The following is a 288,358-nucleotide window of genomic DNA, read 5'->3' on the forward strand; positions in this document are numbered from 1 at the left end:
CAGCTGGCCTTGGTTTCAAATCTCAGCAATGCCATTTGTAATCTGTCCCCTTAGAAAATTCACTGAACCTTTCCGACCTCAGTTTCCCAATGCACGATGTAGGGAGATTTAAGCCATGCTGGTTTCTTGGAAAGTGGCTCAGATTCCCCCACCCCCATCCCCCCCACCCCCTCTTTACCCTCTCCCACAACCTGAGGGCTCCTACCCTGCTAATGACCTCCAGCCCCACAGCCCCACCTTCCTGCCCATACTGAAGACACAAGACTGGCCAGCTGTGCAGAATTTGGGAAGACTCCGTGTGGAAATCCCCAGGAAATCTACACACCCTACCACACCCTACTTACATGTGACCCCAGAGAAGGTGAGGGGGAGCCACTGAGAAGCTCCCCCCTCCCCCCCGCCAGTGAGGCCATAGGCTCCAGGAGTGTGAGGCTGTGCCTGCTGGTGCCCGCCAGGGGGCGCGCTGCACCAAGTCGAACTCCTGGCGGGCGTGCACTCCTGGGCCGGCCTGCCGCAGCCCCTCCTGGCAGAGGTGAGCCTGGCGGGGCAAGACTTCCTCAGGCGGGGCAGCCGCAGGCTCTTACCAGGCCAAGGACCGCCAGCAACGCAGCGTCCCCAGAGGCACCGAGGAGCCAGGGAGCCTGCATCTGACTGATGATGTTGGGCCGGGACAGCTTCCTCCTGGTCCTGCCCGCCTCCCCTGCCCGCTCGTCACATGGGGGGGCCGGGGGCAGGGCCAAGGCCATGGCCATGGCCACAGGGTGAGCAGCGGGGGCAGGGAGCCCGAGCGCTCCCTCCAGGCGGTGCCAGAGGAAGGATCCCAAGCAGGCGCCAGGGCGGCGGAGACGGAGGTGTCCGGCCCGGGTCCCAGGTGAGCAGACCCCAGCCGGCAGCACCCAGGCAGCTTTCCTGGACGTCTGCCTGCCTGGGCCCGGATGCCCGCCGGGTGGTGGGTGCTCGTTCTCACGGCTCACATGCAGGCGCAGCCCCAGGCTGCCGGGGATGAGCGAGGGGCCACAAGGTGAACGTGTGCCCAGGCCAGTGCAGGACAGCGGGGCCATTCGGCCGCCCTAGAGGATGGGGGAGCAGCGAGGGCCCGAGCGCCGTGGGTCTGAATGTCCCACCTCCACCACGTTCAGTTGTGATGGGGTGACTCACAAGTCCACCTCGGCGTACTGTCAGGTTCATGTATCTGCTCCACAGTCGGTGCCTACTGAGTGTCGGTTGTCATTATTAATAACGTTTGCCGGTCGGGGCATGCCCCGTGCAGGGCATCCTGGCCTGAGTCCAGGAGGACCCGGTGCTCCCAGCACCTTCTCCCACAATGAGCCGGTTGGCCGTGTGGCCGGAACCAACCAAACTGTTCCTGGCTGAGTCATCCCCCGGCTCCCCTGGACTGCCTTGTGCTGTGCTGCTCAGCAAGGGGCTGGGGTGGGGGCAGTGCCCCAGCTGTACTGAGCTTACCTGGGATGTGGCCTGCCCTTGAACACTGCTGCCAAGAATGATGGGTGAGGGGAAGGAAAGGACTAGGCTGGGTACTTAGAGAGCAGTTCTCCTGTCCCCTCTGCCCCTGAGATTGCTTCCCCTCTCCCCCAGGCTGGCAGGCAAGGCCCACTTTATCTGCCCTTCCACCCGTGTTTCCCCCAAAGCAATCGCCCACGCCCTGGAACCTTGGCATCCTCACTGCAGGCTGAGGTCTGCGAAGGTCACTCCCCTAACCAGAGCCCTCCTGGTATAATCATGCCCCCCACCCAACACACACACACCCCTGATGTAGATGGGGGCCAGTGAGGGGAGAGACCTGCCCAGGGCACATGGCACAGCCAGGACAGAGGCTTAGCACACTGGAGGGCCTCTTTGCTCTGTGATAGCAGAGCTGAGATTGGGTCCTACATCTGGCCAGGAGAAAGGTAGGGGCCGAGAAAGAAAGTAAGGGTGATCAGCATGTTCAAGGGGAAGAACTAACATTTTACTCACCCTCTCTCTCTTTCTCCGCCCCCCCCCCCCACACACACACACATACATGAGGTCAGTCTCATCTATTCTATCCCTACAGCAATCTGCAGTAGTCACTGTATTTGGAGCCCCTCTCCCCACATTGGTCACAGTGCCCTGGCATGTATTCTAGCATCTGTCCCTTTCCTATACCAGCCCAGGTACCTTGTGAAAGCCAAGTCCACCCAGCTCCTGGGATGAGACCAGGTTGGTTTAGCCAATATGTACATCTCATTCCCCAGCCATCAGGACTAATTCAAGGATGAATTTGATTGCCCAGTCCAGGCCATGAGGCAAGAGATGTTTGGGAAAGCAGGGAAGGGAAGCTTCCCAGCATTTCAAAGACAGACACCAAAAGGTATGTTCTCTCTTCCTGTTAGACATGAAGGAGAAAATATTAGCTCCTAAAGCTGGTATCCAGCGTTTTTAATAATTAGGAAACTTTGGTGTTTCCTAATTGGTGTGGATGAAACAGATACCCCAGGAAACAAACAGGGGAACTTGAGGGTGGGAGGCAACCAGCCTTGGTTGACATTATCAAGCTGCTGGATCCAACCAGGCCTGAAGTCCACGTTATAAGATCTTTCCCACTAAAGGAGCCAATAAATCTGCCCTTATTTTTAAAGCCAATTTTAATTGTTGTTTTTGTTTCCAACAACTGCAAGTTTCTTACTTGATTATTTTCTTTTGACCAAAGATAATAATGGATACTCAGAAGGTATAAATATAAGGTTGCCAGATAAAATATGGGACACTCCATTAAATCTGAATTTCAGACCAACAATGAATACCTTTAATACTATAAAAGTAGATATTATGTCCCATGCAATTTTTGGAACCTACTTACACTAAAAATATAACTGGGCATTCTGTATTTTTATTTGCTAAATCTGGTAACCCTATTTCAGTAGCATGTCCAAATTCATACTACTAGAAAAAAAAAAAAACCTGGACACAGACCCAGAGTTTTTAATTCTAAAGCCCCTATTACACCAGGTCATGCAAAGGGCTTCTTCCTATCACTCTTCATTCCCCTCTGTCACCCTCCCAGTCCTGTGTGCTAAGAGAACACAAAGAAATGTCACTCTGGGTCCCTGAGGGTCTCCGGGGTGGGTCCCAGCTCCAGAGTTCTCTGCTTGCCACTCTACTCCTGTAGCTCCTTGGCTGGGCTCCACCCCAGCCTCGGGTTTGGGGCTTTGCTGCTCTCTTCAAGCAGTGTGGCTTCGTGGCTGCCAGCTGCTCCCGGTCCCTCCCCATAGGCACCACTTGGCAATTCCTCTGTACCGTCCCTATGCTCCCCTTAGAGAATGACCGCAGCTGGAACTATCCACAGATGGCCACGACTGGAGCATGATGGCACTGTCCCGATGCAGCCTACTGACAGTGCTATCTGGCAGCCCACAGGCCTGCCTCCACCTCCTGTGTCCGTGATGGCCCGACTCCCTGCTTTCCGGCATCCTGCGGGTGGAAGGGATCTGCCCACAATGAATGCGGGCCACGCTTGTTTTATCTGCATGACAGGGACTGGTTCTGTGATCACAAACACGATACAAGCGCAACCCTGCAGAGGCAGGAGAGCAGAGGAGACAAGAAGGGGATTAGGAAGAACATTCTGGTAGCTGTCCTTCTAGGGGTTGCTCCTCGCCCCTGTAAACTCCATATGTATTTCATTTTATTTTTTTATTTTTTTAAATTGACATCCAAATTAGTTGGCATATAGTGCAATAATGATTTCAGGAGTAGATTCCTTAGTGCCCCTTACCCATTTAGCCCATTCCCCCTCCCACAACCCCTCCAGCAACCCTCATAAATATGGAGAATAAACTCCGTATGTATTTAAATGGGATCACAACGCCCCTTGGAACTGCCTTTCCCTGAGATGGCCAAGACCACTGTGTCAGTGATGTCGATGGCTGCCTGAATGTCACTTGGCTGTTTTGTAATTGGGATTTTCTTTTCGATTTTCCACAAACGTAAACCGTGCAGTGATGCTGCTGAACAAAAACTGAACAAAAGCACAGAGCTGAGGATCTGCCACTGGGTGCTTTGGGGGTTTGTCTCTCCGACTGGGCACGAGTCTCCCCACGAACAGGACTGTGGTGCGCACCAGATGAGAGCCACACTGCGTACCTGCAGGTTGCTGTTTGTAGCATTTTTTAGGCTGCGTGAAAAAACACAGCTCCTTTTGAATCCAGGTCAGCTGATGGAAAAGATCGAGCAAAGCATCTGACGTGTGAAGGGCTTTGCTATTTTACGGCCATCATCTTGTTGATGCTCCGCTTGCCCTGAGGGGTAGTTGTCATTATTGTTCCCATTTTACAGACTTGAGGAACTAACACCCACAAGGTCCCGTGACTTGCCCAAGGCCATTCCAAGATCCCTGGGTACACTCGTATTTAAGGGACTAATTCCTCACAGCAAGGGTTCTTGTTTGAAATCCAAGAAAACACCAGATAAAGGGCATTCTAAATATATTTCTTTTCTATAGATGCTGATCTCCTGTTACTGGAAAACAGGAATTAGCTTGTCTGCTTGAGGATGTGGTTGGTTCTTTATAAAAAGGATATACAAGAAATTTGCACATAGACTGCCAGCTTCATTATGCTGCCGACAGCTTCCAGCAAAAGAACATTTGCAGCCAGATATTTCGGTAAGAATTTTATTCTATTCTATGTGGAGTATGATTACCTTTGCTCTGGGCTTCATGTTTGAGAGATAGGGGTCACTTGAGGCTGAGAGATGGGGTCACTCGAGGAGCTGTCTTGGCCTCGTGGGCTGCAAGTATCTAGGAGCATCTGTGGTCAAGGGTTGGACACCGGCTGATGGCACAGCCCTCACCCCTGAACTTGGGAGCTGTTCTGTGTCTGCCTGAAACACAGAGCCTTCAACATGACCATGATTGTTGGAGGGATTTGACTCCAGTGACTCAAAGCTCTTGATGACATTCAGAGTCTGTAAGGACCACGGTGCCCAAAGACGGAGGGGGCAAGAGGCAGGTCCTTCACAGGGAAAGCTGTGCATCCTGCTTGGAAGCAATCCAGCCAAGCAGTTAATTCAGAAACGATGAGATGGTTCAGTAGCCCCCATTAAAGTGGCAGGAGGTGACTTAGGCCAAGTGAAACAACCCTCGGGGGGGGGGGGCGGGGATCACATGCAGGTGCTGTGTGGGTGGTCGTGCAGATGCTTCTTGGGGGGAATCACGCGGGTGCTTGTTGGGTCGCTGTGCAATGGTGTTCCATGTTCCCTAGACCTGGACACCTTCATCAGATGATGCTTGAAATCCCAGATACTAGAGGCAGAAATGCAGACAGTGGTCTTCAACCTTGCTGTACGTTAGACTCATGAAGGAGCTTTTAAAAATCCACAGGTATTTTTAAATACTCGGAGACTGGTCTGGAGTGGGTTCCGGACATCAGCGTATTTTTTAATTCCCAGTTGAAACTCATAAGCAGCCAGGGCCAAGGAACCACCAGACCAAAGCTTGGGAGGCCTCAGACCGTACACAGCGGCCCTTGCAGGGATCTGAGTGGATATTTGTAGGGATGAGGAGTCAAGCTCTGTGGTCACAAAGCCAGGTCGCCTGGATCTGACTCTGGGCTGGACGCGTGCTACGGGACACTTCTCATAATGTTTAACATCCTGCGTCTGTCTCCCTTTCTACAATAGGGGTGGGAAACAGCTGAAATTAGCCCTTCATTCTGTTTGGTTCTAATGCATTAGGGGGCTGTAAAATCTCCAGGTATTTTCCTCTCAGCTGGGTTTATAGCATCATCTGATTAGAAAGGAAAAGTCACTTGCTTTTGTGGAAGGTTCTGGCCACCAGATTTTCACAGCATAGCAGATACGCACCCCCCAGCTTCAGAGTAGAGATGATAATTCTTTGGGAGGGAAAAATGAGATATTGCACGAGATACCTGAATTTAAAGAAGCTGATGGAACTAAATTTTTAATGGCAGTGAAATTCACACAACAAAATTAACCATTTTAAACCGAACAGTTAATTCAGTGGTGATTCACACATTCACAACGTTGTGCAGCTTTCACCTCTCTCCAGTTCCAAAGCATTTTCACCACCCAAAAAGAAAACCCCATACCGGCTAAGCAGAGGCTCCCCACCTCCCCCAGCCCTGGCAACCATTGATCTGCTCTCTATCTCTAGGACTTCCCAATTCTGGATATTTCATATAAATGCAACCATAGAACATGTGTCCTTTTGTGTCTAGAGTGATGTTTTTGAGATGGATCACATGGGAACACATATCAGTACTTCATTCCTTTAGACTTAATTTTAAAATCATTATGTGGCTACCAACAGCTCGGCAGCTTTGTAAAAAACGGGCCAGCCATGCTGTTCCGTAGAAGGCTTCTGAAAAAGAGGAAAGTTGGGCAGTACAGAGGAAGCAGTTTCTTCTCATCCTTGGTCTCTCTGGGTCCACCCTTCTGTCTCTCTCCCTTTCTGTTTCTCTTTCTGTCTCTCTCTGTCTCTCTGTCTCTCTCTCTGACTCTCCCCCTTCTCTCTCCTCTCTCTCTCTCACCATAGATTCTGGAGGAGCCCATTTGGGAGCGGGAGCTTGCTTTTAACTGAAATTAAATTGGGAGACTGGGGGGCAAATGGAAGATCCTTGGGGGTAAAGTTGTGCTGCTGTACATTTCTTCACTCTGCCCAGAGTTTTGTCAGGTCAAGGACCTGCCATATACCAGGAAACCAGAGGCCAGCCAGTACGTTGGTCTCCCACTTGGGGAGACCTGTCACCCAGCCGTAAGTACCGCCCTCGGCTCCGCCACTTGTGTTTCCTGTGACATGACCCTGCCCGTTCTCACCACCTGCAGCCTCTTTGCTCCCCAGCTTCCCACACTGCTGCCCACTGGTCTGCCCAGTTCTGTCCCACGGACTGCTGGATTCCCCCATTTAGCTGACCCCCTTGGTTCCTCCCCATGGCTGGTCCAAATCACGGTGGGCAGAAAGATGATAACCTCTGCCCATGCTGAGCCAGAGAGTCCAGAAGGAAAGGGAAGGCTGCTCTGAGTCTGGTCATCCCTTCAGGACCCCAGCTCCTTGGCCCACAAGCTAACCTTCAGGACCAAGATCAGGGAGCAGCTTAGACTGGCCATCGTCCATCACAACCCTCTCCAGCGTCCTCCCAACTCGGGCTTTGCTCACTTGGTCTTTCTCTGAAACATCACCTCTCCCCTCCCTGCTGTGGATGGCGGGGACGTGAGGAAACCACAAGAACCCAGATGGGGAGGCAAGAGTGTGCACTGGGAGAATAGGAGACTCAGAGAGAGGGGAACTGAAATCATAGGGAGGGAAGCAGTGGAGGAGAGATAGCTTCATACTATGTTAGACTCTTTTTCATGGGCAAGAGGGAGCTATTGAAGGTTGTAAGCATAGGACTCTTTGGATCAGAATTATAGGACACCTGAAATGTACAATATTATATGTCACTATACTTGCAATTTCAAAAACAAAGAAAAATAGATCAGATCTGTGGTTACTGGAGGTGGGGCCGGTGGGGGAAGGGTAATTGGGAGAAAGTGGTCAAAACGTACAAATTTCCAGTTATAAGATAAACAGGTAGTAAACAAGAGGGCTGGAATGTACAATGTGATGACTGTAGTGATATATTTAGAAGTTAAGAGAGTAGAGCCTAAGAGTTATCATCGTAAGGAATGATTTTCTCTTTTTGTAGCTGTATGAGATGGTGGGTGTTAACTAAACGGCAGTGATCATTTCACAATAGATGTAAATCAAACTGTTTTGTTGTACACCTTAAACCCATACAGTGCTGGGTGCCAATTATATCCCAATAAAACAGGAGAAGAAGAATTATTTATAGGAAGACTGATGTGGCAGCAGGGTATGAAGTCAGCTGTCACCTAGATTCTTACAAAGAACGTCTTCCTGACCACGGAAGCCCATCCGTCTCTTCTTAAAATTTGTTTTTTAATGTTTATTTGTGGGTTTTTTTGTTTTTTTTTTTAATTTTTTTTTCAACGTTTATTTATTTTTGGGACAGAGAGAGACAGAGCATGAACGGGGGAGGGGCAGAGAGAGAGGGAGACACAGAATCGGAAACAGGCTCCAGGCTCTGAGCCATCAGCCCAGAGCCCGACGCGGGGCTTGAACTCACGGACCGCGAGATCGTGACCTGGCTGAAGTCGGACGCCTAACCGACTGCGCCACCCAGGCGCCCCTTATTTGTTTTTGATAGACAGAGAGAGACAGAGTTGAGCGGGGAAGGGGCAGAGGGAGAGGGAGACACAGAATCCGAAGCAGCCTCCAGGCTCTGAGCTGTCAGCACAGAGCCCGATGCCGATGCCGGGCTCAAACTTACAGACCGTGAGATCTTGACCTGAGCCGAAGTTGGATGCTCAACCCACTGAGCCACCCAGGCGCCCCCATCCGTCTCTTCTTAGTACTGCAGCTGGAATGGGGCTCTTAAAGCCTAAATCTGATGAGTGTCACTCGCTGAGCTCATCCCAGTGGATTCCCGTGTCAGCACTCCATCTGACTCACCATTACCCATCACTTCATCTCCCATGTCCCCCACTTGCTAGGCACCAGCAATACTGGCTTCCTTGCTACTCCTCAGATGTGCCAGGTTTTTGCGTGTGCTCTGCCCTCTCTCTGAAGTGCCCCTCCCCCCAGACATCCACGTGACTCACACACTGACCTCCTTCAGACTTTGACCCAAATGCCATCTTTCAAGGCTTCAACTGACCACCTGTCTGTGTCCCGATAGGATAGGATATTCAGTAACTGAGTCATGGGTCGCCTGACCATCACAGTGACTCAAAGATCCAGGCTGATGAGTCAATGATCTCACATGGTGTAGGTGGCCAGGCCAGGGGGTAAAGGGAGCGACTGAGCTCTAGAAAAGTCTCAGGCCAGCAATAAAATCCTTGGTCTGGAAGTCCTGCATGCCACACTCATTGTCAACTCATTGTCCAACTACCCATAAAGAGTCCCAGGAAATATAGTACTACGACGTACCTAGAAGGGTGAATGGGCAGTATTTGCCTAATGGCAGTAATGACCCCACTATTTGCCACCCACCCCGACATTCCTCTCCTTCTTACCTGCATTATTTTTCTTCACATCATTTGTTACTATCTCATATGTGTGTGCATTTAACAGCATTATGGAGTGGTAGGTTGCATAGGATAAAATTCACCCATTCTAAGTATACAATTCAATGATTTTTAGTATATTTGTAGAGTTGTACAATCATCACCATGACCGAATTTTGGGACATCTTTATCACCCAAAAAAGTTCCCTTGGGCACATTTGCAAATAATCCTTATTACTCCTGCCGCAGCCCAAGGGAACCATTGCTCTGCCTTTTGTCTTTATAAATTTGCCTTTTTGAGACACTTTATGGAAATGGAATTCTATATTATGTGGTCTTCTGCATGAGGATTCCTTCACTTAGCATAAGGTTTTTGAGGTTCATTCATGTTCTTGTGTGTATCAGTGGTTTGTTCCTTCTTAGCTGAACGATATTCTGATGGTGTGGATGTACATTATTTGATTTATTGTTTGATGGCCTAGTGTAATGGCCTGTCCTGAAGAAAGTTCCATGTTACTTGAAAATAATGTACATTCCGCACCCATTGTAAAGGGTGTCCTATACATGGCAATGAGGTCACATGGGTCGATCATGTCATTCCAGCTTTCAGTCTCATTGCTGATGTCGTGTCTAGTTGTTCTCTCAGTTATTGAGACTGGGATATGGAAATCTCCAGCTCTTGTTATTCAACTGTCTGCCGTCAGTGTTTGCCTCATGTATTTTGAAGCTCTCTCAAGCGTGTATATATTTATAATTGTTACAGCTGCCTCGTGGCCTTGGTTGGGCAGCCAGTCCATCTCTGCACCTGTCTCTCCTTGCTCCTCACCCCTCACACTCACTCACGGTGAGGAGGAAAGGCAGGTATGTTAGTTTGCTCTAGCTGCCATAACAAAGTACCACAGGCTGAGTGGCTTAAACGACAGAAACTTATTTTCTCATCATTATGTACAGTAGAAATCTAAGATCAAGGTGTTGGCGAGGTTAGTTCCTTCTGAGGCCTCTCTCCTTAGCTTGCAGATGTCTGTCTCTGTCCTAATTTCTTCTAACCAGTTATGTTGGATTAGAACCCAATCTAATGACTTCATTTCAACTTAAACCCCTCCTTAAAGACCCTATCTCCAAATACAGTCACATTCTGAGGTGCTAGGGGTTAGGAATTCAGTATACGAACTTGGGGTGGGGAGGGTGGATACAGTTTATCCCATAATATCAGGAAAGAGCCCTCTTGTTGTCCTGGGCTGCAAGCTGGCAACCCTGAGGCCCCTGTGCCCCAGGAACAAGGAGGCTGGAGAGAGAGGCTGGGCAAAACCCCTGGCGAACGTCTAGACAGAAGCTTTGCCAGACACACTGCCCGCTGGGGAGCCAAGCGGAAGCCCACACTTACCCACCCCCAGCAGCAGAACCAAGTAGGGGCTGAGTCAGAGGCTTTCCTTAGGGAGCCATTTTCTTCAGATGATTTCTGTTTCTGCACATCTGGGAGAAGTGATCTGACCCTGAGAATGATTGCAAACTAGCAAACCGCAGAGAGGGCTCTTGGCCTTTCTGCACTCTGCGGCTCCTCCTCCCCTCCAGTCTCCTTTAATGCTGCCCAGCTTTGTGGAGGCAGAGCAGCGCCCCCTGTTGGCCAGTTAAGGAAGCTGAGGCTCAGGAAGTTCCTTGACTTCCAAAGGCACACAGCCAGTGAATGGCAGAGGCTGGACTCAACCCAGACCTGAGCTGACCCGTCTCTAGTGTTCATTCATAGCTGCACCTCTACCTTTAGGGACATTGACCACACCCTTGGCCACAGCCATCAAATCCCCTGCCTGAATTTGGAATGTGCCCATCCAGCTCTCTGCACTTGGTTAGTGGTGCAAACTGGCTTCTCTCAACATGTTAGATGGCTGGCTGTACTGCTTGCCAGATAGACGCTAGACGCAAGGATAGGAGAAAGCTGCATCCTGGTGACCCGGGAGGAAGGGGAAGATGAACATGGCTTTGACTTTCCCATGGCTTTGACTTTCAGAGAGCTGCCCTAAATGCCATCTAACAGTCAGGGCATCCTGAAATCAGCTTTGCCCAGTTCAGTTAACAAATGGTCTTTCCTCCTCTACCCAGATCTCTGCTCCCTCCTCCTTTTAGCCCCATGTCATGATCCAGTTCCGGCTAACTTACCAGTACACAGGGAAAATCAACCCTCCCACCTTGCTGCTGACATCATTTTCCCAATTTGGAAAAGATAAGACTAGTCCTTAGAGAAAGCCAGGCATGGATGTAGATCCTAGGTCCACCACTTACTCTGTGAGCTTATTCAGGTTATATGATCTCTTCATTTGGGTTCCTCACTATAAAAGGGAGATCATGGTAGGCCATATCACAGAACTGTGATCCTTTATAAGGATCCTTTATAAGGATTACACACCTAATAAAATAAATAAATACTTAAATAAATACATAAATACATACATACGTACATAACAGATTTCAAAGAAGGGCACATGGTAATTCCTGAAAGAATAAGAATTCCTGTCCAGACAAACCATTGGATTCTGTTGTTAATCTCTGGCTCTGAGCTGTTGCCTTTGGTAATTTTTTGAAAAGAAAGCAGAATGATCAGCTTGTGCCTGATGGAGACTCTGTGTAGGGGCACAAGGACCCCATACTTGGAGTCAGGCACCCCCATTTTATTTCTCCAGCATTCAGGGAATGCAAATCCAATACCAGTCAACTGAGGATCCCAGAGAAAGTCAGACTGTCACAGAGATGAAAGCTCGCTGGGGCCATTAAAGATGACAAGTCTGGGAAGTTCACTCACGGGATCTCTAATCAAGGGTTGGTAGTTCATTTGGCCACTCAGCACTCAATCATTGTGCCAGGCACTGTTCTAGGCACTGGGGATACAGCTGGTAACAACACCGATAAAAATGCCCACTTCCTGGAGCTCATTCATCACTTGTTATAATCTAATGGAGGGATCTAGAGGAAGCTGCTCTTCGAAGTCTGCCATGTGGACCAAGGGCCTCTGAGAGGTGAATCAGGATCTTCCAGAGACAGGAAGGTAGGAGGTACAGTAGGAGTTGTTTGAAAAAGAATAGTCATTCTGCAGCAGCTATGAAGTTTGACATGGGAAGAGCGTAGAAATTGTCACTCCCACCCATACCACAAGGAAGACTATAAATGAACTTATAATCAATGATTTTTCTTAGACCCGTCAGAAAATTCAAGTCACAGGGCAAACCACCACCTCAAATCTAAAGACGTAGGCAATTCGTAAAATAACAGCCAAGATCAGTCTACCTGACGCAGAAGCCACTAGAATCATGATCTGGTATGAACACTTAAATGCTAAATTTGACTAACTTCTGGAGGCTGAGTGTGGATTCGCTTGAGAGTGAGAAACTCCTGGAAGCCCAGAATTAGCAGGGCGGGGGAGAGGAGAATACTTTCATGGATTTTGCCTCCAGGAACTGCACCAGAGTCTCAAGATGAAGAATCAAGAAAAATTCCTGTATGTTTTGGACAGGGGAAAGGGAAAAGTAACCACTTGGCAATATGACCAGAATATTGCCCATAAGAAAGTCCTACCCTCCAAGTAAAACATCTCACCAGAGCCACAGCGGCCTAGTGGAAGGACTCCAACTAGTCCTTCCAACTCCAACTTCCTCTAGAAGTTCGTTTGCCAACTCCAGCTTCCTCTAGACTTCCCTCTCACCGGGGGTGAGGGGAAGAGTGGCCTATTTAATAGTTCTGAGGGTCATAGCCCAGGGACTCAGGCCCACAAAAAGACTGATGATTAGACAAGATTATAAAATGCTTCTCCTCCTCACACCTTCCCAACACATCAGCAGGGCTCAAGTATAGCCACGTGTCGCAACTGAAAGAGCCGTAAGACACAGGATCTATTTAGGAAGGAGTTCTTAGGGAAACCTAAAGACAGTAGAGAAGAAAAGAAAATAAGGAAGCTAGAAAAATGGAAGCCTCTGGCACCTAAAGATATGATAAACGTTAATCACAGCACAGCGCCCAGCCAAGTTAACATAAAACCTCGAACTAAGATCTATTTACTTCAGTTTCTGTTGCTCAATACATTAGGTATGGCTTCCAACCAAAAATTACAAAGCATGCTAAAAAAGTAAGAAAAAAAAAAGCCTAAAGAGATAAACTAAATAAATAAATAAATAATAAATAAATAAGTATTAGATGGTTGCATATGTAAGGAGCTTGGAAGTCACCACTCTGTCCTAAGACCAGGTACCAGCTAAACATTGAAAAATCAGCAACGCTTCTAGGATCCATAAGAGAAGGGAGGACACAGGGCAAACCACTACCTCCAAGATTGGGGACAGACAGGCAAGCACAGGGAGTCACCACTTGCTACAGCAGGGATTCACATGTAATAGGAAGCCGCCCTGGGAACCAGGGCCAGCGAAGCAAAACCTGCAGTGTAACTGACGAATTGCTGGAGGTTCGGTGTGGATAACTGAGAGTTAAGAGCTCCAGGGGAAACCCAATCATTAGGAGAGTCCCACAGTATCTTGAGATTTACCACCAAGAGTTTGACCAGGTTCCCACAGTAAATGTCAGCGGGAGGAGAGGAAAAGGAACCATTTTTGAAATACACCAGAGTGCTCTGTTCTTTTTGTTTTTTTAAAGTTTATTTGTTTATTTTGAGAGAGAACACAAGTGGGGGAGGAACCGAGAGAGAGGGAAAGAGAGAGAGAATCCCAAGCAGGCTCCGTGCCATCAGTGCAGGGTCCAATATGGGGCTCGAACTCACAAACTGTGAGATCATAACCTGACCCGAAACCAAGAGTCAGACACTCAACCCACTGAGCCCACCCAGGTGCCCCAGGAGAGTGCTCTGTTCTTAACAAGGCCTGACCTCAGAAGAAACTAGTCAATCAGAGCCCAACCCGATGGGGTGTTATCAGAGCCTAACTGACCTAGAGAAAGTAAATACCCAGCCCCAGGCAGCTCTAGCCAAGTATCGGAATCAGACTCAGCCACGGCAGAGATTTTGGAATTGTCAGGAAGGGGATTTGGGGGCACCTGGGTGACTCAGTTGCTAAGCGTCCGGCTTCAGCTCAGGTCACGATCTCACAGTTCGTGGGTTCGAGCCCTGCATCGGGCTCTGGGCTGACAGCTCAGCGCCTGGAGCCTGCTTCAGATTCTGGGTCTCCCTCTTTCTCTCTGCCCCTCCCCCTCTCATGCTCTGTGTCTCTCTCTGTCTCTCTCAAAAATAAACATTAAAAAATAAATAAATAAAAAGTAAGGCGGGGGATGTAAAATAACTCCAATGAGTATATTAAGGACTTTATGACTATACCATGAGTTATGTCCAGTGGCTCTGAGGTAGGGATCAGCATGGAGGAAGTTCACTGGACCAAGGCTGCGGGGAGTCAGCAAGCAGGACCGAGCTGAGGGGGAGGCTGGATTGTGACATAGGTACAACAGGGCGTCAGTCAGCTGCCCACCCAGCTGAGGCTGGGGTAGACCTCAAGCTCTGTGCTCACTTGGGGTGAGAAGGCCAGGCCTTCATACCCACACTGAGCAGCCATCAGAGGCGGCTGCCCCCAGGAAGGGAGGTACCTTAGGTAGGCGGTGAGGAAATCTCCACCACAGGGAGAGGCTGAGGGCTGCCTATCAGTCCTCGGGGCGTCTGGGTTGCATAGCAGAACCCACTACAGGCCATCTCTAGATTCCCACTGGTATAAACTAGGCCATGAATGCACTTTTCTCTACAAGGTGACGAATTTGAAGGATACACGCCCAGGGGCCGATGTGCTGGGTCAGGGCTGTGCGGTGTGCTCCTCCCTGAGTCCGGTCATTGGGCCACAGCTGCCTCTGGAGGGTGGCATTCCTCTCTCCACTCACACTCCCCGGGGTTGATGGATGGCAACGTGAGCTCTGTCCCTCCCCTGCGAGACATATGACTGTTGTCCCCACCTCTTACCTGTACCAAAGAAAGTAACTCGGGGGCTGCATGGAGAATGAGAAGGGGTTTAAGCCCATTCTGTGATGAATTCCTGTTGGTTATGAATATGCTTTAACTGATATTACTGAGTCCGTGATTTGACGACTTCTGGAAGTCTTTATCCTTTCAGTTTGCTAACAGGGGTCACCACGAGGAATCAGAGGCCTTGAAAGCAGATTTCTGGGCCTCTCTGTGGTTTGGAGACCCCAGGGGTGGAGGGTGGAGCCAACAGAATAAGCAGTCAGCTCCATCACATAGGTACCATCTGGCAAGACTCCTGTGCCTAGTCCTTGGCCCTAGAAAGGGACAGAGCCACCTGGTGTTAGATACCTCAGCAGGCTGGGGTTGAGATAGCAGCTTAGCCCCTGCTCGCTGGTGGCCTTGAACACATATTTACCACCTCCGGGCCTTTCTTTCCTCCTAAAACAGGAATTAAACATCTTTGGAGGGTAATATGTGTGAACCATAATATCAGGGCTTGGTGCATGGTACGTGCTCAGCAAATGGTAACTGGGGACGGCGTCGCCTTGCTGTCAGGGCTGGCTCTGAGACTGTATGAGTGCATGGCTGGGACACGTATGCGTGCATATATGAGTGCATTGAGGGCCATCCTGAACAGAGAGGTCAGGCCAGATTCACATGCCCACTGCAAGCAGGAGAAATGGGCCTGATGTCAGTCCCCAGCTGCGTCCTCTGGTCATTGCCCCTTTCTTTGAATCATGGAGTACTGTGTTCAAGCCTTTGCCTTGGGATTGATGCTCCAGGCAACACACAGTATAGGGCCAGGGCCCTGAGGCTAGACAGTACCTTTCTGCAAATGACAGACATATCCTTCTCCCAGGCTGGGCCAACCCCAGGCCCAGACCGTAGAGCATGCCCTGAATGAAGCCTCCTGCACCTCTTCAGCCTTGTACACTGTCAGCAGGTCCCAAATGCCCAGCCCCGCCAGGGGGTTCTTACACTGTATGTGCAGAATTACAGATTTGGGATCTTGTAAGTCCCTTGGGATATTGGCAGAGATTGATATCCAAAATTGAAAATGTGAGGAGAGGAGAAAAATGCCATGGACACAGACCTGAGATGCTCTCCACTGCCCTGCCCTGGGATAGACCAGAGCCCCTGCCCTATGTCTGGTTCTTTGCCCTCTCCCAAACCCTGTCCTGGGCATAGGCCCAGGAGAGAATGTGACAGGCCCTGGCCTTGAGGGTTCACATCTAGAGGAAGGAAAACGGCCTTGGATATCTGTCTTACCCTCTCTGATTCTCTGACACCAACTGGGTATCAAAACAATTCAATTCAGTTCAATTCAATTCAATTCAACTCAACTCAATTCTGACACTAGCTGTCCAGAATTAGCACAGATCCCGCAGGCTAAGGACTCAGTCCCACAAAACTGCCCCCACTTCAGACACTAGTTGCAAATGGCTTGTCCAGGCACTTCTGTCCAGCTTGACTATGAATTCAGGGATTCGCATGAGCCCCTTCTCAGTTTTGATGATTACTCAAATGGCTCAGAGAACTCACGAAAATACTTGGCTTACTGTTACTGGTTTGTTGTAAAAGGTACAATTGAGGGGCAGCCCAACGGGAAGAGATGCATAGCCAAGGTATGGGGTGAAGGTGGGGGACACCTGGAGCAACCATGTCCTCTCCGGGCGTGCCACCATCCCAGCATCTCCAAGCCAGAAGCTCTGTGAACTTTGTCATTGGCCGGGGCGGGGGGGGGGGGCAGATTTCATGGAGGTTTTATGACATAGACACGATTGACCAAATCATTGGCCACCGGTGACTGAGATCAACTTTGAACACTTCCCAGCAGCTACCATTTATTGAAAATGTACTCAATGTTGGGGCGCCTGGGTGGCTCAGTCAGTTAAGCGTCCAACTTCCGCTCAGGTCGTGATCTCATGGTTCATGGGTTCGAGACTCAGGTCAGGGCCTGTGCTGACAGCTCAGAGCCTGGAACCTGCTTCAGATTCTACAGCTCCCTCTCTCTCTGCCCCTCCCCTGCTCACTCTCTGTCTCTCCCTGTCTCTCAATAATAAATAAGCATTTAAAAAAATTAAAAAAAAAAAACAGAAAATGTACTCAATGTTAAGCTTCATCTGTTTCTTCCCAAGTCTTCATAATAGCACTGAGGGCTGCTCATCCCAAGGAGGATCATCCCAAGGAGGATCCGTTCATCCCAAGGAGGATCTGAGAGGCTAAGACTTGGTGGGTGAGGGTAGGGATGTCAGGATTCAAACCCAGCCTGTTTCTCACCAACACTCTGTCAGGACTCCTGGGCTGGAATCAAGGCATAAGAAGTTCAGAACCAAGCAGACCTAGTTGGACAGTCTGTGTTAGAACTGGGTGCAATTTGGGGGCAGGAGGGGTTAGCTGTTGCAGTATAACAAACAATAAAACTCAGTAGCTTCGAAGAGTAAGCAATTATTCTTGCTGATGGGTCAAGCTCTCCTGGCCTTCACAGTCTTCTGTGCTCAGGGGCTGGGGAGTCCATGGTGGGGGTGCTGGTTAAGGATGGCCTCGCTCACTTTTGTGGTGGTTGCTGGCTATCCGCTAGGGAAAAATCGGGGGTGATGGAGCCACGTGTCTCTCACGGATACAGAGAGGGCTGAGGAATTTGGGAGATGTTTGCAATCAATCTACCACAGGAGGGACATGGTTGCTTCTAAGTATTGGATGCTCATTTTCCTGGGTCTCTCCTGAGGCTAGATTTCCTAGAGGTAAGCCTAGCATTTGGGGAAGCACTTTCTGTTTTAGGTGACATGCTGTGCACGTATAAATCCTCTCCTTTGCTAGGACCCTGGGTGGCTGAGTGCGGTTAGGTGTAGAGCAGAGACTACCTCCTGGGAGCCTTGAAGCTGAGGCACAACGAGAACTTCTCTCCCCTGTCTGGCCTGAGCCAGAAGGAAGGCCCAGCAAAGCCTTCCTGGGCGAGTGCGCGTGCAGAGGGAGCCCCCTCCTTTGCAAGAAAAGGCAATGTGAGCACCATCTGGTCTAATTCCTGCTAAAATCAGCCATCTTTAAGCCGAAGGAAAGTTAGGAAAGCACTTCACAGTGGAAATGCAAACTAACAGCACCGGAAGGAATGGCCCTTAACTTGAGCATATTGCAAATAGCAAGTGCGTATTTCTGAAGCCATTTCATGCACTGCAACGTGCCCTGGTGGCAGTGTTGAGTTATGATGAGGATGTAAGTCCCAGAGACAGATGGACCTGGACTTCGATCTCAGCCCCACCCAGACTCCCTGCACGACCTCCGTTAGGCCACAGCCCAGCCCTCAGCTCCACCAAAGTTCACGCTGGCAGACCCTGCTCCACCGTGTGAGCTCATAAATGTGATTTGATCATAACATGTTCATCCCTGCTTTGAAGGGGTGAGTCATGGAGAAGGGGCTCGTTCGCAGGACTTCCTCTGTGTCGTCTAACTTCCCCACAGCCCTGTTGTCCCTGTTTTACATACGAGGGAGCTGAGGCTCAGCGAACACAAGCCACTGATCCCAGTTCCCAGAGCGACCCATTGGCATGGCGATGAATTTGAACTCAGGTCTCCTGGACCTAAAGTCTAAGTAATTTCCATGACCCCTAAGGCCTCCCTGGACTGACTCCTTCTAAAAGACCTCTGGTGACCAGATACCAGAAGAGCATGATGGTCACAAAACATCCTGTGCTTTGTGTGGATATTTCTCCTACACTCCTCTCAACACAATGGCTCAGGTGTGATTACCTGAGAATCAACCTTATTTATTTTTTTAATTTTGTTGTTTACTTTTTTACATCCAAATTACATCCAAGTTTACATCCAAATTAGTTTGAATCAACCTTATTTACAGAGAAGCAACACTTTTTTTGTAAGTTTTTGATGTTTGTTTGTTTATTTATTTATTTATTTATTTTGAGAGAGAGAGAGAGAGAGAGAGAGGAAACACAAGCAGGGGAAGGACAGAGAGAGAGGGAGAGAGAGAATCCCAGGCAGGCTCTGCACTGTCAGTGAACCCTGAGATCATGACCTGAGCTGAAATCAAGGGTCAGACACTTAACCAACTGAGCCACCAGGCGCCCCGGGAAGCAACATTGTTATCAGGAGCCAGGCCTCCCATTAGGGTTAGAATGCGGTAGAATCCTTTCACCCTGACCAAACTGCTCAACGTGCTTCTCTTTTGGCAACATGAGAACTTAATCTTTCTTGGAGTTGGCTCAAAATGGCTACCTTTTTGTTGACCCAACATGTTCTCTCAGATCTGAAAGATGCCATCGAAGTTATCTAGTCCAATTCCTGCGTTTTTTCCACAAGAGAAAGGTTATCTGTAGAGGGAAAAGACCTCAACTGCATGGGACTCAGAACATTGGGATAGGGACTCAAGTTCAGAGACCAGGTACTTAACATCAAAGTTTTCCTGGGTTGTCCAAAGAGATGCGCATAAATGCTCTTATTCAATCCTCTCGACAGTCCTGGCTGGTATTCATGTCCCCATTTTGAAGAAGAGGAAACAGGCATGGAGAGATTAACTCATCTGTCCAGGGCCACACCCCTCACCAGTGGCCAACCTGGCACCAGAAGGCAAGTGTGACTGCAGAGGCTGATTCAAGAAGAACAACCAGAAATACACATGCCTACCCCAAATTAGGGAAATTCATTTCACACCGAGAATACACTCCAACCACTAGTCATTTCAGGAAGTGGTATTTTGTGATTGACTTGACTTCCTCTTAAGAAATGTGAGAGCAACCAGGTTCCTTTTTTCGGGATGTGCCTTCCAAAACATTCTGGCTGTGGCAGTTTCTGTGTTAACCCAGGCTCCCCCTCCCCCTGGAGACTGGACCGGGGCTCCTCTGAACCAGGAACTTGGTGATGAGACCAGATTCCTTTAGCAGCAGGGCCACTCTTTTGCTCCAAAGAGTTCTCAAGTGATAGAGGTGTCCCCTGACCCAGACAACAAGGGGCCTGGTGGGCTGTCTGTTGTTCAGTCCACTTTAATGTGTTTGGGGCAAAAGTGATACACCCCTCTCTCCACAACCAATCCCAACCTTCAACCAAGGTTCCGTTGCAGATTTGCCCTAGATGGCTCAATCGTTCATTCGATAAATAGTTATTAAGGTCTCTGGAGACACAAAGCCAGACAAGGGATGATGTGGTTTCTGGAAGAACCCAGAAGGAAACTTAAGACATGCTCACAGAGCTAATCAAAACTGCTACCATGCTGCTTTCCCTCACATTGCTACACAGAGGCAGATGCCAGGCTGTTCTGGCCAGAGCTCTGGGTGACCAGTTGGGGGAGATGGAGAGCAGCAAAGACTCGTAAGGCCCCTTGGTCCAAGGCCCAGATGGTCCATGGCAGGCCGTTTGAAGGCAGGAGGGGAAGGCAGAGCTCATAGTAGGAGGACCAGGCAGAACCAGGAAGTCCCCAGAGGTGTCCAGGCTAGGTCCGCAGGCCTGTGATCCCTGATGGGGCCCACAGGAGCACATTTTGCAAGTAACTACCTCAGGACCGGAGGCTTTTGCTCTTAGAAAGGGGGCTGATATGTTATCGAGCAGAGTCAGTATATTCTGAGAGTAAACATTGTGCATGAGGAAGGGGCAGAGAGACATGCCACACATTGGTGGTGACGAGCCTACCCCCAAGTCAGCACAGATCTCCACGTTGGGCAGCAACGGATGGTGGCAGAGGAGTGGGGCTCCTGGACAGCAGGGCTCGAGTGTTTTCCGGGGCAGTCACAACATGTGGCTTCATGACGGTGAGCACACATGTGTGTGAGGGGGAACCTGTGGGCGTGCGCCAGTCTGCACATACACATGCACACGTAGGCGGGAAGTGTGAGACTGTGTCTGAACCTCAGCGTGATCATGTGCTTGGGACAGAATGTGTGTGTGTGAGTGTGGGTGTGAGGCGTGTACGTAAGAGTGTGAGTGTGTATCATGAGTGTGCATGCGTGTATACGAGTTTATCATGTGTTTGCACGTGCATGTATGTGAGTATAACATGCGCACACATGAGTGTAGGCATGTGTGCAAGTGTGTGTGTGTGTGTGTGTGTGTAAGTATATGCATGTGTGTGCATGTGAGCGTTTGTGCGTGTGAGCAGGTATGAGGACTGGCAGTTTCATATGTCTGCCTTCCCCTCTCACTAGATTATAGTCTCCTAAAAGCTGTAGCCCTGCTTCTCCAGTTACCTGTGTAGTAACTGGCATACAGGAGGCCACACACCTACATTTTGTGGGGGTCAAATATGTACCGAGCGTATGCTACCTGCTTTAAATCCTGATCTCATTTAATCTCCATCGCCACCCTGGGAGGTGGCAGTTGCTGCCCCATTTCGCAGCCGAGGTGACTGAGGTACCGAGAGATGAAATGGCTTATTCAGTCCACTCGCCAGAGCGTGGTGGGGCCAGATTTTGATCCCAAAACCCAGGCTCTGTCTGTTCAACCACATCACCTCCCATCACCCAGCAAACAGAAACCAAGAAAGAAAAAAAAGCTGATCGGGTGATAGAAGCTCATCGGAACACTGGGTCCGCAGAGGGTGGATGGGGGCCATGAGCCCTCGGCACTGGTATTCGGTGTGTGCCGAGCTGTAGCGGTTGCATGCTGTTCGCCACGGGCATGGCGAGTGTACCCGCCATCTCACTTCCTCTGAAATCACCTCCCCCCTCCTCTCCCTGTTGTATTTACATCAAGAGACTGCCTGCTGAGTAACACAGAGCTGTAAACAGAGAAGCCACATTTGGAAAAGCTTGAAATTCTTTACCAAAACACAAGACTTACAGAGAGGTCAAAGTAAACGACAAGCTAGCAAGCAAACTCTTTTTTTTTTTTTTTTTTTTTCAACGTTTATTTTATTTTTGGGACAGAGAGAGACAGAGCATGAATGGGGGAGGGGCAGAGAGAGAGGGAGACACAGAATCGGAAACAGGCTCCAGGCTCTGAGCCATCAGCCCAGAGCCTGACGCGGGGCTCAAACTCACGGACTGCGAGATCGTGACCTGGCTGAAGTCGGACGCTTAACCGACTGCGCCACCCAGGCGCCCCATTCTTTTAATGGTCAGTGCAAGTAAGCGTTACCTGCATGGGTAAGAACGTAAACTTCATTACAGCTATTCCTGAGGTTATGTAATATTGCAGGAATATCCATTACCTCCCGGTATGAGGATACAGCTCTCTGGGCCAAAATGTTGGGAAAGAATGAGCCAGGAATGTTCTTCACAGAGTTTATTGGGTTGTCAGTGCACAGCTGGTTCTTGCGCATCATGACACAGAGTCGGATGCTTATACACACTCTGGTAACGTGTCCTTATATAGCGTTTGACAGTTTGCAAAGAGCTCCCACATACGCAGCCTTCCTACCTTAGGAGTGCCTGTTTGCAACGGTAGAAAAGAAATTAACATCTCCATTTGATGGAAGAAGGAACAGGTACAGAAAAGGTAAGGGACTCGCTCAGAGTAATTCAGATCAAGGCTGGTGGAGCCAGGAGTCAGACTCAGTTCTCTTGCTCTTCATCCTCTTGACTTCCCACTGTGAAGGCTGTTTTCACCTGGCCACAGCAATCATTTCCATTTTACTTCATTTGGAGCCTTAAACATCTCTTGCCTAGATCATTCCAATCCTCCTGCTCAATTCTTAGCCTCCAGTACTCGCAAGGGAGCCACCATGCACCGGCTGGGAGCCATGCTGTGGGATGAGCTGGCCTCTCAGGTGGGAAGATGGATGAACCCAGAAGCTGTGGTAGAGACAAGGAGTGTTGCTTCCCCCACAGAGGTAGGGGACAAAGTGGTTAGGGTACAAAGTAGGGAGCCCCCCCTCTACCCGTCAACAAAGACATTTAGAACTAACTTTAACGTTGAAGTCAACATCCATGACGAGGCACCTCCCTGTGCTATGACCAAAATAACCACTGTGCTGGGGCTTGATGCCCAGGTTACATGTTTGGACTATTCTGGGTGCCTTGCAATTCCATATAAATTTTAGAATCAGCTTGTCAATCTCTACAAAAGAGTCATCTGGGATTGTGTCACATCTGTAGACCATTTTGGGGAGTATTGCCATCTTAATGTTAAATCTTACAACTAGTGAACATATGATATTTTTCCATTTATTTAGATCTTTTCAGCTGAATTCTTCTCAATGGTGTTTTCTAGTTTTCTGACAATAAGTGTTGCACTTGTCATACTGGATTTATCCCTGTATATTTTGTTCTATTTGATGCTATTGTGAATGGAATCATTTTCTTTTATGAGTTCATTTTCAGATTGTTCATAGCGAGTGTGTAAAAATACAATTAATTTTTGTATGTTGACCCTGTTACCCTTCAATCTTGCCGATCTCATTTATTAATTCTAATAGTTTTTTAGTAAATTCCATAAAATTTTCTGTGTGCACGATCATGTCATCTGTGAACAGAGAGAGTTTCACTTCTTCTTTCCTAATCTGGATGCTTTTCTTTCTTTTTCTTCCCTAACTGCCTTGACTAGAATCTCCAGCACACTGTGGGCTAGAAGCAGTGAGAGCAGATATCCTTTTAAATCTATTGAGACTTGTTATGTGGTCTAGCATTTGGTCTGTCCTGGAATGTGTTCCATGTGCACTTGCGAAGAATGTGTATTCTGCTGTTCTTGGGCAAAGTATTCTACAAACGTCTGTTAGGTCTAGGTGGTTTGCAGTGTTGTTCAAGTCCTCAGTCCTGTGTTCCTCATTGCTGTTCTATCCATGACTGTAAGTGGGATATTAAAGTTTGCAACTACTGTTTTTGCACTATTTCTCTCATGAGTTTATTTTTGCTTCCTGAACTTTGGTGTTCTATTGTTAGGTGAATATATGTTTACAATTGTTACTTCTTCTTGATTTATCGGCTCTTTTATTAATATATATTGACCTTCTTTCTCCCTTGTCATAATTTTTGTCTTAAAGTATATTTTGTCTGAATTTAGTACTCCACTCCAGCTCTCCTTTGGTTACTGTTTGTGCAGGATATCTTTTTCAATCCTTTTCCTTTAAACCTATATGTGTCTTTGAATCTAAAGGACAATAGCCCCTCCTTACCTGTGGTTTCAGTTTCCCCAGGGTCAGTTACCTGCGGTCAACCGTGGTCTGGAAGATGATCTTCCTTCTGATATATCATTAGAAGGACAATAGTCGCCAAACCTTATGTCACATTGCCTATGTCATTCACCTCATTCCATCTCATTGCAAAGGTATTTTATCATCTCACATCATCACAAGAAGAAAGGTAAATACAGTCTAACAGGATATTTTGAGAGGGAGAGAGACCACCTTCATATAACTTTCATTATAGTATGTTGTTATAATTGTTTTATTTGATTATTAGTTGTTGTTACTCTCTTATTGTGCCTACTTTATCATAGGTATGTATGTATAGGAGAAAACATAGTACATATAGGGTTTGGTACTATGTGGATACAGGCATCCACTGGGGGTCTTGGAGCATATCCCCCATGGATAAAGAGGGCTACTATAAGTCTCTTTAGACAGCATATGGTTGATGTCTTTTTAATCCATCCTTTCGGGGCGCCTGGGTGGCGCAGTCGGTTAAGCGTCCGACTTCAGCCAGGTCACGATCTCGCGGTCTGTGAGTTCGAGCCCCGCGTCGGGCTCTGGGCTGATGGCTCGGAGCCTGGAGCCTGTTTCCGATTCTGTGTCTCCCTCTCTCTCTGCCCCTCCCCCGTTCATGCTCTGTCTCTCTCTGTCCCAAAAATAAATAAACGTTGAAAAAAAAAAAAATTTAATCCATCCTTTCACTTCAGACTTTTAATTGGAGAGCTTAACCCATTTATATTTAATGTTATCGCTGATAAAGAAGGATTCACTTTTGCTACTTTGCTACTTTTTTCTGTGTCACATATCTTCTTTGTGCCTCAAATCTTTAATTACTGACTTCTTTTGTGTTAAATAGATATTTTCTGACATACTCTTTTAATTCCCTTGTTGTTTCTCTTACTATGTATTTTTGGGTTATTTTATTAGAGGCCGCATTGGGGATTACATCTTAATTTATGACAATCTGGTTTGATTTAATACCAACTTAATATCAACAGTATTATCAAAGTATCAAAAGTATTCAAAAGTATATCAAAAGTATTATCAAAGTATCAAAAACTTTTCTTAGATATCTCTATTCCCACACGTGTACTTATGTGTGTGTTACACCTTCATACACTGTGTGCTTTATACACTGTGTGCTCATCAATACGAATTTCTCATTATTGTTTTACGCAGTTATCTTTTAAATCAGATAAGAAAAAAAGAGAAATTACAAAGAAAAATACATCAGTCCTATCTTAAATATTTACCTATATATTTTACTGGTGTTCTTTACTTCTTGACGTGGATTTGAGTTACTGTCTAGTGTCCTTTCGTTTCAGCCTGAAGGAATCCCCACAACGTTTCTTGTAGGGCAGGTCTGCTAACAGTTAGCTGTCTCAGCTTTGTTTATTTGGGAATGTGTTCATCACTCCTTCATTTTGGAAGAATAATTTCATCAGATATTGAACTCTTGGTTGACAGAGGTTTTGTTTTGTTTTGTTTTTCCCCAGCACTGCAGTTAAATATATCACCCACTTCAGGTTGAAGTAAGGTAGCATGTGTGTACCAGATACCCAACAAAGGGTACACCCAGACAGGAGTTGGATTTTGAAACAGATAAGGGTGAAAAAAGTCTAGAAAGAAGTATGTCTTGGAATGGAGAGACCCCATTCAGCTGTGCCTTCTGGGTGAGCTGAGATTACTGTCAGTCATAACCCACAAGAGCCTCACCCAGGACACATGACGACAGGCTGCAGAAGACTGCAGCCATGGTTTGAAAGGACAGTCTGTGGTTTCCAGGCTGAGACATGCGATGATTAGCATGGTGACATAATTGGGGAAATAAGGAAGGAAATACCGTCTGCGAGAGAACGGATACGGAGGAGATGCACCATCTGTGCTGAGTCAGGAAGATTAGGAAGTGAGAGAGGAGAGGAAGGTGGAAACATGGGCTGAGAGGCATGACATGGGCATCAGCTAGAATTCTGTGAGTTGCAGGTCACTGAAAGGCAACCGAAACCAGCTAAAGCCAGAAGAGGGAATTTATCAGAAGTATATTGGAGATTTATTTACAAAATCTTTTGGGAGCTGGAGAACTAGGTTCACAAAATGGACAAGAAAGATTCGGTGGCTCCAAAGGGCCTAAAAGTAAGAAGCACGAGGATTATCTTCTTGTGGGACAGTGTAAGCAAGACACCCCTGCAGGATATCTCCGCCATACTGGAAAGCACCATTGTCGCAGCAGGACATTGTCACTGCCGCTAGGACTGGGAAGTCCATTCTAACCATCTCTCAGACTTTTTTGTGATACTCAAGATTAGATCAAAAACCAGGCAGGGGCATCTAATGGGCTGAGCCTAGGTCACCTGGCCACATCTGACTGCCTGCAGGGACACAGCAGATCCGTTCCTTACAGCTTTCAAAGAGGGAGATGGCGGGAGATTCCCCCATGATAGGAAGGGGCTAGATGTTTTGCAGCCTCAAAACAAGTTCCATTCCATCATTACAAATGAGGGGAAGAAAAGGTATAATTTTGAGAGCAGGGGAGTCTTGGGTAATTTTGTCAACTTGGAGAAAAGAGCCAGTGAGGGAAAGAGGGATTAAAGATGCAAAAGGAGGGCAAATGTCTAGAAGAGCAGATGGAGGTTCTGTGCCAAGGGGAGGGCTTGGGTTACCCAGAGGAGAGGAGCAGGGGGCAGGGATTGTTGTGCAGGGGAGAGCCCTGACCTTGCGGAGAGGTGTGAGTTGAGAGAGAAGGCATCTGGGAAATTTCCATTCTTTCCATCTGTCCCAAGCCCTGACTTTCCACAACAAGCAGGTGTTTTCACAAGGGAGAAGACTTGTTTTCCAATAATGTGAAACTGACCAAAGTGGTGAGTCACCATTTTCTAAAATCTGACTCTTTGGAGAGGGGAAAGCATTTCAGACCTGCTTCCTTGAGGGACCCAAGTGAGGACAGTTTTTGCCATTTGGGCTTGGGCAGGCTGATGCTTGGGTAGGCATTTGTCCTGCCACTGGGTGCCCCCCCCACCCCACTGCTTCAGGGGAAGGGTGTGACAGCTCTTTGGAACGTCGGTATACCATATTTCCCGGACTCAGTATACCATATTTCCAGGACTATTGAGGTCACAATTCTTTTTTCCTCTCAGCCTCTGCCACAAGCAAGAGCTCAGCACAGGATCCTGCCTGGCCCAAGGTATCAGACCTGTGGGATGGGGTCCTTCCTGCCCTGCCTGTAGTGCCCTGGGGGGAAACCACATACTCAGAGCAAAGCTGTCCCACTGTTAGTTCCACATACTCTCTAATAGAAGCTTCCCCTTCTAAGATACCCGCAATGAGACTTAGCAGCTCAATAAAATCTCTGTCTGAGAGCTTCCCAATTAAATGGCGAGCCCAGAAGACAGTTGGCCAAGTAAAGATTCTTAAGTGAGTAGTATTTGTCTGAACCCAACATTTACAGGGGCTTAAAAATGAGGCCTTTGAGTTCCATAGAAACCCCATGTGGTAGACATAGTTTAGCTGCTCAGAGCCCCTTCAAGAAAGGACTCACTGTCCAGGATCAGCGCTGCGGGGAGTGGGATCAGCTGACAGCCACTAGCTCTTAGCTCTTTTAGGGTCAGCCTCAGCTTTCAAGCCAACTTCATGCTGTTCTTGGGTGGCCCCCAGCCAACGACTATGCAAGGCAGCGGTGGCCTTCTCTTCTCGAGAAGGTCCTCAGCCAATGACCCTGGAAAGTGGCAGTACACAGCCCTGACCACCTCCACCCAAAGCCAGACCCTTCTGTTGGGCCTTCTACTTTGGAGCTCCCCAGAGTGCTGGCAGAGACACTGACGTGGTACTCTGACACTCCCTTCCCACCCCACTCCTGAACACGTGTTAATTCCCAATAAAACTCTCATCTCAGCACCTGCCCTAGAGCTGGTATCCCACTCACTCATCCATCCCATACAGCAGCCCCCCCCACCCCCACCCCTGGACATTAGCTGTTACAAAGTTGAAGGCAATGTGGGACAAGTGCTACAATGGAGGTTGGAACAGAAGGCTGTGATGTCTGAACCCGCTCGGCCACCTAGGCCCCCTCTGTCCCGACCCCAGGACTACAAGACTCCAGACACCGTGCCCCAGGCTGCAAGTCACAACTGAGGGGCTTTCCAAGCCAAGCCTCCATGTTCTGGTCTCAACCCTCTTACTCTGGCCTGGTGTGCCTGGGTGGTTTTACAATGCCCAGTCCTGGATTCTGCGTCTTTGTCCTGATTCTCTGGCCAGGATCCTTGGGCACCAAAGACCCAGAAAAGTAGGAGTCCAGGGCTCTAGATCCATTCTGGGGGCCTGGGCTGTAGTGTGTGGCCAAGACTGAAATTAAAAGCCAAGCTAAACATCTGAAGGAGGCATTGGGCCAAGGACAGAGGCAGACATTGGGCCTAAGGCAACAGGACTGAGGCCAGGGACAGTGGGCCACGCAAGACGCCCTGCTCTCTGGGACAGTGAGTCTTGCAACACCCAAGTGCCCACAGGCTAACCAAGGATACGTTCAGAGTACCAGCAAGGCAAGGCCACCAAAGTGGCAGAAAAGTTCACCTTTGATGAATCCCACACGATCATGCAATTAAAAAATCTAGAAAGAATACTTTAAATTCATCATACTGTTAAGTTTTGTTTATAGTTTATATTTAAATTATGGGTTATAATATTTAAATTATGGGTTAATTTTTAAATTATGGGTTGGTCCTGGGTAGTAATTATGGGTAATTTAAATTTTATATATTTAAATTATGGGTAAGGTCTTCATCAGCCCTGGCAAGAGGCCTTTTAGAAGGTTCCTGTGGCCTCAGGGATGGGTAATGAGAGAGATAGTAAAGGTGCTGAACTCTAACCATGGGGCTCTGAGCAGGGAAGGGACCCCGAAACAGGGTCCAAAAGGGTACATCCAAGTCTGGTAGGCAAAGAAGGGCAGCCAGAGGGTATATCTGGTGGGAAGTTCAGCTAGAGTAACAAAGGGGACCGACTAGGTAATGACTCTCCCTTTCATAACCATCCAAGATATTTCGAGGTTGACAGTGGGGGCTTGGCCTCACTAGCCGTTCAAGGGCTCAGACTACAGGGCTTCTCCCTTCGCCTGCATGGACTTCCAAGATGGCGCCAGAAAAGGGAGCCGAGCATGGAGGAGTGTTGGGGCAAGGAGTCCTGTGGGCCACAACTAGAGGCGGCCGCATCACGTCCTCTCCTAAACAATGGCCAGGGCACAGTCACACCGAGTGCAAGGAGGCTGGGAAATGGAGGGTATCTGGGCATGCCCGTGAAGGAGGGGAGAACAGATCTGGTGGAGAGCTAGCATTCTCTGCCCGCAACAAAGAGTCGTCAGCCGAGGCGGCGGCGGGCACGGAGTCAGCAGGGGAGGAAATGGTCAGAGGTGTGCTGGCAAACACCTAACAACCGGCTGCCTAGAAGGAAACAATGTTAAGTCCTGATTGATAACGTTTACTGATCTTCTTGATGTAAATACTCCCACCACCACCAATTTCAAACTACCAGCGTGATTGCTGGACAAGGAGTTGCCAAGAGATGTGAGTAGCCCTGCAATATATAGATCAATTGAGTTCTTCATAGAATCAGAACCAACAGGAGATATAGATAGATAGGTAGATAGATAGATAGATGATAGATAGATAGATAGATAGATAGAGATATAAAATGTATTATAACATATTTATAACATATCTAAATATATATAATATATTTATATGACATACAAAATCGACCCTCACAATAGTATTTTCACCATGCATTTATAAAAGGTGCAAATAACCTTAAGAATGCAGACACTATTGAAATGTGGGAACATAATTAGGAAGTGATGTGTGTTGAGTGTGTATTCCCTTTGTTTTTAATATAATTTAGTTCGCTGTTTATAAAATTAAGCTTATAACATGTAATTTCTAATGATGTCTGTTAAAATTGCCAAATTCCTGAAAACTTAGCTATCAGCTCTCACTGGCTTTTGCTACTGGCCAGCTGGTCCAGCACACCACTGGGATGGACAGGAGTGACGTGCCAGAGAGCTGCAGCGTCAGCCTCCTGGCAACAGGGACAGAGAGCACTAAAAGCAGGAAGTCAGGGGACACTGGTGCTGGTGACCGCTGCGCAGGCATCTCAGACTATGCAACCGCGGTGTTTTCTCCTTCTGCCTCCAGAAGAGCACACTCTGTCCTCCCTACAGCTTCCGGAACAGGGGAGCAGGGTTCTGCTATCCATATGACATCTCGGTAAAAAATAGAGAAAGGCTCACCCTCCTGCCAGCAGATCCCTCGAATGGCGCTAGAACACAGAGCTTTGCCAGCAGAGCCCAAACCCAGTCCTACTCCCCCCTCTACTGGACACCGTTATACAGTGCACAGGCCATACAACAGTACCTGTGGCTCTGTGTGGAATGGAGCAGTCTCCCGGTGAAACTTGGGATAGAGGCCCCTTTCCATTTTCTGAGTGGGAGATTGGCGAAATGTGTCCCTCCCTGAGAAGACTCCCTTGGAATGACAGCAGGCAAAGACTGCCTCTGGTGTCCCCAAGCTCACAGATCTGCAATTATCTCCTAAAGTAGTGGTTCTCAACCCTGGTCACATGTTGGATCACCAGAAGAGCTTTTACAACTCCCAGTGACCAGTTTACATGCCAGACTATATAGGACCCAATGGCAGATGGGACACAGGTGTTAGTTTTCAAAGCTCCCCAACATGCAGCCAAGGTTGAGAACCACTGATGTGAAGCCATCTTGGCTCTGGTCAATGACACTGGGTTGGGTGACCACCTGACCGAGAGGTGTGCATTCCAGCGGATGCCTTTGAAGAGTTCTACCCTCCCAAACCTCTCCACTCACCCTTCAGCGCCTAGCCAAGTCTGGCCCACAGCAGCGTTAAGAAATGCTGAAATGATGCACGCCAGGGAACTGGAGAAGGGAGACCCAGGACCACTGGGGCAGGGGCAGGGCAACGGGAAAGAGGCCATCTCTCTGTCTCTACTTCTATGTGAGGCCTGTATCTTTCTGCCTTGGTCTCAGTCTCCTGCCTGTAAGTCAGGGAGTAGTCTGTTCCTTCAAACAAAAACTTATGCAAGAGGTCACCATGTTCAGCAGATCCCCTTGCCCCATTCTTGTCCTCATCCCACCTTCCCTCCTTGAAGCCTCAGAGGGACCTAGGGGCTCCTAGGGCCCTGTGGTACAGGCTTGTGTAAACAGCAAGAAGGAGGGGACACTAATGTCCCTTCCAGCTGGACTCTATGGATCCCCTCATCCAGAGGAGTCCTGGGAACTTGGTCTGAGGGCAGAGAAAAGGAAGAGCTACGTTGTCCCCATCCCACCCCTGTCCCCCATCATTCTCAGGTGCACAGTCCAGAGTAGCTCTTGCCCTGGTCCCAGCTTTACTTCTGGGTTTGAGCCCAGAACCTCTGTGGTTTTGTCTGAATCCAACACTGATCCCAGGAAAATCAAGAGGGTGAGTCCAGCAACTTAATGTCATTGGGGGAAACAGCTGCACAGGAAAAGCACCCGGGGGTTGATTCTTAACCAAAACAAGTGTGAGTGGACCCAAACTGAATCCTCGGGGCATTTTCGTGCCTCTAGCTTGGAGGACGTGGTCCAGGCTGCATTACTCACAGGGCTTCATGATTGCTCAAGACGTTGTCACTGACCACGGGACCTCACCCTGTGACCCTGATGTCAACATGAGATTTTCCAGATCTGTATCCTCCCCAGTGCTCCCCAGTGGCCTCTGTCCCAGCCTGACCCGGCCTCTACCTGGTCTGAAAGGAAAAGGAGGGCAATTCCATCATTCAGTGGTGTTTCTTGGATCTGTCCCCCAAGCCAGTATTCCTCATAGAGCTTGTGGCCTGAGTCCAGCCTGAGGCTCAGGGCTGGGAGTGCCGGAGGGATGTTGGGCAGTCTGTGAGACACAGAAAAGAGCCCTGGGGAAGTGTTTAATGGCTCCTGCTGGTGGTAGAATCGGGAGAGTTTTACAGGGAACTTGCTCAGAATGATCAGGCTTGTGTAACTGAAACCATGAGACAGCACACTCCAGAGAGAGGGAGACGCTAGTGCAAAGGCACAGGGGCACACGGGCTGCACGTGCACATGGCTGTGTGTGGTAGCATGCCCAGGAGATAGGTCACAGACGAAGGCATGGGCAATACCATGAAAAGCCTTGAATATTATATCAAAATACTTATTCATCTCTTCTGAGGGGTGGCCGAGGGCCAGAAAAAGTGACTTGTTGCTGAGTAAGACAGCTTTGTCTCCAGGCACTCTGCTTTCTCCCTGCAACCTGGCCTTTGGACCTCCCACATCCTGGTGAGTCCTTGACCTCTGCAATCCTCTCCTCCTCTCTGTAGGCCAGACTTGTCCTCTCTAGCACGGATTGCTGCAGGGCCTCCCAGTAGACCCCTAGCCCCCAGAACTTCTGCCCATCCAGGTGCCAGAGTTGATTCCACATTAATAGGACATTTGGGGTTCAATAGACATGGGGGCACTCTGAGGATCAGGGAGGGAGCATGGCTGTTCCAAGCAAAGTGGTCGTCATTGAGACCCCTCATCTTCAACTGTTACAAGGTCCACACAAGGTCCACACAGCACTCAGGCTTAAAAAACAAACACAAAAAACAAAAAACCCAGCCCCAGGCACAAATGCCTAACCTCTCATGGGGTCATTTAAGGGGCACAAAGGCTGGTCCTCACCATCCAACAAGTTCCTTGAGGGCTCTCGAGTCAAAAACTGCTCACACGAACTGGTTGGAATTTAGGGATTTAGAGAGACTGGCATCATAGAAAACTATCAGCTGTAGACACACAGCCCTGGATTCACATTCCCATCCTGACTGTATTGTATGACTTTGGGCAAGTTGTTTAACATTTATGTGCCTTATTTTCTTTATCTGCAAAGCCACGACAATAGCACCTGCCTCGGAGAATTTGAGAAGTATGTGACATATTGAATAGAAAGCACCAGCCTAATGCCAGACACATAGTAAGCACCTAATAAATGATAGCTGTTAGTGTGACTGCATTTCTTGGGCACTTTTGAGGCTCTTGAGGCTGAACTCCCCAGAAGCCCCGCTATGCATTCTTTACAGTTGTTAGTATTAAACAGTTAGCAGATTCACTACTCAGTGAACAGTTTTTGAGATCTTACTAAGTGCGGGCCCTGAACTTCGTGTGCATCCTGACTCCTCTCACCTTGTTAAGGCAGCAGAGACATTCCTAACACGCATCCCTCTGCTTGCTGGGCCCATCCAGTAAGGATGTGAACACCGCCCAGGCTGCAAGCTCCTTCTAAGACACGCCTGTCTTTCACAGTTGAACCTTGAGTTCCTAAACCGCCTGCAGGAGACATCAGGCGGAGCAGGTCCCATTAGACGGACCTGCCCGTTCCCCCCCCCCCCCCCAAGAGCGCTGTCCCCGGGGACCTAGGCAGGACAGGCGGGCCTCGGCGGGTATTCCCTGCCTCCTCTCCCCTCCGCCAGCGCGCGCGCTGGACTGGCCCTCCCCGCGCAGTGGGCGGATCCGTCGGGAGCCGTCCGACCCGCCCGCGGCTGGGCCCCGGCTGTACCGCCTTCCAGCTCGCGGACGCGCCCCGCCCGTCCGCCCGCGGGGAGCCCAGCCCCACGCGCCGGCTCCGGGATGAGCAGTGCCGCGTGCGCCCCGGGGCCGAGGGACAGCCAGGCCGCCCCGCCCTGGCCCCGAGAGTGATCAGCAGCCGTTACCGAGCCTTTTCATGGTTCGCTTGGATGGGAATTAATTCTGGGATGGATAAATAATGCATTGAGGTTCGCGTAGTCCAAGGCAAGCCTTCGGTCGGGAGCAAAGGAGAGGGAGCCAAGGGAGTTTCGCCGGTAAAGCCAAGCAGCCATGGGGGCCCGAGCGGGGCAGGAGGTGCAACTGGGCAAGAGGAAGAGAAAAGGGAAGTGGATGACAGCATGATCGGCACAAGGACGCTGGCCTGGCGGCTTCTGAAATATGCTGAGCCCAAAGATCAGGCAAGCCAGGAGGGGTAAGTCCAACTTCCTGGGGCGGATCTGGGCACAATGTGTGTCTCTTGGCTAACACGTGCAGACACTTAGCCGGCTGCCACACTGGGAGTCAGATGAGGCAGGCATTCCAAAGGCATCTTCCTGACGGACATGCCTTCCCAATGAGGCTCCTGGGGTCTGTGGGGGTCACACCGGAGACTGCAAAAGGGCAGTAGCCATGTTAGTGCCCAGTCAATGTTCAGCCCTCATCCAGTATTCTGTGTTCTGCTGAGTTCCTGGGTGGCTCAAAGTGACCAGGTGACAAGTTGGTGAAAACTTTGTTCCTTTACTAAAAAATGCAGGACACTCAAGATTTGCCCTAGCAGCCAAGACAAAAGTGGCCCTCACTAGGGAGGGCCATATCCTGGTTTCTGGAGACAGCCAGGTCCAAGTGAGAACCCTCATTCCTGTGGCCTGGGAGGGTGTTCTGTAGAGCCTGAAGGAGCCACCTGGGCTGGGCTGCAGGAAGCAATTCCTCAGGCAGGTCCCATGGGGAGAATTCCTAGGAAGCTGCACAGCCTGGAGATGAGGGTGTGAGGGCAGAAACTTAGAGATAAGTAAGAGACGGCAGTCTGGAGAACCTTGCAGGGATGATCTTGCAGGACTCGGCCACTGCCCCAGCCAGCCCATGTCCCTGCAGAGTGGCCTGGAGACTCAGGACAAGTCCCAGGGCTAGGAACAGCATCTTCCTAGGGATAGCAACTTCTTGGCCAGAGTGTCATTTTAGATGAGAACATCTATCATTTAAGAAAATAGAATGTGCCTGAAAAGGTGGCCAGTGTTTGGGGAGGGCTGAGCCTCCCTTATGAGCAATGACTATGAGGACAGGTGGTTTGGAGGTGGGTCGAATACCTGCCTGGGGAGCTTGGAAACAGCGTGTCTCTCCCCATGTGTGTGTGTGAGTGACAGGGACCCTCCAGCCCCCCGTGAACTCATGGGCAACACACCCATCTCATTAGCTTCTAACAGATGACTACTGGATGGGCTGGCCTTACAGAGCATGGTCACAACTGTCAGGACTCTTCCAAGGGGTGCTCCAAATGGATGATAACCTGTGGACCCTGGTGGGCAAAACAGGCTGTGCATGGCTCTGCTGAGGGGTGGGAGTGCAATCTAGTGACCAATTAAAGGGTTGGGCCAGGCCATGCATGCACTTTGAGAAAACTTAAGTCTGTCCTCCCACCTGTCTAATGTGCTAGCCACTGGCCAGATGTGGCTGTTGAGCCTTTGACATATGGCTAGTCCAAATTGAGAAAAACACACACTCGATTTTGATGACTTGGCAAAAAAAAAAGAATGTAAAGTATCTTAATAATGATTATATTGAGTACATGCTGAAATGACAACATTTTGGATATATTGGGTTAAATAAAATACAGCATTACATTTAATTTCACCCGTTTTTTTTTTACTTTCTTTTAAAGCAGCCACTAGAACATTTACAATTACAATTGTAAATCGTATATGGCTCACATTATATTTCTATCGCACCGTACTGGTCTAGAAAGAGATCGGGGCTTCAGCAAAGGGGCTCTCAGGAAGCCAGCCTTTGAAATCCCGAACTTCTTACAGAGTTGTCCTAGGTCAGCGGTTCTCAGCCAGGAGTGATTTTGTGCCACCCCGCAGGGGACCTTTGGCATCGTCTGGAGACATTTTTGGTTGTTCCAAAATGCTAAGGTGGAGGGACACTCTGCTGGATGATATTATCTGGTGAGATATGTTAAAAGATGACTTTTATGGTACCGCGTGTCAGCTAACTACTTACCCACAAACATGTACGATCATAAACTATGATAAGAAGCATTCTAAGAGCATATACTACAAACGTAGCATCCAGAGGAAATAAGTGGTACTTGAGCTGTAAGCTGGGAAATGACAGGGAAGTAACTAGGCAAAGAATGGTGGAAGGTAGAGGCTGCCTTCTAGGTGAGGAACAGCATGTTCAGGCGCTGTGGGAGGGGAGGGGCACACAGGAGTAGGAGGCTGAAGCTGGGGGCAGGGAGGGTCAGCAGGCACAGCATGAGGCCAGAGACCAGGTCCGGAATTGGATGATGCAGGGTCAGGCTTTCAGTTTGTTAGGGAATAACCCCCCCAAGGACATTTCTGGAGCAATACAGACCAGAATGTGTGTGTGTGTGTGTGTGTGTGTGTGTGTGTGTGTACCTGTGCACCCCTTAAAGAAATTGGGCTGTGGTAGAAAGAAGAACTCACATCAAAATTCATCTCCATTGAACCTATTCGGAGCTGGGCAGGATACATGTTATAAACACAGCAAGCATAGTATGCAAATCACAGCACTTGATATCCAGATATTGCCTTGTCCAGACTGCTCCAGACTGTTGGTATTCCAGATATCCTTCCAGGCTGTGCCACTATGTGGGTACACTGGGTTGCATGAAAAAAAATGGGGTTGCTTTTGGGGATAGTTAATAAAATCAGCCTCAGCCAGCTCAGAAGCCTCTGGGGTCTGGCCAAAAGGCTGCTCTGCAGAGAGGGTCTTCCCAGGCACCCTTCTTCAGAGTCAAGTGGGCTGTTAACTTCCTGGCAGGCCCCCATCCAGGCCAGCCCTGTTGGCAAAGGCTGCCAACACCTGAAAGCTGTCCTCAGGTCTTTTTCCTATGGAGGGGGAGACGTCAAGATTGAGAACCTCTGAGGGAGTGCCTACGGTCACTTAACCTGCATATAGAGCTAAGTTTGGTCCTCTGTCATGCCCTGACAGAGCTCACTTTCCAAGAAATTAGAGGCAGAAGAGGCAGATGTCAACATGGGACACACACGCACACGCACACACACGCTTGCACACTGGCATATACGTAAGAGGACAATAATAATTCATAAAATAGAGAGGCACCCAAGCTAGCTGGAAGAGGCTCTAAATAGGCCAGTGGATTCAAATATTGTGCTTAGTCTTAAGTGCATCACACAATTCAGACTGACTTCAGGAAAGTTGTCCAGATTGGCTCAAATCAGCATAATGTGGCCATTAATACAGTATGTGATTTTAGCTTGCCATTGCTTGCTTAGGACCAGTTCAGACTCCTCCTAGCTAGTCATGGCCTGTTGAAGTGAGCCCAGGCTATTTGGAACCAGGGGTGGCTCCCTGCTCCCCGCTTGGCTCCAGAGGTCCCTTCCAGGGACCCTTCCCTGTCGCCTTGCCCCAGCAAGCTCTTCCTCCCCTGATGCCCATTTCCATATTCCCAGAGTGGGAATCGAAGAGAGAGCTTACCCTGCCCTTGCCACTTTTCCCAGAAGAAAAATAAGATAAATTCACTAAAACCCCATGAATTTATTACATATACAGTGGAGCAAGTCACAAGTCTGTGTGTTTTGTGACACTAAAAGTTGCCATTTCTTTTTCAAGACAGAAAATAAAAGCATAAGGCAGGTGCCTTCTCCTCTGGGAATAGGAGAGGAGGAGCAGCGGAGCCTCGTGCCGTAGCTCAGACCCACTACCACGTTCTGTGCACGCTCCCTCCTCTGCTCACACAGCCCCTGGGAACACCTGGTTAGAACCAGGTCTGTCTCCCCACCTCTCCAGCCGTAGGCAGAACAGAGCCCCCAAATACTTGACTGCAATGCAGCCCCAGCTGGCTCCAGATTGTTCGCCTTTCTGAAATCCCACTGTAATGGGGCTTGCGTCTTCAGACATTGGGATGTTCTGTCAGTCTTGCTCGAGGCTTGTTGTTCTGGCCTTGCCCTAGTTTACTAGGATGAGGGATGGGACACAGACCTGTCACTTTACCTCCCAAAGAGCTCTGGACTCGGCCTGTCTCACTCATCCTCGTGCCATCACCCACCTGCAGCCATCGTCATCTTTCACCTGGACTATACCAATAAGACTGCCTCACTCTCACCCACCTCCGTCCATTCTCCACTTCAGAGCCAGAGCTATCTTTTCAAATGTATATCCAGCCATAAACTCACCTCCGGCCTCTTCCCCTAGCCCCAGCTTGGACTTCTGCATTGCTCTGTAGGTTAAGAGCCAAAGCCTTTACCATGGCCCACAAGGCCCCTCTTACAGTCTAACCGGTGGCCACCCCTCCAGACTCCTCTCACTCTCCAGGCTCCAGCCACACTGGCCTTCTTCCTGTTCCTCAACTGTCCCATGGGCCTCCTACCACAGGGCCTTAGCACGCCATTTTCTCTGCCTGGAATGCCTCTCCCTTCTCACTCTCTGTCTCTGTCTCTCTCTCTCCCTTCTACACGCACATGCACACACACACACGCAGGCATACACACACACACACACACACACACACACACACACTCCTGGACTCCTACTCACCCTCAGCTATCGATTCAAATAAGGGAAGGGAAGTCCTCACTTGAGGACTTGAGCCAGGGTAGTCCTCCCATACTCTCCAATCTCAGCTAGGTCCTCTGCTGCATGCTCTCCTTTCTTTCTTTTTTTAACATTTATTTAAATTCAAGTTAGTTAACGTACAGTGTAGTATTGGTTTCAGGAGTAGAATTTAGTGATTCATCACTTACATATAACACCCAGTGCTCATCCCAGAAGGTGTCTTCCTTAACGCCCCTTGCCCATTTAGCCTACTCCTACCCAGAACCCCTCCAGCAACCCTCAGTTTGTTCTCCGTATTTAGGAGTCTCTTGTGGTTTGTCCCCCTCCCTGTTTTTATCTTATTTTTCCTTCCCTTCCCCTGTGTTCGTTCGTTGTGTTTCTTAAATTCCACATATGAGTGAAATCACTTGGTATTTGTCTTTCTCTGACTTATTTTGCTTAGCATAATACACTCTAGTTGCATCCATGCTGTTGCAGATGGCAAGATTCCATTCTTTTTGATGGCAGAGTAATACTCCAGTGTGTGTGTGTGTGTGTGTGTGTGTGTGTGTGTGTGCCACATCTTCTTTACGCATTCATCAGATGGTGGACATTGGGCACTTGCCATTAATTTGGCTATTATCGATAGTGCTGCTATAAACATTGGGGTGCATGTGCCCCTTTGAATCAGCTTTTTTTGTATCTTTTGGGTAAATACCTAGTAGTGCAATTGCTGAGTCATAGGGTAGTTCTATATTCAACTTTCTGAGGAACCTCCATACTGCTTTCCGGAGCAGCTGCGCCAGTTTGCATTCCCACCAATAGTGCGAAAAGGTTCCCCTTTCTCCACATCCTCACCAACACCTGTTGTTTCCTGAGTTGTTAATTTTAGTCATTCTGACAGGTATGAGGTGGTATCTCATTGTGGTTTTGATTTGAATTTCTCTGATGATGAGCGATGTTGAGCATCTTTTCGTGTGTCTGTTAGCCATTTGGATGTCTTCTTTGGAAAAGTATCTATTTGTGTCGTCTGCCCATTTCTCCACTGGATCATTTATATTTTGGGTGTTGAGTTTGGTAAGTTCTTTATAGATTTTGGATACTAACCCTTTATCTGATATGTCATTTGAAAATGTCTTCTCCTAGCCCATCGGTTGCCTTTTAGTTTTGTTGATTGTTTTCTTCGCTGTGCAGAAGCTTTTTATCTTGATGAGGTCCGAGTGGTTCTTTTTTGCTTTTATTTCCCTTGCCTCCAAACATGCTCTCCTTTCTTTACAGCATTTACCTTGGATTATAGTTGTACGCTTCCAGGTGGGATTTTCTGATGGCTATCTGTCACTCCACTGGACTGTGAGTGTCCTGAGGGCAGGAACCGTTTCTGGTTTTGAATATCATTATACTTCAATGCCAGGCATCTGAAGGACACTAAATACATATATTTTGAGTGAATGAATGAATGAATGAATGAGTGGTAGTGAATGAGCATTAGTCTGGGAGGCTGAAGCACTCTGCCCTAACTGATCCGGGTCCTTAGGAAAGTCAGCCCCTCCTGGACGCCTGGGTGGCTCAGTCAGTTAACTGTCTGACTTTGGCTTAGGTCATGATCTCACAGTTTGTGAGTTTGAGCCCCACATTGGGCTCTCTGCTGTTAGGATGGAGCCCACTTCGGATCCTCTGACCCCCTCTCTCTGCCCCTCCTCTGCTCATTCTCTCTCCCTCTATCTCTTTCAAAGTAAATAAACTTAAAAAAAAAAAAAAAAGGGAAATCAGCCCTTCCTTTGACTGACTTATACGTTCAAATATTTTCCCAATTTGTTGCTTGCCTTTTACGTTTATATTAGGTCTTCCCCGCAGATATACGAAAGTTCTTAGTTTTTATGTGATCGTTCTGTCAATATTTTCTCTTAGAGTTTCTGCCTTTGTGTAGAATATTTCAGAGTAAAATTGATGTTGCTATTAAAGAGGCTCTTTCTTTTAGAGGAAATCATTAAACTAATGAGCCACGCTACAGCAGCTTTAGCTATCTTTGTTAGCAGGTGTATCAATGTCTTGGGAGCCTTGACGAATGTGCAGAGCCTGGTCAGTACTTTGGGGATGGAGCGAGAGAGCTCTATGAAATGAAGGACTTTCACTGGCCTCATTGTTCTCGATTCTCCCCGCAGGAAAGTAAGCCAGCATTTATTGCGTGTCCTCCAAGCTCGAGGAGTCTCCACTACACTTACGTAATTCTCATAACTATACTATGATGAGGCGTCAGTGCTCCCATGTTAACAGATGTGGAAGGAGAATCACGGGTGCCCTGCCAGCAAGTGGTGGCCTTGGTATTCATGTCTGTCTGGTGCTGAGGCTTCTGACCTCCCTCCCCAACCCAGTGTAGGGATCCACACCACCCAAAGACCACTGAAGGTAGCACTGCCTGTCCCCAGCGGAGCTATAGATTCTTTGAGTAATAAGATGCAGTGATTTATTTTTATTTATTTTAATTCCAATGTAATTAACATACAGTGTTATATTGGTTTCAGATGTCCAATACAGTGATGCAACAATTTTATGACATGACTCAGTGCTCATCACGACAAGTGTCCTCTTAATCCCCTTCACCTATCATCCTTTCCCCTCACCCACTTTTCCTCTAGCAACCACCAGTTTGTTCTCTATATTTAAGAGTCTGGTTTTTTGCTTGTCTCTTTTTTTCTTGGTTCATTTGTTTCGTTTCTTAAATTCCACATATGAGTGAGATCACATGGTATCTGTTTTTCTCTGATTGACGTCTTTCCCTTAGCATGTATATACTCTAGTTCCATCCTTGTTGTTGCAGATGGCAAGATTTCATTCTTTTTTATGGCCGAGTAACATCCCATTCTTTATCCATTCATGTATCGATGGACCCTTGGGTTGCTTGCATATCTTGGCCATTGTGAATAATGCGGAAATAAACACAGGGTTGCATGTATCTTCTCAAATTAGTGTTTTTATTTTCTCTGGATAAATACCCAGCCGTGGAATTACTGGATCATAGGGTAATTCTATTTTTATATTTTTGAGGACACATCACGCTGCTTTCCACAGTGGCTATACCAGTTTGCATTCCCACCAGCAATGCACGAGGTTTCCTTTTTCTCCACATCCTTGCCAACACTGTTTGTCTCTTGTGTTTTTGATTTTAACCATTCTGATGTGTGAGGTGATAGCTCATTGTGATTTTGATTTATATTTCCCTGATGAGTGATGTTAAGCATCTTTTCATGTGTCTGTTGGCCATCTGTATGTCTTCATAGGAAAAAATGTCTGTTCATGCCTTCTGCCCATTTTTTTATTGGGTTATTTGCTTTTTTGGTGTTGCCGTGATATTTTTAAGTAGATGCCCACAGCCTATGAACACATGGAGACTGAATTTAGACAATTGTTGGAATATTTAAGGTTGAATTAATAATATGTAGTAGAAAACTAAGCAAAAAAAAAAAAAAAGACAATTATGAACTCCAAGGAAAGCAAAAAGTGATGTGTGAAAAGAAAAATTATTACAGTATACTACATAGCTCAATTGGGACTATCAATTGCACAGTGCAAATTAACAATGCAAATTTGGCATGTTGATCAAACCAAATTATAATAGAACTATATTGGGAAAATGGAGTGGGTGTGTATGTCTGGTAGGGACAGGAGAGTGAAAGAAATAAAATCTTCACTTTCCATAGCAAGAAGACAACAAATAATAGTTAAAAAAGAAAAATCACGAAGTGACTTGGCATGAAAACATAGATCGGTGAAACAGGATAGAAAGCCCAGAAATAAACCCAAGCATATATGGTCAATTAATTTATGACAAAGGAGCCAAGAATATATTATGAGGAAAAAACAGTCTCTTCAATAAAGGGTGTTGGGAAAATTAGACAGTCACATGCAAAAGAATAAAACTGGACCATTATCTTATACTATAGAAAAATCAACTCGAAATGGATTAAAGACTTTAATTAAGACCTGAAACCATAAAAACTCCTAGAAGAAAACATAGGTGGTAAGCTCCGTGACATTGGTCTTGGTGATGATTTTTTTTTAATTTAATACCAAAAGCAGAGGGAACAAAACCAAAAATAAATGTGTGGGACCACATCAAACTAAAAAGCTTCTGCACAGCAAAAGAAACCGTCAACAAAATGAAAAGGCAGCCTACAGAATGGGAGAAAATATTTGCAAATCATATCCCTGATAAAGGGTCAATATCCAAAATATATAAAGAATTCACACAACTAAATGGCAAAAAATAATAATAATAATAAACCCAAACAATTCTATTTAAAAATGGGCAGAACTGAGTAGACATTTTTCCAAAGAAGACATATAATGGCCAACAGGTACGTGAAAAGGTGTTCAACATCACGAAGGCGAGGGAAATGCAGATGTCACAGTGATATACCACTTCATGCCTGTTAGAATGGCTATCGTAAAAAAAGTAAAAATAAAAAAAAAAGATAACAAGGATATATTATCTCAAGTGAGATATCTCAAGGGAGAAAAGGAAACCCTGATGCACCATTGATGGGAATGGAAATTGGTGCAGTCACTGTGGGAAACAGCATGGAGGTTCCTCCAGAAATTAAAAATAGAACTGCCATATGATCCAGCAATCCCACTTCTGGGCCTATATCCAAAAGGAAATGAAAACAGGATATCAGCAGGATATCTGCACTCCTATATTCATTGCAGCATTATTTATAAGAGTCAAGACATACAAACAACCTTAAGTGTCCATCAGGGGATTAGTGGACAAAAAAGATGCGGTGTATATATAGACACAATGGAATATTATTCAGCCATGAGAAAGAAAGAAATCCTGCTATTTGTGACAGAATAGACCGATCCCAAGAATGTTATGCTAAGTGAAGCCAGACAGACGAAGACAAATACTGCACAGTATCACTTCTATGGGGAAACTAAAAATGGCAAACTCCTAGAAACAGAGAGTAGAAAAGTGGTTACCAGGGACTGTGGGGTAGGGGTGGAGGGGTGAATAGGGAAAGTTTACTAAAAGGGTACAAACTTTCAGCTATAAGATGGACCAAGTTCTGAGGATCTAATGTAAAACATGGCGGCATCGTCAGTAACACTATTTGTATAATTGAAATTTGCTAGCAGAGTAGAGCTGATATGTATCCCCCCCACCCCACCAAAAAAAAAAAAAAAAAAGATAAATATGTGACGTGATGGATGTGTTCATTAACTAGATGGGGGAAGTCGAGAAAATAAAGTGTCAATAAATGAATACTGTTAGAAATGAGAGGTAAATACCAAAAAGATCAAACTAAAAAGGATAGAAGTGACTGCCTCTGGGGGGTTGGGGAATGGAAGGTGATGGAAGGACAGGAGACTGCCAGGTTTCACACCACGGCTTGTAGGACTACTTGAGATGTGGTTGAGGAGTGATAGCCCAGAGGTCACGTAACCTCGCACCCGTTCGAACTGGAGGATTGCTCTCAAGGGATGGCCATGGGGTTCACAGACCTCTGGTGGCTTGGTTCTGAATGTGAGCCCTTGGTTCTGAATGGTGTGGCCTTCCAGGATATGCCCGTGGTGACTCCATGTTGCCCCCTGCCCAGGCTCGTCAGCTGAAGACTCCCCAAGACAGAACACCTTCAGGGCCCTGAGAGTGGGCCGGCAAAGGGACAGTAACCTATTTAAGTGACGCAGTATCTGGCTTTGTCTGAGACTCAGAGAGAGGGATGGAGGGCTAGGAGAGGGGTCAGGGAGGTGGTATATGAGAACACTTTCTGGAGAGTGGGACCAGGGTGTGGGCCAGAGCTCCGGCGGGGACTGGAGGCCTCACAGACAGTAGCCTGTGGTGCAGAAGGGAGGCCACGATAGACTCGTCCAGCGGTCTCCTTGTCCTAGGTCAGGCCCTGGACCCACAGCTCACAGCTGTCACCTTCCCTAAGGGTTCAGGTGCCCAAGCCTAGGCGTTCTCCACTACTGGCTGGGTCTTCTACCCCGCACAGAAGCCTGGACTCTCTCCTGTCTCTCCCTCTGGAAGTTTGCTCAGAACTGAAATGAAATTGCAGAGGCCCCCAGATGAACCAAATGTCTAGGACAAGCTCCAGGCACCTGGTCAGACGAAATAAAATTCCAATTTGGGGATCTTTGAACAACAGTGGCCTCAAAGGACATTGCAGCCAGATTTTTTGAATACTGTTTATTCTAGGATTTTCATTGTTCATTTCTAATATTTTCCTCATTTTTAGAATCTAAGCATAATTTATGTACAGTAATATGTGCAAATCTTAAGTGTATCGTTCTGACCACCACCCAGATCAAGATACAGTCTTCCTTCCTTCCTTCCTTCCTTCCTTCCTTCCTTTTCTTTCTTTCTTTCTTTCTTTCTTTCTTTCTTTCTTTCTTTCTGTCTTTCTTTCTTTCTTTCTTTCCTTTCTTTCTTTCTTTCTTTCTTTCTTTCCTTTCTTTCTTTCTTCTTTCTTTCTTTCTTGCTTGCTTGCTTGCTTTCTTTCCTTTCTTTCTTCTTTCTTTCTTTCTTCTTTCTTTCTTTCCTTTCTTTCTTCTTTCTTTCTTGCTTTCTTGTTTTCTTGCTTTTCTTTCTTTCTTTCTTTCTTTCTTTCTTTCTTTCTTTTGAAAGAGAGTGGGAGAGAGAGCAAGCAGGGGAGGGGCAGAGAGAGGGCAAGAGAGAAAGAATCCCAGGCAGGCTCTGAGCTGCCAGCACAGAGCCCCATGTGGGGCTCGAACCCACAAACTGAGACCATGACCTGAGCTGAAACCAAGAGTCAGACGCTTAACTCAGTCTTTCTTTTAACCTCAGAAAGTTCCCTCCTCTGTTCCCCATACCGCCTCACCCTCCTCACAACCAGACAGACACTCGTCCAATTTCTATCACCATGGAGTGGTTTTGCGTATTCTTAAATTTCATGTAAATAGAATCATAGGACAGGACTCTCTCGTTACTGACACATCAAAGGCCACAGATAGCCTTTCCACTTTCTTCTTTAAGGAAGGAAGGAAAGTCAGAAAATGTGTGTTGAGTGTTCAGAATGTGCCTATGAGTCAAGGGAGAAAATGGAAGCAGAATAATTTAAGTAAAATGCTCAAAATCACACAACTAGTAAGATCCAAAGCAGCTTAAACACAGGACCCTGAGGCTCAAGAAGGCTCCTTCCCCCAAATAGAGCCATGTCCAGAGGTGGAGGCTGGGTGGGGTCACTGAGAAGCTTGGGCTCCAGTGATGGGAGTGTACCTGATCCCTCAGAAGCACCCGTTTCCATGGTGTTCAGTGTGCTAACGCCGGGTCCCGGGGCCAAAACAGAAGATGCGGTCATGTCACCCATTTGGTCCTGCTGTGTCTCAGATTTGTTCAGCTCAAAGGCACCCTGGCTGCACAGCAGGCTAGTAAAGAAGGAGGAGGAAGCGGGTCAGATGGGATGAGAGCGTGGGTATCCTGTAGAAGTGTCTCACGAGGCGGTGCAACGGTGCTGGCCCCGGGTGCAAAGGTGTGTGGTCAGTCCAGGCGGGCCTGGCCCCATCCGCCTGCTGATTCCGAGGAATCCCAGCGTTGGCTGCTATTTTGTTTCAGTGCGCCATATTTCTGACAAAATTAGCCAGCTGGAATACCGCAGCCTCGGATACCTTCCCTCCCTGCTCGCTTTAGGGGTCAGACGTATATTTAATCTCACGAGCTGACAACTACTTAATAGCAGTGACCAGCGCTCGTGTCTGTTGAGCTTATGTAACCCTGCTTTAGAACAGGGACAACTCATGAAGCAACTTTCTTTGGGCCCTCCACCAGACCGGGGAGTCAAGTCCTCCCCCGTCCCTGCTTGGGTACGGCCCTGTGACAACCCTGGCCACTTCTGGGCAATGACGTGCCCCACAGTCACTTTCGTTTGCAAAATGCAGGACCACTTCAGTATTTCCGCATCCATCCTCAGGGCCGCATAACTGATTTTCACCCACCTCTTTGAGCGTGTGCTTCTTGGTCTGGCCCTCATCTGGAATGTCGCGTCTCTTGAGTCTCCGTGTCCTGTTGGAGTGCCCGTTTTAATGTCCCATTGTGTGTCCCATGTGTGAAATCTCCTTTCGTCTTCAAAAGACCCCTAGTGAGAGACCACTGTTGCCCCATTTTTCAGATGAGGAAACTGAGTCCCAGAGAGATGAAAGAACTGGCAGCCAGGAGGGGCAGTGCTGGGATTCAAAACCCAAAGGCTCCAGTGGCACCTGGGTGGCTCAGTCAGTTAAGTGTCCTACTTTGGCTCAGGTCATGATCTCACAGTTGGTGGGTTTGAGCCCTGCATCGTGTTCTGTGCTGACAGCTCAGAGCCTGGAACCTGCTTCCGATTCTGTGTCTCCCTCTCTCTCTGCCCCTCCCCCACTCATGCGTGCTCTCTCTCTCTCTCTCTCTCTCTCTCTCTCAAAAATAAATATTCAAAAAAATTTTGTTCAAAACCCAAAGGCTCTTGAACCTCATTGAGCACTTCTTATTTCTGCAGTAGGGCTCTCTCCAGGCATCAGGAAAGGAAAGCCATCCCCTGCAGAGAAGGCCTCCTCATGGGTCAAGACCCAGAGGCACATGTGCTGGTCAAGCCGTGAGCCCCTGGGTATGGCTGCAGTGCAGAAAGGCAAGGGGGGAAAGGTAATGCAGCCTGGGGAATGGGCCCTTTCTACATCCAGGTCGGGCTTTAAACAAGGGAGTGATGTGCCCGGATGGAGCGTTAGACAGTGAGGCTTGTTGCAGTGTAGGCAGTGTGTCTGCGGGGAGTGACTGAGGGCAGAGAAGGAGCTGATGTCCAGCAAACGCTCTGGGAGCAATGGTGTTTCCCGTCTGCCAACTGCAGAAGATGTGAGGGGGCAACAGGGCTGTTGTCAGAACACATCTACTCAGAGCACTCAGCCGCGACCAGTTAGGTTCCCTGCTTCCGGTCACTCCTCTATCCCCCAGAGTGCCAGTCTGTTGCTGCCTGAGGTCCCCATGCCAGGAGATGAAGTGGGCAGCTTGTGTCCTGGAGAGATGCGCTGTGAACCCAGCCTTCCTTTCTCCGACTGCCTCTCTGCCCAGAATACCAGCTGAGAGGAAAACTGAGGTCTATGCCCCATGGAAGATGCCCGAAGTTCATAACACCAGCACTCTTAGGACACAGGACGCTACCAGATGCTGGGCCAGAGGAACTTCAGGCTGAACTTCTGGCCCCAGAGAACTAGAGAACCGACCCTAACCTTACTGTCTGAAAGTGGGAATAAATGATTTATTGGCAAGACAGGGTTAGGTAGGCCTGGGCCAGAAGACTGCCTTGGGCCCCCCTAGCCAGACAGCCAGAGACATGCCCTGACTCTGCTGAAATCATCAACGGCCTCAATGATTACTTAACCATGGGTAGAGAATATATTGATCTAAGCTAATGGCCTGTAGGCAGACAGAAATGAAATTTATAATCGATACTGAATTACATTGACTCCCCCGATCCCAGGCTCCTGGTGAATGGCCTGCTGATCTTAACAGAACTGGAGGTAGCAAGGCTGGGGCCAGCTGCTCTGGGACAAGGTGCAGAGAGAAGAGAGAGGTTTCCAAGAGGCTCAGCCAGCGGTAATAAAACACAGCACTAACCACCATTCATTCAGCGCCTCTCCATTTACAAAGCACTTGGAGAGTGCCTTTCATTTCATCCTCGCCAAGTCTCGGAAGTGGATGGGATTTGTGTTTTGCTCCCATTTTATGTGGAAACCTGGGACTGCAGGAAGCCAACGGGCCTCAGGCCTCCAAATTCTCCACCCCTTCTGTGACCTCAGGCAGCCTCTCTGCACACCAACCGCCAGACTCGGAGGCAAAAGGAGGCAAAAGGTGGTTCTGTGCTTTGAGTCAAGCTGCTTGCCTCTTCTCTGATTACGGGAATGAAATCACTGATACCGTGTCCTTTATCTTTTTAATTGTGTGAAAACAGGCCGCGGGTAAGAGAAATCCTGTTGGTAGATTTCTCCCAAACCAAGAAGGTCATCTACAGAGGCACGAGGTCTCTTGGATTTGATCTTTCCCGTCTTCTTTGAACTTGAGGATTCGCGCCTCATGGTGGTTCATTCGCTCAGCGAGTTTATTGAGAGGCTCTGTGCTATGGTGTAGGGATCCGGGCGTGGGGATCCCTGGCCATCAGATGCTCGCAAATCAATACAGCGTAGAGATGTCTGGCCGAAGGTGTGTGCCAGTTCCGGGGGCAGCAGAATGGATGAAAACCAACCCCTCTGGTTTGAAAAGCTACTAGGGGCGTCTTCACATGGTAGGAAACTGCACTGATGCCTCCAGAGTGAGTCAGGGCTCAGCAGGCCAGCAAGCACAGAAATGCAGAGATGTGGCATAAAATGACCCCTATGGGGACCAGTCACTGGCTATGGAAAAGAGGGGTGTGGGGTATGAGTGGGAGGTGCAGCTGGAGACCTGGCAGAGCACTGGCTCACAGAGGCCTTCTCCTCACCTCCACTCCAGACCCACGCCAATGATGGCTAAAGCACAGCCTCTTCAAAGGAGACACAGAAGAGGGACCTCGCTGTGGGATGGCGTTTGGAGGTCCAGCTTGTAGATAGAAATTAATGGAGGTCCATGAGGCAGGAGGGGTTAGGGTAGAGTCTGTTCGAGGACAGAGATGTGGGCCCTGCGAGGGTCAGTGTTAAGAGCCTGGGAGCCAGAATTCCCAGGTCTGGCCACATGCTCTCTCCTCCTGTGTGTCTTCCTGTGCCCCCTCCTGGGCACATCCCTTCTTCCCCGGCCTTCCATAGTGTAGGGGATGAAAAACATTTCCTCTACCCTCTTAAGTTCTGCATCAGGTCCTGCTAATTAAACTGATAGAAGACAGAGTAACAGGAGGAAAGGCCGTTGAACCCAGGGGCAGGACAATGTCGGATGGTGATTAGAAAATGTGTGGTAGATAAAGTTGTTCCAAGTCTCACTCTCCTCTTCCTGGTACAGGAGTGGGGGAGGCACCTACAAGGGGAATCTATACCCTGCTTTTAGAAGCAGGAGGAAAGAGAGCTCCTTCAGCGTTTGCCGTTTCCCTGTTGCCTGCCCCTCGAAACAGTCAGTGTGCCGTATTGCCACCATCAAGTGGCATGTTTCGGGGGGCATAACCTGACCCTCTCCCATGTTCACTCCATTCTCTCATCCAGCTTCAGCCTCCCCACTGGTCTCCCAGCCTCCCAGCCCGACTTGGTCCTGCTGCCCTCCTGCTCCTGTTTCCCTTGACACGTGGTGCGGTGACAGTGAGACCTCGCGTCTGGGTGTCTCTGCTCCCCCTTTTACCTCTGCTAGGGCAGGCGTGTGCCTTTTCATCTCCATACCCCAGGGGCTAGCACAGGGTAGATGCACAGGAGGCCCCCACGAGTGGGTAAGTGAGTGCCAGATCAGCCAAATCGGAGGGGGTGTGCCGCATGGAAGTTTAGAGCAAGCCCTCTTGCCAAAGACCAGCACCAGCTGAGCCGGGAGGCAGACCCAGCAAGAGCCAATAAAAATAACTTTAAAAAATTGTTTTTTAATGTTTTTATTTATTTTTGAGACAGAGGGAGAGAGAGCATGAGCAGGGGAGGGGCAGAGAGAGAGGGAGATACAGAATCCAAAGCGGGCTCCAGGCTCCAAGCTGTCAGCACAGAGCCCGAGGCGGGGCTTGAACTCACGAACTGTGAGATCATGACCTGAGCCAAAGTCCAACACTGAATTGACTGAGCCACCCAGGCGCCCGTAAAAATAACTTTCAAGAATGTGATCTTTTATATTGATTTCTTAAAATCATTACAATAATCACGATGAAAACAAATCCCAACTTTCTAGACCACCTCTGTGCTCTCTTAGAATTAGTACTGGTCACTTACGTACCCCTTGTCGTCTTTCGTCCTCCGGACCCTGAAGTGAGATCCATTGGGAGGGCCTGGCTGCTTCTCTAGGTCCCTCGGATGAGGGTCCTAGCAGAGAACAGATGACCAAGTAGAGTCCAGAAAGAATGCTAAGTGACAAGTTGGGAAAAAAAAGTCGGGGACACTGAGGAACCCTAGTGTAATAAATCACCTGAGGCTCGCGCCGTATTCCCCGGACAGCACGGGGACCTGACGAGGCCCCCTCGCCCTCCGCTGCAGATTGCATTAACGTTATGAAACTGTCTTGTCCGGCTCTCCACATCGCCCCTTCCATTACCTCACCTCTCCTCTCAATCAATCTTTCAGCCTCAATACTTACCCTTTAAATCAATTCCGCTCTGTGAGCCATCTTGCTAGTTCTCCAGCCTGGCTTTAAAATCCCATTGACTTTTATAAATCAATTGTGTTTTAGCTCATGGGCAGCCACTCGTCCACGCTCTTGGGGCTGCACTTACAGAGCTCCAGATGGAGAAGCATTCCCCGGCTGGCTGCAGGGCCTTCCCAACCCCAGTGAGCACTGCCAGGACCCGATGCCCCAGCGGCCACCCACGACCAGTGCTGCCACAGGCCTATTCAGAGGGCCCTGAAAGCAATCGGGTGTGTTAGGTGGGGTTCTCCTGAGTAGACCTTGAGATGAGGATTGTCATGAGGTAATCTATCAATCAGGTGCCCCCAGGAGACACCAGAGAGGGGGTGAGAGAGCAGGACAGGGAATGGTACAAAGCCCAACCAAGGGAGGTGTCAGCCTGAGTCTCCTGGGATTTTAAAGTGTGAATATACCTCTTTACCCCTCAGAGTGGTTTCCTGCTAGAAATCAGGCTGCAGCGGCTCTCAGGCTCCCACACCCAGGTACTTCTAGTCCTCCCAGTGGCTGGGCAGAGTGGTCTCCCTTAACCCCAGGGCAGTCTTCCAAAACAGGCCTGCAGCCCTGAGAACCCGGGGAGTCAAGCCGTAAGGTACCAGGGATGGGGGTGTGCACATAAAAACAGGAAGAGGGATCCGAGGGAATTTGGGCAGAGCTTCAACATGATCCACAATCAAAGGTGTCTATTCTGTGTCCTCAGCAATGTGTAAGTTTCAGGACCCACCAGATGCTCCGGTCACTGCACCGCTGGGCAGGTGAATGGCCCACACACCTTCCCTGAGCCCCTCCTTATGTGGAAGGGGGAGCAGACAGGCTGGAGGGGACCCAGGCCCACCAGAAGGGCTCACAGAGAGGGGCCCCCTGACCTGGTGCCCTGGAAGGGCCACAGATGGGCCTGGGTCCGGCTTCCAGGAAGTGTCATCCGTTCGGCCTGGAAGGTCTGAGCAGGCAGCGGCCAGGCTGCTCTTGTTTGTGTTGAGGTCCCCAGCCCAGCATGATGCTTGTCACAGATAAATACTTGTAGACATTTATCAAACTAGTGATATTTAATTGTTGTTTGACATCTCCCAGGGGGATCCCATTCCATACCAAAAGAGCTCTTTCATTTTACAGTTTTTATTTTCATTTACTTCCCGTAATGGAACGCGTGCATTCTTTCCCTGTGTAAAATACACATCACTCAGGGGTACACTGTTCCCTCCACGAACGGTCACCGTCAGAGCTGTGACATGTTCTTTCTACACAAATACACATACCCACCAAAAATACATTGTGATGTCTTTTGTTTGGTGGGGGGTGTTTTTCTTCCCTTTTTATAGAATTTTGTGTATTGTTCTGGAACTTGCTTTCTTCCACCACTATAACAGAATTTAAATGTTAAAAATACAGCAGGAAAGGGGAGCTGGGGGCTTGGGGATACCTTTTTAAAGGACGGTTGGACCTTCCTCATGGAGAAAGTGGCACTTGAGTTCAGAACGAAGGGGCAGAGAGAAGTTCTGTAGGGACAGGGGCGGCAGGTGCAGAGCCGGGTGGCTGGCACATGGCTGGCAGGTCTGCGGAACAGCAGAGACCAGTGCAGTCAGGGCCGGGAAAGCACGAGAAGATGAGAGGTCACATGGCCAGGGCCGGAGGACCCCTGGAGGCTGTACTGATGGCTCTGACTTTTACCTTGAGCATGACGGGGAGTCCCACAGGGCTTTCCTAGGGAGCAACATACTTTAACTCCCATCTTCAAAAACTCTCTCTGGCTGCCTGCTAGAGACTCAAGGGGGTGTGGCAGGGCAAGATCCAGCAGAAAATTTCCAGCAGTATTTCAGGTAAGAAATGATGGCCGCCTGAGGATGGTGTTTCACTGACTGATGGCGGAGACCTTGGGAGGAGTAGGGGGCATGGCCAGGAAAGCCCAGGAGTTCAGCTTCACACATGTGACACTGGAGGTGTCATGTAGACAGTGTGACAGACACATTGGTCCCTGCACGGGCACCTCGTACACACGGATGGTGTTTAAATCCACGAGACAGAAGCAGATCCCCGAAACAGTGAGTGTGGGTAGAAATGGGGTCCGAGGACTGGCCCTGGGCACTGGACGAAGAAGTGGGAAGATGAGACAGCATGGCGGCCAATGAAGGAGGGGAGGGGAGAGTGGTCTTGGAGCCCCAGGGTAGAAATGGCCCTGGAGGAAGGAGGTTACTGACTGGATCCATTACCACCAGGGGTCAAGAAATGGGAGGACCAACCTGATCCTTGGGTTGAGCCGCATGAGGGTCACTGCAGCCTCAATGAGAGTAATTTGGATGGGGCAGAGGTAGGAGAACCTGACTGAGTGGGGTCCAAGAAGAACAGGACGCAGCTGGGGGTGATGAAGAAGCTGTGGAGATGGATGGTGGTGATGGTTACATAGCAACGTGAGTGTACTTAATGCCCCTGAGTCGTACACTTAAAAATGGCTAACATGGTAAATTTTATGTTATGTATATTTTACTGTGAAAAAGGGCATTAGGAGAGGAATTGGAGAAAAGGGAGTGAAGACACCTTTTCTGAGGTGTTTGATAAGAAGGGGAAGCTAAACATGGCAGCCTGTGTACATTCACCCCGTTCCTTTTGACTTCTGCAAAGCGTCTTACAGTGTGAACATAGCACAGTTTATTGGGCCATTTTCTGATCGTTGGCCAATTGGGTTTTCCCCATTTTTAGGGATCGCATACAGGGATGCCCTTACAGGGACTGCCTGTGCACTCGTGGTTCATTCTTGTAGGACAGAGACGAGAGGTGGAGTTGCTGGGTTATAGACCATACATGTTTTTAACTTGAGTAAATACAGCCCAGTTGCCCTCTACTTAGTGGCTTACAATTACTCACAACCCCATCAACACATGTCATTACCAGACTTTAAAAATGTACCTGCCTGAAGGGTACACTCGCTATATTACCTGCAGGCTATAATTTGCATTTTGCAGATTACTACTGCAATTCGGCATCCCGCACGTCTTGATTGTATTTGTATTTTCTCTTCTGTGCGTTTACCTGTTTACTTCTTTAATTTCTTCATCTCTGAGAAATGAAAGCTCCCCATTTCCTTGGTAGGCAGAGGGCGTGAATCAGGGCTTGGTCGGCTGGCCCCGCCACTCATCTTGCCCTAGCAACGCCTGGATGCTGCGCAGAGCTTTGCCCTTCTCTGATAATGAATGAACCTTTGGGTACTTGAATTCCATTTCCTCTACCCAGAGTTCTGACATCTCCCTGGGACTAAGGACCTTGAAGATGTAGGGGACCAAGCTCCCTCCTAGAGAACTCTCTTTGCATGAGTGTGTGTGTGTGTGTGTGTGTGTGTGTGTTTGCAAGTGTGTGTCTATGTGTAAGAGTGTATACATACATGAGGGAAGAATGTGCATGTGCAGGAGTGTGTGACTGTGTATGTATGTGAGTGTGTGTTTGTGTGTGCATGCATGAGTGTGTGTTTGCAAGTGAATATGGGGGCTCCCAGGAAACACCAAAATCTCAGGGTTCTGCGCTGTACCCGGAGGAGTTCTGTAGATTTGGGAGGCATGAATGGATAAATAAGTGAATGAATGAGTGAATGAATGAATGGCTGTGATGTGAGCGAAGGGTGCCCTCCTTCTCCCAGGGTCATGAGCTTGCCCTGGGCCTGCTTCTGGGCCCTCTCCGGAAACTCCTGTCAGTTCTGGAACTTTAGAATGTCTGAGCTCTTTGACTTTGAAAGCTTCACCTAAGTGTTCACAGAACTGAATAAGTTCATTCAAGGAAATGCTGAGGACAGGAACAATGGTTATTAATAAATCATAATAATGATTATTTTCCTTTCGAGATACTCAGTTGGCATTATAAGAAGCAGCATCTCTGTGATTGATCAGCTGAGGAAAAACCTGGGCTGGTTTGGCAGCTTCGTTAGCATCTGCACGAAGTGCCTCCCTGGTGAACTGAGGCAGCAGAAGCTGGCTTTTCTTCTCTTTTGAGGGAGCTTGGGGCAGCGCAGGCAGGGATGCCCACATCTGCTCAAACAGAGACCGGTGTAACTTCCTGCCTCAGTGCAGACCCCTTGCCTTTGCCCCAGGGAACGAGGCTCCCCCCCACCCCGCCTGTCCCCTACCCCTGCTGCCTGTCCCCTCCACGCCTGCAGCCCTTGGGAGGGAAGTGCCCAGGGCCTGGAGATCAGGGCAGAAAACACCCCCCCTTCTTCGTCCTGCCACACTGAGGGACCATCAGACCACTCACAGAGCAGTGATTTATTTATTTATTGGACAAGTGTGCTGGCCACCTGCTGTCCACCAGTGCCCCGTGCTCTGAGAGCTCAGCCTTCCTGGGCAGACATGCTCAGACAGACAGTGCCTCACAGACATGGCCCAGTGCCCAGCCGAGGGCTCCCCAGCACTCCTCAGGGTTGGGGAGCACTGATGAATCGCTGAATTTTTGTTGAACTCCTCTATGTGCTGGCCCTGCTCAGGATGCGATGGGGGGTGTGGAAGGAAGGAAGGTGCCTTCTGGGTCCTACCAGCCCTATGATCTTATCAAATGAGACCGTTTTAGGCCCCAGTGCAGCAGAAGACAAAAAACAAAACCAGGGATGTGGCACTGGAACATTCTACAAAGTCAGATTCCTAACTAAAGACCCCAAAGGGTCGAGGGTTCTGCATAACCCTTATGGATTCCCTAAGAAGAGAAGAATATGCAAATAGAGGAGGCGGGAGCCAACCCACGCCCTGCAGAAATTCTTCACCCATGGGAGCCCAGCTTCTGTCAAGGCTTATCTTAGAAATCTCTAGACATAACAAAACAAAAACCTAGGCACTGCTGACTTGATTTTACCATTGATTCTCAAGCCATTAAAGGAATTTTAGAGATGAAGAAACTGAGACCCAGAGAAGAGAATTCAGTAACCAGGGAACACCCCTGTCCCCTTTCCACCTCAGTCCTCTGTCAGACTCCACCAGAGTCTTGGGGTTGTGGTAACCCTACTGTCCAGGTCCCTAGGGCCCCATAAGTCCCTGGGCCCGGAAAGGGATCAGTGCTGAATCCAGCCCTGCTCCAGCCCCTCCACAGCTTGAGATGGGAGGAGAGGTGGAGGAGCAGGTACAACCCTTGGAGCAGAGAGGTCCCTCTGGATGCTGCGGGTCCCTCCACCCCCGCCCCTGCTGCTTGCCAGCGGGAGCCCAACTGCTTCTTCCCACAGAACAGCCAAGGTTTCAGGGCAGAGGCAGAGTGCAATGCAGACCCCGGACATGGTGCTATGGGCACCTGGAAATGGAGGGGCAGCCTTTCCAGGGCTGTGGGGACACTTCTAGGGAAGTATTAAGGCTCATTCAAGAGGGGAAGAAGGCCCAAGTGACCAGGAGACCTACGAGGACCCCAGATGTGCCCCCACCTCCAGGGGCAATCAGTTAAGTGGGCAAAGGGAACAGGCTGATGCTTTATACAGAGAGCAAAAGCCTATGGGCAGATGCTCCCCTGATAAGTGACCCAATAACACGGTGAGCTAAGACAGTAACTGAGTGTCATGTTCTACCTACTAAATTATGGAGTAGGACCATGCAAATTATGATATTTCACGTTGGTGGTTATGAGGCTAGTGGCACACCAGTATGGTTTTGTGGTGTCACATAGCCACACACCACTTTGAGAAGGAAGCGTGCAATGGCACCTAACCAGCCAAGAGCCATAGAAAAGCCTGGGCCCTCTGCCTTGTGAGTTTGCCCCAGGAACCAATCTTCAGGAAACACTTCTGCACGGAGACATCCGCTGCACCATTTCCATTATCAGAATCCTCACTGTCATGGTAACCGGTTACTGGCACCATGTCCATGCCATGTCCTTGCACTCTGCAAGACTTGGCCGTCTCTCCTCCTCCACCTCACCTGGCAGGGTCAGGTGTCACCATCCTACACGCACCCAGCTCGCTAATCAGCACACTGAGGCCGACAACTCACAGAGCCGGCCGTGATCCGAACCCAACCAAGCCCGTATTTCTTCAACCAGACCCCATTGTCTGTTTAATCAGATAACTAACATTGGAAGGACTCCAAACACCCAGCCATGAGGGACTCTTTAGGTAACTCACAGGGATAGTAAACAGCCACAGAAATAAAGGAGGGAAGTGGACTTTAATCTAGTATACGTCCATACGTATGAGGACCAAGACCCCCAGAAATGTGGGGAGCAAAGGTATAGAGCAGCCACTAAGTGCAAGAGCAAATGAAGGTCAGCTCTTGGTGCAGGGCTTCAGAGGTGGGCCGCTTTCCTGGAAGGAGGAGCTGAACCATGGCACCTGACTCCTCTGATTTGCCTTCGCTCTAGTTTCTCAGGAAGACCCTCTGTCTGCAGGGATCACAAGTCCCCTTTCTGTGCGTTGGGATGAGCCTGGAAACAGCCTGCTTGCTCTCTGGGCCAAAGCGCAGCCAAGATAAGGCTGGAACATTTGACACTGGCCTCACCACAACCAAGGGACAGCCACGGGGAATCAAGGTGGAGAAGACACGGACTGACATAGTCTGAGCTATCACAGCTGTTCAGGGTGGCAAAGAGGATGATGTGTCCTCTTAATCCCCCTGCTGTCGTGGGCTGGCCCCTTCTAGAGCAGGGCCCCCAGTGGTAGATTCAGGATTATTCCCAGGCCATATGTCATTCAAGGCGAATCTGGGGACCACCAGACTATACAGTCTCTTTGGATAGCAGCTGAGTGTCATGTCACACTTAATATCATGATAAGACATATACATACTTAATCATCAGGGAGAGATTAAGTAGCCTGTGATATTTGGCAAGCATGACTTATATCCATTCCCTGAGCGACACGTGGTAAGAACCATGTAGAAGTGGATAAGACATCATGTCCTCCCCTCTGTGTCCCTCAATGGGGCAGAAAGGAAACCACAGACATAATTACCAGCCATGGGTCATATGTGCTAATAGATGGGGAAATGACTCTCTGGAGAGGATTCAGAAGGAAGGTTCTATGGAAGAAGCATCTGAGTTGGATCTTGAAGGATGTGTGGGAGCTCACCAAGCAGCCAAAGCCAGGGGTTGAGTGAGAAAGGGCTGGAAGAAAGGTCCAGGTTACTGGGACAGCATGGGCAGAGAGTAGGTCAGGCTTAGGGAACTGTGGTCACTAGTGCAACAAGAGGAGCTTGCACACACACACACACACACACACACACACACACACAGAATCACAGATTTATAATGCTAGACCATGGGTCGCAGGGAACATGCATTCCTAACAGAAGTTAGGATCCGTGGTTTAAGAATTACAAGTGTGATTCTATTTAGAAGAACTGTCCTTCCAAAGTCCAGGGTGGCCCCTCCTGGTGATCACTGCAGCAATATCCTTGCTACTGGCCAGAGAGGGGAGAGTTGCTTTTCCTGAGACAGAGCATAAAGAGGGAGATAATGATGTAGAAGAGGGTTAGTAGGGGACAAGGACCCAGTCATCACTGTGAAGGGCAGTACCAGTCCTGGCAGAGTGTCAGGTGGTGTCACATGGGGAGCAGAGGGAGTTTGCAGGGCAGAGGGCTCATGGGCACTCAGGGACTCTGGGGTAGGAGAGATGGCCCCTTTGCCCTGCCAAGGATCCATTAACAAGTTACAACAAACAGCTGGAGTAGAGACCCTGCTTCCCAGGCCCACTCTGCCAGGATGAGCCCAGAGAAGCAGCAAGGTGACTTTGGGGGGTTCTGGGAAATGGTGTTCAAGTCTGATGCCTCCAGAGAAAGGGTGCCCTGCACAAACCAGGGAGAGGGGCTGATGGGCCAGCTCCCTTGGGGCCTGAGTAACAGAAACCCTGATGGAATATGAGCTCCAGGAAGACCCAGATTTTTATCTGTTCATTATTTCACTGCTTTATCCCAGCACCTAGAACAGTAACTGACACATATAGGTACTCAAAAAATGGCTGCTGAATGAATAGATGGATTAACCATTGAACAAATGGAAAGATGATGGATGGATGGATGGATGGAAGGAAGGAAAGAAGGAAGGATGGAAGGATGGATAGATGGAGGAAGATAGGAAGGAAGGAAAGAAGGAAGGATGGATGGAAGAAGGAAGGAAAGAAGGAAGGATGAATGGATGGAAGAAGGTAGGAAGGAAGAATGGATGGATAGAAGGATGGATGGATGGATGGAAGGATTGATGGGTGGAAGGATTGATGGAAGAAGGATGGATGAATGGATGGATGGATGGATGAAGGATGGATGGATGGATGGAAGGATGGATGGATGGAAGAAGGTAGGAAGGAAGGATGGATGGATGGATGGAAGGATGGAAAGAAGGATGGATGGATGGAAGAAGGATGGATGAATGGATGGAAGGATGGTTGGATGAAAGAAGGTAGGAAGGAAGGATGGATGGATGGATGGAAGAAGGTAGGAAGGAAGGATGGATGGATGGATGGAAGGATGGAAAGAAGGATGGATGGATGGAAGAAGGATGGATGAATAGATGGAAGGATGGATGGATGGAAGAAGGAAGGAAGGATGGATGGAAGGATGGAAGGAAAGAAGGATGGATGGATGGATAGAAGGATGGAAGGAAAAAAGGATGGATGGATGGATGGATGGAAGAAGGATGGATGAATGGATGGAAGGATGGATGGATGGAAGAAGGAAGGAAGGATGGATTGAAGGATGGAAGGAAAGAAGGATGGATGGATGGTTGGATGGAAGGATGGAAGGAAAGAAGGATGGATGGATGGATGGATGGATGGAAGAAGGATGGATGAACGGATGGAAGGATGGTTGGATGAAAGAAGGTAGGAAGGAAGGATGGATGGATGGATGGAAGGATGGAAGGAAGGATGGAAGGAAGGAGATGGATGGATGGATGGAAGGAAGGAAGGAAGGTAGGAAGGAAGGAAAGAAAGAAGGAAGGATGGATAGATGGAAGAAGGAAGGAAGGAAGGATGAATGGATGGAAGAATGTAGGAAGGAAGGAAGAATAGATGGATAGAAGGATGGATGGATGGATGGAAGGATTGATGGATGGAAGGATTGATGGAAGAAGGATGGATGGAAGGATGGATGGATGGATGGAAGAAGGAAGGAAGGAAGGAAGGAAGGAAGGAAGGAAGGAAGGAAGGAAGGAAAAATGGATTCGTGGCTAGATGGATGCATACATGCATGCATGCATGCATTAGTGAGTAAATGGATGTGTGGATGCATGCATGGACGCATGGATGGATGACCAAACCTGGGGAAATGAAGACCCTAAGGGCCTAGAGACAGCAGAAACTAACCAAGCAGGCATGCTGTGCACCTATCCCAAGTGGATAACCTTAGGTGGCTGCTGCTGAGGTGTTGAAGTCCATGGCCCTTTGTGCCCAGGGGGAATATGCCAAGCACGCTCATGCCCTGCTGGCCTAGGCTCCTATGCCCTGGTCACAGGGCAGTGGGGATGCCAGGATGGGGCAAGGACTGACAACAGGCGTGCATCCCTCATACTCATCGCGTGTGTTCTTGGCTTCCAGCCCGCTCCAAAAGCCTGGTGATGGGGGAGCAGAGCCGGAGCCCTGGGCGGCCGCCATGCCCCCACAGGCTGGGCCCCATACTGAAGGAGGGCTGGCTGAAGAAGCAGAGGAGCATCATGAAGAACTGGCAGCCGCGCTGGTTCGTGCTGCGTGGGGATCAGCTTTTCTACTACAAGGACAAAGATGAGACCAAGCCCCAGGTGAGAAGCACGTGTCTTGTGTCCTGGGGCATCACGGCAGGGTCCGAGGGAGGGCTAACTAGGCCCAGGAGAGGGGAGAAGGCAGAGACCCTCCTGTCAGGACCTCCACTCCTCCAGCCCCTAAGCCACTGACCTCACTCACGGTGACACTTAGCCAGGATTTCCAAAGTGATTGTTATTCCCAGCCCCCATGTTCCTGGTATCACAGCTTGTTTTACTGAAGCACGGGCACAGCTTCAGCAAGGCAAAGGTCTCCATATAATGTGGATAGAGAGCCTCTCTGCACAACTTAAGGAAAACAAACCTTCCCTGCATTCCTTTCAGCCTCTTGGTAACACTCCTGTTACTTCCGCTCTCCCAGGACATGGGCACCCAAGACGAATCTAACCCTAAACTGAAATCCGGCTCACTGTGGAACCCCTGTGTCCAATGCCTCTGCCTCTCAGTGGCTCCTCCTGTTCTCCACCAGTACTGCACGATCCACCTGATCCAAGGTCAGGTGGGTGGGAGTCTGTGCACATCTCAGCAGTTCCCACCGTGTGGAGATGGGGTCTGGGGGGGTGCAGAGAGGGTGCTCAGTGATGGGCAAGGTGGGAGGAGGGACCCAGGCACAGCACGGGATCACATGGACATCACCGTGAGATGACCTTCCCACCCCTCTTTCAGTTCTTCTGAGTCTCTCAAGGAGGAAGCATCTGTTGGGTGCAGGCATATGTTTAGCCATCTCCAGGGTTTGGGATCCTCCCTTAAAAAATGGGGACAGGGACGGGGACAAGGAAGGAGCTGGCCTCATCTCAGAGCCTTCAGTGGCAACAGTGCATACGTTCTGTCTTCACTGTAGTATTCTAATGGTTAACTTCTGTTTGTGGAAAGTAGTACTGGGTTCCGTTCATGACAGTGATACCACGTTTTCCCCTCTAAAATACATCTAAGTTAAAATTGAAAAGTGTTTCACAGCAATGTGAATGTACGTAGTGCTCCTGAACTGTACACTTAGAAATGGTTAAAACATTGGGGTACCTGGGTGGCTCAGTCGGTTTAGTGTCTGACTTTGGCTCAGGTCATGGTCTCGCAGCTTGTGACTTTGAGCCCCGCATCGGGCTCTGTGCTGACAGCTCAGAGCTGTGCCTGTGTCTCTCTCTCTCCCTCTGCCCCTTTGGATTCTGTGTCTTTGGATTCTGTGTCTCCCTCTCTCTCTGCCCCTCCCCCCACTCGCACTCTGTCTCTCTCTCTCAGAAATAAACATTAAAATTTCTTTAAAAAGAAAGAAATAAATAAAAATGGTTACAGTGCTAAGTTACATGTTATGCATACTTTACCAGAATTAAAAAATAACTACTGAGTAAGACTAAAAAACTTTTCCATAAATGCCAGCACCGAGGAGTGGTAGGGAAGACACAGATCATGAAGGAGGTTCTGAACTACAGCTTAAGAAACCCTGATCTTGTCCAGACTCCTTGGTTTCATAAGGAAGGAACATAGCTCCCAGAGACGTTGAGTGGAACAAACAGAAACTTTGGAGTCAGGCAGATCTGAATTTGATCTGCATTAGATCTAGCACACTAGCTTTATGACTTGGGATAAGTCACTTACTTTTTTTTGCTTTTGGTTTTTCTCACTGATAAATGGAGACATTATTCCCTATGCCACAGAAATGCACTAAGGATCAGCTCGTAGCACATACACATATCTGATGGCAAATTCTAGCACATGGCCTATCTGATGCTTCCTCAGCCCTGCCCTTGTCTCGCTCCCCACCTCCCCAGCCTACCACTGAGCCCACTTCCAAGACTGGGCACCACGCTTCCAGCTTGCCCACCACCATTTGCCTTTTGGCCTTTACTCTTTGTGTTCAAGACCAGCCTTGGCCCTTCAACGATGGCTTTTCTGGCGGACCCGTCAGTGACTCTTATGTGTGACCGTCAGGTCACTCTGGTGACTGTGAAAAATTCCAGGGTTCCTAGCATCTTAGGACCCTGTTTGTGGCCCCTCCTGTCATCCCCTCCTGGCCCAGCCCATGGCACTGTCTCCTGGGAGAACTGCATGTTGATGCTGGGCAAGCTCAGGGGACAAAAGGAACACACTCAGGTGACCCGGGCCATGCATGGGCCCCTGCCACGGGCTTCCCCACATACTCCTCCTCCCATCTCCCATCAACTCCAGCTCCATGAGGAAGCTGTGTCTCCCGGATTTCCTGAACTGGACACTCCCCTCCCTCCCCTTTCATCTTTTCCAGACTTCAGTGGCTTGTAGTAGAAACAACTAATTAGATGGTGGTGTCCGCATCCTCAGCCACCAGCCTGGAGGAGCCTGGGGCCCCATCCAAACTAAACCAGGGCATTCACTGCCAGAGAGCCTTTGGATCTCTAAAAGGAGACAGTGTCTCCCAACAGATGCCAGTGTCATGCCCAGGGCCCCTGTTCTGGCCCCTGGCCGACACTCTCAAATCCTCACGGGACGCTGTTTCGTCCCATAATTCCTTCCCCCATGAAGCCTGATGGTAGCCCTGTTACACAGGCCCCCAGTCTCCAGGAGACTGTTGGTTAAATTTGACTCACTTAGCTTATACAGTATGATCTCAAACCTGCATGCCTGCTGGCAAAATAGCCCACACATTTCCACTTAATTGCATGAACTACATGTAATGGACTAATTCCCAATATCTGGTTCCTGGAAAAATGTGCCCTGCTCACTGTTTACAGTGACAGAAGGGCCCAGGCAGTAAGCACCCTCCTGACAGACAGCCTGTCCTCTGTCTAGCAGATGTAATTGTCCAGAGGAGGGAAGTCCAGCTACCCTTGATGCTGCCCAGAGCACATAACACGTGATGAGGATAACTCTCGGCCCACGCTCTTGTTCTCTGTCAGAGCCCCATCACTTCCCTTCTCCCCTTCTCACTAGCGGGAGGGTCAGCGGAGAACATAAGAGCTAGAGATGGGGAAAGTCAAGATGGAGGAAAGGGGCCGTATGGACTCACACGGGAAGATAAGGCAAAAGTGCTTTAGGACAGAACCTGGAAGTGTGCCCCTGTCCCTACCGCTTTTCCCAGCACATGCCCCTGATGGCTTCTCCAGCAGACAGACCTTGTGGTTACTAATAGAAGATTCCAGGTTTTTGCGTCTTAGCGGTCTTAGCTTCCGCTGGCAGTGTTTCTTGAGCCATGAAACCTCCTACCACATTCTTTGTTGAGCAGCCTGGTCCGTTTCCACCGTTCGAGGACTCACTTAGTCTAATGATCTGACACCCAAGTCCTTCACTTGTGGGTCTCTTGGTTTTGAATAGAAAAGGAACAGGACAGAAATGGGAAGTATAACTTCCAAAACATGCGATGGGGAAAATGTAACAAATTCAATGTGATCAGCTCAACACATGGGCGGAAAATGGAGGAAAGGAAAAAAGACAAGAGGGAAAGGTAAATAGAACACAAAAAATAAGCGACTAGGATGGCAAGGATTAGGAACAAAGTGTCATCATCACAAATGTCAGATTCGTCGGTCTCTTAAATGACAGAAAGTGGAAGACTGGCTTTAGAAAAGAGCAAAAACCAACAAGGTTGCAAAACAAAACGATGGAGACAAGATAAGCCAGCAAATGCGATCAGAAAGAGAGCAGATTTAGCAACATCAAAATCAAATATAATAGAATGCAAGGTGATGGGAACAAAGAGAAATATTTCATAATAATATAAATAACATACCGAGAAAATAGAGCACGTGCAAACTTTTATGCTCTTAATGACACAGCTTTGAAGGATGCATAAACAAAGAAAACCAATGCTCATTGTTCTCCAGTTTGTTTCAAAAAGTGAAATTACAGGGACACATTCATTGACTATAGGACAAAAGAAAGACTTTTAAATTAGCAAAATGATACTGAGTGGGGGCGTGTATGCAAGAGAGAGAGAGAAGTTCTATACATGTGGAAATAAAACACCCACTTCATAATACTTCCTAAAGTAATAAGGAAATCAAAAGTTAAATCAAACTTCTAGTTAAGGATGACTAGATTTAAAAACCCCGCAACTCCAGTGTAGAGCCCTGACTGACGCTTTCGAAGGTGTGAACACACCTGGGTGGAAGGGAGGGGGGAGACAGCCCCCCACAGCATCCCGGATGCTAGAAGACAGATGGGCGAGACGTGACTGATTCAGCAGACCCAGGAGAGCTAAAGTCTGAGCCCGCACTAGGACAGCACGACGATCTGTCTGGTTTGCAAAGCAGCGCCCCCTCACTTCCCACCAAAGATTCAGGAATTGGCAAGGCCAGATATCTCTGGAAATGAGGCCAAAAAAGGAGCCGAAAACAGGAGAACTGGTGGAAGGTCAGCGTAGAAAGCAACTAGGTCGCAGATCTCCTGAGCAACCTCACGGAAAGCCTGACTGCCTTCCGTCTCTGTAACAGTGGAGTTGGTTCTCTGGGAGGACTGGGAGCAGGGCACTCCAGGCTGAAGACGCTGGCCTGCTGGAGCATGAGACGGGGATTGATGGGCTCCAGTTACTTAGCACCACCCCCCACCGCCCCCAGTCTCCATCCCACATGTGGCTCCCAGGCCCCAGCAGTCAAGAATAGCCCTCAGGAAGGAAATGAAGAACTTTCACTGAAGAATCTGACAGGCCGAGAAAAATAAAGTATATATATATATGTGTGTATATATATATAGACATATATATATATATACCGACAGCAGTGCTTCCCCAAGGGAAGCAGCCCTGGCCCATCTCTCTCTGTTGGCCTGTCATGTAGACAGTTCCTCATGGCCCCTCATACAGCTTCTGGTCACTATTTACAGAACCAGTCGTAAGCAGGGATGAAAAGGTTTGGGTCACTACCTATTTAAGGAAAGAATCTCATGTGAAGGACAGACACATACACAGGAAAAGGAAGGGAGGAAGGAAGGCAGGAAGGAAAAGAAAGAAAGAAAGAAAGAAAGAAAGAAAGAAAGAAAGAGAAAGAAAGAAAGAAAAAGAAAAGAAAGGAGAAAGGAAGGAAGAGAGAAAGAAAAGTGGAAAGAAGGAAGGAAGGGAAAGAAAGAAGAAAGAAAGAAAAAAGAAAAGAAGAAAGAAAGAAAGAGAAAGAAAAAAGAAAGGTGGAAGGAAGGGAGGGAGGGAGGGAGGAAAAGAAGAGAGGGAACAAAAACCATGCGGGGGGAAATTTTATATAAAACTATGCACGACTTCCTCAGAGACAGACCAGTAAAATGGACAGTCAGAGAACAAACCAGTTCCCAGAATCCAGAAATAAAATATCAGAAACGAAACCCCAAGGGAAGAGTTAGAGGGAAAACATGACACAATCTTCCAGAAAGAAGAGAGGAACAATCCAGAGGAAAAAAGGAGAGGTAGCCCAGTGTCTGAATGGGAGGAGTTCTAGAAAGAGGAGAGACAAAAATCCTTAGATGCTTCCTCGAAATTAGATCTCTGGCAGGGGAACATAAGCCCTGAGTGCCGACTGCCATAACCAGCCTTGCCGTGGAGGTGCAGGAAGGTGCAGGAAGGTGCAAGAAGGTGCAGGAAGATGCAGGAGGTGCCCATCTAGGGGCAGGGACATGAAAAAAGCAAAATCTCAACCTTCCATGCTGGGAATTGCATAGATAATACCTAGAATTTTAATTCAAGACATAGTAATGTAAGCATACTATTTTGAAATGAACATAAGAAATGAAAGAGAAAAGCCCCGGCAGAAAGAGCTGGAAACAGTGACGGAGATTCGGACAACGTGGAAGAGGAAGGAATTGCTGCCTTATGCCAAGCGTTGTGGGACTGTTTGATTCATCTGACTGTATTGTGATACAACCTTAACTAAAAAAAGTGGGTGAAATAAACTGAAATAATTTAGCTGGGGAGTCCTCGGAATACAAGCTGTGGGAAGGACACAGAGAGTGAGGTGGTGATCAAAACACTCGGGATTTATCTGTATTCTTTTCGTGTCTTACAGTGAGACGATACCCATTGAAATCCATATTTTACAATGTTTTTAATTAAAACAAGAAAAGAAAGGGGCGCCTGGGTGGCGCAGTCGGTTAAGCGTCCGACTTCAGCCAGGTCACGATCTCGCGGTCCGTGAGTTCGAGCCCCGCGTCAGGCTCTGGGCTGATGGCTCGGAGCCTGGAGCCTGTTTCCGATTCTGTGTCTCCCTCTCTCTCTGCCCCTCCCCCGTTCATGCTCTGTCTCTCTCTGTCCCAAAAATAAATAAAAACGTTGGAAAAAAAAAAAAAAAAAACAAGAAAAGAAAAACTAAAACCAGAAAAGGAGTGTGACAGGGACGCAGCCCTAGAGAATTCTTTCTTCTTTAGGTAACCAGAAGGGGGATCAGCTGAGGGTTTGAAGGGCTCCCGCTTCTGGACAGAGTCACCAAGCCCAGCCAGCCTCTGCAGAGCTGACCTGACACATTGGGGGTGCTCAGAAAATGCATTTAAAGTGAACTCGGGTGGGGGTGGGGGTTTCTGGCAGCTCACGTTCAAGAAGGAGCACAGAGTCTCTGAAGTCCAAGTGCGAGGCTCATCGCATTGGCGGGAACGCAAACTGTGGACGGGATACCAGAAGCTGGATGTGGAGGGGCTTGGTTGCCACGTCTGGGAGCCTGTGTCCTCATTCTGTCAACAGTGTTGACGGGCTCTGAAGGTTTGGGGGCTCAGATTTGGCCCTCAGAGCTCTGAGGGGGAAATCTTCCAGCACCAGGACAGGCAGGGGATGGGAGGGGGCCAGGCTGGAGGCAGAATGACCATTAAGATGGGGCTCTTGTCCTGACATCGGGTGTGTCTAGAAAACCTGCCCTGCGCAGGAGCAAGGGGGTGGGGGCCTTGGGGGCCGCAGGGGAGAAAGCGTGGCAGGTGACAGCTGCAGCCTGGGGTGACAGAGTCTCAAATCTACGCCCCAGGTTGGCTGATGCACCACAGGCATTAATGGAGGTGATTTAACAATCACCTGGAGGGGCGCCTGGGTGGCTCAGTAGGTTGGGCGACCGACTTCGGCTCAGGTCATGATCTCGTGGTCCGTGAGTTCGAGCCCCGCGTCGGGCTCTGTGCTGACAGCTCAGAGCCTGGAGCCTGTTTCGGATTCTGTGTCTCCCTCTCTCTCTGACCTTCCCCCATTCATGCTCTGTCTCTCTCTGTCTCTAAAATGAATAAACGTTAAAAAAAAAAAATTTTAAAAACAATCACCTGGAGAAGGGGCTGGCTTTGCTTTTGTTTTTTCCAGGGGGATAAGCGATGGGAAGCTCAACCTTGGGAGAGGAGATTGATTTAAAGTTTGATTTAATTTCGAGTAAAAGCTTGGAATTGGGAGGAGGAAAGACAAGATGGATGGGAAAGCAGATGCACTTCTAGGAGCAAACATTAACACTGGACAGTCAGGAGCCAGAAATCTTAAAGAAACAGGAAACCTCTGGGGAGGAGAGAGAGGCCATCTGACCCTAGAGCTTGAAGGTCACAGGGAATGTGCCAGCATGCAGCCAGTCAGCCCTAGCCTCTGACTTGTGCAAGGGGAAGACAGTGCTGTCCTGAGCCGGTTCCTCGGGTCCTTGCCCCTGGAGAAGGTCCCTGGGTTCCTCGGATGAGGGAAGTGGGGGGCTGGCATCAGGCCTAGGCTAGTGGGTACACTACCATAGCGCCTGAAGGCCGACAGATGTGCAGCAGGACCACTAGGAAGCAGCTCTTTGCTGTGCCGCTTAATGCCAGCCTGCAGAACCTCTCAGCTTTGCCTGTGTGACACTCTACCCAGCACCCCCCCCCCCTTATCTCAGCCCTGTCTGGGGGCCACAATCAAGATGCTGTCAGGCCGGTCAGAGCCCAGCCCGTGCTCACAGCAAGGCAGAGAGCGGCCCATGCGTCAGACGCTGCTTCACGTCTAGACCTTGTGAATCCGGCTCAGCTGGAGTTGATTTAGCACACGCTGACTGAGCATCCTTCGTAGGTTGTGAGCTGTTGCTCAAACCAGCCCAAGAGGATGATGATGATGATGACAATGACTGCTGCTGTTGTTGATATTGCTGCTGCTTTTTTATAACACTTCCTGAGTTTAATGTCTGTTCCCCGGTCTAGACTGTAAACTTCATTCAGACGGGGCCACGGTTTATCTTACTTATCCTTTCTCTTTTCCCACCACCTAGCACCGCACTGAGTACATACCTGATTCTTGGTAATATTTGATGCTTACGTGAATAGTTGAATGAGTGGATGGATGAATGAAGAAACAAATTGAATGAATGAGTGAATTCTGACCCAGGCTTGTGTTGGATGCTCGGTAGGAAAATACTTGTTTTTGTAAAATGCCTGATGGCTGGCAAGGAGGTAACTGGACTGCGTTCCCTTATTAGAATGTAAGCTCATCAAGGTCGGGATTTTGTCTGTTTTGTTCATATCTGTGTCCTCAGTGTCCCGAGCAGTGCCCGACACAGAGTAGAAGCTCTGTAAACACTTGTTGAATAAACATTCATGATTTCCTTTGAGGCTCGGAGCAAGCTTACAAGGGCAAGATCTAAGTCATTTCTGTTGTAGGCATGGAGAACGTGATGCTCAGAAAGATAAAGTGGAAGCTTATGTGCTATAATTTTCTATATTTAGACTCAGAGAACCTGGGTTCAAATTCCATTTTTGCTGCCTATGAGCTGCAGATGTGGAGAGGTCTTTGAAGCTCCCACCTTTGGTGCAGTGTTCTGGGGCCCTGGTTGTGCTAAGGACCAGACAGTGGGAATGGGGGGGGGGTGTCAGTGCTGCCCAAACTCTCAGAGACAAGATACGTACAATCCTTCAAATGGGATCTAAAATAGAAGAGCACCAAGAAGCACCAAGAAGCCTTCTAAAATGAAACGTGAGGGGGGCCTGGGTGGCTTAGTCGCTTAAGCTTCCGACTTTGGCTCAGGTCATGATCTCAAGGTTCATGAGTTCAAGCCCCGTGTCGGGCTCTGTGCTGATGGATCGGAGCCTGGAGCCTGCTTCGGATTCTGTGTCTCCCTCTCTCTCTCTCTCTGTCCCTCCCCCACTTGCTCTCTCTCTCTCTCAAATATAAATAAACATTAAAAATTAATTAATTAAATTAAATGGGAAAAGCAGGTGACAGATCCAGAAAGTGAGGATCGTCCAAACCCACAGGTTTCCCTGAGAGCAGCGTTGCATGTGGTCCACGCTGCCTTTTTCAATAAAGAGTCCACACCAGTGGGTGTCAGGACTGCCGTGGACACCCGCTGTCTGGACCCCAGCAAGCCATTTTACAGAATCTCACATGATAGAGAAGGACAGACTTTTGTTGTCTGGCTTCCATGCCTACCAGCTAGTAACCAAAAAAAAGGGGATTTCCCGCTCTGAGCCACCATTCCCCTGTGTGGGGTGAGAATCACCACCGACCACAAGGGCTGCCGTGACAGTGAGATTCAACATGTAGGCAACACCTTAGAGGTGGTCTTCTCCCCTGGGTGGGACTGGAGCCAGTGAAGGCTTAGTAAGTCACCCAGCTCAGTGAAGCAAGACGAGTCCAGTGGTGTGCATCATGACCTGATCTTGGCTCTGCCTTACTTCCTGGGTTTGAATCTAGCTAACAGCAAACACTTCTATGCATTACGAACCAGGCATGGTTCTAAGTGCTTTGCATGTATTAACTTGCTTTAATGTTCGTACCAACTGTAGGAGGTATGTGATAGGCTGGTGTCCGAGGACGGCCACCGCCCGTTCCTGCCTTCCCCTGAGTGCACACTGCTCCTCCCCACAGGAATTGGAATCGATTTCCCCTCCTCTGTTCCTGATGAGACAGAAGTGGTGCTGGGCGAGTTCCAGGTTCGGCCTTTGAGACTCTAGGCAGTTTCTGCTTTTGCTCTCACTCTTCTATCTGGGCCATGTGGTTTCTCTCCTGCACATGTTTCCTCATCATTCTGTGGCCCACTCAGGCATCCTCACAGCATGGCAGTGGCTTCCCAGAGCAAAACCAAAGATGCATTTAGTGAATCTGCAGAGCTGGGAGGGACAGCAAAGGCAGAAAACAGCATCGAGATTCAAAATGACTTTGACAGGCTGGTTTCATGGGAAATTGTTAAGATAAAATATAAAGTCCTCCCTTTGGTTCAAAAACAATCACTTGATTTCACGGAAGAGAGAAACCTAGATTAAGAATAGGTTGAATGAGGCAGAGGTAAGAGTTTTAATCAGCTTGAAAGCTCAGTACAGACTCTGCAGGTTGTTATTGAGATGCACAGAAATTAGAACAAGGGACGGGAAAACCCATTAAGCTCTGCCGTGGTCACACCAGGTCACAACTGTCACATGAGAGCCCCTCGAGGCACCACACTTTCAGTGCAGCAGGACAGCCAGGATGGCGAGGGGTCTGAACTCCTGCCCACATGAGGCACAGACTGAATAAATCATCCAGAGAAGACAGATCCTGGGAAGGGCACCCGTTCGGTCACTGTACCTCACGTGAACAAGACTACCTCTATTCTGTGGACCTCCAGAAGCTGTAGCCAGGACAAGTGGAATTACACAAAGGCCACCATGTCCCCCTGTATGTGAAGAATCCTCTGTTCAGTGGAGCGGTCTTCTGGTCAGGGCTGAGCTCCAGTCCCTGGTGCTGTGCAAGCCGAGGCCAGACCGCCACTTGGCTTCAAAGAGAGTTGGTCATTGAATGGGAAGTTGGCCAGAGAGGATCTCTGAGTACCCTTTCAACCCTCAAAGCCAAAACGCCAGTGGAGCCCTTTCAAGGCAAAGAGGAATAGAGGCACAGTAACTAGAGTCAGCCAAACCATGGAAGTTTGCAGAAGTTCCTTTCTGGATGAATAGAACACAAGCCTGAAGAAGCAGGCAAGCTCTGGGGGTCTGGCCAGACCAGGAGAGCTTCCCAGAGTTCCTGCCATTGGCACCACCTTCGGTCTTGGGCAGCTATTCGGTGAAAAAGCTCCAACCATTGCACCTGGCAAAGGTCTGCATGGAGGCACGGTTGGTGGCAAGAGGGCTGATAGATACAGACCTTGATGCCAGGGGACCTTTGCAAGCTGGTGTCTCCAACTGGTCCTGTTTAGCTTACTCGTAAACTTGCCCCTGACTTCCTTAGAACTTTTGGAGAGCCTGGCTTCTCTTCCTCCTTCCTCCTTTCCACCTGCAAATCTCTGTCCACAAAAGGGCAAGCAACTAATTACTTCCCTAGCTGCTACCATAGATCTTGCCACAGTGAATTCTAGCCAATCTAGCTGCACGGAGAAGGAACACAGGAGCATGACGGAAAGGTACCGAATACAGCAAAAGCCCCACTCGCTGCCTCAGGATAACTCAAGAGCTAGCGAGCAGGTGCCCCCCACAGGGGGTCAGAAGTCGCCGTGAGCTAACTGGGGACTGATAGTAACATTACCATTAGTGCAGCGAAGAAAAATTAGACAATAAATGTTTTCTTGTTTAAACTGTCCTTGGGGTGGGGGGTGGGGGCTGCCTGGGTGGCTCGGTCGGTTAAACGTTCGACTCTTGATCTCAGCTCAGGTGTTGATCTCAGGGTTGTGCATTTAGGCCCCACGCTGGGCGGCGCATTGGTCTCCACATTGGGCTCCACATTGGGCTTTGTGCTGGGTGTGAAGGCTACTTAAAAAAAAAGATGTCCTTGGAGACAACTTCAAATGCTTCTTTTGTAAAGAATTACTCTTTGGAGTCTTCTAGAAAGAGAAAGCCATCATTTATTTAGGTTCGAATACCAGATATCAAATATCAAATATCAGGCTTTCTTTTTAAAGGAAGCTTTATATTTTTGAAGCTATTTGGGAAATATAACTCCCCACTATTAAACAGATAAAAATGAAAATTCTAGCCAGTTACTCTAAATCAAACAGAAACATACTTAGTAAATTCAAATCGGTAACAGCAGCCAACTCATTTTTAAACAATTTTTAGACAATATTTAGTTAAAACCGTTTTTTCCTGTGTTTGGCATGTCAAGGAAAAAAATAGAAGATTGAAGGAATCATCCACAAATAATGTGTTTTAAAGCTTATCTTGTACAATACAGCAGTGGTTTTGAAAGTGGGCCCCCTGAAATAACAAGACCAGTAATAACTCATGAGTACCTACCGTTAATCATTATATGGTAATATTTGCCACTGTTGTAGGGAAAGCAAACCAAGATACTAAGAGGTCTGATGACACATTCAAGAATATATAAATCACAAGTGACGAGTGTCTGGTTGCCCCTGAATTCTTTTGCACCCAGAATGTCACTGCCTACAAAACGGATCTTTGCCTTCTAAAAATGACTTCTGTGTTTCCTTGAGTGTGGCCTGACCGTTCATGGAGATGTAATGAGCTTCTCTCAGGGTCTGCTAATTTAAGTCCGCAAGGATGTTAGCTTATAGTACTTAAACGTCTCCCACTTATAATCAATCCTTTGGCTTTCTGTTGAACCCAGTTAATTTATAGTAATAGCTACAAGACTGATTGGTAAATTGCTAGTTTTGTCAATTACTAGGCATAAAAATGAATCAAATGACATTGAGGCAGCATGGAAAATATATTTCATTCATTGTTTAGACCAGAATAACTTACTTTTAATTATATTTGGGGCATTCTAGCTCCTTAATACATTAGTAGACCACTGAGCAAAATGGAGGGGATTGAGAGCGTCCGTGTAGGTCTCCTGCCTTGCCTGGTCCCCCGAGGACAGAGGGAGCATTTGCTGAATGAAGAGCAGCTTTTGAGAGGATGCGGAGGAGTTGTGCCTTTCTCAGCAAAACACGGCCTAGGCCCTTTGGTGGCAGTCACCGCCACAGGTCAGCCGGGCACAGGTCAGTGTACAAAGAATCCATACCGTGTTTCTTAGACGAACCTGTTCTCAACTAAACAGTCCAGTGGCCGCTCTCAGAGGCACTATGTGCCCCAGAGCACAGCAGTAGTTGAAGAGCTTAGAGCAATAAGACAGAACCAAACCTTTTCCAGCCAAGGGACGGGCCCTCCCACCCAAGGCGAGCCCCTGGACCCAGCATCAGCACATCCCAATAGTGCAGATTTTGAGCAGAAACAAACTTCTGAGGAAGCGTGTCCCAAAGCATGGGCCAGGCTGAGTAAGCAGGCTCAGCCTCTGGGACGGCCTGTCCATCATGGGGTCAGAAGGCTGGAAACATGCCAGGGACGATTGCATGAAGAGCAGGCTTATGGTTCATTGCCAAGCACCCCAGGGCTGTAGAGAGGCCCTGTGTCCCACCTCCTGCCCCCCGCCCCCCACCGCTCCTCCGGTGTGGGACAGGGGCCAAGTGGTAATGCCTACTAAGGGCTCCCAGTTCAGAGGGAACACCAGAGGCTTTTCCAAACCCGCCAGGCAGGCTCCAAAGAACCAGGGCAGGGTGAGCACTAAGGTGGGACAGAAATCTACACCAACATCCACCCAAGTCCTGGATCAGAGAAAATACCGGAAAGAGGCGGGTGGCCAGTGAAGACGCTCTCCCCTTAAGAAACTCAGAGCATGTGCCTCTGATGGCTGGTTCCCATGTGAATGCACCAGCCCTCTACCGCAGATACCGAGTGCTGTGGGCTCCACATGGATCGGGCCTATCTCTGTGTCTCCCTTAAGCCCTCCATCTGGAAAGCCAGGTATTTTAAGGAGGCAAAGAGGCCTACCATCGGGTCCAGTGAGCCATGGGGGAAGAGAGGCCACTTTCATGCTCTGTCCAGGGGAGATCCTACAATGGCTGGGGACGGGCCAAGGACTGCTGTGATAGCCGCGACCCCTTACTTACACAGCAACCTACAGTCTTGCTGGGCTCCTTCCAGTGCTCCAGTCTAAATAGTCAGGCAGGAAATGGATGCCACATGGCCATCACAGCTCGAGGCCAGAACCCAGACCTCCCTCCAAGCCCTGCGCAGAGCCTCTGACCACGAGAGTGAGGCAATTTCCCTGTGCCTTCTAATGCCACATTAGATGGGCCTGATCTCTCATTGCCTTTCCCTCCCAACATCCAATCAGATGAGCGAGAGAATAATCTTTATTAATTAAACAGCTTGGCCTACATAAAAATACAATGTGTAAATAGTACTAGGATTCTAAAACTTTGTGTGTGTGTGTGTGTGTGTGTGTGTGGCCAAGTGAGCAGTTTGGGATAAAATTATCTAAAGTTTAATTTCTCAAAATAACTTCTAATTAGTTACAATAAACAATGCTAAGTAGTCCTAAAATCCCAGCACCTAAACACAATAAAAATTTATCTTTTGCTGTGGACCAGGTGACAGCCTTATCTGTCTCTCAAGGCCTCCAAGGTTGACGCAGTGTGGGGAGGAAGGAGAGAAGGCCAGAGGTCACTCCTGCCCAGTCCCACTGGCCAGAGCTTTGTCACCACTAGAGGGTTCAGGAAAACCACTGTGTAAGCATTTTGGTCCACTGGTCACAAGTACTAGTTCCCCTGTGTCCCTAGACGACTACTCAACACCACTGTGAGCCTGCAACGGTGACCCAGTGAGGCCAGGACACTAAATCTAGTGAGCACGGCCTTTACACAGACACTTGCCAACCTGGCATTGTGTTTCGTCAAATGCCAACCTGGCATTGCATTTCGTTCATGACCCACGAACATGGTCACGGGCATTAGAACGCCCACATTGATGACAAGGGCCTGGGGTGAGAGGCTGAGCCCAAGGCTCCCTCACCAGGGTGGAGCCGACATGTTAGCTGAGGACATGAGGCACAGACTCAACCCCACCACCTGCTGAGAGGCTTAGGAATCCAGTGAGATGGGGCTGCCTAAAGGAATGGCCTTAGAAATGACTCAGTGCAAGTCGGGGGTACACGGGGGTCTAGACCAGGATGCTAGAGTGGCACAGAATGAACGAACAAAGGAACTAACTAACTAACTAACTAACTAACTACAGGGAAGACCAGGACCCCAGAAAGAGGACCCACCCACCATGCAAAGGACACTCCCTTGAGGGTTGGGTTTGGCTGTTGGCCATGAGGCTGGAGGGCTCATGGGGGCTCTGCCAGACCCCATGCTTAAGGCTGCAAGTCTGCCCCAGGCCCCAGGCCCCAGGCTTACCCTTGGATCCCAGCTGGATCCACCTTCATGGGCTTGGACCCTGGGCTGGGCAGCCCTGCAGTAAGGGATTCAGGGACTGTGGGCAGCTGAAGGTGCAGGGAGCTGGTGCTCAGACCCCAAAGCCCCTGCTTGCTTCAGGACACAGTGCTGTCCCACAGGGTACACCTGGTGACAGGCTCTCTAGGGAGACTAGGGAGAGCCAGCAACTCAGTGGTAAAGCAAGGTGTGGGGACACGAGGAGCACACCAAATGCATTTGGAAGGGACGGGACACAGCATCACTCTGGAATCTGCTGGGAGAAACTTTGGGACCAAGTCCTTAGCAAAGACCCAGCCTGGATCAGTGACTCATCTCAACCCCTTAGGGAAAGCGCCCCAGCCAAAAAGCAATTTGTCTCCAACTTCAGGTTGCCTTTCTTAATATCTGCATTTTAGACAGTAATAGCCGTGGTTACAGGCTTGTGTGATAAGGAAAGGGAGGATGTTCCCTGCTTGGCACTGAACTTCATTCTGATCTGTGTTATTTAAAATTCGGAGTGGTTCAGTTCCTGGTTGGGTGTCAGAGGCTAAAGCTTTTTAAGATTGATCTGAGGCCACAATCAGAATTACAGGAGATAAGGTACCTTGAGTGATTGCTTTTTGAAACGTGTCTGCAATTTTCCAAGATGCTGCCGGTGGAAAATCTTATCATGTCCTTGCTAAGGAGCATTTCAGAAGTTGGTTCTTCAGACAGTCTCCCTCCAGACAGAGTGAAAAGTGAAGACTTCCCAGACAGCCAGCCTTTGATCAGCTTGGAGAGAGAGCTCAATTAGAGGGCGATGTTCTCAGAACTATCACGAACCCTAAAACTGAGACGGGTGGGAGGAGTGCAGACATCCCAGGTCCCGCAGGAGGTCCCCACAGGGCTGTCATCTCAAACTGTGAAGGAAGAACCCCCCCCTTCACCCTCCTGGGACTCCTGAATCTACATCAGACCTTATTTTGTGCCACAAGCAATGGTATTATTGGCGGAGAGGATGTTCCCAGAACAAACCGGCGTGGTGGCCAAAATAGGTTTTACAATAATAATTATGACAATTACTCCCTATTCATTCGGCCTTTAGTGCTTACAAAGCACTAGCTCAGGCAGCCCGGTGAGGAGCAAAGGACAGAGGTTAATAGCCTTGTTTTTACAGGTAAGAAACCCGGGCCTCAGCCCAGGAGCTGCTTGAGTCCCACCTCAGTGACAATGTCACAATAATTACAAACCTCTAGAATTATTTTGAAATGTTTATATATATTCTAACTCCCATGAAATGGTCATAAGCGGACTCCACTCCCTGGCTATGAAATAATTCGTAAATCACAACAACACCACTTACTCGGGACAGGCACTGAATCCGGTGCCATCCAGACATTAGCTCACGAAATCTTCAAAACACAGCACGTGACAGAGGGGGAAACTGAGGCTGGGTGAGGCAACCTAGTTCACATGCTTACTGTGGGTAAGCGGTGGCAGAGGAGTGACACCAGATATGTCTGCAGCACATACCTGTGAGGCTCCCGTGACAGCCCCACACCACCCCAGACCTAAAGCGTCATCGTTGCTTACCTTTTTGCAACGTGGGCGGGTCCTGGGGGTGAGACAACTGGATGGAGATGAACAGAAATCTTTGTCACTGTTGCTGCTGTTACCCTCACGGTCAGTCCCCTGGACCGAGCCGAGGCCTCCGGACCGCCGGGTGCCCTGGGAGCTGTTCCCAAGAGGGATCATTTTGCCCAGCGGGCTGCAGCCGCCTCTCCAGCGGGCAGAGGCTTGTGCCCTGGTTAGGCGGCGTGGAGGGTAGCTGTCCCTAGATGTCAGTCCCATGAAAGTTGAGAGGCCTGTCGCTTCCAATGTTTTGAGAAAGGAGGAGGAAGGGAAGATCACCGTCCTTTGCCTGAGAATGACAGAGGGACATTCCGGCTGAGGAAATGCTGGCCTGGCCCTTGACACATGAAGTGAGTAGCGTTCCGTCAGGGAGTTACCGTGGAAAGTTGGCAACAGACCTTCGGGTGTGGGCAGCACCCTGTGAAGTATCTGACTACCCTTTCTTTCTTTTTTTTTTTTTTTTTTTTTACTTTTATTAAATTTCCTTATTCTGATGCCAACATTACGAAGCAAACCATAAAGCTGTCTCACCACTCCATCCCACAGTGCAAGCTGTCACTGCCATTTCTGTATGCTTAGTAACGTGCAGGTTCTTGAGAGAGGGCAGTAACAGAAATTGGGGTGGGATCGTACTACAATTATTTTTCTAGCACCCCCTTTTTTTACTTAACAATTCATATTAGAAGACTTTTGCGGGGCGCCTGGGTGGCGCAGTCGGTTAAGCGTCCGACTTCAGCCAGGTCACGATCTCGCGGTCCGTGAGTTCGAGCCCCGCGTCGGGCTCTGGGCTGATGGCTCGGAGCCTGGAGCCTGTTTCCGATTCTGTGTCTCCCTCTCTCTCTGCCCCTCCCCCGTTCATGCTCTGTCTCTCTCTGTCCCAAAAAAATAAATAAATAAACGTTGAAAAAAAAAATTTAAAAAAAATAAAAAAAAAAAAGAAGACTTTTGCATTTACCTCATTGTGGAAGGCTATACCTGAAATAATTTAACCACTCCCCCACTGATGGACAAGTAAGCTGCTTTCCACTTTTTTCCGTCAGGAAAACAATGCTTCGATGAGCATCATTATACGTGCATCTTTATGCATTTGTCTTTCCTTGGAACAAATTCTCAAAATTCACCACTAGGCTACAGGGATATTTTATTTTAACATTATTTTAGAGATTGCAAAATTGCTTTCAAAAAGGCTTTATCAAATATCAAGCGTATGAGAATGCCCAGCGATGTAGAGAATTTTCCGTGAGCTTCTTTGCCACCCTCGTACCTTCTATGGTAAAGCATCTGTTCAAATCTTTTGCCTACCTTAAAACTGGATTGCTTCCTCATTATTAAATTTTGAAAATGTTTTGTATATTTTGGGCCCAAGTCCTTTATCAGACTCATGATTTTCAAATATTTTCTCATTCTCGGATAGTCTCATATTCTCATTTCTTTTCTTTCATAACTCATATTTTCCTTCTCTTAGTACCTTCTAAGGAACTGTTTTTATTTGAATGAGTCAAATTATCAATTAGTTGTTTCATGAAGTGAGCTTCTGATGTACCTAAGAAATATTTGCCTAATCCAAAGTCATTAACATTTTCTACCAGAAGTTTCAGTCTTAGATTTTGCATTTAGGTCTATGATTCATTTCAGCATATTATTGTACATGATGTGAGCCATGGATCAAAGTTTATTACTTTTGCGTGTGAACATGAAATTGTTCCACTTCCACTTACCGAAGACACTTCCTTTCTTCACTGGATTGCTTGTGTGCCTTTGTCAAAAATCAGTTGTATATATATATATACACACACACATACATATACATATATATACACATGTATGTACACACACACACACACATATATATATATATAACTTTTATGTGTATGTGTGTGTATAAACGCCCTGTTCTGTTTGATTAATCTACTTGTCTATCTTGATGCCAATATCACAACAGTTCTGATTACTATAACTTTATAATAAGTCTTGAAATCTGGCAGTATTAGGTATCCAACTTTGTTGCTGTTTCAGAGTTGTCTGGCTATTGTCAGGTCCTTTATATTTTAGAATCAGCTGGTCAGTTTCTACAAAACACCCACTGGGATTTTGACTGGGATTGTATTAAATCTAGAGAGCAATTTGGGGAGAATTGACATCTGAACAATGACTGGTCCTCTGACCCATGAACGCAGTGTCTCTCTCCATTTATTTATATCTTCTTTCATTTTCACTTATAGATTTTAGTGAACAGATCTTAAACATCTTTTGCCATACTTACCCTAAGTATTTCATATTTTTGATGTAAATTAAAAATGGTTTTGATTTTCAGTTTCCAGTTGTTCAATGGTAGTATCTAGAAATATGATTCAGCTAAGTGCATTTCTCTTGCACCCTTGCAACCTTGCCAAAATCATGTATTAGTTCTAGTAACTCCAAACTGGTAGTTTAGTTTCTGTAGGTTTTCACCAGATTTTCTACATAGACAATGGGTTGTCTGTGAAAGAACTTTTACTTCTTCCTTTTTTTAAATTTTTTTAATGTTTATTTATTTTTGAAAGAGAGAGAGAGATGGAGTGCAAGCAGGGGAGGGGCAGAGAGAGAGGGAGACCCAGAATTCAAAGCAGGCTCCAGGCTCTGAGTTGTCAGCACAGAGCCTGACGTCGGGCTCAAACTCATGAATCGTGAGATCATGACCTGAGCCAAAGTCGGACGCTTAACCAACGGAGCCTCCCAGGCGCCCCTTACTTCTTCCTTTCCAATCTGAACAACTTTTCTTTTTCTCACATTGCTATAGCAGCTAGGACTCCAGTATAATATTTCATAGGAGGTAAGAATAAACACCATTGTCTTGACCCTGGTCTTAGGGGAAGAACTTTTAGTATGGTATTAGCTTTTAGTTTTTTATAGATACCCTTTATCAGGTTGAGGAAGTTGGTTTTATCCCTAATTTGTTGACATTTTTAATCAGGAATGGATGTTGAATTTTTTTCAAATGTTTTTTCTACGTCTACTGAGATGATCTTATCCTTTTTCTACTTTATTAATACGGTGAATTATAGTTTGCCAGTTGTTCCTTATATATTTTCCTTTTTATATGTTGTTTGATGTGCTAAATTCTGGCTGAGAATTTTTGCCTCTATGTTTCTGGGGGATCTTAATCTGTAATGTCCTTTTCTCGTAATATCTTTGGCTAGTTATATGTAAAGATAAAGCTGACCTCATAAAATGCATTGGAAAATAGGCCCTCTTTCTTAATTAAAAAAAAAACAACAACCCTGTGGATAGTATCGGTATTATTTTTTTTAAGTATTTGACAGAATTGAGTAATAAAGCCATCTAAGCCTAGAGTTTTCTTTGTGGGAAGTTTTTAGCTACAAATTCCATTTCTCTGCAAGATATGGGGCTATTTCGCTATTTCTTCCTAAGTGAGCCTCAATGGTTTGTGTCTTTTTGGTCCATTTCATCTAAGCTGTCTAGTTACTAGCATAGTGTTGTTCTTAATATTTATTACCTTATCCTTCTAATATCTGAAGAATCTTCAATGATGTCACCTCTGTCATTCCTGCTATTGGTAATCTTTTTTTTTTTCCTGATTAGTGTGACTAAAAGCTTATCAATTGTATTGATCTCCTTAAAAAACAAGCTTTTGGTTTCATTGATTTTTCTCTATTATTTTCCATTTATTTGTAACCACTCTGATCTTCATTTGTTTCTTTCTTTTACTTTGGGTTTCACTTGCTCTTCTTTACGTACTTTCTCAAGGTGGAGGCCTCAAAGGCCTTTCTTTCCAAATATCAGCCCTGGGTGCTATCACTTAGCCCTTAAGCACTTCTTGAAAAGCATTTCACAAATTGTTATACGTCGTGTTTTTGTTTTTATTCAGTACAAAGTACTTTTTGATTTTTTTTAATTTCTTTTTTGACCTATGGATTATTTAGAAGTATGTTCATGGGATGGCCACATAATTTGGGGATTTTCCAGAAATCTTTCTGTTATCTCCCCGTCCCCCACCTCCACCCAGTGCCCGCACAGTGCTGGGATCAAAGCCAGGCTCTTGACTCGTGGAGGCAGGAGGGATGTGGGCGGCCCAAAGCCAATGCTGAAGGTCTCTTGCTGCGGTAGGAACCACACTGGGATTCACAGAGTGAGCCAAAGTCACGGCCTGGCTCTCCGTGACGGCGTCTTGCGCACCAAGTTGGTCAGCAGCTGCTATCACATATGAGAGGCAAGGCGCTCCAGCGTCAGCCAGGGCTGGGCGCACCTCCCAGCCTGCCCCTGCCAGCAGTGGGACAAGGAGCTGGCTGCTCTACCTCTCCAACTTCCAGCTGCTCGTCCAGGAAGATGGGAATAGTAGTACCTGCCCCATGAGGCCTCCAGATTTAAACAAACAATCCAGCATCGATTAAACAAAGAGCCGGGAACATAGAACCAGCTCCCCAAACAGTAGCTATTACTGCTTTTCTATTTAGCTGGAATAAAAAGTGATGTCAGTGTCAACAACGTTACTCCCATTTTGTGGGTGACAGCTATTGAGGAACAGAGGAATAAAGCAAAGTGCCCAGTTACTGAAACAGCAAACACCAGAGATCATCCCATTAACCAGTGATGGATCTTGTCCACGCCCTCTAATGAGCACGTCTCCCCATGCAGGGGCTGCACTCCTAATTTATTCCCAGTAGCTCCAGATTCTCTAGCAAGAAAGTAACTGATCATTCAGTTACAACAGTTACCAGCTGGTTCTCTGGTCTATTGCTGTAATTTCTCTAAAGCAAAGACATTGTCCTGCCTTCACGTGGCTTCTGTGAGAAAAGGTACGTCTGTGTATCTCCCCTCAGCATGAGACGCCAGCAGCCATGCAGAGGCTCCAGCCACCTGCATTCCTGTTACACCCAGGAATTGCCTGGAAAAGATGGCGTGGGGAGATGAACACTCTGTGAGCACACACAGGAGTCGGGGGCTGGGGGTGGCATGATCATGCCCCTGACCTGGGCAAACACAGATGCAAGCGTGCTTTACTATGTTGCAGACACTGCCGTAATGCCTTCCCGGGATTCGTTCTTCCAATGCTCACAACAGCCCCACAAAGTACTATTATCATTCCTATTTCACGAATGAGGTTTTTGTGAGATTGCACAGAGAGGTTAAGCAATTTGTCCGAGGTCACACAGCCACTAAGTAACTGAGCCAGGATTTAAGCCCAGACAGGTACGCTATGGAAATGGAATTTAAAATAAGTTTTGCGTGGAGAGAGCAAAAAATGTATAGTCAGAGCCACACGCAGTCTGAAGTAAACAAATCTGAACATGACCAAAATGAAGAAAAGTCACAGCAGAGATTAGTCGTTAACAGAGAGAGGGAACAAAGGGAACAAAGGAGGCCCTGCCTAGTACTGGGGCGGGGGGGGGGGGGGGGGGGGAGGAAGGGCTAGAGTAAAGGTGATTGTGACAGTACCCATCTTGAGCAGGACCTCCTGAACAGGAATCTGGTGTCTCAATGCTCCCTAAGAAGTGGGAGTTACTGTGCCATTGTCCAGATGTGGAAACGAAGGTTCAGAGAAGTTAGGTGTTCTGCCTGAGGTCACACAGCCCAAAAGTTCAGGGTTGAGACCCAAACCCAGAGTACCTGTCCCTGCACCCCATGGTCTTTCCCTGCGTCTCCTAGCCTACCAGATTTCAGCATTGGAGAGTAGGGTGGGCCCACCCCCACCCCCTGTCATGTACATACACAGATACCCCAGGCACACGGCATGATCTGTGCTGGGTACCTCCTGTGTACTAGCTGACTCCCACTGAACAAGAAATAAAATCCCACCTTCTGGGAGGGGGCAGAACCGGACTCATAGAGCTGTTGACCTCCCATGTCACTTCAGGGACAGCTATATACAAGAAGCCAGCCCCAGTGACAGCCTTCCTCTCCCTGACCCTCAGAACCTAAACCTTGTGCCCCAGAAAGGCTGCAGATGGCTGCATTAGAATGGGGTGGGGTGAGGGGGGTGGAAGGGGGTAATAATGGGGGCCTTCCTCCCTGCTCCAGATATGCATTTCTGTGCCTTAATGAAGGAGTAACACCTCCACTCCGTCTCGGCCCTGCTTGGGGGCAGAGTTCTTCCAACCACGTGTGTAAACCCTAATGTCCACTCCAGTCCACCGGGAACCCCGTGCAGGCTCCTGCTGGAGCCTGATCCTGAAGCCCCACCCTCTCTCTCCAGGAGCCCTGACCACAGGAAGGAACCCTTCCCCTGCCATCTCATGCCTCCCGTGTTTGTGTTTGTCTCTTTATTTTAGGGATTTATTTCTCTACAAGGGACCCGGGTGACTGAACTCCTTCCTGGCCCCGAGGACGCAGGGAAGCACCTCTTTGAGATCAGCCCAGGTAGGCGTGAGCCCCTGTAGGCTCTGTGCTGGGGCCGGCCCTGGGGGCCCCGCTGGGGGTGTCACCGAGCCTCTGGCCTAGAAGGGCGGATCTCCTTCAGGATACTCCTCCCTGTAGGAACATCAACGCTGTCGCCAAGCACTACTCAGAAACTTGGGACACATCTAAAGGATATTGCAAATTTGGGGGCGTATCAGAAAATCCGGTCAATTGTCTGGGTAATTAGCTTTTGGAAATTGGATTTTAAAATTCACCATAAGCACAAGGGAAACCAGGCAACAGGGATATCTTAGGACGAAGGTCTAAACACAACAACTGGATCATATGCAAATAAGTCCAGGGAAAACCCACTAGCACAGATACAGAGCCTTAAAATAAGCTATATCATGAATCTCAAAACAGAATTGAGCTGTGGTGGGAGGAAGGGGAATATTTTAATCCAAGGAACCGCTATGGTGTTGGCGGCTACAAATTTTTTTTTTTTTTTAATTCCCAGTTTTCAAATGTGATTGTTATTGAACTAGTAGATGTGTCTCGAAGATGAGCCCGTCTGCTTCCAGAAGGGCTGGTTCCGCAGTCGGGTGTTTTGGGTAGCCTGGCCTCCCCCAGAAACAGAGCCTGAGACCAGGCTCCAAGCTGTTTATTCAGAGGGGATTCCCAGAAAGCAGGGGGGAGGAAACAGGGAGGGAGGAAAGCCATTCCGGGTGTGCTAGTGAGTGGATTGCTGCTGTGGGGACCCAGGGTTCAACTCCAGGGGCGGCTGTGGGGACTGTGGGGAGCAGGCCTCAGAGGTGTCTCGCCCATGAAGGGAAGAAGCTGGGGGCTACCCCCCTTAGTTCCACCAGCTGCTTCCCGGGAGCTAACTCTGGCATCTCTGGCCTGCCCTCTGCATGGTCAAGCTCCCTGCAGACAGAAGGCTTCTGGGAGCATTGCAGGCACTTGAGCGAAGAGGCCACCCGCATGGATGGGAGCAGTGAGAGCCGGGGTTCTGGGCAGGGAATCGGCTACAGCCACCTAGTCATCACATGCCTCCAGTGTGCCGTCCAAATTTAGACTTCCTTCTGGGAAGTCGTGGCTGTGAACTCAGTGTGCTCGGGTCTCCCTGGGCTCTGTGAGCCAACAGGTTTACCGTCTCCGAGCAGCACGGCCACCCCACCAGTCTGATGAGGTGGCCTGACTATCTGCTATACACCAAGGCTCTCAGCCCAGGCTCAGGCCAGCCAGCAGCGGCCCGCGGGGAGCAGCAGTGAGTGCCACCAAGCCCGGGGCAGGGACCTGTTCACCTTTGCTCTGTCTTTACTGGGAATTCCAGAAGACACAGGCAGAAGGCAACAGGCAGGAAGCCCCTCCCCGAGTTCATGCCCTGTATGCAAAATGCAAGTATCCCTGGTTTCATTTGGCGTTTCCTACGTGGGCATTGAATCTACTGCAAAAACCTTGGTACTAAAACTGCACATTAGAAGGTGGCAACTGAGGGGTCCCGGAGTGTGGAGTGGAAAAGAGGGGCTTGGTTGGCCATGGAACAGGGGTAAAGGCTTCTGCAAAGAAGATAGAAATGAAGAGGGCAGGGAGGTGGAGGGCCCTGCCATCTGAGGAAGGGGAAGCTGGGCATGGAAGGGAGGCCTGGGAGAGGGGCCAGGGGACCTGCGCCTGGGAATTAGGGAGGAAGCAGGTGAGGCTGGAACTGAAAGGTGGAGGAGATCCACACACCCTAGCCATGAATTCACAAAAGCACTGAGCGTGTGCCCCAAGGACTAGATGGGGAAAAATCACCAGTGTGCAGGCTCTTTATCTGGGTCAGAGCTATTTACAAGGATTTCTTTCACTCTGGAGGGGAAGAAGACCTGTTTGCCACGTAAGGTAACATTCACAGATTCTGGGAATTAAGAAGCAGACGTGTCTAGGGTGCCTGGGTGGCTCAGTCGGTTAAGCGTCCAGCTTCGGCTCAGGTCATGATCTCACGGTTCGAGAGTTCGAGCCCTGCATCAGGCTCTGTGCTGACAGCTCAGAGCCTGGAGCCTGCTTCGGCTTCTGTGTCTCCCTCTCTCTCTGCCCCTCCCCTGCTTGTGCTCTGTCTCTCTCACTCTCTCCCAAAAATAAATAAACATTTAAAAAACTTTAAAAAATAAGCAGACATATCTGTGGGACCATTATTCTGCCTACCACAATGCTCAAAACACCCCCCCAAGGGAGGAGTACTTTTTTTTTTTTTATTTGAGAGAGAGAGCACATGCACACACATGTGGGGAAGAAGAAGGGGCAGAGACAGAGGAAGAGAGAGAATCCGCTCCATTGGCACAGAGCCCCACGCGGGACTTGATCTCATGACCGTGAGATCATGACCTGCTGACTGAGCCACCCCAGGGTGTACTTTATTTGATTTTAAATAAAATTTTAAAATTTTATTTAAAAAGACACTGGGGGTTAGAGAGGATATGACTTGCCCGAGGACACACAGCCAGATGGTATTAGGGGGTCAGGGCTGGCCCCCTGGGCACAGAGCTGCTATCCAGCACTGGCACCTGGTACAGGACCTAGTGTCTTTCCACCTGGGCACAGGAGGTCTAAGGATGCAGTTATAAAAAGGCAGGGCCCCCCGTAGCCCTGTAGCCCAAGCCCAGCAGTGGTCTAAGCACCGGATTCAGCCGGTCCCTAGAGCCACCCATCACTGCCCTCTTGCATTTGCACACGCTGCCCTCCTGAAGGCCGTGGGGGATGTTGGGGGTGAGAGTGAAGGCAGCTGTGAGGCCACTCAAGGAAAGCGAGTTGGTGGTGGGCAGCGAGGGGTCCAGCCAACCTTTGTGGGGCACTGTGCAGGAAGGGCTCAATCGTCTCCGGTGGGCAAATCATTTTGGCTACAAAAGGCCAGGTGGGGCTCGTGTCCACCACACCCGCTGTCCCAGAGGGGGAAACGCTTGACAACTCTTGGAAATGTGGTAGAACCCAAGTATAACCATGCATAAGAATATCTACATGAATTTTAAGTTAGACTTCTATTTTTGTTCTTCAACGGTAAGAAAAGTCACAACTTTTCATCAGGATAGAATTGAAAGTAAACAGAAGAGGAAAAATTATACAGTGAGTGCCCTCTAGTGGAGAAACCTGCCAATTACATGACAGGCCTTACAGGCCCTCCTACCTACTCACCCTTCCACCCTCACCCCACCCCCATCCCTGCACATTTCAGCGAGGCCACACCACTGATGGTTGCCGTGTGCCCACAGTCGCTAAGTGCTGGGACTGCAGCATGAGGCACCTCTAAACCAGAGTCCCACTCTGCACCAACACTCCTGGCTCCTGGATCAGGAGAAAGGAGCCAAGCCCCAGGAAGGGACTGGGGATCAGAGGACCCTGGGTCTCCTTCCCACCTGGTCTCTTCTGCCCAGACAGTTAGTTGCCTGGCCTGATGCTGTGATTTGGATTAAGAAAGATAAATAGGCAGACAGATGGATAGATATTTATATACTTGATGTTCGCCCTGGTTCCTGGCACAGAGCTCCTAAAACCCTCGGAATTTCCTAAGTAAAGGTGCCCTTTGTTATGTTAATGAGGTGACTTTGGGATAGCCCCTCCTTTGAGACTGGTTTAGAGGGGAACCAACCATACCTATGTAATGAAGCCTCCATAACAAAACAAAAAGGAGAGGGTTTGGACACCGTCCAGGTTGGTGAAAACGTGGAGATTTGGGGAGAATGATGCGCTTGGAGAGGGCACGGAAGCTCCCCAACCCTTCCCGCATACCTTGCCCTATGCAGCGATTCCACGTGGCTCTTCCTGAGTTATATCTTTGTATAATGAACCAGTGATCCAGAAACGAAAAGGTTTCTCTGAGTTCTGTAAGCCGCTCTAGCAAATTAATCAAAGCCAGGGAAGGGGTTGGTCGGACCTATGGCCCATTGGTCAGACCTACGGCCCATTGGTCAGAAGCACGGATGACCGCGTGGCCTTGCAGACGGCATCGGCAGCGGGGAGGCGGAGCAGTCTTGTAAGACTGAACCCTTAACCTGTGGGATCTGACATTTTCTCCAGGTAGATAGTGTGAATATAGAGTTCAGTGGTAGGATGCCCAGCTGGTGTCGCTGGGCGACGTGGAATTGGTGACCGGAATTTCACCTGGCAAACCCCACCGCCTCCCAGCCCTTTGAAAACTGTCTGCCCCTTGCAGACTTGATCTCTGTGGGCTCCCAGTGCTGGCAAAGGGGGCCTCTGCACCCAGGCCATGTTTAGGTCTCCCTCTAGATACGCAGGAACAGAATGGAGCCAGGAGTGGAGAGGCCTCCTTTGGTACTGTGGACAAAAGGGTTGCTAAATCCACAAGATGCTTGTGTCTGATAGAACGAATTAGGTAATCAATAAAGCAGTGCAACGTGTCTCAGATATTCTTCTTCCGGTATTAGCACAGTGTTGCCAAAGGGAGGCAGGACAGTTGTCTACAGGGATTTAGATGGGAGCCTCAGATCTTTCTGGTGACTAACTGATGGGCCACCATGTCTCCTCCATCACTGGGTGTGTCTTTCAAGAGTCCCGATTGCAGGTGAAGCCAGCTCAGGCTAACTCAGGCAAAGGGAGAACTGGCCAGAGGTTGTGGGGCCACACAGAATCTTCTGGAAGCTGGAGAGCTACCCGTGGAAGAGGCAGGCAGCAGGGCGGCTCAGTGGTCCTGGAGGCAGGAACAGAAAGCAGATCAGGACTGTGTGCCAGAAAGGTTGAATCTCCGCTGACCCCTCAGTCCTGGAGTCATTTGTTCAAGTCCAGAGTCTTGGTGTTTGTGTTGAGGCCATGGACCTATGCCTGGTGACACTTGAGTGGTAAGGAAAGGCCCATCCACCTCCAGCACGCAGACAGACCCTCCCACTGAAGCTTCCCACAGTGGAAGCAAGGGACTCTAATGCCTTCAGGAAGGGAGGGGAGGTGACAGGTGACAGGTGACAGTCTCCACCAAATATACACTGCACCAGACACAGTCTATGGTTCTGTTTTTTCCGAGGGCTGAGTGTCACATCATTGGCCTTGGCCCTTTCTGCACAACCACACCGGGGCCCCAAGATGGGGTGCCTGTGCGGGCACATTTCTTCCTGGGGGTGCAAGGACCTCAGCATGTGGGGCTAGGGATAAGCCCTTATGGGACAGGAACAGTAACTGCCCTGAATCTGAGAGAACAGAAGGAGGAAAGTGCTGTCTTCTTGAGCGGGAGGTCTTGGAGGGTATAATGGCTGCTCTAAAGTCTGGGCCCAGTTCCCATGGCAGAATGCCTGTCTGCTTTGGGCCCACAGACTATCTTTCTCAAGATAAAGTGCTGGAGACTTCGGCGGGAGCCACCCAGTTCAGAGGTCGGCAGGCACTCCACTCTCCCACGGAGCTGGCGGACTGCCTCCCCCCAGCTCCCCAACACCCTGTGGGCTGTCAGCCTGGGTGGGGGCTGCCTCCGACCTCTTGGGTTTTCAGCTCTAACCGGGAGTTGAGGGCTGAGGTATATGCAGTGCGAGCAGTGGCCCCACATGGAAATCAGGGAGACGTGGTCAGTCGTGCCCACACGTGCCAGGGATGCAGCGGCTGGTGTGTGCATGCAGAAAGGAAGGTCCAGGGAGGAGTCAGGACACCAAGCCCAGGCACCGTCTCCCTTCGTGCCTGTTTTCTGCACTCTCCCAGCAGGACATGCATGTCCCCATGGCATCTGGCTCTAGCCAGCCTTCAGCTGGTAGGAGAGATGACTAAACCCACAACTGTAATTTAGTTAGAAAGAGCACCAGGGGTTGTGATGGGTGCGTCGCAAGGACCAGGCAGGAGATGAGGAGGGTTCATCTTTGCCACCACCTATGCTACTCTCGACACCCTCACCCCACCGGTGGCCGCAGAGAAGACCACCCTGCCCCAGGAGGAGCAGGATGAGAGAACCTGCTGACCCACTCACAGGGACCCAGCAGGAGGCAACTCAGAAGAAGCCTGGCCGCTCAGAGCCCAGCCGTGATTCATTCTGTGCAGTTATAAGTTCATGTGCCAAGTTCTCAATGAAGGGGCCCGGACCACGCTCAACGTCTCTGCAGTGGGTCCAGACCCAGTTGGTCCAGACCCAGCTCAGCCTCTGACTCGCTGAGGCAGGTTTCCTCCCTTCTCTGGGTCTCCATTTCCCCACCTGTATGATAAGAGGGCTGGTCTTGATGACCTCCAAGGTGCCACCCAGAAAGAATGGGCTCCGGCAGTTTCTCATGGCTGCACAGGGTCTTTGAAGCCACTCTGGGCACTGAGCTTGCGGCTGCCTATCCCTATCCGGCATGCAGCTTGGAGCAGTTAGAACTGCCACCCACTATCTCTGAGGCCTGACCTTGAAACGAAGCCAGCACACACAGATTAGCCCGTGGAAGGAGACTGATACCGGGCTCCTGACATCCACAGAGCATCGCTCACCCCATTAGCCGCCTCCTGAGCGGGATGCCGATCTCAGCCTATCTCGGCACCTGGTACCAGCCAGACTGCGTATCAGCCTGACCTCGCGCGGCCCCGCTGAGTTTGCCTGCGGCGCGCCAGACGATGGGTAAAGACTAGAAATGAAATCAGATGAGAAGTTCACAGGCGCTCCTCACCCCTGGGAGCGGGAGAATCAGCAAATCCGAGAGGGGTTGCTTGGACTTCCTGCTTTGTGGTCTGGCCCTCCTGTCTTTTAACCTCACTTTTCCCAACTAAACACAGGACCAGGTGTGGGAAACTACCCCCGGTGTCCCTGGAAATAGATGCCCTTGAAGAGGAACGTGCAGTTCATTCTTTTGGCCAAAGTCAAGCTCCAGGGCAGCTCTGTTCCATAGAAACGTAATGCAAGCCACATTGGTAATGAAATGAACAAGCCCATTGCTCAGTTACACTAGCCGCGTTTCCAGTGTGCGACAGCCATATGCGTGTGGCGGACCTGCATTGCCCAGTGAGTGTCAATGAGGAGGGGACTCAGTGAAATCTTGGCATAGAACAGGTGCTCAGCGAGCGCCCTCCAAATGACAGAGAAGTGGGGAGGGAGGAAGAAAAATTGAGGGAAAAGCCTAGGCTTTGGAGTCAGACAGACCCAGATTCATATGTCAGCTCTGCCGCTCACTAATTTGGAGAACTTGGACCAATAATTTAAATTCTCTTGAGTCTCCTTTTCATTATCCGATACAGAAATAAAACTACCTACTTGGCAAGATAGCTGTGACCATCAGGTGAACTAAGACCTATAGATGTGCAGGGGACCCTTCCCCCACCCTCCACTGTGTCTTTCTTGCCTTCCTTCTCTCTCTCTTTCTTCCTCATTCTCTAGCTTTCTTGCTCTTCTTTCCTTCTTTCCTTCCTTCCTTCCTTCCTTCCTTCCTTCCTTCCTTCCTTCCTTCTTTCCTTCTCTCTCCCTCACCTCTTATCTGCCAAATACAAGCAAGCTTCAAATAAGATTTCAAATTTCTTTAGTCTGTTGTTTTTAAAAAAAAAAAAGTAGGGACCCTAGCTCTACAGCAGTGTGTACCAGAATCCCCTGGAGGGCTTATTAGAACCCAGACTGCTGCGCTCATCCCCAAACTTACTGGTTTCAGAATTCTGGGGCGGGGCCTCAGAATCTGCATTTATAACCATCTCCCAGGTGATGCCGATTGATGCTGCTGACCCAGGAACCACCCTCTGACAGGTCAAAAGAGAGCTCACAAAAGAAAGGAATAAACTCCATATTTAATACCTTCAATGGCACTGTTTTCCTGCTTTTTAAAGCAGAGCCCTGGGGCGCCTGGGTGGCGCAGTCGGTTAAGCGTCCGACTTCAGCCAGGTCACCATCTCGCGGTCCGTGAGTTCGAGCCCCGTGTCAGGCTCTGGGCTGATGGCTCAGAGCCTGGAGCCTGTTTCCGATTCTGTGTCTCCCTCTCTCTCTGCCCCTCCCCCGTTCATGCTCTGTCTCTCTGTCCCAAAAATAAATAAACGTTGAAAAAAAAAAAAAAAAATAAAGCAGAGCCCTGCATTTTTATTTTGCATTGGGCCCCACTAATTCTGCCACCAGTCTGGAGGACAGTGGAGGGGGAGCTTCAGGGGTAAGGAGCCCAGAGGCTGTGCTTACAGAGATGAGTCTGGAATGAAGAAGGTGACATCCGGGGCCATGTTTAATTCTGGCACCACACTAGGACAGACTTATGCAAACGGGGCTGTCCCCAACACGGGAGGAGGCTGGAGGCCACCACACTTACCTGCAGCTCTGAGCTCTCTGCCCCAACCCCCCCTCCACAGTAAGCTTCTTCATGATAAAGAGTTCAAAAGCCAAGCCCAGTACTTACTAGCTACGTGATCTTGGGCAAGTTGCTGACTTCTCTGTGCCTCAGTTCCCTCATGCACAAAATGCGGATAATTTAAGTATCTACAGATTGGGTCGGGAATGGGGGTGAAGGAATTGGGTGAGACTATGAAGGGGTAGCAGAGAAAGACTCACGATGATGGTTAGTTGAGTATCTTAACTGTGGTGATGGTTTCATGAAGGTACATGTGCAATAAAATTGCATAGTGCCCCCTCAACACACACACACACACACACACACACACACACACACACAATCAGCTCTGTGGATTGTCCCAAGGTCAGTTTCCAAGTTTTGGTATTGTGCTAGAGTTATGTGGGATGTTCCCATGGGGGAGGCTGGGGGAGGGTGCACCGGGACCTTGCTGTATATTTCTTTGCAACTTCCTGTGATTCTAGAATTATTTCAAAATAAAAAGGGTTTTCCAAGTACCTACTTACCCCACAGTGTTGTAACATTGTGCACCTGTAACTTAGGATAATACCTGTGTTGAGTACATTATGAAGTTCAACAAGTAGTATAACAGGGCGTCTGGAAAACCAAGAAACAGAAGATAAACTTATTTTTTTAAGTAGGTTGGTAACCTTTCCAACTAACACGTTCAGTGTGCTTTTCTTCAGCCACCAGACACCTTTTCAGGTAAAATTTGTATTTTAAAATTGAAATTTAAAGCAATGGCTCCAGTTCTCTAGCTTTTAAAAAGTATAACAATAGTACCTTCTATGAATTTTGTCATTTTTTTGTGTGTATTTGTGGTGTATTTGTTGATTGACAACTGGGCCCGTTGTTTCTTAGAAGTGTTTCACCTGAAAATACATCGAGATTATTATTTGAAGGTTTGCCAGTGGTTTACTTCTACACCGCCTGACTTTGCAGACACCTGTGTGTGACACTCACCCGCCTTTGGTGACCGTTCACAGGTCTGCCCGGCCTCTGTATGGTTTGTCCCTTGCACATCTGGCCGTAGACCAGGAATGGGCACATGTTTGCCGACTGAATGAAAGGCCACTCACCAAGGAAGACTTTCTAATTCCTCCAACTGTAATTGATCATGTTCCTGGGGCAGCAGTAGGTTCCTTATGTTAGTATTTTCTTCAGGACAAAGCAACATGAGATTCTTAAAGTGATCGAGTTTCTTTTTCGAAAGGCAGGTGAGAAGGACACTCTACAGTGTATTGGCCCAATCTTCCTGACACCCTGCCAGGTGGACATTACATCCCTGATGTACAGATGCGGAAACTGGCACAGAGGGGCAGCTTATCCAAGGTCGCACAACTAATACAAAGTAGAGTCCAGGGTCTATCCAGGTGGGTCCCACTCCAAGTCGCACCCTTAGCAGGCTGCAGCAGGAGCCCAGGCAGGTGCTGGGTACCACGGCTCTGAGACATGGAGGGGCCCAGACAGAAATTCCTCAGAGGGAGATACACGCACCAGATAGGGCAGGGGCGATGTGCAGGAGGAGGCGTGCTCAGTGCCAGCTCAGAACAAAGATGTAGATAAAATTCTTTACAAGTGATCTCAGCTAGACTAAATCTCGAGATAAATTAGGATGAGGGGAGGAATGTGGCAGGGGATTAGTGGGTGGGGAGGTTGGACGGCCCAGGTCACCTCTGAAAAGCCAAGCCCAGCGAGTCTTCAGCCTAGGAACTTTCTTAGACGAAAGGTCACCCTTAAGTCCAGGTCCTTCCTACACAAGGTGTGGTCGGTGGACCCGCTGCATCAGCATCACCTGGGAGCTTGCCGGGAATGCAGATTCTCAGGCCCCACCCGGAACTCCTGAAGCAGAATCTGTGTGATGGCAAGCTGTCCTGGATGATTTGTGTGCACATTCAAATGCGGGAAGTGCTGCTCTCCAGCAGACCACTGTTCGTGCTACCCAGCCATGGGCCATGAACTTCTGCAGGCAAGGATTGCACTTGTGACCTCAGAGCCTGGTGCCTGGCTTTTGAAGGTGTTCGATAAGTTAAACCAATGAAGAAGTACTAATTCAAAAGCAGGAAGAGAGCAGGGACACCTGGGTGGCTCAGTCGGTTCAGCGTCCCACCTCTTGGTTTCGGCTCGGGTCACAATCTCAGTGTCCATGAGTTCGGGCCCCACGTCAGGCTCTGCACTGACGGTGTGGAGCCTGCTGGGGATTCTCTCTCCCTCCCTCTCTGTCTGCCCCTCCCTTGCTCATGCTCTCTCTGTCTCTCAAAATAAGAAAATAAAAAAGCAGGAAGAGAGCAGAAAGCAGTGGTAGAGAGAGGCAGACAATGACAAGAAACTGAATCTAGCTCTTGGGCTACAGACCGAAGCCAATTACCCATGAGCTGATTCTGGCCCATAGGAAGTATTTTGTTTGGCTCATGAAATATTTCTAAAAGCAAAAAAAAAAAAAAAAAAAAAACAAAAAAAACAAAAAACAACTTGTGGAAAACATAGATCTCTATAGAGTAAATGTGGGTCTGCTTTCTCTGTATAAACAATTAGCAGGGGCTCAATACCAGCTCCCTCTTAGAGCTTGAGTGATCTCCATTTGGCCAGAATCCCCACCACTCCCTACTATACCTCCACCTGTTTCCTCAGTTCATCTTACATGCCTGATCTCTCTATAAAGGTCTGCATCTCTGAACCCTAGTGTGGCTCATGATAAGCTCAAACCAAAGATGGCTAGCAAGTGATCACTGTATATTGGCCGAATCATTCAATACCTCCAGTTATTTGTCATGTGGGGTTGGGGTTAAGGGTGAGGTGTTCTGTCACACTGTCTGAGATCCAGTCCCGTCTCAGCCTCTCCCCAGGTCTGTGGTCCTGAGTGACTCACACAACCCCTTAAAGTTCAGGCTCCTCATCTGTGAAATTGCCTCCATAAAAGCAGCTCCGGGGAGAGCATTTGGTATCATACCCGGCACATGGTCAGCAGTAGCTAATGAGTAGGACATTAGTCGCTGCAGCTCCAGAGAGAAATAACACACAGGTATGCAGGTACTTATTCCCTGCCTTTCTAAAATTTCAACATTAATTATGTTGATTATTAATTCGTGATTATGTTAATTATCAGTATTTCCCATATAAAGGTGTACATAATACCTAAATTGTTAAGATTCAGTGAGGCTAAGTATTTTATACCCTTGAAAATGTGTACATATCAAAAGCATGAAATAAAAACATAAACCTATGAAATATATGCACTAAAGACATTGCCCCTCTAATATAAATTATTAGGTTAAACTAATAAAATATTCAAAAATAACAGACCAAACCCTATAAAATAAAATTTTAATAATGAACACTCGAAACACTCTTTAATGCTATTCTTTTTTTTTAATTTTTTAATGTTTTTTTTTTTTTTTTATTTTTGAGAGAGAGAGAGAGCGTACGCAAGCAAGGGAGGGGCAGAGAAAGAAAGAAACACAGAATCCGAAGCAGGCTCCAGGCTGAGCTGTCAGCACAGAGCCTGATGCGGGGCTTCAACTCACCAACTATGAGATCATGACCCTGAGCCCAAGTCAGACGCTCAACCGACTGAGCCACCCAGGCGCCCCCCTTTGACGCTATTCTTGAATCATGAGCCTGTTTTTGTGTGCATGTTTTCTAGCTGTCATGAAATTTTTCACTCTGCCCTGTGAGGAGAGTGTCCCAGGCTAAATTTCAAGCTTAACACCCAATATTACCCTTTCAGTTCTTCATCCTCAAGCAATCCGTCTCTCACTCGATACTTTTGAGATTTTTCTTTTTATCCCCCCTTTTGTTGTTCTTAGCAGGTCCTACATCTTTTCATCGATTGGGAGCTCTGGTTTTATTTCTTCTATTTGTTTGCTTTTAAAGTTTATTTATTTATATTGAGAGAGAGAGCCGGGAAGGGAGGGACAGAGAGAGAAAAATCCCGAGCAGGCTCCATGCTGTCAACACAGAGCCCAACACAGGGCTTGACCTCACACCCTGGGATCATGACCTGAACTGAAACCAAGAGTTGGACGCTCAACTGACTGAGCCACCCGGGTGTCCCAGCTCTGGTTTTATTTCAAAGAAACAGTTTCTGGATTGCCTTCACTTTCTCCAGTGTTCTCCTGGGTAGGTAGAGATTTGAATGCATTAGGTCGATGGGTTGCCTGTAGCAGTTTCCAGGCTGTTGTGTTTGAACGCCACTGGTTTGGAAGGTGTTTGAACCAGAACAAGGATTTATGTTGCAGTAGAGGCACCTTGGTTTTCTTCCTCCCCTGTGGATGATGGAGAAATAGAAAAACATTTTCTAAACAAGTTTACCTTTACTGGATCCAAATTCTACTGTAGTATATCCCCGAGTGTAAATTATCCTGATATATATATATATATATATATATATATATGTGTGTGTGTGTGTGTGTATGTGTGGATACACACACACACACACACACACATATATATATCTCACAAATATATATATATCTCACAAAAATACCCATAGTTCAGCACTTTTTTTAAAGCATGTTATTCTGTTACACTATATGTTCACTAACTTGGATTTAAATTTTAAAAATTTGGGGGCACCTGAGTGGCTCAGTTGGTTGGGCGTCCAACTTTGGCTCAGGTCACAATCTTGCAGTTCGTGGGTTCGAGCCTGCTTTGGATTCTCTGTCTCCCTCTCTGTCTGCTCCTCCCCTGCTCACGCTCTGTCTCGCTTTCTGTCCCTCCCTCATTTGGGCTCTTTCTCTTTCTCAAAAATAAACATTTAAGAAAATCTAATTAAAAAAATTTGTTTAAAGCACGTTATTCTGGAATAACAATATTAAGAACTAGGGTTATAATCAGTTAAAAGATTCCAGATTTGGAAGTTCTTCTGAAGGTCAGTGACATCTTTCTGGGTCCCTAGGGCACAGCCCGCCCTGATGCTTTACTGAGTGCGAGGAAACAGCTGGGGAGACCAAGGCTTAGAAAGGAAGGAGATCAGGGACACCTGGGTGGCTCAGTCCTTAAGCGTCTGACTGGCTCAGGTCACGGTCTCATGGTTCGTGAGTTCGAGCTCTGCAACGGGCTCTCTGCTGTCAGCACGGAGCCTGGAACCTGTTTCAGATTCTGTGCCTCCCTCTGCCCCTCCCCCTTCCCTGCTCACACTCTGTGTCTCTCTCTCTCAAAAATAAATAAACATTAAGAAAATTTTAATAAGAAGAAAAGAGGGAGGTCGTCATTGTCCCCGCCCCAGTCCATGCCCACCGGAAACCTCAGAAAGTGACTTCATTTGGAAACAGGGTCTTTGCTTATGCAATTAGCTAAGATGAGGTTCTGAGTAGTGCAGGTGCTAAGTCCAGGGACTGTACCCTTAGAAGAAGAGGGAAATCCCGACCCACAGACACACGAGGCAGAAGGTCCCGTGCCGATGGAGGCAGAGACTGAGGTGATGCAGCTGCAGGCCAAGGAACGCCAAGGATTTGTAGGTGACGCCAGAAGCTAGTCGGCAGGCAGGGCTGGAACAGATGCCTGCCTAGAGCCTTCAGAGAGAGCACTGCCCTACCTACAACCTGATTTCAGACTTACCGCCTCCAGAGCTCGGGGAGAATACACGTCAGTTGTTTTAAGCCACCCAGTCTGTGACAGTTTGTTACAGCAGGCCTGGGAAAGCCATGCGGCTGTGGAGTCCGGAAGGAGGGAAGCTACCAGAGCCGCAGGCCCTTCTCTGCAGGACCTGTTTTCGCCGACCTTGGGAATCCAGGCCACACTCTCAGGAGCAGAAACCCAGAAGACCTGGCTCATCTTCCTCCCCTCCGGCCCGTCTCCCTGCACCCCCTCTCTGCTCTGATCTTGTGCACAGCCAGCATTGACATACCGGCCTGCGGCATCCCGCCTGGTGACGTCCAGGTGCTGCCTGCTGTCCAGTGGAAAGAACAGAGCTTCAGGAGTCGAAGAGACCCAGGAAGAACCAGCTTTTCTGAGCTGTGAGCACTGCCTTGAAAGTCACCTTGTCTGCCTGAGCCTCATTGGATGGTGATAACAATGGCCGGGATGGGGTTTGGCAGGGACAGTTGGATACAGCAGTATCCATAGCAGGTGCTATGGTACGCAGCAGGTGCTCAATACGTGTGAGGACCGCCCTCCCTCCCCGTGGAAGAATAGTTGAGAATCTCAGCGTCATGGAGAGCCAGGCTTCTCCTGATGGGCTTGGGGCGGAACTGGAGCAGGTGGGAGCAGGCCAGAAGACACCCGCCGTGGGCAGCGCCTTCCTCTGGGAGGAAGAGGCCTGGAGAGCGGGGTGGGGGACACGGGCCCTCATCACAGATACGCAGGCCCTGGGCTGAGAAGGGGCGTCCAGCGCAGGGGCTCTGGTCCGGTCTCCTGTGTCTGGCACAGAGTGGCGCTCCACAAATAACTGTCAAAGGAATAATGTTGGGAGAAGGAAAGAACAATCGGCCAGATGTGTCAGAGCGCTGTCCGCCAGCGGGCCGCCCCAGGGCCTGCACGGCAGGAATGTGCAGAGCAGAGATTTCTTTTCTTTGTTTTAAATTGAGAGAAGCTGATCTCCTTTGTTCTGTGAAGGGTCACTTAAGTGGCCCTCTTGGATATGCAAATGCATGACCAGTAAGCAGCCAGCATCCCAGGATCCGTTCTTAACCGGACCTTTTGTGGCTGTTGGTGGTGGGTGGTATTTTTTTTATTTTTTGAGTGGCTTGGCAAAGATTGTGCCCTTCTTTGGCACACGGCAGACGGGGGATTCTGTCGGGAGAGTTGGGGGAGGAGAAATTTGCGGACTGATTTGCACAAAGAGCCCAAGTTTTCTGGAAGGAGTGAGATGGTTACACCAACACAGTGTTTTCACACTTTTTTGACAACAAGAAATAAACATTACATCCCACCCCAGGAACCAGGCAAAGGTTTCAAAAAACGGTGCTGTTCCCACATGCAGTGCCCAACGGCATTTTGTTTTAAGTAGGCTTCATGCCCAGCATGGGACCCAACTCAGAGAGTTGAACTCACAACTCTGAAATCAAGGCCTGAGCTGAGATCAAGAATCAGACACTTAGGCAACTGAGCCACCCAGGCAGCTCTGGTATTTTTAAGTCCATGTGATTCTATCTCATTTTTTAAAGTACTGGTCAAGACCCACTGAGTTGATTTCATGACCCCCTAATAGGTTGAGTCCATAGTCTGAAAAATACTTCTTGGTTTTGGAATTCAGATCTGTTGGGTGGACCAAGGCCTGGCTGCAGGAAGGGTTCTGAGGCCTTGGAAGGAGAGGCTTTGAGGGTAGTGAGCTCCACCCAGGACTGAGTAACTGGGGAGGTGAGGAACAGTGGTCCTGGGGAGTTAGCAGTTACTGGAACTGGCTTTGACCCAGCCATCTGAGACCTACTGGTCCCTGGAAAGGTGTGTGTGTGTGTGTGTGTGTGTGTGTGTGTGTGTGTGTGTATGATCTGATAGAAGAGGTCTGTAGAGGTCTGTAGAAGCTGGAGGAGTCTCCCCAAGCAAGAGGTCATGTGCCAGAGGTCCTGTGTGTCTCTGGAGAGACTTGGCAGCCCTGTCCCTCCCCATGGGGGCATTTCTCTGGTGCCAGCAGCCCATCCCCACGGGGCTGTAATCTCCTTGCCACCCCTACAGCCACCTTGGGAGGGGACTGCCCCACGCCCACCATCCTGGGGCAGCCTGGCACCCTGTGGGAGTGACCAGGTAAGGGAATCCAGTCACACCCCAGAGGCCCTGCCTTATCTGCAGGGAGCCCTCCAGGCTGCACAGAACACTGAGGCCTGTGTGGAACACTCCGGAGGAGCTGCTGAGTGGCCCTTAAGTGGCCCTTTGGAGATGCAAAACTCTGGGACATAGGGACTCTACCCATCCCAGCATCTATTCTTGAGATGCATGGTCAACGCCAGCTTCTGCTCAGCAGCCCGATGGGAATCGGGATAGGACAGAAGTGGCCTGGACACTTATCCGCCAGAATGAGAAATGGGAAGCCCAGTCGTCCTGCGTTTTCTCCTTCCACAACTAGGTGGCAGCAGCAAGCACAAGTACTCCACCCCCTTCCCAAGGGCTCTGCATCCCCCTCTCCCTCCTCAGGGGTAAAATTCTCCCAGTCCAGCCCCCCCACCTGCCCAGCACCCCATCCTCTAAGAAAGGGAAAGCTGTTGGGCACTGAATATGTGTGAAATTCTTTTCTCAGCGCCCCAGTTAATCCTCACAGCCCTTCAGGACCTTCTGCCCCATTCGTGGCCCCCATTGAAGGACTGAGGGTCTTCCAAGATGTTGGAAGTTGGAAGTCAGATCAGACGGCTTTGGCATCCGTTTCAGTATGGTGGCAAAATACAAAATCGCCTGACTGCCTCTCATGGCACCTCATCTTCTGAACCCCAGGGGTTCAGCCAAACCTGTTTCCTTTTCCTGTGGCCTTGCAAACGGACTGTTCCCCAGCCTCCCCACCAGTAAGACAGGTCACATGACTGAACTCAGGACAATGGAATGCAGGTGGGAGTGCCCATATAGGCTGCTTCAGCCCCTAAAATCCCGAGGTCTCCCTGCCCCCTATCCCCTCCTCCGACAAGAGGAGAAGATCCAGAGGACACCGAGGTCCTAGAAGGAACCTGGGTCTCCAAATGACCATATGGAGCAGAGACCCCTCCCCCTCTGCCTTTCATGTTTCTCTGCTTGGGATGGTGACCAGCGCAAGAAAGAGTGTTCACAGGGTTAAGACACTGACATTTTGCAGTTGTTTTGTCCAGTAGCAAACATGAATTACCCGATTAATGTGCTTCTTTTCTGATCTGCAACTTGGGGTTATCAGCACTCATTCTCAGGGTTGTTGTGTCAGTGATGCACGTTGTATGTAAATCGCCAAACCTAGGGGCTGGCACGCTGAAAACAGTCGAAGGCTCACCCGCTGAGGCCCCTCCCCTGCACTGCTGATGAGGCCCCTCCCCTGCACTGTCAGCAGCAGCCAGAGCGGCAGGGATGACAGCAGCAAGGAGGGCTAGTTAACCCCCAGCTGACAGTGCCTTGCCTCTGGCCAGACAGACCAGACCCCAGGTGGGCCAGTTCATGATGGAGGGTGTCATCTTCTGTGGCATGTGTGGCTGCTAGGAGCCTTCTGGGGTGCACAGGTCATGCCGATGCAAATGCTTTGTCTACTAGAGGTTTGCCTCAACTGTGGAGACACACACACCATCAAGGGACGATCTGTAAATGGGATGCTGAGCTAAGGGGATCACACACACTGGAAGTGACAGGTGAGAGTCCCACCGGAGACAGACACCTCAGTTCAAATCCTGTCTCTTCCACTTACTAGCTGTGGGACCCCAGGTAAATCACGCAGCATCTCAGTGCCTTGGTTTACCCATCAGTAAAATAGGAATGTAATAGGATTCTTGTGGAGATGGAGTTAATATATGTAGAATGCTCACAGCAGTGCTTGGCATACAGTAGGTGCTCAGTATGTGCTGCTCTTCTTACTGAAGCAAGTATCCCACTTGGTGCCTCCTGGTCAAGCAGTTGAGACCATCTTCCTCCCCCAAGTGCATGGAGAGGCCTGATGCCACAGTCTGCCTTGAGGAGTAGGTGCTACAGCTGTCCAGGCCCCTGGCCAGGGAGCAGGAGCCCTCGCGACCATGGCTGTGGCCTCCTGCTCTTTCCCATGCTGCATTTCTCCTGGGGGCGGGAGAGGAAAGGAAGGCAGAAAGAGCAGGTGGGGGCAGGGGTGGGGGTGAGACTCCAGGAAAAGACAATGGGCTTTGTAAAATCCCTCTCTGGGCAGTCTGGCCAAGTTCAATGGCTTCAGGCCACATGAACAGCAAGAAAAATGTGGCCCAGGAATTTCTCCCCAACGATTCCCCTTGTCTTTCTCTGTGGGAATTTGGAGCTGCAGACACATTCCTTCCATGAAAAACGTCCACAGCAGCCGAAGACCCATTGGCCAGAGCTGGGGAACCCAGCTGGCCATGCACCTCTGGGGCCCTGCCCCCAGTGCCCCGCTCCCTGAGGAGTGGGCAGACAAATGTGCGGGACAATGGGCTCTCTCTGGCAGACTTCAGAGCCTGCTCTGTCAGGGACTGACTTCTCCCCAGCACCGCACACCCCTCTTAAGAGGGGTCCAGACAGTGTGTGCAGCTGCTCTTTCCCAGTCTGTCACGCAGAAGTGGAAACTAGTCACCTTGGACAGAATTGCCACCTCTTAGAGATGGGAATTCACTTTTTTCTAAGCCAAGTACTTCCCAACTTAATAGGAAGCCATTTCCCAATGCTCTAAAATTCTTTTAAAACAGAGGGCTGCAAACTACATAAACCCACAGGCCAAATATGGCTTACCACCTGCTTTTGCAAATAAAGTTTTATTGAAACACAGCCACACCCATCCATTTATGTACTGTCTATGGCCAATCTCATGCTATAAGGACAGAGTTGGGTAGCTACTATGAGGCCCATATGGCATGCAAAGTTTAAATATGTTTATGATCTACCCCTTATAAGAAGTCTACTGACTCTTGGTTTAAAGTAGAATATATTACACTCACTTATTCACTTACACTCCTATGTTATTCCACAAAGGATTGGAAACAGCTTCTAATGGGAACACTTAAAATAAAATGAAGGTAACACAATAGTAATAATTTTAAAAATTAAGGACCAACGAAAATGCAAATAAAAGTAGAAAAACAGGGGCACTTGGCTGGCTCAGTTGGTTGAGCATGCAGCTCTTGGATCTTGGGGTGGTGAATTTGAGCCCCGTGTTGGGGTTGGCGTTTACTTTAAAAAAAGTAGAAAAGCAAAATCAGGACACAAAAGCACAGATGTGATGCCTACTTTAGGGCCTTCATACTTGCCAAAGCCAAACTTTAAATTTTCCCTGAGCTTCCTGACAGTGAAAGGAAAAAGAGAAATGGAAGTCTCATTAAGAGAAAGGAAAAAGCAGACCAGTCCTTATGGAATCCACAGCCTTTTCTAGCACAAAGCAGTATGGACCTGCTTCAAACGTACTCTACCTTTCCCAGAGTCATATGCTTCATTTAAAAAAAAATTTTTTTTACGTTTGTTCATTTTTGAGAGACAGAGAGAGACAGAGTATGAGCAGGGGAGGGGCAGAGAGAAAGGGAGACACAGAATTCAAAGGAGGCTCCAGGCTCTGATCTCTTAGCACAGAGCCTGACATGGGGTTCGAACTCACGAATCACGAGATCATGACCTCAGCCGAAGTCAGATGCCTAACCGACTCAGCCATCCAGGCGCCCCCCACGTACTTCATTTTTAAAAAAAGAAACCAGAACAATGAGTCTGCAAAGTGAATAGTAATGGCAGTACTGTTGATGAGGGATAATATGGGAAGAGGGGTGCTACTTAACATGTTTAACCGGCTTTTTACATCCAAATCAGTTGGCTTCTGTGCACTGTGATAAAAGAGCGCAAAACATATTTTGAGATACAGGGTGAGCGGTTGCCTTTCTGCTTATCCTTTCTGCAGGTCTATTTCAGAGCAAAAACGGAAATGGACCAGAGGCAGCCCCAACTTGTCACGACATCACCTCTCAGTGCCTGGCACAAAGCAGGCCCTCAAGAAATGCTTGATGTGGGTGGGTCTAGCTTCTCAGGACCTTCGATTTCCCATGAAAAATGAGGAAATAGTACTAAAACTGTAAAGCTTTTCCAATTCCAGAATGTCTGCGAGTCTTGGTGGTGTCCATACATGTGTGCACTCTGGATTTGGGGGCAGAATCCTAACACAGATCAGAACTATGATAGGAGGAGAGGATGAGAGGAGGAGGTGGCCCGGGTGCAGACCCTCACCTCCAGGAGGCAGGGGACAGGGGGCTGGTCATGAGGAAGGTGACCTGTGGTGACCAGACTGCCCGATTCCAGGGCAGGCCGTCCCGTCCACCAGCTGTGTGACTCTGAGCGCTCACGTGGCCTGAGCAGGTGTCCACATCCTGTCCCGTAAAAGGAGTGTGCTGACATCTCACCGTCACCGGGCTGTCGTGGACAAAAAATGAGACACCAGTGCCGGAGTGAGGGAGGTTTGGGGCACGCGGTCTACAAAGTGCCTTTGTCTTCAAGAAGTCCCCTCCACCAGGTGCCAGGGCTGCCAGAAAGTGTCCCTGACACTAACAGATGTCCCTGACATTGCTAACAGAGCAATGAGCCTCATGTGGCTCTCCTGCCAGATGCGGTGGAGCCCTCCACCGGGGGTTGTTTTTCCCATCCATGTCTCACCTACAGATACGCCTTAGATCTAGAGGGCACTGAATTCAACACCAAGTGTGGTCCCTTCTCCCTCCAAAATATCTCCCAGAGAGTCATTAAGAGCTCAGGCTCCAAAGCAAGACAGGCTAAGTCCCAATCTGAGCTCAGACACTAATTAGCCGGGTGACCTAGTGGAAATTACTTTACCTCTCTGTGCCCCAGGGTCCTTCTCCTTAACGTGGAAATAAGGATGATACCTAACACATAGGACTGCTCTGAATTTTAATAGAATGTGAAGCAATTAGTCCGGCACGCGGTCACAGCCAGGCAGTGTTGGCTATATTAAAATTATCTATAATTCCCCATGTTTCCGTTGTTTTACTGCATAACAAACTACCCCCAAGTGACTTAAAACCTCTTATTTGCTCACTATCGTACAGTATAGGCAGGGCTCGGCAGGCCCAGCTCGTCTTTGCTCTATGTGTATCACCTGGAGATCCGCTTCCGGGGTGGCCTCACTCACATGGCTGGAGGAGGAGGTTGCTGGCCTTGGGCTCGTTTCTCCGTGTGGTCTCTTTGCATTGCTAGGCTGGGCTTCCTGGAGCATCCTCAGGGCAGTCCTCAACCCGGTCACAAGGGGAAGACAACAGCAGAAGTTGCCAAGCCTTCTGAGGATTTACACCCAGGACTGGCCCAGAGTCACTGTTGTCACCTGATGGTTAAAGCAGGTCATAGGGCAGTCCAGATTCGAGGGGACGGGAGCACGCAGGCGTGAGAACTGAGAAGTGTGGTTCAGGGGGGTCACCCTCCTGCTGGCACACGTCCCACCTGGTCTCCCTCTCTCCCCTGCTGTGTTCGAGCCCTGCAGCTCTCAGGCTTCTGCCTTTTGCTTCGGAGTTTCCCCCTGCTCCTGGTCGCCCCTGCCCAGTCCCTACCTTGGCCCAGCGCCAGGCTGATCAGTCAGAATCACAGCCTGCATCATATTCCCCTGCCCCAAATGCCCTACTGCACTTTCCCACCCCAGAGCCTAGGTCCTCAACACGATAGCACCACCCGTTGGGAGGACCACTCTTATGTCATCCCCTGAGGAGCTGGTCTCTTCCTCATGTCTCAATGCCCTTCTCAACAACCTTTGTTCTGTAGAGACCTTCCTGAACCCCCCCCCCCCCCCAGAACCAGGTCACTGTCCCCTGCAGACCTCCCAGGGTGTCATCTTGGCCTCCCCAGAGCTCAGGCCTTGGTATTTTGTCTTGGTATTCTCAGGTATTCATTATGTTCAGTCATTGTTTGGTACGTGGATGGATGGATACATGGATGCATGGATGAATGAATGATCATTGTGGCCCCTCAGAGCTATACCTGGGACTAAGATGCCGTGCCCCCAGTTTTGTCCTTCCCCTGAGCTGCCCAAGGCTAGACTCACACCTTGAGATGGCACCATGAGGGTACCTTGGGTACGTCAAATCATGGAGGAGCAGCCAGCCCCCTACAGAGAGGTATGAGGGCCAGGTCCTGAGTCTCCTAAGCAAATCCTTGAATGGCCTGGGGCATATCTGGAACCTGGAGCCCAGGCTGCAATAAAGCCAGGATCCCAGCAGCAGCAGCCGTCCTAAAAACAGCCCATATCCTTACTACCAAACTTTGAAATGGAATAAAGCAGTAGAAGGTGGGGGTCTGGGTGGATGAGGGTAGCCCCAGTCCCACGGAGTCTTTGTCCTCCAAATCTGGCATCCGACCCTCCTCCCAGAGCCCACTGCACTCACTTGAAACCCACTTCCTGATTCTGGCTCCACTTTCCCTATAATGTGCAGGATGTTGGCCTTGCAGCTCAGAAAGATGTCTCAGAGCCTCCTACTATTCTGACTAGTCTTCTGGAGTGGGGTGGCTTGAGCTCATCTGGAGCCTTGTACCACTGAGTGATCCTGATGTTTTGGCTCAATTCAAAATGGTTTGAGGTCATGATCAATTCAGGGGGCAGAGCTATATTCAAGGAGCTTGATTTTTCAGGCAAATTCCATGCTTAGTATATGCTTTTCCAGTTGCTGCCCATGACTCTATGCTTAACTGAGGAAATGACATCCATACGTCCATCTGCCCACCCACCTACACATCCATCCATCCATCCATCCATCCATCCACCTATCCATCCACCCATCTACCTATCCATCCATCCATCCACCCACCCACCTATCCATCCATCCGCCCATCCATCCATCCATCCATCCATCTATCCATCCTTCCAACCATCCATCCAACCATCCATTTTGTCTCTACCACTTACCACTTCACTGGGCTTGGGCAGTTTCTTCACCTCCCTGAACTTTTGTTTCTTCCTCTATAAGTTGAATGTAATGGCATCTACCTCATACGATTGTGCTGTGGTGAACTGTGATATTAACACTAGAGAATTGCCTGGCACCTGGTAGGAAGCACAGAGTGAATGTTATTTTTTCTTCCCTTTTCGAGAACAGACAGACATATAACTAGAAAACTATAAAAAGACAATGTATCGTCAGGAACTGAAGTGTGTGAAACCAAAGGCAAGAACACTAGAAACTCTTGCCTGGATTTCTGTCTCCTGAAACTGCCCTGGGAGTTGATATTTAAAGCCACTTTGAAAAGTCGAGTATCCAAAATATATTTGAACGGTTCAATGGGGATGCTGACCTTCTATAATAGGCTCATTTGAAATGATCCTGCTTTGCTACTTCCTCTTAGAAAGATAAACAAGTAGCCCACAATGGCCGCTGTGATGTTTTCTTTTAAATCTTGCTTTCCAAATGTAGGACTTGGCCGCTGGACAATCACCCGGGGGCTCGCTCCCCGCACATGCTCTCCCTGAATGCAGGGAGCTCTAGCTTGGAATTCCTGGGGCCTCATTAAGCCCGCTGTGACTAAGTGATCTTGCCTGGTGCTAAAACTGTTTAAAATGACTTGGCAGCAGCCAGAAGTCAGGTCTCTCTGTTTTTTCTCAGTTACTCCCTCTTTGTAACCCCCCGCCTACATGTCATGAAGTGAAAACATCTTTCTTTCCGGATCTGTTGCAGGACAACCTTTCTCTCTCCCTGAAAAAGCCTCATCCTAGTCTTTCTGGAGATTAAGGAAAGGGAGGCAGAAATCTGCCCCTTTGTTAATCTCTCTTTTGAATAAGATTTAACTCCTGGGAAAACCTCTTCTCTACTCCAAGTCATTCTTTCCTCCCTTCCTCCCCCCACCCCATTTAACTCTTCTGCCCCAGGCCACAGGCAGCCTCTGCCACTGCTCTCCTGGACCACCTCTGTTTTACCAAGACAGGATGGGGGTGGGGTGGAAGGGAGAAAATCCCAGTCAAGCCAAGGCCATCAGTGGTTCACCACAGCCCCGTTTCGGGGGGCAGGAACTGATCCCAGGAACTGAAGGGCTGAGAAAGAAATTAGTATTTTATTACACAATATGTAAGTATGCCTTTCTCTTTAAAAATTAGACCATCAAAATGCTAAAGTCTTTTGCCACCATCTTTCAATCTGTTCTTGTCACTCACTCTCTCCCCAGAGGGAACCACTCCTTTTTTTTCCTAGGCCCAAGCACCTAGAGCAGTGCCACGCACAGAGCCTAGCTCTCTAGCAGTGTTCTGTAGGTGTGTTTTTATGCAAGTGCTATGAATCCACAGATCTCAAACATTAGGTCCAGCTCTCTATTAAAAAAAAAAAAATTAAATGTTTATTTACTTTTGAGAGAGAGAGAGCGGAGGAGGGGCAGAGAGAGAGAGGGAGACACAGAATCTGAATTAGGCTCCAGGCTCTGAGCTGTCAGCACAGAGCCCAACACGGGTCTCGAACCCACAAACTGGGAGATTATGACCTGAGCTGAAGTCGGATACTTAACTGACTGAGCCACCCAGGTGCCCCTAGTTCCCTATTTTGATATAGCATTTCATTTCATGAAAATACCAGTGTATTTGATAATCCCTTTACCAATGAATATTTTGTTGGTCTCAATTTTTGGCAATTACAAACAAGGGTGCAATGAATGGTCCTGCACAGGATTTCTTGGGCATGTGGGCAAGCATTTCTGTGGGGTGCATGCTGCAAAATGGGACTGCTAGGCCCAGGGTGTTAAGCATTTTTAGTTTGTTTTTTTTTAATTTTTAAAAAATGTTTATTTTTGAGAGACAGAGAGAGAGAGAGAGAACGCGCAAATGGGGAAGGGGGAGAGAGAGAGAGGTAACAGAATCAGTCTGAAGCAGGCTCCAGGCTTTGAGCGATCAGCACGGAGCCTGTCGCCGGGCTGGGACCCACTAATCATGAGATCATGACCTGAGCCGAAGTCGATTGCTCAACCAACCGAGCTACCCAGGTGCCCCAGCATTTTGAGTTTTCATAAACAGCTCACGTGTTACTTTCCAAAGTCATTGCACCAAAAGCACCCGTTTGCCTATATCCTCACCAATACTTGAAGATGACAGTTCACGTTTACAAGGCATTTAGCGACCTGCTGGCTGTGTTCTTTATGTATGTATAGTAAATATCTAAATATCTATTCAGGAGCGCCTGGGTGGCTCAGTCGGTTAAGCGTCCGACTTCGGCTCAGGTCACGATCTCGCGGTCCGTGAGTTCGAGCCCCGGGTCGGGCTCTGTGCTGACTGCTCAGAGCCTGGAGCCTGTTTCAGATTCTGTATCTCCCTCTCTCTCTGCCCCTCCCCCGTTCATGCTCTGTCTCTGTCTCAAAAATAAAATAAACGGTAAAAAAAATAAAAAAAAATCTATTCATAGATCCATGGATAGATTATATCAGCTCATTTAATCCTCAGAAAGGTCCAGTGGAGAGGTTCTACTATCCTCTCCGTCTATAGACCCGGGAGCTGAGCACGAAATGTTTAAGTAACTTGATACCATCAAACCTTTCATCTGCGCAAAATGACACCTAAACCGATGTCACTTCCCTCACTTTTCAGGTGAAGAAACAAGTCTCAGAAGGGAAGTGCTTTATCAAAGTCACCTGGTCCAGCCCAGCCAGGTTTGGGGGTAGCCTGGGCAAGCACGCTTTTACTGCTACTGCAGTTGTAGAGTTCAGGTGAGCTGCGTAAATGAGAGCCTCCTCTGAGTGACCCGTGAGGTGACTGCTTAGAGGACGCAGCGGGAGGGAGGCGAGGCACCCTTCCTTCCCGCCCGCGCCGGCCGGCGCGCCCCCCACCCCTCGCTTGGCTCCCGGCGCGCGGAGGAGGGAGCGGGAGACGGCTCGGGCTCGCATCGCGCCCCCTGGCGGCCCCTCGCGAGCGTGCAGCCCGACGCCCCAGGAGAGTAACGGGCCGCGGGGAGGGCGCCCGAGAGGGCAGGGAGCCGGCGCGGGGCCGCCCCGGCGCGCGGAGATAAAAGCGGGCTGGCGGCTCGGCCGGCGCAATCTGCGCGTTCTCCTATTGATTAGCAGCGTCTGCCCGGAGGCCGGGATGCCCGCGGCGCGGGGCCGGGACGGAGCGTGAGAGCCGGGGAGTGGCCAGCCCGGCGGCCCCGCGCGCAGCCCCGCGCCTGGCTGGGCATAGCCCGCGGGCCAGACCTCGGCCGCGCCGGCCCGCCAGTCGGGCCGGCGGCTGGCGGCGCGGCGGGCAGCGGAGCCGAACGCCTGGCGCGGGGGCTGCCATGGGGCTGTGCTGCTGCAAGGACTGGAGGGGACACCTGCCGGCGCCCAAAGGTAACTCTTGGGCGCGCACGTGCGCCGCGGGCTGGGGACCTCCGCGCTCGGGAGCGGGGCGCGCGCCGCGGGCTCTCTCCAGCTACTGCTGGGGGGGTGGGGTGCCAGACCCGCTTCGGGGGCTTGTCCGCCACTTCTCCGGGGCCGCCCGCTACCTGCCTCAGCCCGGGAAAGGGTTCAGATGTGGGTGCAACTCTCCGAGAGTCCCCGAACTTCGGATAGTGCGTCCAGGGGCTCCTCTGGCTCCGCGGAGCCCGGCTGGGGCCTGGGGTCGGGGCCCAGGGCGGGAGGGGAGCCGAGCAGAGGAGGAGCGCCCGCATTCACGGTCCGCCAAGTCCAAGGCTGGGGCGGAGGAGCCCCCGGCGCCCGGCCCCGCCCCCAGGTCCTCCGCCTTGGGAGCCCGGCCCCCCGCCGGCGTTGCCTCTGCGGCTTAACCGCCTCGAGAGGGGCATCCGTTCTGCTCGCCCGCCTCTGTCACAAACTTGGACCGAGGGGCCCTGACTCAGAGTTTTAGAAAAGTCGCGGCGAAACGTGCGAGGGGAGCTGCTTGTGGAATGCAGCAAGCTTGCAGAGGGCTCCACGCCGAGAAGCTGGCTGTGGAGCCGGCTGCAGCCAGAGGTCTGGCCTCCTTCGGGCAGTGGCCCTTCCGGCTTTTAACCCTTGACTGACTGAACCGATCCTGTTGATTGTCAGAAACAGTGGTGCGTCGCTTTACTGCTGGGCTTCCCAGACTCACTTTACCCTAAACCTCACCTGACCCCCTCCCCCGCCTGCCGCTCATTAAACGTGCAGATCCCCGGGCCCCACCTGAGCTGCCGGATAGGCTTTGGGGAAAGGCCTGGGAAGCTGTGTGTTTAAGGACTTCCCCAATTGACTGCCTTGAGCAGGTGAGTTGGGATGCCTTGCCTGTAAACACTGAGGTCAGTGTAGACTTTTCCAGAATGGGCCCCAGGTTACCGGTACCTTGAAAATTATATTCTGGATCCAGATGAAGGTATGGCTGTGTCAAGAAGCTTGAGGGACTCTTGTCCAGGTGATAATGATGCCACCAATGTACAGGTGTGTTAAAAAAAGTTTGAGATAGCTTATAACATGTAAAATAGATAAACATTTAAAAAAAATGAACAGGATTTACATTTAAACAGGACTGATAGAGCAAAGAGAGAAAAGAGACTCGTTGATCTAGCCATAAGATACTATCTGTGGTTGAGCCTTTCTGCAGCCAAAACCAAATAGGAATTGTGACCAGCTGCGTGGTTCTCATTGCCCAGGGCAACAGTTTTCTTAGCATTTGATTTGGAAAAGAAAAAAAAGCATTTTGCAGGTGGGGCTTCATGGCTGGAGGGAGGGGACTGAAAGTGAGTAAGTCTTGATGGTTCCAGTAGCCAGGACGGTGGGAGGGCAGGGCTTTGCTTCCTGCTGGCTGAGGGCAGGTCAGAGCAGAGCAAGAAGGATTTCACTGGGGGCTGGCAGGATTGGAGCAGCTTTGGTCCTTCCTGACCCTTCTCAGTAAACAGGGCCAGGGGTGGAGCCTGGGTCCCAGAAGCAAGGGTAGGTTTGCAGGGCATTGGTTTGCAGGTATTGGTAGGGAGGGTACATAGTCAATTAGCAGTCCTAGAAGGGGGCCAGGGGCATCTCCTGCTAGCTTTGTCTTCTGGGGCTGTGGATGCCCAGGCTACACCCGTCCAGGTGAGGAACAGGTCTGGTGTGGGAATGTTCCTCAACTGGCACCCCCACCCACCCACCCATCCCAAGGCCCAGCTGGCCCCAGCAACCTGGGAGCAGAGACCCAGTCTGAAGAGCCCACATGGTCCCGCAGCCCATGTGAGTTAGCAAAGCTGGCTGGAGTCTGGAGTGAGAGCGGGTAGGGGCCACTGTGATGCCTGAATGTGCATGCCCTGTCCAGAGCGGGTGGCCAGCCAGCCACTGCCAGGCAGGAAGGATTTTCTGTGGTTCAAGGAAGGCAGATATTTGGGTTTTTAAATGTAAAATCTCCACAAATGATTAGATGTTGTTGCCTCATTTAACAAATGTTGGTGTTTGGACCATTGTTCAGAACGAGTTCTGCCTGAAACAGGGAGGGGGGGAGGATGGTTCCTTAGGCAGATAACCTTAGAAATCATGGGTTCTTGGAAGGTTTTTCACTGCCAGACTTCTCAGAGCTTTTAACACATTGGTGCAATTGTGTACCTCCAAGTTGGGTAGATAGTAGGTACGGTCTCCAAACCTGTACCCGGGGAATCTGCCTTTCACGGAGCATCTCACAGCACCCGCGTCTTTGGACACACTTTGAGAAAATGCTGCCTTAGACGTTAAGCTGATTTCAGTTGTCACAGCAGGGACACGGCACATCTGTTTCCGAGGGGTGTGTTGTGTTTCGCCGCTGCCCCTACCTGAGTAGGAAGCTCTCTGACTTTCCAGACTAGAAACGTGTAATAGGTATTTCATTTAAGAAAAGATCGGAAGAGAATCCATTAGTTCCTCCGTGACTTAAAATTTCCCAAGATGAGAGCTGTTGTTAATGGGTCGCGTTCTTGGCTATTTCTGAAACAAAACTTTTAGGACAGAATATTTGACTGTGTTTTCCCTGTGTGAAAGTATACTTGACAAAGCAGGAAAGCTCAGGTAATCGATCCCATGAAGAGGGCGGCAGAAATCCAGCAAGTGCCAGAGACACGAGGGTGGATCTCTTCATCGCGCCTTCCTGGTCACAACCTGGCACTACCCCCCCCACCCCCACCCCCCGCCCCAGGAGACACCTGCCCTCTCACTAGTTGCAGGGCTGCAGGTGGGCAGTGTGGACCTGAGGAGGGACAGCTGCAGGTGGTTTTCGGGCATCATATGCAGTGGCCCTAATCACACTTACTGACGCTCGCAGGACAGATCACTGCAAATGGGGCATTCCTGGGTGCTCCCTGAGAGGCCGAGAGGTGAGTGAGTGCGATCTGATGCGTAGAGAAGGATTACCCCTCCTCCAGGCAGGGGGCACATGTACTTGATCTGAACTCTGGGAACACTCCGATTGCATTGTTTCTAGGCAGGGTTTCCAGACGTTTCTGCCATGTGGCGCTCTATGGTGGGTCTGTTGAATGGCAAGTTTCATTTTCTTCTACTTTGCCTTGTGGGCGAAGGCCGAGACTTAGAAAGAAGTGGTTCAGGAGCGTGGCCTTGAGGCAGCTTTTGTTCGAGGTTGGGGAGGGGCCATGAGCAGACCGGTGGGCCCCTAAGACCTCAGCCCCCAAATCACCCCTCCTGCTGGTCTCAGCGTTGGGAGCCCTTCTCTGTCTTCCAGGATCTTGCCCCCTGTCAGGTCTCCTCTCTCCCCAACACCCTCATCTTTCCTTCTGTTGGCTCCTTGTCCACCTACAAACCTGCCCAAGTTACTCATCAGAACATTTTTTAAAAACCAACCTCTTGTCCCCATGTGCACCACAAGCCCTGGCCTTGTCTCTTCTCTATCACCGGTTCTCCAGTAGGGGTTGGCCTTCCTGCCTCCTCCTTCTCTTCTTGTACTTATCCCTGCTATCCATGCTGGACCTGGTGAACTCTGAGCACCTGGGGGGCTGCCCCACGCCCCACCTCTGTCCACCTCCTGGCCCACAGGGGCTGCCCCTGCCCAGCCCTCTATCTCTTTTCTGCCCTGTTCCCTTTAATGCACCAAGTTCAGCTGGGAATTCTGTTTCATCTTCAGAGCTCTGTCTATAAGACCCAGAAATCTCATGCAGGGCCCTGATAATTGTGCTCACCTTTAAGCAATCAGCACCCTTAATCCTTTGCCCCCACACCCCTGCAGTGCCCACCTCCAGCCTGCAAATCCCGAACTCCGCCGGAGTCCTGGGCACTCACCTGCCCCTTCTCATGGTGTTCTGGCTCCCAGCCTGCCTGCTGCTTCATTTCCCATGATCAAAGGCTGACAGCTCCTGTGATCCCGCCCAAGGCAGTGTCCCCATCCCTGCTCCCATGGCCACCGTGATGCCTGTGCAGACCCTCAGCATCTTGCCCGCACTGGCTTCCGGGCTGGTCATCCGGGGTTCATCCTTGCTCTTTCTAGTCCACTGCCCAGGCCAGCACCCCGTGCACAGCTCCTGTCACACTACGTCCCTCCTCAAACTCTGCCTCGGCCCCGGAGTGCTTACAGAAGAAAGCCCAGCTTCTTAGCCTTGCTGGCTTTGCACGTGCCCCACCCCTTCCCGACACAAGACCTGGACCCCTCTGGTCCCTGCATACCCCACACCTACTCACAGAGCCTTTAGTCAGGCCTGAGAGGGGTCAACCACGGGGAAGGTGGGCCGTACCTGGAGCCGCCTCTGAGCCCCTGGCCCACAGGCCCTGTTCATTTCATTCTTTCCAGTGCCTGGTTGGTCTGGGCCTGTCACCTCTGGGATGTGGCACTGTGCTCTGCAGAGAACCTGTGCTCGCTGTGTGGAGTAGAGGTGGAGGAGACTGTCCTGTTCACCTTTGCCTGTTCTTGTTGCCCCACTTCCAGGGGAGCCCAGGGGAAACCCTGCTGGGAGTCCAGCCCCACTCCATGTATCACTCAGCTGTGCTAGAGCGAGGCGCAGGGTATGGGCTCTGTGCCCCTTTTCTGATGGACAGAGGGCTTGTCGGGGCTCCTTTCGGCCTGGGTGCAGAGGCCCCTGGGCCAGGCTGGGCACCATGCAGATGGGCAGGCAGAGTTGTGCCTTGTCCCGGAGGGAGGCATGGCTGTCACTGGGTGGAAGGGATAGAACTGGTTCTACTGGGCAAACTCCTATAGAGCTGCTGAGCCCACCTCTTGGAGAAGGTTCCATTTTTCATAAAATCTTCCCAGATTGCTAAGAGGCAGCTGTCATCCAGGCTTCGGTCCGTCCATTTAACGGCTCTCTGTTGGGCACCCACTCTATGCCAGGCCTTGTGCCCAGCTTGAGGATAAAGAGTCGGGGACGGTGCACCTCTGCCTCCCCTCCCCCGTATGCTCATAGCCTGGCTGGCTGGAGACCCAGGAAACAGGGACGCTGCAGACTGAGAAGATACGCAGGGAGATCAGTGAGCCTAGGTGCCCCGGGTGGGCTGGGGGCTGGGGGCTGGGGTCCCACCCAGCCTGGCAGTTCAGAGAATGCCCAGAGCAGCTGATGCCTGAGCCGAGTCCCGACAGAGAATATAGGGAAGGGCTTTCTGGACCCCAGGGGTGTGCCAGGCCCAGGGCATTCGGGGAGTGCAGGGTCGGCCAGCAGATGGTCTCCTGCCTCCCCGCAGCTCACTTGCTTCTTGCTGCCTACTCCTGGACCCACACAAGCAGATGCTTCTCCGCTCACTTGGCCCTTTTGCTGGCAAACCATTCAGAGTGACCATTTTTTTCAACCCAGGCCTGGCTCCGTGCACCAGACCCGCTTGACGCCTCCATTGGGCTCCCTTGGACCGGAGAGTGGCCAAAGCTTATCAGGCTAAATTGAACTCTTGATTTTGTGCTTCTGCTCTGATTTGCTGTCACTAGCTCCTGCCAGTTCTGAGTCCCTCTGCCCGTGTCCTTCCCAGGCCGGCTCCCTGGTCCCAGCCACCCGTATGCTGCCCGGACTACCCCACTGGCCTCCTGCCCCCAGCGCGTTCCCCAGCAGCAGGCAGTGTCTGCTCAGGGTGCCTGCAGGATCTCATTGTTGCCTCCTTACAAATGCTCACTCAGTGACTGCAGTGACGTTAACAGAGAGCTCTCAATGCCGCTCACAGGCGGCCAGTGTGGTCACACGCACCCAGCCTGCCTTCCTGTCCCGTGTGCCTCTGTGTTCTCTCCACCTCTGGCATCGCCCAGGCACTTCCCTGCCTGGAGTCACCTTGCACCTGCTTTTGACCTGGGGACCCCAGCATTTCCTGGGAGCCTGTCCCTGACCCCTGTTACTTGCTCACTTGCTAGCCTGTCCTTTCACTTTAAAACCTATCACAGTGTGTAAATACACATGCCAGTGTGTAAAATGAGCCAGAAGCTTCCTGAAGGCAGGGCAGAGCTGTGTCTTTTGCTCGCTTCTCAGAAGGCCGGCAGAAGCCAGGCTGTGTGGGAGCCAACGTTGAAGATGATAGAGAGCCCGCCAGGACAGACATGAGGCCAGAATGACATGTCAGAAGGTTAGGGCCTCCTGCTCCAGGGTTGCGCTCAGGGACCAGAACCCTAAGGCCTTTGGTCTGTAGCTCAGAGTCTGCATGGGTCCCCCTCTGTTTCCAAGGAGTGTCCCTCTTTGTTACCTCTTTCCCATTCAAGTGTTCCGGGCAGCAGCCCTGTGGGTTTTTCGGAGAGGGAACCAGCCTTAGGCAGAGGATTTGGTTCCATTTCCTAACCAGGGGATCCCAGGCCACCCCTCACCTCTCTGAGCCTCTCCATCCCCACCTGTAAATGGGGACAGGCTAACTTCAAAGGTTGTCAGAAGGCTGTTGATAGTTCTTTTAGCTGGGTTACCACTTAGAACCTCAGTTTCCTCATCTGTAAAAAGGGAAATAGGTAAGACTAGATGATCTCTAAGGTCGTGTCCACTTATACCTCAGGCTGTTGTCCGAGGAAGCTCAGAACTGCTCCGTGTTCCTAGCAACAAAGCATTAAGAAGGGCACATGCCTCTTCCTTCCTGCACAGAGAAGGGCTCAGCTGGTGATTAGCTAGCTGGGGACACAGGGGGTGGGGATTTGATACTGCAAGGATAGATCAGCAGCCTCCCCCTTGGGCAAAGTTCATGAGCAGGTCTGTTTAACTAGCACATACCCATGACCAACAGTGCTGGCCTCAGAAGAGAACCGGTCCTGGGGAGCCAGAAGTCTCTGACCTTGGCCATTAGGGCAGCAAGCCTCCCTGAGAGCTGAAGAGTCCCAACTCCTGAAGAGAGAGGGGAAGAACATGCCTGGAGCTGTGTTTTCTTATCTTGTTAGCCTGCAGGCCCTTGCACCTGTAAGGGGGCTCTCCTTCGGGAATGCTGGGACCAAAATCCAGAGTATCCAAATGAAGTGAATCCCTGAAGTAGTTGTCTTCTCCTACCTGCTCCAACCCAGCTAGGTGGCCGATGCACGTTCTGCCTGAATTACAACTTTTGCTGGACTCTTCCCCCAAATATCCTATCACTACCCTCTTTTTTTTTAAACAGCTCTAATTGAGACGTATTTCACATATCATAGAATTCATCCTTTCAGACTGTACAACTCAATGGGTTTTTTTTTTTAATTTTTTTTCAACGTTTTTTATTTATTTTGGGACAGAGAGAGACAGAGCATAAACGGGGGAGGGGCAGAGAGAGAGGGAGACAAAGAATCGGAAACAGGCTCCAGGCTCTGAGCCATCAGCCCAGAGCCCGACGCGGGGCTCGAACTCACGGACTGCGAGATCGTGACCTGGCTGAAGTCGGACGCTTAACCGACTGCACCACCCAGGCGCCCCTTACTTGTCTTTTTTAAGTGAATTGTAAGAGTTTTAAAAAACTTATCAAAGACATCTTTTCTTTTTTTTTTTTTTTTTAATTTTTTTTTTCAACGTTTTTTATTTATTTTTGGGACAGAGAGAAACAGAGCATGAACGGGTGAGGGGCAGAGAGAGAGGGAGACACAGAATTGGAAACAGGCTCCAGGCTCCGAGCCATCAGCCCAGAGCCTGACGCGGGGCTCGAGCTCATGGACCGCGAGATCGTGACCTGGCTGAAGTCGGACACTTATCAATGGGTTTTAATATATTCAGAGTTGTGCAATCATTACCATCATCTAATTTTAGAACATTTTCATTACCCCCCAAAATGAACCCTATATCCGTGATCAGTCACTCCCCATTCCCAAGACAACCCTCCCCCCACTTTTCCTGTTGCCCAAACAACCGCTAAATTGCTTTTATACAATATAAGGCCTTTTGTGATTGGCTTGTTTAACTTATCATAGTGTTTCCAAGGTTCGTCTATGTTGTAGCACACATCACTACTTCATTCTGTTTTATGGCTAAATACAGTCCCTGGAGTGAGTGGACCACATTTTGTTTATCCACTCATCAGTTGATGAACATTAGTGTTTTGCTAGTATTTTGTGGAGGATTTTTGTTTGTGTGTTCATAAGGAATGTTGTGTATAGTTTTCTTGCAGTGTCCTTGTTTTTATCAAGAGAGGGATACTGGCTGCACAGGAGCTGGGGACCCTGCCCTTGTCTTTTCTGTTTCTTGGAAAAGTTTGTCAACAGTTGGTATTAATGCCTTAAATATTTGATGGAGTTTACCCATGAAACTGTCTGCTATTAATTCCTCTTTAAATGACCAGTAGAATTCATCAGTGAAAATTCGGGGTGGGGGGTGGGGAATATTTAAGTTATTAATTCAGTCTTTTGTTAAATAAAGGCCTATTTAGGTTTTTGGTTTCTTCTTATGTCAGTTTTGGTAGTTTATGCCTTTCCAGGAATTTGTCTATTTCATCCAACTTACTCCATGTTATTCCCTTATGATCCTTTTTATTTCTGTAAGGTTGACAGTGATGCCTTCTGTTTCATTCCTGATTTTAGTCATTGGAGTCTTCTCCCCCCCCCCCCTTTTTTTTTTTTTGGTTAGTCCAGCTAAGTTTGTCAAATGTGGTGATCTTTTCAACGAACCAACTCTTGGTGGGTTTTTTTCCCCTATTGTTTTCTAGTCTTTATTTCTAGTCTAATCCTAATTATTAATTTCTAGTCTAATCTTAATTATTTCCTTCCATATGTTTGACTTGGGTTTTTTTTTTTTTTTTTTTTTTTTTTTTTTTTTCCTAGTTTCTGAAGGTGTAAGGTTAGGTTATTGATTTGAGATCTCTCTTCTTTTATAATGTGAGTGTTTATAGCTGTAAGTTTCCCTCCAAGCACACTGCATCCCATGAGTTTTAATATATTGTGCTTTCACTTCAACTCAAAGTGTTTTTAAAATTTCTTTTGTGATTTCTTCTTTGGTTATTTAGGGGTGAGTTGTTTCATTTCCACATTATTTGTGATTTCTGTAAATTTCTTTTCCTTATTGATTTCTAAATTTATTGCTCCTAAGCTGGTGAATATACATTCACATTTTTTTTTTTAATTTTTTTTTCAACGTTTATTTATTTTTTGGGGACACAGAGAGACAGAGCATGAACGGGGGAGGGGCAGAGAGAGAGGGAGACACAGAATCAGAAACAGGCTCCAGGCTCTGAGCCATCAGCCCAGAGCCTGACGCGGGGCTCGAACTCACGGACCGCGAGATCGTGACCTGGCTGAAGTCGGACGCCCAACCGACTGCGCCACCCAGGCGCCCCTACATTCACATTTTATTTTATTCAATCCATTTAAATGTTTAAGGCTTGCTTTATGATCTAGCATATGGCCTATCCTGGAAGACCTTCCATGTGCCCTTGAGATGAGCGTGTATTCTGTTCTTGTTGGATGGGATGTTCTATGTGTATTTGTTAGGACTACTTGGTTCCTTGGGTAGTTCAAGTCTTTTGTTTCCTTATTGATTTTCTGCCTAGTTCTATCCATTATTGAAAATGGACTATTAAAGTCTCCAATTTTTTTAAGTTTATTTTTTTTTAGTAATCTCTACACCCAATATGGGGCCCAGACTCACAACCCCAAGATCAAGAGTTGCATGCTTTTTTTTTTTCTTTTAATGTTTATTTATTTTTGACAGAGAGAGAGAACAAGTGGGGTGGGGGACAAAGAGAGAGGGAGACAGAGGATCTGAAGCAGGCTCCTCACTGAGAGTGGAGAGCCCAGTGCAGGGCTCGCTCAAACTCACAAACTGTGAGATCATGACCTGAACCGAAGTCAGACGCTTAACCTATCGAGCCACCCAGTCACCCCCAGGAGTGGCATGCTTTTCTGACTGAGCCAGCCAGGCACCCATAAAGCCTCCAAGTATTATTGTGGAGTCCCACTTCAATTCTGTCCATTTTTGCTTCAGTATTATGGAGCTCTGTTGTTAGGGTGACATGTGTTTATCTATTTATTTATTAATGTTTATTTTTTTTTTAATTTTTTTTTCAACGTTTATTTATTTTTGGGACAGAGAGAGACAGAGCATGAACGGGGGAGGGGCAGAGAGAGAGGGAGACACAGAATTAGAAACAGGCTCCGAGCCATCAGCCCAGAGCCTGACGCGGGGCTCGAACTCACGGATTGCGAGATCGTGACCTGGCTGAAGTCGGACGCTTAACCGACTGCGCCACCCAGGTGCCCCTATTAATGTTTATTTTTGAGAGAGAGACACAGCATGAACGGGGGAGGGTTAGAGAAAGGGAGACACAGAATCCGAAGCAGGCTCCAGGCTCTGAGCTGTCAGCGCGGGGCCCGACGCGGGGCCCGAAGTCACGGACTGTGAGATCATGACCTGAGCCGAAGTCGGACGCTCAACCAACTGAGCCACCCAGGTGCCCAGGGGGACATGTGTTTATAATTGTTGTATCTTCTTGCTAGAATGACCCTTTTATAATTATAAAATGTTCGTCTTTGTCTCTAGTAACGTTTTTATCTTAAAGTCTATTCTGTCCCATGTGTGTATAGTCATTCTGACTCCTTTCGGGTATTGTGTACATGGTCTTTTTCCATCATTTCACTTTCTACCTGTTTGTTTTTAAATCTAAGTATCTCTGATAGACAGTATGTAATTTGTTTTTTAATCCATTTCCATTTAGTATAATTACCGATAAGATGGATTTATGTCAGCCATTTTGCTATTTGTTTTCTACATGTGCCATGTCATTTTTGTTCTATTACTGACTTTTTTTATATACATAGATGTTTTTTGTTGTATCATTTTAATTTCCTTTTGTTTTTACAGTATTTTTTAAATGTTTATTCATTTTGAAGAGAGAGAGAGACAGAGCGTGAGTGGGAGAGGGGCAAAGGGAGACACAGAATCCAAAGCAAGCTCCAGGCTCTGAGCTGTCAGCACAGAGCCCGATGTGGGGCTTGAACCCACAAACTGTTACATCATGACCTGAGCCAAAGTTGGACGCTTAACCACGCTTAACCAACTGAGCCACCCAGGTGCCCCTCTTTACAGTATTTTTAAGTTACTTTCTTAGTGATTGTTCTAGGGATTACAGTCTGCTCTCTCCCCCTCCTTTGTGCCATTATTGTCATACTGATTACATCTTTTATGCATAATAAGTGCATCAACACAATTTTATGCAGTTGTCTTTTAAATCACATAGAAGGAGGGGCGCCTGGGTGACTCAGTCGGCTAAGCATCAGACTCTTGATTTCAGCTCAGGTCATGATCTCATGGTTGGTGAATTCAAGCCCCCGTGATGGGCTTTGCGCTGGCAGTGTGGAGCCTGCTTGGGATTCTCTCTCCCTCTCTCTCTCTGCCCCTCCCCTGTTCACGCTCTCTCTTTCTCTCTCTCAAAATAAATAAACTTTAAATCAGATAGAAGGAAAAAAGGCTACAAAGAATACATCTATACTATCTTTTATATTTACCTATATAGTTACTTTTATCGGTGCTCTTCTTCGTGTAGATTTGAGTGACCATCTAATGTTCTTTTCATATTTGTCTGAAGGGTTCCCTTTGGGGCACCTGGGTAGCTCAATTGGTTAAGCGTCTGGCTTCAGCTCAGATCATGATCTCACGGTTCGTGGGTTTGAGCCCCACTTCAGGCTCTGTGCTCACAGCTCAGAGCCTGGAGCCTGCTTCAGATTCTGTGTCTCCATCTGTCTCTGCCCCTCCCCTGTTCACGCTGTTTCTCTCTCTCAAAAATAAATAAACAGTAAGAAAATTTAAAAAAAAAAACAAAAACAATGAAGGGTTCCCTTTAAAATTTCTCTGAATGCACCTCCAGTGCTCAGAGAGTTTATGACTGTCTTAGGCTTGACTCCCCCTGCTTGTGCGTAGTTGGCCAGAAGTGAGAGATTGAGCACGGGGACTTCTCAGGTCCTGCTCATCGACACGGCTGTACACGTGTACGTGGGCTTCTAGATCACCGGAAGTATGTCAGGGCTTTTCAGAGCTCCTAGTGGATTTCTCCGTCCCTGAATCTTCCTTTTGGCCAGCCTTGTTTGCCCAAATCAGCTTTAGACAGCTGTAATGATAAAGAATTACCCCTGGTTGTTTTTGACAAATGCCCTGGAGATAGGGCTTTTCCACAGAGTGAGTCAGGTCACATCGTGACAGTGCTATGTAAATGGGGCTTTTTCAGAGATCTGTAAGACAGATCAAGTTGCCACAGTGGGGGACTTTCTGAGATGCTAAGTCATACCAAGGTAAGGGAGCAGTTCTTCCGTCTTCTCTGGTTTAGGCCTTGTTCTTCTTTTTTAAAAAAAGTTTTTTTGAACATTTATTTATTTTTGAGATAGAGAGCATGAACAGGGGAGGGTCAGAGAAAGAGGGAGACACAGAATCTGAAATAGGCTCCAGGCTCTGAGCTGTCAGCACAGAGCCTGACACGGGGCTCGAACCCACGGACCGCGAGATCACGACCTGAGCCGAAGTCGGACGCTTAACCGACTGAGCCACCCAGGGGCCCCTAGGCCTTGTTCTTCTTACCTAAACTACTTGGATGTTTAGGGGGGAACTGGAGGTGAGTTAAGGTGCTTGAGGGCTTGGTTTCTGGGAGGCAGTGTGAGATGTTGGAAGCTCACGGAGCTCTGAGTTGGGCAGGCCCGGTTCTGCATTTTGGCTGTGCCACCTGCTGTCTGGACAAGTCACGTCTGTGAGCCAGAGAGGGATACTCTTGTCTGTGACTTGGAATACTGACAAGCTCACCAACATGTCCAATAATGGAAGTGATTATTATTTACCTTGAGGCTTAGGGTGAGATTCTAAAAACTGATGAGGCCAGTGTTGCTTTGCTGAAAAGAAAGCGCTTACAACACACATAACACCCACCGTGTGCCGAACCCTGTGCTCGATTAGCACCGGACATGTACGAATTCACTTAATCCTCACAGTTGCCTTCAAGGGGATTCTGTTCTTCGTGTCATTTTAGGGATGGGGAAACCGAGGCATTGAGTTTCATGGCCAAGGCCGCTCAGAACCAGGAGTCCAACCCAGGCTGTCTGGCACCAGAGGCCACCCTCCCAGCCTGCACTCCGCATTGATTTCATTCACTACCACATGACCTAGAGCCAGGCACTCACTTTGACAGCTAGCTGCAGAGCACGCACGAGAGAATGAAACAAAAAGCAGCACACGGCCTGTGTGCACGAAACTTGGAACAGAAAGCTGGCCACCCCTGGTCACATCCAGCTTAGAGTCAAAGGTTAGTCACAAACCAGCAGCTTCTCCTTTGTGGCTTCTGCTGGGCCAGCTTCCTTTCTGAGGATCAGTCATACACAGGACCCGCCCCCCGCCCCCAGCCCCATGGAGTTCCCTTTAGGGCAGGGGCTGTGGTGTCCCTGAGCCTGCTCAGACTCTCACACTGGACCGGACCCAGGATGCTGTGCTTCGGCCCCCCCTCAGTCAGCTCCCCACGCAGAGGCCCAGGAGCCAACGCGAACGGCGGGGGTGTTCAGTCACGTGGTGCCCACTGAGACCCACCGGGGCCTTGCAGGAGCAGGTTCACTTCCCCAGGTTCACTTCAATCTTTTCAGACTCAAATGAGTCCACCACAGCCAGTGATGTCACAGTGGCCGCTGCCTGCCTGTCGCATGACTGTCTCTGCAAGAACGGAGCACAAGGTGTGGATCAGGATCTGGCGTGGGGCCCTCTGCACCTGTTCGCCAGCCTCCGTCTCAGACCTCCCTGAGGACAGCCCTAACCTGGCAGGTTCTCAAATTCCTTCCTGCCCAGGAGGTCTGCAGGCCTGGCCGATAATCAGATGGCACTCACCAGAGAGGCTAGGAGGTTTGTAAAACGTGGAAATGCTTCCTTACCAGTCAGTAAATGGTCACTACCCCCAGGCTCCCCGGGGGCTCCGCAGTCCCCTCACTGTCTAGAACCTGAAACTTCACGCCTGGTCCAGCAGGGTAAGGCCCACCCTGTTCTGACTGGCCCTGGTCCCCACGGAGCCTTCGTTCAGGATTTTAGACACCACCCAGTGAATGTACATCAACCACTTCTGGAGAAGAGAGCCCCTGAACTTGGGAGCAAGGAAATATCTTTGAGATTAGGTAGTTTCCTTCATTTATTGATTAGGAGAGTCGGATGGAGAGAGGTCTGGGTCACTCTCCTAGGGCACATGGCTCATTGGGACAGTGTGTGAGCCTCTTAGAGGTCGGGGGTGCAAAGTAGGGGGACAGCAGGAACGGCCTTGGAGTCCAGGCACCCCGGTATCAAGTCATGACTCTCCCACATTGACCTGCGTGCCTCTGGGCCTGTGTCTGGGCTCCGGGCCTCGGTCCCACGGCTGGGAACGCACTGCCTCTCCTGCTGCCCCTGCCTGATGCAGCGACGCCGTGTAGGAAAAAGACCTGTGTAGGATCAGTGCCCGCCAGCACCAAATGCTGCCTTCCCCAGACAGCTGGGGCTATGGAGACAGCAGCACCTTCTAACTTAATGAGGTCCCAGGGCCGTGCCCAGGGCCACCTGCCTGTGAACAAGCCACTACCTGCCTTGTCCCAGTTCACTGTGGGGAATAAGCAAGTTCCAGGGAGGGCATCCCAGGGGAGGGATAAGGAGAAGATCCATCATTCAATACCAGGGCTCAATCGTCGGTACTTAGAGATGGAACATATGGAGTCCGAGAGAGTGATCCTCAGGGATCACCTAGCCAGACTTTCTCATTTTCCAAATTAGTTTTTTCAAAAGCCCCAAAGAGAGGAAGTGACTTGTCAAAGGCCGCACCGCAGGTCAGTGGCCCAGTCCCTTGAGTCTGAGGTCCCCTGTACTCTTGGCTCTAGACAGGTCTTTCTCACCTCATTCTCATTTGGTCCTTATGGATTAAGTGCCAAGTTCTGTGCACAGAACTGTGCTCAGCCTCGTATAGAGGCTGTGTTTAATGGAGGGAAGGGGCAGGACACAGAGGAGTTAGTCAAGGCATGGTTGAGGGTTGGGTGGCGGGGACTGATGCATGTGGGGGAACCACCCTTTCATGCCACCTCTGATGGCTGGGTGCACTGTCAACGCCTCGGCCGTGGCCCCTGCTCAGAATGTGCTGGGGGGGTCGAGGCAGGTCTGTCAAAAATGATCCTTCCTTGGGGCGCCTGGGTGGCTGCGTCGGTTAAGCATCTGACTTTGGCTCAGGTCACGATCTCAGTTTGTGAGCCCCAGCCCTATGTCGGGCTCGGTGCTGAGAGCTCAGAGCCTGCAGCCTGCTTCGGATTCTGTGTCTCCCTCTTTCTCTGCCCCTTCCCTGCTCGTGCCCTGTTTCTTTCTCAAATAAATAAACATTAAAAAGAAAATGATCCTTCCTCTGTCGTATAAGATGGGACAGACGGGCTTAGATATGAGCCTCTCTACTTTGCCACAGGCCCCGGCCTGCTCTGCTGCTCTGTCTTGCTCATTTGCGTCGACTCCACACTCCACAGCCCTGCTCTGATGTCTTTGTAGATTCACAGGGTCAAGAGGGATCCCTTTAGGCCTGCCCGGTTTCTCAGCTGGAGTTCAGAGATAGTTTATGTGTGGAACGCACGCATCTGTTAAATAAGCGGTCTTTCATTTGGGAAGGAAGTGATGCTGACACTTGTTGAGTGCCTTTGGTACCAAGCACAGCATATTCTGCGCCTCCAAATTTTCGACCTTCTCTGTGAGAGAGGTCCGATAGCCTTGGTCTTCAAGATGGAGACATCGAGACTGAGACGTCTCGCTACGTTTAAGCTTCTCTGAATGACCCCCCAATCCCTGTTCTTTTTCTCTTCCCTCGGCTGTCTTTCAAGTCTCAAGAATGGACTCTTCTGGAAAGATTCCAGATAATAGTCCTTGGCTCCTAGGACTATGAGTCTTTGAGGTTTCTCTGGCTACCTAATAAAGTGACTTGTAATAAAAGCCTAAGGACATTCTTCCTTCCTGTGCCCCCCTCCCCTGTGACCCACAGGACATCATCAGAGCTAAGAGATCCGGGAGTAGCAGGTGCCAGAAGGATGTTGGATCCCCTTGTTATTCAGAAAGGCTGGGGAGCTGCTCCTTCCCCATAAATTCCCAGGAAGCCGCCCATCAGAATTGGGCAATGGGGGCAGGGCCTGGGTGCGTCGCGTCTGGGGGGAAATGAGGCCATGGAGCCCCGGAAAAGGCCGGGGTCACCCAACATCCTGCCCTACCTCCCCTGTGAGGCCCCATTGTCCTCCTGGAGCTCCCAGGCTGGCCCGCCCTCGCCACTGCCGCATTCATGAGCTGGCTCTGAGGCCCATTCTGAGTTAGTGCTATTTGTAGAATCTTCTTAAAATACCACAACAGTGCCATTCACAGAGCGTCTGCACGGCGCTCGATGGTGGAGGTTGGAACAAAGCTCTGCTGTGCTCGGCATCCCGTCTGGGCCGGGCCGGAGGGCACCCCTCTGCCCCACTGATGGGGGTGCCGCGGCTCTCTCCCTGTCCCGGGTGCTCCCAGGTGAGGCCCCTGGGGCCCGGCACCGACTCTGGTTCACCACGCTGGCCAGGCTGGCCGGCCAAGGGAGTGCAGGCCGGCATTCAGCTCCCTGCAAATGACAGCGTGCCCTTCACAGCAGTCCCCTCCCGCCCCCACTAGCCCAGCTCGGGTCAGCCCTGTCATCAGGCCACACGCGGGCTTGCTCAGTTACAGTTGGGTGGACAGATGAGAGGGCCATCAGGGAGGGAGCCGGGAGGTAACGCCTCTCTCCAGAATCGGGGCCCTGGTGTCCTCACCATACACAGCAGGGTCCTCATGAGCTCCACCCCGACCTCAGCTGCACCCATAGTGCGTTCTCAGGAGCTCAGGACGTTAGCAGGTGTCCTATTAGCGACGTGTTTTGTGGTACCCTGGAGGAGCTCAGTGGGCCTGTGTTTTCTCTGCTGGTGGACCTCTCGGAGCCTTGCCAATGGACCAGGCGCTGGGCAGCGACTCCCACTTAACCTCTGGGCCTTCCCTCAGAGCTGCCAGCCGCGCGGTGCTATTCTAGCCAGACCTCTTGTGTCCCCGTTAGGACGTGGGTATGGCTGGAGCCCCCATCTGGTCAAAGGGTTTGATGACCTCCCAATTCCGTCTTTCCCCTAACCATGTGTTGCATAGAAAATCAGACATTCCTCCAAAGGGAGACAGCTTAGCTGTCCCTCCTCTGCCCGAGGCCAAGTGTCTACAGTGGCTCCGCTCTGTCTGCTTGTGGCTGGAGGGACTCCCTCGCTGCCCAGAAGGGCCTGACAGCCACGACCCAGGAGCTCCCTCCTTGAGCTGCTGTGCCCTCCAGGACTGATGTCCGGGCTCCCATGGTAGGTTTTTAAATGTCCTTGGCAGGTCTCCGACAAGTTCCTAGTAACCGTTGGTCACAAAGGACACTGGGCCACTCTCTGACCAGTGATGGGGCCCTTACACACAACTGCAGCACCAAATGTGACTCTGGACAAGGGCCCTGGCAGTGGAATCCTGGGGTGAGGACCAGGTGAGAGACTGACACCTGGGTGGCGGGGGGAGGTTTGGGGATTCTAGTGAAGCACCCTGGCAGTTGAACTGGAATCTTCCCATCCCGGTAGAAGACAGGATGCCCTGGAAAGTGGGTCCTCTGCCTGAGACAGGCAGTCCCCCGTCATTCACTGGCTGCAGCATTTCAGGCAAGGAACCTCAATTTCCCTATCTGTAGGGGATGTCAATATCCCTATGATAGTGCCTATCAATTTCCCAAATGGGATCCATAAGGCCTAGTATGGGGCCTTGCTGTGGGACTGAGCCGGGCAGGAAGCCCTGAGAGGCTGGAGGAGTTGAGGTTTTGCCTCTCAGTCCTTCCAGCTCTGCTGAGGGGGAAAGCAGTGGACATCAGATAGACAAGGCATAAAATCTCAGCTCTGGCTCTCTGGCTGGGAGATCTTGGGAAGTTTTTTCTGTAGAAAGTAGAAATGTAAGTACTTCCTCAAGATCGTTTTTTAGGCTTAAATGTGTGAACATATAGGCCACCGTGTTGCACAACTCCAAAACTTGGGGAGGGCAGGGATTCACATACTACAATGTGAATTGGTGCCACCAGAGGGCGCCATTCATTTAGACTACAATGAGAGTGGCTGTCTGGGGGGTGTGGGGAGAAGGGGTGCCAGGCACTTAGACTTTGTGAATAATAGGGATGATGATGATGATGTGAATGTCATTTTCCAGGGATGCCGTTCATTCAAACTATAAGATGAACAGGTGCCTTCAGAGGATTCTGTGCACTTAGACTATCATGTGAATGGCAACCTCAAGGAGCTATACTAGACAGTGGTGCTAGTTAACGGTGAACACATTTAACTTCCATACCAGCAAGACTTCTTACTTGTCTGGTGGTTTATACCTGGCCTCCCGGAGGGAGGCAACTTATAAAAACAGTATGTTTATCTTTAAGAACCAGAACAACTTGGGTGAAAAGAGTGCGGGGAGAATGTTAGCTGAAGCCCTGTGGTCTCACATACCTGCTGGAGGTGGGCCCACATCTGTCTGGATGTCACCAGAACCAGGCAAAGGAAAAGAGCACCAGTGAGAGATCCATGGTGTCCAAACTAAATTAAGGGAATTTCTCATTTGCCCAACATAGACTTTGTAGCTCAATGAATGTCCATGTATCTTGGGAAACTTAACAGAAGACCACGGGGGAAGGGAAGGGGGAAAAGTAGTTACAAACAGCGAGGGAGGGCAGCAAACCATAAGAGACTCTTAAAATACAGAGAACAAACGGAGGGTTGATGGGGGGTGGGGGAGAGGGGAAAATGGGTGATGGGCATTGAAGAGGCCACTTGTTGGGATGAGCACTGGGTGTTGCATCTAAGCCAATTTGACAATAAATTGTGTTTAGAAACAAAAACAAATACTCACGTAAGCAGCTAGAGCAGGCAGAAAGGAGCTGTGAGGTTGGGGTGAGTGTGTAGGATTGAGTGGGTAGATCAGGGGCGTGGAGTCCCACAGGCTGGGCACTTCTGTGCCATTTGGCAGGTCACTTTCCCTGAGCCTATCTCTGCACTCAGCCCTTCTCCCCAGCCAGCGGAACTACTTATAGGCCTTTGGCTACATTTACTACCACCTGCCTCCAGGCAGCCCTCCAGACCTGCCCCTCCGTGCACACTGGCCTTGGCCTGGAAGCCCAACTTGTCTGGGGGGCTGGAAATGGTTACCCCAGGAATTCTGCTTCCCCTACCCCTCCAGGCTGCTGGAGGGAACCTAGCTGCCTGCAAGCTTCCCCCCCCCCCCCCCCCCCCCCCCCCCCCCCCCGCTGAGAGGGGAGAGTGCCTGTGTGTTGCAGGTTTTGTGATGCACAACTGGGAACTGGGCTGACTAGCTCCATAATAAAGAGCCAAGAGGCGGAGGAGGGGCACCCATCCCTCCCCTCCCAGATTCTGGAGATTCTAGAGTGGAGAGCAGATGTCTTTGTGGTTGCTAATTTGTCTCCTTGGGTTGCTTCCCAGTCTGTGGCTGACCCGCCTGCCCTTGGCTCCCTGAGGGCCGGGGCTTCATTTGTGCCCCCAATTCCTAGCATGGTGCCTGGCAGGATTCAGGCTGTGCCGTGATAGGATCCGAGAATGTCCTTCAGGGCAGGGGTTCTCAAACTCCAGTTCTGGAGGCGTGTATCCGGCACCTGGGGGACAAATAGGAACTTGCTGCTGGTAAAAGGAGGAACGGAGATGTAGCCTTGGGCTGGCTGTCACCCCCTGGGGTCAGTGATGAGAACCTAGGCCAGGCCCTTGAATGAAGACAGGCCCCTGCCCCGTACCCCGGGAGGCCTGGTCTAAGGGCCTGGGTGCCGGGAGCTAACAGCCAAGAAAAGGGCAGGGATCCCTGAGTCTGCTTTTCACGCAGCTGGGCTTGAGCTCGGGTGGGGTTCAGTTGAGAAGGGAGGGATGAGAAGGGAAACCGCCAACGTTTTAAAAACTGATGCTTTCAATTACAAAGTGGTTTCTCTTTTTTAGATTTTGTCTAAAATGTGCAGTTTCTGGAGACAGTGACGTGAGACATCCCCTCCTCTTCAAAAAAATTTTTAAGTTTATTTGTGTATTTTGAGAGAGAGACAGTGTGAGTGGGGGAGAGGCGGGGCGGGGGGGCGCCGAGAGAGAATCTCAAGCAGGCTCCAGGCTGTCAGCACAGAGCCCAACTTGGGGCTTGACCTCATGAAATCGTGAGGTCATGACCTGAGCCAAAACCGAGTCCGGTGCTTAACCGACGGAGCCCCCCAGGCGCCCCAGGACACCCCCTCCTCTTCCCAGCATTGGGCCCAGTGCCTGGAGGCTGATCCTCATTTTGCACTTCCTCTTGGGTCACTACCAACACCAAGACAGATCCTGAACCTGAACCTGAACCTAGGCTTTTGTCCCTCCTGCATCCCTTCCTGCCTGGTCTACACCATTGTGTCTTCTCCCTGGGTACCTGCCACAGCATCATATCTACCTCCTGACCAACTCCTGCCCTCCTGGGTACACTAAGCCACCCAAAGGACCTCAGTGCTTTTCCTTCCCCAGGGCCTTTGCAATTGCTGCCCACCCTGAGCCTTCTGTACCCAGACCAGATCAGTGCAGGAAAGCCAGCCCCTCTCATCATGTAGTGCTCAGCTCGAGGGTTCCCTTCTCTTTTTTTATTAAATTAAAAAAAAAATTTTTTTTAACGTTTATTTATTTTTGAGACAGAGAGAGACAGAGTATGAACAGGGGAGGGTCAGAGAGAGGGAGACACAGAATCTGAAGCAGACTCCAGGCTCCGAGCTGTCAGCACAGAGCCTGACACGGGGCTCGAACTCACGGGCTGTGAGATCATGACCTGAGCCGAAGTCGGATGCTTAACCGACTGACCCACCCAGGCGCCCCATCGAGGGTCCCCTTCTCAAGCAAGCCTTTCCTGACCCATATTTGAGCTTGCCTCCTTCCTTTGTTTGCTTCCTGGTCCTTTGGCCCCCTTCCCTTCCCTCCCCACCCCCCCAAATAAGCTCCAGGGGGTGGGGCATTGCCTGTCTTGTTCGCCCAGGTATCCCCTCCACACTGTTCCTGTCCCAAGCACAGAGATGGTGCTGTAGGATCTCCCCAAGTATCAGTTGCCTCTTTGAAAGGAAGAGCCTCCCCACCCAAGCTCCGGAAAGGTGGGGGAAGTGGGGGCAGGGAAGTTAAAACTCCTGGGGACCACCCTTGACCAGTGGGTGACTGGAACCAATGGATAGCTGCTCCCCTTTTGTCCCTTGGTTGGGAGCTCTGATACACGTTTCGTAAGTCAGTATAGACCAGGCCAGCAGGATGGAGCCCCCAGGCCCCCTAAAGCAGCAGCCTGCTCGATCCCACATTCTTCTGGGCTCTCCCCCGTTCCCGGGTTCCTTCCCTGCCCTGCACTTCTCCCTGGGGTAGCTTCCCAGACCCACCAGCACAAGAGCCCTTGTCTCAGGCTTTGGTTTTGAGGAACGCAGACTAAGACATGTGGGGTTAGTGGGGGAAAATATTCCGTAGCAACGTGAGGTAGCAAAGGTACCAGTTTCCTGACGTTGTTATCAGCCCACAGTGCTTTGATCACTTATTTCACGGATGTGTTGATGCACCCACTGGGAGCAAAATGTTCTATCAGGTGTAGGAGAGGCACTGGATGTATCTCATACCTCGAAGAAGCCTCGAAGGGAGCCCAGGAGGGTGGGGACAGGAGACTGGGTGTGGACCGAGGAGAGGTCCTGGGTGCAGATCAAGCCTCCATCACTTGCTAGATCCCAGGTTCAGGGACCTTGACCATGGTCTCAGCGTCTCCTGCACACATTTGCTGGGAGGGGTACCAGCCTTGACCGGCATTAACAGAACCGGACTCTTTACCTTTGCTGCTGACATTGTAGCTATAGAAGCACCCTACACCGAGACCTGGGAGACGTGGAATCTAAGGGTTGGTACAGAAGTTGGCACAGTGTGGGTGCTTCATAAATGTTAGTTCCCTTGTCCTCCCTTAGAATAATGAATTCAACCATTATTCCCTCCAGGTCATTTTTCCATTTTAAGTGTCAGGCCCACCCCTCTTCCCTCACAACCCCCCACCCTTGGGCAGCGCAGAACTTGGTCTTCTTCCGGCAACTGGCATATTCCATTTTAATATGTTGCTATTTTTAGCTTTTGTTTCTTTTCCCCGTGAAAGTTATTTTTAAAGGCGGGTAGGGGGGGCAGGGGACCCCGGCCTAACCATCAGTGGTGTTTTCCAGCCCTGGCCATGCTGCGTTACTGCTCAGGCCTGGCTCGGGTACCTGGGCAGGCTGAGTCGGGGCGGGGCCCCGAGCCCAGGTGCGCCCCAGGTGTTGGTGGCAGGTGGCCCTGAGGAAGCAGTTTGAGAACTGCGGTCTCAGCCCCCATCCCCAAGACCTCTGGATTCCTTCCAGGCTTTTGATTGTGGTTTTTGCATTTGTTTGTGATAAAGGTTCAGGCCAGTCTTCCCCACCAGGCAGGGCCTCTTGGTTTTGTCCCTGCCGTGTCCCCAGCGCATGGCACAGTGCTTGCCACATGGTAGACCTTTAACAAGCGTTTGTGCAAGGGAGGAACAGCCTGGTTGGCTCAGTCAGTTAAAGCATCTGACTCTTGATTTTGGCTCAGGTCATGATCCCAGGGTCGTGGGCTCTGTGCTGAGCGAGTGTGGAGCCTGCTTAAGATTCTGTCTCTTGGGGGGCGCCTGGGTGGCTGGTTGGTTGAGCGTCCAGCTTCAACTCAGGTCATGATCTCACAGTTCCTGCCCCACATCAGACTTGATGCTGTCAGTGCAGAGCCCTCTTAGGATCCTCTGTCTCCCTCTCTCACTGCCCCTTCCCCGCTCACATTGTCTCTTTCTCTCAAAAATAAACTTAAAAAAAAAAATTCTTTCCCTCTGCCCTTCTCCCCCACTCGCTCTTGTGTGCATGCACATTCCCCCTCTCTCTCTCAAATAAATAAATATGTCTATATATTTGTGGAAGGGAGAATGGAATAAGGAAAACTGGGAGTGAGTGAGGGGAAACAGTTAAGGAAGGTGAAGGAGAAGGGGATATTTGAGCTGGGTTTTGATGAATGAGTAGGAGTTTACCAAATGGGCCAAGTGGAAAGGTGTCCCTAAAAGAGGGAATAGCATGTGCAAAGACGGTGAGACATGAAGGGCATGGTATATCCCAGGAACAAGAAGTAGGGCAGAGCACCAGGAGTGGCTGCTGAGATGGGAGAGTAGCTGGGTGGACTGGAAAGGTACTCTCAGCTGATCACAGAGGAGCCCCAGTGGGAAGCAGTGAGCTGGGGGCACATCCTGATGTCAGAGGAGAGAGGCTGTGGTCTCAAATTCCTACCAGGGAAGGGAGAGACTTGACTTGGATTTCAGAGAGGACCCTGTGGCCCGCCCCACATTCTTCCCTCACTTGTGCAATTGTCCCCGTGAGAGAGATCACACTCGCAATTCTCCCACGGGTGCTGCCTGGGGTGAGGTCAGTATGGATTCCCTAAAAACCCCAATATCCCCAGAACCACAAAAGATTTCCCAGGGACACTCTGGTTTTGAGAAATGAAACTCCACCGTGGGATGAGCTGGCGAGAGGGGAAGTTGGAGCTCAAACCATTTGGAGGCTATTTGGGGCATTTTCCTAAATCAAAAGTATTCAAGGGGTACCTGGCTGGCTCAGTCAGTGGAGCATGCGACTCTTGATCTCAGGGTTGTGGGTTCAAGCCCCACAGTGGGCATAGAGGTGACTTAAAATCTTTTTTTTAAAATGTTTATTTATTTTTGAGAGAGAGAGACTCAGAGTGTGAACGGGAGAGGGCCAGAGAGAGGGGGAGACACAGAATCTGAAGCAGTCTCCAGGCTCTAAGGTATCAGCACAGAGCCTGATGTGGGGCTTGAACTCACGAACGGTGAGATCAGACGAGCTGAAACTGAACGCTTAACCGACTGAGCCACCCAGGCACCCCGACTTAAAATCTTTAAAGAAAGAAAAGTGCTCAAAGCACAGGCAGGTCTAACTTCTCCGGGGCCAAACACAGGAGCTACCAACCACCTCCCTTAACAATAAAAGGAACAATCTTCATTCAAGAAAAGCAATCTGTGTCCACAGTAATACACCCACACGCATGCACACATGCGCGCGCACATACACACGCGCGCGCACACACACACACACTTCAGAGTCCAGGGTGAGAAGTAAGTTTCTCTGTTCCTGAGCCCCTTGCCTGAGCTCCCAGGCCCCTGTGTCCTGTTGTCCTTGCAGAAATGGGCTCGCACAACCACGCCCATGTGCACACGTGACTCTCACAAATGGCAGCATATTCATCACGCTGCTTTTTGCTTTCTCCATGCGATAATGTATTATCCCCCACCACCTACCCCGCCACCTTCCTTTGTTTGCTTCCTCGTCCTTTGTCCACGTACATAATTTATTCAATCAGTACATTATTGGATGTACATAATTTATTTAATCACTGCATTATTGGATGTACATAATTTATTTAATCAGTACATTATTTATGTAACTTGATGGACCATTGTTCCCAGTTTATTATCTCCATCTCCTTATGCACCTGTGCAAATTAGCCACAGAGTAAATTCCCTGGAAAGGATTGCTGGGCCGTTTAAAATTTTGATAGATATTGTCAAACTATTCCCCCAAAGAGATACAAAAATCTACCCCTGCCAACACTGTAAAAGACCCCCTCAGCTCAGTTCCTCCAGCTGCAAGCCACTCCCACCCCTTGGTGAGCTGGTGCCCGGCTCTGAGTGACTCCCAGGTGCCCGTAGGCCCACCTTGGCCGATTCCCTGCTGAACGCACAGCCTGCGGCCCACCCCTCAGCGCCCCCACTGCCCACAGATGAGGTGAGGTTTCTTTCACTTGTCCCTTTATGGTAGATACTAGTGTCATTTAGTTTTTATTTATTTTAATTGGTTTTTAATTTATTATTTTGAGGGAGGGGAGTGGCACAGAGAGAGGGAGAGAGAGAGAATCCCAAGCAGGCTCCGCACTGCCAGCTCAGAGCCCGACTCAGGGCTAGAACTCACAAACCTGTGAGATCATGACGTGAGCCAAAACCGAGAGTCAGACGCTTAACTGGCTGAGCCACCTAGATGCCCGTCATTTGGTTTTTAAGATAGGGAATGTGGTTCAAATTTCAAAGGGTGGAAAGCCAGTCTCTCTGTGCTACCCACTTCTCTCCCCAGAAAAGCCACTGCTCCCAGTATCTTCTGGCTCCTTCCAGAGATATTTTGCACACATTCAAACAAATAAGTATCTCTTCCACTCTTCTCTCCGCCCGTCCTAGGCAAACATGGTCACGTATCATTGCATTTTTCACCTCCCTGTATCTAGCAGAGAACATTCCAAATCTGGGCATGAAGCACATCCTCATTCTTTTTAATACCCGCAGAGCATCCCAAGTGAAGACTGTATATCCCACTCCCCTCCTGTTGTCACTGTCTTTTTACTTTCTTTTCTTTGCCATGCAAATATTTTTAACTTATATGGAGTGAAATTTTTTTTGTGGTCTCTGGTGTTTGTGTCCTATTCAGAAAGGGCTTCCGCAGTTTCGAGGTCGTACGGAAATTCCTCCCACCGTTGATCCTGGTGCTTCTCTGGCTTCATGTGTCATCTTGAAATCTTCGATCCGTGGTGAATTTTTATTTTGCGATAGGTGTGATACAAGGATCCATTGGATAATATCTCTCCAGGTGGCTATCCATTGGTCTCTCTTCCATTTCTTACGTAACGTCTTCTACTGGCCCATTTGAAATAACTTGTCGTTTCCAAAGTCCGATATGTTCTGGAGTCTGTCTCTGCTCACGTCCTGTGTTACCTCCCTCGTTTTACTTCTTGTACAGCGGGATACTTGACTACAGTTTAATAAATTGGTCTCTCTCTATTTTTTTGAAATGCATTTGCTGTTTTTGTTACGAACTTTAGAATCAACTTGTATTTAAAAAAATGCTATTAGTATTTTCTTGTGTTAAATGTATAGACTAAATTAGGGTGAACTGGTATTCTGTTATGTGGGTTTTCCTACTTATGCAATGGTATTTCTGTTTCTTCTCATTTATAAATAGCTTGGGATCTCTGTCTATTAATTTTGCGTCTGGACACCTTACTGCATTCTCTTATTGCCTCCCATCATTTTTCAGCCCACTGGCTTTGGTTTTCTCTCTATATAAACAACAAGAGCGATAATAACACTGTACCCTTCCCTCCAGCTTTTACTGTTTTATGTTCTTTTTCTGATCTAATTGCACTGCAGAAGACTTCCAGGAGAACGTTAAATACCAGTGCTGATGGGGGGCCTGCTGGGATTGTCCCTGGCCTTGATGGGAACGCTGCTAGTGTCTCTCCATAAACGCAGTGTTGGCTTTGGTATATCTATGTCGAAGAAGGATCTATCTATTTTTATTTCATGGAAGATTCCCATCAAAATGGATGTTAAATATTGTCAAGTGCCTTCTAAAGTTTCTCCTTGGAGAAACAGATTTAAGAGAGCCCTAAAGAAACCATGGGGACCCAAGTCTTTGCGCCACTCCCCGGGACACCCCCTGTTGTGCTACCTTCCACCACTCCTGGCCCCCTGGGCCGGCATCGTTTCCCCAGCGACAGATGGTGACAGAGCTGGGGCTCCCTGGGCAGTGCTGCCCAGGTGATAGAGCAGAGCACCGTGGGGAGGGTGAGTGTTTAGACGCCCCCCTCCCCAGCTTTCAGTACCCTGTTTACTCGGTCCCTCTACCCTCCCTGGTCTCTTTTGTCTCTCCCAGGTAGGATAATAAAATGGCTTTCTAGAAATGCAGAGGTGAGCTGTCATCCCTGGCTGAGGTCTGCTGCCATAGAGGGCACACAAGACACAAGCCTCAGTGTCTTTGGAAGCTAATCCCAGAGGTGACCTCTATCACCTTTTGCCCTTTCTATTTATTGAAAACAAGTTACTAGGTTCAGCCCACATTGAAGAGGGTGTGATGCCGGGAAGCAGGGTTCATTCACTGGGGCCTTAGAGGCTGCTCACCACAGGGATGGGACCGGGAGGACAAAAGGCAGCCAGATTGCTTGGGTTCAGACCCTCAGCCTGCAAGAGTGGGGTGTGAGTGGCCAACACTTTAGGGGACCAGTTAACATGCAGTTTCCCCTTGCTGACCAGGGCCATTTGGGAAGCTGCACTCAGTCATGTGACCTCCGACAAATGACTCAGCCACTGTTTTCTCATCTGCAAAGTGGGTGTGATCATTGTACCACCTTTTAGGGTCATTGTGAAGCTGAAACATTGAGTTAAAATAGGCAGTTTGTAGAAACTGTGCCCAGAACACTGTAAACAACCAATCAAACTTGGATGTTGTACTAAGAGAGATTGCCTGTCACTTCCACAGAGCTTTCCAGGTGTCCCCACGGTGACCACTGCCACCCTTTTCGAGACACTGAACCAGTCCTGGGAGATACCAGCCAGACCAAGGGAGGCAAGCCCCGCTTTCCTGAAACTTACATCCTTTAGCAGAGACACAGTAAACACGTAAATAGGCTAATTTCCCCATGTGACAAGCCCTGGAGAGAAAAGAGCATGACAGTGATTGGGCAGGAGGGACAGTTACTTGACAGAGGTTCTCACACAGGGAGGGTTTCTCTAAATTGAAGTCTGAGCTGAGGTCTGAAGGTGCGAGGGAGCTGGCCATGCAGGGAGCTGGGAGAACACCCAGCACTGAGCACTAGGTTGTAGTTGGAAGAGAGTGAGTCTGAGGAAAGAGAAAGGGGGCCCAAATGGCTGATAGCAGTAAGGGTGGGCAAGTAGGTGGACATGGGGTCATGGGGCCTGGGACCCCAAGGTCACAGCAGAGCTGGATTATGTCCCAAGAACCGTAGGCCCCCTGAAGAGTTTTAAGCAGATGTGCTTTGTTTTTAATTGGCTGTTTTTCTTTGTTGAAGGGATGGATGGTTGGATGGATGGACGGACAGATGGACAAATGGGGAAGATGGGCAAATAAACAGGTGGCATCAACACCAGCATAGGCTTTCACCAGAGTTTAGTGCCCACTGCCTGCCCCAGCCCTTTAGGAAATCACTTCAGAGTTTCCCTGTGGTCGAGGTTCTGACACTGTCCCTGGAAGGAATGAATAGTGCAGGAGGGACGGCCAGGTTGGGCAAGAGGGCTGTCTCCAGCTCTCTTTTTTTAATTATTTATTTTTGGGGGTGGGAGGGGGCAGAGAGAGGGAGATGGAGGGTCCCAAGGGGGCCCTGTGCTGACGGGCTCGGCCAGGAGCCCGCTTCGGGTTCTGTGTCTCCCTCTCCCTGCCCTTCCCCCACTCGTACTCTGTGTTCCTCTCAAAAATAAATAGACATTTAAAAAGAAAAAAAAGAGTCTGACGCTAAACTGACCGAGCCACCCAGGTGTCCCTGTCTCCAGCTCTTTTTGTATCAAGGGTGGTGGAGACACCATAAGGATGGAAGCTGATGTCATGGAAAGAGTCCCAAACAGCTAAGTTCAAGTCCTGGCTGTGCCAGATCCCAGCTGGGTGGCCCTAGGCCCTTGGAAGTGCCCCGGGCTCTGGCTTCCCCAGCTGTTGCAGGGATACTGGTGACTTATGGTTTCCTCGTCTCATTCAGTCCCCACCAGAACCTCGCCAGGCAGATCCCATTATTGGCTTCATTTTGCTGATGAAGAAATGGAACCTGAAAGATTATGTGGCCAGTGGTGACTTAATATTACTCAGGCTTCTCCCATGGATTCATTGAGCCCCCACCAACCTACTGAGGTGGGCTTTCCCAGGCTCCGCTTGGAAAGGACCCTGAGGCACAGAGTGGATGGGGCTGGACGTCCAGCCCTGTGCTCTCAGCACCTAGCAAGCTGGGGGACAGGACAGCCCCAGTGGTGGGCCAGAGCCCGTGCTGTGCGCCTGGCAGGAATGCAGGGGAGGGAGCGCTGAAGGGATTTCCGCTGGTAGAAACCAGCAGACTGGACCCTGCACCCAGCGGGAGGGCCCCCTGGGGGATCTAGCTCTTGCCTCCTCGCCCCGCCCCCGCCCCCACCGGGGACAGTCCTAGCTTTGGGGCCCTGAGAAGTGCGGAACTTCCCCAAAGGAGACAAAAAGGTCCTGGCCCAGTGCCTTCTGAGCAGAGCGCACAGGCAGCCTCAGCTCCTGCACGCGGAGCCGCCTAGCCTCAGTCCCTGGCTTGGCTGTGTCTAACGGTCACTCCTCTGGCCACACCATGCCCTTCTGGCCAGCCAGGTATCTGAAGAGGAGCAGGCGTCAGCCCTGGGGTAAGTGGGCAACCAGGGTCAAGAGCAGGTTGTGGGGCCAGTAGGACAGGGGTGATTAACCCTTGAAGGGCAAGCGGCCTTTGATGACTCCAAGTGGGTCAAGAGGTCAAGAAAAATGAGCGGAGACGAGGACAGGATCCTGAGGGCAGCTTGGACCCGAGTTCGGAGTCAGCCTGGACCCGAGTTCGGAGTCAGCCTGGTGTGGTCTGGCTGGGATGGGCAGGGAGGCAGCCCTTGGAGACTGCAGAAAAGCCCAGCTGGCTGGAAGGCATAGCTCAGAGCTGTCCCCCACAACAGTCTCAGCAAGTCTGAGGGTGGCTCTTCTCCCCTCCTTCCAGCCCCAGTCTAGGCTGCCTCAAAGCTGTCCTGTAGCCACCAGCACATCTGGCTACCGAGCACTTGAAACGTGGCTGGTCTGGATGTGCTCTTTGTACAAAATATACACTGGGTTTTGAAGGCTTGGTATAAAAAATGCATTAAAGTTATCAATTACAGGTTGAAATGAATGGTACTCTTTTGGAGGTACTGGGATAAGTGAAATATATTATGCAAAATAATTTCACCTGTTTCTTTGCACCTTTTTCAATGTAGCTGCCAAAACGTTTAAAAATGTACATGTGGCTTTCATTATGTTTCCACTGGACCACACTGTCTCAGACAGTATTTCCAGCTATATTCCTACACTTGGCCTCCAACCCTGGGAATCCATCAGTTGGGGCTCCCCTGGGGCTCCCCGCTCCCCTGGGCTGCCAGTAGAATGACAGTGGGTCCTGTGACAAGTCCTGTATCGCAGTTACTATTACCTTTAAATAGTGACTTCTTTTATTTTTTTAAACAATTTTTCCATAACTCCCGGCCTAATACAGATAGTATTTGATTAATTACATCAGAATGACAGCTTTTCCACCTGAATGTCCTAGAATGAGTCCCATGGGCTACCGTGGTTTACAAAATGCTTTCATAAATAACATTTACTCTTTTTTCTTTTTGTTATAAAAGTTTTTGTACAGAAACATTGAGAGATAGTGGGTTCCTGTTCTGGATCCTGTGCCAGAATATGCTGCATTTTGGGGTTACCACCTTTCCCCCAAAGCCCCCCTTGCATGGGCGGAAAAGGAGACTCCAGCACAAAAGGAAATTCTTAAATTCAGGAGCTCAGAGGGGAAGAAAGCCCAAGTGGGAATAAGAAAAGCTGGGTTGGGGTCCTGGCTGGGTCACCTTGGCCGGTCCCTTGAGCAGAGTGGGGACAGGGTTAGGAACTAGTCTGCCTAGGGTCCTAGTTCACTGGTTTTACAGCTTGGATGTGTTTCTCACCATCTCTGGGCCTCAGTTTCCTTTCCTGTCCGATGGGGATAATGACACCACTTCCTTTGTGAGTGTTCAAACTTGTGATGCTCACCCGTTCGTTAACATCACGCCTGCCTCAAAGCGAGTGCCTTGTGCGTGCCCCTTGGTTCTGCTGCGGCTGCAGTTAGCCATCCATTCATCCCAGATTCTGTGCGTGCCCTCCCCGTGCCAGGCACTGCTTGTGTGCTGGAGTTGCTTACCAGATAGACGAGGTGGGGTGGGCCAAAAAGAAACAGTATAAATAAGCCTATCGTGTAAACATGTAAACTGTGTGTGTGCTGCATTGTGATAAGTGCTGTGGAAAAAGTAAGGACAGGAAGGGGCATGGGTTGTAGTGGATGATGACGTTTACGTAGAGTTGTTGGGAAAGATTCCCCAAGAAGGCCACATTTGAGGAAAGACCTCAAGGAGGTGAGGGAGTGTCTGGGAGAACAGCTTCTCGGGCAACAGCAAAGGCAGGAGCAAATACCTTCAGGCAAGGATGTGCCTGGTGGTTGGAGGAATGGCCTAGAACAAAGAGGAGAGCAACCATGAAATCAGGAGTAGCCGGAGGGCTGGGGGCCTGGGGCGGGATGGGGGATAGGGGGTGAGCGGCCTGGAAGATCATTGTAAGGACTCTGCTGAGAGGGGCGGTTTTTGCTTTGAGCAGAGGTGTGTGAGCTGGTTTAGGTCTTACTGGGCCACTGTGGCCGCCATATTGAGAACAGATTGTAGGGGCAAGGGAGGGCCTAGGGGGCACGCCAGTAATCTGGATGACAGAGGATGGTGGCTGGGACCAGGTGGAACAGTGAAAGGTGGTCAGAGCTTGAAGATCTTTTGAAGGAGGAATCAGTGGAACTTACTGATAGGAATGGATGTGACATGAGAGAGAGCAGACCTGAAGATGCATTTGGTTGCCACTTGAGTAGCTAGAAGAGGGAGTCGCCCTCATCGGAGAAGGGGAGGGTGGGGCAGATCCAGAGGTGGATTTCATACCTGCTAAGTGCGTGCTGCCTGGAGACGTCCCGGTGGAGCTGTGGGGCAGGCAGTGGAGAGTGGGTCTGGAGGGCAGGGGACAGTGAACTTGGAAGTCGTCAGCATAGGGATGGCATGGTCATCACATAGAGTCTTGAGACTAGATGAGCCCACCAGAGGAAACTGGGTCAGTGTGGGGACAAGGCAGGGGGAAAGGCCAGGTGACCCCAAGTTTCTGCCTGGGGTACCTGAATGCCCAGCACTGAGATGGGAACACAAGAGGAGGCTGGTGTGATAGATGAGGTCCTGATGATTTTCAGAGAAGCCATGCTGTGCCCATGGGACATCACATGATCGTAGAATTGTAAAAGACATTTAGACTCATAGGAAGTATGTATCTGGTTGTTATATATCTAATTCTTAACTGGGGGCAGTTTTGCCCCCCAAGGGACATTTGGCAATATATGGAGACTTTCTTGGTGGTCAGCCTGGGAGACAGGGACAGGCTGCTACAGGCATCTAGTGGGTGGAGGCCAGGGCACCTAAACATCCTGCTGTGCACAAGACAGCTCGTCACCACCCCCAGGAAGAATTATCTGGCCCCAAACATCAGTAGTGCTGAGGTGGGAAAATTCTGCTTTCTATTGTATTAATTGAATGTGATAATAAAAGTGAACCTTTAGGGGCGCCTGGGTGGCTCAGTCGGTTCAGCTTCCGACTTTGGCTCCGGTCATGATCTTGCGGTTTGTGAGTTCAAGCCCCCCAAAAGGCTCTGTGCTGTCAGGGCAGAGCCCTCTTTGGATCCTGTATCCCCCACTCTCTCTCTGCCCCTCCCCTGCTCATGCTCTCTCTCCCAAAAATAAATAATGAACATTTTTTTTTTTAAGTGAACATTTAAAGAGCTTGTTAGGTGCCAGGTGCTAAGCCAGGGGAGTATCTCAATGTCCTTCTCCCGAAAGGGTAGCTACCTTCATTTTCTTCACCCTACAGGTGTGGGACTCTGACGCTTGGCAAAGTTAAGTCACGGTGCTCCCCCTGGTGGAGCTGAGGGTTGACCCCAGGTTGGGCTCTAAGCACCATTCTAGAAGGCCTCAGAGGCCTGTGACATGTCAGGATGGGATGGAAACACAATGGCCACACAGTCTGGTTTAAAAAAAGGAAAGGGGAAAACCAAAAACAGTAACAAGAGACCCTCAGCCTTCATGATGCGTTTCTTCCTGAAATAATTGGCTGTTAGGACTTTTTTTTTTTTTTTTTTTTTTAACTAAAGCTAATACGACTCTTTTCCTAAGTAGCAGAGGAAAAAGTAAGCATAAACGATTGAATGCCGTAGAAAATGCCAGAGTTTGCTTTAATGGCCTGTTTTACCTTCCTTGCACTCCCCTCGGCTGCCAGAGAGGAGGTTTTATATTATAAATAGAGAATGCGTGTATCGTCGAACCAACCTTGGTTTGAATCCTGGCCTCTCCACTTGTTTGTTTGTGAGCTAAATGTTTAACTTCTCAGAGCATCCATTTATTCATCTGTAAAATGGGGTCAGTAACACTCCTTCCTACGGTATTTATGAGGACTAGGTGTGGCCGTGTGTGTTAAGCTTCTTGAACAGTGTTTTACACATAGCAGGTCATTAAAAGTGGTAGCGGGACTTCGTTTCTGGATACAGTGGAACAACAGGGACCAGTTTGCTTTCTCACCTAAAACAACTCCCTCCACAAAAAAAGGACAAGTAACCTGAAACAGTTTTGAAGATACTGAACAGTGGCAGTGAAGGACTGTGACCCCCAAAAGACGGGAAACAAATGAGGTAAGGTCTACACGTGCCCCAGCTGGAGAAAGTTCCAGGCTGTGCCGCAGAAAGGGGAACCCCAGGTGGAACCCCTTGTACTCCATGCATTAATTAAGGAGACAGAGCTTAGGGATGGAGAGACCAAAGCATCTAGAGTTTTTAGATGGGATACCCAGGAGGAAAGAGCTGCTCAGAAAGAAATCTCCTTGAGAACGCATCACCATGTACAGTGAGGACATGACCTGAACCCGAGGAGGGGACCATCAGGGAGGATTCCAGGAAACAGCATCCCCTCTAACACAGGGCAGGGAATAGTTCCTGTTACATCTACCATCCTGGAAAACCTCATGACTCATGGGGCATTGCATAGGAAACACGGAATGGTTTTCCCTTAGCAGTGGGGAAGAATTGGCTCATCCTGAGTGTTCTGGACCCACCTAAGAAACCTTAGAAGCAAAATCTATGAGGATCAAACTCGTTCCAAGTAACCTAACTTCATTCCAAAAGGGACTCAAGTGTTTTTAGAGGAATACAGAAATGTTCAGCACCCAACGATTTAGGAATCACAATGTCTGGCACCGAATAAAAAATATCAGGCATGCAAAGAATCAAGAAAACAGGACCCACAATGAGGAGAAAAATCAATCCACTGACACCAGTCTAGAAATGACAGTATTAGAATTAGCAGACGGAGACGGTAAAACAGTTTTTATACCTGTATTCCAGTAGGTTCAGAAAGTTAAGTAGAGACATGAAAGATATTTTTGAAAAGACCCCAAATCAAACTTCTAGAGCTCAAACCTATAATGCATGAGATACAAAATATACCAGATATGGGACACCTGGGTGGCTCTGTCTGTCAGTTAAGCGGCCGACTCTTGATTTCGGCTCAGGTCTTGATCTCAAGGTTGTGAGTTCAAGCCCTGTGTTGGGCTCCGCACTAGGTGTGAGGCCTACTTAAAAAGAATGAAGTTCAATCCATACCTTGCACCAAATTCAGAAATTAACTCATAGACCTAAATGTAAGTCCTAAAACCACACAACTTCTAGGGGAAAACTTTTATGACCTTGGGTTAAGCAAAGATTTCTTAGAGAAGCACACTCAGTAAAAGAAAAACATTGGTAAATTGGGCTTCACTAAAATTAAAAACTTCTTTTCTAAATACACTCTTGAGAGAATGAAAAGAAAAGGCACAGACAGGGAGAAATACTTGCAGAGCATATATCTGATACAAGACTTGTATCCAGAATATGTAAAGAACTCTCAAAACTCAATAAGGAAAAAACGCACAAATGTATGGCCAACTCATCTTTGACAAAGCAAGAAAGAATATCCACTGGAAAAAAAGACAGTCTCTTTAGCAAATGGTGCTGGGAGAACTGGACAGCAACATGCAGAAGAATGAAACTAGACCACTTTCTTACACCGTTCACAAAAATAAACTCAAAATGGATGAAGGACCTGAATGTGAGACAGGAAACCATCAAAACCCTAGAGGAGAAAGCAGGAAAAAACCTCTCTGACCTCAGCCGCAGCAGTTTCTTACTTGACACATCTCCAAAAGCAAGGGAATTAAAAGCAAAAATGAACTATTGGGACCTCATCAAGGTAAAAAGCTTCTGCACTGCAAAGCAAACAATCAACAAAACTGAAAGGCATCCGACAGATTGGGAAAAGATATTTGCAAATGACATATCAGACAAAGGGCTAGTATCCAAAATCTATAAAGAACTCACCAGACTCCACACCTGAAAAACAAATAATCCAGTGAAGAAATGGGCAGAAAACATGAATAGACCCTTTTCTAAAGAAGGCATCCAGATGGCCAACAGACATGAAAAGATGCTCAACGTCGCTCCTCATCAGGGAAATACAAATCAAAACCACACTGAGATACCACCTCATGCCAGAGTGGCTAAAATTAATAAATGAGGAGACTACAGATGCTGGAGAGGATGTGGAGAAACAGGAATCCTCTTGCCCTGTTGGTGGGAATGCAAACTGGTGCAGCCGCTCTGGAAAACAGTGTGGAGTTTCCTCAAAAAATTAAAAATAGATCTACCCTATGACCTAGCAATAGCACTGCTGGGAATTTACCCAAGGGATACAGGAGTGCTGATGCATAGGGGCACTTGTACCCCAATGTTTATAGCAGCGCTTTCAACAATAGCCAAGTTATGGAAAGAGCCTAAATGTTCATCAACTGACGAATGGATAAAGAAGATGTGGTTTATATATATAATGGAATACTACTTGGCAATGAAAAAGAATGAAATATGGCCTTTTGTAGCAACGTGGATGGAACTGGAGAATGGTATGCTAAGTGAAATAAGTCCTTCAGAGAAAGACAGATACCATATGTTTTCACTCTTCTGTGGATCCTGAGAAACTTAACAGAAGACCATGGGGGAGAGGAAGAGGGGGGACTTACAGAGAGGGAAGGAGGCAAACCATAAGAGACTCTTAAATACTGAGAACAAACTGAGGGTTGATGGGGAGTGGGGGAGAGGGGAAAGTGGGTGATGGGCAGTGAGGAGGGCACCTGTTGGGATGAGCACTGGTGTTGTATGGAAACCAATTTGACAACAAATTATATTAAATAAATAAAAATAAATAAAAATTTAAAAAAAAAGTATTTAGGATAAGCAAGTAACTATAACAAATTCTTGGAGTCCTAAATCTTCTTCTGAGCCATCTTGAGACACTGGTTCAGAGAAGCTTATGTAGCAAAGCTTCCTGGAGGCATCAGGCTTCCCCCCGCTCCGACTCTCCCCGCCTCTGTGGCAGTGCTCACACCCCACGAATGACCATGGCAGCCACCGAGCCACGGGTGCAGACTTTGCTTCCCGCAGGTGCACACACACTTGTCTGGCTTCGGGCTCTGCCGCCTCTGCCCCCTGACTCCCTTCCCCTCCACCTCCACCGCCCTGCTTCCCAGCGGCTGCACGGGCTCCCAAGGATCAGGGCTTGTGTGTGTGGTGAGGGCTCCAGAAGCCATCCTGGGGCCCCGACACGCTTGTCTCCTTGCTCATCACCCTCCTGAGCTTTGGGCCTCACAGGCCTGTCCAGACTACTGGCCCTGCTCAGGTGCCCCCTCAGTGAGGACACACCCCACCCTGTGCTCCAGCTCTCAGAGTACTCTGCTCCATTTCCTGGCCCTTGGCGGCCTTGCTGGGACCACTGTCAGACTGATCCCACCAGGCTGCCTTCTCTTTGAGGGGTGACAAGAGCATGGGGTGGGTCAGAGCCCAGAGCAGGGGACTTTGAATCCCAGCCTCTACCACATAGTAGCCTTGTGAGTTCAAGCAAGTTCCTTAATCACTCTGTGCCTCAGTTTCCTTGACTGAGGAAACTGCGGAAAGTAACGGCACCTCCCACCACACAGTCTTTGTGAAGATTAAAGAATCCCAGGAGGACGGTTTTGTCCACTTAAGTGTCTGCAGCTTCTAGAAGAGTCCCGGGCAGGTACCACGCACTCAGGAAGCACTTGCTCCTGTCTCCATCCCAGGGCTGCAGGCTCTAGCAAGGGGGTGTCCTGGGTCTCACGGTTCTCCCTAATTGCCACCCCACCCCCTCAAGAACCCAGGACCCTGGGACTCACACCCCACCTGCAGACAGTCCTGCTCAGGGTCGGTGGCTCTGGGACCAGAGGCTAGTACTTGGGTGAGTTACATATTGCAGGATGTTGGGGATGAACGAAGACAAGATCATTCTTGAAAAGCCTTTAGATGAAGTTCAGTATAAATGGTTTTTGTGTACACCCTAAAGATGAGTTCATTTATACATGAAAACGTGAGAACCGCTGGAGCTACATTAGGGAAAACTTAATGACATCTGTCTGAACTTTCCCATCCTTCTGCGTTGAGATGCAATGTCTAGCTGCGAGTGGGGACGGGTGGGGAATTCTAGAGCGTTTTGCTCCATCCCGGTTTGACAGCAGGCCTCCGTAATGTTACTGCTTGTGGAGAATCAGGCCTCCTTTCCAGGCTGGGGAAGGAGGCCTGTAATGTCAGAGCGGACGTTAAAAGCATAGTGATGTTGCACTTTGCGCGGAACAGGCGTAAAGCTGATGCAGAACAAAATACATAGGCTACTCTGAGTTCTGAACTTCTCCCAGCTGGCCTCCAATGTGAATGCTCTTTCCCTAATAGTGCCTGGGCATGCTTCTAATGATTTCTGTTTTGATGCGGAAATGTAACTAGGTGGAAACCTACAAGGGCCCCAAAGATACACGTGTGGGGTGTGAAAGGAGTGGCGGCGGGTGGGAGGGGGCTGCCGAAACGGAACCAGAAGCTTGGCCGTTGCCGACAGGTTTGGGAGAGGCGGCCTTCTCACAGGGCAGGGAAGAACAGGCTAACTGGCGTTGGGGTGGACAGTGCTCTGGGAGTGTGAGCCCCGGTGTCCGCACGGGGGTCCTTGCAGTAAGCCTGTGTCTCCCTGTCTTGCAGGTGGTACCGGGGAGCGGGAGAAGGTGCCGGCCAACCCCGAGGCGCTCCTGCTCATGGCCAGCTCCCAACGTGACATGGAGGACTGGGTGCAGGCCATCCGCCGGGTCATCTGGGCCCCACTTGGCGGAGGTACTGCCCGTAGATCGCATGCTCACCCTCTAGAACCCTTGCCTTCAGGTAATCATGCCCCTCCGCCCTGCACTGAGCCCGCAAGACCTCTCTCACTCGGGACCCACGGGCTGTGTCCCTAGCTGCTTACGGCAGGCAAGCCATGCTGTCCTCTTCTGCTGCCGGCCCCTGACAGTCACACCTCCACTTTACTGGACAGGCAGCAGCAGGGGAATTGGGGCCACCTTTCAAAACATGCCCTCCTCCAGCTAGAATCCTGTGGCGTGTGCATACTGCCTCCCTGCGTCCAGAGCCCTGCTGCACAGCAGGTGTTTTTGAGGTGGTCTGCACTGGGTCCCGCGTCCTTCCCTCTGCTGTGCCTTCCTACAGCCACACAGGGCCCCTGCGCTGCCCACACAACCAGCGCCTTGTTTCTGAGCTGAGAGCAGTGGTTGCCATTTACGCAGCTTTATTGAAAACACTTATCGGATGCTTGAAACGTACCTGGTCGTATTCCGGACACTCGGAAGTTCAGTGATAAAACAAAATAGAGGATTCCTCCGCCCTCCTCTCCCGTCCATTGTCCAGTGGGAGACGGATAATAGGCAAGTCAAGGTGTCACATGATTTTAAGTAGAGAGAAACACAATAAAGTAAATTTAAGTAGGATGATAGAGGGGATGCTGTTAGATGTTGTAGCCTAGCCAGCTCAATGAAGTGGCCAGGGGAGCCAGGGGAGTGCTGGGCAAAGAGCATTCAGGCAGAGGGGCAAGCAAGTGCAAAGGCCCTGAGGTGGGAGTGAAAGATTTGGACACAGAGAATCTCAGGAAGGCCAGCGGGTCTGAGGGAGTGAGGACAGGAGAGTAGAGGACATGAGGCAGGAGAGGTCACTGAGGCCTTGGGGACATGGTGGGGATCTCAAGATTTTGTTCTCAATCGATGGGGCACCAAGGAGGGCTCTGAGCATGAGACAGACACGACCTGACCCAGATTTGTAAAGGGCCCTTTGGCCGCCATGTGAGGGGTGGAGCAGAGAGAGACAGAAGTGGACACGGCAGGCTGAGACAGCCATCAGACGGGGGTGACGGGGACACAGGCTGGCGTGGGGGTGGAGAAGAGAGTGAAGAGGGCTCAGCTGCAGCTGTGTTCTGAAGGTAGGGCTGCCAGGGTCTGCGGACAGACACAGGATGCAAGAGAAAGGAAGGGTGGCCCCCGGCTGTGTGGTCGGTGCCCCTCTGCAATCATCATGAAAAGAGCTTTTAGAAGGGGTCACCATACTGGCTGGGCTGCGGCCACCAACTCCCTGCTGAATGTGGAGACCATGTGACCATGAGAGCCATGGACATCCTGTCTCCCCCGCACAGTGTCTGAGTGCTACACATTCTGGGCAGGGGCGGAAGCTCACCTTTCAGGGCTTGGAGCCCGTCTACAGACCCAGTGTGCTCTGTAGGCTGAGCCCCTCCCTTCCCCACTCACCTCTCCAGCTGTCCTCTGCTATTCCCGGCTGTGGCCTGCCTGGCCATCTCTCCTAGAACCACTGATCCTCACATAGAAGAGTTGATATCACTTGGAAAGTCAGTTTTTTTCCTGTGCTTCATAAATGCCCTCACACTGTTAGTCATGGCCTCCCTGCCTCCTGAGGCTCGTGGCAACTTTGACCCAAGACCCAGGGACACTCAGGGATTTCTGCGGCCTTCACAGACCTCCTTGGATGCAAAGTGGTTGGAATTGAACCCATGGAACAAAATAGAGCCCAGAATCAGACTCTCATCCAGCTGGACTTTGACTTACGACAAACGGCACCTCCGAACACCAGGGAAAGGAGAACATCATTGTGATCTTGGGTAGAGAAAGCTTCTTTTTGCAGGAGTTATAAAAATCATTAATCTTTTAGGAAAAGATTGATAAATTATGCTCTACACAAGGAAGAGCATCTGTTCGTTCAAAGGTAGATTAAGAAAATGAAAAGACAAGCATCTAGGGTGGGAGAAGGTGTTTGCACCACATACAGCCATCAAATGACTTGCTCCTCAAACCCCTACAAACCCAGAAGGCAACGACAGACAAGCCAGTAGAAACTCCGGCAAGAGACTCGAACAGGCACTTTACCAAGAAAGAAATCCTTGTGACCAGTGAACACAGGCTGCAGCGTTCAGCCTCGTTAGTCATCAGGCAGGTGCATGTTAAACCACGACATGCCACTTATAGTCACCCACCAGAAAGACTGAATGAAAAAGGCGGGCGGTTCTCGGAGGTGACAAGGACAGAGCTACGGGCACTTGTGGGTATTGCCGGGATCTGCAAAAGTTGCTATGCACCCCGAGGCCCCGCAGTGCCACCGCTAGGCATGTCCCAGATAGAAATATGTGTGCAGATATGCTGGGGACTTGGACACATCACACGTTCACAGCAGCCTTACCCATGATGGCCTGACCCTAACCAGGGGTTTAGGAACGATCCAGGGGCTCAATAAGTATGATTCGTTCTTGCAGCAGGAAAACTCTACAGCAGTGGAAAAGAATTACCCACAACTCCACCTAACAACGTGCATGAATCCTAAACACCTACCATGGGACTAGGGAGGCTTGGTAACATGTTATAGGTATAATTCCATTTGTATAAAGTTGAAAAACAGGGCAGAAAGAAAACTGTACTATTTGTAGGTGGGTAATTGGGCAGCAGAAATAAAGAAAGGCAAAGAAACAAATGCCATAAAAGTCTGGATAGAAGTCTCGCTTACACAGGTGTTCATTTTACAGTAATGTGTTAATCTGCAGGTATATGCTTTAAGTACGTTTCTGGATGTACGGATACTTCACTATATTAAAAAAACAAAAAACAGAGAAGCTCAAGGCTGAAGTGTCTATGTAATTTGGCCAAGACAACCCAGCTACTCAGGGAGCAAAGCTGAGAAACAAAGGTGGATGTTCTAACCCCAGAGGCCATGCTTTGACTCAGACCATGCAGGGCGCTTGCACACCCATCTACTCTATTCGTGGTGCCAGCTTCTGGCCACACATCCACCTCTCTCTCTCTCTCCCCTGCCCTCTCTCCCTCCCTCCCTCCCTTCCTCCTTCTCTGTGCTTGCTCAGAACTGGGACCCTTTGCAGAGCCCAACATAGAACCCAGATCTGTCCCTCCCTCAGGTCCCCCAGCATTTACCAAATTTCTCAGACTGCGTGCTGCAGAACTTGTAAGATTTCAAACAGGAACCATCATCAAAGGCACTTATCTCCTTTCTACCAGAAGCATAGAGGAAACGCAGCAATCGCAGGGGTTAGCGACGGCAGACATGTCTGGGCAAGCCATGGGCACTCACAGGTGGGCTCAGTCAGCCTCTGCAGTAGGTTCCTGGCAAAGCTGTTATTAGCCTGGGTTCCCCTGGAAAGGAGGCTTAGAGGATCAGTCCTTCTTTCACTGTTAATAACGGAGTCCGTGAGCCCTTTCAAGCATGTTTGTTCTGGCAGAGAGCAGGCCGCCTCTGACAGACAGGAATGGGCAGTGTGCCTGCTGCAGTCAGAGGCAGCCCCGGCCATCCCCATGGAGAAGACTGGAGGCAGCAGACCCACGGGGTCAGCGGAGCCCATTACTGCATTACTGGCGATGGTCTGCCCAGAGGTGGCAGTCCCTCTTATCTGGGCATTCGTTCATTCATTCATTCAGCCAGTCATTCATTCACTTGCGAAAGTATTCTAGGAGCCAGGGATACAGCAGTGAACAGGACAGACAAGGTCTCTACCCTCATGAAATGCACATTCTAGGAGAGAACAGGTAACAAGCCGATTGCAGGGCTCCGTGGAGAAAGGTGAGGGGGGAAGGGCAAGTAAGGGCTTTGGAGGTTGGAGTTTCCTGACATTTGAGTAAAGGAGCTGAAGGGTGACGTACACATATACCTGGGCAGAGAGGTTTGGAGGCAGGGGTAGTGGGGTCCATGTCGGAAGAGCAGCGAAGAAGCCAGTCTGCCTGGAGCAGAGTCTGCGAAGAGGGAGAGAGCAGGAAGTGGGTCAGAGAGGTAATGGGGTTTAAGTCAGTAGGGCCTTGTTGTCACGGTGATGACTCTGGCTTTCCCTGAGTGACGTGGTGCCCTTGCTGGGTTTTGAACAGAGAATGGCAGAGCCTGACAGGGTTCCAATGGGATCCCTCTGGCCACCTGTTGAGAATAGATCCCAGAAGGCAAGGCCAGAAACAGGGAGACCAGCTAGGAGCTCATTATCCACTAATGCAACTGAGAGACGATGGCAGCTTGGCCTGGGTGGTACTGGTGATGAGAAGTAATTGAATTCTTGATATATTTTAAGGTAAAGCCAGTGTAAGTATTTCCCTGCTGGAATGGAAGAAAGGTATAAGAGAATGAGAGAAGTCAAGGGTAATTCCAGGATGTTTTGATCTAAGCAACTGGAAGGATGGATTAGCCATTAACAGATGAAAAAGACCAAAGGAAGTGCAGTGTTTGGAATGAAGCGTGAGAGTTCCCATTGGGCTTAGTCTGAGATACCTGGTAGAGGCTCAAGTTTGTTATTATTTTTTTAACGTTTATTTATTTTTGAGAGACAGAGCACGAACAGAGTAGGGGCAGAGAGAGAGGGAAACACGGAATCTGAAGCAGGCTCTAGGCTCTGAGCTGTCAGTATGGAGCCCAATGCAGGGCCTGAACTTACGAACCACAAGATCACGACCTGAGCCAAAGTCAGACACTTAACCGACTGAGCCACCCAGGCACCCCTAGAGGCTCAACTTTAAGTGTCCAATAGGCAGTTTAACATTTAAGTCTAGAGAACTGGAGAGAGGACTGGGTTGGAGGGGGAATTTGGAGGCTGTTGACATATAGATGGGGTTTGAAGCCGTGAGGCTGGGGTGAGGCACCATAGAGCCAAGTGTAGAGACAGCAGAGGACCAGGGCTGAACCCTGAGCTGCTCCCAGGTGAGAAGTCAGGGGCAGAGGAGGAGCCAGCAGAGGGGGCTCAGGAGGGTTGGTGAGGGGGAGGAGCCAGGAGTGAGTTGGGGATCCCGAGGCAACTGAAGGGAATGTCTAGGGAGGAAGGGGCAGTGACAACCTGCACTGTGGACAGATCAACCAGAAGAGATCGAGCATAGTTCATTGCTGACTTGGGCAAACATGGTTCTGGTGGAGTGCTGGGGATAGAGCTTGATAATAGCGGGCGTGAGAAAGGGTAAGACGAGGGGAAATGGAGTGTGAGAATAACCGACTGTTTCAAGAAGTTGACTATAAAGGGAAAGAAATGGGACAGTGGCTGGAGGGGAGGTCAGGTAAAGAGAGGGCTGTTGGGTTTTTTGGTTTTAAGTTGGGAGACAAAACAGCAATGCAAAAGACTGTTGGTACTGGAGAGGGAGAGAAGAATGGCTGGAGCACTGATCTCTCTTGTGGACATAGATGCAAAGATCCTCAACAAAATACTTACAAATTGAATCCAGCAGTATATGAAAGGATTATACAAATGAAATGAGATTTATGACCAAATGAGATTTATCCCAGGAATGCAAGGATAGTTTAACACCTGAGAATCAACAGTTGTAATACACGAATGGAATTAAAGACAAAAACCACATGATTGGGACGCCTGGGTGGCTCAGTCAGTTAAGCATCTGACTCTTGATCTCAGCTCAGGTCTTGATCTCAGGGTTGTGAATTCAAGCTCCGCCCCCCACCCCCATTGGGCTCCCTGCTGAGTACATGAACCTACTTAAAACACCACATGATCATCTCAGTAGACTCAGAGAAAGCATTTAATAAAGTCTGGCACCCTTTCCTGATGAAAATAAACGGCCTAGGGATGGGGGTAGAAAGAAACTTACTGAACTTGATAAAGAGTATGTATCTACAAGAGACCCAAAGGTAACATCATACTTGTGGAGGAAGACTGGATACTTATCCTCTGAGATCAGAAACAAGGCACAGATTCTCACTCTCCTCACTGAAATTCAACACTGTACTGGAGGTTCTGGCCAGAGCAATTAGGCAAGAAAATGACATACATCCAGATTGGAAAGGAAGAAAGGAGTTAAAGTATCTCTTATTTGCAGATAGTAGGATCTCATATACAGAAAACCTTAAGAAATCCACTAGAAAACAATTATAAGTCATAAAACATTCGGCAAGACTGCAGGATATAAGGTCAGTATATACTAATCAGCTGTATTTCTGTTCAGTAGCAATGAGCACACCAACAATGAAATTAAGAGAACTCCATTTACAATAGCATCCCAAAGAAGAGAATACTTAGGAATAAATGTAACAAAAGAAGTATAAAACTTACTACTCTGAAAGTGACAAAATGTTGTCAAAAGAAACTAAAAAAGACCTAAATAAATGGAAGGACATCCCATCTTCATGGATCAGAAGACATTGTGAAGAGGGCAATGTTCTCCTGTAGGTCTCTGGACTTCTGTGCCCAGCTCTGGGAACATGGGCCCTGGAGCCCCATCGGGCAGCAACTCCTACCCAGCTCACCATGGGAGGAAAGAAGAGGGAACCACTGAGTACCCAGGGTTACCTGGCATCTGGCAGGTGCTTGCACGGATGAACCCTTGCCTAGTTATCTGGAGAGAGCCTGCAAGCCCTCAAAGGTGGGTCTGATAGGACGGTGCTTGGCAAAGCCGGTTGCACTGATGGGTGAGAGGAGGCAGAGTGAGCACAGATTCCAGCATCAGGTTGTGTCGTCTGAGTGTGATCTGGCTCTGCCCTTTGCTGGCTGTGTGACCCTGGGTAGGCCTGTTACCCTCTCTGTGTCTTTGTCTGCAAAACGGAAGAAGAATGCCTTCATTGCAGGACTGTCGTGAGAATTAAGAGAGAAGACGGACGGACGCAAAGTGCTCAGCGCTCTCTCAGTACGGGGTAGCCCTGGAACATTCAGCAAACACAGCACACCTGCTGTGCGCAGGCAGGGGAGGTGGCAGGAAAAGAGGTCGGGGGAGCTTCCATCCTACTCCACAAGACGGCCACTAACCAGCAAAGCAAGCCACGAGGCACAGAGCAGTGGTTCTCAAATGTTAGCTAGCATCTGAGGCACCCCGAGGAAGGTCTGTGGAAATGGGACTGCTGGCTCCACTCACGGGGATTCCAGCTCGCTTGGGCGATGCCCTCGAATTTGTATTTCTAACAAGTTCCCGGATGCTGCTGGTGCTGCTGGTCCGGGGCCCATATTCTGTGAACCTCTGTGTTTTGGAAGGGTGGTGAGTGCTGTTGAAAGAAAAACAAACCCGAGCAGTTTTAAATACAGTGATGAGGACGGGCCATTCAAACAGTCTGGGAGGTGAGAAAACCAGCCAGGATGTCTGGTGGAAGCTGGCCAGCCAGAGGCAGCAGCCTGGGCATCAGCAGAGCACGTCTGATGTGGTCCTGAAGCAGCGTGGAGGGTGGGTAGGCCGGAGGGGTGAGGGACAGGGCAGATGGGAAGGAGCCTCCTGCACCCCTGTGAGGACTTTGGCTCTCACTCCTTTGTTTGTTTGTTTTAATTTTTAAAAATATTTATTTTTGAGAGAGAGAGAGAGAGAGAGCATGAGCAGGGGAAGAGCAGAGAAAGGGGAAGACACAGAATTTGAAGCAGGCTCCAGGCTCTGAGCTGCCAGCACAGAGCCCGATGCGGGGCTGGAACTCCTGAACTGCAAGATCATGACCTGAGCTGAAGTCAGACGCTTAACCCGACTGAGCCACCCAGGTGCCCTGGCTCTCACTCCTAAATGAAAGGGGGAGGGCGCATTGGAGGGCTTTGAGCTGAGGCATGATGGCATCTGACATATAGTTGAAAGGGCCACTCTGACTGCTGGCCTGAGAGGGACAAGGCGAAACCAAGGACACGTATACAAGGACTAATCCAGGCAGGAGACATGGGCGCTTTCACTATGGTGGGTGACAGTGAAAGTAATCAGGTTCTGAATCTGTTTGGAAAATAGGACTGACAAGCACTGGGTGGGGGTGTGCGAAAGCAGGGACAGTGCAGGTGACTCATGGGGTGTGGGTGAGATGTCTTGGGGACAGAGCTGTCATTAACCAAGAGCGCAGTTCAGGTTTGGGAGGTCGCGGCCCGACCACAGTTCCATTTGGACACTTCTCAGTTTGAGATGTCTATTTGTCATGAAGCCAGGGCAGGTGCTGCGTTGGATGCAGGAGTCAGGATTAGCGCTCAGTAACTAGTAGCATGGTAACTCTGACACTCACAGGCTGCCAGGCACTGCCTAGCACAGCCCAGAAGCTCTCTGCCCCAACCTTACAGGCAGCAGCACGGAACGACAGCCCTGAGGCAAGGAACCCAGCTTGGGAATGGTGTCCCTGCCCACAGTGACTGCCCTGCGCTGGGGAGGGGTGTGAGGGACCAGCAGCAGGCCCGCAGTGGCCATCAGAGCCTTGTTGCCCCAGCCCGGTTGTATGCGGCTCTCACAGTCCGCTGGAGACTTTCCTCTGACCCCCTGGAGCCAATTCTCCTGCTCTTCGGTTCCTCAGAAATCAGGTGGTAGAAGGAAAAAGAGGGGACAAATGCAGCTTCCAGAAGCCACAGGGCAGGACACTTGACATGGAGAAAATCCCAGCCTTGGGGCAAGTTGGAGGGACACAAAGCAACCTTTTTAGTCCAGCTGGAAGTGGTCACTGTTTGCTAGAATGGCCTCTCCAAATAGAAGCCCCTCGAGGCACAATCCGGTTCAGAATGAAAGGTCACTGGCCCCAGCCCAGGCTAGCAGTGGTGGAGCCCGAGATACTAGTGGACCACTTCTCCCCCGTGCTGCTTGCCCAGCTCTTCTAGGAGACTGAAGAAGAGAGTCTTATTTCCGGTTTCCCTGAATGTTGACCCACCAGGCCCAGAGTCCCTAGCTGGGCCTTTCTTGGCAGCCCTTCCAAAAGGGGAGAGAAAGGACTGTGGCTAATCTGCGCTGGGCTTCAGGTCACTAAGCCAGCAGATGGGCTGCTTGAGCATGATTCTGGTACCTTCAGCCTATCCTCGTATGTTCTGTGGGTCCACAAGCCAGGTGGAGGAGATGCCTCAGCAGGCCTGGGACCCTTTCCATGCCCCAGGCTCACAGAGGGCAGATCTGGCCTCTTCTGGGCTTAGGGGTTGGTTCACAGCATCCTTGGGCCTCCTTCCCCTGTAGTGCTTCTGGAGTCTGTGAGCTTGTAGGAGAAATAGTTCCTAGCCACAGACCCCTCTGACAGGATGGCAGGGAGCCCAGGGCCGTCTATGGGGAGAACAGAGAGGGAGGGCAGATAACTTGCCTTGGGAGAGCCCGGCACGCCAGCAGTGGTGATTTACTGGGGTGAATTCAGGACGCTAACTGTTCAGCTGCCTCTTACCACCTTGCCAGAAGTCCTCCTTCCTTCCCAGCGGCTGTGATGGGAAATGCCCCATCAACGTGGCCTGCCTGGCTTCTGTTTGTGCTAAGTAGAGCTCAGATCACAGACAGGGCCAGGAGAGAGTTTGTCATGGTTACTGTTAAGATGAGGCCAGTGGAGGGTTAGTGCCAGTGACACTGAGCGGTGCCCCAGTAACCCCAGCCACTCGCCAGGGCAGCTAACATTTATTCAGCATGTTCCTGTGTCAGGCTCTGCAATAGCCCTAGGAAACTGGTCGTGAAAACCTTTACAGGCGGGGACACTGGTCAACAGGGAGACTCAAATGCTTTGTCCAGGTCACAGAGAAGTCGGCAGGAAGCTGGGTTCTTCTGTTTGTTTGTTTGTTTGTTTGTTTATTTATGTGTTTAAATGTCATTTATTTTTGTGAAAGGGAGAGAGAGAGCACAAGCAGGGGAGGGGTAGAGAGAGAGGGAGACGCAGGATCCGAAGCAGGCTCCAGGCTCTGAGCTGTCAGCACAGAGCCTGATGCAGGGCTTGAACTCTCGAACCGTGAGGTCATGACCTGAGCCCAAGTCGGATGCTTAACCGACTGAGCCACCCAGGCACCCCAGGAAGCTGGGTTCTAACCCAGGTCTGCTAGAGCTCAGAGCACCCCCTGCTGGATGCCTGCTCTGGAAAGTAGGATGCCAAGGGGCCTCCAGGTGATCCTATGGCCAGGTTCCCTGGGTCTCGTGGCTTCGAGGTGGCCTTGGTCGTTCTTCACATCAGTCTGAGGAGACACAGAGGGGTCTCATGCTTGCTAAGTGCTATTCTTGCCAGGGATTAGTTGTATCAAAATTACATTATAGAGGGAGGCAGAGAGGCCTAGAGAGGTTTAGCAATTTGCCTTACAGCACACAGCAGAGCTGGGGGCAGAGGCAGCTGTCCCCAGGGTGAGACCATCAGTGATTCTGTCTCCCTCTCTCTCTTTCTCTCCCTGGGTAAGCATGAGAGCACCATAGCCTCTGGATCTGAGTTGTCTTGATGGGAGGGAACGGAGATCATGGGGAGGCAATCAGACTGAGGAAAGAGTCCCCGAGGTCTTGGACCCGGGGCCTGTTCGACACACAGCTCAGAACTGAGGGCCACCCCCGCTGAAGAGGTCATATGTGTCCAGGTACTTGTTTGAGAGGACAGAGCCTCAGCTTCCTGGCCTTGCCCCAAGAGGACAATTTTTTTTTTAATGTTTATTTTTGCGAGAGAGAGAGAGAGAGAGAGAGAGAGAGAGCGAGCAAGCAGGGAAGGGGCAGAGAGAGGGGGGGACAGAGGATCTGATGCAGGCTCTGCACTGACAGCTTTGGCACTGACACCCGTGAGCCAAACACCAGGGCTTGAATTTACGAACCACGAGATCATGACCTGACCCCAAAGTTGGACACTCAACCAACTGAGCCACCCAGGCACCCACCCCCCAACGGGACAATTTTAAGACTCTCTCTGAACATCCAACCCTAATAGGCCCCACAGCTAAAAATGACCCCCCGACATGGGGTGTGTTATCCTGGCTGGGGCATAATCTGGTGCCCATCTGAGTCCAGAGCCTTCTAAATGGCGGGCACTTGCAGACTTCCAGCCGTCTGGGGAATCTGTGTGGGAGTGGAAGGGATTCCCTAGAGCCTGGCAGGTCTAACCGCACAGGTAGGGGAACCAAAGCTCAGGAGGAGAAAGCAAGATGGCATCAGAGCCCACATGGCCACTGGGAGGGTCCGCCTACCCCCAGGGTAGGTGACTCTAACTGAGCCCTTGGGTCCTTCCCTTGAAGGTGGACAGTGCTGCTCAGACCCAGACGGTCCCTGGGTAGTGGGAGCCCTAGGCTTTTCTGACAGGTTTAGGGCGGGGCATTCCTTGGCTTGTGGCCCCCACCGGCATCATGAAATACCCTTCCTCCCTTCCTGTGTACTTGAACTTTGGGAAGGGAGAGCCCTGAGCCCCTCCCCAGAACCCAGGGCTAAGGAGGATGTGAGCCCCCACCCCCATACTAGTATCAGGGCCAGGACTAGGGGGCCTATGTGGCCTGCAGCACAGAATTTAAGGAGGGCAGCAAAAGCCTCAGTGATCAGGATGAACATGTTATTGTGATATTTGTAATGGAAATTAATGCAAAAAGTCCATTACATTAGTTTCTTATTGCTGCTCTAACAAATTGCCACAAACTTAGTGGCTCAAAACAACACAAATTTATCCTGTCATAATCGTGGAGGTCAGAAGTCAGAACTGAGTCTTCGCTAAAATCAAGGTTTTGGAAGGGCCTGTTCCTTCTGAGGGCTCTTGGGAGACCCTGTTCCTCGCCTGTCCACCTCCTAGAACGCTGTTCACATTCGTTGCTTGTGGCCTCATCACTCCGGTCTCTGCTTCCCTCCTTACCATCATTACCTCTTCTGTAGTCAGCCTTCCCTCTGCCTCCCTTTTAGAAAACCTACCTGGATAATCCAGTACCATCTCTCCATCCTTAATTTAATCATGTCTGCAAAATCCCTTTTATTAGGTGAGGTAACACAGTCACAGGTTCCAGGGGTTAGGATGTGGACATTTGGGGAGGGGGGAATCATTATTTCTCCTACCACGTCTACAGTAAATCTCAAAATTTCAAATGAAGACAGGATCCGGGGGATTAGGGCGAGACGCTCACAGGATCTGTGCCAAAAGCAGGGTTGCAGCCTGTCATTACTTAAAGTTTTGATAATTTGTTCATCATGGATTTTTTTTTTTTTACATTAACTTGTATTTGTTAAAACACTGCAGTGAAATGTTTACCTTGAAGTTTTTGATACCTTAAGTTTTGCGCAGGTGGGCAGTGCCTCATTTGCCTCATCCTGGTCCCCCCTTGCTTCGGAGAGCACTGGCTGTGCACTGCACACTCAGCTTTCAGATGAGCCCCCCACCCCTTCCAGCCCCAGGGCTCCCCTAAGCTCCTCCCTTACAGAATTTGGCCCACAGAACCCCGTGGGTCTCTATTCCTCCTGCCTGGTGCTGCCACCACCACCCCGCCCCCCACAGCTTTGCTTTGCACCTGCCCCCCCTGGTATATATACCAGGAGGAATATAAACGTCCCAGTCTTCAGACTTTGGAAGTATGGGCTTATGGGCTTGTGGGCTCATTTCACTGGGACAGAATCCTGCCCTGGAAAGAATGTATCTTTAAGATACGTATCTTTAACTTGTCTTAACGTAATTTAAGTCTGGATGGGAGGTCTGGCACTTACTAGCTGTGTAACCTTAGGAAAATTCTATAAACTCTCTAGACTTTAGCTGCCGCGTCTGTAAAATAGGGACATCAATACTCACCTCTCTGGGCTGCACAGGACGCCTTACTTGAAGGCCGAAGCACCAGCTCTGAAGCCAGGAGCCCAGTGTTAGATCCGAGCTCGGCGCTCCCTCCCCACCCACCCATCCACCCCCAAGCTGGGTGACCCAGACAGTTACCTGGCCTTCCTGGGTCTCCACTGCCCCATCTGGAACACATGCCTCCCAGCCTGCGGGGAATGGGAGCTCCTAAAGCGAGTCCTCGTCCCCCCTGTTGGAAGGGACCGTCATTGGGAGCTGCTGGCATTCATTCCTCCGGAGCCTAGAAGCCTAGTATCGCGGAGCGTTCGGGAAAGGGGGTGAGACGTGTGAACCCGGAGCTCTTCCCGGGGGCCGGCTTCAGGCGTGGCATTTCAGGAACTCACAAGTGCCGGGCCCTCCCTCCCTCCAGGGTCCGGGCCCGGGGCGGGCGGCGGGCAAGACGCTACCTGCGCGCGTGCCGGGCATTCCTGCCCCGCCGCGCCGCCGCACCGGGCGCGCCATGGGCCTGATGCCGGCCTCGCGGGCCTTCTCCCGGTGCTGCGCCTGCCCGCGGCCGCCCTGCCGCCTGCCCGCCTGCTGCGCGCCCGCGGCCCCAGGTAGCGCGGGACCGGGTGCGGGGAAGCGACGCCGCGGGCGAGGAGGGCGCCGCGCATGCGTCTCGGGGGCCGCGGCGGGGAGCGCGCGTGGGTCGGGGTGCCCGCGGCGGGGCGCGAGGCTGGGGGAGCGGGGCGCGTGCGTGTTCGCGGCTAGAGGCCCCTCCTATCTTGCTGCCGGGGTGGGGAGGTGGCGGCCCGGAGCCGAGCGGGGACTCTCCAAGGGTCATCCCCACCCCCGCCACTACTGAGGGGACGGAGCCTGACGGGAACCCCGGGCTACCGACTCCAAACCCAGTGCTCGCCCCCACGTTTGCCTCCCTGGGCCTCGGGAAAGCCACTGCGCGCGGCCTGGCTGCCACCGGGAGGATAGGGATCCTCTGCCCTGGGGCTGGCTCACCCTGGGCCGGACCCCGGCAAGATGATGTATGCCTCTTGCTGCCATTCTCTTTCTTGCGCTGATGTCAGCTTCTTGGTTGGTGAGGCCTGGCTAGAGCCCAGCCTGTTGGTTTCAGCCTCCAGGGCAGTTCTGAAGCTGTCAAGGCCCCAGAGCAGGGCCATGCACATGGGCACATACAGCCATGAAAGGGTGGGTTGACAGACCTTGGAGGGGAGCTGAGAGCAGGAAGGGACTTCCCCAAGTCTGAACCTCTGGAGAGAATTTAAGAACGTTTTTTCCTTGTCTCTCTTCCCCGACCTAGTCCCCCACTCCTGGTCCTGCCACCCCCAACTAGAGAGAACCCTAGAGGAGCCAAAGCCAGCCTGAGGTCTCCTCTTGGGAATCAGCTCCAGAGAGGGAAAACCAGGCCCTTTCCTGCAGAGTCCTTTGAGCTGACAGAGCCCAGGGCCCTAGGCCGGCCCTCCTGGGTCAAGAGAAGGCCACATTCACGAAGCACCTGCTTCGGTGTGCCTGCTGTGGGAAGCTCTCCCATGGCTTCTCACAGCCCCACGAAGTGGCAGGGAGACTGAGGACTGTGCCCAAGGTCATCCAGGACAGGGATCTGAGCCAACTGACTGCCCGGTCTGTGGCCTGTGACTTCCTGCTTCTTCAGGGGATTCTGGGGAGAGGGGAATGAGGGCTAGGGTTTGCCAGGGGGAGCTGGCAGGGAAGGAGGCTCGGCCCAGCTCTGAGCCTTCCGACAGGTTCATCGAGAGGAGAGGCAGCCACTGCCAGTTTCCTCTCTGGTGGCAAAGCCAGTACTTTGTGAAGAGCGTGGGCTGGGGCCTCGAGGAACCCGCACACTGGCTGGGTTTCCAGGGATCTGACAAACCTACTGGAGCTGGTTCTTGGCAAGGCTTCCCCTCCGAGATGTGCCAGGAGGGCTGAGGGAGTTCAGTGTGGCTGTTCTGAGCCCTGCCAGGTTCTTCCAGAGAGACCCTGGCAAGGGGAGTGGTGGGCAAGGAGAGTGAAGGAGGCCGGGCCCTGTAGCCGGAGTACAGGTTGCTTCCAGCAGGATAGCAGGAGAAAGGAAACCCTAGAGGGCTGGGCTGGAGTGAGCTTTCCCGCAGCGCTCCACGAAACTTCTTTCCTCAAAGGGTGGTGAGGGGGCAGCTTGCTCCTAAAGTTGGCATAGAGTCTCATGCAAAGCTCCGCACAGCCCTGCTGGTAATGTGGGGTCAGTCCCAGGCCTGGTGGTGCCTCACAGCCCCCTGCCTCGGGCAGGGCCCTCAGGGCAGCCCCTTAAAAACAGTACGATGATCCCATTTTATAGATGGAGAAACTGAGGCCCAGGAGAGGCGGCCACCTCTCTGCTCAATAGCCTAGCTGGGATGTATACCCAGACCCGTGCACATTGAGGCTCAGAATCTTTTTATGGCCTACAGTCTTGACCACCACTTGCTGCCCGTGTCTCCACTCCCACCCGTAGCCCAGTCCTGTCACCAAGCTCAGCGACTTACAGGGCCTCTGAGGCACTATCACCGTTTCCCAAAGTCCCTGAGCAACATATGAGGTCAGTGCTCCTGGGGGAGGGGGGTGGGAGGGGGGCAGCAACGGGCGTTCGGCTGGTAGGGTTTACATGTTTACAGCTCTCGGGCCGCACTAAGGCTGTCCTCTACCTAGAACAGGGTGAGGTGCAAGTGCGACAGTGACAGAAGGGTAGATGGGCAGAGGGACAGACAGAAGGATGGCGTTTGGCCCCCGGATGGGAGATGGGAGAGCCCGAAGGGCTAGAGCCCAGAGGAGGCTGAATGGGATTACCCCAGCTTTGTGGATCTCTGGAGGACGTTTTAGAATTCTGCTCCGTGTCTCTCTTCCCTGACTGTGGCCTTCGGTCCCCTGTGAGCCCAGCGAGGGGCGCCGAGTGCGAGAACTCTGGATCCTTCACTCAGTGCTCCTTGACCTCTGCCCCCAGTCCAGCACCAGCTCGGGGCTGCAGGGGGCAGGTGTCTTCACGCATCCGTGGTAGAGCGCAGGGAGAGAAGGAGCGAGAGCTCTGTGGTTATGCAGAGGTGAGGGGCTGGGACAGCTCCCACGGGAGGGCACGTCTGAGCTGTTCCCCAGCGCTAATGGGAAATTTGCACAGACTGAAGAGGAAAGAGACCTCTGGGTAGAGGTCTGCTCATGGGCCAGGCAGCAGCAAAGCAGGCAGATTTAGGACGCTCAAGTAGCGGGTGAGGCTGACAGGAAAGGAGGCAGGCACTGAGGGTGCAGTGCCAAGCTCGCCCCCTCCCCTTTCAGGGACCCTCTGCTTGTGGGCAGTTCCCCCTGCGTGTCCTCTGCCCCGCTCGTTTGAGTTTCCAGAAGTGGAGTGGCTGGGTCGTCTGGTAGTTCTGTTGTACATTTAAAAAAATGTTTTTTTATTGAGAGACAGAGGGAGACCGAGCATGAGCAGGTCTCGACCCGGGGCTCGAACCCGTGAACTGCGAGATCATGACCTGAGCCGAAGTCGGCTGCTTAATCGACTGAGCCACCCAGGCGCCCCGTGTTGTACGTTTTTTAAGGCACCTCCGTAACTGTTTTCCACAGCGACTGCACCGGTTTACATTCCCACCAACAGTGCACAAGCCTTCCAGTTTCCCCACATCCTCGCCAACACTTGGCTGTTCTCTGGGGTTTTTTTTTTTTGATAGTAGCCATCCTAACGGGTGTGAGGTGGTATCCCACTGGGGTTTGACTTGCATTTCCCTAACGACCAGTGATGCCAAATCATGATGATGTTTTCCTGTGAGTACGTTCCCTGTCTTGTTGCGTGAGCTCTGCCTCATCTGTTCTTGCTCTCTGGGTTCTGCCCAGGGTCTGAGGAAGCCTTTATAGGTTCCTCAAGCTTCCGGGCGCCTCAGGAGCGCTTTGGGCCCTGACAGTACCCCTCCTCCTCCGTCATCCCAAGCACCCTTCCCCCCCCACTCACTGAGCTGGTTAGCTGAGGGTGTGACCAGTTCCTCTCTGTGCCCAGGAATTTTTGGGCAGCGCCTGGAGGACACGGTCCACCACGAGCGGAAGTATGGCCCCCGCCTGGCCCCGCTGTTGGTGGAGCAGTGCGTGGACTTCATCCGGGAGCGTGGGCTCACTGAGGAGGGGCTCTTCCGCATGCCGGGCCAGGCCAACCTGGTGAGGGACCTCCAGGATTCCTTCGACTGTGGGGAGAAACCACTGTTTGACAGGTGAGCCGAGGGAGAACAGTACAGGCGGATCACCTGCCCGTTCCCGCTACAGGGGCTCCGCCCGGGACGCGGGCTCCAGTGGGCAGAGGCCCGCTGGCACCCACAGAGCCTGGCAGCAGGATGCTGGGTGGCATGGCTCCCCCCATGTGCTCAGTGAGTGCCCCCCGCTACCCCCATGGGCTGACCATTGGGCACAGAGTCTCTGCAGAGGCCCCCTGGGCCTCCTTTCAGGGATGGGACCCTGGCCCACCCCCAGGCCCCTTCAGTGACAGGATGGCGCAGCAGCCCCACATGGTGTCAGGTGTCAGGGGTGGGGAGCCCGTCTCCTCCACCTTCCCTGCGTCGGTGCCCGTCCGTCCTGACCCATCACTGGGCTTACCAGGTCCGGGGCTGCGCCTTGTGGATAGAGGCAACTTCACTTAGGAGCCCAAGTGTGACCTGGGGGGGGGGGGCTACTTGGAGGCCTCTTCTTCCTGACAGTGCCCCACCCATTATGGAGCAGTTTTCATAGAAAGCTCTTGGTGCATCAAGCCAACCCCGGCCTCCATGGAGCTGCCCTTTCTTCTCAGGTCCGCCCTCACAGTCAAGGCCCGCCTCTGCCCCAGGATAAGCCCATGGGTTTCTGCCAGCAGCCTTGGCCTTGGCCTTCCCAGCTCTTCTCTTGGGGCAGAGCACCCTCAGTGCCTCCAGCTTCCACCCAGACCCATCAGCGCAGCCAGACCCATCAGCCCAGCCAGGCGAGTCTGTCACTTCCCTTCTGCGGAGGTGGACTGGATGGACTGGATGCCGCCCCAGGGGAGCTCTGCCCTCAGGGAAGAAGAGATATCCAGGGGTGGAGGTGTTACCCTGTGGGCAGAGAAACTAAGGGTTATCTCTCCAGGTCACACCTAGAGTAAGGTCAGAAGCTGATTTGGACCCCAGGGCAGCCCTCCCTACCTCTGTGCCCAGCTCCCTTACCACACGCTGAGAGCCTGATCCTGGGGGAGGGAGCGGGACAGGGGACACTGCCCTAGAGGGACGCCTAGGCTCGTGGGCACCCACAGGGCTGTGGGCTGTAGGACAGTCTCCTTGGGCGCTGGGGAAGGATGCCTGGATTCAGGGCAGGCCTGTGCAGGAGGGGAGGGTGGTGAGGGGGGTTCAGGAAGAAGTACCAAGAAAAAGCCCTGAGCCTCTGTTAAAGGGAAAGGCTCTGCAGTGAGTGGGGAAGGAAGGAGAGGGTGAGGAGTGCGTTTCTAGGCAGGGAGGGAAGCAGGTGAGGCGGTCAGGTGCTGGGCCAGGCTCCTTAGACCAGGGCGGGGCAGAGGATCTGGACAGCATAGCTGCAGGGATGTGTGGGGCTGTGAACTGAGGCTGCCGCACTGGCGGGGGGCGGAGGCACGCCTCCCAGGCCCAAGAGCACTGTAAGCGGAGGGCATGGAGGGGGAGCCAGGATGGGGCTCCAGCCAGCGAGGCCTGCAGAGTAGAAGGGCTGCTCTCAGTCCACTTGCCCAGGACAGAAAAGCTTTCACCTCCCCCACTGACGGGAGACGTCACAGAGGGGCCTTGGCCACACTTCTGTTTACACTGCCCAGGTCTTCCCCAAGGGCAACCCTGCAGATCCTCCCTGCTTTCTGCCCCTCCCCCGATCCTCCTGGGGCTCTAGCTCCTGCCTTGGCCTACACTGAACCCACAGGGCTGGGGAGGGGGGGGGGGCGGAGGCAGGGAGGGCACTGAGCTCGAGCTTGGGCACCCGCTGGGGCTGTGAGCACCCAGGAAGTGGGGGGTGTTGGCAAAGGAGGTAAAGTGGCCTTGGGAGAAGGTAGTGCGGAGCATGGACAGCAGCTTTCCTGGCTAGAGGCAGGGACGGGGGCCCCTTGACCAGGCCAGACTAAGAGCCATCAGGCTTGAGGCAGAGAGGGGCCCTAGCTGTGTGGGTTTTAGGTATATATGGGGCTGTAGAACCCCAGAATCCCAAATGTCATAGCCAGAAGGGATTCTGTGAGGCCAGCCACGGACAGCCAGGGCAGGTGACACCTTAGTGGCACACAGTCGCATTCTCCTGGCCCTTGGCTCATCTTTCCTGAATGCCTGCCATGAGTTAAGATGCAGGTTCAGGGTTTAAATCCAGGGCCCTAGACAAGCAGATGAAATACCTAAGGCCCAGACCCATCCAGGAAGGCAAGCTTAGAGGAGGTGCCAAGACCGCAGTCCAGGGACTGAACCCAGAGGCCAACAGGCCCAGGGTTGCTGCCCTCCACTGGGGGCGCATCAGCCCGGGCAGCTCCAAGCTGGGAGTGGACACAAAGGGCACTGGGGTGCTGGAAATGGGGTGATGAACATAGCCCCACGCGTCTGTAATGTGAACAGGAACTCAGAGGCTGGGGGGCAGGGCCTGACCTCTGACTGCCCAGCCCCTGGGGGCCCCATCACCCACTCATCATCCACACCCTACTGGGAGCAGAGCAGCTCCCACGTTGCCCTGCAGAGGACCCTGGGGCAGCCACCAGGCCACCAGAAGGGGACCTGCGCTCCTCCCGGTTCCCTGGCTAGCAGTGTGCACACGCAAGCACACACGTGGACATGAGAGCAGAGGCTGCCCCTGGTGGTGTGGCGCAAGGTGCTGGTCACTTCTGGGGTTCCCCGGCATCCCAGGCCTCATGCATGTCCCCCTGCCCACAGCACAACAGACGTGCACACGGTGGCCTCCCTGTTGAAGCTGTACCTGCGGGAGCTCCCCGAGCCTGTGGTCCCCTTCGCCAGGTACGAGGACTTCCTCAGCTGTGCCCAGCTGCTCACCAAGGACGAGGGGGAGGTTAGTGGCTCCTGGGGACCCATCCTGGGAGGCGGGCCTGCCGGCAATTGGATGTATGGACGCAGAGCACAAACTCTGACTTTGAGTGACTTTCGTGGCACATAGATCCTGGCCTACAAACTGCTCTGTAGGATGGAGGCCCTTGAACCTCCTGCTCTGTGAAGGGGGGGTGCCCGGGGCACCCTGCTCTGTGATTGTAGGGGGGCCCGGAGCAGGTCTGTGTGTGGGAGGGGGCTCTGGATGGTGCATGTCTGGAGCATCCCATCTGTGTAGGGTCCTCTCTTCGTGCAGGCCTCCGTCTCTGGGAGGGGCAGGTACCTCCTAAAGCAGGCCGAGTTTCAGTCATGGTCCTGGGCCCCCAGTGGGGGCTCCTGCTGCGCGCGCGCGCACACACACACACACACACACACACACACACAACCTGAACGTAAGGCCACCCAGGCCAGCCACAGGGTTCAGAAACCACCAGACCTTTCATCTATTTATATCCTGCCTCCTCCCAAAAGAATTTGAGTCTGCTTCCAGGGCTGAGGGCTCCCACGCCTACCCCCAGCCTCTCCGGCAGGTGTCTAAGCCCTAAGCCTGCTTTGGCTGGGGCAGGACTTTATTTGCTCACCCTCTGGCCCTGAGGGAGATGAGGGGTCTTTATCTGGCAAATATTTGTACCTCTGTAGGTGTACTGAGCCCCGGCCCTAACGTTTCTCTTTGGCCCTGCAGAGGCATTACCCTTCACATCAATTCCCCAAAAGTAAATCTGCTTCCCCAAGAGGTCACAAGCCTGGCCTCGCTGCTCCTCCGAGGGAGATGGAGGGGGGAGTGCCTTCTGGTCACCTGGGGCTCGGCTGCATGGGCCTTGGCTGGAGGTCTGGACTCTGATTTCTGCCCCCACTCCCAGCCCACCCTCCTCCTCTTTCCCCAGCCCTCCCTCCCTTGAGCAGGAGAAGGGCCTGGGGTCTCAGTGCTGGCCTTTGAAGTGTTGTTTTTCTCTTTCAATCCCAAGGGGACTCTGGAGTTGGCTAAACAAGTGAGCAGCCTTCCCCTGGCCAATTACAACCTGCTCAGATATATCTGCAAGTAAGTGACCAGGGTCAGGGGCTTCAGTGCCCTGCACAGAGGGGGCTGGGTCATTCTCCCACCCAGGTGCTGATGGAGGCAGTGAGGGGTAGATAAACATAGCCCCTGCACTCACGGAGCTTACAGTCCCTGTGGGAGCAGGTGGTGGTATAGTCTCCCCAGTGAGGGGATGCACCTCTGTCCCTTCACCCTTCTCTGGGTGCCTCTTGCCATCCCCTCCCCCAGGGGTCTGCCTCCTGAGCACAACCGGGGCCCAGGTGCCTGGAGAGGGCGTGCAAGGTGGCCTTCACTTAGCCCCATGCCTGAGGGGTCTGGGCCTTCTTGGGCATCTGCCCTCCCGCTCCAGGTGGGAGAGTCGTCCCTCTGGCCCCTCCCAGACCCCTGAGAGAGGGAAGCTCCTCCCCCTTCTGAGCTTGGCAGGGGTAGCTGGCCATGCCCAGCAGCTGTGGACACTCATGGACATGGCTGGGCTGGGGGGCCGGGCAGCTCCCAGCAGATCTGGCATCAGGTTTTGCTTTTCTGCCACCTGCCTCTTCCTTACTGTACAGGTTTCTGGATGAAGTTCAGTCCCACTCAAATGTTAACAAGATGAGTGTCCAGAACCTGGCAACCGTTTTTGGACCTAACATACTCCGGCCACAGCTGGAAGACCCGGTAACCATCATGGAAGGTAACGGTGGAGGCATGCATGGCGGTGCTGGGTGCTGCCCGGCCTAGGGCCGGGCCAGTGGAAGGGGGCTCCATTCCGGGGGAACTGGAAGGAGCCTCTAGAACACCTCACCTCCCTCTGACCTCTGACCCCATGGGATCCAGCTATAAAAGGAAAAGGAACTTTGCCCTGCGGATGGGGTCACTGAGTGCAATGGAGAATGACAGGAGGGCCTGGGGGGGGAGTGGGTGGGATGGAAGAGGTCAGCGCCCTTGCCCTTGAATACACACAGATGTTTTTGCTTTCCTTAAGTAATTTTTTATTAAGTAGTTGTCACAGGCTCCTGGATGTCAGGATATTATATATATATTATATCAATATTATATATTAATATATATTATAATATATTTATTACTTATATTTATAAATTATATATATTATATATAAAAGTTATATATTATATATATTATGTATCATATATTTATTACATTATATATTATATTACATTATATATTATATATTACGTTATATATTTATATATATTTATATTATATTATATTTAATATATAATATATATTGTATATTAATATATATTACTATTATATAACAATAATATGAAAACTAGCAGTAGCCACTGCTTTCAATATGCAAGGGCCCCTACTAAGTGCCTTACTCGTATCACTTCATTTTAATCTTTACAAGCAGCTCATGTGTGGTTATGGCACCCATTTTACACATGAGTAAACTGAGGTCAGGAGGGGCAAGGTGACTCTCTGTCAGCTAGATTTACTAAAGGGCACAGGTACAGGCTGACCCAGAAACAGAGCCCAGGCTCGGAGGCCCCGTGGAAGACTGTCTCAGAGGGGTCAGTGTGGGAGTCCTCGCAGACAGGAGACCCACAGCCAGTCCCGGCTAAGGTGTGCAGAGGCTGGCCAGGTCTCACGCAGGACAAAGCCTGGGGCTGCCACCGCTGGCCCCTGGCAAACTGAGGGCAGAGTTGCTATTCCTTGCTGAGCAGACCTATCTGGAGCTCTCTGTCCCCCCAAGCCAAGGTTGTGACTCTTGGGGTGGCACTCTCGCTCAGATCCCCCCTTGGCCTGCCTGGCTTGGTCTCTCACCCCAGGCCCCCAGTTTCTCAGCCTGCCAGGTTGAACAGATGCCCAACAGCAAACCCGGAGTTCCTGCCTCACCCAGTTTTCTGGCCTAAGAGTTCCTTTATTTTTTCCAGGATTCTTAGTTGCCTCTAGTGGGAGTGTCCACCCAAGGACCCCTCCTTCCTTATCACCTCGAAACCTTCCCAGTCTCTGGTCTTTGTTTGGTGGAGGGTAACAGCAGGGACCAAGGCAAGCGGATAGGTACCACGGTCCCATTGTACTGCCCCCATTTTGTCGCTTTCTCCCCGACCCCCAGGCTCAGGAATACAGGCTCCCCAGGCTGCATCTTAGGGGCTGTGGCCTGGAGAGGAGGTATTGTGTGCATGATTGTGTGTACGTGTGCGTGAGGGGGGTATTGTGTGTGTTGGGGGCTGCATACGTTTATATGTGTATATATGGAATTGTGTGTTACGACCGTCAGCATGTGGGACTGTATGTGTGCCCACATGCACCTATAAGACATTTCTGTCCCTGTCCCAGGGCCCCCCAGAATGTGGACAGTCAGGCACAGCCATCATCAGCAGTCCAGGGGAGTGACCTGGGACAACCTAGAAGGCTGTGATGTCTAGGTTGTGATTTCTAGGGCCTGCCTGCCACTGGCTCGCCCTGCAGCCTCAGCAGGTATCGTGCCTGCTTCTTCCCCGCACGCCGCGGGCTGGAGTGGGCTGGAGGCACGGTGCCCCTCTGTGTCCAAGGAAGGGGATTCGTGGGTGGGTCCTTCTGCTCGTGCTGGATTTGGAGGGTTTGGTGGCTGTCCTTTCCTTCGGGGAGGCAGATGGCAGGCCTTGCTGAGCTCTCTGGAGGAGCAGCCTGGTTCTGGACTGCAGATACCCTGCGTCAGGTCTGGTCTAGAGACCCTGGACTGGAGACATCCATGGCCAGGCTTTCTCACTCCCTCTTCCTGGCAGGCACGTCCCTGGTCCAGCACCTGATGACCGTCCTGATCCGCAAACACAGCCAACTCTTCACCTCGAGGGCCGAGGAGGGGCCGGCCTCCCCACGGGGGGGCCCACCGTGCACAGTGGCGTGGGGCTCCGAGGAGGTCCCAAGGGACAGCCAGCCAGAGCCCGGCAGCCCCGGCACCCCCGGCCTGCCATCACACAGGACCTCTTCTCTGGACGGGGCCACTGTGGCGGCGCTGTCTAGAACCTCCCCCATGGGTCCAGGTGGCCGAGGCAGCCCCACCACTGCCGCCAGCCCCGGGAAGAAGGTGCAGACTCTGCCCAACTGGAAATCTTCCTTCTGGCAGCCGGGGGCCCGGTCAGGGAGCCCGAAGGTGGGCAGCTCCTCCCTGGAGGTGCCCATCATCTCCTCCGGAGGGAACTGGCTCATGAACGGGCTGTCCTCCCTGCGCGGCCACCGCCGGGCTTCCTCGGGAGAACGGCTCAAGGACTCTGGCTCTGCGCAGAGACTCTCCACCTACGACAACGTGCCCCCGCCCAGCGGCCTCTTTCCCAGCACTCCCAGTGTGGCCAGCACAGCGTGGTCGGGGGCCTCCTCCTGCGAGGCGTCGGCGGGGGGCTCGCTCAGCAGCTGCACAGCCTGCCGGGCCAGCGACTCGTCCGCCTGCAGCTCCCTGCCCACCGAGGGGGGCCTCGAACCCTCCCCTTTCCCCAGCAGCAGCGAGGACCGCAGATCCCCGGACCTGGGCCGCGGCCCAGACGAGGTGGGCACCTGCATCAGCAGCAGCGAGCCCAGTGACCCAGGCAGCCCCAGCCAGGACTATGCCCGCTGCTCCGAGGCTCTCCAGGGCCTGGTCACAGAGCTCAGGGCGGAGCTGTGCCGGCAGAGGACTGAGTACGAGATGAGTATGAAAAGGTAAAGGGCTGCAGCCGCTGGGTGAGTGTGAGGCCGCCCCCCCACTCCCACCCCCCGGGGGCCCGGCGGAGCCCTTGCGGCCAGCAGCCCACGGGGCACAGGCCCTGGGCAGTTGGCCTCTGGTCATGGCCTCTGGCACTGAGAGCAAGCCACCAGGAGGCAGGGCTCAGAGCACCCAGCCCCTGGGAGCCACCTTGCTGGGAGAATGCCCCCAGGATGGGGTTGGGAATGGAGGGGTGGGCTCCTATGTCTGGGAAAGCTCAGGAACTCTGGGGCCTGGCATGCAGTCAGAGCTCCATAAATGCCTGCTGGATGAGTGAGTGAGTCAGAAGCTCAGCCTTAGCTGCTCAGAGCACCTTTAATGGAGGGGCTCAGCATGGGGGTCCCTCCGTGGCCCTCAGGGAGGAGGTGGGCACCCTGAGGTGTGCAAGGGCCCAAGGAAGCGCCCTGGGCTGCCCATCGATGCTGGCCCTGGGCCAGCTAGCCTGGCTGGCTGACCTGGTCGGGCCCAATATGGAAACGCCTTCTGGGACTGTAATCCAATTTTCTATGAGGAGGGAGCTGGCTGTGCTAAGCGTTGCCCTCCTACCTGCCCTGGTCACAGGAGGATGCCTTGTGCCCCATTCTGAGCCCTGCAGGTTTGTTCACTGATGGTCCTGGTGTGATCCTTCCCCCTCCCCTGTGAGGAGGGGTTTTCCAGCTCTGAGGCGCCAGGTTCTCCACCCAAGGTCAGGAGCAGTCTTGCACTGACAGCATGCAGTGCTTCTCCCAGCCTCTCCGGCTCCCTAGCCCCAGATGTCTGACCTGTAAATCAGGTCCCACCCACTAGCAGGTGTCTGTGTGTTCTGAGGTCTTCCTTTCTCCATCAGAGACAGTGGGGGGTGGAAGGGAATCCTGCTTCTGACTCTGAGCCTGGGATTTCTACAGGGAGCGTCAATGGCAGCATCGGCCCTTCTGCTCTGCAGGAGGTCAGGGAGGGTCACAGCGGGCGACGTGTGAGCTAGGAGTTGAAGGACCAATAGGATTGGGCTGAGCCAGGAGGAGAAAGGACACAACAGGAGTAAACTGTGAGGTATACAACGGGGGCAGGGGGAGATACCCCACACACGGGAGCGCTGGGCTGGGACTTACCAGGCAGAGGTAACAATGGAACGCCCCGCAGATACAGAGGAGGAGGATTACAGCTGAAGATGAGCTCGCAGACAAAAACTACAGAATACATGGCAAGTGTGAGGACAGCCTCAGAGGGCGTCAGAGTCCACTTTTCACTTCCTCAGCTGTTTGTGGAGCCAGCTTGAGCTTCTAGTTCTTTTACCTTCTCAGAAGCTTAGGTTTCTCAGGGGGACAATGCTGTGCTTCGTGGAGGGCTCTGGGTGAGACTGCCTGGGGTCGGGCCCCTGCCCGCTGGGTATTGGCCGAGCATCCCAGGTGGGCTGTCTGACCCCGGTGTGTATTGGCTGAATGTCTGTCTGGCTGGCTCTCTGGGCTTGATGACATCACCCCTTTGGCATGAGGATTAAGTGCCAGCGGATGGGAGTCCTCAGCACAGGGCCCGGTGCAGCCAGAGTGCTCAGGAAGCTTTCACTGCTCACGCCTTCTCCTGCTTGGTGGGTGGGAGGCTCTCAGAAGCAAGGGGGCAGCAGCGGCAGCCCTTGTAGTACTCTCGCCAGCAGAGTGGTCTGTGCTGTCGCCCTGGGCCGAGGGGTGGTCTAGGGAGAGGAGGATCTCTCTGAGCACGGGAAAGAATAGAGCCCCAGCCAGCAGATCTTTACATATGGAGTCTGCACTGGGTCTGGTCTGGGGAGTTGGGGGAAACCAGCTTTCAGCCCTGCTTTCCGGGACTCAGAACACCTCCCCTGTACCAATTCTTACATTCCCAAAAGAGAATTCATTGAGTGGCTGTGATGTGCAGACACTGTACTAGATGTTGGGGACAGAGCCAAGACCAAAACCGATCAAAACCTCTGTCCTTATTTTTATTTGGTGCTGTGTGTGTTGGGGGTGAGGGGGAGCGACCATGAACGAGATAGATTTTTAAAATATCTATGGTATGTGAGGGGCACCTGGCTGGCTCAGTTACACATCCGACTTTGGCTCAGGTCATGATCTCGCGGTTCGTGAGTTCGAGTCCCGTGTCGGGTTCTGTGCTGACAGCTCAGAGCCTGGAGCCTGCTTCAGATTCTGTGTCTCCCTCTCGCTCTGCCCCTCCTCCACTCGTGCTCGGTCTCTGGCTCTCTCTCTAAAATAAACAAACATAAAAAAATTTTTTTTTAATCTATGGTATGTTAGAAGGTCAGATAAAGGAGGAGAACTAGCAGGGTGGAGGGCAGGGGAGCATGGGAAGAGAGAGCTGGAAGGCTGTGCTGGGACAGAGGGAAGGCCAGGGGTTGCAGTGGGGAGAGGTAGGTGGAGGAAAGGGTCGGGCAAGTGGAGTGGGAGAAAGGGGGGTGGAAAGCAGAGTGTGGGGCTCCAGGCCAGACGTGTGCATGTCATGGACCTGACGGGCAGCAGTTGAGGTGGAGAAAAGCACCAGATTCTGAACGTGTTTGGAAGGCTTGCTAACTGGTCAGATGTGGGGGTGAAAGAAAGAACGGACTTAGGGGACATTTTTGTCTTGGTGTAATAAATGGAAGGGGGGTGTTCAGTGTGTGGGACACCAGGGCCACGGAAGTGGTTTGGAGAAGAAGGGTCAGGAGCCAACTGTGGACCCGCTGAGGTGCGGTGCTTACCAAGTTTCTGAGTGCAGTCGAGGCACACAGAGGCTGAGAGGTCGTCAGCATGTAGATGCAGCCTCGGGTCTGGAGACTGGATGAGGTCACACGATGAGCCACACAGAGAGGAAACAGGAGGCCCAGGCCCAAGCTTGAGAGCACCCGATCGGGGAGGAGGAGCCAGCCAAGAGGGGGCTGGAGCCCGAGGAGAAGCAGTGAGGAGTCTGGGGGGGCCTGCTGCCACCTGCCATGGGGATTCTTCTCATAGCGTGTCCTGTGCTCCCCAGATGGGCTGGGCTGCAGGGAGGTTTCCTGCCTTCTTCATGCTTTGTGTTCGTTGATTGAGGGTGGAGGCCTGGGCCTGGGCCTGGATGCGGTGGCAATGGATTCTTACTCCTATTACCCCATGTCACAGGTGTTGCGCTGTGCACTCGTGGCCTTCTGTGTTCATTGTAGCTGTAGCTCCTGGAGGAAGGGTTGTCCCTGACAGTTTTTCAGAAAAGACACCAGGACCCGGTAGTTTGTGTTCTGCCCACAGTCACGTGCCTCATAAGCAGCCAGGCTGGGGCTCAAACTCCAGTGTTTTGGTTCTCAGGGGCTGGGCTTAGCATGCCCCACAGGCCTTACGGGAAGTAGGCATCTGGCTGAAAAGATGGATGTGCCGACCTCTGTTCTGTGCGGTGTCAACATCCACAGAAGCATGTCTGCCACGGCATCAAGGAACGCTGATGTGGCCTCCTGGGGAGGATCCAGAGACTTATCGCTGAGGGTGAGGCATTCGAGCTGGGGCGTGAAGGACAAGTAGGAATGGAGGGCACAACCCAAATGGGGTTTCCAGTGAGTCGCCGTGTCTGGCTGGGGCCTGCGGGGGGGCCATGGGAGGTGGGGCAGCTGGAGGGAGGCTGGGGTCCAAGGCGGCTCCCAGAAGAGCAAAGGCGAGGGGCCAGTTTCCTACTTCCGTCTCCATCTGGGGACCAGTCCTGCCTTCTGCCAGCCAGCAGTCCATTCCTCAGCAGACAGTTGGCTGGGCTGGAGGGCAAGTGGATTTTATATTTTAGCAAGGACTCAGGCTCCCAGCCTCGAGTGCCAAAGGGCCAAATGCTCATGCTGGCCTTTCTGGGTCACAGGCGTAGGGGAGGTCCCCCGGGGGGTGAAGTACCAGGGTCCCGGGAGGAGCTGCCGAGGCCTGTGGGGCCTGCTGCAGAGCCAGCTCTGAGCCCGCATGCGTCTTCCCATCCCTGGGCCGCCTGACCGGCTCCTTCGGAAGGAGTGCACGCAGGCACGTGTTCACTGACACCCAGCCATCAGTCTAAAACAGTGTCTTTCTTCTTGATTTTAAAGACTCGAAGAAGGTAGTGCCACTCTGAGGAAGCGAATGTCGCAGCTGGAAGAAGAACTGGACCAGGAAAAGAAAAAGTACACGATGCTGGAAATAAAGCTGAGGAACTCGGAGCGGGCCCGGGAAGATGCGGAGAAGAGGAACCAGCTGCTGCAGAAGGAAATGGAGGAGTTCTTCTCAACCCTGGGAAGCCTGACCGTTGGGGCAAAAGGGGACAAGGCCCCCAAGTGAGGGAGGGGGAAGAGCTCCCTTCTGCAGCGGTGCTCGCCCGCCCCTGAGCAGAGACGGCCGCCGGCCTCGTGAGGAGCCACGAGGCCCTGCAGCTTGGACCTGGGCCTCAGTGGTGCCAGGAGCTCCAGAGCCAGCTGGAGGGAGGAGTGCTGACACCCCCAGGGGGACTGTCGGGAGCCCAAGCCCCACGTGGGATCTGGATGCTGCTCCGGCGGTGCGGGGCCTGGCAGGTGTCAGAGGCGGCAGCCCCGTGACCCACCGAAACAGATGGCACCTGGGGTCTGAGCAGCCCACAGGGAACATTTTGCATTCTTTATTAAATCTGCTGTCCTAGCATGACGTCTGGATGCCTGACTCCTTCTTTATGGTCATGCAGAATTGGGGGTTGGGGTTACCAAGTTGCTCGTTGGAGGTCCCCAGGGTGTCCCACGGGCTTCGGAAGTGGGATGTGAAGCTCCCTGAGGAACACCCGGTGCTGTCACAGTCACGGAAGCTGTTCTTATGCAAATCTGTGTTTTGCTGCATCCTCCCCGTGCCCAGAGCAGGACAGTTTTTCTCAGGCCTTCTGCCTCTGAGCCACCTGGGCCTCTGCAGCTGGCATCTGGCCTAGAATTCCTCTCTGGCCTTCCATCGTAACCTGCTTGCCTTCGCTTGGCCCCGGCTCTGCTCCAGGGCCAGGGTCCAGGAGTCCGAGCTCAGCGTGGGCGATATACACCTCACTTCCACCCCAGGCCCGTGCAGGGGAACAAGGCATGTGTCTGAAGGTGACACGGTGATGGGAAGTGCCCATCCTCTGTCCTCTCTGTCCTCCACAGCCTCAGTCTATGTCCCGTTTCCCTTCACACTCCCCTCTAGCTAGTGCTAATTCCTCTCCCCTGCCCATTCACCCTCCTCCAGCTCATCCTCAGACTTTAAGTCTCCATTAGGGCAGATCCCTCCAGAAAACTTTTCCCTGGCCACCACCACACGTGGGGTAGGTCTGGGCCAGAGCTCCTGGAGATGGGGCTTAGGGAGGAGAGGACTGGCCTCTGGGGGCTAGCAATGTCAGTGACCCTTCGCTGGCTCCTGTGCAGTGTCCTTACATATTGCCTCTTGCCACCCTACACACCAGAGTGCCCCAATTTATGACCCCTATCTCTGGAAAAGTCTCTCAGGGCCAACCACCCATCTACCTAGAGTCAGGTATAAACTATTGCACGGAGGCTCTAAATGCCAGGGTCTTGGTGTTCCCAAGAAGAGCTCACTTCATACCATGAGATGCAAGCCCACAGGCCCAAGTTAGCTGGTAATTCCTACCGTGGTGAGGCAGGTTGACCACAGGCCTGCTGGGCTGCCCAGGGCCTCACCAGCCAGGAAGCCAGGTGCCTGCCAAGGGCACTCAGCAGCATCGGTAGTCAACGAGTTCTCTTGGGGGGGCGGGACGCCTGGGTGGCTCAGTCAAGCATCTGACTCTTGGTTTTGGCTCAGGTCATGATCTCGTGGTTTCCTGGGTTTGAGCCCCGCGTCAGGCTCTGCACTGACAGTGTGGAGCCTGCTTGGGATTCTCTGTCTCCCTCTCTCTCTGCCCCACTGGCACTCACACTGTCTCTGTCTCTCCAGAGACATAAATACATAAACTTTTAAAAAAGTCCTCTTGAGGAACTCTGAGGAGGGCAGGGGGGAGGGGGCAGTCAGTGGATAGCAACATCCGTATCTATTTTCAGGCAATCTACAGCAGATGATCGGGTGACCAGCTTCCCAAGAAGGTAAAATATTGCTCTCCTCCCTATTCAAGGAGAAAAAAGAAACTGAAGTGATTCCTCAACAAGATAGGAATTGGCCCCATGCTCGGGAAACTGAAGCTAAGAAGAAGATAGGTGAGAACACCAGTGTATTCTTAGGGTTCTGGGTTCCCTCGCCACAGTTCCTGGAATTCTGCCAACTTTGACTTGAAGAGAAAAACACCACCAGGCTATCAAAGGAGCAGGAAAGACAAAAAGGGCTTCACATGATGAAAAGGGAGGTTGTCTGTCTTCTCTTAACCATTCCTACTGGCAAAGGCTCAGCTTCCGGCCAAGTCCTGGCCAAAAACAGCTCATGAACCCCATCTGCCACCTGCTGGCAAAACTAGGATCTGCAGGTGCAATTTTTCTCTGAGAATTAGTTGGCAACATTCAGTAGTTCTGCCCTCCCATTTCCGTTGAGCCAGCACTCCCCATTGTGTCTGTAAAACACAGGGACTTCTGCCTGTAAAGTAGGCCAAGCACCAAGGCTGTGAGGGGCTTTAGCCTCTAGTACCCTGTCCCTGTCCACTTAGGTTCTCCCCAAATGAGTTACATTTACAGAACCTATTCTCAAATGTGGATTCAAATTGTACCTATTATTGTAATGACATCATTTAATATTAAGCAAACCGACAAATTATGAATGCGAAAAGATAGAACATTAATGTTTTGAAAACCTTTGATTTTTTAAATTATTTAGAAAGAATAAAGGCAAGTTGCTAACAAAATGGTTAAATTATTGATAAATCAACCAGGCAATAGTGGAAAATCGGCAAAATTCTAGGATTCTGCTCTCAGATTGCTTCAGAAGTGTTATAAATTTGTGTCTGACTTTTTTTTTTTTTTTAATGTTTATTTATTTCTGAGACAGAGAGAGACAGAGCATGAACGGGGAAGGGGCAGAGAGAGAGGGAGACACAGAATCGGAAACAGGCTCCAGGCTCTGAGCTATCAGCCCAGAGCCCGACGCGGGGCTCAAACTCACGGACCGCGAGATCGTGACCTGAGCTGAAGTCGGACGCTTAACCGACTGCGCCACCCAGGCGCCCCTTGTGTCTGATTTTAAAGTAAAAAGTGGAGGGGCGCCTGGGTGGCGCAGTCGGTTAAGCGTCCGACTTCAGCCAGGTCACGATCTCGCGGTCCGTGAGTTCGAGCCCCGCGTCGGGCTCTGGGCTGATGGCTCAGAGCCTGGAGCCTATTTCCGATTCTGTGTCTCCCTCTCTCTCTGCCCCTCCCCCGTTCATGCTCTGTCTCTCTCTGTCCCAAAAATAAATAAAACGTTGGAAAAAAAAAAAATTAAAAAAAAAAAAAATAAAGTAAAAAGTGGAAATTCTAAGTCTCATATTAAAAAACAAAAAAAGGAATTGGCTTAATAAAGACTGACAAGTGTCCTTTTTAAAAGAATAGAGTTTTTAGGGTGAGAGAGAGAGAGGCATTCCTTGTTTTACCTGGGTGTTGAAAGATAGACTGGGCATGACCACTCCCACTACGTACGTACTCCACACTGTAAAAGGGCTTCGGATGGAGTCCACGTATCCATGTTCCCAGGCCTGTGTGCAAAAAAATGGAGTCAGTAACAATAACATGTCTCGCTGACTCCCCCTCCTTTAGGTGCAGGGCCCCAGCCTCCTGGCGAGTTCTCCCTATATCCTACATGTCAGGAAGGGACAGTTTGTCATGTATACGAGCTCATAGCTGAGTTGATAGGACAGTACTGCTGCGTCTCATGCCCATGCATTCGCCAAACGCCACCACCTTTGTCAGAAATTGCCACCCTTCCTACCAGCCACGTTGCTACTACTTCCGTGCTCCCCAAGCCCTGTGACAGGTAGACCAGTGAGGTGCCAGGATTGTGTTGTGGTTGGTAAGACAGGAGAGAGTCGGCCACAGAAAGCTTGTTGGCACAAAGAGCTTGGGCCCGTGCCGCCGGAGGACCTCGGGGAAGTGAAGCTCTGCGGGTCTGTGCTCCCTCGTGCCCACAATGAGGGTGACCTCAGAGCCCTTGCTGTGTCGGCAGGTCTAAGAGCCTCACATGTCATTAGGGGACCTTACTCTCTGCACTTTACAGTCAAGGACTTGGGAAGCACAAAGTATTTGTTCAGGACCTGGCCCACGACCGTACACGAGTCAGGGAAGGAGTCAGACTTCTGTCCCAGGGAGTCTTAATTAAGGGCCTGTATTCTTAATGAGTCGTCCAAGTTCAAAAGATGCTGGCTTGATAGCTTTATAACATCCCCCCAATCATGTTTTGATGAGGTTTGTGCACAGGATGCAAAATGAATGCTGGAAGAGACCTCTAAATCCAATGGAGGGCCGAGGTGAGGGAAGGCACTTCCTGTTTTGTATGCTGATGTGTATGCTTTTGCTAGAGCAAAAGGGGTGTATGTGAAACAGCGGGGGTGTGGGGGTGCTGTGGGGAGAATGGAGGGCTAGAGAAGGTGGCGAGGATCTGGTCATGGAGGGTGGGATATTATTTATAGGATATTATTTCATGGGACCCAAATGGGGTCACTTATACTAATCCACGCATCACTGAACCAAGACTTACTTACAGTTTGGATTCTCCCAGAGATGGAATCTTAAGTCAGTCCATTGGTAATCACCTGGTCAGTACTAGGTAGGTCATCTGCCTGATAGACTCCAGCCATCCTCTGCAGGAAAGTAAGTTTACAATAACCAACCTGCTCTTAGTATAGAGCACTATACTAGTACACTAGTATAATTTCCTAGTATAATTTCCTGCTCCCTTCTGCTTATAAAAATTTTTCATTTTGTACAGCTCCTCAGAGCTCCTGTCTGCTAGATTTAGGATACTGCCCAATTCATGAATCACTGAATAAAGCCATTAAGATTTAAATTTACTCAGGTGAATTGTGTGTGTGTGTTAAACAGAAGCGCACATGAACAAGACATTCAGGTTGTAATAAGTGCTCTGAAAAAGGTGATCCCAGGGGCCTGTTTTAGACAAGTTGGTCAGGAAGTCCTCTCTGAGGAGGTAAATTTGAACTAAAGACTGAAGGATGGACAGGGCAGCCATGCAACCAGAGAGCTACAGGCAGAAGGAAAGAGCTGTAGACGTTTGCACAAGTGCCAATGCCACTGTTGGCATGGTGGGTGCCAGGGTAAGAGCCAGGCAAGGCCAGACACTGTAGGGCCCGGTCACCCAAGGTAAAGGTACTTTAAGGGATACAGAAAAGCATTTGAGGGCTTTGAATCAATGGACATGGATTGGCTTATATTTCAGCAAGGTTCTTGTGGCTACTGGTGGAGGGTGGATAAATTTGGTGGCAGTGACGGGGAGTGGCTGCAGGGAAGCTAGTGCAGGAACTGTGCTCCAGACCAAGTGTAGTAGAGTGACAGGCCAGAAACTAGACAGGAATGGTCTGGAGACTGGATGAGAAGGGAAGGGAAGAAAAACATCACGCCCAGGCCAATCTTTACAGAAGTCCTGATATGAATGGGAGCAGAGAAATAAATAGGGTTGCAAGGTGGAAGGGGGTAAGAGAGAGCTTTTTTTTAAACATGGAAATTACTAGAGCATGTTTGTATGCTGCTAAGAATGGTTCAGTAGAGGGGGAGAGGCTGGTAATGAAATGAGGGCAGTAATGAGGAGAGAAGTCCGGAAAAAGATGAAAGGCAGTGGAAGGGTTGGCTTCCAAGAAGTTAGGGAGACAGAGCACACCGACAGTTGTGGATAGGTTTGTGGAAACGCATACTGAGGTCTATAAGCAAGTCCTGAAAAATGATGAACACGCTCACAGTTAAGGAGCAGCCCCCTAACTTACTTGAACACAAAAGCCTATGTGCACATAAAACGTCGCAGGCAGTAGAACACCACGTTTAGGAAGGGTGGGGGCATGACAGTCACTTTGTACCATCTGCCCTTCCTCCACTTCCTCATCCCTTTCTGTCTTCCCTGAGCAGTGCCCTGGTATCTTTCTGGTTCCCTTCTCTCACAGTAACCACCTGGGGCTTGGCATGCCTCATTCCTGACGCACCCTGCACCCCATCTGTCACTGCTCTCGGTGGAGAGTTGGGTATTTATTTAGGTCTCTAAGGCAGCTGATCACGGATGGAGGGGGGCAGGTCAGAACCGTCTTGGGAAGCTCCTAAGAAAACTATCTCCCTCATGGTTCTAATTCTGTATGAGAATCACCTTCTCCCTCTAACCTCTTCTGAGGAAACAGAGCCGCAGAGAGTTGAGGCAACTTGCTGTAGGTGAGGCAACTAATGTGAAGCCAGGATTCTACTTTAGACATCTGGTATCAGAGCCCATGCTCACATTACTAATCCCGTAGTGCTGTACAGTTTCCTTAGGACACAGTTGGAAGGCCATGAATATTGCATTTCAGAGGGCAGAAAGGGTATAGATGATGGGTCCAAGTCATTAGCTTATCCAGCCCAACATTTATCAAATGCCTACCTCCCAGACACGAACTAGGCAGGTGTAAGACACTTTCTTCTATCCAAGCGTTCCAGAGTGAAGCATCTAGAAGAGAAGACTCACAGAACAACGTGAAGAGGCACACACCACGCTGCTGTCTTACCTCCGTGGAACACAGTGAGCAGATGATGGGAGTTAGCGAGTATGCTCTGGGTTTGTGAAAGGAAAAGTCATCGCAGCAAAGGCTCATCAGAGAAGTGTTTGAGCTGGATCTTAAGAAATGAAGATTTAAAACAGGCAAACGCAGGAGTAAGCAACCAAAGCATGTGCACAAAGATGTAAGGTATATGCCAGGGAGGAGGTTCATTTGGAATGAATGGTGAGAATGTTGTATGAAATAGAACCAAAATGTTTTAACTGTTCAAATTCTTAAAAAAAAAAAAAAAATCAAATCATGAGTTTGAGACATTTCTCTCCAATGAGGAATTATTCTTACCAACCAGAGTGGGACTATTCAGGCTGGAAAAAATGACTTGAAGGTCAGAGGGTACAGAAGTTCTAACGTGGGAGACCATGCAAAATTCCTCCTTTGCTCTTTAACATTTCTCCACGTCACACCATTTCTATTCCTTTCCAACGTTAAAGTCTGCAATTGCATTTGCTTGCAGACTATTTTTATAAAACTACACTAAATAGTTCATAAGAAAACATGCCATCATCATGGCAGCCCAATAAGAGACTATCTCCCATGCTCAGGTAATACAGCGCAAGGCTCAGCAAAATTAAGACCTGTCCAAGATTACCGAAACTCTCCATCTTGAGGTCAGGCTAACCTGGATCCATAGGATTCAATAGATCCCACCCTCTCCAGGACCCTGTCAAGGCACACGTGCTTTTAGTTTCTCCCTTTTAATCTGTGCTGACCCCTCAGTCTACTTTTTTTTTTTTCTCGACAGGATTCTTTTATTTCCTGCCAACTTTTCCAAAGCACTCTTTACTGCTGCTTCACCACTCACTCAATCCTTACTAATCAGAACTATGCTCCCACACCTGTCCAGGGAACACTAAGTCTTACATATGTTACACCCAACAAGAATCCCCTTTTTCTTCTGTCCACAAAATGACACTAATGGAATTGGTGTAAGAGCCATGCAAGCAGATGGCACAGACCTCACAATGGAAGAGACTGGAGAGGTGACCGGCAGTAAGGGAGAAATTATTCCTTTCCTCCCTCGCTGAAACATTTAAGTGGCAAGCTGATGCCACACCTGACGTGTGTTCTGTCCCGGACTCTTCAATCTGTGATGTACAAACTGGAAAATACCTTGGACGTGTTTTCCCTGCACAACACCTGCTGTGCTGCCCAATCACTAGGGCTCAGCCCCAAATGCTAATCTCAGCTATTTCGCGTAGTTAATGGCAATCTGAGTCTTCTCTCTTCCATTCTCATTGTGCAAATAATGACCTCAGCTCTCAGCTGTGTATCTTTGGCTTCCCAGTCACCAATCTCCACGCCTCCAGTCTAACCAGCTTGCTCCCACTACCAGTGTCCCTCCTAAAACCAAGGTCTGGTCACATTACTCTTTCTCACAAACTGTTAACTTCCTACTGCCTTTAAAATGAAGACAATTCCTCCAAATGTTTCAATTCTGATCCCCAGCTTTTCAGACTTCTCTCATTATATTCTCTCCACACCCACTCTCATGTCAGGCCATTCCACATTCCTTGCCCATGCACACTTTTAAGCCTCCTTGCTTTTCCCTTACCCGGGAATACCATTCCTTATACCAAGGCTCAAAAAATGCCTCTTCTGCAAAACCCTCACTTCCTGACCAATCCCTCCATGTCCCTTCAGCATGGTTCTTGCCCCTCTACACAACAGTATTTCAATCAGGTTGACCAGACCGTCGTCCCATTTGTTATCTTTCCTTACCCCCAGCTTCCAACATAGGATCGTAGACATATATGCATTCGCGAACTGATTATATGTTAGAAGTCTAAAATTAGAAAAGCATATTTGACGTGTTTCAGTTAAAATGAAGTCCAAAGACGTATCAGTGTGTAAGCTGTAAAAGCTAAAAAAATTTTAAACCACAAAACTAGTACAAATCAATGTTCATTTACATGAAGTCAATCGACCTTCTAAGGTACAATACTAAAATAGACATAGTATCTAGACTAATAAGGGCGAACTACCCCCTTTCATTTGGTGTCACCAGGGTATTACAACTGGGCGGAAATTATATGGACTCAAAACTTTGATGTCTGCTTTTGCCACCCAGTCTCTCACTGGAGATCTAACGACCGTGACAAAGCAGAGCGCATGCACCAGGCCAGCGACCCCGTAGGCCGATGGAGCTGCAGTGATCAGGTAAAGACCGACCCCGTCTTGTCCTTTCCTCAGAGCAGGGAAGTCTGAGTGCAGGTGAATGGGGAAAGCATGGAGAAGATGGTTTTCTGGAGTAAGAGTTGAGCAAGAGAGGGAGTGACCTCATACAGAGGCTGGACGTATACAGTGGGCGACCCTGATACCCACGTAGCAGCCTGCCCGGTTCGGCAAAGAGAAGAGAAGCATGGCAAAGTTGAAAACACACTCAAAACCGAAATCCCCAGTTTGTTTTGAAATAGATCCTTTTAAAATTAAACTTGTTTTTGCCAAGTGGCCGTGATGGCTGCTCTCTTACATGGCTACTGAGAACTAGGTTAAGGGCACTGAAGAAAATTCCTTTTAGATACAGTTCTCCAGAGATTTCTAATACAAGAAAAGCAAGACTAGATAAACCAGAAAAGCAGAGTGGTAGTTTAGGCTCTTCACAATCTGTATAAATCCAAATCTAAGAAAGCTGCCCTAGTCCTACTACCCCTTTAATACCAATCCACAGGAAATCTTAAAATTGCCCATAAAAACTTTTTTAGCACAAATTTGTATTTCGTTTTCAATGAAAAAACTCTTAATTTCGTATTTTTCATACCACTTTTTTCTTTTTTATTTAAAATATTATAACCAATTAACATACTAGGTAACAATGTTTACATTCCAGTGGTGCATGTTTAATGACTAGGGCATGAATGATTAAAAACCACAATAATTATCTCAGCATTCCCTACAAAGTGCCCCATTTTGTTTTGTCTAGAGGAGAGGAGAGGGAATGGAACACAGGGAAGGAACAGGTATGAAGAAGGAATGGCATCATATAGGGAGAAAAGCAAATGTCAATTATCATATGTAGGTTTTCAGGTTTTAAACCTGTTGAACAGGATAAACTGTAATGAGAAAATAGATGTCACAGTCCAAGTAGACAGCTAGTTCAGTTTAACTTCATCATTCAGCTAAAAGATTAAGAGCTTCTCAAAAATATACCAAATATCGGGCCTACAAAAGTAATTTATTTCTTCGTAAAATTTACTAAGATTTATTCCTTTTGTAAAATGTAAAGAATGGACTGATATCACGAGCAGGTTTCTACTTATAAAAACAGACAGTAATAATGTCCAACGAACACATCTAACACAATTTTCCAAGATACACAGTGAAAGATTTTATGCATGAGTCTCTCTTACTGATGCAAGGTATATATTTTACATACTTACTGGTATTGTGTCAACATTGGCTATAAAGTATTTAACACACATTTATAATTCACACTCAGTAAAGAGCTTACAGTAAGGGCAATAGCTTACTTGGGAAAGCATAGAAAATTAGTGTGAGGTAGTTCAATAAAAACCTAGTTTAATTTGTAAATTATTGTGAGACTAGAACATTGTGCAAAACTAATCCACAGATAAGATTTCTCAAAAGTCTCAGTAACGAAGAGAATCTAAACTAGAAATGGCCAGAAATTGTTACTCTTACTAGACTCTCCTTAAGAGCACTTAACTAAGAGCAGTTAGTTTGAAATTAATTCGGATTTTTGTTTTCCTTGCGAGTTTTCTAATCGTACCCCAAACTATACATTTCTGCTTCAATGCCCTTTACCTCTTCATCTTTCTTGCTATTAAGGAAAAAGTAGTTTCCTCTGATTCAGGAAAAACCTAAGAGAGATCATAGAAACACAATGTACGCTAACATGTAAAGGATATGGAGGCAACATTTAAGAGGGCTGCTAATGACAGAACAGTGGTGTTTGGTTTTTCTACTGGTAAGAGAAGTTTACTGGGGTCATGGGGCTTCATGCATTCACTCTACAGCTAATGTGTGACTAATGAACAACACTCACAAACAAACTACAACAGTATTTTTGAAAATAGACTATGTCTTTACCTCAAAGTGTGGTGCAGGCTTGTGCCTAGGCAACACTGAGTAGTTAAGTCTTCATATGTGTAGCACATACTGGCCGACAGTGTAAACCAAGTCTTATCTGTAACCCTGAAACAGCTTCACGTGCCCTCTTCTGATTTCACTATCAGACACTTACGTCCTCTTCACCTTCATCTTTTTAGACAAAACAGCAGGGTTAACAAGGAACAGAATAATGAAAAGTACAGGCAAGTCTGCTGCTTTGCATACCACCAAGCTTCTCTGTACCGTGAAGGGGGTTGTGTGGTGGCCTCCTCATTTAAAGGCTGGCATTTCTCTTAGTACGTGTGGGGTGAAGCACTGTGTCTTTACCGACCTGGAAGGGTGCATACCAGGAACACCAGCAGCTGAGGGTGTGTGACAAAATGAGAACTGTTCGGCAAGCAGCGTCAAAGAGTTGAGATGCTCTATTCACGTCTATTGTAACGAAGCAATCCCAACAACACAATCATTTTACAAATGGTCAGTATACACCAGAGAGTAACAGAGTAGTAAATCAGGAAGAACTATGAGAAAAGAATTAGTGTCTCTTTCCTGTAAAGGTGAATAATAAAATAATATAAATGTGAACAATAAATCTTAGTCAAAATAATTTTTTGACGGTAAGATGATGGATATATTAAATATATATGAAGTTGAAAAACCAAAGCTCTACGAGAAGCAAGGTGGCTTTACGGAAGTACTGCTGGACAGAAATCTTGTAATTTCTCTTAAAACACACACAAATGTTTAAGATGTCTTAAACGTTCAAAAAAGCTGTAAAACAAAAACAATCAGTACTTCTTTAACTTCACAGATTTAAGGGATGAGGGAAAGTTGTATTTAGATATTGCATTTTAAAAACGTAGGGCACACAACATTTAACAAGCAAACTTTGTTTTCAGGATATAGTTTGCCAAGTATTTTAGTCTACATTAATGAATAAGGATTCCTTTTCTCTGAATCAACTGAAACATGCTGGCTGGCAAGGGGGAGCTGGCATTTACAACAGATGATACAGGAAGAACACCTGGTTTTCCTTGCTTAATCAAAATCTGTATCAACAGAGATGGCTTATTAGCAATCAAACATAAAATATGGGGAACTTCTGAAAGCATGTCAGTTGTTAAAGTGCAATAGTGAAATAATCTATCCTAGGGAAAATAAAGCTAATTAACTGCCAAACTAATATAAACTAAGAACACACTCATGCTCAAATTTCTGCTAACATCGTAAATCCAATCCTGTTTCTGTCACTCTAGAGGTGTTACAGTCTCAAAACTCTAATTTGCTTAACAAAATTAATGCACCATGTTGTAGGAGTAGAAAAGGGACTGATAAAAAGGCTGACAACCTCCAGAGGCTAGATATCATGACATAAAACCATCAAAAACAAACTTGCTATTTCAAAGCATATTAAAAAGGCTAACGTATTTTAATCCTGAATATTGCACATTAACAATAACCTAAAATAAGTAACTCAAAAGGAATCTTGCACTAAATACACGAATCACAGGCCAAGCGAACTTTCAGACACTGCATGTTGAGATGCACCAGTTCTTGCTCTTACTGGTCAGTAATTCCCATGGGCTTCCTGCCTAGAACCTTGTCACTGATTTACGTATGCATTTCCCAGTTCATGATATAAAATCCGTCTTGTTCCAAAAATAACAAAAGGTGCCTGGGGCCGTACAGACGATGTATTTCAGAGAAAATGAGACTTCAATGACATTTACTTACGAAAAATTCAGTTGTGGAGAAATAATTCCGCAGATAGAAAATGTAAACAGTTAACATACACTTGTCAGGAGCAGCACCATTCTTACCCTACTCAACATCCACATTGCATGTTTTATTGAAAATCAGGTATAAAAAAAACAAAGACTCAGACTGAATAACCACCACTTATGCCTGCTCTGCTCAATGTGAAGAAACAGTCCTTAGAAAATGATATCCTATATATGGCTGTGTGCTACTATTTTCAGATGAACGGTATATTGCTCATTTGATACATCACCTACAGAAATTGAAGTAGGCTTCGGAACCTCCTGACAGCTAGTATAAATAGGATTATGCTACAGGTAGAATCAAATGGCCAGAAACGCCTTGAGAACTGGTGCTCAACTGACTGATATCATGCTAGGAAACCAGAAAGGTCCCAGGTCCAAGGGCCTGAGGCTGCAGGAAAGGGAAAGACCAGACTCTAGACCACAGCTGGGACCTACAGCCTGAGTAGATTAACTCAGTGTATACAAAAACAGGCTCATAGCTAGTAGAAGTGAACCATCTGTTTATTTGCATTGAAATGTATTATTCATGAAGTATCCTCTTGACTTTATGTGATCATAATCTTTGAGCATGCCACAAATTTGCAGAAAATACCATATTCTTTTTACTTGGCTTCTGTTGTGTGTGTGTGGGGGGGGGGGGGGGGCGGGGAATAGGAGGGTGGTGGTAGACGCCCAGCATCTTCAAAGACATGCTCTGAGTTATTCTGTCCTTTAGATGATGGGGCTTTTGCCAAAAAACAATGTAGGATGTAGGATTACCTACCAATTGTTGAAATTAAATTAATATTGGCAAGTAGCAAATATTGGAGGTTTTTTAACACGTTCATCATTTACAGTAGTTATTCCTGAATACAACTGGCTACAGGTTATTTTCCCTCACTCCTCTGGGGTTATTTCATTGATAAGCACATAACCCTGAAGGATAGCATCATGAACAAAACATTTGAAATAAAATTCTAATAAAAAAAACCTATAAAAATCTTAAATAATTCATGATATAGGCAAGTCACCACATAATAGTTGCTTTGATAAACAAAATCTTACAAATTCAGTAAAAAAAAAAATCAGCAGCATAAGATAAAGCAAATATGCAAAAATTTTAAACCATGATAAAATAATTAGGTTTACATTATACAGTTAATTACAGCAAAAATACAATAGTTTTGTTGCTGTTTTAAAACACAACTTAAGTTTTAAATTACATCACTTGAAATTAAAAAAAATAAACTACTTTACTACAAAATGAATTCTACATTTTTGAAAAATCACTCAAAAATAAGACCACTGAATTGTTTTCAAAGTAGTTCTATCAATGACTAAACGACTCCCCATCCCCCCACCCCCCTGCCAAGGCCCAAGTAGTCATCTACAACAGCCCAGAGGTCCAGCTGATGCTTCCAGACTGCTATCTGTATCTGAGGCCAAAGTCGGATCTGTTGACATTGAAGACACATCATTGACAGACGATGATGACGATGGATGCTGAGAGCCATTGATCACTGCTGCACCTGTGCTATGAGAAACAAAACAGCAAATCAGTTGCAGACAGAGTTGCACACTGAGCTACCTGTACTGTACTGGCTACCTCTAGTAATCAATCATTTTTTTTCTCTTGGCTTTAAAAGGTTTAAAAGTTGTGTGTGTGATAATACATGCAATACTGTCGGTACTGCATTTTTTTGGACAGAGGATCCAAAGGGCTATGTAACTCAAAAAGTTAAAAACCACTGCCCTAATAAAAATGGCTTATGTTATCTTCTCACTGTAAACTCCAAGCAGTATTCTGGCACATCTTGTTTTAAAGAAAAAGCCAAGACAAAGACTAAAATCATTCTAAATGGAAGGGTCCTTAGTTCAACTGTCCCAGTTTAGGTTATAGGACTTGCCAGGGTCACTCAAGAACCCTATTTGGGTAAACTCAAGTTCTTGTTATTTTTACTGTAATAAATACTTCATAAATGCTAGCATGGATTTATTCAACAGATAAAGTAGGGGAAGACTGTTTCCTTTACTGAAAGTATAGGTAACAAGCATTTCTTGGATTTTAAAAAGGAACAGGAATACATAACCAATAGTGAAATCCTTTCAAGGGGGCTGGGTTAGGAAAGGGGAAGGGATGTCACTTGGGGGGTGGGAAATATGTTAACGGTGATTCACATTCTTAGGTAAGTACTTCTGAACTATGGGATTACTAAATAAGGGCCATTCCAAACTTGAGCCTATTAAATAACGCAAGTTATACAAAAGTTCTTAAGAACTCATTTATGGAATAAAAGCAGTGGTTTCCAAATTGAGCAGTAAGAATTTCTAGGGCTGAGTTTTCAGGCACTCAAAGGATGCTAAAACAAAGCAGGTTGAAAACCACTACTCCAGAACCCAGCATCTCAGTGCTTGAAATCATCCTACCATTCTAATGATGAACCATAAAACACTTTAGAATACAAAAGGTCCTCTGAGAGCTTGTCTTCAAATCTAACAAGGAAATAGCCAGGGGAGTGGGGATAGGCAAATCTTTAGGGTGTTGGGCTGGACTGGTCCATTAGGTTTCTAGCCAGAGGGAACCGAAGACATTATATTTTAAATTCAATCCATAGGACACTACAGAATGCACCTGTTCTGACTGAAGAGTACACAATACCACAGCTAGCTTCAAAGACTTATACCGAAATATTCAAATCATAAAAGGGTTCCACCAAATATACATTTTATGCCTCTATTTTGTAACCCAAACTTCATTTTATCCAAACTGCTTAATTTGATAAAAATTAACTTTTCTTTTCTTTTTTTTTTTTTTTTTTAATTTTTTTTTTTCAACGTTTATTTATTTTTGGGACAGAGAGAGACAGAGCATGAACGGGGGAGGGGCAGAGAGAGAGGGAGACACAGCATCGGAAACAGGCTCCAGGCTCTGAGCCATCAGCCCAGAGCCCGACGCGGGGCCCGAACTCACGGACCGCGAGATCGTGACCTGGCTGAAGTCGGACGCTTAACCGACTGCGCCACCCAGGCACCCCAACTTTTATTTTCTAATTAAAAAAATTTTTTTTTAAGTAATCTCTACACCCAACGTGGAGCTTAAATTTACAACCCTGAGATCAAGAATCGTTATGTTCTACCAACTGAGCCAGCCAGGTGCCCCCAAAATTAACTTTTAAATGCATTAAATAGTTAACTTTCTTTTAAGTGGTTTTTTTTTTTTAATTTTTTAATGTTTGTTTTATTTTTGAGAGACAGAGAGCACAAGCAGGGGAGGGGCAGAGAGACAGGGAGACACAGAATCTGAAGCAGACTCCAGGTTCTGAGCTGTTAGTACAGAGCCCCTTGCAGGGCTCGAACTCACAAACCGTGAGATCATGACCTGAGCCAAAGTCCGGCACCTACAACTGAGCCACACCCAGGCAACCCTAAATAGTTAACTTCTAAATCTGAAAATCAAATACCTAACAAAAGTACTTGCTTTTTTTCCCTGAACTTTAAAGCAATCTAGTAAATTCTCAAATATCTGAATTGGCAGTAATAGGGAAAATCCTTCATTTTAGGTAGCTGAGTCATTTCCCCCTAAGGTGAGTCTCTACACCCTCAAAGGCATGCAAACTTAGCCAAACCAAAATAAAGATAGGAAAAGTGGGAAAAATAATATATTTAATTTCCAAAATTCAAGGTGAAATGATATTGTGATTATCTGATAGTTTAATCTGTCAAAGACTTTCTTCTCTTTTTCCATATAATCAAGAACTGAATATTTTTATAATGGGTTGAGTTATTAACACTCTTCTCCCTAAGCTATACCTGAGAATCCAGAAAATGTCTAGAAACCTGCAGTCCTGTCCTTACCACTGACTTATTTTATAACCATAGTCAAGTGCTGTTTAAGATCCAGTTTCTTTAAATAAGTTAAAAACAGATAAAACTGCTCTAACTCATGAAATTAAGTTTACTCAAGTATCTGACACTTCCGATGTGCCACTCATTAGGAGAGCATTCTGAAATATAAGTCTCCCACATAATGGATTTTTCAAATCCCACTCAAAGCTCCATCATGAACTAAATTTAGTTATAACTACTACTGTACATCAATACAAAGCTAATTAACTCAGCTATTAAAGCATTTATAATATAGCTTTTGTTACAACTAAATTGTAGGTAAAAGCTGTCAAAATCATTTTATGTATTTTAAAAAAAAATTTTTTTTTACATTTATTTATTTTTGAGAGACAGAGAGAGACAGCGTGAGCAGGGGAGGGGCAGAGAGGGAGAGACACAGAATCAGAAGCAGGCTCCAGGCTCTGAGCTGTCAGCACAGAGCCCGATGTGGGGCTTGAACCCACGAACCGTGAGATCAGGACCTGAGCTGAAGTCAGAAGCTCAACCGATTGAGCCACCCAGGTGCCCCCATTTTCTATTTTCAACAGGATCTATATTATAATTTGTAAGACTGTATTCCTGATCAAGGATTTAAAAAATAAAAAATTTCAAAAACTCACAAATATAACCAAAAGTGCCTCAGAAAGCCACAGAAACTAAACAAATATGTTTATAGTATAACAAAATGGGCATTTGAAACTATAGTTAAAAATCTTACTCATATAATATTTTTATTTTTATTTTTTTTAGAACATAGAAGAGTTTTAAAGGGATGGTTAAAATGGCATAGTCTTACTCAAATTCAAGACTTATCTCTTAAAACACTACTCAGCCTTCAAGGTTCAGTTCAAATTTCATCTCTTTCATAAAGCTGTTCTAACTTCTGTAGCCAAAAGTCTCCGCTGCCAGCTAAAGGCCACATGGGATGCTAGAAAAACCATGCCATTTGAAGTTACTGATGAACATGGCTGTAAGTATTAGCTTTTCTACATAATACATTTGTAATTTTATATTCATTTAATTCTTCTGAACTTTAGTTTCCTCATCTGTAAAATGTGCATAATATTCCCTTCAGTGAGGTCTCAGGGGCTGAATGAAATAAAGTACATAAACCACCAGTGCCTATCATATAGTTTGTACTGAATATATACATGTTACCTGTCATTTAACTTTTTCTCCCAATGCTTTATGCTTTTATAAGTGCTAACATTAAATATAGCTTGTGATAAAAGAAAATGTTTAACTCCTGCAAACCAGTTTTCTTTTTAGATGGAACACTTCCTAATGGCAGTTTTAATGTTACTGCTTTGGTTCAACAAATCAATACCAAAATGAGAAAGATGGTAACTTAATGAGAAAGACGTACTAAATCTTTCAATGAAGGCTTAGTTTATTTATCCAAAGTAAAGACTATTAAAATCCTGGTAAGTATATTGAATTATGAAAAATTTCTTCTTTAAAGAGAACAATGCCAATACAAAATGGTTTTAAATTTCCGTTTTTCAATAGAATGTCAGTATTATAGAAAAAGATGTGTATTTTATGGAGTCAGTTACCGATATATTAGCATGATATATTGGGACAACAGTGTACCTACCAGTGGTTTCAAATTAAAGCACCCAAACTACACTCCCTATACTTAAACTTTGAATAGTAACAGTGATAAATACGGGAAACAATACGTGATCCATGCAACTGAAGATTACAACACAAGAAGTAACCCTAACCTTATAACCTTATAACCTTAACCAAGCTTATATAGTAACCAACCTAAAGGAGAGGGCTGCCCCCGTATAACTCCATTCTTGGTTCTCTCCTCCAAGTCCATAACTTCTTTGTATATCAACTCTGAAAAAGAGGTGAACAAAAACAAACTTTTCAAAGTCTGAGAGCCAACCTCACAGATATCTGTTTTAAGTTGAACATTTTTACACACATTAAAGACTTCTAATAGTGTCCTTTCAATGGTAAAGTGTCCCTAAGTGTCAGTCTAAGATTCAAAGGTGTTTGTAACAATACCCTGATCCTGAACAATGAACTATACTGAAAGAACAAAATATCTGGTATAACTAATGTTCCTAAAGTTGGATTAAGGATAGAGCTGGGGTTAGAAGCCTTATCTTTTTTACTCCACCAGAACTCTGTACTATACCATATCATTCCACACATGCTCAGTTCTGTCTCAGTGAGAGCTTAAATCACATTTGTTTCATTCATGTCTTATTTCCTGGTTGTGACACAGTAACCTAGTACATTGTAGGTGCTTATCCAGATATCTGTTAAAAGACTTAAGTACAGAAGTGTATGGAAGCCTCTTTAATTGGGATGGAATATACATTTTTTAATATGAAATTGTCAAATTGATTTCCATACAACACCCAGTGCTCATCCCAAAAGGTGCCTTCCTCAATACTCATCACCCACCCTCCCCTCCCTCCCACCCCCCATCTACCCTCAGTTTGTTCTCAGTTTTTAAGAGTCTCTTATGCTTTGGCTCTCTCCCTCTCTAACCTCTTTTTTTTTTTCCTACCCCTCCCCCATGGACTTCTGTTAAAAAAAAAAACGCAGGTAGCTACACTTCAACTCCTTATGATTTGAAGCATAACATGCTATCACAGTCAAGATTTTTCCATGGGAACCTCATTTTTTAACTGGACTTCTGGACAGTGGATGGACTGTGTGAGCACTGTTCCAACTGAAGAGAGATGCCAAATGCTGCCTTGAGGTCCTATGTACCTCCTGCCCTGCGTTCTTCTAAGTGATCTTGAGGTCAAGTGTGATGCACCATAAGGGTAAGAATATCTACTTCAGAAGAGCCTTCTAGTCAATGCTACAATCACCATTATGCATCACCATATTTGAGTCAGGAATCCTTTGAGAACTGCATAAGCACAACAAACCCTCTTCTGAGGAAAATGTACAAGTAGAGAATGTTGCCCAGAATTTCAAGGAGTCTGAATTCCTTAAACTGATAAGGAATCTCTGATTATAAGGTAAATTGAGTGGATATGTTGAAATGAACAAGAGCTAGAGACACCTAACTTTCCTTGCTATATTAATCTTTTTGGGCTTCGAAGGAGAAAAATAGGATAGAGGGAAGAATGAAAGATGCTTTTCTTTAAAGAAAAAAAAAAGGGGAGAAGAACCAAAGCTACTTAGGAGTACTAAGTAGGCAACGCAACATGTAAGTTAATGGCTCTGCCAACAGATTTTTCTTTCTGTTGTAATGCTAAACCTCTTAAGCAGATTTTTAAAAAGGCAGTTTGCGGGGCACCCAGGTGGCTCAGTCGGTTAAGCATTCAACTTGGCTTTGGTTCATGTCATGATCTCGTATGGGATCATGGGATCTCCCAATTGGGAGATCGGACCCATGTTGGGCTCTGCACTGGGCATGGAGCCTGCTTGGGATTCTCTCTCTCTGACTCTCTCTCTCTCTTTCTCTGCCCCTCCCCTGTCCAAACACTCACCCTCCTTAAAAAAAGAAAAAAGAAAAAAAGGCATTTTGTGGGTAATTACTGAGCTACACTTAGACTAGGAGAAAAAGATACAGAATAAATTCCAGATACATCTTTACACACAAACAAAAATACAGTTGACTCTTGAACAACATGGGTTTGAAATGCATGGGTCCAGTTATACGTGGACTTTTTTCAACAAATATATGCACAGTACTGTAAATTTTCTCTTATGATTTTAATAACATTTTTTTCTCTAGCATACTTTATTGTAAGAATACAGTATATAATACATATAACATTAAAATCTGTGCTAACCAACCATGTTATTGGTAAAGCTTCCAGAAAACAGCAGGTTATTAGCAGCTGTTTTAGGGGAGTCAAAAATTTTATGTGAATTTTCGAGTGCGTGTGAGTCAGCACCCTAACCCCTGCATTGCTGGAAGGGTCAACTATACTGTGTTACACTGATTTTAAGATGCACTTTTATCAGTTTATTATCTTGGAAATGGGGCTGCATCTTACAATCAATGGTGCCGTGCCCCTGGCAGTGTTTTCTTAGTGGTATACAGCGGTGTGTTTTACAACTGGTGGCCTATTAAGGTTATAAGAAATACATAAATGCCTATTCTAAATGTAATGGTATATAAAAATATCAGGCAAGATATTTTAGTACACACTTTGATCCACAATTACATCCTTGTACATTACTTATTACATATACAGATATACTAGGTTCTACTCAATTCTATCACTCTGGTGGGCTCTAGAGGGTCTGTGTGTTTCCCTAAAGTCAACTCAGAGAAGACCAATCTCTGGTTATTCCTAAAAAGAAAGAATCAAATTCATTCTTCCCGAACAGGTTTATAGACAGATCACTTGTTTAAGTTTGTATCTCCTCACTACCTTTAGCCCTGCAACCATTTTGGTACTTAGCTCTTAATAAGATGTCCTCTGTCTCCATTTTTTTTTAATTTTTTTTTTCCAACGTTTATTTATTTTTGGGACAGAGAGAGACAGAGCATGAACAGGGGAGGGGCAGAGAGAGAGGGAGACACAGAATCGGAAACAGGCTCCAGGCTCTGAGCCATCAGCCCAGAGCCTGACGCGGGGCTCGAACTCACGGACCGCGAGATCGTGACCTGGCTGAAGTCGGACGCTTAACCGACTGCGCCACTCAGGCGCCCCTCCATTTTAAGATAAGGTAAAGAAGGGACCAAGTGACCTGCCCAAAGTCATGCGGCCTATAAAAGTCATCAAATTACTAAATGACAACAATGCAAATGGAAGTGAACAGGATCTAAAAATTATCTGGCTCCAGTGTTCCAGGGAATCTTTTAATGAAAGAAACACTTTAACATTTCTGTGACAATCAATGTATTATTAATGTTTACCCACATACACAAAGTAAAACTACCATATTAGAGTTGCAAAGATTAAAAATTAACTCGGTTGGGGAGGGTGGGGGTAAAACAGACATTCTACACAATGCTGATGGAAGTATAAACTGCTATAAGTTCTATGGAAAGTAATTTGGGAATATCCTTTGGCCTGACAAATCTCCTTATAGGATTTTTCTTACAGGCCCATTCTCACATGTGCACAACAACACTGCAGAGCTGTCTGTAACAACAACAGCCTGGACACAAAGCTCTTCAAGAGGGAGTTAAATACAGAAATTGTGACACAGTCGTACAGCAGAATGCTAACAGCTTTTAAGCCAAATGAGCCAGATATGTGGAACGAGACAGAAGAATCTTGAAGATAAATGATTATATCAACAAAGCAAATGTGAACAGTATACGACCATTTGTGATTAAAACAGGGTGGAAGAGAAAGAGAGGGAGATGGCAAACACAAGTCTGTGTATCTGTACACTATGGAAGAACATACAAATTTCAGAAAGCACTGATATGTCTCTCTGGGGTAGGAAACACGAGAGATTCAGATTAAGTCAGGGATGGAGGAGACTTAATTTCTACCTCTATAAAAACATTAATAATCCTCTTACCAAATATCAGTTATGAATAACAAGTATCTTTAATTTTCCTAACATGATTAAATCAACATAAAGATTCAGATGCTCTTTCAGCTTCATCTCTAAGAACTTGGCGAATGTTACCTTTCCACTCTTCTATTGTATGTTCCCTTTCATCTAATTGCTTGTCAGGTATCTTGGGTGGTGGCTGAAAAACACAAGGGCAGTAATAATTGAGTTGCTTTATTGGGAGTACATAAATTCTTTATAATTATTTGAAGTATTAGAGGCTTTCACAAATACATCATCAGACCAACCTTCTTATGTAGAGAAACTAATTTTGGACAACAAAATGACAAAAAAAAAAAAAAAAAGATGTTGAACTGTCTTTTTCTCTTCTTCCAGTTTTTGAAATTGTCACATTTTATTTATATTACAGAATTGTGCTATGCTTTGGACACAATAATTTGTTTTGCAATTAGTTACAACGTTTTCCCAAAGTGTTCAACATTCTAGCTCATTATGTAAAAGGCAAGGCAAAAAGGTAAGAAACAGTGGGATGTAGCTTTATTTTGTGTCAGGGGTGCTTGGAGATGCTCATTAACTTAAGATACCATTCATGCAAAAACAGAAAAATACCATCATCATTTATCTATACTTTTATTTAAATTTAAAAAGTCTCCTCCAAACCTAACTCTAACTCAATATATTCTTCAAACATTAAGAAAAGAACTTACAGCTTCTGCTTCAGAAGGATCATACCAGACATTGATATATGGATGCTGGAGGGCTTCATCTACAGAGATCCTTTTAGATGCATCAATTACCAGCATTTTGGATAACAAGTCCCTTGCCTGACTGGCTGTAAAAATAATGATGTTAATGTACATGTACCTCATAAAAGTTTTTAAATTACCATAAACTTCAGAAACTTGACATTATCATTTATCAAAAAGTATATGTTCTTTTTAAAAGAACAGATTTTACTATAAAATCTGGTCATACATATGGTCAAAAAATAATTTTACAAAAAAAAAGTAACTAAAGTCTTTCACTTTGTTCCATTACCCAGAGAGGACACTGGGTTATATCCCGTAAGAACATAAACACACACACACACACACACACACACACACACACACACACACACACTCAAAATGGGATTAAATATATGTATTTATAAAAAGTACCTTTAAGTTTGTTGTGTTCCGAGTCAGCTGGGAAAAGTACATCGGGGAAGAGTTTCTCAAAGCTATATCCAGCATATTTAGGTCTGTTTTCAACGTAAGTCCTTACTGTTGGTTGTAGTTTCTTCATGAATTCAGGGCATGGTGTTCCAAGCTGTTCAATAACTTTATTCCACTGATCAATATCTAATATCAAGTAGCTAAGAAAAATACTCTGTATCTAATGTTCAACACATTAGTCATATCTATATTAAAATGACAAGAAAATGGCATTTAAAAAACCCTAAGAAAGAATGTGGCAGTTATATATCTTCTGTCTTATAGCCAGCTTGTAAAAGGCAATGACTGTAGACAGACAGAAAGGATCAATAAACAAGCTTTGTTAACCTTACTTTGTCTGTGTGTGTGTGAGTGTGTGTGTGTGTGTGTGTGTGTGTGTGTGTGTGTGTGTGTCTAATACTGATTTTACCCTAACAATGGAAGCTTAAACCTACAAATTCTATATACAAATGATAGGTGACTGAAGAAATAATGACAATTACTACTCACAGGGAATCTGAATTTAAACTGTGCACAATTCTAGAATACAAAATCTGTCTTTTCTTGCAGCTTATCAGAAAATGTGAAGGATAAGAAATATTTCTTATAATCTGTCCTACTTTTTTTAGTTTTCTACACTGACAGAAAATAACCTGTAGCAATAAAAATGATGGGTCTAACAAAAGTGGCATTTTCTTTTGCCACTCTTTGTTTACCTTACGTTAATGAAAATGTTTTTAAAGCTCTGAAACTTAAGAAAATGAGTCTGTTTTGGTAAGTTGTGAGGTTAGGACTCCTTGGTCTTTTTCCTCCTAGTCTTTATACTCCAAGTCTTCTCTACACCTAACTCAACTTTTCTTACTGTAACCCAGTGAGTATGGCTTTTTCCATCCCCGGTCCTACAACAACTCTAAGTGTCACTAGCTGATAAACACGTAACAGATCACTGTTAATATGAATACTAAAAGTGGTCAGATGAACAAAAAGAATGAACCCAAATCTACTCATCACCATATAAAACTATCACTGCTAAAATTATCTGATGAAAATATCAGTATGTTATGTTGAATAATGAGACAGCAACCAAAAAACACGAAACACACAGAACATTAACAAAAGAGGAGGTGTTGGGGGTAAAAAACAAAAGGATGAACAGAAGCAACAGACAATTCTAAAATTCATATTAAGTCCTAAGGTACTTCTAAGACTTACTCAAGTGTACAATTATTAGAAATTTTAATGCAAGCCATGATTTTTGATTTAGGTTAAATAAATCAACTCAAAGCCAGCAAGTAATTGTGGATAATTAACTTGAGCAGTTGTCAGAATTAACATACAAAACAATAAATGAGGGAAAGGAAAGTCTATGTCAAATAGCAGGTGGTATTTTGAAAGAGTAATTTAACAATACTTTATTATTAGGGAGAGACAAATACATTATACCTGACCAAGCTGAAGTGCTATCATACATTTTGACCTTTAGAAACTACATTTTAGGCCAAAGGTAAGGATACGATCTGTACCTGGGAACAAAACACCACCTTTGATCATTTCTCCCATGATGCACCCAACTGACCAAATGTCAACTGAAAACAAAATGCAATGACATTAACATAAAGATTTTGGTTAAAATAAAAAAAAATATTTAAACATTAAAAAAAATCACATACACCATGTATACTTTAAAATTATAGAAAGCAGTATAAAATAAAAATGAGTGACAGTGAATGTGCTCTAACTACCAGCAGAGACTGTATGTCCTACTGCCAGATGCAGCCTACAAATATTTCAGCTTCTTTTCTCAACAATTTTTGAACTATAACAGCCACAAACTTTACATCTGTTTACGAAACCCATATATATATGTATATATATATGAATGTACCATGTTTATTTTCATTAGAGAACACAAGGAAGTTCATCACCTAACTAATTAAACTGCTGCAGCAGCACAAGGATACAGTCCCTTCCTGGAAAGAGGATTTTGTGGCAAACCATTTCTCCCATAATGCACCCCACAGACCATAAATCCACTATATGTTTGCAGCACAAAAGAAGGAAAAGCAAAGCAAAAGGTCATTAAAATCAAAGAAGCATAATATGACTGCATTATATAAAAACTGCAAAACATCACAAAAAGAAAAAAGTGATTTTAATTTTAGCTAATGGAATAATTTAAAACACAAAATATTTTTCAAAAGGCTTTGATTCACAAAAGCAAACGTGAAGTATTGCCTTTTAACTACACATCTAATTTTAAAGTGAGAGCTATGCACAGAAATCACATAATTAAGAAACTTATACATTTTGTCTCTAAAAATTTGTTTATAAAATAGGCAGAACAAAACACAGACTTTACAAATAAGGCTGAAAATGAACACGAGGTAGCAAAATTTAAATAAAATTTTGATTCTATTTTGAGGGTCAACTGTGCATTATACTCTCTCTTTAAGTCAAATAAAAGAAAAAAGCATGAGCAGAAATAATCTAGTATATTAAAATCTTTACACAGAAAGAATGTTTCTATGAACAATTACAGTTAAAAAGTTAATTGAAAGCTCTTCAGAAATTTTCAAACTGGATTTCAAACTGGATAAATGTATTAAAGAAATCCTATGTTTATTCTGAATCAGAAGTAATTTGTCTTCTTGGCAATGCCATGTTACATTTACCCTACTATCCCAAAAGGAACAAGTGCTTAGAGAACGAGCAAATAATCAATTAAGAAAACTTAAACTTTTTTCTCCACCTGAAGTTTTTTAAACCCATATAGCCAAACTGCTTTGGTTTAAGTTAGTTTTAGCTGGGTACAGTATGAAAGTTCCTACAGATTTATTATCTACAGAGTCTCCTCAATGACTCACTGACTCTTATCAACTCTAATCAATGCTGAAAAGAATCTGCCAGAAACAGAAAGGGCAATCTCCACCTGTTTCACTAATACACCCTGACATTTTATATCTTTGGTCTGAAAATTTGGTAAAAACAGGAGAGTACATGGCTAAATTTGTTGTGGTAATCACTTCATAATGTATATAAACACTGAATCACTGTGTTGTACACTTGAAATTAATATAATATTGTATGTTAACTCTACTTCAATTAAAATAAAAAGGAGAATAGGTGGCTGCAGCTTAATAGAAGAGGGGAAGAATGAGCAATTTAAAAAGAAAGCCTTAGAAACTTGCATTTGTTTTTGAAGTTTCCAGGCCCTTTTTGAGAGCTTGAAGAAAAGGGCAAAAGTATTAGGGAGAGGCGCCCATGCTGGTAGACTTATGAAATTAGAAGTCTGTACTTTCTAATACACTCAATAAAGAGACTGCCAGCTCATTACAGAATCTTAGGAACAAAGTTGGTAATAAATTTTGGAAATCCTGTAGAATTAAAGTTTCTCTAAAATTTTATATTAAGCGGCGCCTGGGTGGCTCTGTCGGTTAAGTGTCCGACTTTGGCTCAGGTCATGATCTCGTGGTTCGTGGGTTCGAGCCCCTGCGTCAGGCTCTGTGCTGACAGCTCAGAGCCTGGAGCCTGCTTCAGATTCTGTGTCTCCCTCTCTCTCTCTGCCCCTCCCATGGTCATGCTCTGTCTCTCTCTCAAAATTAAACAAACACTAAAAAAATAAAGAAATAAAATAAAAATAAAATTTCATATTAAAATACATATGAGTTTTGGGGTGCCTGGGTGGCTCAGTCAATTGAGCGTCTGACTCTTGATTTGGGCTCAGGTCATGATCTTGCAGTTCATGGGATCCTGGGATCTAGGGATTAAGCCCTGCCTTGGGCTCCAAGCTGACACTCTCCCTCTCTCTCTGTCCCACACCTGTGCTCATGGGCACACGCACTCTCTCTCAAAAATAAAAATAGAAATAGAAATAAATACATATGAATCCTTATGATTCAAAACTTTCAAGAACAGAATTTTAAAGGAAAAAGTAATACTCATAAATCAGTTCAAAGAACAATTTTTTCCAGGGTTTTCATTTTATGGAAAAAATCTACAACAATAACTTTTTCCTATAGATTTTTAGAGAATGGCAAACTTTAGTTAAAGATCCAGGACATAATTTATATAGATAACCTTAAGAAAAACGTTATTTTTAAACAAATTTCAAAAGCTGCAAGCGTGGGAAGATACTGTCTGGGTTAGTGAAGTCTCTCAGAACATAGTAAGCCTAATTCAAACAAAAAACTAGCTTTAAAGGGTCAAACTGCTTAGTCTGTTTGGCAGTTTAAATATATTCCATTATATCACAGTTTCCAAAAAGCTTAATGGTAGCTTGCAATAAAAGACAAATAAAGTTATTAAAACAAATGGCGGTGGGTGTCACTAAAAGAAGGAAGTTCTTATGTTTAACTTTGCTGCTAATGTTATCATGAGTGAGCATTACATTTAACTCCATTTCCTGAGGCAAAAAAAGGCAATCAAGTGATCTCCACAGTTCTTATCTAAGACAGGAAAGCATGCCAATTCTTCATAGGATAGTTTCTCTTGATGTTAATTTCTGGTAGGGAGCTATGTCCCAAAATCACATTTACAGGTCACTGAGTGACACAATATCCATGACAACCAATAGTTTTACAGCAAATGCAAAAGCAATCTTCATGCTGATCACTTGAAGTATCAACTCTCAAAAGAAGAGTCTAATATTAAATCCAACTCACCAAATTCTAAGGCATACAACAATTTTAGGTAGAGAGTAAGAAAACAAAACAGCATGTTTACTTAGGAAAGAATAATTGTAAGTGTTTAAAGTGTTTGTTTTTAATTAATTCAGAAAAGCAAAGAAATTAAGTTAAAACCCTCTGTTCAATATAGTCTTTTATAAAAAAGAAATTTGAAGATTAATATAGTTTCTTGATTCAAAGTAAACTGCTTGCTGTTCTAGATTTCTTGATAGAAAAAACACCTAGGTCCTTTTCTAGGGAGTATTTTGGATGAAATTGCATTTTAAAAGTTATAGTTTAAGTTAATAATAATCCTGTGCAGATTTATTCATCTCCTAAATATCTGAGTGAGATTCAACAATACTTTCTTTTTTTAATTTTTTTTTAACATTTATTCATTCTTGAGAGACAGAGAGACAGAACATGAGGGGCAGAGACAGCGAGAGGAAGACACAGAATCTGAAGCAGGTTCCAGGCTGAGCTGTCAGCACAGAGCCGGAAGTGGGGCTCGAACCACGAACTGTGAGATCATGACTTGAGCCAAAGTCGGATGCTTAACCGAGTGAGCCACCCAGGAGCCCCCAACAAAACTTCTTAAATTCTATATATGTACATATATGTATAAAATTTCTAAAAATGCATGAACTACATGCCTGATAATTTTCAATCTTGATTCTACTGTTGAAATATATAATTGAGGGGCGCCTGGGTGGCGCAGTCGGTTAAGCGTCCGACTTCAGCCAGGTCACGATCTCGCGGTCCGTGAGTTCGAGCCCCGCGTCGGGCTCTGGGCTGATGGCTCAGAGCCTGGAGCCTGTTTCCGATTCTGTGTCTCCTTCTCTCTCTGCCCCTCCCCCGTTCATGCTCTGTCTCTCTCTGTCCCAAAAATAAATAAACGTTGAAAAAAAAAATTAAAAAAAAAAAAAAAAAAAAGAAATATATAATTGAATATACCCATATACAATAATGCTATTTCTTTAAGGCAGGATACAGGCTTTGATGAAACACTGTTTTTCCCCAAAGACCACCTTAATTAATTATCCATCAGCTTTGCAGAATGGCCTCAATGTAGCTCTTACAGTTTACACTAAGTGCTAGAACCTTAGTTTCATGGGATTGGAAATATGTTCAAATATCACCAATGCAAAGTAGGATTATTACTAAAAACAAACTGTCAATCTACCACATACTTCCTAAGTCCCTGTTAGAAATGCTCATTTTCTGGGCGCCTGGGTGACTTGGTTTAAGCGTCCGACTTCAGCTCAGATCATGATCTCACATTTTGTGAGTTCAAGCCCCGCATCAGGCTCTGTGCTGACAGCGTGGGGCCTGGAGCCTGCTTCGGATTCTGTGTCTCCCTCTCTCTCTGCCCCTCCCTCGCTTATGCTCTGTCTGTCTCTCTCTCTCTCTCTGTCTCTCTCTCTCAAGAATAAACATTAAAAAATTTAAAAAAAGAAATGCTCATTTTCAAGTTACAGGCAAACAAATGGCATATATTGTTTCAGGGGCAATAGCAACAAACTCTTTATCCAACTGTAGTGTTGACTGTTATGTACTTCTATTTAAATAAACAGGGGCCCCAAGTTTTTCCAAACATTTATGACAAAATTTATAGTTACTTTCAAACTCCTGATAAACACCTCAGTGGTACATTTAACTCTATGCACTTCCAGCTTAAATATTTACATAATAAATCTGATAAACAAAAGCCAGTAACAGTATTTTGAGTAAATAGTGTTTGCTGACCGTTTTCTTTGTAGCCCATCCCTAGGATGACCTCAGGTGCTCTGTAGTAGCGAGTCACTACGTAAGGCGTCATCATGAAACTAGTTCCTGCAGTCCTGGCCAGTCCAAAGTCAAGAATCTTCAAAGTGCAGTCTGATTTTACCACTATATTACTGGGCTTTAAGTCCTTCAAAATACAAAAATAAAAAATGGCTGTTGTGATATATACAAACATTTTACAGTTCACAAATTGTTAGATCAGTTGTAAAATAATTCATGGTAATTGTTATAATTTATCTCATTACAATCCGTATCACTGCTCAGATTCCTTGTAACAGGTAATTGTAAGACATTAGCTTGATGGCATTTTTCACTTATGAATACATACTTATTACAGAAATTAGCAATGGAAATTATGATTAGCTAGAAATTTTCAATCAAGTGCAATAAAAGCAATTTTGAAAGGTATTTTAAAGCTCACGTAAGAACTGTTACAGTAAAATAAAGAGAATAGTTAAGGTAAGCATTTATACTCATTTGTATACTAAATTACCAGATTTTTAAAAATCTCATTTTAAAGTCACAATGAGCTTTATATAGATAAGTCAACGGGCCATTCTATTGACAATCCAAGACCTTTCAAATTGGCAGATTTTCAGCATGCTTTGGTGGCTCAGTCAGTTAAGTGTCTGACTCTTGGTTTTGGCTCAGGTCATGATCTCACAATTCATGGGTTCAAGTCCCACACTGGGCTCTGTGCCTATAGTGCCCACCCTGCTTGGGATTCTCTCTTTCCTCTCTGCCCCTACCCCACTTGCTCTCTTTGTCAAAGTAAATAAATAAACTTTAAAAAAAATTAAAAAAAAAAAAACCAAATTGGCAGACTTTCATTTGTAAAGGACTGAAATGATCTTTTTTTAAAGTCATTATCAGTTTTTTTCAGCTTAAAAAAATTTTTTTTAATGTTTTTTTTTAATTTGTTTTTGAGAGACAGAGAGAGAGAGAGAGAGAGAGAACAAGTGGTAGAGGGGGCAGAGAAAGAGGGAGACACAGAATCCGAAGCAGGCTGCAGGCTCTGAGCTGTTCACACAGAGCCCAAAGCAGGGCTTGAACCCAAGAACCCAGAGATCGTGATCTGAGCTGAAGTCAGAGGCTCAACCAACTGAGCCACCCAGGCGTCCCATGGACTGAAATGATCATTACCAGTGTTTCCATCACTGGCTTCCCACTTTAAATCACACAAATGTGTTCATAAAATTGTTGTCTGCCCATAGAAGTAGGACACCATTGTCTTGGTGCCACTAATCCATAAAATACTAGCAGTTGATGCTACCAAATAAGGTCCTTGTGAAGAATTTTCTACCTGCCCAACCTTAAGGAATTCTATGCTATGATCATTAAAAGGAAGGCAGCAGCAGCATAAACACTCATGACTTTCAAGTCCAACACACTTTGTCTGTTAGCTCTGATGAATCTTATTATGAACCAAGAAACCAAAGAAAGCAAACTCAATGTATCTGCCCACAAACACATTCCATTATGGGTACAGACATGCAGTATGTAACGTTGAATATCAACGATTAATACAAAAGAAAAAAGCTGGCCTTTAAGACACTGTTTACACTTTTGTAACACCTATATCCAGAAAATCATGTATGTTGTCTTTAGCATATTTTGATAGGCGATCATGAATGGGTTTAGAAGATATGTACTCCAAGGGCTTTGTCAAATTGAAAAAAGATATCAACAGGCTTAATGAAATATAAAATGAAAGTTTTCATTACAGCTATTTTGTACATATAATGTCGTACTATTTACAAAACAGATTATCTCAGCAAATACAGCCTGTTCAAGAATTGCATATTGCAAAACTGAAACTACTTCAGTGTCTACTGTGATGGTTAATGATTAATGGCTCTTTACACTACTACACTCTAGCCTAGAAATAAGATGCCAACCTTAAATACTTTATTTTGGAAAGATTAAGAGCAAAATATAATTTTTTTACAAATATGTTTTGTCAAGAAAATGCTTCAAAGACTATTACCTGAAATTCATCCTTGTATCAACTTACAGCTTTCCACAGATGTAACACTGCTAACTATCCATGAGAAGAACTAAATTTGCATAAATTTGTGGCAGAGGAAGTAGGATTAATCTAATAATCCAGCTTCTCCACAGTATTTTTCAGCCTCCTCACAGACAAGCCCTAACCATGATGAGCTCTAGTCAATGGGCTGTGAGTGGGAGCAAAGGACACAAGGGCCAGGAGCGCCTGGGTGGCTCAGTTGGTTAAGCGGCTGACTTCGGCTCAGGTCATGATTTCGTGGTCTGTGAGTTCAAGCCCCGCATCGGGCTCTGTGCTGACAGCTCAGAGCCTGGAGTCTGCTTCAGATTCTGTGTCTCCCTCTCTCTGACCCTCCCCCGTTCATGCTCTGTCTCTCTCTGTCTCAAAAATAAATAAACGTTAAAAAAAAAAAAAAGAAAAAAAAAAAGAACAGAAGGGCCACTGCACGACACCCTGTTGTCTCTTCCTCGGCTCTGGTGATTAGTACCTCCCAGATAGTGGACCCTCTGTCAAGCGAGCTTGCTGAGCACCTATGTCCTTACCCCACCATGACCTGCACTGGATATGTAGTATGGGCCATAAACCTTAGCTGTGTTAAGCTCCTGAGAATTCAGGGTTTATTTGTTACCATGACATAGCCTAGTTGTACCACTGCAATTTGAAATAAGGAATATCTATTTGGTCTCTGTCCCAATTACTGGCACAGAGCTCCTAAAACCCTTGCATTACCTAAAAGAGCACTAAAAGTCAAAGAACTACTTTTTGTTATTCCTAAGAAGTCCCATTCAACCAAACCAGAGTTTATGTTAAGGAGGTGACTTTTGTTAAGTTCCAAAGATGGGGGGCTGGTTGCCAGGGGCAACAACAAAATGATTAGAGGGTCAGAACTCTCAGCATTTCCCACTCAGATCACCAGGGAGAAGAAGGCTAAAGACCAAATTCAACATCAAAGGCTAATGATTTAATCAATCATAACATGTAATGCAGCCTCCATAAAAAAAAAAAAAAAAGGACTGGTAAGGAGAACTTGCAGGCTGGTGAACATGTGGAGGTGCTGGGAGAATAAATCTTGCCCAGTACATCTCTCTATCTGGCTGTTTCTGAGTTATGTCCTTTGTAATAAACTGGTGAGTTCCCTGAGTTCTGTGAGCCACTCTAGCAAATTAATTGAACCCAAGGAAGGGGTCTTATAAACCTCTGAATTATAGCAGTAGTTCAGAAGCACAGGTAACAAGCTGGGTTTGTGACTGGCATCAGAACAGTGGGTACTTCTGGGCCAGATCCCTTAACCTGTTAGATCTGATGCTATCTCCAGGTAGGAAGTATCAGGATTGAGTTAAATTATCAGATACCCAGCTGGTGTCCAGAAAATCTGAGAAGTGTTTGGTGTGGGAAAAACTACCACACATTTGGCGTCAGAAGTAGTACAGCAATAGTGTAAAAGCAAAGGAAACACACAATGTTTTTCTTTTACACTAGTCTATTTTAACACTGAAATTAGTACTAGAAGTGGGGTGTTACTATTATAGACACAGAATCTTGGCTTAGCAGATTGAGCAGCAGGCAGCAGCGAAATTAATATCAGAGGTTGGAAAGGTGATCCAGATTATATATAGCAATACATTTCATGATCCTGTCACTTGCAGTAACTTGGAAGGCACAGCACTTGTATACTGAACCTGAAGCTCTAGAACAAGGGTTAACAAATTAAGGCCTATTTTTGTGAAGAAAGTTTTATTAGAACACAGTTCTCTTCATTCAATTACCTACTATATACAGCTGCTTTTGTGTTATTAGCTGTTTTGTGTTAGAGCTAAATAGCTGTGAGAGAGACTCTATCATCTGCAAAGGCTAAAAGATTCTCAAGTCTTTACAGAAAAAGTTTGCTGACCCCTGCTCTAGAAGAGATTGGGAAGCAAAACCTTCAAAATGTGTGTTGATGGCCATTGGCCGCATTTGAAAGAACTGGCCACTTTAAAAGCAAAAATGAAAGGGACCCGGAGTCTAGATTTTCAGGACCTTGCCATTCTAGAAAAGCTAAATGCTACTGAACCCTTAAAAAATGGCAGATTGTCCAGTAACTCTCTCCCCCTCCCAACCCAATATATACATTTTCCTTGACTTCACAGTGGTATTATGTCCCGATAAAACCTCCTAACTTGAAAATATCGTAAGATGAAAATGCATTTAATATATCTAACCTACTGAACATTAGAGCTTAAGGCTACCCTACCTTAAACATGCTCAGAACGCTTACATTAGCCTACGGCTGGGCAAATCATCTAACGCAAAGCCTGTTTTACAGTCAAGTGTCGAACAGCTCATGTGATTTATTGGTGGTGTCCTGAAAGTGAAAACCAGAATGGCTGTATGCGTAGGGAAAGCTTGCTACGTGCAGCAGCCGTTCACCCTGTGACGGCGTGGTGGCGGGAGCCGCGGCACTGTGACAGAGTGCTGCACCACATTATCGCTAACCTGGGAAAGGATCAAATTCAAAGCACGGTTTCACACCGTACTTTTCACACCACAGTAAAGTGGAAAAATTAGGTGGAGCCCCCATGAGGAAGGGACCATCTGTGCTCCTCCACCTTACTAATGAGCCAAAGTCAGATGACTTGTTTTAGGCAATGGAATGTGAGGGAATATGTTGTACACCAAATCTGAAAAGTTCTCTATATTTTTAAAAAAAGTTTATTTTAAGAGAGAGAGAGAGAGAGAGCGCGCGCACGCACACAAGCATGGGAGGGTCAGAGAGAGGGAGGGAGAAAGAGAGAATCCCAAGCAGGCTCCACACTACCAGCACAGAGCCCGACGCAAGGCTTGAACTCGTGAACTGTGAGATCATGACCTGAGCCAAAATCAACAGTCATGCTTAACCAACTGAGCCACCCAGGCGCCCCGAAAAGAAGTTTTAAATATGCTTGATTTAGCTTGGCTCTTGCTCCTCCATCTTTCACCAGGAGGAAGGGATGTGCCCCAAGGAGGCACCCTTTCAGCCTGGATGCTGAAACGTGAAGGTGGAACAAACCTGGGATCTGAAGCAGTGCCACACGGCCAACCCTGCAGACCCCTGAACAAGCAATAAACGTTGTCTTATGCCACCAATACCTTGGATTTGTTTTTCATGCATCATTTCCACGTAATAATTCTGAAAACCCTGGAGGGAAAAAGACCAGTAAGATCTTTCAAAAACTTGATGAAAATGCCTCAGACTTGTCAACAGAAGCCTGAAAACTTAAAGGTAGACATTAAATCCAAGAATGCAGAACCAGTGACTAACAACAGTGCTGTGAAAAGAACTGTAATTAAAAACAAGAAGCCTCTTAAGTTTCTGAGAGAGTTGTATTGTCAAAGAGCCCAGGAGCGCCTGGGTGGTTCAGTCAGTTAAGCACCCAATTTCATCTCAGGTCATGGTCTCACATGTCGTGGGTTCAAGCCCCATGTCAGGCTCCACAATGACAGTGTACAGGCTATGTGGGATTTTCTCTTTCCCTCCCTCTGTCCTTCTCTCTCTCTCAAATATAAATAAATAAACTTAAAAACAAAAACAAAAACACCTCCATTAGCCTGTGACTCTTCTGGCTTTAAAACAGTAGCTCTCAATTCAGGGCAATTTTGCCCTCAAGGGATATTTGGCCATGTCTAGAGACAGTTTTGGTTGTCGTAACTGGGAAGTACTGGTGGGATCTAGTGGGTAGAGGCCAGGAATGCTGCTAAACATTCTACAAGGTGCAGGACAGCTCCTCAAATGAAAGAATTCTTCATCCAAAACATCAACAAGGTCCAGGTTGAGAAGGGCTGCCTTAAAATGACACTTGGGCTCCCCAATTTTTTACAGAGAGTAAGCTGAGAAGGCTGAACAGCCCCCAAGGAGAACAGATTTTTTTTTTTTAGTTTATTTATTTACTCTGAGAGAGAGAAAGAGACGGCATGCAGGGGAGAGGGGGAGGGAGAGAATCCCAAGTAGGCTCTGTGCTGTTAGTGAGGAGCCCAATGTGGGGCTTGAAACCATGAATGTGAGATCACGACCTGAGCTGAAATCGAGAGTCAGATGCTCAACCAACAGAGCCATCCCGGTGCCTCCCAAACACATTTTCTAATAAACACTTCAGATATATTTAAAAGGATAGTGGAAAAGAAGGACTCTTCACATAGTAGAGGCAGGTACCACAGAGAACAGTGTACAAAGTGTTCCTTGCGGAACTAACCAAGGAATATTCCTCATCCCCAAGGGAAGTGACATTCACAATGCCTGCCCAACAGAATTCCAAATTACAAATAATCAGTGTCTGAGTTTTTCAGTTTCCCCAATGGGATTGTTTACTATGGTTACCCTGGCCTGGTGTGACCATCATATCTAGGGGATGGGGGCAGGGAGAGTAAACAGGAGTGGTCAGATAATTTGATCATTTTAGCTTCTGGACTAAAAGGAACAATGTCTTGATCTGAAGTAGAGATTACCATGTATCACTTGGGAAATAAATGTCTTGATAGACTAGGACTCTGGGTTATCTCCCCTAAGCAAGGGGTGAGTGTACTATGTGTGGCATAAAGGGGGCAAAGAAGTGTTCGACAGCCTGAAGGGTAGTGTACGGCAGAAACTAATGCTCACCACCATGTCGAGCTCTGCCTCTCCACATTTCCCTGTCCCTCATAATTAAGCAGGTCCTCGTGACTAGTTCTGCCAATGGGCTCAGGACAGAGGTGATGTGTGTCACTTCCAGGCCAAAGCTAGAAAAGCCAGTACAACCACTTGGCTTTCTCTTCGCTGGACACAATGACTGGCAACTATGCAGATGGTGAAGCTTGGGTCTCTTGACTATGTGGAAGGAACCCCATTCCTCCCCCTGCCTTGTACTGAAGCCCTAAGAGATGAAAGTTCAGATTATTTTACCAAGCAAGCGATTTTAGATCAGGTTGGGGTGAAGGGTATTTAAAAATTGTTTTAATGGCTATTTATTTTTGAAAAAGAGAGCGAGCGAGACAGAGCGTGAGCAGGGGAGGGGCACACAGAAAGGGAGATACAGAATCTGAAACAGGCTTCAGGCTCCAGTTGTCAGCACAGAGCCTGATGCGAGGCTCAAACCCACGAACTCTGAGATCATGAACTGAGCTGAAGTCGGACACTCAACCGACTGAGCTACCCAGGCGCCCCAGGGTGAAGGGTATTTAAAATTAGTAGCAGAGCAGAGAGATGAGCATCAGTTGTGGCCTCAAGACCAGCTATAGGAGAGGGTGCTGTAGTTTATCCCATGAAACTTCTCATAACTTCCTCAAGGAACAGACATCAAATAAAATCCTGGAGGAAGAGTCTCCAGAACCTACTGTATGAAGGAAATGGGAACAAGAGGCACCAGAGGTGTCCTACAGTGGGTCCTCTGGTGGCTGTTCTGATTCCTGATTCAGGACTGAGGCACTCATTCTTCTAGCTGCTGCCAGCGTTGGGTGCCGAGTTTGCAGCAACTCTCTCCAGAACTGCCTTCAGCCACAGAGAGCCACTTCTCCAATGGCATGCGGCTCCCCAGAGCAAAAGTCCAGTTAAGTCAACAGCTGAGGCCTCTGGAGTGACTGCATCCAATTCAATTTCTCCCTCTGTCCAGTTTTACTTCCTTTACTCCCTCAAAGATGCTGATCCCTAGGGGAATCCCCAACAAACTTCTTACATGTGTTATCTGTCCTAGAGATTTGTTTCCCACGTAACCTGACCTAAGATAAAGGCACAGACTTCTTCACAGTATGTCTCTTATTAGCTCAAACTTATTATGTAAATTTTCTACACTTGTACTTATTTTTACCACTTTATCTATCCACACTAAGGGAGTATGTTAAAATATCCCAATACTGGGGTGCTCGGGTGGCTCAGTTTGGTGAAGTGTCCAACTTTGGCTCGGGTCATGATCTTGTAGTTTGTGGGTTCCAGCCCCGCGTCGGGGTCGGGGTCTGTGTCTGTGTCTGTGTCTGTGATAGCTGAGAGCCTGGAGCCTGCTTCAGATTCTGTGTCTCCCTCTCTCTCTGCCCCTCCCCTGTTCTCGCTCTCTTATTCTTTCTCTCAAAAATAAACATTAAACAAAAATTTTTTAAGAAGTATCCCAATACCATTGTGTTTGCATAATTCTTCTATTTTCCACAGTTTAAACTCTGTGTATTGTAACTCCACTTCATGTATAAAGTTCTTGACAGTTACTAAATAAGTGAATTACACCCTTTATCCTTACAAAGTCACTGAGAAATGCTTTCCCCCTGGCTCCACGATATTCAATTTACCTGACTAAATAGAGTTATCCTTGTTTTCATGTTTCATTTTCCCAGTACATCTTTGCCAATGCCTTTGCTTTTAGCCTTTGGAAGCTAGTTACAATTGTTTGCATTACAGAAACACACAGTTGTTGTTGGTAGTTTTGTGTGTCAAAACCTGAACTTTGTTCATTAAGGGGTTAATTCCCTTTATCTATTATGTTACCTATTGGTCTTCCGTAATTTAATGTTCCCTTTTTATGTTTCTTGCTATGTCTTTTGTTTCCTATCTTCTGTCATGTGGTCTGTGATTTCTGTTACCCCCATTAATCTGAAAATATTCTATTTGGGAGATTTTACTTCACTAAAATCAAATTCATTTCCATGGTGGCACATTACTATCCTGGTCCACAGGGCAAAAGAAACAAGCAGAAACAAAACCCAGAAGTTGAACTCATTTGCCTCTCACAGAATAGGAATATGGGATGAGGAAGATAACACACCTTCCCATTGAAAGAGATTATCTCCTGTGTTGCTTAAAGATGGCATCAGACATAATATTATAGCAGTTGCATATGCAATATACAAAGCAATTCAGTCAGAACGATAATTAAGGATAAGCCTAAATATGTCACATACATAACGGTCTGAAAATAGTTAATCTGAGAACAAATCTGTTTTCATTTTGAGTTAGATTATTTGACACAAGGTAGCTCAGAGAAAAGACAGAATTCCAATGAATTACTTTTCAAGAAATTTCTCTCAAATTAAATGCTATACTTTTCCAAGAATAAGCTAGAATTAAAACTAAAATACAAAAAACACACGTCCACAAGTTCATGTCAGCATTGCTCACGATAACCAAAAAACGGCTAACAACCCAAATGTCCCTCAAGTGATGAATGGATAAACAAAATGTGGTATATATCCATAAAGTGAACTATTGTTTGGCAATAAAAGGAATAAGTACTGATACATAACACATAGAGGGATGAACCTTGAGAACATTACTCTAGGGAACAGAAGCCAGACACAGAAGATCATATTATATACAATTCCACTTGTAAGAGATGTCCAGAACAGGCATATATATGGAAACAGAAAGTAGGTTTGTAGTTGTGTGGGGCTGGGGGCAAAGGGAACAGGGAATAACAGAAATGGAAGGCTAACAGGTGCAGGATTTCTTTAAGTGGGGTGAAAATGTTCCAAAATTAGATTGTGGTGACGGTTGTGCAACCTTTGAGTATAGTAAATAATTATTATACGGTATGGGAATTACATGTCAATAAATCAGTTAAAAACAGATTACAAAAATATATAATATTTCTGAACATCTGAGAAACAACTCTGATGAATACTCAGTTTTATATCATTGGTAATGATAGCAGGATATTTATATACTGCCTCATTTCAAAGCAAAACTAAGCTTATTCCACTCCATATAAACCCGTGAAGTACAACGCCCCAAAATATGATTAAAGACAGTGATGTCAGCAAAAATGGAAGAGTAGACTGCTTCACAGAAACGCCAAAAAGCAGAGCAAAATGGATCAGAATACTTTTTCAGAAATCTGGAAAACAGTCAAATGTTCACAACAACCAAGTAAACATAGAACTGAGACAAAGGCAACTTAAAAAACAATAGGCAAGAGTGTGGTGTTTTTACTAGTCCTGTCCTACCCATCTTCTTGGCTGCCCGCATTCTCAGTGTGGGACTCTTGTCTTGGGCTAGACAGGGGGCATTTCTCAAAAACACTGCAAGACAATTGAATAACCTATTCTGCCTGTGACAAAACACTGAAGTTGAAGAAAACAAGATGTGGCATATATTCAAGAATACAACATACACATAATAGAAGTTTCAAATAAGAGGAAAAAGAAAAGGGGGTAGAAAAAAAATTGAAAAAAATGAGTGAAAACATCCAAATTTAATGAAAGTCATAAATCTACACATCCAAGCTGCTCAATAAACTCCAAGGATAAAAGCAAAGAGATCGTCACTGAGACATATTATAATCAAACCGTTGAAAGCCAAAGACAAAATGAGAATCTTACGAGTCAAGAGGGAAGCAACTTGTCACTTATAAGAGATCCTCAATGGTATTAACAACTGATTTCTCAAAAGCAATCACAGGTGCCAAAAGGCAGTGAAAAGACACATTTAAACTGCTAAAAGAAAAAAAAATCCAAACAAAAACTCTGTATCTAGCAAAACTGTCCTTCAAAAGTAAAGGAGAAACTTAAGACACTCTGAGATACAGCTATGGCAGTTTGTTGTTAGTTACACCTGCCCTATAAGAAATGCTAAAGGGAGTCTTTCAGGTAGAAATAAAAGGACACTAAATAGTAAACTGAAGCTGTAAGAAGAAATAAAGAATACTGGTAAAAGTCGTTACATAGGTAAATAACAAAGGTCAGTATTACTGTGTTTTGTGTTTCTAACTCCTATTCACCCCCACCCCACATATGATTTAAAAGGCAAATGCACTGAACAATAATAACATATCTATCTTATTGGGCACAGTGTATAAATATGTAATTTGTGACAACTACAACATAATGGGGGAAGAACAGACTGTATATAGGAGTAGAGTTTTTGTATGCTATTGTATGCTATTGAGGGTAAGGTGGTAATAATCTAAAATAGATTCTGTTATAAATTGAAGAGACTAAATTTGCAATCCCAATGGTAACCTTTAAGAAAATGACTGAAGATGACAAGGAAAAGGAAATGAGTAAAGAATCAAATGGCACACTACTAAAAAAGCAATTAAACACAAAAAAAGCAGCAATGGAAGGATTGAGAAACAAAGAGATACGAAATAGAGAAAACAGCATGGTGGCAGAAGTGAATTCTTCCTTATCAATAATTGCATTGCATGTAGATAGATTAAACTCTCCAAGTAAAAACCAGAGAACAGCAGAAGGGATACAAGAAAATTGATCCTATTAAGAGACTCTAAAGGAGACTCACTTTAGATTCAAAGGCACAAAGTGGAAGAACGGAAAAAGATATTTCAAGCCAACAGAAACCAAAAGAGAGGTGGAATAGCTAACCTAGTATCAGACAAAATAGACTATTAGTCAAAACTGTTACAAGGTGGGGCGGGGGGCGGGGGGGGGGGTGCCTGGCTGGCTCAGTAGCAAAAGCATGCAACTCCTGATCTCAGAGTTGTGAGTTCAAGCCCCACGTTGGGTGGAGAGATTACTTAAATAAAAATAAAACTTAAAAACAAAAACTGTTACAAGGGGCAATGGAGGACAATAAATTTTAACAGAAACATCAATCCCTCAAGAAGAGACAGCAATTATAAACAACAAAGCTCCAAAATATAGGCACAAATGGACATGATTGAAGGGAGAAACAGATAGTTATACAATAACAGTTGAAGATATCTATACCTACTTTCATTAATGTACAAACAACTATGCAGAAGATAAGGAAATAAAGAATGTGAACAACACTATAAACCCACTAGATGTAACAGACATATATGGGATACTCCCTCCAAAAACACTGCACATGCAACAATCTCCAGAACAGACTACATGTTAGGTGACAGAACAATTCTCAATAAATTTTAAAAGACTGAAATCATACAGTGTATCTTCTCTGACCACCATGGAATGAAGCCAGAAATCAAGAAAAAGGAAAACTGGAAAATTCACAAATTTGTGGAAATTAAACAGCATACTCTCAAACAGCCAATGGGGCAAAGAACAATTCACAAGGGAAATTAGAAAATACTTAGAGATGAATGAAAATGAAAACACAACATATAAAAGTTTAGGGAATAAAGAAAAAGCAGAGCTCAGAGGGCAATTTCATAGCTGCTGTTTAAGCTGCTGAGTCTGTGGTATTTTGTTATGGCAGCCCAAGCAGACTAATACAACCTAAGTAAATGGAAAGATACACATTCAGCATCCATGAACTGAAATACTAGATATAGTTAAGATGGCAAAACTACCGAAGCAATCTACAGATTCAATGAATGAAATCTCTGTTTTTAAGTTTATTTTTTTTTATTTTGAGAGAGAGAGAGAATGTGTGCATGCACACGAGCAAGCAGGGGAGGGCAGAGACAGAGAGGGAAGGAGAAAATTCCAAGGAGGCTCCCTGCTGTCAACAAAGAGCCCTATGTGGGGCTCAATCCCATGACCCTGGAGTCAAGGGCTGAGTCAAAATCAAGAGTTGGGAGCTTCACCAACTGAGCCACCCAGGTACCCCCAATGAATGAAATCTTTATTAGAACTGCAATGGCTTGGGGTGCCTGGGTGGCTCAGTTGGTTAAGCATCTGACTTCAGCTCATGAGTTTAAGCCCCTGCGCTGTCAGTGCCAGGCCTGCCTGGGATTCTCTCTCTCTGCCCACCCCCATCTCAAAAATAAATAAATAAACCTAAAAAAATAAATAAATAAACTTCCAATGGCTTTTCTGCAGAAATGGAAAAGCTGATAATCAAATTCAGATGGAATCACAAGGGGTCCTGAAGAGTCAAAACAATATTTAAAAGGACTCACACTTCCCCATTTCAAAACTTACTACAAAATTAGTTTTTTCTTTGGCTGATTGTGCTTTTGGTATCCTCTATAAGAATTCATTGTCAAATAATTACCTTTATTTTTGCATTTTCTTCTAAGAATTTTATAGTTTTAGCTCTTATGTTCAGGTTACTGACCCATTTTGAGTTAATTTTTGTGTACGATGTGAGAAAAGGTCCAAAGCCATTTTTTTGCTTGTGGAAATCCAGTTGTCCCAGCATCATTTATTAGAGACTTATTGTTTCCCAACTGGCCTTTTGCACCCTTGTTGAAAATCAGTTGGCAGTAGATATGTGATTTTATTTCTGGACTCTTAGTCCTATTCCATTGGTCTAGGTTTCTGTCCTTACAGCAGTTCCACATAACTCTGATACTTGAATTTCATGAAAATTAAAAAACTTCTGTACATCAAAGGATATCAAGAAAGTGAAAATATACAAAATGGGAGAAAATATTTACAAATCACATATATGATAAGGGTCTAGTATCTAGGATCCAGAATATATAAAGAACTTCTGTAACTCAACAATGAAAAGATAACCCCATCAAAATATGGGCAAAGGACCTGAATAGACATTTCTCCCATGAAGATATACAAATGACCAACAAGCTTATGAAAACATTCAACATCTTTAGTCATTAGGAAAAGGCAAATCACATGGAGATATCACTTTGTACTCACTAGGATGGTTGGAATAAAAGTCAATTAAGTACTGGCAAAGATTTGGACAAATCAGAATGTTCACTGCTAGGAACATTCACTACTCGGAATGTTGCTGCTAGGAATGTAAAATGGTATAGCCACTATTGAAAACAGTTTGGCAGTTCTTCTAAAAGTTAAAAAAACAATTACCATATGATCCAATCCTAGGAAGATACCCAAAATAATTGAAAACAGGAACTCAGACAAATACTTGTACATGAATGTTCATAGCAGCACTATCCACAAAAGCTAAAAGGTAAAAATAACCCAAATGTCTATTAATGGATGAATGGATAAATAAAATGTAGTAAATGCATACACTGCAATATTATTCAGTCATAAAAAGGAATGAACTATTGATACATGCCACAAAATGAACGAGATTGACAACATTACACTAAGTTAAAGAAGACAAAGGTCACATATTATATGATTCCACTTAATATGAAATACCCAGAAGAGATAAATCCACAGAAAGCAGATTGGTATGAGGCCAGAGGCTGAGGGGTGGGAGGGAGAGACGGAGAGAGGATCTGACTGCTTTACAGGTATGAGGTTTTCTTTTGGGGCAATGAAAATATTTTGAAATATTACATTGGTGGTGGTTGCACAATGTTGTGAATGTACTGTCAATGAATTGAACCCTTTAAAAGATGGTTAATTTTATGCTACATGAATTTCACCTCAATAATTAAAAAAAGAACATGATGATAATTTTTTCTACTAACCCGATGAATAATTCCAGCAGAGTGAAGGTGCTTGATTCCACACAGCATCTGATAGAGAAGGTAGGACATTCTTTCATGATCTAGTTCCATCTGAATCACTTGGCAAAGATTTGCATCCATGAGCTCCATGACTATGTAACTTCATGGGTGAGAAAAGATGACAGCTAAAGTGCACAGCAACAATCTAAGAATAATGTATGAATGTAAACTTTTAATTATCACACTTACACATCTTGAAATTCTTCTAGGGATTTCTGTGGTGTGAAAACATTCAAAAGGCCAATTATCTGTGGCAAAAGCAGAGAGACAAAAAAATTAGACACCACTGCTGCTTAATAATACTTTCATTTAGGAACTGCAAATACATGGGTTAAAAAAAAAATCTACCAATGGTATAAGATTAAAATCTTATGTTCTAAGCCCAAGTAATCTCTTCTATTTTACCTAACACAACTTTATGGCCAGGGATTGGGGGTAGGGAGAAAACCAGACCACACAGGATCTTTAGGGGAGTGAAAAATACTCTGCATGATACTATAATGGTAGGTATTATGCCATTACACATTAGTCCAAATCCACAGAATGTACAATACAAAAGACAACCCTAATGTAAACTATGGACTCTGTGTAATAAGGACACATTACTGTAGGTTCACTGATTATAGTGAATGCGCCAGTCTGGTGGGGGATATGAATAATGAGGGAGGCTATGCATGTGTGGGGGCAGAGAGTATATGGGAAATCTCTGTACCTTCCTCTCAATTTTGCCGTGAACCTAAAAATGCTCTTAAAATTGTACCAACACAAGAGCTCCACATATCCATTCCGTTTATGAATACTCAATTATCAAGGATGTATATTATACAATCATCTACATAATTTGTGAGCAAATTAAAAAAAATTTTTTTAACATTTAGTCATTTTTGAAAGAGAGAGAGAAAGAGAGAGCATGAGTAAGGGAGGACCAGAGAGAGAGGGAGACACAGAATCTGAAGCAGGCTCTAGGTTGGTGGAGCAGCTGCTTTGAGCTGTCAGCACAAAGCCCACGTGGGGCTCGAACTCAGGAACTGCGAGATCACGACCCGAGCCGAAGTCGGACCAACTGAACCACCCAGGTGCCCCAATTTGTGAGCAAATTTTAAATACCTTCCATCAGCTCTTATCTAACTCCCCCATCGCCCTCAGTTTTTCATAATACTGAACTTTCCCAGTTTTCTTCATTCCCAGTCCATTCTCTGGTTCATCCACAGACATGCCCTCTTTCCCACCATTCTGTCTTTAATCCTTTTCTCCATCTGCACCCTTTCCCTGGGGGCAATATATGTCTTTTTCTCTAAACATCTCTATGTTGGACAGTTTCCAAATATACATTAAAAGGCCCTGCTTAATTTAGAAGTCTCAAATACACATTGCCATGTCACATGAAAGTCTAAAGAATACAAAATTGAACTCATTAGCATTCCTACCCAAACCCTTTACTTTTCCAGAGTGCCTTCTCTTTTACAAAGGCGGCTCAGAGTAATTTTTGACTCCGTTTTCAGTATTTGCACCATAATAAATGTTGAAAAGAATACTATTCCATTCCACTGTCAGTCTGAACTTCAATCTCTTCTTTCCAATTCCCTGCGCTACCATACAGGTAAAGGATTCTGACATCTCATCTAGACTGTTCATGCTGTAATTACTTCTAACATTAGGTTCCCTAACAACGGTTTTCTACAAATCCAGCTACCATTTTACTGCCTATCATATGGTGAAAGAAAGACCTGATCGTATTACTCACCTCTTCAAAAACTTACTACCAGCAAAAAAATTTCCCAAACTCCCTTGCAGGAAGTATATTCAGAGCCTTCCATGACAGAATATCAACCCACTTTGTCTCCTGCTAAGCCCTCTATTAAATTTGATACTTTAGTCATACTAAATTAGTTTAAACAATGATATATTTAAAAACTCTCAATGCCTTTAAAGATACTCTTCCCTGTACCTGTCATATTTACCTACTGAATTCTGTTCCTTTCAAAATTGATGTCTTTTGTAGAGTCTAACAACCTCTATCTAGTCCTTGATGGGTTGCTGAATATTCTCTTTACCTTGTTCCCACAATGTCTTATGTGTTAATATGGCATTTAACACACTGTAGTATAGACTCATTTTCATGACAGCCTCATCCCAATCACACCAGGATCCTTGTTGGAAAGAATTATTCCCTCTTACAGCCCTAGCACAGGGAGATAACTGACACACATTTTTAAAATGTTTATTGACAAATACACTTAGGAATGGGAATATTTTTCTAGACAAACTACATGAGGGAGGAATTTATGTCATTCATCTAAGTACGAAGCTTTGCTTATAAGAGGCATTCAAATATTTGTTCAGTGAATAAATTCAGAAACATAATTTTCAGATCAGAAAAGGTCTAACAAATCTGTTCGAGATAGGGAAAGTGATAATAAGAATGCATCTAGCTGCTCTAAATGAATGAATTCCTGGCTCCTAATTAGATGAACTGCACATCTACAGACTTGTAGAAATAGTAAAACTGTTCTTATCTGAGAAATCCTATAGTACAAGAGAAGTGTTAAAGATGAAAAGCATATAAAAACAAGAGATCAGTAGTTGCTTAGAGCTAAGGTGGATGGGAGATAGGAACGTGACAGCTACACAATACGGAGATTCTTTCTGAGGTGATGAAAACGTTCTAGAACTGCCTGTAGTCATATACATCAGTGAATACACTAATAACCACTTAATTACACACATTAAATGAACTGTACAGCATGTGAATTGTATCTCAATAAAGGTGCTATAAAAGATTAAGGCAGACAGTGGCCCTTTTTTTTCCTTCAAAAAAGAACAGAAGGGAAATTATATCAATCATAGACTGGACAGCAAACAAAAGTCAAGTGCTGATTAAGTGGGTGATACAGAAGTATGTGAAAGAAGTAACACTTACTAGGAGCAGGTAAAAATTCCCCGAGAAACTGTACTTTCTTCTCTGAATAAAACAACGACAACAAAGAACAGCAGCAGGTCAGAAATGTGACCAAGTACCTATACGGAGATTTCAAAAACGCATTTTGAAAATGTCTCCAATCATAATACGCATGTGAATGAGATGACGAATTCAGGAGAGATGGATAATTTTTTAGTTACACACACAATTTCTGCTATATAAACAAAGGTCACTAATGAAGTAATGCAGCTATTATGAAGGCATCCTGAGCAAAATTGATAAGTGAAGCCAGCAAGTGAAAAGTCAGAACAAAGGAAAAAGCAACCCCCAACAGTCTGGGAACAGAAACCAGATTTCATGTGAAATTCTAGGGAGAAACAGAAAGTACTATATACTTAATCTCCAAAAGCAAAAAGTAAAAAGAAAGTGAACGATGGGGGGGCACCTGGCTGGCTCTTGCAACTCTTGATTTCAAGGTTTTAATAAGTTCAAGTGCCATGTTGGGTATAGACAGTACTTTAAATTAAAATCTTTATAAAGAAAAAAAGAAAGTGAAAGGTGGGAAAGATGTGACCTATTAGCAGGCTTGTGACAAAGAATAACTTGCTAAGACAATGTGAACCAAACGGTGACCTGACTTCCAAACAGGATTACAATGTCCACGGTTAAGAGGAGACGACAAGCCTCAGTTCCTCTTGAAGGATTCGATCAGACATGAAGTACTGTGTGCTAGGTGACACACCAGTGTGTTCAGAGATAAGTGACCAAGTGGACATACAAAAGCATCTATGGAAATAGTAACAAATGCACAACGATATGAATGCACTTAGTACCACTGAACTGTATGTTTAAAACGGTTAAGATAGTTTTATACTATGTGTATTTTACCACAAAAAAAGGAGGGTGGGAAAAAACATGTTTAGACCAATGAAGAGATTAATCTGTGTAGAGCATGAAACTGCTGAAAAGGCAAGACATTACAAAAACATCCATCCATCAGGAATGTAAAAATTCCATCATTCCTGGTTTCCCTATACATAGTGACCCTTGAACAACATGGGTTCAAACTAGGAGGGTTCACTTACACATGGATTTTTTTTCAATACAGTACAGTACTGCGTAAAAATTTTCCTTATGATTTTCATAACATTTCTTTTCTAGCTTACTTTAAGAATACAATACATGTAGGAGTGGCTGGGGGGCTCAGTCAGTTGATTGTCCGCCTCTTGGTTTCAGCTCAGGTCATGATCTCGTGGTTCACGAGTTTAAGCCCTGCATCAGGTTCCACACTAACAGTGCAGAGCCTGCTTGGGATTTTCTCTCTCTCTCCTCTCTCTCTCTCCCTGTGCCCCTCCCCAACTTGTGCTCTCTCTCAAAATTAAAAAAATAAAGGAATACAATACATGCGATGCACAAAATATGTGTTAATCGACTATTTATATTATTGGTAAGGTTTCCAGTCAATAGTAGGCTATTAGCAGTTAAGTTTGGGGTTGTTGAAAGTTATATGTACATCTCAACTACACAGAGGGTCAGCATCCTTAATGCCCACTTTGCTCAAGGGTCAATTGTATTTAGTTTTATATTCATTCTCTGAACAAATATGTTAGGAGCATCTACTCTACGTCAGTCAGCACTCTTCTAGGTGCCAAGGGTATTGCCTGCGTGGATCTTGCCACCCCCAGCAGAGGGTTAACTATGTGAAACAAGCGATCCATGCCCTCCATTTAGTCGATGGAACCATCTATTTTTGCAGTTGGTTGGCTCAGGAAATAGGGAGTTATTGGCCATGTCCCCAGTGCAAAACTAAGGCAATATCACCACCATCATTGCCATGAAACAGGCTACAAGAGGCATAAGCAGCTCCATCTGAGAGGGAAAGACCACCAGCAAAACCCAGACAAGCAACATGGCTGGCTCCCACCTAAACAAGAATGGTGACACAACTTCTTCGCTGTCACTGACGGACTTTAAACTGTATCTCTTTTTAAACGCTGTTCTTTTTCTCTGGGAGGCCCTTTTTCTTTAACAATCCAATTTTTACCCCATTTTTAAGCATTAGTCTAGGGTCACCCTTCCCCAAAGCATTCCCATTTCATGAAAGCTCACTGCAATCTTCTCTCCCCTGAAATCTCAGCACTTATTTTCCACCCACCATGATATGACAATCAAACCTCTACCGCTTTATCATATTCGGTATTTCACTCTCTGTTATTTGTCTTCAAAATAACACTGTAATAAGCTCCCCCAAATCAGGAGCCTCATCCTTCCCCGACAGTGACTAGTAACTCCAGTACACAGAAACTTGCACAGTTAGTTCTCAAAGTGTGGTAAACTGTGTTATCTGCAATCAGAAAGCATGGAGCTTACTGTATTTTATAAACTCCTTTAGACAAATATACCACAAAACATCTCCAGTCAGATGCTTTTGGTTTAGTACTTCATAAAACCGTCCCTTGCATAACTTACTCCTAGTTTATTTCCTCTTGGCTTATAAAAATCATTCCATTAAAGTAATCATGAAAGTATGCTGAAAGTAAGTTTTACAAAGTGTTAACAATTCTCAAAATGAATGAAAGTTATATGCTTAAGTCTTTATAATCATTAGGAAAAAGAATTAGGAATGCTTTCCTAATTTCATTTAAGTATCTTTTGCAGTTTCTGCTAAACTGCTTCATAAAATCACTGACTATCTTCAACTTAAAGTCACCAGTGAGTATCAGCATCACTTAAAAAACCAGGAGTGGGGTAGGGAGAAATGATTTCTATTTTATATCCAATATTAAATAAAATAACTATTGTCAAAGTAAAATGGGAACAATTTCACCTCTGTGCTAAGGCTACAGTTTTCTGAAATGTCAGCCTGCCAGAAAACAAAAAGTAGAAGAAGAGATCAAGTCTAAATCAAGTTCTTCTAAAACACCTACCTCTTTTAAAACTCCTTTTGAAAAATAAAAAACTACACAATCTAAATTTCATCAGCTGTCTTTCTTTTGATATAATTTAATAAAATTGAGAAAAATTCACACTGCAGACATATATCCCTTTTAGATAATGTTTCAAATTGGAAGAGCATTTAAAGCACCTAATATTTTTAAAAGTTTTGTTGGTTATGTATTCATGAACAAATCTTGATTTCATCTATACTTACAACATTTTCTCAAATGTTCACTTACATTTTTGTGATTAACACATTTCATTAGAACTAGCTCTCTGTAAGCCCGTTTAGCATGAGTCTGATTCTGAAACGGCCGGCTCAGCTTCTTGATTGCAACATTTCTTTCAAGAATGGCATCATAAGCTGCACTGTAACAAGAAATTCAAAAACAACAACAAAGCTTTAAAATCTACAAAACTGAATTTATGAAACATTCATGTAGATTCCTTACTCTCTCCAAAGATAAATGCAACTGTATCAATTTCCAGTGTTTGATAGGCAACATGTTTCTTCTCTACCTATTACAGCATATTCCAACAATGTACAGCATTGTTAACTGCTTCTTAAAACGCTAATGGATTCAAAGAGACAATGGACTGTGAAGGCAGAAACTGTACTGTTAGTTGGGCGTCCTCCAAGATTTCCCTAGCATACAATGGGCACTCAATGCATAAATGTTTAATGAGTATTCAGGCCCAATACATAGCTTAAAGCCTGATGAATCCTTCACTTTGCACCTACACCAAGGGCAGACAGGATTAAAGAATACGTGTGGTCATAAATTCTACCCAAAATACTTTCTGAAGAATTCGACATAAGTAGATCACTTCCAACTTCTTTGGACACAACAAAATGAATACAGAAAGAGGAAGGAACATACATACAGAGCTATACAAAGGGTTATTTTACAATGTAAAAGTATTTAAAATTTGTTTTGGAGAAGGGAATTAAAAAAATCAAGCCTAGAGATATGAATGCTAGATTTCAGGACATTAGAAGATGCTTCATAACTGTTACTGAAACACATAATTCTGTGACATACAGCAACACCATACTCATTACTCTTCATATCTTTACCATATGATACTGACTAAACATCATGTTTTACAAATGACACACCAGAGACAGTAAAGCACAAATAAGGTAAATTATCCTAAAATTATAGAATGTTATGATTGAAAGAAACTTTTAAAATCATTTGAATTCACCACTTATTCACCAGAGGTTAATAAGTAATTTGCCCAAGGTTAGACAGAAAGTTAAAAGCAAAGCGGAGACCAAAAGACTAAGACATGAGGTTATGCTTTTCATACTGGACTACCTAACATACTTGAAGACTTCTGTTTATATATTTGGAAAGTTAGCACACCACTGACTAAAATTATTCTCTCATCCAACCTCACTGTATCAAATGTACTGAAAAAATATGTATTAAGAAATGAGCACTTTGGCATAAATGGACGCATCTACACATAATATATAGGACATAACTTATTTCCTATATATGTACCTATGCATACACATAGCAAAACAGACATAAATATTATACTCTTTAGTTAGAAAATACCATATTTGTGTATATGTTCTCCCCAAATTAAAAAACAACACCCACAAACATAAGGGGTCATTAAAGATGATTAAAAGTTTTGACTGTTTCAGATAAAGTATGTTTTACTTTTAACCATTAAATTCATTCCTATTAATTTTTTGTGTTAAATCAAAGTAACATTTTAAACTATAGAGGTTCAAAAGTATCTGAGTAGGTTGTACTATTTTGCATCCAAGGAAGTTAGATTTCTAATTGTTGATACTTAAATGTGTACAAATTAGAGATCAATCCAGATCCCAATGAATCTTACCATCTATCACTGGGGTCCAAAATAATGCCTTAAAAAAATTAATTTCTTCAGTTGACAGTGATAGTAAGCAAACACACACAGTGAGTTTAAAAACTTTTTAGCTTAATATCTGTCTATTTCATAATAATCTTTTGTGAAAGAATAAGCAAAATATTTGAAGACACTTATTCCTTAGGACAAAACAGAGGCTGGTTTAAGATGGCTTGAGGTCCCTTCCAAAGCAGTTTTTTTTTTTTTTTTTTTTAATTCTGGTACACAAATTTCAAAATGTACTTACCTGAGGATAAGTGAAGGTACAGAAAAAACATTTATATATATACTTTTATATATATGTTCATGTATTACATATATATATGTGTATGTATGTATATATATATGTGTGTATGTATGTATATAAATACCATATTCCTCACAATAATGTAAATCAGGTGAGAAAACAGGCTTAGCAATATTAATTTGCCATGAATCACAAAGTTAGTACATCATAAAGCTAGAATCTGAACCATGAGCTGGCTTTCAGAATCCTTCCTGTATTGACTATACCACATTATTTTCTTTACAATGAATTTGTGGTTCGTTAAATGTGGTTGGTTAAAATGACAACCAGCCAGCCAATACTACTTTTTAAAGTTACCCAAAATACTAAAAATGAAAAAAAAAGTTACCCAAATTCTGTAATTTTTCGTATTATAAATTATTTCGAGAGTACAAAAAAGAGAATAAATGCTACTGTTACTATTACAGAAATGTGAGAGATTTTGGCATTTTACCATAATTGCTCTGAATTTTTAATAAATTCACAGATAAAGTCCCCTTTCTTTGTCTCTATTTTTGGAAATAGACATTATTCTGAAGAACTTGGTGTTATTAATGTTTTTATAGCTTTCTACATACATATACATCCATAAATATATGGTACTATTTTGTATATTTTCAACTATATATAAATGGTATTATAAGGTATATGTATTCCGCATCTTCCTTTTAAACTCAACAACACTACAACTCTGAGACTGTCTTTGTTGAAACACAGCTCCAGTTCATCCTAAATATTGTATAGTATTTTACTGTATGAATATATCACAATTTTTTATTCTCATGGATAGACTCACTGCTATTAACAATTTTTGTTATTATAAACAGTGTTGCAAAGAATAGTCTCTTTAGGTACATGTGCAAGTGTTTTTCTGGAACCTGGGGGAGACCTGCAGGGTCATAAACACTTAATGATTTTTAATAGATTCTGAGACAAATCTGGTCAAGAAAAGGTAATAAAGATATAATTACGCTAGAGCGAGGCTAAGAATTCCCCAAAGCACTAGATTATGCTAACTTAGTGATCTAAAATCATTAGCAGAACTGTCCCAAAAAGTATTCTACATTTCAGTTTATTAAGAATTATGTTGATCTATAAAGCCTACGCCCACTGCAGAAATTAGCTTGTAAATCAGTTTTAAAGATACATATGAGTTTTTGAAACATACAATGAAAAATGAGCTCACTTCATTCCCCAGTATAAAATAAGATTTCTGAAATTCCAGAGTTTCACTGTAGTGTGAAAATGATGATTAAGTGAAGCTTCTTATTAAAGTAGCTATGGGAATAGATGTATACATGGAATTAACAAGCATGCCACTTATTCTTTCCTGATATAGATTATTCGTCTTTACATGGCTTATGACTATGTATTTAATCATAATTTATACTTAAAGATGACAGTGCTGATTTATAAAGTTGCGTTTAATGAATAATAAAGAACATCAACCCAGAACAAAATTATTACCATGTTATAGCTTTAATTTAAATAACATAGTTTTATTTTAACTTTTTTGAAGCAAATGAAGTATTTACCAAGGTATCTATATTACAAGAGGAGAAAAGATAGCAGTTAATGATTCTCTGCCTAATTTTTGGAAGTAAAACTTACCATACTATTCCTTGAGCTCCTGAGCCTATAGGTTTTAAATTCTGATATCGTTTCAAAACTGTAAATGTAGAATCTCCAATCTCTACACTATAAAAATTGCTGTCACGCTTGCTTCTGCTCATGATGGCAAACAATTAATTTAATGGCTTCATCCAAATATTCACCGAGAAGCTGCAAAATGGAACAAAATGTGATGTTAACAAAATGAATGTATTTAATCTTAAAATTCGAGTCTTCACTCTGTTCACTGATAGTAACACAGACTGCTACAGCACGGTAAAAGAGCTACTTCATTAAAATATATTAAAACACAAATAGAAAGAAAAAATACCTCAGAACTTGGTTAGCATCTGCCATACTTAAGGAGAGGATTGATAGTTAAAAACAAAACAAAACCTTTTACAAGGGTAAACAATTTCTTCACTGTAAGTCACTAGTATTAATATGCATACATGTCTTAACTTATTGGAAAACTGTAAAAACATTTTAGCAAAAGCAAATAATTATAACTAAACATGCTTTTAAGGTCACTTCCATAGTTTAAAATTTAAAACCAGTCATTTTATGTATTTATTATAGATTATTGAAAACTTAATTTTTGTGAGAAATTGATACTATCATAATTTGCAAACTCATTTAATGTGACATGGAAGAAACAACCAACTGGCAGGCAAGTAAGCTGGTTAGCATGTATCACCCCTACCTAACAAACACAGTACAGTGCTGTCACCATGCCCCTGACCCCCAACAGCAACACCCAGGGTGTAATGCATATGTTGTTAGAATGGTTGAAAGGATGAGAAGAAGGGTAGAAACTATACAATAAAATAAAAAGATAACAAAGTTAAAAATGAGAAAATATATAGAGAAAAGCATTTAGTATATTAGGATATGAAATAAAGCAATATACTGTTCTGAATTGTGGGGCCTCAGAAGCATAACCTAAGTTCTGACCACAGTTCTTTGCCACATGCCTGATTATAAGCCAAGGAAGTCTTTTTCTACTTGTTTGAGCTGTATTTATTGACATACCTATTACTCATTCTAGACAGAAGTGGCCTATTGCAAAATGCATGCAAGACAGCTCCAACCTACTCCCCACATCCCACAATAAGACTAGAAACCAGTTAAGTCTAAAGAATTACTGTTTGTGTGTGTGGTTGCAAGGCAACGCCTACAAAAACAAAAATAAAGACAAAATCCTGATGATTAGACTTACAATGCAAAGAATCAATTTAACAAACACTAAGAATTACTAAGTGTCTAACCTGCGCCAGGCACTGTATTGCGCCCTAGAGCCAGACTATGTAGAAGCTCATGAACTGGATTCTAACAGTTTAATTCCCAGAGTAGGACAGAAACCACTGAACAGCTCCCTGGCTGCTACCTGGAGATTACACTCCAAGAGGAGGCGGAGCAAGAGTTGTAAAACTAGTTGCAAAACTAGTAAGCTATTGTACCAATCCAGATAAGAGAGAAAATTAAAATTAATGAGAATTCTTAGATGTGATGGCGTTAAGAATAAACAGAAACTAAACAAAAATGTCCAAACGGTGTAAGCTTTAAAAAAGAAGGTAAATAAATCGAGAGCAATTGAAAAGTCGGATCAATGATTTGGATAAATTAAAGAGGGGCCAGAGAAACACTTCCAAAATTAGTAACTAAAACTAGTCATGTAACGCTCCAGAGAGAAGTGTCTGAAATGACAAGTGTCATCAATCTACCTAAGTGGAACCAGAGGCTTAAAGGAAAAAAGTTTGCTCATGATTTAAACACTTAGATATACCCGTAGGCTGATCAAATATAGGTATTGGTTACCCAGACCAATTTCTTAACTTAACCTGAATTCCTTCTTGTCTACTGGAGTAGGGAAATAGAAAGAGAAGTGAAAAGAGGAAAAGAAGGAAGCATTGGGTGTCAGCGCCCTCATCAAATATTCTACACATTTATCCTGGAAACTAGGTCGGCCCAGGGCCTGGAGACAGTAATAATGCTCTCTGGTAATTTGCACATATGGCCAGAGACTGAGCACAGAGCCTCCTTAATGGCAAGGAAAGGCTTCTCTTTATTCTCAGAACAGAATGGCCCAGGAGCAGGCGTGCCCATGGTATGCACGCAGAAGTCTAGACTAACCTGTGGCAGCAGCTGAGCAATGATAGCTACAACACCCCAGAACAGAGCAGGGATAGCAGGCAGAGTACCCAAGGTTAAGTAGGCAGACCCAGCCAGTAGTACCCTCTGTAGAAGCCACAGCTGCCACTCCTACAAAAAGGAAATAGAAAACTCTACTCACTTACATTATCAGCTGTACAATATTTACCGGCACGCCTGAGTAAAAATGTATGTTGGGTACCAAAACACAATAGTATTCAGCATCTGGCCATCCACAGAACTTGCAGTTAAGACAGATAAGGAGACCTTACATTGCTTAGAATCTGCTGGTGTATCACTATGGTTGTGATAAGAGCTGTGAAGGGAAAGGACAGGATGCTGATAGAAGCAAGCCTGCTAGTCTGGGCTCAAGAAAAAATTCCCTTTATGCTGTGATGTTTGAGCAGGATCTGAACACAGATTATGAGTTAACCAGACACAGAAATAAGGGAGTTTTCTAGGCAGAACAATCTATGCTGCATCCCTTTTTACAACCCAATAGTATTCCATTGTGTGGATATACCATTTGGACATTTGCATTGTTGCCAGTCTGGAGGTTATTACAAATAACGCTAGTATAAACATTCACACTCCCCCTGCCATTCATCTTGGGTAAATACCTAGGAATGGGGTTTTTGACTCTTACGTTTAATTTTATAAGAAATTGCCAAACTGTTTTCCAAAGTGGCCATACCATTTTTCATTCCTACCAGCAAAGTAAGTAAAAGTAAGCAAAAGTAAGCAAAGTAACCTTCTTGTGATTGCCAATTTCTTGTGATTTTACATTTTACTAGCGGGTGCACAGTGGTATTTCACTGTGGCTTACATTTGCATTTCCTAATAATTAACGATGCTGAACATTTTTTCATGGGCTTATATGCTACATCTTTTTTTTTGTGAAGTAGCTAATTAATTCTTTTGCCCATTTAAAAATATAATTGTTTTGGTACTTATTTATATATTCTGGATATACATCCTTTATCAGATGTGCAAGCATTTTTTCCCAGTCTGTGGCTTGCCTTTCTATTTTCTTAACAGTGTCTTTTTCTTAAAACTGTTTACCGTGAAATAATTTTAAAGAGTTTTCTTTTTTTTTTTTTTTCAACATTTATTTATTTTTTGGGACAGAGAGAGACAGAGCATGAACGGGGGAGGGGCAGAGAGAGAGGGAGACACAGAATCGGAAGCAGGCTCCAGGCTCTGAGCCATCAGCCCAGAGCCCGACGCGGGGCTCGAACTCACGGACCGCGAGATCGTGACCTGGCTGAAGTCGGACGCTTAACCGACTGCGCCACCCAGGCGCCCCACCGTGAAATAATTTTAAACCAACACAGATGTTACAAAAATAGTACAGAGTTCCTGGCAATGCTTCACCCAGCTTCACTCAAATGAGAGCATTTGACATAACCATAGTACAATTATCAAAAATTGATATTTGATAGAGAAAGTTTACATTGGTACATACTATTAGCCAACAAGGAAACGGACATTGTTCAGATTTTACTTGTTTTTATATGCACTTTGTGTGTGTGTGTACAGTTCTATGTAAATTTATCACATACACCTATTAGTGTAATCTCTATCACAATCAGAATACAGAAGTGTTTCATCTCACCAAAGAAAATCCTTCATGTTATCCCTGTATATAATCACACTTTCTTGCCAACCCTACCCCTGGCAGTTTGATCTGTTTCCACCACTATCATTTTTTTTTTCATTTAAATAATGTTATATAAATGGAATCACATAATATGTAATCCTTTATATATACTACAGTTCCCAATATATAGGCCTTGCAAAATTTTGTTCAGTTTCTCCTTAAGTATTAATATTCTGGGTGCTATTGTAAATGTTTTCATGTTAATTAATTTTTAAATTTTCAATTGTTCATTGGTAGCACATAGAAATACAATTAAGTTTTCTGTATAATAACTTTGTACAAAGCTCATTTATTAGTCTTAGTAGCCTTTTTTGTGGATTCTTTGAGATGTCCTACATACACAGTTTCATTTCTTCATTTCCAACTTGGATGCCTCTGACTTCCTTTTCTTGCCCCACTGTACTAACTATAATTTCCATACAATCCAGAATAGAAGTGGCAAGAGCAAACAAACATCATTCTCTTGGTTCCTGATCTTAGAGAAAGCATTTAGTCTTTCATCACTAAGTATGATGTAAATGACAGGATTTTATGAGATGCCATTTAACAAGATAAGAAAGTTCTCCTTATGGTCTATTTCACTGAGAGTTTTTAGTGTTAATGAGTACTGAATTTTGTCAAATGACTTTTCTGGATCTATTGAGATAATAATATAGTTTTGCCTTCTTAGTTGGTTTATATGATGAATTACACTGATGATTTTCAAATGTTGAACCAACCTGTATTCTTGTAATGAATCCCACTTAGTCAAAAGTATCCTTTTTATTTTAATTCACTTGGCTTAAACTGTGTCGAAGGTTTTTCAATTTATTTTTATAGGGAATACTGGTCTGTAGTTTTCTTTCACGGTGAATGTAATGAGTTGGGAAGTGTTCCCTCCTCTTTTTCTGAAAGACTGTGTAGAAGTGGTATTATTTGATCTTGGAATGTCTGATAAAATGTCTCTGGAAAGCCTTCAAGGACAAGGGTTTTTTTGTGGAAAGGTTTTCATTGCAAATTAAAAAAAAAAAAACAAAAAACTAATACACACATACACAGAGGACTATTCAGGCTTTCGATTTCTTCTTAAACGAGGTTTGGTAGTTCTGTGTTTTTCAAGGAATTTGCTAATTTCATCTAAGTTGTCCAATGTGATGTCTACAGGATCTGTAATCATGTACCCTCTTTCATTCCTGTTATTATAATCCATCTTTTCTCTTTTTTCCTGATTAAATTTTTTTTTTCAACGTTTATTTATTTTTGGGACAGAGAGAGACAGAGCATGAACGGGGGAGGGGCAGAGAGAGAGGGAGACACAGAATCAGAAACAGGCTCCAGGCTCTGAGCATCAGCCCAGAGCCCGACGCGGGGCTCGAACTCACGGACCGCGAGATCGTGACCTGGCTGAAGTCGGACGCTTAACCGACTGTGCCACCCAGGCGCCCCTCTTTTTTCCTGATTAATCTGGCTAGAATTTTATCACTCTTATTGGCCATTTTAAAAAGTTAGAATTTAATTTCTGGTTTTCTGTATTTTTATACTTTTCTATTTCACTACTTCCTGCTCTTGTCTTTGTTTCCTTCTTTTTGCTTGTTTTGGGATTCCTCTTCTACTTTCTTATAATGGAAGCTTAAAAGTATTGGTTTGAAAAAATTTTTTAAATAATATAAACATTTAATACCATAATTTGCTCACCACTTTAGCTTCTACCCATAATTTATCATCATATCCATATTCAATAATAAAATAAATACAAACACTTGAATAGGCTTTACTTAATGCCAGGTCCTATTTCAAGTGCTTTATAAATTTATTTTAATCCTCACAAGAGGCCTATGGATGTTTTCTAGTTGTTTATGGCTAAGGGTAAATTCAGTTCTTGTTACTACTATTTGGCTGGAAGCATAAATCCCATATACTCATTTTGTCTGATGTTTCCTTATGTCGAAATAGGAATTACTGTTTTTCCATCTTCCAGATGGTGAAATTAAGTCTTAGAAAGGTTAATTGCCTATGGTTACAAAGTTAGTAAGGAGTAGAAGGAAGATTTGAGTCCTTCACCCATATACTAGAGTCCAAAATAAAAAAAAAAAAAATCTTGGTGGTGAAAAAGGATATGAAGGAAGAGGAACAGTTATAAATACACTGAGTCGGAGATATCTCCAAGATATCCAAATGGAAATATCAAGTTGGTAGCCAGATACAGAACTGGACCTCAGAGGAGAGTGTGGGTGAAAGATACAAATTTAGGAGTTGTTGTTACTGAACTAATGAGAATGATGTTACTCAAAAGGAGTGCAGTAGGAAGGGAAAGAGACCTAAGATTCAGCTTTGTAAACACCGACATTTAATGAGCAATTAAAGATAAGCCAACAAAGAAGTCAGAGAAGAGAACCAGACATAGACAATGAACAGAACACCTTGGAGAAGCCAAGGAAGTGTTTTTAAAGAACAGTCAGTGGTCAATAGCTCTGAATACTACAGACATATCAAAGAAACCGCTTGAGTTAGAGTAATGAGGGTAGAAGCTAGACTGGAATGAGCTGAGGTGTGAGAAGGATATGATTTTAGACACAGGTTAAGTAGGTGTCAGTACTTGTATAGAGAAATTTAGCAAAGAGGAAACTGATAGAGAAAGGTAAATGGTCAAGGGAGGGTGATTAGATTATATAATATATAACATAGTATAGCATAGCATATATAACACAGAGACAACCTGAACATATTTACCTACTAATAGAAAGGATCCAATATATAGAGGAAGGGTGAGAATAGGGGAATGAAAAAAAATGAAGTTTCAGGTAGCACAATATCTCTGAAAAGGTAGAAAGGAATGGGATCCAGAACACATGTGGCCATACAGATGGAAATACTGGTGTCACTCTGCCATCAGAAAATACCATCAAGTGACTGAGACAAAAGGATCAATTTTCAAGATAAGGGCATAAAGGCTACTGGTGACATTTATGGAGGATGCATTTGCTGTCCTGTTCTCTCCATGATGAAGCTGGATGAACACAAGTGTGAGGAAGAAATGGTATGGACTCTGATCACTCATGCCCCTACTCAGGAAAGCCTCTTCTTGGATTAAAAACAAAGGAACTACAGTTGTAGAATTTAGATGTGACTGGTTTTGAGGCTCACAAGAGTAAGAGAATAGACAGGCATTATTATCCCATCCAACAGATTAGTAAACTGAGGTTCAAAAAAGCTAACATGCAATCAATTGCTGTGGAAATATTGAGGTTCAGCTCTAGCCTTCAAATTTCACCTCTCATTATTCCCACAGTGAGAACACTACAATGTAAACATGGCTAAATTATCAACCCCCAAATCTCTCATGCATCTGAAATTTGCTTATTTTCCCTTTCCTTTTTGTGAAACATTTTCACTTATTTTTTCCATCCCACTATATCTACCAAAGACCAGTTTAAGTATGATGTTCAGGAACCCTTTGCCACTCAAACCAGCCTGAACCTAATGTCTTATCTAAACCACTTTGTATATTTAGATATACAGATTTTACTACCAGACTGTGATCTTTTTGAGGGTAAGGATTACTTTCCTAGGTTTTCAGATTTCCAAAACATATCAGCTCTCTGTATAGTTATTATTTAAATAATAATTGCTAAAAAAGTTAACCAAGAATATGAAGTCACAAATTACTTAATAAATTGTTCTGTTTATCTTCACCAATGTTTTCCTTTGTTAGCAGGGGAAAAGAAGAGATTAAACTAGGTTTTTATGACTCAATTTCTATGACGTCTACACAAGGAACTACTGCTATCAGGCTGGTCCACCTATAAAATGGTTGGTCTGGTAAGCCTGAATGTGGAGACAAACAAGTTAAACTAAATAGTTATATTAAAAGTATTTAGGGGAAAAAAAGAATGAGTTTAATGCAGCCATACAGATAAGCCTCAAAGACAACAGAAGTAACTCTGGTTGCATCACAAACCTATTTAATAGCTAAGCTTAGAATTTAACCAATTAACTTCAGAAGTTATTCTATAGAAAAGTAAAACTCAACAAGCTAGTATAATCCTCACAGCCAAAAATTATTAGTAAGTATTAAGACTTAAGCTTATTATTAAAACACAATGAAGTAGGGGCACCTGGGTGGCTCAGTTGGTTAAGTGGCTAACTTTGGCTCAGGTCATGATCTCACGGTTCATGGGTTCGAGCCCCCCATTGGGCTCTGTGCTGACAGCACAGAGCCTGGAGCCTGCTTTGGATTCTGTGTCTCCTTCTCTCTGCCCCTCCCCCACTCACACTCTCTCAAAAATAAATAAAACATTAAAAAAAAATTAAAACAGGATGACATAAAACCAACAGGAAAGAAGAAGCAAAATTATTTACTTATCTACCATCTCCAAAGCTGAATGGGCTGAACATACAGACACTTGTATACTTTTTTTTTTCCTAGAGTACTTTACTCTAGTTTAGTGATTCTCCAATTTAAAGGTGCATAATAATGTTCAGAAGTGTGTGTGTGTGTACGCGCATGCACAGAAGATTTTATATTGTCTTTTATGAGTTAGGGAACTTTCAAGAGTGATTCTGACTTTGGCTTTACATACTGACTTTAAACTCTTAAGTCCAGTGTGCACAAGAGTCCATTCTAAATAACCTGTAAGACTTGCACAAAATCACCCCTAAAAATTATTTAAATCATCATATACAATAATATTTAGTACAATAATTTTTAGGGCTAAATACGAGATGTTCACCCTATGGAAAACATAGGGACTAATTAAAGCAGAACACAGATTCCTGCCTCCAAAGGCATAAGCTCACTGGGATGGGCAGAACTGTCTGTACTATTTAAACTGTCACTGATCTCAGTTTGTTGGTAAGATATGCATAGTTGGATATTTAAAAGTTAAACCTGTGTAAGATGAAATATCACTGCCATTAAGCATTAAAATAATGAAGCTTCTAGGGAGAAGTTAGAATCTTAAAAGAATTAATTCACCTTATTCAGACTTTATTAAAAAAAGAGGCTAACTGGGCCTACCTGAGGGCTGAAATAATGCCCCTCTAAATTTGAGACTTTTTTCAAAAAATTTAAATTCAAGTTAGTTAACATATAGTGTAAAAATGATTTCAGGAAAAGAATTTAGTGATTCATCACTTATATGTAACACCCAGTGCTCATCCCAACAAGAGCCCTCCTTAATGCCCATCACCCATTTAGCCCTTCCCCCCCACCTAACACCCCACCAGCAACCCTCAGTTTGTTCTCTGTATTTAAGAGTCTCCTATGGTTTGTCTCCCTCTCAGTTTTTGTATCTTTGCTTCCCTTCCCTTGTGTTCATCTGTTTTGTAACTTAAATTCCATGTATGAGTGAGGTCATATGATATTTGTCTTTCTCTGACATTCTTTCGCTAAGCGTAACACACTCTAGTCCCATCCACGTTGTTGCAAAAATTTCATTATTTTTGATCACCGAGTTATATTCCATTGTATATATACAGAACTTCTTCTTTATCCATTCATCAGTCGATGGATATTTGGGCTCTTTCCATATTTTGGCTATTGTAGATAGTGCTCCTATAAACACTGGGGTACATGCATGTGCCCCTTCGAAACAGCACTCCTGTATCCTTTGGATAAATACCTAATTGTCCAAATGCTGGGTCGCAGGGTAGTTCTATTTTTAATTTCTTGAGGAACCTCCATACTTTTTTCCAGAGTGGCTGTACCAGTCTGCATTCCCATCAGCAATGCAAAAGGGTTCCTCTTTCTCGTCATCCTTACCAACATCTGTTGTTGCCTGAGTTGTTAATTTTAGCCATTCTAACAGGTGTGAGGTAGTATCTCTTCCCTCCTTTTCTGCACTACTCATTTATAAAGAGGATAGGATCTACTCCCACAGATCCTCTGTAAAAAACTAGAAGGTAAATCCTTCAAGCATTAGCTATGTTTCCTTTAAACATGTTATCCTTTAAACATTAATGTGTGTCTTTAGTTATCCATTGAGTGCAGAAAGAAAGTATTCCAGCTAAAAGATAACCTGGATGTCTGGGCCACCAGTGATTCTTTTTACTATATAACAATCATACCTAGTATGCCCTCTTTTCTAGAAAAGTCCCACCCTCCCCCACAAAGGGAGCAGAGGAAATAAGGCTCAGTCTGTACTTCAGCAATCGGCTTTTGTAGGATTTATAAAATAGATATATCTCTTAATTGAGCTTATTTGAGTAGGTTTATTACATTCCAACCACAAAATAATGCTAACACATCAGTGTCCCTTCACAATTTCTGTATTTTGAGGCAGATGCCTTTAACTAAAATAGCAGCAGCCACATGAACACTAAGCTTCAGAATTAGTTTCCAAGACTTCAGACATTCAAGTTATTTATTAACAATCTCAGGACTTTATAGCAGTGTCCTTAGCAATAAAGTAGGATGCTTCTAAGTACCTTCCAACAAAATAACAACCCAATATATATTCTAATACCATTCACATTTTAGTTAACTGGTATCCAAGGTTCTACAAATTACTTTGTACTCAAAATGGCAAAAATCTCAAAAATATTAAGAAAGCTGGCTCTGGGCTGCTCAACTGTGTGTAGATTGTTTATGTTAGTGGTTAAAATGCAGTGAGAATTTTCTCAATGACATTCATTTCAATAAAAACAGGTAACCTAATCTGTAAGAATATACTATTCCTCAAGGTACTCAAAAAATATTTTCATTTTAAAGCTAAAAAAAATTTATACTTGAAAATTCCTGTCACTTTTCTTTTTTTTTTTTTTTTTTTTAGTTATTAGGCAAGAAAGAATACCTATAGCTTTAAGGGCATCTTTGTACAATGTGGTAGCTTGGGTTAACTGTTCTGCTTTCAAAAAAACTGATCATACGAAAGAACTCATTCCTTGAGACAGATTCAAATGCCTGACCTTTTCTAATTACAATTTTGCCAAATCTTCTAGTAATAAGATTCTCAGGCTCACAAGAGAAGAAAATGTTGATCACATTCAACCACCACCAGAGACACTTCCTAAAACCACAAATTAGAAGTAGCAAATGAGAAGTGTCCCAGATGCATTGTACGAGGAATTTTACTCATATTAGTTAATTCTACATATAATTACCACTAGTTATCTTGCCAGCAGTGTAATTATGATAAGAATTTTGAAAAAGTGCTATTAGGTGTTAGAAGAAAGTGATTCCATTACAAACAGCTTTCTGTAATTAAATATGCCTGCTCCCAGGAGAAAAAAAATAATCATTGAATTTCAGAGTAAATTACACCATGTTTCAAAATCTGAAAGCTCAGCAAGATGGAGGACAAAAGCAGCATTTCCATCTGATTGTGATAACCAGATATAACAAATCTAAGCTGAACATTTGCAAGATTAATAAAAAGGTTTAATCGCCCAGTTACAAACCTATAATCAATCACTCAGAAAGAGCTTCAATTTTAAGCTCTAACTCATCTTCAAGATGCCCTTCACAGAGTAAGATCTATTATCTTGTACCAACCATAAAAATCTCTCTTTTTTTCACTAATAACACATTAACAACAACAAAGGCTAAAGACTAAAAACACAGATTTTTTTTTCCCTGCATAAATTTATAGCAGATACTAAGTACTTCTCCTCTAATCCTCCTTCCCCCATACTTCCCCAAAAGATTTATTACTTGGAGTAGTCCAATAACCTACATGAGGAAAAAGCTCATGGAATCTCTTAAAAAGCAATTTAAACATAACATGGGTGTCCCCATGCTAAATGGCAGAAATGATAAAATGGCTTTTCTGGTTTGGAGTTTTTGATTCATGAAAGTCAACAATGCTAGCTAACTTAAGAGCATTTATTTATCCCTAAAGGGGCCTCTAATAATTTTAAACCATAAAACAATGAAGTGCTTTGAAGGAAAAAGATCCTTAAATAATAATGTCAAATGATTTGATGCAACAAATGGCACAGAGGAAACAAAACAAAGCATGCTAGATTCAGTATAAGAATGAATTGATAATAGGGCTCAAAAGGCCCCAGGAGTATTATAGCCCTGAGTAATAATAATTATGATACTCCTGAGGCATTAAGAAATTAAGTGACCAGTGTACTCCATTTCGGAAAGCCAGAACCTGGCCAAAAACTTTTATAAGGAAGTTAATCAAAGTTATGGTTTTTAAATGTTAGTATATTGAGGAGGAGAAAACAATCACATATAATACACATCATTCACTGGCAATAAACATGTCGCAAAAAGTCACAATTACTTCTCAAATCCTTACAATCACCTTTCATGCTTCACTATCTCTTGAACCCCTGGAAAAACCATTCACAAGTTCCCCAAATCCAGGACCTGCTCAGTCAACTCTTCTTGAACCACTGTGCAAATTGCTCAAACCTGGCAAGCAACTTTTCTCATCTACTTCCCACTCTTTAAATGCATATAGTACCTAAAAAGATCTTACCTTTCTATATACAGTAAAACCTTGGTTTGCAAGTATAATTTGTTCTGGAAACATGCTTGTAATCCAAAGCACTTGTATATCAAAGCAAATTTCAAGAACCACTGGCTCAGTTGTGATCATGTGATATTTGGCATCATAACTATTCATCCTGCAAGACATCACTTGTTTATCAAGTTAAAATTTATTAGAAATGTTTGCTCATCTTGGGACACCTGGGTGGCTCAGTCGGTTAAGCATCTGATTCAGCTCAGATCACGATCTTGTAGTTCATGACTCGAGCCCCGCACAGGACTCTGTGCTGACAGCTCAGAGGCTGGAGCCTGCTTCAGATTCTGTGTCTCCCTCTCTCTCTGCCCCTCCCCTGCTCACACTCTTTCTCAAAAATAAAACATTAAAATTTTTTTAAACAATTATTTGCTCATCTTGCAGAACGCTTGCAGATCAAGTTACTCACAATCCAAGGTTTTACTGTATTTGTCTTCCTTGGTAAATTCATGGCTTCAATTATGATCTCCCAGTTTTATTTCCAGACCAGAACTCTCTCCCATATATTCAACTGTCTCTTAGTCATCTGAGTATGTTCTATAGGTATTCAAACTGTAAATAGTTAAAATCGAACCTTTCTTTCTTCCAAAACTCACTCTTCCTTCTGTATCTATTTCTTTTACCAGCAGTACCATTCTTCTAGTAAAACTATTGTTCATTTTCCTTTAGTGTCACCTTCACCTTAGGATCAGTCCCTTACAGAGTTATTCTCATTTATTCTTTGCACACACGGACCCTCAGGCTTTTAAAGCTTCTACTTTTTTCCTTCCTCATCTTAAATTCCACAGTCCATTAGTCAGACCACCACTAAGCCAACATCCCTGCTCTGCTCTCTCCTGATGCACTAACCTGGAATAACACAGTGTGGACCAAACTGGCTGTCTCCTGAGTCTATACAGAAGCTGCTGAACAAAAAACACAATGGTGCATACTGGTACTGCTTTTAAATTCAAGGCCTGAAAACTAAGCCAGACAGATAATCCTAGATTTCCCTAGTCAGCTGTCTTCTCTAATTTCTACAGTACAGTTGACCAAGGAACAGCACAGGTTTGAATTGTGTAGGTCCACTCATATGTGAATTTTTTTCAATAAATATAGCACAGTATTATATAAATGTATTTTCTCTTCCTTCTGATTTTCTAAATAGCATTTTCTTAGTAACATTTTCTTTTCTCTAGCGTACTTTATTGTAAGAATACAGTATATGATACATATATATAATATGCATTAATCAACTATTTATGTTATCAGTAAAGCTTCCCATCAATAGCAGGCTGTAAACAGTTAAGTTCTGGAGAAGTCAAAAGTTAGATGCAGATTTTCCACTGCATGAAGGCTGGCACCCCTAACCCCCACATTATTCAAGGGTCAACAGAATCTATGTCAAATAGTCCCCCTGCTCTTTAAATCTTCAACCTTACCTTACTTGCAGATAATAACAATCTCTTCCTAGAGAAAACCAAAGTCAGAAAATCTCTTGCCGAATATCCATATATTTACTTTTGCTTCATCCTTCATTATTACAATGTAACAACAGTGCTCTGAATAACTACTATTGCTCAAATAATCATCACTCTTTCTCCTAGCACTCAATAATGAATAAGGCCCTACTATTTAAAAAAATACATACACACGCTTAAAAAACTCTATTTCACCATCAAAAGCAATCTCTAGCCATAGGCCCCTCTCTCTCCTTCCATTCAAATTTCTCAAGCACTATTTGCTATTTTGATCTCTACCCCTCAGAGAGTTCTCAACCTTCTGCTTCCATTTTCACCACTTCCATTAAACTCATTCACCAAGGTGATCAACAAACTCCTTGCTCTGAAAGTCAACCTAATTTTACTCAGCAGAATCTGGCACTGTTCTCCACATTCTCCTCTTTCCTTGGGTTCCTAAAAACATTGCGTTTTCTGATTTTTCTCACTTATCAGTCTTCCCTTACAAACTCCTTTTCCCTGCCAGCCCTCAAATAGGATTGTCTTCAGCACAGTCCTGGCTCTCTTCTATTGTTATCTCTCCCAGGGCCATCTTATCCATTCTCATGGCTTCAGTTAATACTTAAAACTAGCTTTCAAATATTTAACTACCACTGAGCTTTTTCCTCTGCCCTAGATGCATATATTCAATGGCCTATTAAACATCTCCATTTAGATGTCTCAAAGCTACCTCAAGCTCTGAATGGACAATAAGGAAGAATTCATTCCATCTCCTTCAATCCCACCAAACCTATTTCTATGTTCTTTCTAGCTCTGGGTGCTATCATGGTGAACTCAGCTATTCAAGTCAGAAACACAGACATTATCCTTGATTCTTTATCCTCCCATATCCAATTTACCATACAGTTCTAGAGATTCAATCTTCACCACAAATTTATTCTCTTCGAACTCACCACTCCAACTCTGGCCAACATCTATTGTCTGAATTATTGTATTCTCCCAAAGAAGACCTCTAGTCTCCCTGCCCTCAATTCTTCATTCTACTGTCAGACTGATCTTCTGAATTTGATTAATTCCGAGAAATCTCCTCAGCCCATAACTCACTGCACCCCTTTAATTATGAGAGGGGTGGGCTTTGAAGCAGTTATGCTTCTGCTGTATGCTCTCCTGGCCATAGCTGATTATATCTAGGGGAAACAACTGACTTAATGAGCCAATTGGATTTTCTCCACGCAATCTGTAACTGGGAGAAAAACTAAGAGGCTGTGGGTTAGCTTTGTAGTTAAAAGAAACCAAGAAGCCAGTACAGAAAGAAAAGACAATAAAACAGAAGCTAGAGACAAGACACCTTGCGGTGAAGGTGAGGGAGAAGGAAAGCAAGAGCACCTGATACTAATTCAGGATGTGTTTTTGGTTCCAGACCTTTCTGAGGTCTGCTGTACTTCCTTACCCTTGCATATGCTGAGTATCTCTGGGTCACTTTCTTTGTGTTTTGCCAAAGTTTCTTACTTAAAACTAAAGCATCCTTAACAAAAATAATCCTTCTAACATGCAAATTTGATTCGGCATCTCCTTTGCTTAAAATCATACCTTGGTTTCCTTCTGCTCATAGGACAAAGCCCAAACCTTTCATGATGGTTTTCAGGGCTATGGATGATTTAGCCCTGGCCTCCCCAGCGTCCAGCATACAGCCACAATTAATTTATTTTAGTTCCACAATGTACCACAATCTCTCTCACCTACAAGGTGACACATGGTTTCTTTTTACCTGCAACATACTTCTCCCCACTCACTTTCCCTGGTCAAGATGTACACAACAGTAAGGTTTCTGAGTTTAGTGGCCAGTGCAGTCACTCTCAGGGCACAGTAGCTTTCCTCTATGGCAGCATATGTATTACTGTATTTGTAAATGTTTGGGCTTCCTATTGGACTAATAAAAACCCTGTAAGGACAAATAGCATTTGTTTTGTTCACAGTTGTGTTCTCAGAATTGCACAGCAGATACCTAAATACTTATGAATAAATTAATCTAATGAGTTGACAAATCATGTTGATTTTCCTCTGGTATCTTGGATAAATTCTTTATTTCTGTAGACACTATCCTATTCAATCTCATTTCTTCTTCTCTGAACTATTTCAATGAATTTTTAATCTCTCCGCCTAATTTCACTCCATTGAAATCCATCCTATCTCCTGTAACAACTAGGTATTAAAAAATGTCAATTCTCTCCTCTGCTTAAAAACTACCTCTAGAACAAAGCCTATTCAAGTGGACTACTTTTTATTTCTTGAACGTATCAAACTTTTCTGCCTTTATGTCTCTGTTCTCTTCTGTGAAACACCTTTCTCTTTCATTTCCAAGTGTTTAAATATAAGCCATCACATAAGGCCAGAAAATGGTACTTGTCATCTGAATTTTATCTATACCTTTCATGACACTTAGTATTTTTTATACTGCACTAAAAGTTACCTATATATCCAACTGTAAATTTTTATGTCAACAAAAAATGTCAAGTTTCTTGGTTACGCAAAGATAAAACATGTAAAGCAATTCAATGTAAATGATTTGAATGAGTTATTAATGCTCCCGAATATGATAATGACTACTTATTAGTAATAAAATTCTATTTGTCTACAACATAGACTTTTCATGTTTAAAATGTTTTCGTTACCAAGGGTTGTTGTTTTGTCCTGGTTAATGACATCCCTTTAAAAAACTAACTTGAAACTTACTTTGTATTAACTAAAATGTCTTAATTGTAAAACGATACAATTAACAAGGGTATTTCAGTCAATATTAAATTTTCCTTTGTGGGCTTGGTATCTCAGATGGTTTTTGGTTTCACACCTTCTAATCATTCAGTTAAATATTCAAGTCCAGAAAAACAAAGTGAAATAACATTTGTGATTATGCAGCAGGGATGAGTCAAGAAAGTAAGATTTTTTTGGTTTAACACCTTCTATCACTCAGTTAAATATTCACATCCAGAAAAACAAAGTGAAATAACATTGTGATTACACAGCAGGGAGGATTCAAGAAAGCAAGATTTTTTTTTTTTTTTTGAAGCCAGCCATTAAAGTGCAGTAAGAAAGCTTTCCAAATATCCTAGCTGTTTCAGAATAGTTAGCTGCCAATACTTAAGGCAAAAAATTTACTTTTCAATCCTATATGGCCTTTTTGTCCCCAACTATGTGTCCCAACCCACTGATGGATCATGAAATCAATTCTGATTAGATTTTTCAAATGAAACAGAAGAGAACAGAGTATCAGAGAGAGCAGCTCATGTGTTAATAATTGTGAAACTTTTACTTTCACACACACACAGTGTATACTGTTATCAGTATTTTTGTGATGTTTTTATGGACCAGATATTGGTTATGGACCACAATCAAAAAAGTCAAAATAGCAAACCAATGACATTTACAAGACACAGGGATATAAAATATACATTAAAAATATTCATTAAAAAAAATCCGTTCATTTCCAACTAACAATACGTTATAATGGGTTAAATATTTGACTATACCTAGGGTTCTCTTATTACACGAGACACAGACACTTCAAATTATGGAAAACAGATTAGATAAACTGTAGTCTGTAAGAATTCTCATTTTATTTTTTATTTCTTGTGGACTTTACTTGCCAAGAACATTCTACAAGATATGAAGTAGAACATGCTAGCTATTAAATTCTACCTATTGTGACTTCTTGAATCAGGAAGTGACTAAACAATAAAATATGCAATTAAGATTTACAGTAAGTTGATTCAGCAAGATACAATTGTTATCCAATTGTCATTCCACCACTGTAACTCACTGAACACGCGCATTCCTTGACAACTTAGAATTCCTTCCTTATATCTAAAAAATAACTCAGATACATAGCTATCAATAATAAAATGGCTAGAAATTCCACACACTTGTTAAAACACCTTTACCAAGGCACATGGGTGGCTGAGTCGTTACGCATCTGACTCTGGCTCAGCTCTAACTTTGCCAAAGTTTCCTTATAGACAGATAATTTTACATTCCCCTTGAAAGATAGAATTAAGACTCTCTTTAGCTTATCATTATCTTGGTTATCAAGAGTTGGCAACGCTTTGGAATTTCCATACAATGCAACATTTTATAAATACAGTAACTGTCAATGTCCAATAATACATCAAAAGGAATAAAAATCTCAATGTAAGCAGTGTGTAGGGTAATTTACAAGGTGACAGAGTATAAATTACTCATGGTCATGGGATGACATTGTTTAACTGCAATTTGATGACATAAAATAACATCAATGTGTTCAAGTCAGGAGTTATTTTTGTTTTCATAGTTGTGAAGGTACAATATCAACTTTGAAAACTCTGAAGGATATGTACCTAACGACTGTTTACTAATAAGTGGAAAAGGACGAAGACTACAGAACCAAGAAAAATGATACCACAACCATAGAGAAATTAAATACCTGTTTTATGTAATTTTTTTTTAGTTTGTTTTACTTTATTTCAATCTTGTTTACTTAAGAACCTTAGACAATAACTATATTTCCTGTTTTACACAGCTACATGACCCTTAAAGAATGGAGAATACAAGGGAGTTTTATGAAAAGAAACAACCTGTTATCTAGTTACAATACTGTTAATATGTTGTGTATTTTTATTTCAGTCACTTGTCATTTTCCTTTAAATCGTATCATTTTCAAACTGAATGGAATCAATTCGTAGTTATTACCATGGGTACTAAATATATACATATACAATACCTGAAAAATAAGGTTAGGTACAATTTCTCTGGATAAATCACTTTTTACACAAAGTTTACTATCATTATAAGATTATGTCAAAGATAGTATGAGTGATAGCTGATAGCTCTAGTTTCCCAAACACTTCTTTATAACATCAAAGGTGGTTAAAAGATCAACTGTCAAAGGCCATCAATCCACTGGAGTATCTCCCTTTCTGTCAAACTATGGAAGGATCTAACCAGTTAAACACTAAAATTGGTTCTGATACTTCAGGAAATAATAGCTTTCTCTTGGTCAAAAGAATAAAAGCAACCCTTGACATGCCAGAGTCCCAGGTTCCCTTTCTGGAGGCACAAGGACCATTATTCCAGGAGACAACACAGATGCCTAGAAAGAACAAAAGCCCTGAAGTAGGTCTGACATGGATCCAAATTTTGCCTCTCCATTTACTAGTTGTTTGATCCTGGGCAATTTACTTAACCCAGTTGATTCCTCTGTTTCTACATCTGTAAAATGGAGATATTTGTACTTATCTTCCAGGCTACTGGGAAATAATCAAATTAAATACTATACATTAAATAAGAAACTGGAGGAGCACCTGGGTAGCTCAGACGGTTAAGTCTCCGACTTTGGCTCAGGTCATGATCTCACAGTTTGTGGGTTCAAGCCCCGTGTAGGGCTCCCATGTAGGGCTCTGTGCTGACAGCTCAGAGCCTGGAGCCTGCTCTGGATTCTGTCTCCCTCTCTGCCCCTTCCCCACTCGTGCTCTGTGTGTCTTTCTCTCTCTCAAAAATAAATAAAACGTTAAAAAAATTTTTTTTAAATAAGAAACTGGAACATGATAAGCATCCAACCAATCTTAGTTCCCTTTCCTTTCCACTTAACAACTGAAACAACTAACCATGAACATAAAATATTTCTAAAAAAATAGTTTTTAAAAATCTTCTATAATATCAACACAGACAATGTCAAAACAAGATAAAATTCTCCTCATGATATACACATGATTGATTACAAACACAACTTCCTTCAGCTATTTCATTCTACCTTACTTGGCTTCAGAAACTCAAGGAAAAAAAACTAATGCAATGGGTTTCTTATTGATAAACATTTACTGTTTATTCATCTGGTATTTCCCCCTCACTGCCTAGTACAGTGCCAAACACATAAACACTCAACAAATATTACCACTGCACTGAAGCAAATATTCCTAGTGTGCCTCAAAACCTTATAAAGTACCACCATATTCTGCAAAATGCCTCAGAAGACTATGAGTCAGGAAGAAAAGGATGAGTTACCAACTGTGTGCCTAGTTTGAGGGAATCTATATACAGACTGTTGGCAAGTGAACTGAGGTCCAGAACAGCTCTTCAAAGTAAAATATAAAATCTAAGAATTGTAAAATATACTTTACCTTCTTTACTTTTATATGAAGGACACTTCAGCTACTTCTCAGATGTTTCTAAATAATCAGAAAATGTGAGGAATTTGCAATTAGGTATAAGTAAAGCACTGGAATAACTGGTCCAGATAAGAGCCCATCCAGACACCTTAAAAGCAAGCAGTATTCAGAAAACGGAAATCACAGTCGTAGCAGGCAAACATCAGTATGTGCTGCCAAAGTGGTACGCCTGAGCCATCTAGTGGATATGAGAAAAAATAAGTTTATTTCTGTAAGAAAAATGCCTACTGTCCCAATTCTCTTCTATGAAGAAAACAATAAGGTGTATGTTTTGGGGAACAGTAAATGACAATCTAGAAAAGATAGTAGAGAACTAAGAAGTAGGTATTGAAGAAAGATGAAGAGAATTAAAGGGGTAACAAGTTTATCTGGATGTTATTCAGATTTTATGGATACAGATGATTAACAGAGACAAACACTCATCCTTGAATTTTTCTTAAAACCACATCATCAGAATACATGCAAGAATGTAAAAGACAAAATAAGAAAGATTTCCTCCAGCTACAAAGGTCTGTGGAAAGGCTATAGGCAGTAGAAACAAGGTGGCAGCCTCTGGTTGAAAACAAAAGGGGGGGAACTGGGAACAGAGTGACAGATGATGCCACCTTTCTGCCTGAGGATTCCCATGCTATTAGGGTTATGAGGACCCCAGCTCACTTAGATCTCCTGGCACTCACTCCCTGCACCGCCTAGCAGAGCAGGAGGCCCTAGGAAAATGTCTAAGACTTAATAAACTCCAGGCCCCAGGAAGGACGAGAGGATTAAACTCTCCCAAGTACTCAAATCAACAGCACTGCTTCTAAAAGTCAGAATGTGAAAATGTAAAAGATTCAGAAGCCACAAATTACTTCAAAGTGTGATATTGGGCAATTCACTTAAATTTGGAATAAATAAGAGGCAAGATTTTAACTCTAAACTTTAATGGGTTTTTAGGTGCCCCCCCCGGAGGTTAATTAAAAGAAAATGTGGGGGTTTTTTGGTTTGAAATTTTTTCCAATTAACTCACATTTAACAATGGAAACTGTGTTCCAAGCTCCAAAGAGTAAAGATGACTGCCTGACCCCAAGATGCAGAAACACTAGTTAGTAGGAATAAGACACCAACTCAAGTTCATTTTAATGCAAAACAGAAAAACAAGAGTCAGAAAAGATACAAATACAGTGCTACATAAATCTTTGAAGCTAAGAATTTAGCCTGAAAAAAGACAACTTTTACTTATGTATCATTCTTTCTGAGATTTAGGGAGGGAGGGAGAGGAGGTGGAGGGGATGGGTATGTGGGTAAAGAGAATAAATTATAAAAAGAGGCAAAAGACCAAAAAAAGGGGGGGGGGGCAAAACCAGCAACTGTAAAGAAAGAGTAAAAAATAGTCCATTTTGTCAGGCATACAAGCCTCATGAAGGATCTATAGCTGGAAATAAGACTAGAAAGGTGGGATGAGTTTATTTTTGCACTGCAGACCTTGGAGAACCATCTAAGGGCTTTTATGAAAGGCAAATGAACCTGGCCAGGTCAATGGAAATGAGTGAAGACTTAAAAAGTACTAGAAAGAAAATCAATAGGGTTTTTTGTTAACCAGCTAAATATACAGGCATGAGGAAGAGGCTACTAGAATTGAAGACAATCTAATGTGTGTGCCAGGAAATGTAGTGGTTATTACTAACCCAAGTAGAAAACACAATTATGTCATGTAACATATTGTTTTACATATGAATTGGTAAGATGAAAAATGCAAGCTAAGAAGTGCTCCTTGGGAAAGACTTACAAGGGTTTTGTTTGTTTTTTGTTTGAAGAGAAAGTTAAGGAAGAAAGTAAACGAGAATGGGAGAGAGGGAAGGAGTAAGGAAGAAACGACAACAGCAATCAGGGTAAGAAGGAAAACGTGGAGAAGTATGAGAGAGCAATGTCAGTAGAGTGGAGTGGCTTGAAAACTGAAAAGGAGATAAAAAGGAGAGAGGTGATATCTCTAATACATTTCCTTTTTGAAAACGGTAAGCATTATTCTATATGCAATACGGAAACATTTAAGCCTAGGTGGAAGTTGAAAGGATTCATGTTTAGTGGCTTGTTTTGGCACTGAAAACAACATAAGGTCCTGGGTAACAGTAAGAGATTAGGAATAGAGGGGGAAAGCTTGGGAAAGTGAATAAAATGAAAACGTTATAAAGTAAGTTCAGTGGTGATCCAGAAGTCAAATAAGGGCAGTCAACGAAAATAAATAAAGAGGCTGGAAACACCAGAAAAGCAGAAAGATGAAAAAATTGGTTTTAGAAATGACATTTTTGAGATTTTAGTAATCTGATCAGGTAGTAGTGTCTAAGAGAGTTAGGGAAATACAAAAGCAGACTGCTCTAAAAAGTGGGTCAGGTTCCCATTTCACATATAAAAGTAGCCAGCTTGATATCATTTTCATATTGATCAGTTCAAGTCTTTCACTTCTTCTGATCCCATTTTGGTTATTTATATGTTCTAAAAAAAAAAAAATCAACCATTTCATCAATATAGATTTACTGGTGCATAAATGTAGAAAGAATTCATCTTGTAAAATCTATCATTTATCAAAAGTGTATTAAATATATACACACACTTAAAGAATAAAGTGTATGTACATCAGTGTAACCACCACTCATTGCCCGTCCCTTGAAATTCCTCCCCAATGCCATCTCTGCCATCCACAAGAGGTAACCATTTATCCAAGTCTGGAGAATCGTTCCCTTGCTTTTCTTTATAGCTTCACAATCTAGTTATTTATCCCAGTCATACTTTTCAGTTTTGCCTCTTACTGAACTTCATATAAAAGAAATCACAGTCACACATATTGTTTTTTCTTCTTTCATTTGATTTTATAACTATGATATGTGAGAGACAGAGAGAGGGAGAGGGAGAGGGAGAGGGAGAGAGAGTGCATGTGTTTGTGTACCTGTAGTTCATTGTCCCTGTAGAATGGTATTCCACTACATGAACACACCACAATTTATCCAATTTACTACTGATGGAGATTTAGGTTGTTTCCGATTTTTGGGCTGTAATGAAAAACACTGCTTTGAACATTCTTGTAGATATCCCCCATACACATTTGCTTATGCTCTTTCTAGGGTATTTACCTAAGAGTTGAGCTGCTGGGTCATAGGATAAGCACATGTTCAGCTTTACTAGGTGATACCAAATTATTTTCCAAAATGGTAACACCAACTCTTGGAATTGACAAAATTTTTTTTTTTTAATTTTTTTTTCAACGTTTATTTATTTTTGGGACAGAGAGAGACAGAGTATGAACGGGGGAGGGGCAGAGAGAGAGGGAGACACAGAATCAGAAACAGGCTCTGAGCCATCAGCCCAGAGCCCGACGCGGGGCTCGAACTCATGGAGTGCGAGATCGTGACCTGGCTGAAGTCGGACGCTTAACCGACTGCGCCACCCAGGCGCCCCTTGACAAAATTTTTAATGTAAACTAATAGTATCTCATGTAGTTTTAGTTTACATTTCTTTAAAGCTCATGTAACAGGTTTTAAATGATAAAACTAAAAATACCTTAATGGAACAGTAAAGTATAAACAGAAAACTACTGAAAGTGACACCTGGAACTGAATTAATGAAAAAAAAAAACATTAAAACTTGAGGGATAGTTATGCAGTATAATGATGGAAGGAAATTCACACTTAAGAAAAGTAAAAATTAATAAGCCAAATGTGAACCCAAGGAAGTTAGAAGAAGAGTATCAAAATAAGTCCAAAAAGTACAGTAAAAGGAAGAAAATAATGAAGATGAAAGCACAAATTAATGAAACAAACATTACAGGGATCAGCAAAAAGCTGAATTTTTTTATAAAACACTAAGATGGGAGATTCACACGTTCTGATTTCAAAATTTACCACAAAATTGTAGTAATCAAAACAGTATGGTATTAGAGTAAGGACTGACAAGTAGATCATAGAGTCCAGAAATACACACACACCAATGGTCAACTGATTTTCAACAAAACGCCAAGATAATTCTATGCACTAATAGTCTCTTCAACAAACAGTGCTAGACAGCTAGATAACAACATGGAAAGGAATGAAACCCTTATCTATACCATATTAAAAAATTAGCTTAAAATGTATCAGAGACCTAAATACAAAAGCCAAAACTCCTGAAAAACTGAGGAGTAAATCTTAACCATGGATTTGGCAATGATTTTTTAGATATGTCCCCAAAACCACACTAAACAAAATAAAAAAACCAATGAATTGGACGGACCTCACCAAAATTAAAAACTTCGTACATCAAAGGACATTATCAAGAAAGTGAAAGGCAACGAAGGTCCTCTGACGAAGGTCCAGAATTCAGAATATATAAAGAACTCGTACAATTCAGTAACAAAAAGACAACTGCCTCAGTCGGTTAACCAGCTTCGGCTCAGGTCATGATCTCACAGCTGGTGGGTTCAAGCCCATGTTGGGCTCTGCACTGACAGTGTGGAGCCAGCTTGGGATTCTCTCTCCCACTCTCTCTGCCCCTCCCTGATTCACACTTTCTCGCTCTCTCAAAATAAATAAATAAACCTTAAAATAAATAAATAAATAAATAAATAAATAAATAATGGGCAAAAACATTTCTCGAAAGATTAAATACAAATGGTCAGTAAGCACATGAAAAGATATTCAACATGACTGGCCATCAGGCAAACTCAAATCAAAACCCCGAGATAGCACTTCATATCCACTAGGATGGCTATAACAAAAACACAGACGATAACAAGCATTGGTGAGATGTGGAGAAATTTTAGCCCTTGTATATGGCTAGCAAAAATGTAAAATGATGCAAATGCTGTGGAAAACAGTTTGGTGGGTGCCTCAATAAGTTAAACATAGAATTAATTAACATATGGCCCAGCAATTCCCCTCCTGGGCATAAATGCAAAAGAAATGAAAATAGGTCCTTCTACCCAAATATTCATGGCAGTACTAGTCACAATTACCAAAGGTAGAAACAACCCAAATGTCTATCAACTGATGAATGAACAAACAAATTCATCATCAGTGAATGAACTCTACTTCCTTTGCCTTTCCATATAAATTTTAGGATGATTTTGTCCATACCCACAAAAATACCTTGCTGAGATTCTGACAGGGCTTTTGTTAAACTTGTATAGCCATTTTGGGAAAACAGACTTCAGTACTTTGTTGAGTCTTCCAACCTATGAACAAAGTATCTCTATTAATTTAGATTTTAGATTTCTTTCATGTGGTACATATACACAATAGAATGTTATTCTGACATACAAAGGAAGAAAGTAGTGATGATACATGCTACAACATGAGTGATCTGAACTGAAAAACACTGGTAATAAAAGACGCCAGACATAAATGGCCACATACTGTATGACTCCACTTATAAGAAACATTGAGAACAGGCAAATCCATAGAGACAATAAGTAGATACGAAGTTGCCAGGGGCTGGAGTTGGGGAAGAAGTGACTACTTAATGCGTACAGGGTCTCCTTTTGGAGTAGTGAAATGTTTGGGAACTATACAGTAGTGTATACTAGAGTATACAGTTGTGCAACACTGTAAATATAGTAAACGTGACCAATGGTAAATTTTATGTGTATTTTAAAAATTGAAAAATTTTTAAAAAGACTAACAAAAATTGATGAATTTCTGGCAAGACTGAGCAAAAGGCAGCACAAGCTCCCCTTAATAAGAGTGGTGAAAAAAAAGGGATGTGACTACAAATTCTACAGACATGCAATAGCTAAAAAGATGCTATAAAGGTTTTATGTCAATATTCTGTCTGCTTGTTTTATCAGTCAATGAGAGAAAGCTGAAAACTCTCAAAATTATGCTTATGTCTTTTTTTCCTTCTTGTATTATTTCTGCATTTTTTTGCTTTACATATTTTTGGGGGTCACAGTATGAGGTATCTAACATTTAGAATTAATTTTTGTATTAAACTGTATCTTTTATTAATATGAAACAACCCAATTTATCTCTAGTAAAGCTTTTTCACTTAAAAATATGTACTAGTATTTGCACGATGTATCCTTTCCACCCTTTTACTGTCAACTTTATTTTGTAAACTGCAGAGTAAAAATTTCAAAATCCAGTCTTAAATTAATTGAGACTTAGCCCATTTTATATTTAACATGGTTTACAAATATAGGATTTATGTCCATCATTTTGTTTTCTGCTTATTCTGTAAATTGTTTTTGCCTGTTTTCTTTCTTAGGATTTCATAGTCTTCCTTATTCAATTCCCTACCCTATATGTCAAAGTTATTCCTTCTATTTCTTTTAGTTGCTACTCTTTATGTCAATATACATGCTACTTTTTACTTTAATGGTTCTGTTGGTTGGGTAGATATATCTCATAATCTTAATTTGTATTTTGCTGATGGCTGGTAGTACTGAACATCTTTTTATATGCTATTTGCCACCCATATATCCTCTTCATTACAATGTTTCTTCACATCTTCTGCCCACTTTCTAACTGGACTGCTTTTTTACTATTGGGCTTTAAGAATTTTTTACTTATTTCAGTTATGAGTGCTTTGTCACATAGGTGGGCTGCTAACATTTTCTCCCACTACGTAGTCTGTCTTTTCATCCTTTTAACATGGTCGTTCATGGAGCAAATATTTTTAATTTTGGTGAAGGACAAATTATTGATTTTTTTTTTCTTATATGAATTGTGGTTTTGGGGTCATGTCTAGGAACCCTTCACCAAGTCCTAATCTCAGAGATTTTCCTGTGTTTCCTTTTTGAAGATTTATGGCTGCAGGATTTACATTTAAATCTATGATCTATTTTGAGTTAATTTTTGCATCACGTATGAGGTTTAGGTTAAAGTTCATTTGGTTGCCAGCACCAAATGTATACTCCGTTGTGCCAGCACCATTTGTTGTAAAGACTATCCTTCCTCCATTCTCTTTTACACATCTACCAAAAATAAATTGACCTTACTTATGTGGATTTGTTTCTAGTCTGTCCCAGTGACCTATAGGTCTGTCTGACACTACCAAACAGTCATGATTATTCTAGCTACATAATAAGGCTTGAAATCATGTACAGTAACTCTTTCCATTTCATTCTTCCTTTTTCAAAGTTGTTTTAGCTACTCTACTTCCTTTGCCTTTCCATATAAATTTTAGGATGATTTTGTCCATACCCACAAAAATACCTTGCTGAGATTCTGACAGGGCTTTTGTTAAACTTGTATAGCCATTTTGGGAAAACAGACTTCAGTACTTTGTTGAGTCTTCCAACCTATGAACAAAGTATCTCTATTAATTTAGATTTTAGATTTCTTTCATCAGCATCTTATAGTTTTCAGTATACAAGTTTTATACATGTTTTGTTAGTTTCATATGTAAGCATTTCATTTTTTAAAGCAATTACAAATGGTATTTTTAAAATATTTTTATTTATTTTTGACAGACAGCATGAACAGGGGAGATGTAGACAAGGGGACAGAGAATCCAAAGTGGGCTCCGTGCAGCAGAGAGCTTGATGCAGGCTTGAACTCACAAACCATGAGATCATGACCTAAAGTCAGACACTCAACTGACTGAGCCACCCAGGTACCCCAGTAGTGGTATTTTTTTTTTCCAGTTTCTACATGTTCATTGCTGGAGTACAGAAACTGCTTTTTGTATGTTAATCTTGTGTCCTGTGATCTTGCTGAACTCACTTGTTCTACAGGGTTTTTTTGCAGATTATTTGGGATTTTCTACAGACATGATCATATCACAGGCAAATAGGAACAGTTTCCTCTCTCCCTTTCCAATCTGTATGTATGCCCTTTTTTTCCTTCTTATTGTGCTGCCTGAAACTTTGAACACTATGCTGAATAAGAGTAGTGAAAATGGGCATCCTTGACATATTAGTTCCAATAATAAGGGTATTCTTTCTTTAATCAAGTATGACATCAACTGCATGTTTTCTTTATATGTTCTTTACGAATTTGAAGAAGTTTCCCTCTATTCTTAATTTTCTGAAAGTTTTAGTAGTGAATGGTATTCAACTTTGTCAAATGCTTTTTCTACAACTGATATGATCATGTGACTTTTCTTCATTATCCTGTTAATATGGGTGATTACACTGGCTGATTTTCAAACACTTGAGCCAACCTTGCATTCCTGGAATAACGTCCACCTGGTCCCAGTGTATAATTTTTTATACACTGCTGAATTATATTTACTTACATTTTGTTTAAAGGTTTTTTGCACCTATTCTTATGAGAGCGATACTGGTGTACAGTTTTGTGGGGTTTTTTTGGTAATGTCTTTGATTTTGGTGGCAAAGTTAATACTAGTTTCATAAAATGAATTAGGAAGGGTTCATTCATCTTATACTTACTGGCAGAGACTGTGTACAAAAAGTATGCATTCTTCAAGCATTTGGTAGAATTCTCCAGTGAAACTATCTGGGTCTAGTTTTCATTTTAAAATTACAAATTTTCTTAAAATTTTCTTTAAAATTACAACATTTCTTAACAGTTATAGAGCTATTCAAATTATATCATACTGTGTGAGCTGTGGCAGCTTGTGCTTTCTGAGCAGTCAGTTCATTTCATCAAAGTTGCTGACACTTACTCTTTGTTGAGAATTTCTATTTTTTCATTTATTTCAATATGTTTGCAATTGCTTGTTGAAACATTTTCTTGGTGCTGCTTTAAAATCCTGTCTTGATGTTGGCATGTCTTAATTGTCTTTTCTAATTTGAATTAAAACATTTCTGGTTCTTGATATATTTTCAATTGAAACCTAGATATTTGGGGTATTATGTTATGAGACTCTGGATCTTTTTAAATATTGTTATAGCAGGCTTTCTCTAGGAATGCTCTGATGAGGAAAGAATACAGCCTCATTACTGCCTGGCATGGGTGGTAGTCCAGATTATTCATCAGGTTTTTCTTGACCACACGTGGGCAGGGAGGGAAAGAGGAACTCCTTGCTATTTGAAGGTGGGAGCTCATGATCCTCAATACTGCCCTGGCTAGGAAAAGTGTACAGTCACTGTTCCCCACATTACCACCACTGACACCACTGGGGAGGGGTTGCCTTGTTATGCCCGAGAAGAGTGGAAGTCTAGGTCTCTACTTGGCTTTTGCTAATCAAGGTGATCTTTCCTGTGTATTTGGTTGGAGCCGAGCAGTTATTGCCTAAAAGTTTTTCCTCCCACTAGGCTATTCCTTTTCTAGTCCTTGGTTAAAAAGAAGATAGACTTTTCTCAGAGTTTTATTGGTCTGTGCCCGACATTTCAGGGTTGCCAACTTCTCCACACTCATTCTAGAATATATGAGACAATAAGAAAACCCAGGATTTTTACCATCATGTTATTTAGGTCCTGAGGTCCTAAGCCAATCTACCTTCTTCTCTCAACTTTTCAGGACTCTTACATTTGTTTTATCCATAATGTCTAGGGTTTCAGCTGTACTTATTAGGAAGAACAGGGAAAAGTGTATCTATTCCATCTTTCTGGAAGCAGAAGTCTATACTGCAACACTTTTAAGTTTACTTTTGTATTTTCTTCAGGGTTAAGCTTGGTAAAGAGGGGCAGATTGTGTGTGCATGTGTGTATGTGTGTGTGTTGGTGTGTAGGGTGCATGTGTGTGTTAAAAAAAATCAGATTGTGAACTCAAAGAGATGATCCTGATTTATTTCATTCATACACTTCCCCTTGACACTACAAATATTTGGTAATTTCACTTATTTCACAAAATATTTAGGATTGGTTTTCTAGCAGAATATAAAAAAGAGCCAAGGCTTGTATACTTGCTGACTCACAAGCCAAATTGAGAAGGCATCCAATAGTTAAGAGTGAGTCAACCATAAGGAAATAAAGTGGGGAATTCATAGAAATACTGGATCAAGCCATGAAACTGGGAATCCCTGACAAGTTTATCTAAATCTCTACTATTTCCTATGGTCTTGTTTATTCTCTGTATATTTTACTCTCAGAGATAAGGATGTCAAAGTCTTCCACTATGATTTATCAATAAAAAAGGCCCGTTTTGTTCTGTTAATGTTTATTCCTCAAATTCTAACGTATCTGATATTATTATTCTTTACTTTCCTTTAAAACTTCATAATCTTTTTTTAAAAGTTCATGATTTTTAACCTTTAACCTTCCCGCATCACTTTAAGTGATTTTCTTTTAGGAAGCATTTACCAACCTTTTGTTTTCTGACTCCATCTGGATTTCAGTGGGCAGAGAGGAAAAAATAACTTACTCTTTTCACTCCTAAAGAGCTCGATCATATCACAATCACCTAGAATTCCTGAACTCTACAGCATTTTAACTTTACCTGTCTCACAGCAATTTAACTACACAATTTGGGTATATTTATATACATGCTACCTCTCCATGGACTGCAGACATTTGGAGGGGTAGAAAAATTTTTGTTACCTTTTTTTAAAGTTTTCCAAAGTAATTAACACATTGCCTTGTTCATAGAAGCTATATAATGTATATTTTGAATTTAATCAGGAAGATTAATCTTACAGCATTATGAGGCTAGAAAATATATCAACAATGAGATCCTAATAAACAGTCTACCAGTTTAGATATGTACGCTGACAATGGCCACCAAGAAGACGATACCCAACAGTGGCCTGCTGTGAAACTCCCCAACACAGGAATGAACAGAAGAACTGTTTTGGTTAAGTACATGATGAAAAACTAATGACTAGTGGGAAACAACTGCAGATGGCCAATCTGGCAAATCTTAAATGGGGGAGCTCTTTAGGAATGAAAAGAGTAAGTTATAAATAGTACCATAATCTGTAAACTCAAAAGTAGCTCATAAAATATGTGCAATTTACAAAATGAATATAGAGAAGCAAATCTTTTAGCCTAAACTTTCTAAAATTCATCTGGGCCATATTTCCTTGTAATATTTTCAAAGGTGATGAACTATAGTCGCTTTTAAATTATCTGTGGTCACTGGTGAAACCCATAATTAGAGTCAAAATATCATTGTTTACTCTGACATTGTTCTATATTACCAACTATTTAACTTGCATTCCTTAAGTGTATCTTGGCTAAATGAAAGTGACTGAGGGTACACCAGAAGATACACATGTGCTATGTTCAATGGGTAATCTTTCTAGAATTAAAATACTACAAACCCACATATCAAATAATCCAGGTTTGTAAATAATAAATTTATAGCACATATTTCCATATATTTTTATGGATAGCATCACCTTCTTTTGTCTCCTTCCCTTCTGGCTCCTTGACCTCTACTGCCTTCTCTTGAAAACAGTAGAAATAAAAGCCTACAAAAGCTGAAACACTTGCCTTGTGAAGCAAGTTAAGACTGAGATCAACTGAAGCCTTCACATTAGGTCAATTTTAGTCAATTATTTTGAGAACTGGGCCCAGTGTCCACCATCTCAAAGAAAAAGGTGAAAAAAATCATAATGCCTCTCCTTTCTCATTTCAGCAAAAAACAATTATTTTTAATGCCCAACCAAATGCCCACCATCATCTCCATGGAATTCTATACCTCTCTGACCTGTGACCAAGACCTCCACTCTTCCTTAACCTTCCCAAACCTTTCTATAAAGCCACTAAATCTGCAGCTCCAAATTCCCCTATATTGTCAATCTTTTTTCCAAACATTTGCTTTGTTTGCTTTCAATGAAACCCTGTCTTGTCTCAAACCACCACCCATGCTTTCTCAAATGGTGGTATAGGTATCTTGCTTGCTCCCCACTACTACTATCATTCCCAAACTCTCTTAGGAGACATATACACAAAAACTTGCTCCTTTAAAGTTCATGTTTCAGCTGCAACACCTATTCCCATCTTTACTGCTGTGATCTACCAGCCTTCCTCGCACCTCCCTCATTCACTGAGGAGTTTCATGCCTAGTTAAAGTCTTCCCCTTTACCCTAAACCCTATCACCCTCAAAGATTATCAACATCCCTGAGATCACTGTCCAAAAACTATGTTCTTTCAGTTTTCTGACATCCTCATCTACAACAATCTATCTCTCTACTTAACCCTAGCTAACTCTTCCCATGGTCACTATCTGGGATCTAGTCATCATCTGAAACTGACCCACTTGTAGAAAACATAGTTCATGTATACCACTCTAACCATAATCTCTTCTCCTGGCAGCCTACTGATAAACCACCCTTGTAATAAGCAATCTTTGAACTCAAATGGTCTTCTAGTACCTTAACTTCTCCCCATCTATCCTCCTCTTACTATATTCTTTTTGGTTTTGGGCTTTTTTGGCCAACTTAAATTCCATGTTCCATCCTGTTAAAAAAAAACTCTTAGGAATACCTTAAATTCCTGTTTTGCAAAATCCCAAGCCCAGAGGAACCCAAATATCTGCTTTCTCCATACTCACACTCAAGTGCAAGTCGAAAAAGTAACACAAAATGACAGATACAACTATCATTTCATGATAAACCTCAATGAGTGCACAATGTTTTTAAAATTACTTCCCACTCGGGGCGCCTGGGTGGCGCAGTCGGTTAAGCGTCCGACTTCAGCCAGGTCACGATCTCGCGGTCCGTGAGTTCGAGCCCCGCGTCGGGCTCTGGGCTGACGGCTCAGAGCCTGGAGCCTGTTTCTGATTCTGTGTCTCCCTCTCTCTCTGCCCCTCCCCCGTTCATGCTCTGTCTCTCTCTGTCCCAAAAATAAATAAACGTTGAAAAAAAAAATTAAAAAAAAAAAATAAAAAAAAAATAAAATTACTTCCCACTCTTTACAAAATTCATTTCAAAATTTCTCCCTTCTCTTCAACCTGCCAAATCCTAGAACATCCTTCTCTTCACAGAAAAGCTATCAAACAAGAAGTTTTGCAACTTCTAGGTACTAAACAGCCTCCCTACACCCTTAAAACACTCCAATCTGGCTTCTGCTTCCATCAAAGAGGTCTCCGAGACTACCAACAGAATATTGTCAATTCACATTTAACTTGACCTAACACAGCTAATCAACAGAATCCTTGAAGCATTCTCTTCTCTTGTGTGAAAGGTTGAAAAATGCTTCCCCAAAGATACCAGGTCCTAATCCTTGGAACCTGGGAAGGTTATCTTAGTTGTTAAATGTGACACAATAAAAAATGTATTGATTCCTGGCACACAGCTCCTAAAATAAAACCTTTGGAATCTCTGCAGTGGTAACAGTGGTAACAGTTTGTATGCTAACTGGATGGCTAGCTGGTAGCTAAGGGCCATAGGTAACTTCAAGATGTGTCCTGGTTGCAAGGAAGACCAAAGCATGATTAGAGGGTTGGAACTTTCAGCTCCATCCCCTGACCTTCAAGGAGGGGAAGAGTGGCTGGAGAGTGAGTAAATCACCAACGTCCAATGATTTAATCAATTGTGCCTACATAGTAAAATCCTGAACAATGGGGTTTGGAGAACTTCCAGGTTGGTGTACACATTAAAGTACTTGGGAGGTGACATGCTTAGAGAGGGCATGGAAACTCTTCAAACTCCTCATCCTGTGACTTGTCCAATGCATTTCTTCCACCTGGCTATTCCTGAGTTGCACGCTTTACAATAATCCAGCAATAGTTGCTAAAGTGCTTCTCTAATCTCTGTGAGTCATTTCTTGCAAATTATCAAACCTGAGGTGAGGGGTTATGGGACTCCCCCCACCTCCACTTTACAGCCATTTAGTCAGAACTATGGGGTGATCCAGACTTACAACAGACATCTGGAGTGTGGGCAATCTTGAAGTACTGGGCCTTCAACCAGTGGGGTCTGCATTAACTCTGGTAGTATCAGTACTGAATTGTAGAATACCCATTTAGTGTCCAGAGAATCAGAGAATTGGTTGCTATGAGGAAAAATCCCACACATTTGGTGTCATCAGTGTTGAGTAGGTAAAAACAGCTCAGGGTAAACCTTTGGCAGATGAGATTTCATGATGAGATTATCCAGATAGACCTTAAATGCCATCATAAATATCCTTACAAGGTAGAGGGAGATTAAATAGAAAGGGGGAGGCCATGTGACCACAAGAGGCAGTGACTGAAGTGGCATGGCCACAATTAAGAAATACTGGCAGCCACCAGAAGCTGAAATAGTCTCTAGAAGGAGCATGGCTCTGCCAACACCTTGATTTTGGCCTAGTAATACTGACTTCAGACTTGTGACCTCCAGAACTATAAAAGAATATAAATTTCTACTGGTTCAAGCCACTAAACTTGTGGTGATTCGTTAAATCAGCCACAAAAAACTAATACACTGTAGTTTCTCTAATAATTCACTGTCCTGGTGTGCTGAAATCAGTTCTTCTTGGGCTTTTAAGAACTAGTCATTCTCTCTACCTAGATATTAAAATAAAAAAATTCTTCAAAGGCTAGGACTTCTGTTCCTTTGCTCTGATGAATTTCACCCCACATCCACAGCTGTCACCACCTTGATCCAACAATCCAAATGTGTATTTTCAACTCTGATCTCTCTTCTGATTTCAAATCTAACCGCCTACATGATATTTCCATTTGGATGTTCCAAAAGCACCTCCAGTTCAACAACCAAAACCCGGTTCTTCTAAAAGCCAAATTTGGTTCTTCCTCCAGTGTTCCTTGTCTCAGCAAATGGTATTCTGCCTTTCAATCACCATATTAGCCTTCCCTCATTCCTTGGAATATGTAAGGCTCTCTCCTGATAGCTTCTGCATATGCATTCTCTCAGCCTACACTGCTCTGTCCAAGTTCTACTCAACCTACTTCCTTCCCTCACAATTGAGGAGCATCTGCACACCCTTCAAATCTCAGATTTCAGCTCAGCTGCAAACTTCTGTTTGCAGAAGAAAGAAAGAAGAAAGGTGGGCTTTCCCTCACTCTCCAATCTAAACTGGGTGTCTTTATACGCTTCCATGATACCAAGTTCTCTTTACTGCATTTATCAGAGTTCTAATTGTTCACTTAGTTTTGTGATTAATGCTATTCTCCACTAGACTATGAGCTCCAAGATGTCAGGGAATGCTTATTTTATTTTCTTCACTGTATATCCTGAAAGCATAAGCAGAGTGTCTGCTTTGGTATTTAGGAAACACCAAATAATATTTGATAAATAAATGAAAACTGAAATCTTTTGCTTCAAATATGGGTGTCCTGGAAGCCTCCTATACTTTTTACAATTAGTTACTGAGGCTATTACATGTATCTATGCTTTTTAAAAGTTTACATTATGCCAATTCACTTTTAGAAAAGACCTACCTACATTAGTACCTGTTTTCACTAATCAAAAGAAATCCAATGATCTCCATTTTTACAAAAAAGGAGGCAAAAAACAAAAATAGCACTCAGCACTTGTTTTGCAGCAAGCCATTATTTTTTTTTCAATATATGAAGTTTATTGTCAAATTGGTTTCCATATAACACCCAGTGCTCATCCCAACAGGTGCCCTCCTCAATACCCATCACCCACCCTCCCCTCCCTCCCACCCCCCATCAACCCTCAGTTTGTTCTCAGTTTTTAAGAGTCTCTTATGCTTTGGCTCTCTTCCACTCTAACCTCTTTTTTTTTTTTTCCCTTTCCTTCCCCTATGGGTTTCTGTTAAGTTTCTCAGGATCCACATAAGAGTGAAACCGCTTATTTCACTTAGCATAACACTCTCCAGTTCCATCCACGTTGCTACAAAGGGCCATATTTCATTCTTTCTCATTGCCACGTAATACTCCATTGTGTATATAAACCACAATTTTTTTATCCATTCATCAGTTGATGGACATTTAGGCTCTTTCCATAATTTGGCTATTGTTGAGAGTGCTGCTATAAACATTGGGGTACAAGTGCCCCTATTGCAGCAAGCCATTATAAAGGCAGTGAACACTCCAAGCAGGAAGAGTGCACTGCCAAGTTCCTTCCCAGGAACTACACTCAGTATCTCAGTACCAAACCACCATAGCTTTGAACTCTGCCTGTAAGCATGTGTGCATTAGCTTAATTATTCTGTGCATTTACTAGCAAGCTGTGTCCTAAGGTATCAGAAAAGCCTGAGAGAAGTTATTTTGGGGTCTGGGAATGCTCAAAAAATTGTTCCAATACACTAACGGCGATTGCTTCTTTGTTTAACATCATTTTAGCATACTAAAGGTGAAATAGGAATGTTCTTTCAGATTAGGGGGGTGGGGACCTGTAGTATGTTTTAACCCAGGTAACAGATATTTAGAGCTTCCTAAAGAAAAAAATATTTCATTGTCCAGTATTATCCATTTTATATTAAATATGGATATTTATAAATATTAAATATTTATATTAAATATGATTCAGTTCTTTTAAAACAATCATTCTTGGGGTGCCTGGGTGGTTCAGTCGGTTGAGCACTTAACATTGGCTCAGGTCATGATCTCACAGCTCGAGCCCCGAGTTGGGCTCTGTACTGACAGCTCATAGCCTAAAGCCTGCTTAAGATCTGTGTCTCCCTCTCTCTCTGCCCCTCCTGTTTGTGCTCTGTCTCTCAAAAATAAACGTTAAAAAAAAAAAAAAAGTTCTTAAAGCAGCTCTAAAAATACAAATTAATAAAGCTGATTTCTGTGTCTGGCTTGCTTGAGTACTAGCATCAGATTTACACACTTTCAGTAACTAAAAAGTAGAGAAAATACAACACTGTTATCAGACACTGGACAGAGATTAGGTCTGCAACCTCCCAAGAAAAGGAAAACAAAGTAAGTAAACCCTCTAACTGTCCTACCGTTCTGCCTGGGGGCCCCTTCCAGACCACTGTGTGGAACAGGCCACACTACACAGCAGAGCAGCTTCACTGAGTTGAGAAGCCACATCAGGAAGGCAAAGGTATCTAGAATCTTGAGGGTGGAGTAGATAGAAGGGAGATAACTCAGAGTAGAAAGAACTCCAGAAATCATCATGGGGTCCTCTTGTGTCTCTGGCTGAATACTAATCTATACATGCCCAAGGCAAACTCCCCAAGTCTGAGGTACAGGGAACTGTTAAGATGAACAATTCCCAGAATTCACATAGAAACAGGGATAAAAATGACCACAGGCTTCTCTGAAACTGTGCCAGTCGAGACAAGGAAACTACAACTTTAAAGTTTTGACACTGACACAAATGTCAATCTAGAAATGCAAATCATTTACATTTTTCAATCTCATTCACAAATGTACAGGCATTTTCCAGAGGCTAAAAGACGGTGATTTCATAACAAATACTATTTTTCTTCTGGAAAATAGTTATTTTTCACAAAAACATTATTCATGTTAAAAAGAAAGCTATTCATGTTAACTTGTAATTGGTTTATCATTTTGTAAATAAACAAACTTCTTAAAGTTAATTTTAGTTTTCTTAAAGTTAATTTTAGTTTCTAATAAGGTAAACTTTGATACCTATAGTTCACATAAAGGAAATCTCTTTGAGATCCTCAATCATTTTTAAGAACATAAAGACACAAAGACATTTCAAGACTAAATAATTGGGAGAATCACAGCTTTAGGAGTAGTGGCCCCATTGAATTAGTGTTCCTTTGTGATGCCAAAGAGCCCAGGTGAAACTTTTTCACTACAAAATCAATTTTTTGTAATAAATACACTGCTTTCTCATAGTGTCAATCTGGGTAATGCATGTCTTTAAAAAGAGTTTTTCCATTCCATCTAAGTTGTTTAATTATTAGTATATATTGTTGATAATATTCCCTTTGTCTGCAGGATATGTTGTCATGTCCCTCTTTTACTTTAGATATTGGTAATTTGAGGCCTTTCTCTTTTTATAGTAACCAGTCTGGCTCCAGATAACAATTTTAATAATTTTTCCCCAAAATTATTAATTATTTAAATCTTAGCCCTCAAATACTTGACACAGATGGGGTTTTTGGTGATGGCCCAGTGAGTCCTAAGACACTATGACAATAACAATATACTAAAATATTTCAACATTCAGAAGATCTGCAGACCTGAATGAACCCGTATTTTCCAAATAATCAATGCACTGGCAAAAGATTCATTTGAATGCCAGACAGACCAATGGATTTTTATATAATAGAATATGAAAAACTGATTTATGTGGTTTCAAATTTCACACTGTAGTTAAATTGTCAAATTCTGATGAGGTATAAAAGAGGAATATTCGGATAACCTGTATGATCAGATGGGAGGCTCATACTGGCACTTCTGCTGTATACTGAAAAATAATGGTTGTCTCAATGTAAGGCACCTGTGCAACTACTTGAGTTGTGAGTACTTTTTCACCAATACCATTTTTACTTGAAAGAATGACTGACAACTATTAATTTGGAGTAGGGTATCTGGAAGACATTTTCTTGAAAATGAACAAAGTCAGTCAATTACTTCAAGGAAAACAAATGACAGCATTTACTGCCAATGATAAAATTCAAGGTTTCAAGTGAAAATTAAAACTCTGGAAAATTTAAACCTGTCCCTGTGAGTCTTGGCAGCTTCCCAAGATATTTCTGATAAAATAAGCAGTCATGTGAACAAATGATTTCTTGATATCCTATAACGCAGCAGCTCTTAAATTTTTTGGTCTCAGGACCCCATATGCTCTTTAAAATTATTGAAGATCTCAAGGGTGCCTACGTGGCTCAGTGGGTTAAGCGTCCGACTTCAGCTCAGGTCATGATCTCACAGTTCATGAGTTCGAGCCCCACATCAAGCTCTGTGCTGACATCCCAGAGCCTGAAGCCTGCTTCAGATTTTGTGTCTCCCTTTCTCTCTGCCCCTCCCCCCACTGGTACTCTCTCTCTCTCTCTCTCTCTCTCAAAAATAAACATTTAAAAAAAATATTGAAGGGGCGCCTGGGTGGCACAGTCGGTTAAGCGTCCGACTTCAGCCAGGTCACGATCTCGCGGTCCGTGAGTTCGAGCCCCGCGTCAGGCTCTGGGCTGATGGCTCAGAGCCTGGAGCCTGTTTCTGATTCTGTGTCTCCCTCTCTCTCTGCCCCTCCCCCGTTCATGCTCTGTCTCTCTCTGTCCCAAAAATAAATAAACGTTGAAAAAAAAAATTAAAAAAAAAATATTGAAGATCCCCGACAACTTTTATTTATAATTTATATTGGTTATAGCTATTAATATGTACTACATTTGATGCTAAAACTGAACATTTAAAAACTTTAAAGCTTACTTAAATATAATAATAAAACTTATTACATGTTAATGTAACTAGCATTTTGGTGGAAAACAGTTTTTCTTTTAAACACTATTGAGAAGACTGCCTCTGTTTTACATTTTTACAAATTCCTTTCTTTTTGGCTTAATTTCGGACAGCTGGATTCTCTTATGTGCTTCCGCACTCACTCTGTTGCCACATCACAGGTCTGGTCACGTGGCCTCTGGAAAACTTGAGAACAAGCATGAAAAAGGCAAATAACAACTTAGTATTATTTTTTTTTAATGTTTATTTATTTTTGAGAGAGAACACAATTGGGAGACGGGCAGAGAGACGGGACTGAGGAATCTAAGCAGTCTCCATGCTGACAGCAGAGAGCCCAATACGGGGCTGGAACTCACGAACCCTGAGATCATGGCCTAAGCTGAAGTTGGACACTTAACTGAATGAGCCACCTAGGCACCCCACAACTTATTATTATTATTATTATTATTATTATAAAAAGTTTCACTTCATGGAACCCTTGAAACCCCTTCCTATATTTTCTACTGTCAAAGAAATATTAATATTAACATAAGAGATGTTAATAAACCTTAGCAGACTAAGGTACGAAAACCAATATTACAAATTTTCTTTTATTTTATAAAAGTTCTTACTCCATTAAGGACACATTTCTTTTAGAGAAAAATCTATTTTTTCAGGCTTTATTCCTAATTAGATCAAAACACTTATCACCATGATAGTTCCCAACTGATACATGTTAACACTATTCTTGGATCCCTTATAAACATATACCTGATGTGTGAGCTCATGTATATAAATAATGATCTCTCTCACACATACACAAAATATATGGAAAGAAATATACCAAAATATTATTAGCAAGATTATGAGCAGTTTTGATCTTTTTATCTTTACTTTCCCCAATATTCTGTATGTATTTGCATTGAATTTTTAAAAAATAAACAAAAGGGCACCTGGGTGGCTCAAGTTGGTTAAGCATCCAACTCTTGATACCGGCTCAGGTCATGATCTCACAGTGGTGGGATTGAGCCCCACGTCTGGCTCTGCACTGAGTGGGGAGCCTGCTCAGGATTCTCTCTCTCCCTCTGCCCTTCCCCTGCTTGTGCTCTCTCTCTCTCAAAATAAATAAAAATAAACTTAAAATAAACAAATGCCTACTCTTTTCCTCTCATTAGCACTGGATAACATTCTTTCCAAAAGGGGTGCTCCCTAACCTTAGGGAACTAGCAGGCCTTAGTAACTGCAGGGAGGCACAGAAAGAGGAGAAAATTAAAGAGAAAATGGGATGCAGTGGATCCCTTGTTAACATAGCAAAGAACTGAAACTTAGAATTCTAAGAATCTCAGATTTCCAGTAAGACGTCCTCATAAAATAATAATCCTTTCTATATATACAGTACCGGCCAAACTATGTACACCAATAAACTTGTTACAAATATTCAGCTCTCCATACCTTATGAAGTGTTTTTACTTACTCTCCTTTGATCTTACATCATCACAGAATATAGTACTTCAAAATTCATACTCTAAATGGATTTAGTAAACTTTTTTTTTTTTTTTAAGGAGAATGCAATCTTTTTAGAGATTATCTCTATTAAAGAAAATGTCTTTTGGCCAAAAAGAATTGCAGCAAAGGGCCAATAGTACAAAGCAATGAAATACAAGGCTCTGAATTCTTTCAATTAGGGATCTCAAAACTCTACTGCTTATATAACTGGTGCCTACAATGCCACACCAAGTCATTACAGTAATTATGAGTGCCACCCACCACACCATAATTAACAGGAAGAGAAAGGGAGAATGTGATGCAAAATCACAACTCATCCACATAACTATCACAGGAGAGGCCACACATAGCAGTGACTAAAACTCAGACTCTAAAACAGATTATCTGGATTCAGATTCTGGCCCCAACACTCTGGGCAATTTACTTAACTTTACCTGCCTCAGTTTCCCCATCTATAAAATGGAAGACAGGGTAGAATAATAACATCTACCTAAAAGGTTGTTAGAAGGATTAAATGGGTTAATTGTGAAGTGCTAGCAGACAGTAAATATTTGGTGAAAAAAAAATAGCAAAAACCTTGAAGTTAAAGTTCAAACACTTCAAATATAAATGATGAAACAATTCTAGAGATGCAGAAAAGCCAAATCAAGTAATTCAGAAAATTGCATACTCAATTTTCTACCTTCTTAAGAAAGTGTGTTCAATTATCTCTTAACATAGCAGGAGCTCAAACTGCTAAAGTTCAAGTCACTTTCAGTGACTTATACAAGAGTTTGGCTATATGTAAAGTATCATTACGCCTATACATACTGAACAAGAAAATGTTCTGTTTTTTAAAAAATTTTTAAATGTTTTATTTATTTTTGAGAGAGAGAGAGAGAGAGAGAGACAGACAGACAGAGTGCAAGCTGGTGAGGGGCAGAGAGAGAAGGAGACACAGAGTCTGAAGCAGGCTCCAGGCTCTGAGCTGTCAGCAGAGCCCAACACGGGGCTGGAACTCACAAACTGAAAGATGGTGACCTAAGCCGAAGTCAGACGCTTAACCGGCTGGCTGAGCCACCCAGGCACCCCTGTTCTGTTTTTGAAACAAGGAAGAATTCAACAAATACAGGAATGGACAGGATACCTCAGTTGCTCTGTAGCCTACCAAAGAAAAACAAAAGGGCTGATCCTTTGTGGCAGACCTGTTCAAAGTTTAAATGAAAGAAGTAAGCAACCATGTAAAATTAAGGCTAAAACCAATTTCCTAAGGAATGGAGTGTTCCAGGCTGAGGCAGGGTAAGTACAAGTTGAAACGCAGACATCTCGTTCTGCACGAAGCACTCAATGACCAACCAGGTCAGATCAAAACGATAGGGCATTCACTTCAAGAAATTCCCACTGGCCAAATCTGGAACAATGTGAGCATCAAAAAGAATAATGACACTTAAAGCAAGCAGAAGGAAAAACAAAAAACAAAAAACTAGAGCAGAAATCAATAAAACTAAGAACAAAGAAAACAAATCAACAAAAACAAAAACTGGTTTTTTGAAAATATAAAGAAAATCTAGCCAAACTAAGCAAGAAAAAAGAGAGAGAAAGAAGACAAAAATTAGTAATATAAAAAAGGAAAGAGGGGTCATCACTACTGATTTCAAGTACACTAAAAGGATGGTGAAAGAATACTATGAAAAATTCTATACTCACAAATGTGATAACTGAGATGAAATGGACCAATTCTGTGAAAGATACAACCCACCAAAATTCACACAGAAACACATAATCTGAATAGGAGTACATTAATTAAAGAAACTGAATCAATATTAATTAACCTTCCCAAACTGTCAGCACCAAGTCTAATTGGTTTCACTGATGAATTCTACCAAACATTGGGGGGGGGGGGATGATACAAATTATTAACTCTCTACAATGTCTTCCAGAAAACAGAAGCAAGGAAACATTCCCTACTTCACTGTATGAGGGCAGCATTATCCTAATAATCAGACAAAAACATTACAGGAAAGGAAAACTACAGAGCAATATTCTTTATGAACACAGATATAAAAACCCTCAATAAAATATTAGCAATGGAATCCAACAATATATAAAAAAAATTCTACACCACAACCAAGAAGTATTTATTTCAGGTATGTAAGGCTGGTTCTAAAATCTATTAATGTAACCTACCACATTAACAGGCTAAAGAAAAATCATATGGTCCTATCACTGGAAAAGAAAAAGCACTTGACAAAATCTAACACATATTCATGATAAAAACTCTCAGCAAACTAGGAATAGAGAGAATTTTCCTCAATTTGATAAAGAAATCTAACAAAACAAAACTCTGTACTTAATATCATACTTAATGGTGAGAAACCGGATACTTTCCCTCTAAGTTCAGGAACAAGACAAGAATGTCCCCTCTCACCACTCCTATTCAGTATCATACCAGAAATTCTAGCTATTGCAGCAAGACAACAAAAGAAAATAAAAGGTATGGGGTGCCTGGGTGGCTCAGTCGGTTAAGTGTCTGACTTAGGCTCAGGTCATGATCTCATGGTCTGTGGGTTCCAGCCACAGCTCGAGCTGTCTGTGCTGAAAGTTCAGGGCCTGGAGTTTGCTCCGAATTCTGTGTCTCCCTTTCTCTCTGCCTATCCCCAGCTTGTGCTCTCTCTCAATACTAAACAAACTTTTAAAAAATTATTAAAAATTAAAGAAAAGAAAAGGTATATAGATTGTGAAAGAAAAAATAAAACTGTTTGTGTATGTACATGTGATTATATATGTAGTAATTCCTAAAGAATACACAAAAAGCTCCTGGTTGATAAAGTTGTTTCCTTTTGGGTATGGGTTAATAATTCTGATACTGCTCTGCATACATACATACTGGAATTAAACAATTAAGTAAATGAATCCTATATGGTAGGAGGCAGGTTTCTCAGTATGGAAGGAAATTTACTGTCACTAAGGGGAGAATGCCAAAAAGATCCATGTGGTAATGGATTAGAGTTGAAGACAGTAAGAACTCATGTTTAGCTTAATATAGACACAGATGGTTACATAAAATATTTATAGACATGTGTATAGACACATATTTATATACGTGTATGTTAATATACGTACACATTCATTTCTTTGCTGAATGCTGAGAGCACCTAAAAGAAATTAGATCCTAGTAGCGATAAGCACACCTAGCACCCAGATCTTGGTTTCTAATTTTCCAACAACATTCTCTAATGAAAGGAAATAGAGCTCCTTGGAGAAGTGGTTGATTCTAGGATTAGAGCAGAAAATATGTAAGATGGGCTGGAACCACCTTGTTCTGACAGAAACTAAAGAAGGCCTCAAAAAACAAACAACTACAACAAAAAACAACCCACTCTGATGGAGGTATGTCAAAGTCACACAGGAGCCAAATGGCAGACCAACTGGAAGGCCAAAGCTGGAACAATTTGAGCAAGAAAATAATGTAGTATTATTGGGTTACAACCTAAAGTATGAAATAAATAATCATGAATGTATATTGATACAAAGTCCTGAATTAGTAAACGGGGAAAAGAGTCAAATCTCTCATGTGAAAGGATTTCAACTAATTTATGTATTCCACTCTTAAGGAGGCAAAACATACCTCTTCACTCTTTAAGTATAGCTGCACATAGTGACTTCTTCCAAACAGTACAATGGGGGGGGGGGGGTGAGTGGAGTCACTTTATACCAGAGAAATCTTAAAAACATTATCTCAGCCAGGTGCTAAAGGCCAACATCAACAGTTACAAATTATGTTAATAGTATGTACCCTTGATATGATGTAATGAAAATGGCACTTTACCCCTATGATCTGCTTCCCCTAAACCCACAATCCCAGTCTAAAAATGAGAAAAACATCAGACAAATTCCAACAGAGGGGAATCTACAAAACACCTGACCAGTGCTCCTCAAAACTGTCAAGGCCTTCAAAAACGTTGAAGGAATGTCTGAGTACCCAATGGCAAGAAGATTCTAAGGGGACATGACAAATAAATGGAATGTGGTATCCTAGATGGGATACCTGGAACAGAAAAAGGACATTAGGTAAAAACTAAGGAAAGCTGAATATACTATGGGCTTCAGTTAGTAATAATATATTGACATTAGTTTACTAATTATCATAAATGTACCATATTAATGTAGGAGGATGTTGTTAATAGGAGAAATTGGGTGAGGGTATATGGGAAATCTCTGTAATATGTTCTCATTTTTTCTGTAAATCTAAAATTTCTAAAAAAATAAACTTTCTAAACAAAAGAATAGTGACTGAAATGATTATAAAATACTAACCCCCACCCCCACAAATTTCTGTAATACTGAACGAGAGAAAGAAAGAGGTAAATAAAGTTGTTTGCCACCATCGGAGATAACTAGTAACTAATTTTCAGAGTAGAAATCAAGTTCAGAATTCAGAATTCAAGGAGTTTTCAGAGTTAAAAGATTGATATATCAAAGGAAAATAAACATTTACCTCATCTTTTTAGGAAAAAACTGTGGTTCAATCCTAGTTGACAAGGGAAAAGTCTTTTTAATGGAGGACAGCTGGCTAACAGATCCAGAATAGAAACATTTTGTGAGCCCAAATCAAATAACTGATTTAAAAATTTTTAATGTTTATTTATTTTAGAGAGAGAAACAGCACAAGTGGGGGCAGAGAGGGAGACACAGAATCCGAAGCAGGTTCCAGGCTCCAAGCTGTCAGCACAAAGCCCCGACACAGTGCTCAAAGTCACAAACCTTGAGATCATGACCTGAGCCAAAGTCAGACAACCTACTGAGCCACCCAGGCGCCCCTGAAATAACTGATTTAGACAACGAAAGGCTTTAAAAACATCAAGCAAAAAGCTTCTGGGAGACAGAATTTTCTCAGTGAACCAAACTACTGCCTCACTGATCAGCTGCTAATTGCAAAGAGGGGGAAAAAACATCTTTATAATGGATAGATCTATAAAATACCACTTTAACCAAATGATCACACTTTAGGCATACAAAACCCGGTGTTATATGCCTTATATTATGAATGAATACAATGTACACAAGAGCATCTAAGCCAAAAAATCTAAATATAATCCAGCATTTAGACCCAACCTTCTATTTTTAGGAAACACAGTGGCTGCAGATACAAATTAAATACCACAAGGAAACAATCAGACAAATTCAGAATGTGAAACATTCTGTAAGACAACTGGCCTGATCTCTTCCAGAAGCCAGGACCATGGGGAGAGCAAGTGGAGGTAGGACAAATGTAGTACAGTAGTCTCCCCTTATCTGAGGTTTTGCTTTCCATGATTTCAACCACTGGTCCAAAAGCAGATGATGCTCCTTCTGACTCACCGTCAGAAGATCAATAGTAGCCTAACACTACATCACAGTGCCTACATCATTCACCTCATGATGAAGTGAATGAATCACACAAGCATTGTATCATCATCACAAGACGGGTGTACAGTACAATAAGATATATAGGGAGGGACAATTTTCACATAGCCTTTATTATAATACATAGTTATGAACTATTTTATTATTATTGTTATTAATCTCTTGCTGGGCCTAATTTACAAATTAAGCTTTATTACAGATATACGTATAGGAAAAAGTAGGGTTCGGTACTACCTGCAGTTTCAGGCATCCATTGGGGGTCTTGGAATGTATACTACACAGAGCGGGGTGGGGGGTGGGAAGGGCACGGATTAAAAGTGTCTAAGGCAACGACAAATGTAACACATGAACTTTGATTGAATCCTGGTTTGAGAAACCTACCTACAAAATGGACAACAGAAGAAACTTGGATACAGAATAAAAATTAAGGTGTTTGGTGTTTTGGGGTTTGTTTTTTGTTTTTGTTTTTGAGAGAGCAAGGAGGGGCAGAGGGAGAGTGAGAGACAGAATCTTAAGGAGGCTCCATGCCCAGGGAAGAACTGCAGGATGCAGGGTTCCATTTCACCACTGTGAAATCATGACCTGAGCCGAAATCAAAAGTCAGACACTCAACCAACGGAGCCACACAGGCACCCTAAGTATGGAATTTTCAGAGTGACAAATATGTTCTAAAATTAGGCTGTGGTGATGGCAGCATTATTCCATGAATAACAAGAAGAATTTTTTTTAACTTGTATATTTGAAATAGGTGAATTGTAATGGCGTATAAATTAAATCTCAATGAAGTTGTTAAAAAATTCTTAGCCCCTTATTACTTGTGATATTACTCTGTGATATTTTCTATTCTGTTTCATTTAAAACCACGACATTAGTTGTGACCTCCTAAATTCATTCTCCACTAATGGGTCATGACTGGCAACTTGAAATACACTGCCATAGAGTCCTCTAACAGTAGAACTGATGCCCACATCTCCTATTATCAGGACCAATCTCATTCATGCTTCATGTCCCAGAAAAAGTCCAACTCTTCCTGGTCATCTTCTCTGAGTTCTTAACTGCCACATCCTCCATGTACATGTACAATGGACGTGGTGTACATCCTCCATTTTACCGAATCCGTCATCTCTCCTCAGCCCTTCACTGGGCTGAAATTCCTAGTTTGTGACAAACTTAGCTGATTATACGTTTACCATTCCTTATTATCATCTACCCTCCTTCCAATTCTTCTCCACTGATTAAGGATGTTGGCAACTCGTTCACAGTATCCTTACTGCCGTCACCACCTACTGACCACCATTCATGCAGACTGACTAACCCCTTTAATACCTCAGCCTCTTTAATTCATTGGCGTCCTCATTTCCACAGACTTTTCATTCAATCCCACTTTAGCAGTCCATTTTCCAAAGCATCCTGGGTATTATCATTGCCAGAAACGATTATACCTGTTAAATCTCTATTTCAAGCATCCCACTCTGACCAACACACTCAATCCTTCTAGTTCATTACTTTATCCAATCCCACCCACCCCCAACAATTCTAATTGAAATTTCCAATACATTAATGCTACCACTTCCTTACTATCCATTCTGATTTCACCTCCTTTTCTTGTCCAGTTACGAGTTCATGATTCATCACCACTCCTGTAAGCACTCCCTTTAAAAAGCCCTTATTTTCCTTGTCCCTTCCTTTTTCCTTATTTTATAGTGACCTAGTTTTATGTGTCACTTTGGTTGTGCGGCAGTCCTGTTATTCAATCAAACACAAATCCAAGTGTTGCTATGACAATATTTTGCAGATGTTGCTAACATCCACAGTCAGTTGACTGTAGGTAAAGGAGATTATCCTCAATAATGTGGGTGAGCCTCATCCAATCCGATGAAATGTCTTAAGGGACAAACAGGTTTTCCTGAGAAAGAGGAAATTCTACTTCAGGTCTGTAGCATCAACTCTTGCCCAAGAGTTTCCTGCCAGCCTGCCCTACAGATTTCCAACCTGCCAGCCTCCAACTGTGTAAGCAAATTCCTTGAAATTTCTTTATATATAAATATCTGCTACTGATGCTCTCTCTTTAGAAATCTGATACACCTAGCAAAACCTCACCCCAGAAGTTGATCTGCCTATCCGTGTTTGTATCTAACCAGTTAAATAATGCCAGCGGGGGGAGGGGGGGGGAATCACAAAACCAGGCTGACTAATATCACTTTAAATTCAAGATTTCAAACCTTAAAAGAATAATTAATCAATACTTCCTGGCAAACTGCTTAAAACTTCCCACACTCCCTTCCCCCTCTTGCCCATACCAAACTCATACTTCACTGAGAAAACTGAAACCAGGACAGAAGATAAAGGCTGAACACAAGAAGGATAAGCTTTCATCTTCTAACCACCAAACTTCCTTACAAGGGCACACAATTTTTCTGCATTTCCTCCTCTTTGATGGAAGACCTCTGTCTAACAAAGACCAATCTCTCTACTCATGCCCTCCATTCCTTTTCCTGTATATTCTCTTTTTCATTCACTAGACCCTATATTTTACTTTATCTACCCATTCACTCTTCTGTTTCAATTCATGGCTAATCTTTAAAAAGTTTTCTACATATACTATACCTGCATTTGCTCATTTCTCATTTACTCTTAAAAAAACTTTTCATTCAATGTATTTTGACTGATTTCAATTTGGTTTCTTTCTCTTCACTTCAATAAAACTCATCAACGTCACCAGCAATTTCCCACATAATCTTTCTGTGCCTGCTTCCTCATCTATAAAATGGGAAAAACACTGAACAGAGTCTACCTCATAGGGCTGTTGTGTGATGTTTAAACACTTTAACATAGGTAAAGCACTAGAACAGTGCTTGGTATATGATAAGTATTGAATAAGTATTAGCTATTATTAGAACATTCTGGATTCTTGTTTTCCCTCGGTTTTGATTATTTATTTCTATCTGCTTATTCAACAGTGTGTGAGTCCTGGAGGAGTAAATCACCTCAGATTTTTGTGGGGCAGGGAGAGGTGGAAAGATACAAACCCAACTATGAAATCTCCATTAAACAATTAAATTGAATTGAATTTCAGCCAAATATCTTCAACCACGACATAATTTCACAAGGATGAGATACCTCAAGCCCAATAGTCAAATCAAACCCACTCCTTCCACTCATTCCTCCACCTCCATGCTTTCCAGTCTTGCAGATTTTTGCCAGCATCATTTTTCTAAGTCTAAGTCCTTCCTCTCCACATTCATTTGCTGCTCACTTCTATATAGCTTGACTCTCCACTGTGATTATATGTTTCCAGACAGCAGACTAAGTTATACTTCCAGAAACTGCCTCTGGGTGCTATGTACATAGAAAACTATCTATAAGTATTACCAAATAAGAGACAAAAAAGTTATTTACTAATTCTGCATTCACTGTCAAATGATGACTAGCTTGTCTACTTGACGTTTTGGAAACCATGATTCAAGTCTATTTAATGTTAATGTTAAAAAACTACACATTGCTCTAATTACTCTCATAATCCCTCCTGAATTGCACTACTCACATCCTTTAAATACTCAACAAGTATACAGATATTTTGATCTTTGTTTTATACACTGTGGAAGAAAACTATGTTTAAAAATCACTAAAAGCTGGGAGAGGGGAGGTAAACCTGGAGAAAGTGAAAAAGTGAAAAAGGATACATGGTTTATACCGGATAATAAAAATTTCAACTACAGAATTACTACAAATTACAAGTTTTAAAAGGGAGTTTAACATACAAATTATTAAATATACAAATTATTAATTAATGAGCAAAATAAACAGCTTTCTTATATATACAATCAGGTAGAAGATAAAACGAAAGATGCCATTTCTAACAGAGAAAAGAAAGAAAAAAAATTAATAGCAAAAAACCTAAAAATGCTATTAGGAACCCAAAAAGGGACTTGAAGAAATGAAAAGATTAAGGTTTTCCATATTCTTGGATAGAGAGACACGACACTTTCATAAAGCTGCCAATAAATATGAAGAAAACCCTAAACACAAAGTGAATCTATGTGATAGAAGTTAAGGTGGGAGGGGTGGTGCACAAGAAAAGATATTAACTTGAAAAGAGCATAAGAAAACTTTCTGGGTAATGGTAATGTTCCAGATCTCGATCTGGGTGTTGCACAGAATATATACATAGGCAAAATTCACTGGGCTATACATTTAAGGACTGTGCATCTTACTACAAATTTTACCTTCATAAAATAAAAAAATCAAGTCATCCCAACAGAAATGATAACTAAACTAAATGGACTGATTGCAAAATTTCATATAAACAAGATGGAAGTGTCAGAAAAGATTTTGAAGAAGAAAGGGAATTAGCCCTAACAGAAAACACAGTATAAAATACAATAATTAAAACAGGATGGTTTGGTTCCCAAATGGGCAGATAGGTCAGTGGACCAGAAATGGTCCCAAATACACATGGAAATCCAGTAAATTATAAAGGTGGCATTTCAAATCTGTATGACAAAAACTGTTATTCAATAAATCATGTTGGGACAACTGGATGGTTATGTGGTAACAGAAATAAGGTTGGACATATATATCAGACCTTACTCCAGAATAAATTCCAAATAAGTAAAAGAATTAAAAGTACAAAAAGAGAGTGAGAAAAGAACAAAGAAACCATAAAAGTTCTAGAAAAATAACATTTGAGAATTCTTGCATAGTCTTTAGCTTAGCAAAAGACTTTCTAACCATAACATGCAATTCAGAAGTCAGTAAAGATTGGTAAGCATTTTAACTATTGGGGAAAAAATTCAGAATGGTAAAATCACCATAAAGAAACCAAAAAGTGAAGAGCAAATTAGGAAAATTATTTCCAAAAATTAGCATAGAGCTATTTTCCCTAATATAAAAATAAATTCTACAAATCTAAAAAGATGAGTAACAAAGTGATATAAAAATAGGCAAGGATATGGACAGTTCGCAATAAAAAAACTATAAACAGCCCTTAAAAGTAAAAATATGTTTAATGTCTCTCATAATGGCAGGGCTGGTGAAACGCAAATTGGAACAACTTCTACAAATGTTATTTTGGCAATGTCTGTCAAATTTAGAAAGGCACATACATTCTGATCTAGCAATTCCACTTCTGGATATGTATCCTACACATTTCTATGCAAGTGTTAAATGATGTATATTTAAGGTAATCCACTTGACCATGGCTTTTGACAGCAAAAGAACAACCTAAAACAACCTAGATGTACATCAAAAAAGGGGCTAGTTAAATCAATGTTACACCTGTAAAATGGTGTTATGATCTGAATTTGTGTCCCTTTTGGAACTTTGGGAGGTAATTAGTACTGTAAGAGCTTGTGAAGATAGGACCTCAATGATGGGATCACTATCCTAAAAACAGGAAGAGAAAGCAGACACTCCCTCTTTCCAAGTGAGGACACAATGAGGTGACATCTGCAAGCCAGGAAGAGTCCTCACCAGGAACCAAATCTCTGAACACCTTGATCTTGCACTTCCCAGCCTCCAGAACTAGAATGCCTATTGTTTAAGCCACCCAGTCTATGATATTTTGTTATAGCTGTCCAAGCTAAGACAAATGACACACTGTGAAGGTGTTTAAAAAATAAACTTGGTATTTACATAGAAAATCATCTCTAAACTATATTGTTAAGTTAAAAATAAAAGATAAAGGATACTGTGCAAAGTATGCAACAACTCAATGAATAAGGAGGTGAAGTCAGAGGACATACATTACATATGTAAGACACACAATTCCTCATTGGCAATTCTGAAATCTGTCAAGCTCAGAAAAATAAGTTTTTTATAAGCTTAGTACAAACCTACTTGGTGTCAAAATCTGACAAAAATTTCCATAAGACTTTATAATCTTTATTTATCTTTAGTGTACTATTTACGCTTTTGAACAGAAATATTAACATTTAATTACAGGATGCTACACACTTCCCCCCCTCCACTAGGGATTTTGAATGAAATGGTCGATGCACTATATTACCTTTCTGCAGCAACCTCTCCCCCTCCCCAAAAAAAACCCAAAAAACAACTAATTCTGAAATGCATCTGGATCCAGGGTTTTGGACAAGTAATTGTGTATTTACTTGCACATACATTAACTTCTTTACAGGGATTCACAGGAAACTTAACACTGTTTCCATGTGGAGGAAGAGAATGGGAAGGATATTTTTTATTATATCTTTCTCAATCTTTGGAATTCTGAATCAAAACGAATAAGTTACTTAGTCAAAGTATAAATAAAATTACTAAAACTTTTTTAATTCTCAGCCAGATGCTTTGGTTTTTGTTTTGACTAAAAAGTAACCCTTTCTTAAGTCACAGAGAAATCTATACAGTGATGGCTTTCCTTTATTTCATTTTTGGTTGACCCTTATGGCAGCTGCGATTCACTCTGTAAAGAGCAAGTCAGAGAAGGGTGAGTATCCATTCCCATTAACAGCTTTTAGAAAACAGCAAGTTCCTGATGTGTTAATGTCTCATGCCAAGCAAAGGCGGTGTGCTTGGCTCTTTTCTTTCCTAGTGACCCTAAAAATATGTTGGGGCTTGAGCCCCTCAGCAACAGGAAGCAGTGAAACCCATACTTCTCTGAGAAAAATTTAAGAAAAATGCTCCTAGCGTAAATCTAGCTTTAAGTCTTCAGAGCTTCAATACTGCAGAGTTTGAGGATTCTAGTTAATATGTGAATAGCATCTTTTCTATCTGCTTTTCATATACTTCTTTTAATATCCTATTGTGCTCCAAAATGCATTTGAGATGACTATAAAGTTTGTCTTTTCTCATGATTTACATTTTGACTTATCTGTACCATGTCACAACTTTAACCAGAAATTAGGAAAGAAGACATCTTGCTTTTTGCGGTTTATCTAGTGAGTATATTTTGCTTTATTTTTTTAATAAAGTTTATTTATTTTGAGAGAGAGAAAGAAAGCATGTGGGGGAGGGGCAGGGGGGAGGAGAGAATCCCAAGCAGGCACCACAAAACTGTGAGATCATGACCTGTGCCAAAATCAAGAGTCAGACACAACCTACTGAGTCACCCAGGTGCCCCTAGTAAGTATATTTTAAAAGGCAAGGTAAGAGATGTATGGTTTGGAAGTCGCCAAATGCTCCACCATCCAGCACTCAGGCCTCAAGATGAAAGAAATTCCCAATGAAATGCCTAACAATATCTGGTTCCTTGAATTAGGACATAAATGTACTTATGTTTGTCCTTATTTCCCATCAAGTCATACTCACTGAAAGGAAAGACTAACTTCTACTTCCTGTTGCCCCCACATCACCTAATTCCTGGATTGGTGTAGATGGCTTCTCAATGAATACTGCCTATGTAAAACTAACATCATTTCATAGTTGCTGTCTTCAAGAGGGAGCAAGAAATTTGATGTACCAATATAACCACAGAAACACTACACAGAAAACAGAAAAACACAGGAAAAATATTTCCAGATGCCACTTATAAATAATTTCCCTCGTTTTTCTAGAGACCTCTAGAAAATGCTTAATGAACTGTTGTGGTTACCTAGTCTCTGACAAATCTGCAATCTTCAGAGTCAAAATTAAGATTAAAGATATAACAGTATTCCATTTGCTTCAAATACGGGTACATGATACAGTTATTCCCCGTTCCTGGATTGCCATTCTTTTAGAAATCTGTCAAAATCAACCTAGGAAAGCTTGGACAATTCTCTGCAGTGGTAAAGGTAAACACGGCAAAATAACTTTGTATCAGAGAATGTGGCAAATAATTTTCTTTTAATATTTGTTTTTGGAACGTTTCTAAATTTTAAAGCAGAGAGGATTACTGGTACAAATGTTAAATCATTTCAGTCAATTCAGATTAGATACTAAGACAATCCAATTTTAAACAAACCCCAAAGATGCAGCGGAAAACAACTGGCATTTTGGAGAATTCAAATGTTTACTGTACATGAAATTAGTTTTTAATTTACTTGGCATTTTGCATGTGTTTCAAGTTAAAAATCTTAAGTGTTAATAATAGCTAAAATTTCCTGAATACTTTTATCTAGTATTCCAGGTACTATATTAGTGCCAAGCACTTCACATACAGTACCTTAAATTTTACAGCCCTATGAGATTATGTGCTATTATTACTCTCATTTGACAAATAGTAAAACAAGCCCAAAGATGTTATATACCCTGAACTAACCTGGCCATATAATTAGATTTGGAGCATGAATGTGAACTCAGAGATGACCCTAAAGCCCATGTTAACAACCACTATTAAGTTTGGGCTCCTTAACTTTCTAAAGAATTGACAGATTTTAACCAAACCTGATGTATCAGGAGACAGGGTACCAGGAGACAGACATGTATTAACACCACATTAGCTATATTTATGATATAATCCACCACCCTGAAAAAGAATGGCGGCTAGTAAGTTTTCTTACATATTCGCATATAATTTAAAAAACAGATTTCAATGAAATTTAGCCGGTCCAGATATTCGGGGCAGGCTTTTGCTTGGGGAAAGCTCTCATAAATCTTTTAAAAGAACATAAATTCACTGTTTAGATATGCCTTTAGTCCCATGTCTGATCATAAGCTTCTTAAGGCTAATAAATTCTTCATTTTCACATCTTCCACTAACCCTCTGAGAGTAATGGAAGTCTCATTAGTAAGCATGGTGCTGTAAAATGAATAAAATCTATCATTCAAAAACTCTTAGGTTACTGTGAAGCTTTTTTCTAGAAGAATGGATATTACAGAAAATATTTGACTTAACAATTTTCTCTGCTTCTGAAAATTACAAAAGTCTAAGTTTCACTGCTGTTCTTGACACAGGATTCTGATTATCACCCAAGGACTCTTTTTGTCCTAGTATGTTTTCTCAAGAAAAACCTATCTGGTAACATTTCTATCAAAAAAGAGTTCCAACAGCTTCAGTTTATAGTTCTAAATCCAAAGAGGCTAAGCAACTTTTCTATGGCTCTAGAACTCAATGACAAAGTCCAGAAGACAGAACTGAGAAGTGAACCCAAGTTTGATTCCTGGACAGGTCTAGTTTCACCTACTGCCCTGAATGATAGGACAGCTCTTATTTCAATACTCCTGTCATCTTTTAGGTAGTAAAGTCTGTTGACTCAGAACTCATTTCTGAAATCAGAGTTCAAGTTAATCTGCATAAGAGTAAGACAAATTTTCTAAATGTTCATGTAAGAGCTTATGACTAAGACAACAAGCATCACAGCTCACTGAAATAGGCAAATGATTCATACCTAGAGTTATGTGGCTATAATGACTTCCTTGCACTACATGAATCAGAAAGGCTACTACCTATACCATTGACTTGACCAGAGACCTCTAGAGAGCTGGCACTTTCATGTCAGACATTATTTGACACTTCTATATTTGCAACACAGCATCTAAACTACCTGGTCGATTCAAATGTGTCCAAATTCACTTCACAGACAAATCAGACTAACATGAACCAGACTTCCCATCCAAGTACTAACCAGGCCCGACCCTGCTTAGCTTCCGAGATCAGACGAGATCGGGCGCGTTCAGGGAGGTATGGCCGTAGACAACTTGAACCAGACTTCTATTCAACAACTTCTTCAACTGCCACTAGGATAATCACTTAAATAATTTCAAGTTGTTTCACTTGAGAATCTTCACAAGGTCATTTCCATAATATTAGGCATTGAGTTAATATTCTAACATCATTAATTCGGGTGGAATTTATTCTTTAATTGCCTTCCCAAGTGGCCTTTCTCCCAGGATCTAAAGGAATTTAAAGGGTATAGTTTCCACCTGTTCTGGGACACTTAAGGAGAGCCCATTTCAGTGCTATCTCTTCCTTTTAACATAATTTAGAGTAGAATGAGGAATGACTACTAATGGGTACAGGGTTTATTCTTGGGGTGATGAAAATGTTCTGGAATTAGATAGTGACCAATGCAAAACTTTGTGAATACACTAAAAACCACTGATGCACACTCTAAACGGTAAGTCCTATGGTATGTGAATTGTATCTCAATAAAGCTGTGATTTTAAAAAACAAAAGAATTTCATAAACAAAACAAAATAAACTGGTTTGACATGTAACCTGACAGTGAGCTACTGCCAAAGGATTGTATCAGTAAACCTTACTGAAATCTGACATACTAGGCAAAGCAATGAAAGTTTGGGATCTCAAGATTTTCATTCCTTATTCTAATAAAGTATCATTTCCTTTTTATTTGTACTCTACATCAGATATTAATGGGCTCACCTCAAATTTGCTCATATCCAAAACAAATGCTAAAATTTATTAAGCAGTGAGTGGGAAAAAAGATGTAACTTGGGATAAATCGGTATTATTTGGAGTTTTAGGCCCATATGCTTCACCAAGATAGAATTTTAAATTAAATATTTCTAAAAATGATATTAGAAGTTAAACATCTTTTTTTTAATTTTTTTTTTTAATGTTTATTTATTCTTGACAGAGAGACAGAGCATGAGCGAGGGAGGGGCAGAGCAAGAGGGAGACACCGAATCTGAAGCAGGCTCTGAGATGTCAGCACAGAGCCTGACTCGAACTCACAAACTGTGAGATCACGACCTGGGCTGAAGTCAGATGCTTTAACCAACTGAGCCAACCAGGCGCTCCTAGAAATTAAACATTTCTAATAAAACTTTTAGGTAGCCTATTTCCCATATTCTAGCTTTTCTGCTTAGTCATCAGAAACTTCAAAAGCAATAGTCACCAAAAGACAAATGCAATCATTTTTAGACTCCTATTGAAACATCACTGTCTGTGCATGATACACATACTTAAAAAAAAAAAAAAAAACATTTTAGACGAGGTTTTATTTTAGGATAGCAAATGGTTTAGAAGGGATAGAAAAAAATTGATACTGAAATTGATAAAGACTGGACTTTAAATCTTATTAACTGTAAAGAGCTTTTCATCAATCAGACTTTTATTGAACACTTACTATATTCCAGGCTAGGTGCTGGAGACACAGATGCAAGACAGGCCTGTCCTCAAGGAGGTCCCATTTTGATTTCTTGCTTGCTTTTGTCAGGCACAGCACTAAACATGTTCACTTAGAGCATCTGACCTCCTAGGTTAACCCACAGCAGGAAAATCTGAGATAGACATTACAAATGACTGTAAGACTGTAAGGCTGTTAAGACTAAAAAGTTAGATTTGGAAATAAATAAAGCTGTTGTACATTTAGACCAACTTCCTAACTCTACTTCCTAATACAACACTGCACTCTAAGTTCCAGATTGTACTACTAAAAAAAAAATAGTGAAATGACCGAGAGTATAACTAATACCTTTTTTAACACTCATCACTTACATAACTGTATCATTTAAAGGCATATCTATATTTCAAAGCATCCTCTTCCATTAAAAGATATTTCCCTTTACCTTCAAACTCTCCATCTGAGTACAGTACTGAACAGTTGCTGAATGAATGAATGAAATAAACAGATGTTCTAATTGTCAAGAAGGTACTTGCTGGATGCTTGTCTCCAAACACAATGGACTGACAGACCAGAATTCTACCGAAGACTACTGAATTTCAGAGGTAAAAATAGTAACCACTGAACACTGATACCATGTAGTCAACATGTTATTAAGTTCACAGTAAACATCTGATAGGGAACTCTCAGAAATAAAAATCAAAAGCGTTCATCGCAATACTCTAAACCGGACTTGATCCTACCATCTAAGGATTGGGAACACAAGGGCAAGACAAAGAGAGGAGAGGGTGGGGTGAAAAAGTCAAAAGGTCACCACCGAGTGACCCTCAAGAGAAATGCCCGCTGACCACTGAAGCTCGCTCACAGCGTGATGGACACCTTCCACGCCAAGTCGCGGGCCGGGCTCCCCCTCACAGCCCAGCGCTGAAAGCCACCCCAGCCTTTTTCGAAGCTCCTGCCTGTGTTCGCCCAGAGCCTTAGCACAAAGAAACCACCGAGAAACAAACCACGGACCCCGTGGGCGCCAGGAAGGCGTCCGGACCCGGCAACCGGAGGAGCGCTCTCATCTCCCCATCGCCGGGAGAGGCAGCCAGGGCGCGGCGGGCCGCCCAGGCGCCTCCGTCCGGACCTTCCTCGAAGTGTTTCAGAACTTGCCGCCCGCCGCTTCCCCCCCCCCCCCCCCCCCGACCTCCCCGCTCCATTTTCCCCTCCCAACGCGGATGCGGGACCCGTGCGAGGAGGGCGCGCGAGGACTGACGGGTGGAACTGGAGTGGCGGGCCAGGGGCTGACGGCCTGGGCGCGCCGGGTCTCGCAGCCCCACGCCCCCTGGCCGGCCCCAGCCTCCCCAGCCGCTATTGTTCCCGCGCCGCCCCCGCCCGCCGCGCGCCCCCAGCCGGCGCGCGCTCCCCCAGCCGGCGCGCGCTCCCGCCCCCCACTCCCGGGAGGGGGTCAAGGCTGAGGAGAAGGCGGCGGCGGTGGCGGCGGCACAATAACATAAACACGGCGGGGCCGCCGGCCGCCCCGGCCCTGCGGCACCCGCCGCACTCACCCCGCAACGCAGCGAACGGCGACAGGAAAGCCCGCCGGCGGGACTGGCGCCGTCCAGGCGCTCGCCACGGCCGTTACCCAGGGCTGCTCGCGGCTCTGCGTTCCCGGCCGCGTCGTCCGGCCTCGGCCGCTCCGCTGAGTAACAGGGACGCGGGCCGTCACCGCGCACGCCCGCCCACGTCATCGCGCAGAGCCCCACCCCCGCGCCTCGCAAACGGCTCTTGGGGCGGGGCAGCCTCGGGGCCCGGATTGCGGGGGCGGGGCTCGAAGTCTGGGGCGGGGCTACTATAGGGGCCGGGAGGACTTGCGGAGGTCGCCTGGAGGCGGAGCTGCGGGGAGAGCTTTTGAGGGCCAAGTGTGAGGGGCGTGTCGGGGAATCGGAGGGGGCGGGGCCCTGCTCTTGGCACGTGGCGGCGTGTGGCCGGAACTCTAGGCTGCTGGCCGGGGGCGGTCCACCCGTGGGAGCCAGATCTGCTGGGGCTCCTTGCCTCAGGGTTTGAAAGCAGGGTGTGCTTAGACCAGACCCACGCGGGGAGGAGGCACCTGGATTCTGAGCACATACCCGCGAGACAAAATGTCCATTACATTGACCGACATTACGTTCCATTCTGGGGACATGTGCCCGGGGCCCAGCAACCTACAAGAAGGAATTGTTCTTTTCAGCCTCCTTGGAAAAACCTGCCTCGTGTTTTCCCAAAATACACCTCGTGCCAGATTCAGTGCATTACCTGATTTATCTCTCACCCCAGAAGAGACAAATTGGGAAGCCCTTAAATATCCAACAATGGGTGGAAAGGTGTCTAAATTACATACATCTTATGCAATGGAATATATTTTATCAATTTAAATGCCACGTGTTCAAGAAACTCAAGGATGCAGGAAAATGTTCCAATATATCATTAAGAGAAAGAAGGAGGTCTGCCTATATAATGATCCTACCTATATATTATGTGTACATGGAAAAACCTGAAAAGAAATCTGCCAAATTATTTTAACAGTAGTTTATCATTGGACCGTGGAATGAAAGGTGAATTGGTTCTCTTTTATACTTGGGAATTTTTTTTCCATGGTTTCTAAATGGAACAGTTATGTTCATAATCAGAAAAAAAAGTACATTAATAATGAATATAAATATTTGTTGAATAAATGAGTGAATTCAGGTATACCATCTTCC

At 45.6% G+C, this 288,358-nt stretch overlaps 2 protein-coding genes across 10 annotated transcripts; one reads left to right on the top strand and one right to left on the bottom strand.

Moving 5' to 3' along the window:
- Positions 1-834: 834 nt before the first annotated feature.
- On the top strand, positions 835-176,072 carry ARHGAP22 (Rho GTPase activating protein 22). 5 transcript variants are annotated; one of them, XM_030335617.1, is made up of 11 exons: positions 835-871; positions 4,484-4,645; positions 60,114-60,313; positions 83,193-83,280; positions 147,039-147,215; positions 163,759-163,966; positions 166,625-166,757; positions 167,758-167,831; positions 168,380-168,501; positions 170,543-171,300; positions 175,505-175,606. In XM_030335617.1, the coding sequence occupies exons 2-11, from the start codon at positions 4,597-4,599 to the stop codon at positions 175,517-175,519; spliced, it is 1,824 nt and encodes a 607-aa protein (XP_030191477.1). In that variant the 5' UTR covers positions 835-871; positions 4,484-4,596; the 3' UTR covers positions 175,520-175,606. The 5 variants fall into 5 exon arrangements, with proteins under 5 accessions (XP_030191477.1, XP_030191476.1, XP_030191472.1 ...); XM_030335612.1 differs by having other exon boundaries at positions 842-871; positions 170,543-171,452; positions 175,505-176,072; XM_030335614.1 differs by having other exon boundaries at positions 842-871; positions 147,039-147,167; positions 170,543-171,452; positions 175,505-176,072.
- Positions 176,073-184,842: 8,770 nt separating this feature from the next.
- On the bottom strand, positions 184,843-287,325 carry MAPK8 (mitogen-activated protein kinase 8). 5 transcript variants are annotated; one of them, XM_030335620.1, is made up of 13 exons: positions 287,186-287,299; positions 285,639-285,792; positions 228,816-228,986; positions 225,268-225,397; positions 219,361-219,419; positions 219,133-219,271; positions 204,880-205,045; positions 199,984-200,055; positions 198,434-198,616; positions 197,981-198,105; positions 197,388-197,451; positions 193,581-193,658; positions 184,843-189,454 (listed from the first exon to the last, which is right to left on the bottom strand). In XM_030335620.1, the coding sequence occupies exons 3-13, from the start codon at positions 228,935-228,937 to the stop codon at positions 189,309-189,311; spliced, it is 1,284 nt and encodes a 427-aa protein (XP_030191480.1). In that variant the 5' UTR covers positions 228,938-228,986; positions 285,639-285,792; positions 287,186-287,299; the 3' UTR covers positions 184,843-189,308. The 5 variants fall into 5 exon arrangements, with proteins under 5 accessions (XP_030191480.1, XP_030191483.1, XP_030191482.1 ...); XM_030335623.2 differs by lacking the exon at positions 285,639-285,792 and having other exon boundaries at positions 184,843-189,459; positions 287,186-287,325; XM_030335622.1 differs by lacking the exons at positions 199,984-200,055; positions 285,639-285,792 and adding an exon at positions 200,431-200,502 and having other exon boundaries at positions 287,186-287,301.
- Between the last annotated feature and the right edge of the window lie 1,033 nt (positions 287,326-288,358).

This window comes from Lynx canadensis, chromosome D2, assembly GCF_007474595.2.
Source record: "Lynx canadensis isolate LIC74 chromosome D2, mLynCan4.pri.v2, whole genome shotgun sequence".
Taxonomy (NCBI): domain Eukaryota; kingdom Metazoa; phylum Chordata; class Mammalia; order Carnivora; family Felidae; genus Lynx; species Lynx canadensis.

Bases quoted from the DNA above. Each gene is read 5' to 3' on its own strand.
- ARHGAP22 (XM_030335612.1), top strand. From the start codon at position 4,597: ATGCTGCCGACAGCTTCCAGCAAAAGAACATTTGCAGCCAGATATTTC. The intron at 147,216-163,758 runs GTAATCATGCCC...CTCTGTGCCCAG, and splicing joins TCTAGAACCCTTGCCTTCAG to GAATTTTTGGGCAGCGCCTG. The intron at 167,832-168,379 runs GTAAGTGACCAG...CTTACTGTACAG, and splicing joins CTGCTCAGATATATCTGCAA to GTTTCTGGATGAAGTTCAGT.
- MAPK8 (XM_030335622.1), bottom strand. From the start codon at position 228,937: ATGAGCAGAAGCAAGCGTGACAGCAATTTTTATAGTGTAGAGATTGGA. The intron at 225,398-228,815 runs GTAAGTTTTACT...TTCTTGTTACAG, and splicing joins GGAGCTCAAGGAATAGTATG to TGCAGCTTATGATGCCATTC. The intron at 198,617-200,430 runs GTATCCTTGTGC...ACTTGATATTAG, and splicing joins CCTCTTTCCAGGAAGGGACT to ATATTGATCAGTGGAATAAA.